This window comes from Cryptomeria japonica, chromosome 6 (genome assembly GCF_030272615.1).
Source record: "Cryptomeria japonica chromosome 6, Sugi_1.0, whole genome shotgun sequence".
NCBI classification, from domain to species: Eukaryota; Viridiplantae; Streptophyta; class Pinopsida; order Cupressales; family Cupressaceae; genus Cryptomeria; species Cryptomeria japonica.
Window position 1 is genome coordinate 435,426,873 of NC_081410.1, and position 288,358 is coordinate 435,715,230.

The window sequence follows — 288,358 nt, forward strand, 5'->3', positions numbered from 1 at the left end:
TTGAAGAGACAAAATGTATCTCTTTATTTTATGATTCCTCGATGGTAGAAAATTGTTTGGCATCAAATCCAACTCCTTTTGTATCCTTTGAGTGTTTTTCCTTGTTCAACATTTTGTCCAACGCATCAGTGTTGCCCTCGTACTTGATTCTCACCTTGAGTTCATCTTTGCACTTTTCAAGTTTCTTTTTGAGATTCATAATTTCTTCCTCCATATTTTGATACTCCTTCTCTTTGTTTTCTAAATCTAGCTTTGTCACTTCATATATTCTTTTGGTTTCTTCCAACTAAGTAGTTATGGCAGGAAGATTGCTATTTGATTCTTCAATATTCTTGTTTAGTAAGTTATGCTCTTTTATGACAGACTTCTTGTACTTCTTGAACTCTTTTCTTAATTTGTCAAGTTCTTCAAGAGCACAAACCAATTCTCCTTCAAGGTCATCCACAACATCTACATCTTCTTCCTCACTATCATCTATATTTTTAGATTTACCACCACCATGTTTCTCATTAAGGATCTCTTGAGCCATGAAGACACTAGTTTGCTTTTCATCTTCACTGTATTCCTCAACCGAATCACTTTCATCATCAAAGACATCACTATCATTTGAGTAAAGAACCTTCTTCTTTTGAAAATTTCTTCTTTTTTATTTGTAAAACCTTTTACCCTTATCCTTGACATCTTCCACATAATTATCTTACTTCTTCTTATAGGGACACTTAGCCGCAAAATGTCTAATTTTACCACAATCAAAGCATTTGAAATATAGTTTTCCTCTATACTTGCCTGGTCATTTCTTGAGCTTTCTAACAAAGTTAGCTTCAGCAACATCAGAATTATTTTCAACTTCATTTATAGCTTGTTCTCTTCCTTTCTTTTTTATATTGAAGCCAACTTCTCTCTTTGAAGGTTCAACACTTTTTGTTCTCATCTCATATGTATAAAAAGAGCCAAACAATTCATCCATAGAGAAAGTCTTTAAGTATTTAGCTTCCTCAATAGATGAGACCTTTGTATCATACTTTGAGGTTAATGATCTCAGAACCTTCTTGACAGTAACTTCATCTTTGAATTCTTCTCTGAGTCCTTTTATAGCACTCACAGTCTCATCCACTCTTTGCAGATAATCAACTATCTTCTCTTCTTCTTTCATTTTTAGATTTTCAAACTGAGTTCTTAGATTTCGCAGTTTGGCTTCTTTCACTTTGGTATTTCCTTCATATACACTCTCCAATTTATCCCAACTCTTTTGTTGATGTGCAATGCATGACTTTGACAAACTCTATTTCTGATAGACCTCTTAAGATTGCATTCTTAGCTTTTGCATTATTGTCATATTCCCTTTTAGCATCAGGGTCAGTAGGAGGAACTTGAGGAATAGTATAACCCTTTTTTACTAACATCCATACATCAAAACCAAGGGAAGACAAATATGTCTCCATTCTTATACTCCAAAAGGCATAGTTTGTGCCAACAAACATAGGTGCTTTAGAGGAAGATTCACTTCTAGCCATCGTGTTCACTAACCAGAATCTACCCAAGCTAGAGAACGCTTTTACTATAGGGTAACTTAGTGCTTTGATACCAATTGAAGAACACAAATGGACACTGAGAGGGGGGTGAATTAGTGTATTTTAAAACTTTAATTTCAGTGTGCAAATACTAAGAATGTAATTCAAACATAAACACATACACACAAGAACACATCACATAACACAAGATGTATGAGGAAAACCCAACATGGGAAAAAACATCAGTGAGAATAGTTGTTGGAGTCTACTGCTCCAATCCAGCCTCACAGGTAAATAACAGTTTACAAGATGTTTTAGGGTACCAACCCAAGGACCACCAACCCCTGATATTCTAAGCACTAACTCAAGGAGAACCAACCCCTAGTTTTATGAGCACCTACCCCTGCTCTGAGCACCCACTCAGAGAAAATACAATTAGATTTAGGTTTACAATGATAAAGCCAAGTTACAAATGAATTTTGCAACACTACAAAATTCTAATATCTTGAGAATGACTCTCTCTGATTTAGAGGATTACACCCTATCGGTTCTCTATAAACATTTATTTATTCTTCTTCTCTTTTATACTCTTTTGTCTTCTTTACTCTTCCTCAGGTTCACCTTTCGCAAAATACTCTTTGTCCTCAACCTTTTGCTACTACAACAACCCTCACTACTCTATTTTTGCAACTCCTCACACTCTAACTCTCTCTGTCTATGTTATTCAGCAGTGCAGTTACCTTTAGCACATAACATCTCTTACATGAAAAATAAACTACAAGAAATGTCTTTAGTTTCACAAATATATATCTTTCATCTACTCCCATCGAATCATATCAGATTGCTCTACCTAATATCAACTCTCTTTGTCAACAAGATCTTATTCTCTTTCTACATAATGATTTTAGACTAACTGCATACATTAAATGTGTTTCATCTATCTTCAAGTTGATCAGTACAGAGATTACTAAACTTAGTAATCTAAATCTCTCTTCTTGAATATAGTCTGCAGTAGATTGGATTCGATCTTTTGAATCAACTGACCCTACTCTAGTTTTTGCCCTTTGGGGTTATGTTCGATTCACTTTCTCTCACCGAGTTGCTATATTTAGCAAGCTTGATCTATACCCCAAATCTGATCCTACCTCTATCATTCATCTCGAGCCCATCAAGCATTTGCAACTCAGTCGTCATTAATGAGATTATTGTCATCTTATCGATCTACACAGAAAGATTCGATGACTATATGAGATCCACCATCACCAACATCATATCTGATTTGTTCTATCCACCAATGAGCCACATGTCTTCACACTCTTCATCTAGATCAAATGGTTAAGGTTGGTCAAGATCCATGTGGACAATCAGGCTACTCAAATCAGTCAAGCTTCATGTTGTCACTAACTGTCGTGTTATGTTGCACATATCAAGTCAACAGTAAACTTTTATCCTGATCGACTCTGTCAACTAGAATTCTCATTCCTCATGTTCATCATCATAGCTATCCTGAAAAATAACTTCCAGATCATATGACCTCATATTGAAATAACCTTTAACTATCGACATAGGAAAACCATGTTGAATCGACAGTGTAAGATATTCTAAATCATACTGTCAACCTCTTTGTCAGCATAGGTTACTCCGATGAGAACCTCCCCTTTGATTTTCTTTATCGCCTGTAAAGTGGAAAATTGAACCCTAGTGATTCCCCACCTAGGAGAGAGAAAGGAAATCAATAGGATTATTTTCACTTGGGAGGTACTTTACATTCAAAAGAGGGGTGGAATTCCCTAGATCTAAACCCTAGACTAAATAAGGATCTGAATACTAAGTGAATTGCAAGGATGTAGTGCAATTTACCCTCTTTTGTAAGTAGAAGAGTTGACTTATTGACTATGCAGAAAAGAGAGATAAAATGGGTGAAATGAGGAGCTACCAGTTTGGGATCGCGTTGTAATTTCAGATTTAAGATATTTAGACTGATACAGATCTGCCCTGCAAATTTGGAGAAAAGTCATCGGGACCAAGTTGAAAGTGCATACGATCCCCCGAAAAATCCATGAAATGAAAAGGGTTTCTTTGTCTCTAAAAATGAAGTCCAAATCTGCAATTACAACTGCGCACCTGCAACCTACACACAGAAAAGAAGGGAAGAAGGGTTGTGGATAGGGGTTGCTTCAGTCAAACCCTAGTTGAGAAATCAACCTTGAAAGAAAGTAATTGCAAATTCTCAAATGTAAATGATGGAAATGTATACCTTGTAGATCTGCAATTGATTGATGATGATTGCTTTGCCTCTTGAATGTAATCACAAATGTTTTATGAAATGGCATGTAACATGACAAAACCCTAACACACAAACATGCTTGCAAATGATTGTTGTATTGTTTCTCCCATGGATGAATGAAGAAGAAGACTTGATGGATGCTTGAAGACTTAAACACTTGATGGAGACCTTTCGCTTGAATTTCACCTATCATGTATTTCATGTTCATCGAATGAGGTAATTGAATCTCCTTTTATACATGCCCAAGAGAATTAATTTTCATCCATCAAAGGCCAACAAAGAGAGATTGACATCCCCGAAGAGAAAATTAAGCAAAAGGGGTCGAAGGGACCCATCTTAGGGCTTCCCTAAGAGGTAGGACAGGGTGCCATACCCCTGTCCTACCCTATCTTGGGGCCTAGACAAGGTCCTAAGGTAGTCTCAAGGCTCAAATAGGAGGGACTCAGGGGTGAAGGTGCAGAAAGGGGTCTTGATTGAGAAGGGAGATGTTGTCGCAAAGGTGAGGGCCTAAAATACGATCAAAATTTAAGGGTTTCAATGTTATGATGCTACATTTAGCCCCCACTTTAGCGGGAGTATGGCTTATGCCAATACTGCCATTAAAGTAGAAGAAAGAGAGAGGTGAAGAGGAGAGATGTTGAGAAATACCACAAGGAGTATAAGACATCACTAATCTTGAGGAACAAAGCCCCCAATCTTAGGATCTTAACTCACTCAAGCATATGCAAGAGCACACAAAACAAAAAGAAAGAGACAAACAACACAAGACAAAGCATGAAAGACACACGACAAAAAAACACGCAAGACCACACATCAACTAGCTGTAGAGACCTTGATACAAATGTCTCAAATAACTAATTGAAACACAAGCACAAATGCCATCACATAAACACCAATAATCACATAGAATAGAAAAGCTAACATCATCCATGAACCATCAATAGTAAAACTATGGGTTCATGAGAGGAAGGAGAGAGAGGACATGAATACAAACTTTGGTGATCCATGAGAAGAAAGGTGAACAAGAGGAAAAAATGGACATCTCGCCCCTAGAATTAGGTGATCCATGGAGAAAAGGACATGGAAAACTAGCCCCTAGATTTTGTCTAGGTGATCTATGTAAGGGAGGAAGGTGAGAACGTCGTTAGTTCCACTCAACCTCATGCGCATGTGTACAGGTGAGGTTCAAAGCACCTCATAGGAGTCTATGCCCGAGTATACTACAATCTGTATGTTAGACAGTTCAAATAACTGGAAGACAATTGAGAGGGGGGGTGAATCAATTATTACAGATTACCAGAACCATTAGCAATTAAAATCGGAACCCAAAACATTAATACCAGAATAGAAGTTAAACTAATTAAGCATAAATAGTAATCACAGAATAAACACCATCCACATGACACAAATATTTATACGTGGAAAACCTGGTAAAGGGAAAAACCACAGTGGGAAGCCTACCCACAGTCAGATAATACTTTTGCAGTAAGTATGTGAATTACAATTGAGGGGCCTGCACTTGCAGGAAGGTCAACAGCCTAGAGCGCATTGCTCATCACAAAAGGAGTCTCATTGACTACATAGAAATTCATACTATAATCCAGAGAAGTGTTTGAACTATAAAGATAATATCTCCTATGCATGAGTAAAGTTCCGGTTAAGCTCAATATCGGAGGACTAAATCCTCTTACATAAACCCAATTCAATCTCCAATGATCGACCAAATCCCCTGCCTAAGTGATATTACATTATTTGCAAATTACATATCCATATCCCATTCCCTTGATCTCTACCATATATATTCTACAATGAGATCTTACAACTATATATACAAACCCTCGACCATAAACAATTAAGTCGGCACCAGATAATAAACCAATTACATAATTATAAAACATGTCGGCCTTAGATCAAACAAATAACATCAAACACATAAGACATCCTAGAAACACATCGAGAGGTCCAGTCCACACGTTACATTAAGCTAGTCCATAACCTAGATCAACCGAGACCCAATATAGGTCCACACACTAAAGCAATGATCTCCATCTGCCAAGCCTCGAACATGATCACCAACAATATCTTGAAACTCCACCAGAAACTGCACCAACACCACTTATGCATATCATCAAAGATCTTCATTGAAAGCTCTACCGATGAAACCCTCGCCGAAACTGCAAGCCAAGCTTCCAAGCAAATAGGATAGCATCCGATCACCAGACCAAAACCAACTAACTGAATATGAGCATGAATATCATGAATAAGCCAACTCTATAACCAAACTATATCGAAGCCTACTGGATCATGTTGGATCCAAACCAACCAGAAACCACTCATCCTACCAAGACCAAAAGGGTGTCGATAAAGCATCCAAACATCTAGTGTTGGCATCAATGACAAAACATGAATGCAACACATAATCAATTCCACCAAATGGCCAACAATCTCCCCCTTTAGCATTGATTGAAACACTAGATGTGAAAAACATCCAAGTACCAAGAAATGCCAAACAAGTCTCCCACTCAAAGATACAGCAATGAGGTTCTGAAACAAAGACTAAAATCCTCCTTTGAATGATATCTTTGTCAAGCTCTGAATTATACATATATCTCTCCCCCTTTCTTTTTCTCTAATTTATACATATATCTCTTCCTTTTTTTTTCACATCAATATCTCTCCCCCTTTGACATCAATGCTAGAAATTTGACAAAAATATCAAAGCAAAAGCATAAACCATTGAATCACAAAGCTAACTACTCCCCCTGAGCAGTAGCGTCCCCACATTAGTGCCAGAATGAGTAGTATCTTCGATAATGCATACCGGACTGATGTCAAACTATATCAATCAAGTCTCAGTTGAAGGAGCAGAAACCCAAAATCCATCTCTTAGGTACTCAAATGATTCTTTAGGTAAAGGTTTAGTGAAAACATCTGCAATCTTCTCTTTAGTGTTCACATAAACCAATCTAATTTTATTTGCTTCACCTTTTCCTTCAAAAATTTGTACTTGATAGATATGTGCTTTGCCTTAGAATGAAAAACCGGATTCTTTGATATGTCAATAGTAGCAGAGTTATCACAATGAATAACTACCGGTCCATCACAATCCACCTTTATATCCTTCAACATTTTCTTCATCCATAGAACTTGTGTACAGTTAGTAGCAGCAATAATATACTCAGCTTCAGTAGTAGATAAAGAAGTACATGATTGTTTCTTGCTGATCCATGAAACAAGTTTCTTTCCAAGAAAGAAAGCTCCATCGAAAGTACTTTTTTGGTCATCAACATCTCCAACCCAATCAACAGCTGTATATGTATATAATGTAAAGTTATCATCCATAGGGTACCACAAACCAGATTCTAATGTACCTTGCAGGTATCTAAAAATCCTTTTCATTGCACTCTCATGATTTTCTCTAGGATCACTCTGAAATCTTGATACAATACAAACAACATTCATTATGTCAGGCCTAGTCTGAGTCAAATAAAGCAGACCTCCAATCATAGATTTGTATCTTGTAGGATTTACCTGTGCAGAAACATCTTTTCTTGTCAATTTCTCACTTGTAACCATAAGATTACTTACCGGTTTATAATCTCCCATACCAAATTTCTTCAACAATTCCTTAGCATACTTAGTTTGACAGATGAAAATACCTTTGTCAATCTGAGTAATTTGCAAACCTAATAAATTTTTTATCTCTCCAATCATAGACATCTCAAATTCTTTCTCCATATTCTTAGAAAATTCTATGCATAGCTTATCATCACCTCCAAAAATAATGTCATCAACAAATACTTCAATAATCAGTATATCATCATCAGTGATTTTATAATATAAATTATTGTTAGCATTACCCTTAGTAAAACCAAGTTTAAGAAGATATTTATCCAACCTTGCATACCAAGCTCTAGGTGCTTGTTTCAATCCATATAAAGCTTTCCTTAACCTACAAACCATGTTTGTATCATCTGATAGTGAAAAACCATTAGGTTTCTCAATATAAACTTCCTCATCAAGATCCCCATTCAAAAATGCACACTTAACATCCATCTGATAAACCTCATAGTTTTTGTGAGAAACATGGGCAAGAAATAATCTTATAGCTTCAATCCTAGCTACAAGTGCAAAAGTATCTCCATAATCAATTCCTTCCTTCTGAGGATATCTTTTACAAACCAATATAGCCTTAATTCTTATAACTTGACCATCCTCATTCAATTTATTCCTAAAAACCCATTTAGTTCCAATAACATTTTTATTTATAGGTCGGGGAACCAAAGTCCATGTATTATTTTTCTCAATCTGATCTAATTCTTCTTCCATAGCTTTCAACCAATATTCATCTTTACATGCCTCAATTACTGATACCGGTTCAACTTGTGAAATTAAACATACCTCATTAGTTGTCAGTCTTCTTCTTGTCATCACTCCATTGTTCTTATCCCCAATGATCTCATCTTTTGAATGATTTAATCTCACATACCTAGGATTCCTCCGACTCTCTGTTCCTCTTCTTGGTTCCTCGGTTACTGTAGAATTTTCTGATACTTTCAGAGTAACTATTTCAACACTATGTTCCCGTTAAGGTGCTACCGGTTTAGATATAATCATTTCCACCTCCGATTCCTTCTCATAAACTCTGCTTTGACCTTTATTCAGCTCATCCACTTTGACATTAGCACTCTCCACAATTATTTGCAATCTCTTGTTATAACATCTACATGCCTTGCTTTCATTAGAATAACTAAGAAATATGCCTTCATCACATCTAGGATCAAATTTTCCAATTATATCATCTCTCCTGATATAACATTTACTACCAAAGATTAAGAAATACTTAACTGTAGGTGTATTACCAAACCATAATTCATAAGGTGTCTTACCGGTTTCTCCTTTGATATGTACTCTGTTGAATGTATAAACTGTTGTGCTCATTGCTTCTCTCCAGTAGATATGAGGTAGACTAGCTTCCATCATCATTGTTATAGTAGCATCCAAGACAGTTATGTTCTTACTTTCCACAACTTCATTCTGTTGAGGTGTCCAGGGAGCAGAAAATTGTCTTCTTATACCATGTTTCTCATAAAAGTTATTAAACTCACCGGATGTGAATTCTCCACCATGATCTGACCTCAAACATTTAATCTTGAATCTTGTCTCAGTTTCAACTTTAGCCTTGAATATTTCAAACTTTTGAAATGACTCAGATTTTCTTTTAGAAAAGTAACCCACATCATTCTAGAATAATCATCAATGATTAGCATGAAATATCTATCACCTTGAAAACTTTTAACTCTAGCAAGGCCACGCAAATCAATGTGAATAAGATCAAGAACATCATTAGATTTATCTTGTATACTCCTAAAAGAGGTTCTGACATGTTTACCCATTTGAAATTCTTTACGTACCAGATTATAGGGCTTCATAATCTTAGGTATATCTCTAACTACCTTAGTTGAACTGATCTTCACAATGGAATCAAAATTCACATGACATAGACTTTTATGCCATAACAAACTCTCATTAATTTGTGTAATCAAACATGTCTTCTCACCAAAATTCAAATGAAATAATTACCTTTTGTTTGTGTACCTATTGTAATCTCCAAACCAGATCTGTTAATGATTTTGCATTTTTCATCCTTGAACTGTAACTGAAATCCCTTATACACCAATTTTCCTACACTCAAAATATTATGCCTTAAACCTTCAACATAATAAACATTGTCAATATTGTTCTTACCATCCAATGATATAGTTCCTTTTCCTTTGATCATACATTCTTTGTCATCTCCAAATCTAACCAAACCGCCATCAAATTCTTGCAACGATAGAAACTTCCCTTTATCTCCAGTCATATTATGTGAACAACCGTTGTCAATTACCCATTCATTTTTGTCTTCAATTTTAGTAGCAAGTGTCTTCTCTTCAGGTACATTCTTTTCCAGTGCCGGAACATCTTCCTTGATAGCCAAGAACACCCATTCATTTCCATTGTCGGAACCACTAGCAGAGTCTTCTATTGGTTCATCATCAGAATCAATAATGCCTTCCTCATCCACTATGTATCATGACTTGTCTCTATTTTTTTTGTACTTATACTTGTTCTGATATCTAGGGTTAGGCTTAAAATATCTTCTTTCTTCAAATCTTGAATTCCTTTTAGGACATCTAGATACAAAATGACCAATCTTATTATATGCAAAACATTTTAAAGGTGTTTTTCCTTCATACTTACTTCCTATCAGTCCCTTTAGGTACTCTTCTAGCAAATAGTGCTTCAAGTTGCTCAAATTCTTCATCTTCTCTCTTCTTATCATCTAATTATTTTGCATATAAACCTCTCCAATCTTGCTTACCAATTGTTGATGCAGATGCATGAAAAGAAGGTTCAGACTTCATAGCTCCAAAAGGTCCAAATTCTTCAAGCTCAAAAGAAGATAATTTCCCAACCAAGGTATCTTTGTTCACATATGTATTAACCATTATTCTCAATTCATTAATAGTGGTAGCCTTCATTTTGTAATCTAATGGTAGGGCTCTCAGGACTTTATAAACAATTTCATCTTCACTCAAAGTTCCACCACAACATTAAATTCCCATAGCAATCTCATTTACCCTTTCCATGAATGTAGTAATCCTTTCATCTTCTTCCATCTTCAGGTTTTCATATCTCACCCTGTAACCATCGAGTTTAGCAATCTTCACTGTAGTGTCATCTTCATTAGGAGTTTCCAAGTTATCCCATATAGCCTTTCTAGATGATTTGTCAGTCAATCCCATTATTTGTTGATCAGAAAGTGCAAACAAGAGGGCTTCTCTTTCTCTACAATCATTCTCAAGCTCCTTATCCAGGTTTGTCGGAGGAGGATTTCTAGATGCCAAATTATAAGGTGTGACACCATTCTATGTAATCTCCCAAATCTCCTTGCCAAGACATCTCAGATGAGTCTCCATTCGAATCTTCCATACTATGTAATTTGTTCCATCAAGCCTAGGAATGTCTCTCCGAAAGATAGCTCCAAATGAACTAGATGAACTTGAACTATTAGTTGCCATAGGATCTTCCTCAAGTGATTAAAATTTTTGCACAGAGGACCAGAGATCTAATACCAATTGTTAAATAGTTCAAATAACCAGAAGACAACTGAGAGGGGGGGGGTGAATTAGTTGTCACAGATTACCAGAACCATTAGCAATTAAAAATTTAATACCGAAACCCAAAACATTAATACTGGAATAACAATTAAACTAATTAAGCATAAACAATAATCACAGAATAAACACCATCCACATGACACCAATACTTATAAATTGAAAACCCGGTAAAGGGAAAAACCACGATGGGAAGCCTACCCATAGTCAGATAATACTTCTGCAGTAAGTATGTGAATTATAATTGAGGGACCTGCACTTGCAAGAAGCTTAACAACCTAGAGCGCATTGCTCATCACAAAAGGAGTCTCACTGACTACATAGAAATCCAGACTACAATTCGGAGAAGTGTTTGAACTGCAAAGATAGCATCTCTTATGCCTGAGTACAGTTCTGGTTAAGCTCAATACCAGAGGACTAAATCCTCTTACATAAACCCAATTTGATCTCCAATGATCGACCAAATCCTCTGCCTAAATGATATTACATTATTCACAAATTACATATCCATATCACATTCCCTTGATCTCTACCATATATATTCTACAATGAGATCTTACAACTATATATACAAACCCTTGACCATAAACAATCAAGTCGACCACCAGATAATAAACCAATTACATAATTATAAATCATGCCAGTCTTAGACCAAACAAATAATATCAAACACATAAGACATCCCAGAAACACATTGAGAGGTCCAATCCACACATTACATTAAGTTGATACATAACCTAGATCAACCTGGAACCAATATAGGTCCACACACTAAAGAAATGATCTTCGTCTGCCAAGTCTCAAACATTATCACCAAGAACATCCTGAAACTCCACTAGAAACTACACCAACACCACTTATGTATATCATCAAATATCTTCATTGAAATCTCTGTCGATGAAACCCTCGTCAGAACCATAAGCCAAGCTTCCAAGCAAACAGGATAGCATCCGATCACTAGACAAAAACCAATTGACTGAATATGAGCATGAGTATCATGAATAAGGCAATTCTATAACCAAACTATACCGGAGCCTATCGGATCATCCCGAATCCAAACCAACCAAAAACCACTCATCCTACCGGGACCAGAAGGGTGCCGGTAAAACATCCAAATAGCTAGTGTTGGCATCAATGACAAAAAATCAATGCAACACATAATCAATTCCACCAAATGGCCAAAACTATATAAGATGTATAGTAAAAATTTCAAGAAAGGTGCAGCATCTCTCTCTAAGAGACCATGCTCTAGTTTTGAGAATAATCACCCTGTATAAAAGAAAAGTGACGACATCTTTCTCTAAGAGGTTGCGCTCTGGTTCCAAGAATATCCCACTATAGAAGGAAAAAGCGGTGACATCTCACTCTAAGAGGTTTTTCTCTGGTTCCGAGAATATCCCATTGTATAAGGAAAAAGCGACGACATCTCGCTCTAAGAGGCTTTGCTTTGGTTCCGAGAATGACCCACTATACAAAAAACACAATGCGCAATAGAAATATAATACAAAAGGAGCAGTGTGGGTGCCCCCCCTTAAGATGTCAACATAGTTTAATGTTGATATCTTAAGGAAAGTAGAACAAGGATACCTTACTTCAACACAAAATAAGATGTCCATCATGCAACAAAGTCATAAATCCAAGAAAGAGAGGGAATACTCTTCAAGCAAGGATAAGATAGTTAAAAAGAGATATATTTTTGTAAGTGTAAAGGAGATCCTTGTACAAGAAGAGATATTTTCTCAAAAGACATCTACCTCCAAGAGGAGTTGTCTTAGAAAAATATAACATCTTCTATAATGAAGCACATAAGAGAATAAGAATTCAATATTTCCTTGTATTTCTAGGTGAAAGGGATTCTTGATGAAGGATGACTCACTTTTAACCCAACGGGGATGGGTGAATTCATTATAGATGTATGTTACCAAGTGTAAAAGAGGTTGTAGTCAAGGACGTACACCTCTTGTATAAGAGAGAACCTTTGAGTGAATAAAAACAATTCCACACAAGGAATGACATCAAGTAATAAAACTCACACCATCCACAACATAGGAAAGAGTGGATCCTTAGAGAGAGAGAGAGAGAGAGAAAGATCATTGCCCCCCAAGTGTAGGACAATGAGAAGATTTACACAACTTCTAGAGAGAGACTACTCATAAGAGACATACCGTTTCAAGAAAAGAATACATGCATTCGCATGAAGAATAACTCCATTAAGAAAAGGACATCAAGTGATGAATAGCACAATAGAAGAGATAATTTGCAAAGAGAGAGAAAGAAGAAGATTCACAAAATTTCTCTCAAGAGAGATTGTTCATAATAGACGTACCATTTCAAGCAAGGAGAAGATCCCACTCACGGAACATACATGCGCTCTCATGAAGGCAAACTCCATGCAAGAAAGGACATCAAGTCATGAATAATGTACTCCATAAAGAAAATAGTGAAACCTTAGAAAGAGGAAAAGGAATATTCTTGCCCCCCAAGCATAGAGGCAAGAATAAATAGACTATTACGTTGCTCACTAAGTATGATCACACTCAAAATGGTACCACCATGAATGACAAGGAGCCCCCAATAGGTAGGCTAACTATGTTACATAGTGAGGAGCAACATAATAGGAACTTGAATGTTATTTTAAATGAGCATGATGAATATTTCATTCATTTTCAGATGTTATTTTTAACATGCTTGAATCAATGTAATGTTGTATTTGTGTTTTCCAATCTTGACACTCATTAGTAGAATGGCCATGGGTTTGATGATATTTATAAAAAGGAAAATTTTGAGAATGTTGTTTATGTTTTCTTCTTCGTTTAGGACAAAGAGGAGATATTAAGTTGGAATTTAGAAGATTGTGATGAATAACGATGAACAATAAATACCCTAACTGGTACTGAGAGGGGGGGGTGAATCAGTATAGACAAAAACTTCTCAACAACTTATCAAGTTAAAACAATTCTAACCGGTTGTCTTCATCACTGAACTTAGCCATGGCAATCCTGGTTAAACACAGTAAGACTTCAAACATCTAAAACAGTAAAACTGAATACTTCAAATATCATTCAACACTTGATAACAACTTCACCAATATACATATGCATGTGTTGTATCGATAATATCATAACCATTAACTCTGCATGCATAATTGCCTAAACAAATAATACTTAGTCATCACATGAAAAGTGCACAACTCATAACACAGATTTTTCACGTGGAAACCCAAATGGGAAAAACCACGGTGGGGATGAATACCCACAAGCTTGTTTTTTAACTCTTTTGAAGCTCGCTCTGTTAGGAGCCTAGTCCGGTTAAAGACTTTACAATAAGCATCTACTAGGAACCAATCTTGTTAAAGATCACCCAGTTAATGGATGGCTATATACCCTGTTAAAGGTTAAAACCCTATTAAAGGTTACCTTGCTAGAGGATTTAAAGAACTCAATGAACTTGAGTCACCTAGTTAGAGGATTTACAATAAGCCTGTTAAAGCTACCCGGTAAAGGGATTTTCCAACTATTGAAATGGTTAGAAGACAACAGGTAAAGCTCTGATCTGATAACAACACTACATGCTAAGGCAGATCCTTTTTAGTTTCTCTACTCTGTAAACACACTGTAGTTTTCCACTCACTAGTCTGGCAAGTATCTCATCACTTGGATACAAACACAACATTTTCCAACATAAACAATACCAAACATCATTGACTTATAGAAAACAATTAGGTCGGTAGCATAAACCCTAAACCCTAAACATTTAGGTTTACAATTACAAGTGGTCCAATCCTAACCATACAAAACACTTGCATAGAATGAAACAATCTCAAATAGATCACAAGTCATTCTGCATCATCCATTCTCCACTGCATATAGAAATCAGTAACCCATCACGCTCTCTTCACATACCACTAAGAAGAATGTTCATTCCCGAGGTAAACATTTAATGCAATCGATCTTTACATGCAAGATCATCAAGGAAATCCTTCACGTGCACAAAACTGACATGACATCTTGATCTCATCCTTATCTCTTAGCTAACTCATCACAGAATGTCACCGGTTGCATCACATAAGCTAGATAGCCAAACCGGAATCACTAGAGATGAGATTACCAACTGGTAATCACACTTAGAGAAACCCTGACACCGGTTCACTACATCTCTTCATACTGGTTCTCTAACTTGAACATCAGTAACAACTTCTTCCAATCTCCATATTGGTTCACCTATGCTTATTGACATCAATGACAACATACATTATCATCATATGCCAACATACCAGTTCATCAAATGCCAACAATCTCCCCCTTTGGCATTGATGGTAATACTGAATGTAGCATTGCAACTATAAACAACTTAGACTAGTGCAACTGTAACATATATCTTCATCAACAGATATCTTCTCCCCTACATTAGATATCTTCTCCCCCTTTGACAACAATGCCAAAGTGGAGGCACAAGCTTCCAAGCTCCACTATATTGCTCCCCCTGTGGAGTAGCATCCTTCAACACATCAACCCTAAAATATTTGACACTGTAATACCTGACTGATGTGGAGCACAAAGCTTTAGTTTACTTCATGAAGGGGCAGAACCCCTAATTGACCTCTTAAATAGGTAAGTGTAGTCTTCGGTAAGGGCTTAGTGAATATGTCTGCTAACTGCTCCTTACTGGAAACATGTTCTAATACAAACTCTTTGTTTTGAACCCTCTCTCTTAAGAAATGATACTTGAGCTCAATGTGTTTAGTTCTAGCATGCAATACCGGATTCTTGGAAATATTTATTGCACTAGTGTTGTCACAAAATATACTCACCAGTTCAAATATAGGTACTTTGAAACCATCCAATACATGCTTCATCCATATTGCTTGAGTGCAGTTCATAAATGCTGCCACATACTCTGCTTCAGCTGTAGACTGGGAAGTACAGCTCTGCTTCTTACTCATCTAGGAGACTATTCTTCCACCAAGAAAGAACGCTCCATCGGTTGTGCTCTTTCGGTCGTCCACATTACCTGCCCAATCTGCATCGGTAAATACTTTGAGATTAAAATCACCAGTGTATGGATACCACAATCCATAATCAACTGTCCCTTTCAAGTATCTAAGAATCCTCTTGACTGCTACCAAGTGGGATTCTCTCGCACTTTTCTGAAAACGGGCTACAATGCCCACTGTATGAGCAATATCCGGTCTACTGTGTACCACATACTACATCTTACCAATCATTGAACGGTACTCCTTTTCATTCACCAATGCTAAATCATCTTCCTTAGTCAATTTGTAGCTGGTCACCATCGGTGTACCAGCCGGTTTGCTCTCCTCCATGCCAAAGGTCTTCAATACCTCTTTGACATACCTGGACTGGGTAATAAAGATACCCTTTTTCATCTGTTGAATCTATAGACCAATGAAGAACTTTATCTCTCCAATCAGAGACATCTCAAACTCTTTCTTCGTTTCATCTGCAAATACATGGCTCATTTCATCATCTCCTCCAAAGATTATGTCATCTATAAATACTTCACATATCAGAATCTGATCTCCTTCAGATTTCAAGTAAAAAGTTGTTGTCCTCACTTATTCTTTGAAATCCTATCTTCACAAGATGAGAGTGTAACCGTTCATACCATGCCCTTGGTGCTTGCTTCAATCCATACAGGGCCTTGTGTAATCTACACACCATGTCACTATCTTCTGATAAGGCAAACCCATCTGGTTGCTCAATATACACTTCCTCTTCTAGGATTCCATTCAAGAATGCAGACTTCACATCCATCTGATATACCTTGAATCCTTTAAATGCTACAAATGCAAGTAGCATTTTAACACCTTCCAGTCTAGCCACTGGGGCAAAAGTTTCTCCATAGTCTTCTCCCTCTTCTTGAGCATATCCCTTGCATACAAGTCTTGCCTTGTTCCTTACAATTATGCCTTCTTCATTCAGCTTATTCCTGAAGACCCATTTGGTACCTATGACATTCTTGTGTTCCGGTCTGGGTACCAAAGACCATGTTGCATTCTTTTCTATCTGGTCCAGCTCCTCTTCCATTGCCTTAATCCAGTATTCATCTGTAAGTGCCTCTCTAGTAGTCTTAGGCTCAAATTCAAAGATCATGCAAGAGTTTTATTTCACCTTTCTTCTTGTGAGTATCACTGCATCTTTATCTCCTATGATCTGCTTAGGATCATGATTTAGTTTCACATATCTAGGAATGATTCTAGCTGGTTCTGCTTGCTTTTCCTCTTCTTCTTCTTCTCCATCTTCTTCTTCACCTACTATAGCTTCTACCGGTATAGGAACACTGAGATCTTTGCTTGTTTCTTTCTTAATCAATTCCCAGAAAGCTACACCTGGTTCATCTTCCACTTGTTTGTTGCAGGTTTCTCACGGAATTCATCAACCCTGACATTGATACTCTCAATAATTCTCTGAGTTCTATTGTTGTAGCATTTGAGAGCTTTCCTCTTAGTGGAATATCCCAGAAATATTCCTTCATCACATTTAGCATCAAACTTGCTCAGATTCTCACCTCTCTTGATGTAACACTTACTGCCAAAGACTTTAAAATAACTCACAGTGGGAGTCTTCCTGGTCCAGTACTCGTAAGGGGTTTTATCTTTACCTTTCTTGATGAGTACCTAGTTCATAGTATAGACTGCAGTGCTCACCGCTTCTCTCCAAAAAGTGTGAGCAACCTTTCCTTGGACCAACATTGTTTTGGTCGCTTCAACTACAGTCCTGTTATTCCTTTTTGCTATGCCATTTTGTTGTGGTGTCCTTGGGGCAGATAGTTTCCTCTTGATACCATTCTCTTCATAGTACTTGTTGAATTCACCTCCTTGATCAGTTCTTAGGCATTTTATCCTTTGACCAATTTCCTTCTCTACTAATGCTATGAAGGCTTTGAACTTTCCAAATGCCTCGGACTTGTCTTTCAAAATGTGACCCACATCATTCTTGAGCAATCATCAGTAAGAATCTTGAAATACCTATCTCCCTGAATACTTATAGTTTTCATTAGACCACATAGATCGGTGTGCACAAGATCAAGTTCTCTGCTAAAAAAAGACTTACCTTTGAAATTTGAGGAAGACATCTTCCCAAGTTGACATTCTCTGCACAAAGAATTCTAAGGTTTGTTCAGCAAAGGCAATCCTCTTACTGCCTTGATCTTACTCGCCTTTACAATATTACCAAAATTCATATGACAAAGTCTCCTATGCCATATCCAACTGTCATCAAAATTCACCATCAAGCACCGACTAATCTTGGTATTTAACTGAAACAAGTTACCTCTGGTCTACTTACCAGTGGCAATAAGTTCACCACTCTTTCCAATTATACTGCAAACTCCACCTTTGAACTCCAGAATGAGTCCTTTGTCATTTAGCTGAGCAACACTCAAAAGGTTATGCTTAAGACCTTCTACCTAGTAGACATCATCCACATTTCTCTTTCCATTCAGTGAGATGGATCCTTTACCTTTCACCAAACATGGTGCATCATTGCCAAACTGGACAACACCTCCATCATATTCTTCCAAAGACAAAAAATTTCTCCGGTCACCAGTCATGTGGTGAGAACACCCGCTATCAATGATCCACTCATTTGAGTTGTCAATGCGAGAGACAAGGGCTATCTTGTCAGAAACTTCTTCCTTTACAACTACAAACATTATATCCTCATTCTCTTCATCCTCAGATTCTTCATCAGTAGCACCTTCATGCACTGCAACAAGACAATTTCTCTTACCTCTTGCTTTATACTTTCTACACCTTTCCGGTTTATCCTTATTGTCATTGTTAGGACAATTAATAGCTATATGTCAAATCTTATTGCAAGAAAAAAAATTTAAAGGAAGCTTACCTCTGTATTTTCCGGCGCCTTTTGGAAGTCTCTTGGCAAGAAGAGCTTCAAACTCCATCAAAATCTCCTCATCATCCATGTCTTTGTTTGGCCTAGATTCATAACCGATACTTACTTCTTTGCCTTCTCTGTTTGGTGCAACAAATGCTCTAAAAGTTGACTCAGTCTTCTGAATACTACCATCATAGCTATTCACCTCATATGCAGTCAACTTTGCAATGATAGAGTCTAGAGATACCTTTGTCTTGTCGATAGATCTTAACTCCTAAATAGCAGCAACTCTGATTGCATAGACCAGTAACAATGATCTCAAAACTTTACTAACAACGGTAGCATCATCAATTGTTCCACCAGTGCTCTTGACATCTCCAACAATCTTGATCCTTATACCATATTGTTGAATGATCTCTCCTTCAACCATCCTCATGTCTTCAAATTTTCCTCTAAGGCTTTCTTCCTTAGCTTGCTTTACATTCTCATTGCCGCCATAAATGGTTTCCAGAGTATCTCATACATCCTTAGGAGTGTCCTTATCTTGTACATCAACGAACTCAATATCGGACTGACTGCTAATAAGGGCTTCCATGACTTGTCCATTTTCTTGAATCTCTCTTTTCTGATCATCAGTTAGATTTCCAGTGGGGATTACATAGGCATTCTCAACATAGCTCCAGTGTTGAACACCCAAACTCTTGATATAAATATTCATTTTGTCCTTCCATATTTTGAAGTTATCTCTATTGAATTTGGGACCTTCCCTCTTCATCATTAAAGCAAGATCTTTTACCTCAGGCGGTTAAGCTTATATCACTGAGGACCTGGAGTTGCCCTGATACCAATTGATGAATAATGATGAACAATAAATACCTTAATTGGTACTGAGAGGGGGGGGTGAATCAGTACAGACAAAAACTTCTCAACAACTTATCTAGTTAAAACAATTCTAACTGGTTGTCTTCATCACTGAACTTAACCATGGCAATACTGGTTAAACATAGTAAGACTTCAGACATCTAAACCAATAAAATTGAATACTTAAAATATCATTCAACACTTGATAACAACTTCACCAATATACATATGCATGTGTTGTAATAGTAATATCATAACCATTAACTCTACATGCATAATCACCTAAACAAAGAATACTCAGTCATCACATGAAAAGTGCACAACTCATAACACACAGATTTTTCACATGGAAACCCAAATGGGAAAAACCATGGTGGGGATGATTACCCACAAGCTTGTTTTTAACTCTTTTGAATCTCACTCTATTAGGAGCCTAGTCTAATTAAAGACTTTACAATAAGGTTCTGCTAGGAACCGATCCTGTTAAAGATCACTCGGTTAAGGGATGGCTATATACCCTGTTAAAGGTGAAAACCCTGTTAAAGGTTACCTTGCTAGAGGATTTAAAGAACTCAATGAACTTGAGTCACCTGGTTAGAGGATTTACAATAAGCCTGTTAAAGCTACCCGGTAAAGGGATTTTCCAACTGTTGAAATGGTTAGAAGACAATAGGTAAATCTCTGATTTGATAACAACACTACATGCTAAAAGAAACTTGACCAAGATTTTCAAGATTTTTTTGATTTCTATGCCCTTTATCTCAAACTCATGGAGTTGAAGAAAAAATTGATTCTTAATGATTATGAACCTCGAATCTGAGACTTTAATTGGTGCATTGTGCCTAAATGGCCCTCAACCATAATATCGGGCATTTATGATACTATGTGTGTCAAAGATTGTCTGGAAACTCGTCCAAAAAGGGCTCAGCATTTAATTGTTATTAAACCCTTTGAGAAAATAAAAGAACTTGAGCTTGAATATGAACAAAAAAAGAGTGAACAAGGAATTCTAAAAGGCTTCTTTCGATGGTTCAAAGATGAGAAACAACAATCAAAAGAACAAGAGCAAACACCAGAACAAGGAATAGCGAATGAAGTGGAGGACGAAGCAGAGGAGGACCTTGTAACTAAAGACATACATGTCTTTAGTTATCTATATGAAGGATATTTTCATAGATTTTTAGTCAAAGGAGTTGTCCGTTCTCAAAGACAAAAAGTATCAGTGGTCAACAATTGGATACCTTGATTGTGGCAGATCCTTTTTAGTTCCTCTACTCTGCAATCACAATCTGTAGTTTTCCACTCACCTCTACTCTGCAATCACACTCTGCAGTATTCTACTCACTAGTCTGGCAAGTATCTCATCACTTGGATACAAACACAACATTTTCCAACACAAACAATACCAAACATCATCGACCTTATAGACAACAATTAGGTCGGTAGCATAAACCCTAAACCCTAAACATTTAGGTTTACAATTATAGGCGGTCCAATCCTGACCATACAAAACACTTGCATAGAATGAAACAATCTCAAACAGATCACAAGTCATTCTACATCATCCATTCTCCACCGCATATAGAAATCAGTAACCCATCACGCTCTCTTCACATACTGCTAAGAAGAATGTTCATTCCCGAGGTAGACATTTAATGCAATCAATCTTTACATCCAAGATCCTCAAGGAAATCCTTCACGTGCACAAAAATGACGTGGCATCTCGATCTCATCCTTATCTCTTAGCTAACTCATCACAGAATGTCACCGGTTGCATCGCATAAGCTAGATTGCTAAACCAAAAACCCTAGAGTTGAGATTACCAACCAGTAATCACACTTAGTGAAACCCTGACACCAATTCACTACATCTCTTCATACTGGTTCTCCAACTTGAACATCAGTAACAACTTCTTCCAATCTTCATACCAATTCACCTGTGCTTATTGACATCAATGACAACATACATTATCATCATATCATCATATGCCAACATACCGGTTCATCAAATGCCAACATACCAGTTCATCAAATGCCAACAGATTGGTCATCAGATTTTCTTGTTGTAACTCAAAATTAGAACGAGAAGGTGTGGACTTACAAGACAAAGAAAAGTGTGATTTATCATGACTTTGTTGCTCACATTCAAGCATTTGTCCATTGCATCCACGTGTATGTTCAAAAGAGGGTTCACTCTTAGGGGGAATTGGATTGGATTTTAAAGAGGCCCAATCAATTTCAAGATTTGTGTTAAGAGAAAAATTTAGAATATGAAATTCAGGCATCTTAGACTTTCTAGAAAAGGTAGGAGTGAAATCTAAGGACCCCCAATCATCCTCCAAGAGTTCTTCTTTAGAAACTTTTTTGGTAGGAGATGGTGTATTTGAGTGAATTGAAGAGAGGATTGTAAGAACTAAGAAAGCATAGCATGCTTCACCTATGTTCTCATCAACTGCCTTATTATTATATGTGTAAGGCACAACATGATAATTAGGAAGAATATTTGGTTTCTTAAGAACATGAATGGAATTGATTCGATTTTTGTTAGGCTCTTTATTTTTGGGAGAGAGAGCATTATGATGAGAAATAATATCATCCTCTTGTTCTAAGGTATCTTTATGTTCAAGACACTCATTAGAAAAAGGACTATCGTATGTAATTAATGCTTCATCTTTAGAGGGAAGATCATGAAAAGAAGGTGTGGTATCACTAGGATAAGTAGCCATAATATCATCCTCTTGGACCAAATAATCCTTATGAGGGAGGTACTTTTTAGGAGAAGAAGGAACATAATTCTCTAAAGATTCATCTTTAGGAGGGAGATCTTTGAAAGAAGTGTCCATATTCCCCATTTGCACCAATGTGCCCTCATTAATAAGATCAATTTTGGGACAGGGTAAATTATAGGTATGAATGAAAGGGAGAACTAAATTATCATCATATGCATGAAAGGGAACATCATGAACATCTTTAATGTAACTTGAAATTCAATTAGCAAAATAAGAACTCCATATGTACTTATGATCAAACAAGAAAATCTATGTCATTTAACCATAATAATGTTCACCCCATACATGCATAGAAAATTGAATAAAGGGGGGGAAAATAGAATTTGAATTGCAAATTTAAAATTTGAAATTGTGAAATTTGAATTTGAAATTTGAAACTTGCAAAATTATAGGAAAAATGATTACTCAATTAAACGAACAAATTGATTGAAAGAATAAAGAGAAATAATGCAACCTCCTAGAAAATTAAAATTTAAAATTAGGATTATGTAAAAATAACCTCTTAATTTAAAATTTAAAAATTATCCAAAATAGATTGAATTTTAAAATTAGGGCCTTGTGAAGATAACCTCTTAATTTTAAAATTTGAAATTGAAGGAATTAATTTAAATTAAAAAATTAGGGCTCTATTATTTAACCTCTTAATTTTAAAATTTGAAATGTTGAAATTTTGAAATGAAAGAATTAAATTAAAAATTAAAAAATTAGGGTTTGTTTAATTAACCATTTAATTTTAAAATTTAAATTGGAAATTGTAATGGTAAAATTTGAGAATTAATTTGAATTTAAAAATTAGGGCTATCTTGATTAACCACTTAATTTTAAAATTGGAAATTAAAATTGCCCACAAGTAAATTAAATTTTAAACTAGGGTCTTGTAGAAAGGACCTCTTAATTTTAAAATTAAATTTGAAATAGATCTAAGATTGAAATAATAAATGCAAAATTAAATTTAAAAATTACGGTCTTTTTAATTAACCACTTAATTTGAAAATATATCTAAGATTGGAATTTGGAATTTGGAAAATTGGGAAATGCACAAAATTAGTTTAAATTTAAAAATTAGGGTCTTTTTAATTAACCACTTAATTTTGTCCAAGGGGTTGAGCTTAGTTGGTTAAAGCATTGAGTTCTCAATGTGGAGACCCAAGTTCAACTCCCATGAGGGACACCTTTGTGTAGAATTCTAAGTGGTGACTCTTGGTCTTCCATTGGTTGTATTTGTCTCATTGTTTAAAGTGGATTTCTAAGTTGTGACCCTTGGTCTTCCAATTGTTGTTTCTAGTTTGGTGCTCGAAAGGAACTAGTATTTGTAATAAGTTTACTCGAAAGGAGCTGGTATTTGTAATAAGTTTGTAACGTGGATGCTTGAATGAGCAAAAAAATGAGCTTTGTGATTCTATGATACCTAATACAAAAAAAAACCACTTAATTTTAAATTTTAACTTGGAAATTGAAATTTGATCTAGGATTGTAATTTTGAATTTGAATTGAAATTAGAAACCAAATCTGAAGAGGGAAATTCAAAATTTAAACAACCCACAAGCTCAATTTTTTAAAATTTAAAAATTAGGGTTTTTGAAGTTAACCACTTAATTTTAGAAATTAATTGAAATTTATCTTGTAGATGAAATTTTGAATTATGAAATTGAAAAAGTGCTCAGATCTAAAATAAATGATCCAAAATAAACAATTGACAAGCTCAATTTTGAAATTAAAAATTAGGGTTTTAATGAAATTAATCTCTAAATTTTTAAAATTTGCAAGAAAATCAAACTTGTAAATGAAAATTTAAATTTTAAATTGCATATACTTAGATTTGAAAATAAAAATCAGAATTAATGGTGTAAGACGTCGGGTTCACCAAAATGTAAAGTGGAAAATTGAACCCTAGTGATTCCCACCTAGGAGAGAGAAAAGAAATCACTAGGATAATTCTCACTTGGGAGATACTTTACATTCAAAAGAGGGGTGGAATTCACTAGATCCAAACCCTAGAGTGAATAAGGATCTGAATACTAAGTGAATTGCAAGGATGCAATGCAATTTACCCTCTTTTGTAAGTAGAATAGTTGCCTTGTTGACTATGCAAAAAAGAGAGTTAAAATGTGTGAAATAAGGAACTATGGGTTTGTAATTTCAGATCTAAGATATTTAGACTGATATGGGTCTGCCCTGCAAATTTGGAGAAAATTCGTTGGGACCAACTTGAAAGTGCACATGGTCCTCCGAAAAAACCGCGAAACAAAAAGGGTTTCTTCGTCTCTGAAAATGAAGTCCAAACCTGCAATTATAGTTGTGCACCTGCAACCTACACACATAAAATAAGGGAAGAAGGGTTGTGGATAGGGGTTTGCCTCAGTCAAACCCCGGTTGAGGAATCAACCTTGAAAGAAAGTAATTGAAAATGCTCAAATGTAAATGATGGAAATGTATACCTTGTAGATCTGCAATTGATTGATGATGATTGCTTTGCCTCTTGAATGTAATCACAAATGTTGTATGAAATGACATGTAACATGAAAAAACCCTAACACACACACATGCTTACAAATGACTGTTGTAATATTGCTCCCATGGATGAATGAAGAAGAAGACTTGATGAATGCTTGAAGACTTAAACGCTTAATGGAGACCTTTCACTTGAATTTCACCTATCGTTTATTTCATGTCCATCGAATGAGAGAATTGAATCTCCTTTTATACATTCCCAAGAGAATTAATTTTCATCCATCAAAGGCTGACAAAGAGAGATTGACATCCCTGAAGAGAAAATTAAGCAAAAGGAGTCGGAGGGACCCATCTTAAGGCCTCCCTAAGAGGGAAGACATGAGCGCCATGCCCCTGTCCTACCCTATCTTGGGGCCTGGACAGGGTCCTAAGGTATTCTTGAGGCTCAAATAGGAGGGACTCAGGGGTGAAGGTGCAGAAAGAGGTCTTGATTGAGAAGGGAGATGTTGTCGCAAAGGTGAGGGCCTAAAATGCAGTCAAAATTGCAAGGGTTGCAATTTTATGATGATACATCACCTTAAGCTATACCGAACCACATTCTCCATGTTGACACACCTTATCGACATAAGCTATCCCGAACTGAATACTTCAAGCCAAACAACCATTCATCAAAATAGTCATAACTATCGGCATAGAGAAAACATGCCAAAATGATAGAACAAGTTATACCGATGACACACTGTCGATCTCTCATTATCAGCATATGTTATCCTGATGGTAAATTACCACGGTGACGAATTCCATAGGAATAGGTTATTTTGAAATCACAACCAAAAGGCCAACTCTTCATTTTCCTCTATCGGCATAGCTTGGTCTATCGACATAGGGGAAATTTGCCATTCTACCCTTGGTAGCTATTTTGATACGCCTCCTCGGTCACCTTGTCGACATAGCTATTCTGATATGACAAAACACAAAGGAAACTCCAACATCAGTATAGTTATTTTGATCTGATAATGTTGCAGTATAACTTGTGTGTTATGTTGACTGTAAGGAATTGAAACCATCTGTAACCTATAACACTTGTTTCTTTGCAACCTCTTTGACATCCACTCTGTAACACTTATTGACATCATTGACAATAATTCCAACAATCTTCTCTCCTAAAGGTCTTCACAACATCTCCTTCAATCAACATAGTCCTAGAAGCATCCAAAATAGTTTTGTTCTTCCTTTCAATAACTCCATTTTGCTGAGGGGTTCTAGGAGCAAATAAATGTCTCTTAATTCCACGGTTCTCACAAAATAAATCAAACTCACCAGATGTGAATTCTCCTCCTTTGTCAGATCTCAAACATTTCACCTTCATTCTTGTCTCAGTCTCCACCTTAACTTTAAATATCTTGAATTTCTCCAATTCTTCTGATTTCTCCCTTAGAAAAGTCACCCACATCATTATGGAATAGTCATCAATCAATAACATGAAATACCTGTCACCCTGCACACTTCTTGTTCTTGTAGGACCACATAGATCAGTATGTACAAGATTTAATAATCCATTAGATGTATATTGCTTACTCTTAAATTAAATTCTTGTTTTCTTTTCCAATTGACATTCTTTACATATCGGATTAGAAGGTTTCACAATTTTAGGAAAATCTCTAACAGCTTGAGTAGAACTGATCTTAATCACACAATCAAAATTAACATGACACGTCCTTCTATGCCACAATCAACTTTCATCTATCTGAGCAATCAAACAAATCTTCTCATCGGAATTCAAATGAAATATATTACCTTTAGTCTTAGTACCTAAATCAATCTCTATACCGGAGGCATTCAGAATCTTGCATTAACCATTCTTGAATTGCAGATCATATCCCTTATCAACCATATGTCCAACACTCAAAATATTATGCTTTGAACCTTCAACATATAGAACATCATCAGTATTGTGCTTACCATCAAAAGAAATGGAACCTCTACCACGAATCACACAAGCTTTATTATCTTTGAATCTAACTATACCCCCATCATACTTCTCCATATTCACAAATTTTCTTTTATCACCTATCATATGATATGAAAAATTATTGTCAATTACCCATTCAACTTTTTCTTCAATCTTAGTAGCCAAATATTTCTCCTCAACAATGCAACTTGTAGAATTCACTGGTACCATATCATCTTCCTTGATAGCAATAAATACAAATTCATCTTCTAATTTCTTCGACTCTTCATCTGTAACACCTTCATCAACAACATAATAATATTTCTTCTAATATTTTTACTTTTGGTTAGGCTTCTAGGGCTTATCATACTTATCATGCCTCTCATATCTATCATGCTTATCATACCTTAACATTCTTTCAGGATACCTAGAAGCAAAATGTCCTATTTTATTACAAGAGAAACATTTCAAGGGTAACTTACCATCCTAATTACCAGCTCCCTTAGGAAATCTCCAAGCAATAAGTGATTCAAGCTCTTCCAACTCTCTTGCCTTATCTTCCATCTCTCTCATTTTTGTTTCATATCTACAAACCCAAGATGAAGTTTCTCCCGGATCATACTTCTGCTTCCTGGATACAGAGGCTCTAAATGCAGTCTCAGATTTACCATGTGATTCTCCAAATTCACTCAACTCAAAAGCAACAAGTTTACCAACCAACATGTCTCTTGTTACAGTGGTCACAGACTGGATTTCATCAATCTCAATAACTTTAAATTTATATGCAGAAGGCAAGGATCTTAGAACTTTAGCAACAATCTCATCTTCATCAAGAGTTCTATTGATACATCTGTTGTTCATGATAAGTTAATTCACTTTAGCAATAAAAGATGTTATATTCTTATCATCTCCCATCTTTATCATCTCATATTTCCCTTTCAAACTCTGTAACTTAGCAACTTTGACATGTTTATCTCCTTCATACAAGGTCTGTAACTTTTCCAAGATCTCATGTGCAATTTGAAGTCCCATCATATTAGTCATCTTTGAATTGGTCAGGGTACTCCGCAACACTTCTCTTTCTCTTATATTATGTTTAGAATCCTTGATCTCATTCATAGTAACTAGACCATTCAGAGGAACATTGTAGGTATTCTTTGTAATCTTCCAATAATCTTCTCTAAGACACTTCAGATGACACTCCATCCTATCCTTCCATATAATGTAATTGCTTCCATCAAACCTTGGACTCTCTTTTTTTAAAACATAGATTGCCATCCTGGATCTCCTTAAGTGGTCAAGCTTCTTCTGGAGGATATAGCTCAGATACCAACTGTTGGCAACAACAATGAAGAAAACTAAGACCGGGGGGGTGAATCAGTTCTCATCAGATTAAACAAATAAAGAACAACTTCAAATATGATCAATTGTAGTAACAAGAAAGATAAACACAACAACAACACACATAACACCATGAATTTTGACGTGGAAAACTCAGTTAAGGGAAAAACCACAGTGGGATCCTACCCACAATAAGATGATACTCTATAGTAGTATGTAAAAATATTACAATGGGGAATGCACATGCATTCAGGATCACCGCCTAGAGCTCATTGCCTTACAAGATGATTCAAACTACAATCCGGATTAGATGAACTGTAAAGATAACATTTGCAAATGCTTGATGACAGTTTTAGTTAAGAACAATTGTTTTCTATGCAACACACTCTACTCTACACACTTCACCAAAAGATAAATTATCTTGATCGCACATACACAACTTTCTAATAATGCAGACACATCACCGACAATCGAATTACATGAATATTACACTCATTTATACAAATCTTCAACCTTGACTACAAGTTTGGCTCAACCCTTAAGACCCAATTACAAAATTACATCCCATGATACATAAATTTGTGACATTTTGCCAAGATCTAGAGGCAATGGAAAGCACAAATAAGAGAGAACAAAATAGATGATAGGAATAAGCTGCATTCTATCAAAATGAAAATATGATCAACTGGATCATTACAAGATGTTCAATGAATGCCCGTACAAACAATCTAGATGAGCCTGCTTATATAGGCAAGGCTTTATGGATATGTGAGCACACAAACATAACATGTGGCTCGATAAGAAACAAGGGGGTAGGTAGGAAATAGGTGTGGTAGGTAGGAGAAACAATAAAATATTCCACATGAGGTGGATCACCCACCGAAGGTGGAATTATCACTCCACAATAAGTGGATATGATAGAGTAGTAACAAGATCACACCATAAAAGGTGGAAATTCTCCTACACACACTATCCCAATGTGGCACAAACACCCAAGTGTCTCATACCCAAACTACTATGAAATGCATTTACCAAGTAAACTTAAGTAAAGTGTAATAATATCCAAGATGAATCATTATTTACACCAACACCCCCCCTTAAGTGCAACTTAGGGAAATGAAGACTCAAGTCAACAATGCAAGATGGGTCCCAGCTACTAGGCCATGATAGGTACCCATGTACAAATGCAATCTCCCATAAACGATAAAGAGAGAAAACCCCAATGGGAAAAAACCCTCCCCCAAAAGAGAGATGATGAAAGCACACAATGCTCTCAATGATGAAGAAGAGACCATGAAGCCCTCCCTTAATGTCGAATCTCCTACAAGGATGGTCCAATGATGTTGACCGAAATACCTCCCCATAAGGAAGAAAGAGAGCCAATGTTGCACCAATAATGTCAAAGTGTGACAAAACCAGGTACCAATGTCGATGATGATGAATCACTCGCTGCAACAAAATAAAGATCAGGCATGGAGACAACCTGCTTTGAGCATCATCTAGATACTCGTAAATAGTAGAAATACTGGTACAATCTAAGTCTCACGAGAGCCATGCACAAATGTGTACAATCTAAGTCTCAAGTGGAGCCATGGACCAAGTCTCACAAGATATTCCTAATCTACGTGTACAAGAGGATTACATCAAATATGTCAACAATGACAAGATACAAAGAGGTGTGGCACTTTGTGATAGTGCGAGTACAACATTGTTCATGCAAGAGCATACAACATGATAGTGCAAATTTGGAAACATAAAAATGATGCCACCAAAGAAGCCCTGTAGAATATTGCAGAAAAAGACGCCTCCAATTGGGATGAGGCCAAGAGATATAAAGGAGCAAATCAACCCCCCCCGACTGTCGGTTGGAAGCACTGCAAGATAGGTATGAAGTGACAAGAAAAAAATGTGTTCCCAATTTTGCTTATTCCATGATATTTTTGTTTTTAGAAGATTTTAAAAATCTAAAAAAAACAATTTATTATGCCCAAAAAAATTTTTTATTAAAAAATAAAGAAAAACATTAAAAAGGGCTATATGGATATGTGAGCACACAAACATGACATGTGGCTCAATAACAAACAAGGGTAGGTAGGAAATATGTGTGGTAGGTAGGAGAAACAATAAAATATTCCACATGAGGTGGATCGCCCACTGAAGGTGGAATTATCACTCCACAATAAGTGGATATGACAGAGTAGTAACAAGATCACACCATAAAAGGTGGAAATTCTCCTACACACACTATCCCAATGTGGCACAAACACCCAAGTGTCTCATACCCAAACTACTATGAAATGCATTTCCTAAGTAAAGTGTAATAATATCCAAGATGAATAATTATTTACACCAACAAAATCAACCACCAGACCAATACAATGCCATAAAAACATAGCATGGACCCAAATCAAATCCTTGAATACACCACACCACCAGAAATCTCGCCAAGATCATCTGCAACACGCTACACCATTGAAAATGTCGCATAACACGAAGAACATCACTGGACCCATAAGATTTGTAATAACGTGCACAATGATCAATGTGGACCAATAAAACAAATAGGACACAATTAGGAAACACCAACAAGCATGTTAGAAGCATCTGTAATAGCTACACTAATACCACTTAATCAAATCTACATCGATCAACATGCTAATACTCAAGAATACTTCAACCGCAGCAACTGGGACTAGAAAGATAACTTGTGAAGCACGAAATCATGAACCATCTGAATTGAAGACATGCATGAACATCTTAAACACTCCCAAATCTGCAACTAAAGATATAATCATTCCGGATCACAATGGATCAAATACGAGAATACTACAACATAGAACACTGAAAAACCAATCCTCATACCAAAATCCATAACCCGATCAAATCACCACATATCAACATGAAATCAACACTAAATCAACTAGAGATACTTCATTACAAAATCAAAAATCTGCACGAGCACATCTGCAACATACCATCTGAAACAACCAACTCAACTCTCTGCAATATCAGAGCACAGGAATATGTTGACATCAATGACAACAAAATATCATAACAACACCAATATCCAACATTATTATCTTTTCTATTGTTATTCTTGATCAGATATGAAGTTAAGATTATTTTGTTTAAATTTGGTGAAAACTGATTCACCTCCCCCCTCTCAGTTTTCCTACATTGTTGTTTCCAATATTACTTGAGGAAAATGGGTTTGCTTGAGATGGCAAATGCTTCTCCACACCTTCCAAACAATTTGAAATAAAAAATGAGGGTAAAAGAATGGAGAATAAAATTATTAAACCAAGAGATAGACTCCTAAATGAATTCTACAAATGGGCAATTAATAACTAAAGTGCATTGAATATGTGCAAATTAGGTTTGTAAACCCGATTTGCACCTACAAGGTGTAAATTGGGTTTACAAACAAGTGAAAAGAAGTGTGAATTGGGTTTGTAAACCCGATTTGCACCTAAAGGGTGAACTTGGTGTAAATTGGGTTTACAAACCCGATTTACACCTCAATTTCACACAAGTGAAAAAAAGATACAAGGGGAAAAAACACACTTATGATGACAAAATGTCTCGTAAAGCATGCATAGAGCATTGAAACCACAAATAGACAAAAAATTGTGGGGTAACCTCAAATTTTTGTAATGCGAAAATCAGGGATAACCATACATAAATACATGTTTTAATGTATATGTATGTATGAGTGCATATATATGTATGTGTATGAGGATTTATGTGTATATATACTTTTGGGTATATGTATATATACTTATATATATGTATATGTATACGTTTGTTTATATATATATACTATTTGTATACAATGCAAACCCATCTATTTGCACTTTTGCTCCAAAATTAGAGAGAAAACTTAGACACATAATGAAAAGAAGACACACACACATACATACTTGTATACTAGTTGTTCCAATTTTCACTTCAAGATGCAAATACAAAATCAAGAGACATAATGGGAATTCACAACAACAATATTTCTAGATATACACATACATACATACATACATACATACATACATACCTACATGCATGCATGCATACATACATATATACATATACACATACATACACACACACATACACACACACATACACACACACAGACATACATACATGTATGTGTGTGTGTGTGTGTGTGTGTGTGTGTGTGTGTGTGTGTGTGTGTGTGTGTGTGTGTGTGTGTGTGTGTGTGTGTGTGTGTGTGTGTGTGTGTTTATGTGTGTATGTGTGTGTGTATATGTCCATATAGATAGGCACAATGAAAATGTAGACAATGAAAACCCAAAATTAATTGCGAACTTCCTTTCCAACGATGGAAGTGACAGACATGCTGACAAAGGACACCAAACACACTTAAGGACATAAAAAATATACATCTTTTCTTTGTTCCCAAACTTTTGATGTTATGCTACAAGCCCTTTGTGTCTATATGTATATTTGCTTATATGTATGTATATGTATGTTTATATATATTGTTTGTATAAAACAAAAAATTATCTTTTTGCACTCTTGCTCTAAAATTATAGAGAAAACCGTGACATACAATAAAAACCAAATATATATACATACTTGTCCAGATATACATGTACTTGCTTTTTAGATTTTCACTTCAAGACCCAGATAGAAAATCAACTGAGACAATAGAAATACACAACAACTATATGTCTAAATATACATATACATATGTAAATGTATACATAGATATATATGTCCATAAATACAGTGACAATGAAAACCAAAAATTAATTGTCAACTTCGTTTCTAGGGATGGAAGTGGAAGACACAATGATGAAGGACACCAAACACGCTTAAGGGTAGCTAAATCTTTAGCCACATAAAATGTTGCATATTCTCACTACCACCCATCACATCGATAGAAAATGTGCTTGACGTCCTTGGCCAATGTGTATGTCACTTCATCGCCTTATCACTGTCTAATGCATCGGTAGAAAATGTGTTTGGTGTCCTTGCCCAGTGTGCTTGCCATTGACAGAAACATATCATTTCCTATAAAACAAAGACTGACCAATGAGAGTGGCAAGACATTCGACGATTACCAAAAAGCTGACACTTTCACGTCTAGATATGTTTTAATGTATATGTATGTATGTATGCATATATACATATGTGTGTGTAGTTTTATACCTTTATATATTTGTTGATATATGTATATGTGCTTATATGTGTGTATATGTATGTTTATATATATGATGTTTGTATAAAATGGAGACAAACCTTTTTCCATTTTTGCTTCAAAATACACAGAGAAACCGACACACACAATGAAAACCAGATATGTATACATCCTTTTTCAAATTGACTTCTATACATTTTTTTTAAAGATTTTTACTTCAAATTGTAGACAAAAAATCAAGAGAGATACTTAAAATTAACCACACCATATTCATTTTTCTCTTAAAAATTGTAATTTGTTCTTGTCCCATATTGAATCTTTGCACGTTGTTTTGTTGTTTGCATACTGTGTTGCACTTTCAACATGTTTGTGTCTAGATTCATATATTGTTTTATCCACACTTTATTGTGTGCCTATGTCCATGAATACTTATGCATATGAATGTTTATCTACATGGATCTCTACTTTTATATTAATTTGTATCTATGTGTGTATACAACTATATGTCCAAAATTACATATACACATGCATGTGTGTGTGTGCATAAATATATGCTTGTATGTATGTGTATGTACATTTATGTCTATATATATTTGTGGATAAATGTATGTATACTATCTGTATACAATGGAAGCCCACATTTTCCCACTTTTACTTCAAAATAGAGAGACAAAATTGGGAGACACAATGAAAACCAAATATGAAAACCAACCTCAAATCGTTTCGCCAACTATGGATCCAAAACCTCTTGTGCTTTCTCTCAAACAACAACTTGCCCTTGGTCTTATCAATAGCCATTACACCAACCCATTGTTGCAATAACCTTTACGTTTGATTATCCAACAAACAACAACCATAGGGAAGCCTTCCCTTATACACTCTATACAGACCAAACTTAACAAGCCAATTATTGCCAACAAAAACCCATTGCTTGATTTATCACTCACAAGTGTCCCTGCTTATAATATACAAGCTACAAAACAATACTTGTAAAACTCTTAGAAATAAAGAGGAGACTCATTTACAATATCTATCAACTAAGGCTATCGACAAAAAGTCTCTTAGCTACATATTGCAGTCCTAATTGTTACTATAGTACACTATCTCACTTATTGAAACACAACTATTCAGGTTACTGTTGAGAATACCCCAATCAATTCAACTGAACCAACAAAGATGTCTAATTGCAACTTGCACTTTTAGAAAACAATGGATGCACAGAGATAGGCAATTTGTCTAGCACATGCTTTTCACTTTTGCCTATGTCCAAAAAGGTTCGCATTCCTTAGCTCCATGCTTATAAACACACAAAAAATTGTCCACTCATATTTAGATCATTCAGTTTGCAACATATTGATCTATTGATTTTCATTCTCTCTGATCCTGCTATTATATTTTGTATTTTTATTCTTTACATTACTATTTTGTGTCTCGCATTATCCTCTACATTTCAATTTGACATAACACCTTGCATGTTCTACCTTTCTTTTCTTTGAATTAGAGCATTGCCATTTCTCTACAATGGTCACATTGTTGAAATTTGCCAAAGATTAAAGAACAAAAAAAGATGCCTTTTGAGCCATGTGTAGCATGTAGTCATAATTGTTCCACAAAACATGGGAACAATGCATCTTTTCTCAAACTTATACTTAGAGACCATAAAACCAAATCGATAGAATCTACACTTCTACAATTGCTTTTTCTTTCGTGCAACTCATTTAAGTCACTTCTAACTCCAACATATAACTTCTTAACTCTTTTTTTCATGATGATAATTCTTCCTTCCTTTGCCCCTCATTTAGCCAATCTAAACAATAATCATGTCATATTGCAAGGGCCAACAAGTGATGAATGGGAAGTCTAATTCCCTGCTACTAATAACATTCAAAATCATTGTAACAAAAGATGTAGTTTGATTCAAATAATCGAGACTAAACTTATTGTTGGTTTGGTTTCTAATGATGAAAATAATAATGAGTTTGAGATACTGAGAAAATTTCCAAAATTCCAATGGCCATCTTCAAATTATGGTTAGTACAATATTTGTCTATAATTTTGGAAAATACAGATTTTTCTTGTAATTTACATAGTCCATTTCCCTATGACAATTCACAATACAGCTTACTCCTTATTGTTTTAAACTATGCATGCATGGCCTTAGCACACAAAACTTGCATTACTGAAAACGTTCCATGCCAAGGTAGAACTTTCTTCAAATTAGACAAGCATTTTCCTACAATGGTTATGAAACGATGGAATATCGATGGCCCGTCGCTCATGGTAAAACTAAATCCTTTCCTTTCTTTCAATACACATGTACTTTCACATTTATACTTGTAATTCAACTTTCTGAAATGTCATTTACAGATTTGTTTTTAGTAATTCAATCCATTGTTTGTTTACATTCAATAACATTACTTTTGTTGTCATTACCAAATGCAGAAATTCCCAAAACAATTAGTATCTACACTTTGGTTGCTGCAACAACAAACTAAAATAACCCTTTGTGTTGGCAATGATCGCTCCTAGAATGTGAGGTGTATTATTGATAACAATACACATGTCTTCTCCATAGGCTGGTGGCACTTTGTACATGAAACAATTTAACTGAACATGATGTCTGCATCTTTGAGCAACATAGTAAAAGTTCTTTTCAAGTCCATATCTTGTGCAAAACAAAGGTACATGAAACACACTAAATTAGGTTGCTTCTAAATAATTGACTACCTTTACAATTCATTAAAATTTTGTTATATCTTCAAAAGATAATCTACTCAATGTTTCTTTATGCTTGCAAGGTAGTCCAGATGCTGGGCTCATATGAGGCCAAGCTTCCTTTGCTACTTTTCTATGCTTTGGACTTATACTACTCTGGATCTTGCAACTTTTTGTTTGCTTGGAATTATAGACTCTACACAAACTTGACTATACAATTACCACTATTATCTATAATGTTTATTAAATATCTTACTGAACAACAAAAAACATATCTTGTTTGTTAATTTCATCTTCATAATACCTCTTTCATTTTATAAACTTTCTTAAAGAATAAATAGATATGCATGTTTACACTATCTTAATGATAAATTGTAATACATGTTTTATAAGAATCAAACAAATTTATTAACTTTTCTCACAATTCATGTGTGTTTTTTCTTTATGCATGCTTGCTTTCAATAAACTTAATATATCAAGTTGCTACTATGTTTATATTGGTCACAACGATTGGATACACTAACATCTTGTTACACTAAAGGCAAACCAAAATTCCTTTGAATCATTTTTGTCAATTCTAACACTACCCAAAGTTTACCCAACTACATTGTCATTGTACTTGAAATTCCATCCACCCTTGTGAATACTCTTGCCCCACTTTATTTAGTGTAAAAAATTGTTTGTACTCATTTTTGTTGTTTTCTTTCTTCCATACTTGATGTATGTTAAGTAATGCTCCAAATCATTCTTGCTTCCTTCAAAAAAAATCTTGATGTTCTCATGAACCCTCCAATAGGTTGCTAATGAATTAATGATGAATAGTTAGTACCAAACCGGTACTGAGAGGGGGGGTGAATCACTACAGGCAAAAACACTTTCCTTGAACTGGCTTGACTGTAAACACAACACTTGACTGGCAAGCAATAACACCGGTCTAAATCAGATTACTACTGGTAAAACACAGTGAGAATGTGAAAGACATAAACCAGTAACCCTTAGCTTTCCATGCAATCTAATACCTCATTTCCACTTCACCCTTATGCAAAAACAAGTAATCTATCATCAGAAATATAATGAATGCTAGTTCAACATGTTTTACCACTTTGACATAAAACACTAAACCATCACATGAAAGACATCACACATGATACACTGATTTTTCACGTGGAAACCCAACTGGGAAAAACCACAATGGGGATGAATACCCACAAGCTGTTATTGAACTCTTTTGAAGTCCGCTCTGTTAGGAGCCTAGTTTGGTTAGAGACTTTTACAATAGGTTCTGCTAGGAACTGATCCTGCTAGGGATCACCCGGTTAAGGGATGGCTAAATACCCGGTTAAAGGTTAGAACCTTGTTAAAGGTTACCTCGCAAGAGGATTTGAAGAACTCATTGAATTGAGTCACCATGTTAAAGGATTTATACAAAAGCCTATTAAAGCTACCCGATTAAGGGATTTTCCAACTGCTGAAATGGTTAGAAGTCAACAGGTAATACACTGATCTGATAACAACACTCGATGCCAAGGAAAATCCACTTTACCTCCTCTTCTGCAATCACACTTTGTAGGTATCAACACACTTCTCCAGTCTGGCAAGAATCAAGTATCTCTTCACTTGGATACACACATAACATTTGCCAACAACTTCAAAATGAAAAACATCATCGACCTTATAGGAAACAGATAGGTCGGTAGCATAAACCCTAAACCCTAAACATTTCGATTTTACAATCCAGTCAGTTCAATCCTTACCATTAATCACACTGCATTGAATACAACAATCTTGAATAGATCTCAAGACATTCTCCAACGTTCATTCTTTGCCGCTTCAGGAAGCTGATAACTCATCACGTGCTCTCCACCGTTTACAGAGACTTCACACATTCCCGAGGTAGATAGGATCAATCTCCATGCAAGATCCTTAAGGAAATCCTTCACGCGCACAAGGCTGACATGGCAACACTTATTTGGTCTTCATTACAATGCTAACTCATCACAAGATGTCATCGGTTGAATCACACAATCTTGGAATGCATCAACCGGAAACCCTGAAGCTGAGACTACCAACCGGTAGTCATACCAAATGAAACCCCGATACAAAACTTCCATATACCGGTTCTCATTCCAACATACCGGTTCACCTTGAACAAACATATCACTTCACTTTTTCACAAATACCGGTTTACACCATCATATCGATTCTCTTGCCAGTTTGCTTACTACAACATATCAGTTCATACTTCAACATATTGACATCAATGACAACATACAAAATCATCATGTCATCATGCTTTTCACATATGCCAACAGTTGCGACTATAGCCTTTCCAGTAACTTCCTGCCTTTCATGCTTCCCTTGCTCCTTGTTATTCAACCTTTTTACTAAAAACATTAATTGCTCTCTTTTTCTCCCTATATTACTTCCATAACTAGTGAATGCTAACTAATGTTGCAAATCGTTGCTCCTTTCCTCAAAATTTATATATATTGCTACCTATAGCTAAGCTCAAAGTTCTAGTATGTTCATTTCCTACAAGTATGCTCATTTCCTACAAGTAGATTCAGTTCTATAATGTTTTGCATTCACAACTTCTAACTAGGTTTTGTCACTATTGTTATTCCATTGCTAATAATTCATTTCTCTACAATATCCACTTATTTTTATACAAAATCTTTTAGTTCTCACACTATAGTACCATATTTATGATCTACTACCATACCTCCACTTACATATTGTCCATGGAATACAACTACCAACCCATCAATGCTTGTAACAACTTATTGTTGTGCAAAATAGAGACCCCAAGCATCCTTTGCCGCATCCACGGGTTAAATTTTTGTGATTTCCATATTGTTTATTTTTTAGTTTTGTATTAGAACATTTGTTTCACTTTGACAACTTTATTGGTTCACATGCACTCTCTTAGTGTACTCATACATTGGTTACTTTAGATGTTATGCATGGACTGGTTAATGGTACACCACCTACACTCCAGGTAGAATCATTCCCATCATCGTTTTATGCAAGTATACAAGTTGCTCACATTTATGCAGTTTTACCTGATACAAATTAAAACTATACCCAATTTCTTATACACATTTATTTTGGTATATTGTTGTCCATCTATGATGGTTGAAACAATGCTACATGATTTTTCATTAGTGTTGAGTTTGCCACAGGTATCGTATATGCACCGAACATTATCTCACAGAACATATATATCTAATCACACTTGGCAGACCATACCCGCAATCATAACAAATATCATTATATCTTATATGTGTATTGTGCCCCTCCACATGAGTCATCCTCCTCCTCAAGGAAGACGACTCTTCAATTAGAATAGTGGCGACTTAAATAAGTCAAGCCATACATAATCCTTGGTCAAAAATCATAAACAATTAAGTCTCCTGCCACTAATAATACATCAACACTCCCTCTTTAGCAAGGGAGACATTTTCTCATATGCGCATGTCATGGAGTCTCTCAACATGACACTCACAATGGCTACACCCATTAGTGAGAAGAGTTTATCATGAAGCCTCTCAATGTGATATCAGTGATGTCCATCATGGTTGTTCCCATGTGGAAAGCACATGTGTACAAGTGCCCATCACAAAGTCACTCAGCAAGATGTCATCATGAAGTCTCTCAACATGATATCCACTATGGCTACTCCCATGTGGTAAAACACAAGTATAGAGAGTTCATCACATAGGTACTCAATGTGATGACATCCATCATGGCTACTCCCATGTATGGCTTATGGAAATGTACACAAGTGTTCATCATGAAGTCACTCAATGTGACGTTGTCATCTCATCATGACGTTCACCATGGCTACTCCCTGGGGGCGAATAAACACAAGTTCTGAGTCATGGAGTCTCTTAACATGACATCCACCATGGCTAATCCTAGAGGGTGGATCCACCATGGGTACTCCCAGAGGGTGGAACAAGGGCCTTCACCTCAAACTTATCTCTCACAAAGAAGAATGCATTAACAAGGGCTTGCACCTCAAACTTCTCCCTCACATAGAAGAATGCATTAACAAGGGCTTGCACCTCAAACTTATCTCTCACAGAGAAGAATGCATTAACTAGGGCTTGCACCTCAAACTTCTCTCTCACAAAGAAGAATGCATTAACAATAAATCTTCATGATGGTGTGGCTCCCTCTGAAGCTCCAAGTACTTGCATCAACATCCTGACCTCCTCATCCAAGGTTGTCTATGTTGGTTTGTCAGACTCTGTCTAAATCTCCAAGTACTTGCATCAACCTTCTGACCTCCTTGTCCAAGGTTGCCTCTATTGGTTGTGTAAATTTAACCTGAGAAGGTGAAGTAGAAGTGTCATTTATGAAGTATTCTGCAATTACACTATGGTACTGGCAAGGCAATGCTCTATCATTTGTACCCAATTGTGAAGGATCACATCCCACATCAAAATCACAAGCACCTCTCCCTGCACAAATTGAACTCTTTGTCTTATCACAATTAAATGAAACAATGAATCAACCATTCTTCTCAAAAATTGGATGGAAAGCTAACCCATCAATCCAAATGCTGCACCAGAAGCCATTTGGTCACTTAAATCTATAAATGGATTGGATTTGTGTAATATAAACTGCTTCCCAGAGCTCTGCCTGACTTGATAAGAATACACGTTAAAACATGAGACACCATCAATTATTGTGCCTCCAAAAGCTACACAAAAAATCATTCTTTGATTGCCAAAGTTTGGTAAGCTTGGCATGTGTCATATTCATTGGCGATCCTAATGCCTCTCCTTTCAATAAAGGTGCAAATGGAGAATTTACTATAGACACATTTTGGCATGCATTCCAGAGATTGGAACAATAGGTTTGTTCAATAATTTCATTTGTTGAGGAATGTGTTCCTTCCTATAATTGAATTGCATAGTACATGAATGACACACTGTTATTGAATTTGACTTTGAAATAGATCTGTTGCATATTGGTCACATTCAGCACAAAGAATTTTCTTTATAAATCCAACACACCTTGTATCAGACACATTTATAGATTCAAACTTGTTCAACAAATTTGTATCCTCTTGTTTGCTTCAACACCCTTTTTGTTTATACCCATCATTGGAGTAGAAACTTAGAGAAGATGAAAGCAGAGGAGCTCTTGAATCAATACATATGGGATATAAGAGCTGCACAAGCATTGATAAATAGAAGGATTACAAATCTTGCATTCAACACACTCTTTTTACAGGTTACGGCTCTGCCCATCATGAATCGTGAATGATCTTTAGACAAGTCTAAACACGTAAATCCTCTCTAGTCAAAACCAAGTTGCATATAAGCACTGGTTTAATGTCATGCTTTGATCAGAATAAAATTTGAAAATATTATTATATATTTTCTTAGTTTTTCTATATGTTAGTAAATGGCATAAAATCTCCCTCCCGTTTTTTGTTAACAAGGTCGGTTGATGGATTGATGGATGAAGCATGCCCATCCATGGTATCTCGTCCTGCAACATTTGTCAATATGGTGGTGGTCTTGACAATCGATGGTCTTTCACATCATTATGTTCTTTTCAAATTTGCCTCATCCTAGCTGATAATTAAACGCCCGCCCAAATCAAAATCTAAAGAAATTTTCATGAGGGGAGTGGGAAAATGAGTCTTTTACCTACCATAGGTGCAGGGGATTTTCCATGCACCTCCCAATCACATCCATAGTGAGATCAAGAAACAGGAGCCCAGATAGTGAGGCAAACATTTGATATTGAAGATTATGCCCACCAGATCCAACACAACTTTTTCTGCTCTCAATTTTTTATTTTAAGTCCTCTAGTTTATCACGTACACCTTTATATATTTTAATTTTAATGGAAATTTGAAATACAAGGGCACCTTGATCATTATTTTGGAACTCTATATTAAAATGTTAGGATTTGAGGTATTTGGGGGTATTAACCCTTTCCTGCAATGTTTTCTTTCTTTTTCTAAGCATCATAGAATGTAGTTGTCTATGTTTTTTTGTGTGGATTTGAGCTGCATTTTTGTTATCTGTCTTCATGGATCTTTCTTGGTTCTTAGTGAATGATTGAAGAAGAAAATAACACCTACACAATATTGAAGAAATTGGATCAGAGAAAAACCATCTCATTCGATCTCAGATTATTGATTAAAAGATTCCAATGACAAACTGCTCTAACTATGCGTCAACGGAGATAAAAACCTCTTTTGAATATTGTTCTTTATTTAGATGAAGTTTAGCTTCTCTTTGACAATGATGGATGTGGCTATTGAACTTATAATATTTCTCTCTTGTTCATTTTTTGTGAATCAGATTATTGGTTAGAGCCTTTTTTTTCAATAAATGATAATAAAAAATTTAAGTAGGCCATGGTAATATAACATTTTAGTGAATTTGAAATGTTGTCGTTACTTATATTATATTATATAAATATTTTTAAAAATAATATTTTTTTTATGTAAAATATTTTTTTTTTCTTTAAGACTTATTAAGGATAATCTTCAAATATAAATATGAAAAGGGAATCTTTTTTCATGAATTTCAACTTATACTAATAGATACCAAGATTAGTGTTTATTCTTATATTATTGACACTACTTTATAAAAGTATTTCTATCATGTAATATCTTAGATAAAAGAAATTGAAATATATATTATTGTAATAAAGAATCTAATTAACTCATAACATGGATAACCCAAAATTAGAGTTAGCATCTTAAGCATGGTTAATAATGAGTATGAATAAAAATTCAATTGACAACTCACTCATTATTGAATACAAAAAATAGTTTTCCTTGTCAAATTTGAGTATTTAGTTATAGGTAATGGGGATCTAACCCTTCTCCTTTTCTAAATTTTAGTAATAAAGTAAATAATTCTTATCCCACTTCACTACCCCCTCACAGAAACTAATTTTGTACATTTTTAAAAGTGAAAATATTCATGGAACCATAAAACTTGGTGTGGTTTAAGATGGGCTCCATTTCTCCTTTTCTTGATTATATTTTCTTTTGATTAAGAAAAAATCTTGCTTATATTTCTTATTCATGACCTTATACTTTTATGAAACTTTTGGCTCTACTTATTCTCAACCCTACTCCAAAATGTAGCAATAATTTATAATAATTTTCAAATTTTTATTGTAGTTTGTTTAATAGGTTTTTTTGAATTCAATTATGTAAGTCTTTTTACATCGATGTTTTAGATCAAACTTAGTGATCCATCATTAGGATGAAGTTTGAAATTATAAGAGTTGGATTGGAAACTTAGCACTATAAAATAGGTTGTAATGATAATAAAGAGAAGAGGAGACACATAAAAAGAGAGGAAACAAAGAAAAAGCGGAAAAAAATCAAATATTTCATAATATCAACATCATAAGAGGTGTCAAAAATTGTAGGTAGTAATTTGGAATGATTCTTAAATTTTTGTAATGGTTTATTTCATAAAAAAAATGTTTGCATGTAAGACTGAAGGTCCATTTTATTAATTATAATGCCACAATATTAATATCCATCAAGGTCTAAAAAATAGTAATTTCAAATACTCTTAACTCAAAAAATAATTCGCACGGCTAATCTTTTAAACTATTGATTTTAACTATAGATGTTAAATTTGAGCTAGAATGGAGACAGAGATGCATAATAAAAAAATATTACTCAACTTAAATAAGAGTTGATTATATGATTGCCAGTGCAGTTGATTATAGATATTACGTTTAGTGGTTATTATACTCATGACATGATATGATAATCTTATTACCCATCAAGGTCTAAAAAATAATAGTTTTATACTTTTAATCCAAAAAAATAACTCTCACAACTAATCTTTTAGACTATAGATGCCAAATTTGAGCTAGAATGGAAATGAAGATGCATAATCAAAAGTTATTACTCAAACTCAAATAGGAGTTACACACTTAAGTTAGAGCAAGAATGGAAGTAAAATAACAATGCAAATAAAACAAAATAAGAGCAATATACCTCCATTAGATCTTTGTCATGCACTCCAATAGTTGAAGTATTGATATGTGGATGGTCTCTACTTTGATGTTACTCAATTTGATAACATGTAAGTCTAACGAGTGATGGATCCCCAGGTCCATTTGAGAAGCATTCTTAAATGGAATTCTAAGTTGGATATGGAGGGATTGGATTGACTTGGGTAAAATAAAGGGTTAGGATTGGTTTGCATGGATGTGTATTGTAGACTCTTGAAAAGAGGTAGAAGGAGGTGAGAGATGCTTGATCAATGGATGATGTTTTCTTGAAATGCAAGATGGCTTGGAGATGTAGGAAAGTGAGAATGGATAGAAGAAAAATAATCAAAAGATGACGACATAAAAATGTACTAGACAATTTTACTTTTCTACAATGTGATGTCCCATTGACAGGGAAAATGGGTTGGAAGAAAATGGGTGTGCTGTCAAAATGGACGAAACTAATAATTATTAAAGGAGTGAATATATGTGAATTTGAGTGTTGGAAGAAGTGATTGGAAATTATGAAGAAAGTTAGCTGAAGGAGGACGGTTAAAGGAAAAATTGATAAGGATGATATGGATATAAGGAGAAAGATGAGGGTTAGTGGATGCATGATAGGATAAAATAGGTTTGCATGGTGTTTATGTAATCTAGGTTTTTAGTTTCAACATAGATGTAATGGGTTCATGATATGATCTATGCAATCAAGTGGTGTGGGTAAATACAAATATCATATTTACATGGCATATACACAGTTAAGGGTTTTGGGTTTGACACAGACACTACAATTATATGTCATCTACATTTTAGGGGTTTTAGGTTTAGTATAGATGTTATAATTTTCCATCAATAGGTTTAAAAACGTATACATATGTAAATCTTGGTTGTCAATCATCAATTCAAAGTCTCCAATCTCTTCAAAGCCTATAAAAAATTACACAAAAGTTGAATGCATGCTATTAAAAATAAAGCCTTGTGAGAGAAACAATAAAATCAATCATAAATGCAAAATCAAGCTCTTATTTTCTTCCTCTCACTTGTGAGGAGACTCCGCCTATAAAACCCATTCTCCCTCGAATCTACAAGGATGAATGAAAGGGAAAGAGTTGGAACAATCCATAAAATCCAAGGGTTCAAATTCTTTCCACCTACTAGTGGAAATTTGATTCTCGCCACCTTAGTTTTAATTTTGACCATTAATTTAAATATTTTTAGTTTGAATTAATTGTTAGTGCCTTGGTGGTGACAATTTCTATAGAGTCCCTTATATTTAGTTCTTCTTATACAAAGCTTGACCTAAATTTCTTTTATAATTTGAAGGGGGTTATTTAAGAGAAATAGTGAACCATTGATACTAACATGGCATGAGTAAATTAATTATTTTAAAGGTTATGAATGAAAATTGGTTTTTTTAAAGTAAATTATGGTAGTTGTCAAGAAATACTAAGTTTTATGTTCTCTTTGAATTATTTAATTTGTAAAGTTAATTGAGTTAGCCTGATTAGTTTAAAGATTAATCATATTTGGGTACATTAAAGAGTTAAATTGTTGTCTCATATTCCTTATATTAATTTGGGAAGATTCATTGAATAGAAAATTTATGGTCTCATCATGATGACTATTAAGCTTTCATATAGTTTAAACGTGGGAATTATTACAAAATAATTATTCCCTTGTACTAGGTAGCATAACTCTACCTAACCCTATTAGGAATTCTTATCTTTGTTACTGTGTAAGGTAGAGAATCCTTTACTTTTTCGTATTATTCAAACTCCATCTTCTCTGCCCACTTGGTGGCATGCTATTGATGACACGTAGTAAGTGTTGCTAGGTGCACATTTTATTTAAGAAAGGTTTAATTATATTTTATTCTCAATTGAATTTTATATTGGTTTGTGTTAAAAGTAAAAAAATGGAGGTAGTGTTATATTCACATGTGTTAAAAGGTGGGCATGACACTCACATATACATATTTAAGGGTTTTGGGTTTGTCACAAACACTACGAGTGAGGAATTTATGTAGTCAAGGGTTTTAGGTTTGGTGTAGAAACTACAAGTGTATAATGTATGCATAATCAATAGTTTTGTTTCAACATAAATGTCATGTGTGTGTGTGTGGCATTTTCCTAGTCAAGGGTTTGGAGATTTGATGTAGGTGCAAGAGGAGGTAGTGCCTATTTCACAAAAATGGAAAGGGTATGTGTAGCTACTACTAGGTGAGACATTTTTATAGGCACATTCTATAAGAGGTTATGGTTCCCCTGAATTATCCAAAACGAACACATATTGACATGAATCCTCTCTAAGCTTCAAATAACTAGTCAAGACTTCTTGAAAACATTGTGATGGGGCTAAATCATCCTTGTAGACTACACAAGACACCTTTAGATTCATTTTAAGCACCAAATGAAGTGTTCCTAAACACATTTCCAATACATAATATTGTACTCAAGGAATCTAAGTATAACCAATCATGTCTGATACCAACACCAACACATATAAACAAATCTAATCATTTATAATATCTTATGATTACATATATCTCCATGAGGAGTTTTTAATTATACAATCTCATCAATATTTTTTTAATTTTTTGATATTAATATACATATTTTACATTATCTTGAAAAGATAAATATGGAAGCATGATAGAGAGAGAGAGAGAGAGAGAGAGAGAGAGAGAGAGAGAGTATACTTGATGTTTGTCCTTGATGCCAAGTCTACTAACCCCTAATGGTTTTTTTGCAATGCCACTTCACCATGTGGAATCCATAGGTCTACCCCACCATGCTCATGGATATAGTCACACAGACCAAACACTCAAATAAAAAAGACAATGTATGTGGATAGATAGGCTTACATATACACCAAACATGGAGTAAACACGTCATACATGACCTTGGAGAAACACCAAAATAGTGAAGTTCTCAACAAAATTAAGTCATCGCCAAAAGATATAGAACAACATCAAGTAAAAATAATAACAAGAAGAAGGAACCATGTTAAGGAGAAACACCAATTTGACATGAAGCATAATTTCAAGAAGAAATCACCAAATGAGAAAGGAACTGACATCTCTCAGGTGCTACTCAAATACTAGGACCTAGATACTAGAGTGCCAAGTATAGGGTGTGTCTCCATGTGTGGTCAAAGAGATGGCACCACATAGAATCGAGAAGTCCTCTCATATAGATGAGGAGAATCGATCATGCTAGATCAATGCCCCACAAATGGCCAGGACTTTCCAATACATCATTAGCCTACAAAGTGCTCAAGGAATGGAAGGGGAATCCAATTATCTTATTTAGAGATTTACCCTATTTTGATAATTAAGTTTTCACTTGAACTATTCTCACTTTCCAATGAGTTACCTTAGTGGCCACTTTGGGACTTGAACCCAATTAAGAGCCACCCCCATGAACCACTCTAGTAGCTAATCCTAAGGCTCATCCTATCTGTAAAAATGAGGATAAAAAATAAAAACAAAAGAATGAAATATCACATGAGATCTAATCCAAGACTCTAGGCAAACTGGCCTTTTTCATTACTCTATTCACATTTTATGCTCAAATGATCAAACAATCACAACATCATGTAAATGGATCTAATTCAATCCAATTTCTAAATCCTTTTTATGTTTTTTATAATTCCACATTATAATATCACATCAAAACCATCCAATTACACTGTTTATCAAACCACAAAAATCCCAATAACTAGGGTATAGTGCAAGTTCACCATTAAAAGACCTTCAAGAATACTGAAAATTCAAATGCAAATCTTAAAAATATAACGATAACCTTTTGGTCCCAATGCTCCCAACAACACAAATTCATATTCATATCCATACTTATGCATTTAATAAATTTTTTGATAGCATAAAATTTCCTAGGGTCCGTTTTTGAGAAATTCATTTGAACAATTGTGCTAATTAGTTTAAACTAAGAGAGGCACAAACCATTACATAACTGCTACATAGATGAAAAAATGAGAAAATCCATGGGACTCACGAGAATTGAGAACCCAAAACCCCAGTGCCAACTGCCAAGAAAGAAAAAAAACAATAGGAACCCAAAACCAGATGCAACAAAACTCAAAGATAGATGAGACTAAAGACTAACAAAAAAAAAACCGACCCACCCCCATTGAATGCACAAACTAATGTCCTACCTAGTGGGTGGATTCTTAATCTTCCAATATTGAATCATAACCGTCACTTTATTAGAGAATGAGAGTTTATTATTGGATCCTTTTCAAAAACAAAATGATAGCATAAATCCTTTGGAAAAGGAGAATCCACTAAAAAAATCCATTGAGCTCTTATCTATAAAAGTCTTCCTAATAGATCTCTCACAATGATCAAACCAAATTTGAAAGATGGGAGGGTTTTCTTTGGGAGAGAAAATTTCAAAAGTAGTTAAATGTTCAAATGTATCTTTTTTTCCCAATATAAATCTCAATTACTATTCACCCCATATAAAACATTTAAAATGATTAAAATTAAATAACACTTATAAATTCCAAAAATGAACCATTAGCATAATTAAGCATTTGCAAACATGATGAATACATGTGAGGCATACGTTTAACATTTAAATATAAAATTATAACTAAAAAACCATGTTTAAAATCATTTATATATTAAAATCGGTGATAAAATACAACTTAATCTTATATGCACAAACTAACTTTATTGGCTAACCACATAAGATGATTGGGTTTTCTAAACATTACCAACAATGGTTTTCGGGTTTCAAACTAATAAACACGTGGAAATCACCCTTAACAAGGTACAATGGGTATGGTTTGAGGACATTGTGGCCAATGTGTTATCTCCTATTAACAATTGTTAAGAAAGTGTATGATCACACTTGTGGAGCCAGGTGGAATTGATCCCTAGTACCTGCATTACTCAAAATGTCAGGTGTGCTCATGCATATACATCATAACCAAAGTGCATATAAATATTCCACAATCAAAGCTAACATCACTAACATTGTCAGTACATAACAACATTACTCAAAATGTCAGGGGTACTAATGCATATGTATCATAGCCTAAGTGCATATAAATATTCCCCAGTCAGGGTTAACATCATTAACATTGCCAATACATAATAACATTATCATATCATCATGAGTATAATAATCACTAAATCTAAGATGTATAATAAATTGCAATGATAATCATATAATCAACTCCTATTTAAGTCTAAGTAATATTTTTTAATTATGCATCTCGGTCTCCATTCTAGCTCAAATTTGACATCTATAGTTAAAATCAATAGTTTAAAAGATTAGCTATGAGAATTATTTTTTGAGTTAAGAGTATAAAATTACTATTTTTTAGACCTTGATGGATATTAATATTATGGAATTATAATTAATAAAATGGACCTTCAGTCATACATGCAAACATTTTTTTATGAAATAAACCATTACATAAATCTAAGAATCATTCCAAATTACTACCTACAATTTTTGACACCTCTTATGAATGTTGATATTATGACATATTTGATTGTTTTTTCCCTTTTTCTTTATTTCCTCTCTTTTTATGTGCCTCCTCTTCACTTTATTGTCATTACAACCTATTTTAATGTGCTAAGTTTCCAATCCAACTCTTATAATTTCAAACTTCATCCTAATGATGGATCACTAAGTTTGATCTAAAACATCGATGTAAAAAGACCTACGTAATTGAATTCAAAAACTCCTATCAAACAAATTACAATAAAATTTGAAAATTATTCTAAATTATTGTTACATTTTAGAGTAGGGTTGAGATTAAGTAGAGCCAAAAGTTTCATAGGTAACAAATAAGAAATATAAGAAAGATTTTTTCTTAATTAAAATAAAATATAATCAAGAAAATGAGAAATGGAGCTCATCTTAAACCACGCCTAGTTTTATGGTCCCATGAATATTTTCACTTTTAAAAATATACAAAATTAGTTTATGTGAAGGGAGTAGTGAAGTGGGATAAGAATTATTTACTTTATTACAAAAATTTAGAAAAGGAGAAGGGCTAGTCCCCACTACCTATAACTAATTAATTACTCAAATTTGACAAAATATATATATTTTTGTATTAATTAATAATGAGTTGTCAATTGATTTTTGATTCATGTTCATTATTAGAACTGAGTTCCATTCACTAGACAAGAGAGAAATATTATAAGTTCAATAGCCACATCCATAATTGTCAAAGAAAAGCTAAACTTCATCTAAAAAAAGAACAATATTCAAAATAGTTTTTTATCTCTATTGACGCATAGTTAGAGCAGTTTGTCATTGGAGTCTTTTAATCAATAATCTGAGATTGAATGAGATGGTTTTTTAATATTAAATCTTATTTCTTCAATATTGTGTAGGTGTTGTTTTCTTCTTTAATCCTTCACTAAGAACCAGGAAAGATCCATGAAGACAAATAACAAAAATGCAAGTCAAATCCACACAAAAAAACAAAGACACGACTACATTCTATGATGTTTAGAAAAAGAAAGAAAATACTCCATGAAAGGGTTAATACCCCAAATCCTAACATTTTAATAGAGAACTCCAGAATAATGATCAAGGTGCCCTTGTATTTCAAATTTCCATTAAAAATATAATATTTCAAGGTGTACGTGATAAACTGGAGGAATTAAAACAAAAAATTGAAAGCAGAAAAAATTGCGTTGGATCTTCAGAACCAGCATGTTGGTGGGCATAATCTTCAATATCAAATGTTTGCCTCACTATCTGGGCTCCTTTTTCTTTATGTCACTATGGATTTGATTGGGAGGTGCATGGCAAATCCCCTGCACCACCTATGGTAGGTAAATGACTCATTTTCCCATTCCCCTCATGAAAAGTTGCTTTAGATTTTGATTTATGTGGGTGTTTAATTATCAGACAGGATGAGGCAAATTTGAAAAGAACATAATGGTGTGACGGACCATCGACTATTGAGACAACTACCGTATTGACAAACGTTGCAGGACGAGATACCATGGATGGGCGTGGTTCATCCATCAACCGACCTTGTTAACAGAAAATGGGAGGGAGATGGATTATGGTTGGGCCCACCTAAGACACTCAAAGCAGTCAAAGGTTCGAGTGTGTTGGTTAAGCCCGACCATTGGAATATATGATTTAGGGGATCACATTAATTTTTGGGCTGCTAATGGCATTTACAACCATGATTTTGTCATGTAGAGTCTTGGAGTATGGAGATCGTATGGAGGCCCCCAATGCCAATGTGAAAGTTGATGCTCGAGATGCTATCAAATGGATCAATGTGAGATGCTAGGCAATGCCCCCTCTGTCAAAAATTGTGATGTGCACTTTCCATACTCAATATCCCATGAAAGGTAGGCTGACTTCTATATGCATGTGCTCCAATAAAGGAACATCGAGAATCATACAATGCAACTCTGATATACTCTGACTCTAGTTGTGAGAGCAAACACTACGAATCTACTTCATACACCATGCATACCCAAAAGTGCTAAATGCAATCTCTAATATGAAGCTAATCCCACGATATTCTCCTAAGCTGACGCTGATACCATGTTGAGTTTTCCATAGTTATCGTATGTGCACCGAACATTATCTCACATAGAATATATTTAATCACACCTGACAGACCATACCCACAATCACAACAAATATCGTTATGTCTTATATGTGTATTGTGCCCCTCCACATGAGTCGTCCTCCTTCTCAAGGAGGATGAATCTTCAATTAGAATAGTGGCGACTTAAATAAGTCAGGCCATAAATAATCCTTGGTTGGCAATCATAAACAATTAAGTCTCCCGCCACTAATAGTACATCAATAATTAGTATTGCACAACCAATAATCTAGAAAATTGAGAGACCATTCTATGTAATTTCCCTTCACTTCCATAGTTTTTTTTAATATTCTATTCCATTATTTATATTCACTCAAATAATAAATGCACTTTCAAATACTTTACTAATTTTTAACATTACCATGTTTTATATTCCTTTTATAGCATTAACATGTTTATTACATATCCACACCGTTACACAAAGATATTGGCAAATCAATACTACTTTTGCCAAACTAGTCTTCTTTAACACAGACTAATAGCAATTATTACCACAACTTTTCATTGTAAGTATTATTTTGTCTCAATAAAAAATTCACACCGCATCAAATTGGATTCCTTTCATTCATCACCTTTTACATATTGTTGTCATTAACTATCTTTTTCAGCTTACTATTTCTCAATAGCTTCAAGACAAGTTTTGCACCACTTCTTCCAAAGGTTTTTGATGCAGCCATAACCGGTGAAAACCCTCAAAAGAGTTAACCAGCTTATGTAGCAAGAGTAACACAATGAAAGAAACAAGAAAACATAACAAATTCATATAAATAGATCATATTATAGCCATAGAACTTCCAGCAATCATCTGACAATCATCTGACAATCATCAAATTACCGTTAAAGAACATCTAGTAGTTAACCAGTAACATGCAAGCTTCAAGCAAAAAACAGCCCAACCGGGACTCTAAAGATCAACCAAATCATAATATGCGAATCTCAATCCTTATTCTCAGTTCTACTACCCCTGCCCTTACAAATGATTACATAACATCATATTTATATCCACCAGAACATATTCGGGCCGACCTCAAAAGATTACATTGACCAAATGAAACGTGTAAATAGGTCGGCCCTAAGATATAAGAAATCTTTCCAAAAAATAACAACCAAGTAGCGGTTTAGTAGGAAGGTCGGGCACATGCCAAAGAACATCGAACAAGACCCAAGATGGATCCACACGCCAAGAATCGCATCGGTAAAGAAGGAAAACCAACCGGTAAATACAAGAATTGTCCTAAAAACCTAGGAATAGCCAACCAGAAGCAATAACTAACTGGAGAAGAACCCAAATGAACTAGAAATATGGAATCAACCGCATGAAACCACCAAGAAATTGCAAACAAGATCTGCCACGAAGAACAAGCAACTACTGGTATATATCGATAAGAACACATAAAACTGCAGAAGGAACTAAGCAATAACAAATTTGAAAGGAAATATTTTTAGTTGATGCAAGATTGCTCATCGACCGGGATGCTCCTGCATCAGTTTCATAGCCAACGCTCTCAGCCAATACTTCAAAAATTGTAAAGTTCCTCCTTAATAAGTGTTACTACATATATTAGTAATGTGGATGTGTAGTTTTCTTCAATTAATCACAATGTTCTTTGTCTGCAAATACACTAAACCGCTCACTATTATCTTGACACCAAATACAATGTTTAACACATCTAGTTGTCACATTCTTATTCCCATTGCTACTACTGGTAAAACACAATTTTCTTAGAATTTTCAGTTTTCTCATTTAAAATAGACATATACTTGCCATCTTGTATTAAAAAAAAATACTTACATTTAGCCATGACAACCATAGGGCTCATCAATTTCAGCTCTTCACTGCGAATACAAACATCAGGCACAACTTGAATTGCAATGGAGTTACAATACTTGGAAAGAATATTTTCTTGATACGTGTAGTTGTGGATACCTAATTCAAAATATTCTCTATGAGAACCATGTTTCAATCAAAGTGTACATTAATACTGATGAGCTCATACGTACAAGAGTGCAGAGAAATGTATATGATAAAATAAAGAGAGGACATACTTATTCCAAATATTTATACACTGCAAATGTTATTTGTGTTACAATTCATTGTTCAAGGTTCAATAAATATGATACCAAAACATGGCCTCCACATTTCATAAGAACTTCTCCTTTGTATATGGTGTTGATCAACTTGATTTTTTTTATTGACAATACATTTTTCCTTTGCTAAATATATATACAAAATATTTTGAACTTTGCATTTTAGTTTCCCTTCGTCCATCATTTTGTGTTTTACATTATCTCATAGATTTGTAGCGTATAGATAGAACCTTAATGGGTACACCATGAAAGTACATAAAACTATGTAAAATATTATATCAAAATTATCTTTGTTTATTGAATTCATACTAGTCGTTTCAATAGAAGATTCAGTGAACTGCATACATAGTTAATTTTATATCCCTAAGGTACTTGCTTCACTCTACTCTTTGTTGGATATTGTTAAGAATTTTGCTCAAATGTGTTGTTGTTGTTGATGTCAACATATTCCTCTCTATGTTCTGGTGTTGCAGTCAAATTAAGTAAGTTGGTTTGGCTAGTGTATTGCAGATGAGATCTTGTGGATTAAAGGGTTTTGAGATAAGTATCTCTAATTGATTCAGCTATAGTTTATGTGGTCTGCGTAAAGATTTGATCGAGTTATGAGATCCGGTATTGTGGTTGGTTTTTCAGTTGTTCGGTGTTGATCAGTGTTTTGGATTTTTCTCCGCGTTGCAATATCTTGGTTTGTGGATTTGACAGAGTGTTTGGGAGGTTTTGGTGTGTCCTTAATTCAGATGGTTCATGATTTGGAGATCCACAAGTGTATCTTTCAGTTTGACAGTCAGTTTAGTTAGTGTTCTTGAAGTTCGATATAATGATGATGGAGATTCTAGTAAGTGGTGATGTTGTGGTAGTTCGTGATGCTTTTGGATGTTTCTAGATCATTTCCTATGCTTGTGGATGTTTCTAGATCATTTCCTATTCATGTTGATGGTTCACATTGATCATTGTGCTCGTTATTGATGATTTTTCTTGATTCGGTGGTGTTTTTCATGTTCTTGGCCGACATGATGTTTGTAGTGTGTTGCGGATGTTTGAGGCATAATTCTTGGAGATGTTTCATGTTTGAGGTGGTAATTTAGGTCCATGCTATGTCTTAGCCGACATTGTTTTGAAGTGTGAGATTTGCGAATAATACTTTAATCTTTTGGTAGTAGAGAACAAGTGTGAAGAAGTGTGAAAGAGCAGTATATGTGCCTAACCAGAACTGTAACTAGGCATGAGGAGATGCTATTCTATCAGTTCATGATCTTCCGGATGTAATTCAAATCTTTTTGTAAGACAATGAGTCTTCCCCAAGGTTGTAGCCCTCGTTGTTATTATTTTTGAGCAGTGAGATCTAGGTAGTGTGCCTAAATGCATGTGCATTCCCCATTGTAATATTTCACATACTTCTAACAGGGTATCATCATATTGTGGGTAGGTTCCCACTGTGGTTTTTCCCTTGATTGGGTTTTCCACATCAAAAATTTTGGTGTTATGTGTGTCATAGATATGGTGTTGATTTATGCTTTCCGTATTAATTATCAGATCTGTTATTGTGGTTGAGTTAAGTAAAGTTTTTGAGAAAATTGATTCACCCCCTTCCCCTCTTAGTTTTCTGTCTTGATGCCAACACTCTTCTACCTTGATGTATTTCCCTATTGCTTCCATTTTATTCCTCAAGTGTATTGTAAATGACAAAGATGCACCTTTTCCTTGTCCTAATCTTATAGTTTGATATTGCATTGATCTAATTCAATTATTTTTGGAAGTTAATACAGTTCCATTCTTTCTTATACATGAAACTATTATTACAACATGGATAGATTCTTAATTATCAAATCTTCAAAATCCCTTATGAAATATTGTAAATTTTTTAAAGTATGCTACCAAAAAAAACACAAGTCGTTGCAGAAATAACTTTCTCTTCTTTACTCTTTTATGGGAACCTATTGCGATTTGGAAAGGCAACCATAATCTCATAGGTTTCACAATGCTCTACCAACTTCACAAGGAGAAGGTCTACTTGTTGTGTTTGTTGCTAGAAAGTGATCGTTCCAATGCTAAAATGTGATTAATTTTAGTTCAAAATAGACAATTAATAATGTACAAAGGTTGACTTCGAGGTAAACTATTATTAATGTGTGAAATTGTTAATTAAAAAAAAACATTTCAATGTCCAAAATTTACACAAAATCTAAAACTATACATAATTGTATCATTGTGGTTGTTAAGTATAAGTTCAATTTGTTCGTACGGTCATGCACCGCCGTGAGGCCCAGAGGACAAAACATCCAGAACATGAAAATGCAAATGATTTATATATGATGCTTTGCAAAATGGGGGAAGGTTAGACTAGAATCTGTGGTGGAATAACACACAAAAACCCACGAAACCGTTAGTGTTAATCCATTCAAAAACTAATCTAAGCAGGCATATCAAAAGAGACACCAAAAACATGAAGAAATATTTAACTAGGAAAGTAAATATAAGGAGACGTCTCCAAATGCCTCCTAACATGCTCTTAGCTCCTTCTCCTTTGTTCCTCTCCTCTCTAAGTTCCAAACTAGTGTAGCTCTCAGCAGCTTTTTGCACTATGGATGCTTATGGAGGTTCAAAATTGAAATGTTTACTCGAAAATGCTATGCAAATGTAAATAAAACCTAATATTAGATGCTATGGTGTTAAAATGATTTATTTTAGGTCAAAATAACAAGGTATTAGTGATTTATGCTAAATGTTTTCTAAAATTCTCTATAACTTAGATGCATACAAGTTTTCAGGATCTGGTTTATGAAAAAATAGGCTCTATTTATAAGAAAAATGGAGGAATGGATGGTTGAGATTGAGTAATGTCAACAAGGGTTAGGATTGAATGATATTCAATCTATCTGAGGGCTTTCAACCCAATCCTAGGATGACAAGTGTCAACATGAGAAGGGTTGAGAGGAGAGGGAATAAACATTAAATGGTAAACATGACCTGAGAGTTAATTTGGGAGTTAAGGTCAAAGTTAGGTTGAATGAATAAAATCTTTATTCAAAAAATAAAGCTTTTATCCAATGGATAAACTCTTGTGCAAAAGCAAAAGGGATAACCATGGTCAAAGCAATAAATGTTTGAGGAGACACATGAGTGCAAGTTGAATTAACCATAAATGGTTATGTAAGAGCCATCAATGGCCATGTAAGAGCCATTAGTGGTTTTGGAAGACTTTAGAGGTTAGATTGTTGAACACACAAAGCATTAAATGATTTTTAAAGACTTTGAAGTCTTTAAGAAATGACTCCAAGTTGCTTAGGAATGTGACAATAATTAGGGGATGGATTAGGTTGATTAGAAAGGGGTTAGAAGAATCTAGAAGGGGGTTTAGGAGTGCAAGTGGATTTGGTGGGTGAAGGAAAATAGGATTTTAATTAAAATAAAATTAATTTATTTCAACTTGTGGTTGCAACTTGCATTTGTAGGAAAATGCAAGTGGGGGGAGAATAAATGATTTAAATAAATGTTTTATTTAATTTATTTAAAAGATGAAAGATGATTAAATTGAATAAATAGGATTTATTCATTTAATTGATTTGTGAATTTGGTATAGTGAATTAATTAAAATAAATTGAATAATTTATTTAATTAATAGGAGAATGTTTGAAGATGAATTAATTAAATATTAATTTAATTAACTGATGGCTAGTGGGTTTTTAATCAAATAAATAGGAAATATTCATTTAATTAAACTAGACAGATTTATGTGACTACATTTGCCCCTTTTTGAGACGGTGCAGTTTATCGCGTCATTTCAAAGAAGAAACATAGGTGTGAAGAAATGCCCCATAAATTGTTGATTTAATGGGTGGTATGCCCCCTCAAAAGATGGGTCGATTTTTTTTTAAAAATCGGGCGATTTTTCAAAAAAGAATGAAAATTGGCAGGGTGATAGAAGAGAAGAAGTTAGCAATGCTAGTGAAAATAGAAGAAATCGGAAATAAAATGGAGAAATGGGAGGCGTGGGAAGTTCACGGGGACCATGGCAGTGAGCGGGGAAAAATGAGAGTTACGGCGAAGGGTTTTTATGGGGAGAAAAGTGTGAAAACAGACTCATTTGTATCCACGACCATAGTGAAATTGTAGCTCTGATAATGACTTTCAGGAATAGCAAGGAGCAGTTAGGATGTCGGTTCCTATAGAAGAGCACCGATTAGAGCGAGTTTGACGATTCCAACAGCTAGATGACTACAGACCAGTGGTATGTGAATTTGAATTTTTGAATTTTATGCATTTTTGATGTATTTTTTGCTGAGTCCAAGTTGAGTCGAGACAATAGCGTTAGAACTGTGTTTTGGCGCTTTTGTCAATTTAATTAGCACTATTGTGCAGTCGTTTGAGCGCTTCTGCAAAGATTAGCGCTATTGCATAACTGTTTGAGCGCTATTGTTTGATCAGCGCTATTGAATGGTTGATTGAGCACTATTGTTGTTAAGTAGCGCTATTGCATAGCTAATGTGACGTTTTTGTGGTTTAAGTGTTTTTGCATAGGTTATTGAGCGCTTTTGTTAGGGTTTTAGCGCTTTTGAGCAGGAAAATAGATGTCCCAGTTTGTATGAATACAAATCTCCCAATGCTAATGATGGATGGATGGAGATGTTAGGTCAGAGTTGTTTTGAACCATAACAGCCCTGATGAGACTTAGGTCATTAAGATAAATGTCAGTTGAAGTCTAGGTGTGTCATGATTGCTTTCCTGTTGAGACCCGAAGGTACTTGATCAAATAATCTGTTGATAGTTTAGGTTTGAACTAAATAAAGTTTGAAACAAAACAACTGATGATGATGGTTGATGCACTTGTGTAGGAGGATCTGCGCATCTTACAGTTGCGCGAAAGACATCCCGCCACACAGGGGCTGCGCGATAGGTTGACTGAAGCCGAGGTGGATTGCATTGCAGCGACCGACCTATATGATATGATGTTCGATTCACATCGAGTTCACCAAATGATAGTGTGCAAAATGGGGGAAGGTTAGACTAGAACCTTTGGTGGAATAACACACAAAAACCCAAAAAATCTTTCGTGTTAATCCATTCAAAAACTAATCTAAACAGGCATATCAAAAGAGACACCAAAAAATGAAGAAATATTTAACTAAGAAAGTAAATATAACGAGACATCTCCAAATTCCTCCTAACATGCTCTTAGCTCCTTCTTATTTGTTCCTCTCCTCTCTAAGTTCCAAACTAGTATAGCTCTCAGCAGCTTTTTGCACTATGGATGCTTATGGAGGTTCAAGATTGAAATGTTTACTTTAAAAATGCTATGCAAATGTGAATAAAAGCTAATATTAGATGCTATGATGTTAAAATGATTTATTTTAGGCCAAAATAACAAGATATTAGTGATTTATGCTAAATGTTCACTAAAATTCTCTATAACTTAGATGCATACAAGTTTTCAGGATCTGGTTTATGAAGAAATGGGCTCTATTTATAAGAAAAATGGAGCAATGGATGGTTGAGATTGAGTAATCTCAACAAGGGCCAGGATTGAATGATATTCAATCTATGTGAGGGCTTTCAACCCAATCCTAGGATGACAAGTGTTAACATGAGAAAGGTTGAGAGGAAAGGGAATAAGCATTAAATGTTTGACATGACCTGAGAGTTAATTTGAGAGTTAAGGTCAAAGTTAGGTTGAATAAATAAAATCTTTATTCAAAGAATAAAGCTTTTATCCAATGGATAAACTCTTGTGCAAAGGCAAAAGGGATAACCATGGTCAAAGCAATAAATGTTTGAGGAGACACATGAGTGCAAGTTGAATTAACCATAAATGGTTATGTAAGAGCCATTAATGGCCATGTAAGAGTCATTAGTGGTTTTGGAAGACTTTAGAGGTTAGATTGTTGAACACACAAAGAATTAAATGATTTTCAAAGACTTTGAAGTCTTTGAGAAGTGACTCCAAGTTGCTTAGGAATGTGACAATAATTAGGGGATGGATTAGGTTGATTAGAAAGAGGTTAGAAGAATCTAGAAGGGGGTTTATGAGTGCAAGTTGATTTGGTGGGTGAGGGAAAATAAGATTTTAATTAAAATAAAATTAATTTATTTCAACTTGTGGTTGCAACTTGCATTTGTAAGAAAATGCAAGTGGGAGGGAATAAATGTTTTATTTAATTTATTTAAAAGAGGAAAGAGGATTAAATTGACTAAATAAGATTTATTCATTTAATTGATTTGTGAATTTGGTATAGTGAATTATTTAAAAAAATTGAATGAAATATTTATTTAATAGGAGAATGTTTGAAGATGAATTAATTAAATATTAATTTAATTAACTGATGGCTAGTGGGTTTTTAATCAAATAAATAGGAAATATTCATTTAATTAAACTGGACAGATTTATGTGACTACATTTGCCCCTCTTTGAGACGGTGCGGTTTATCACGTCGTTTCAAAAAAGAAACATAGGTGTGAAGAAATGCCCCATAAAATGTTGATTTAATGGGTGGTATGCCCCCTCGAGAGATGGGCCGAAAAATTTCAAAAAACTGAGCGATCTTTCGAAAAAAATTAAAAATTTGCAGGGTGATAGAAGAGAAGAAGTTAGCAATGCTAGTGAAAAATAGAAGAAATCAGAGATAAAATGGAGAAATGGGAGGCGCAGGAAGTTCACGGGGACCATGGCGGTGAGCGGGAAAAAATGAGAGTTACGACGAAGGGTTTATATGGGGAGAAAGGGGTGAAAACGAGCTCATTTGTATCCGTGACCATAGTGAAATTGTAGCTCTGATAGTGACTTTTAGGAAGAGCAAGGAGCAGTCAGGATGTCGGTTCCCATAGTAGAGCACCGATTAGAGCGAGTCTGACGATTCCAGCGGCCAGATGACTACGGACCAACGATATGTGAATTTAAATTTTTGAATTTTATGCATTTTTTATGTGTTTTTTGCTGAGTCCAATTTGAGTCGAGACAATAGCACTAGAACTGTGTTTTGACGCTTTTGTCAATTTAATTAGCGTTATTGTGCAATCGTTTGAGCGCTTCTGCAAAGATTAGCGCTATTGCATAGTTGTTTGAGCGCTATTGTTTGATCAACGCTATTGAATGGTTGATTGAGCGCTATTATTGTTAAGTAGCACTATTGCATATCTAGTGTAGCACTTTTGTAGTTTAAGCATTTTTTGCATAGGTTATTAAGCGCTTTTGTTAGGGTTTTAACGCTTGTGTGAGGAAATAGTGCTTTTGTTTGCACGATAGTGTTTTTGTGCAGGAAAATAGATGCCCTAGTTTGTGTGAACAAAAATCTCTCGATGCCAATGATGGATGGATGGAGATGTGAGGTGAGAGTTGTTTTGAACCATAGCAGCTCTAATGAGACTTAGGTCATTAGGATAAATACGTGTTGAAGTCTAGGTGTGTCATGATTGCTTACCTGTTGAGACCCGAAGATACGTGATCAAAATATTTGTCGATAGTTTAGGTTTAAACTTAAGAAAGTTTGAAATAAAACAACTAATGATGACTGTTGATGCACTTGTGTAGGAGGATTTGCGCGTCTTACAGTTGCGTGAGAGACATCCCGCCACACAAGGGCTACGAGATAGGTTGACTGAGGTCGAAGTGGATTGCATTCCAGCGACCGGCCTATATAATATGATGCATATGCCCATGATTTGGATGAATCACGATTTGATGACAGCAATGGTAGAGCACTGACATAGTGAGACATGCACGTTTCACGTGGCGCAGGAGGAGATGACGGTGACACTGGAGGATGTATCGCGCATCTTGTATATTCCCATTCGAGGTGAGTTGGTGACGTATGATAGAGCATGGGGAACCCTAGCAGTGCAGTGATTTTTTGATAAGGACATCTTTATTGATGATGGTTCGATAGCCTGGGAGGATATAGCGGCTTTGTACGAGCCATTACCAGCAGTGCTATTAGGGATTGTGGGGGGACTACTGTGCCCAGATCAACGATCACATGGACTTGTTGTTAGTTGGGGTCAAGTGATTGAGCAGATGATGATAGAGGGGACCCGGTTTGCATGGGGACCGTGCATGTTGGCGCATTTATATCAGGAGCTGTATGAGGTAGTATACTGAGGGAGGGGCTCATTGGCAGTGGGAGTCACGCTGCTGCATATTTGGGCGTGGGAGCACTTACCAGTTACCTGACCAATGATTCTGATATTTCAGGCAGTCGACCAGCCATATGTATATATGTATAGCGGTATGATGAGTCAGCCCTACCTAGGGAAGTTAGAGTGGTGGTGACGGACACTAGATGATCTAGATGTAGTGATCTAGAGACCGTATATTGAGTGTGAGCTTTGGGAGGAGGATGCAGAGGCATTGACGTATGTGTTCATGACCTGATTCTTCATTGGGAGGATAACCTACCATGTGGAGAGACAATTGCCTGGCAGAGTTTTGAGACAGTTTGGGTGGCGGCAAGGATTGCCTAGGGGATCAGGAGAGTATGTCAGGGTGGCCCGAGAGAGGTACGCATGGGGTCCAATACTACCTTATGATCAGGCATTAACAGAGTTTCGGATGCTACAGGCAAGACCATGGGATATACGACCGAGGATGGTAGATGCAGGGGTGTCAGAGTAGTATACGCAATATATGGCAGCTCATCTGATTCTTCAGATATCAGATCCGGTAGAGCCGATTACAGATTTTGAGGATAGGGGACGGAGACGGAGGAGGAGAGGAGGTCGAGGACCTATAGTAGATGGACGAGGGAGAGGGGATGGTGGTGATGGAGGAGGTGGAGGGGGGATGGTGGAGGTGGTGGATTCAAAGGTGGAGGTGGCGGTGGTGGTCGAGTTCAGCGGAGAGGGAGAGGCGGTTTGTCATTGTGGATATCACAGGGACCGTTGATGCAGGGAGGAGTTAGATTGGGTGGGAGAGGTATGGGGGAGAGGGAGGTACCTACGGATAGAGGGGAGGGAGCCACTGGAAAGGGAGCTACAGGCGAGGCACCTATGGATACAGGGGAGGGAGCCACTGGAGATCTTCGAGATCATGTGATATTACATTTGCAGACTCGACTTATAGCAGCCAAGACACAGGTGGAGGATCTGGAGGTGGAGGTGGTAGCTAGAGATGTGCAACTATTTGCACGAGAGTCAGAGCTTACTGTGGTGCTGTAGGAGAGAGATCAGGCCATGGACAGGGTGATCCAGTTGCAGGAGAGAGTGCGGACCTTGGAGGGAGTACCGGGATAGGGGTCGTTTGTGGAGGCTTTAGCGAGGGAGATACAAAGAGCAGGTGCAGAGGTGGATTTCTGGCGGGGCCTATATGAGCAGGAGGTGCCATCTAGTCGACAAACATTGAGTTATTCATAGATGCGGCAAGCCAGATCAGAGGGGTCTCAAAGGATGCAGAGCAGTGGGGGTGTGATGGGTCCTCTACGGAGAGATAGGTCAGGTGGTCCAGGGACTAGTGGGGGTTTGATGGGTCCTCCACTGAGAGATAGATCAAATGGTGCAGGGACTAGTGGGGGAGCAGGTGGTGATGGTGGTGCAGCATCTGGTCAGAGTGGCATCTGAGAGAGCATTTTGCATGCATGTATTTATATTGTCATTTTGGACTGTATCTTGGATGGCTCTTGGTAGCCGATTTCGTGGACTTTATTGCACTCTGAGATATGAGATGATATATATGAGGAGATCCCATTTTGTTGTGATGATATGCATGTTGATATGTATGGAGTTTATGCTTGATGGTGATTTCATGATTTATGCTTAGATGGATACTTGTTCTTTGCTATATGTATGTGCTTATGAGATGATTCCTATATGCATGTTTTATAATGATTTATGCTAACATGTGGATGCAGGTTGATATATGTGTGCATTGATGTTTTTGGGATAGAATACCTGATGTATGTAATGCCATGATGTGTATGTATGCATGATGATATAGGATGGTATAGATAGTATTTTGTACTTTATATTAATATAATGATGGGATAATGATATGCAATGATGTTAATGTAATGCTTTTGAATGAATGATGTATTTATGAATATACATCTAGATGGTTTAAAATGAATGTATATGTGGATAAACAAAATGTAAAGTACAAATGTTTAACTGATGATTTCTAAATGAATGCATATGAATAATGTATGAACCAATGTTTGAGACAAATGGTTTTATGATTCTAAATGTCAAAATATGATGAAGTAAAATGATAATGCAACTCATGTTTAATGAATAACTGCACCTAAATGCAATTAAGAGGGATAATGAATGCAATCTAATGAATCCTAAGTGAGATAAAATGAGTATAAGAATATACTACAATGGATGAATGAATGCCCTTTTTAACTAAATAGATAAATGAATGTATGCAACTATGGAAACCTAAACAAATGTATGATACATAAGTGTTGAAATGATGATAAATGATGATCACTAACTGATGTTTAAATGAATGTATAGTAATGAGTAATCATGGAGGAAATGAAAATAAGGACAATTATTTATGGAAGTGAATCTAAATGTCATGAGGGTAATAATGAAATGATATAATGATACTAATGCAAGTAAATGAGAATGAACTATATGTGGTAAGTGCAACTAAATGATATTAAATTCATGCTAATGAATGGCTAAAGATCAATGTAAATGCAACTAAATGCAATGGAATGATGATGTGATGATGATAGATGAATGCAAGGTTGTTTAGACTTTGCATGATGCACTTAATGATGTATCAGAGTACTCTATTCTGATTGTATCCAAGACCAGCTCAAATTTTCACATAACTGCTCACATTTTTAACTTCATTCACACTTGCATGCAAAACCATGTACATGAATAATGAATGAGTAAATGGATGGACGGTATGCAACGGAATGCAATATAAACAGATGAGATGGAATGATGATCCATAGTGCTTTATTTTTCATCATCGAGCTTTTAAATGTTGTAAGAAAATACAAGCAACTTGACATAATGATTCAAGATGGCCCGAGTGTGCCTTACATGGATTTTGATATAGCAAGTTAATACAAATGACTTGATATAATGGGTCAAGTTGACCTGAGTATTGCGTGCAGAATAGACAAGGATTATCTCATTTCATGCATGACTTGGATCGTCCTCCTTGATCTTGGGCTGATCATATCCTGAGACAAGTTCATACCGTAATAAGAGATAAAAACCTTTATCCAGTTTGGATGAGGTAGGAGGAACCAAAGAAAGAGAATTGTACCTGTAAGCAAACAACATATATAAAGAATAAATAATATGGATCCCTGGTAATGGTTCATGCTCATATGGTCGAGGTATACGCTGTAGTTAGCAAGCCGTAGTGATCTATGACTGTATTTTGCCTATGATCACGTAGCTTAGTGAACTTCCCACGTAGACACCATTAGGACATGCCCCAGTACTTCATTGGAATAATATGCAGAAGATACACAAACAATGTTGTAGGAACCTGATATGACTAAATAACCCATAAATCAACCAAGTATTTGATAGCTTAAACATAATTTTCTTGTCAAAGAAAATGTCATTTTGTCTTTGTTTTGGTAAGGAAGGATGCATCCTTGTGAAGACAGTTTTTGCGTCGATGTTGATTGTTTGGTTAAATGTGATAAGTGGTCGTCGTTGGAGTATTTCACAATGTTTGTTTGGTATCTACTTTGAAAAATGTATGTACAAGATGTTGTCATGTTTTTGATTGATTTTTTATGTTTTCTGATTTTTTTGGATTTTGATGATTGTTTTCCAATGTTTTTGGATTTTGTGAGACGATTTTCCAATGTTTTTGGATTTGTGAGATAGTTTTGAATGAAGAACTCAATGAATCACAAAAATAATGTAGAATCCACTTCCATCAAAATAGGTTAAGGGCATTGCCCCCATTTTTAGACGTGACTATGAAAAAGCGGGATACAAGACGCATGAAGTATTTTCTTGATTGCAGATCAATAACAAGCCATGATGTGGACAGATGGATGAGTGAATGTAGTGAGTGTGATCGCAACAAGTCTAAAAGACAATGGAGCCATAGCCTTTATGAGTAGGGCCTGTTTGCCAGGTTTTCACCATCGTACTTACCCAAGGTGCTACCGGAGTGTTTTGTTCACCGTTTGGATGCATGATCTTTCTTTACTATTTTGATGTTTTTTGTATTTTCTTCGAGTCATTTATCTGAATGTTTTTGGTGTTTTTGCCGATATGCATGGGAGCCTGATGCTCTGTACAGCTTTATGTATAAAACCTTTTGAGGTGCATGTTGTTGATCAGATCTGCTAGCGGTTCTCCTTCTGAAGTAGCCAACTGATATGCCCTGGACCCAAACACAACAGTAATAACATATGGCCCCAGCCAATTTGACTCAAACTTTCCCTGATGTTCTCTATTTGGTTGGTTACGAGGATTTTCTCGAAGAAAAAGATCACCTACCTCGAATGTACGAGGTCTAACCCAGTGATTATAGCTTCTTCTCATGTGCTGCTGATAGGCTTTGAGGTGATTGTATGCAGCTTGTCGTTTCTCATCAAGTAGCTCTAAATCTTGGAGACGTGATACTTTGTATGCTTCATCAGCTATCAGATTATGGAAGGAAACTCGTAGAGATGGTATCTCGACCTCAATAGGAAGGATAGCTTATGCACCATAGACCAGGGAGTAGGGAGTTGCGTCTGTAGGGGTTTGAATGCTAGTTTGATACGCCCATAATGCTAGATTCAATTGAACATGCCAATCATGATCGACATCATTGACTGTCTTCTTTAGGATTCTTAATGTTTTTGTTTGATGCTTCGGCCTAACCATTGCCTTGTGGGTAATAGGGCATGGAAAAGAGGTGTTGGATGTGAAACTTCTCACAGAGTTCACAGACATCTTGATTCTTGAATGGAAGATCGTTATCTGTGATGATGGACATGGGTACACCATACCGACAGATGATGTAATTGAGAATGAATGAGGCGATCTGCTTGCCAGTGACTTGGGTAAGTGGAACAACTTCGATCCACTTGGTGAAGTATTCAGTGGCGGTAATAATGAATTTGTGGTCGTTGGATGAAGATGGATAGATTTTACCCACAAGGTCAAGTCCCCATTGACGAAAAGGCCATGGTGTTGTAATTCCTGTGCAGGTGCATGTATCAAGTCTCCATGAACTTGGCATTTTTTGCATTTTCTGACAAAGTAGTAGGAGTCCTTTTCCATTGATGGCCAATAGTATCCATCTCGCATGATCTTGTTGGCTAGTGAAGGACCGCTTGCATGAGTTCCACAAATTCCTTCATGTACTTCTTCCAAAGCCTTTGTTATCTCATCCTGTTCCAGACATTGAAGGAGAGTACCATCAAGACTGCGTTGGTATAGGGTTTCAACAATAATGGTACATCGAGCGGTTTGGCGAATGAAGGTTTTACGTTGGTTATTCGATTGGTTAGGAGGAAGTGTGTGATCGCGGAGGTAGGTATAGTACTCACCGTACCATGGGGATTTAAAACCGATAAGGTGACATATCATCTCGGATTCGGGGACATCATAAGCGGGGATCCAAAGCTATTCGACCAAGAACTCATAGCGTGTTAAATTTTTCAGAAGATCTAGGAGAGAGGCAATAGTAGCCATAGCGCCAGCCGCTTGATTTTGATCTCTAGGTATATGTTCAAAGGTGATAGTAGTAAATGATGCCTTTAATTTGTCCACCATTTGTTTGTATGACATGAGTTTGTCATCCTTGATCTAATATTCATCTGTTGCTTGTCGAATGACCAGTTGGGAGTCGCCATATACTTGTAGTTCTTGTAACTTCCATTGTATGGCTAGCCTGAGTCCTGTGATCAAGGCCTCGTACTCTTCTATGTTGTTTGTGCATGGAAATGTGAGTCTGTAAGACTTCGGGATGCTGTCACCTTGAGGTGTGATAAACAGAATGCCTACCCCCGAGCCATGCCTAGTGTATGAACCATCAAAGCATAGTTTCCATGATTGTGCTGGTGTGATCATGAATATCTCTTCATCTGGAAAATTGGAAATGAGAGGATGATTGCCTATGAGTGGTGCATCGGCCAATTGATCTGCAATAACTTGCCCTTTGATAGCCTTACGATCTACATACTCGATATCAAATTCACTGAGAATCATCACCCATTTGGCCAAACGGCCAGTCAATGTGGCTTTACTGAGTAAGTACTTGAGTGGATCAATTTTTGCAATGAGTTGTAATTTGTGTGTTAACAAATAGTGCCTCAATTTAGTGGCTGCCAGGATTACTGCTAGGCAAGCTCGCTCAATAGGGGTGTAATTGAGTTCATAGCCAACCAGTGTGCGAGAAATGTAGTAAACCGCACATTCTTTCCCTTCTACATTGTGTTGTGCTAATAATACACCTAATGATGTACTCTTGTTGAAATATAGAGCAACAGAGGCCGACTTGGATCTGGCGGGATTAGCAATGGCATATTCATGAGATAATCTTTAAGCATCTGGAATGCTTGCTGGCATCTGGCATCCCACTGAAAACGGATATTTTTGTGTAGCAGGTGTGTAAATGGGTGACATTTATCTGCCAGTTGTGCAATGAATCTTCGGATAGATTGAAGCCGCCCTTGTAGTGTCCTTAGCTGGCTGATGTTCTTTGGAGGTGGCATGTCCATGATTGCTTTGACCTTTGCTGGATCGACCTCAATACCTTTGCTTGAGACAATGTATCCTAGAAGTTTCCTTGAGGTTACTCCAAAGACACATTTCTTTGGGTTGAGTCGAACATGATATTGTTCCAGTATGTCAAAGATTTTCTCTAATATGTCCAAATGACCTTCTCTTGTGAGTGATTTTGCCAGTAAGTCATCAACATAATCTTCCATTATGGTATGCATCATATCATGGAAGATAGTGGTCATTGCTCGTTGATAGGTCGCTCCTGCATTCTTTAGACCAGAAGGCATTACATTCCAGTAGTATGTTCCCCATGGACATGTGAAGGTCGTCTTATGTTGATCCTCTGGTGCGATCTTTATCTGATTGTATCCTGAAAATCCATTCATGAGTGAAAGCATGGCATGCCCTACTGTTAGGTCTACTATTATGTCGATGTTTGGTAGGGGGAAGTCATCCTTAGGATATGCCTTGTTCAGATCTCTGAAGTTAGTACAAATACGGATGCCCCCTTTTGGTTTGTCGATAGGCACAATGTTGGATATCCAATCCACATAATCAATGGGTCTAATAAAACCAACATCCAGAAGTTTCTTAAGTTCTACTTTGACTAGGACTACAATCTGAGGATGCCTTTTGCGAAGTTTCTAGTTGACAGGCTTGGCTCCTTCTGCGATGGTGAGGTGATGCATGACTAAATCCGGATCAAGACTAGGCATGTCTGCATATGACCATGTGAAGTTGATCTGGTGCTTCTAGAAGAATTTGACAAACTTGGGTTGTTCCTTTGGAGTCAAAAGAGATGCTAGATGTATGTGGTGAGGAGTTTCCAGAGTCCCCACGTTGTATTCTTTTGTTTCCTCGATAGGAATCGTTGATCTTTCCTGCTGTGTACTAGAGGGAAGAATGTCAAACCTTTCATCCTTAGGTGCCTCAGAGAGGTTTTCACCGTTGGATACGCTCTTTCTTTTTACTTTTGTGGGATCAAACAGTGCCACAATGTGGTTTTCACTGGAAGATCCATGTTTTATTGTTACATTTTTGCAGCTGAAAGGTTTGGCATCTGCCCCAAAGTATGTTGCACTATTAAATTCTATAGCTAATCCAGCTTTGTGATCCCCGCTTGGTATGTTATCCCGTAATTCCAAGAAGTCAATGATCACCTCATTGTTTTGGAAATGGTCAAGACATGGGGGGTAGGTTGATTCCATTCGATGAGTTCATGATGGATAATGGGCATTACCTCATCGATTACGTTAAGTTCGTTAGATGTGTCAGTGAGGGTTAAGACATTGTGGTGAAGGTCATTGATGGTACTCTCCCTATCAGAATCAAGCATAGGATGTGACGTAGGGTCTGTGGAAGAAGTTTTCAGCTCAGGAACCCAAGAGGTCTTTATCTGTGCTTCTTCGTAAACAGGGATGTCTTTGTGGGGTAGAGGTGGTGATGTGACTTCCTCATCTGAAGTATTAAGCTAGATGGAATCAAATTCCCAATCATGTGAGTCAGTTTATGAGTCACTTTCGAGTAACCGGTTACTGTACCATACTGAGATATCCTTTGAGTTAAATACTGCAGGTGTGATTGGTTGATGTATCTTTGTAGACGAAAGGATCGGTGTTGCAGGAAGGATTATGGGGATCAATGAATCCGATACGGGGAGTATCGATAGTGTTGATTCTGCTGCTTCTGCTGGAACTGCTAATGTCATAGATACTGATGGGAGTTCTGATATAGTTGTTGCTGCTAATGGTGTTATTGTTGGTTTGATTGGTGGGATGATTGGCGTTGTGGATGGTCTTGCTGGGATTTTTAGCCTCAATGGGGATATTGCTATGGTGCACGGTGTTGCTTTTATAATCAAAGGTAATCTCTTTGTATTAGGCTGATATAGAGGTTGGTTGGGTTTTCCTTTGAATTTGAGCTTAGGAAGGATCTCCTTTTGAAAGCCTAGGCCAGTGTTATCCTTGGGTTTTAATTTTGGCTGCAGCGGTTCATGTCTTCCTTGTTTGCAGGGTCCCAGAGCACTCTGGCCATCATAACCCATTCTTTGCATAATGAGAAGGCCTTTGCCATACTGATCTGTGTGAAGCTTAGCTTGCAGAGTGTCAGTAGTGATAGGATCTTTATAGATCCATTTTGCTAAGTCTTCATCTCTAGTCTCGTCTTCTTGACTCTTTCCAAGGATGAACAGTGTCAAAGGACATGTTGGCTTGTCCAGTGGCGTTTGAAGTAACCGTTGAGGTTTGCCATGTGTTCTAGGAGAAGTAGGCATTTGTCCCACACAAAAGAGTTGGCTCAAATTGTATTCCCCAGGACCTTCCTCTGCTATTTTCATCTTGAGCTTTTCTTGCTTGGGTATAGCGGTGTTTGAACTGGCAAGAGAGGCTAGACTTATGTATGATGTGGATGAGATGGTTTCTCTATTGTTGGGAATGGTAATCTCTGGTTGATGACTTATATTATGACAATAAGCAAAGGGGTTTGCATCGCCCAAGATTGTGATTTCTACACCATTATGCGAGAACTTGATACACTGATGGTAGGTGGATGGAACGGCTTGCATGGCGTGTATCCAAGGTCTTCCTAACAATAAATTGTATTGCAGAGGAAGGTCCAGAACCTGACATATGATGTGCTTTACTACAGGGCCCACTCGGATTGGTAGTACAACTTCTCCTTTGGATGAACGCTCTGCATCATCATAAGCTTTGATTGTGATCTTCTTGCGGGGATCCACTGATTCAATTGCATATCCCAAAGCTGTGACTAATTGTAGAGTATAGATATTTAGGCCTGCTCCATTATCGATCAAGACTTGCTTGATCCTATGTTGGTTGATAAACCCTTCAATGTGGAGTGAGGCATTATGAGGTTGCTGGAAGGAGGAGTTGTAGAAAGTGAGACAAGGTGATGACCTTAGATTTCTGACCATGGCTTGGAACTGATATGTGTTCAAATTTGCAGGGATTGACGCCTCTTGGAGAGCTTGATCCAAGATTGTTTTATGGGATGGAGATAGACTCAATAGCTCTAAGATAGATATTAGTGTGGGCATTTTATCTAATTGGTCCACAAGGTTGTACTGCTTTGGGATAGATGTGGTGTCTTGTGGGGTTGCTTTTATGGTAATCTTGTCGCGACGTGTAACAACATTGCAAGTGGAGCTAAGATTTTTGATAGTAATAGTTGCAATTTGTTCATTGGCATCGTATAGGTGATTCATAGTGTAATTATATGCTGCTTGCGTATAATTGGTGGTATTTGTGTTTCTCGCTGAAGTGGAGGGACCCCTTTGATCATGTGATGGAAGTGGATTTTTAAACATGAGATGATCATTGTTTGTTGTCTTTGGGTCATGCCCTTCGATTTCGATTTCACCTCGGTCAATAAGATCATGAATAAGATCTTTCAATCTGTGACAATTGCTTGTCTTATGCCCTTTCCTTTGATGGAAATCACAATGTTCAGTATCCCTCCACCATGAAGGTTTGACTTGAGGTTCATAATTTGATGTTTTGGGTAAGGTAACCAGATTTTGGGAAACCAGTTGTCGTAACACTGTTTTGATGGGTTCCCCTAAGGGAGTGTATGTTCACTTTGGTTTTTGTTGACGCTGTTTGGGTTCATCTTGAGATGTGATGCAGCCTTGATTTGGAGGAGCAATTGTGTTAGTCTTAGGTGGGGGATTCTGTCCTACAAATCGAACTACAAGTTGTGCACTTTTGATAGTTCTTACATCCACAACTTCGTCGTTGACGAATTTTTTGTTTTTGTTCCAGAAGTTTGGTTTGTCACCATTGAAGCGTGGATGAGGGCCATCCTTTGGTTCATTGTAGATTTTGATAAGTCCTTTCTTGATGAGAACCCACTCACATTTTAAGCCTTTGGTGATCATGTCATTGAAAGAGTCTATGCCTTTCAAGTCTAGGTGAAATTCCATTTCTTTGTTTAAGTTGGAAATAAATATTTCCACTAGTTCTTGTTCAAGTAACTGAAGAGAACGTTTGCTAGACATTTGACGCCATCGTTGCAGAAAGACTGAGAATAGTTCACCTGGTTTTTGTTTAGTGTTACATAGATCAGCCATTGTGATATCACGTTCAATTTTGTGTGAGTAATGTGCCAGGAACTTTTGGATGAGTTCTTCAAAAGTCCTAATGCCACCTGGTAATCGGGAAAACCATGATGTGGTTGTTCCTCCCAAGCATTGTGGAAAAAGGCTCATTAGGTACGTATTCTCATATGCCACTTCTAGGCAAGCTGAATGGAATTCTTTAACATGATCACGAGGATCTCCTTTTCCTCTATACTTTTCAAACTTGGGTGTTTCGAACACTCATGGAAAATGTGGCATATGAAGATTCCTATCAAAGGGATAGGGACAAATGTCATTGAGTGAAAATTGATTAGTTTTCACACCACTACGAAGTTGTTGGGCAAGATTTTCAACTTGTTGCCGCAACATCTCTATGTCATTTGGAGGAGGAGGAGGTGGTGGATTACCTTGATGAAGGTTGTATCTGATGGGATCTCGACCTCTTTCTTCCTCATTGCAACTTTGTCATTTTGATGCTTGCCTTAGTTGTGCAAGATCAAGTCAAAGGGTAGTTTAGCCCCTTCTTGAGCAAGTTTTAAAAAGCGAGCATCAGCATTGCTCCTGAGTATTTCATCAAAAAGTCTATTAAAGAGAGGGTTATGTTGTGCCCTTTTTATTGCTGCTAGAGTAGGAGTGTCAAGGTTTTCATCATTTATATTTCCTCCAAGGGTTTCTTGGAACTCATTGATATTTTCCTCCTCTTCTTCCTCAATTTCTGGTTGTCTAGATCTTGATCTGGTATGAGCCATTTTGTTTACAAGTTTTTGTTGAAGTTTGATGAAAATGATGATGAGTTGGTGATGAAATGAAAAATTGATGTTTGGTGAAGTGCTTTGCATACAGATCCCTAGCACTAAAGGTAGATGTTACCAAAGTTCTTTCTTGAATTGCTTGTTGTTTTTGACAAAGTGTGATGTGATAAGGTTTAGAGAAATTTGAGATGTGTTACAGACTCAACTACCTAGTAATGAGAGGATTCACTCATAGACTAGTTTAACCTGCATAGAAATGCCTCTTAGGATGAGTTTATCCTAGATGTAGAGACACTCTAATAAGTGATGTGTTTTGTGTTTGATTCAAGCAATATCGAAATAGAACTTAGTACAAAAACCTCTTGATGTTTTGAGAGTTGAAATGGATGAGATGATGTGTGAATGAGATGATGGACGAAATGTTTAACTTCAATAGAAACTTTGTGTTACAAAAGGAACAAACTCTTCTTCTTCTTGTTCAGGGGTTTGTGGTTCTTCTCGAGCTACGTTGTAGGTGATACAAATGTCTGGAAAGAAATCAGGGTTGATTTGGCCTCCTTTGTTTTTGTGATAACTCAAAGCTCGATATTGCATAAAAGCTCTATGGTTCAATGACTCTTGATCAAATTTGTTTGATTTCCCTTGAAGATATATATGCATGTGACATAGGAAGGTTCTATGAGAGACAAAGATTTGTCTATTAAGATAGAAGAATTTCCTCCTTTTGATAAGAGTCTTTGAGCTCAATGGTATTTTCTTCAAGTTGATGTGTTGATGAAGGTTTTTCTTTCTCAAGATGTGAAGAATGGTCATATAGTTGATACTTTTTGTTTGTTGCTCTTGGTTTTTGATCTTTTGTGTTTTTGAAAATGTTGGTGTTGGATGAATACTTGTTTTGGAATTGGATTTTCTGATTTTTCTTTGACAAGAAAACAAAGCAAGCACACAAACACAAGAATGTTGCCTCAAAAGGCACAAATAAGTATGGGTTGAGATCAACCCAATCCTTGGAATTTTTATGACTCTTTTCCTTTAAATGTATTTTAGGTGTTTTCCAAAGCTTGAAGTCGGCTCAATTTGCACTTGGTCTTTGATTTAAAATGAAAACACTTCAAACACTCTTTATCCCTAAGGTCAAATGGCCAGTTGCGATAAATTTAGCCCACATCTTGATATTTCTTCGACTTTGGTACTACATACCTTATGAATCCCACCATGGCAGATAAGGATGTGATATACTAAGTCTTGCACGAGCATAACAAATAGATGATCCCTATGATGGGGGAGTCATCACTTTCATCAAGCCACACATGACTTTCCAAAAAGCTATGTTTCTACTCAAGGAAATATGTATGGTGAGTATCTTGGGAGCAAAACCATCTATGCTCTTGCACTGAATTGTATTACAAATATCCTCAATCAATAGAACAGGTGGGCTACTACTTAAAGGTGTTTAGTAAGTTCCGATGTTTTTGGACATAAGTTCATTATGTAGTGACTCACTTAAGAGCCTTGTAACTTGTGGTGGGGCCCATTTGTCCTTTCGGCAAGTTACAATGTAGGAACAACTATACCTAAGGCACTATACAAATAACCAAATATATACCGATAGAGCCAAATAACAAACAAATAAACATCGCACAACATTTTGTATCATCGTCGTTGCAGAAAGAATATGGAAAAGAGGGGGGCCGCTGGCTGCCCACCCCATGGGTGAAGGCTCCCCCATGGCTGTGGGGAGAACCATCCCTATATAAATAAAGGTATATTTATTCTTGAGCTCTACATTCTTTCTTGATATTTTTGATCCAATTATAATTTTGGATTGGTAGAAATGTATTTAGTTATTGTAAAGGATTGATCATGTTTTATTGCATAAATGAGAATCAAATGAATTTTTAATGGTTTGAATTTTGGAAAAATTGGAAACTTAATGTTAAATTTGAATTAATGAAGTTATAGATGTTATCTTGAACTCCTTGGTTTTATAGTAGAATTGTACTTGTTACGTTTGGTTTTATGAGTCCATGGTATTGGTTTGTTTTGTCCATCATTTTTGGATACTTGGTTATGATGCTTTAAATGTATTTAGCTTCCAGAGGCTTGGTCAGTGTTAGAGTTCCTTTTGTGCATGTGAACTAAGCCATGCTATGGTTGGAATCATGTCACCTTGTGTTTTGGATATCTTGGCCTTGTGTTTATTTTGACTCCTAGGTGCATGTAAGGGGGAGTGGCTTCCATTGGGGGTTGGGACCCAAAGTGGTCACCTGGGTAACTCAATGGAAGTTTTGTAATCAAGTGATAACCTAAATAATGAACTTGGGTGGGTGGTTAGTTCACATTAATTAAGATAATTCTTTGATGCTTCCTTTCCCGCAAATACTCGTATATGTTTGGGGGTAAGTGGAGAAGGGCTTGGAATGGCTTTCACCAATCTTGTCTCCTCGAAAGGTTGGTGTGGTCCACTAGTGTATGTATGGGGGTCGAGGGTCGGGGGTCAGGAGAGGTCATTAGGGTAACCCAGGATGGGGGTCGGGACCATAGTGAAGACCTACTAGGGTAACTCATGACATCCTAGTGATGGCACTATTCCCTTTTTGCTACCTAGTGGTAACTTGCATTTGTATCCTTCCATGTTTTGTTAAGTTTCTAGTCTTTCTTTGGTTGCTTTGGACCTCTGGTGATTGGTTGCTATTTTGTGTTTCTGTGGTGTTCTCTTGTGAGCCTCATATGCATTTAGACTAATTGATTCTTTGTGAGTATTGTTATGTTGATTCTTCTATGAATCATGTTGGTGCCCTTGTATGTCTTGCTTCCACCTAGTGGGTTTGGTTGGTACCTCCTAGCACGGGGGGTGGACCTTAAGGTGCCAAATGGCTAGTTGGAGTGCTTTTCGTACCCATTGGGTTTGGCTCCTTCAGCATCATGTTCGTGTTGGCTCGGAGAAGTTTTGAAGATTGTTATTATCGTACTAGATTAATGTATTCTTCCCTTCATGGGACTCTTGGAGATTTGTATATTGAGGATCCATCATTATGTATTTGAAATTCTTATGCAAATTATCAAGCAATGTAATGAGAATCTTGTATCCATGTAATGTTCTATATTATAATTTATATAGCAGTTTCCTTGTTAGTTATTTGAGATGATGTATAACCTCGTGTTGCATCGTTATGGGGTCTCGATGACATTTGTTAGTTGATTCATTACAATGAATATTTGCTATTTATTTGATTAAAAACCTACTAGCCATTAGTTAATTAAATTAATATTTAATTAATTCATCGTCAAACATTCTCTTATTAATTAAATAAATTATTCAATTTATTTTAATTAATTCATTCAACCAAATCCACACTCAATTAAATGAATAAATCCTATTTATTCAATTTAATCCTCTTTCCTCTTTTAAATAAATTAAATAAAACATTTATTTAAATCATTTATTCCCCCCACTTGCATTTTCTTACAAATACAAGTTGCAACCACAAGTTGAAATAAATTAAATTTATTTTAATTAAAATCTTATTTTCCCTCACCCCCCAAATCCACTTGCACTCCTAAACCCCCTTCTAGATTCTTCTAACCCCTTCCTAATTAACCTAATCCATCCTCTAATTATTGTCACATTCCTAAGAAACTTTAAGTCACTTCTCAAAGACTCCAAAGTCTTTGAAAAACATTTAATGCTTTGTGTGTTCAACAAACTAACCTCTAAAGTCTTCCAAAACCATTAATGACTCTTACATAACCATTTATGGTTAATTTAACTTCCACTCATGTGTCTCCTCAAGCATTTATTGCTTTGACCATGGTTATCCCTTTTGCCTTTGCACAAGAGTTTATCCATTGGATAAAAGCTTTATTTTTTGAATAAAGATTTTATTCATTCAACCTAACCTTGACCTTAACTCCCAAGTTAACTCTCAGGTCATGTCAAGCATTAACTCTCAGGTCATGTCAAGCATTTAATGCTTATTCCCTCTCCTCTCAACCTATCTCATATTGACACTTGTCATCCTGAGACTAGGTTGAAAGCCCTTACATAGATTGAATATCATTCAATCCTAACCCTTGTTGAGATTACTCAATCTCAACCATCCATTGCTCCATTTTTCCTATAAATAGAGTCCATTTCTTCATAAACCAGATCCTGAAAACTTGTATGCATCTAAGTTATAGAGAATTTTAGAGAGCATTTATCATAAATCACTAATATCTTGTTATTTTGGCCTAAAATAAATCATTTTAGCATCATAGCATCTAATATTAGCTTTTATTCACATTTGCATAGCATTTTTAGAGTAAACATTTCAATCTTGAACCTCCATAAGCATCCATAGTGCAAAAAGCTATTGAGAGCTACACTAGTTTGGAACTTGGAGAGGAGAGGAACAAAGGAGAAAGAGCTAAGAGCATGTTAGGAGGCATTTGGAGATGTCTCGTTATATTTATTTTCCTAGTTAAATATTTTTTCATGTTTTTGGTGTCTCTTTTGATATGCCTGCTTAGATTAGTTTTTGAATGGATTAACACTAACTGTTTCTTGGGTTTTTGTGTGTTATTCCACCACAGGTTCTAGTCTAACCTTCCCCCATTTTGCAAAGCATCATTTGGTGAACCCGACGTGAACCTAACAACAAATTTTTGTTTAAAAACTAACTTTTTGACTGTTGAGCTTGACACACAGGTCACACTTTGGCGCTATTGCAATTTGATATTCAAGCGCTATTGTATTTACAATAGCGCTATTGTCTCAAATTTAGTGCTATTGCACGTATATTAGCGTTTTTTAGGCTTAAGTAGCGCATTTGTCTTTGTTTTAGCGCATCTAGTTTTGTTGTTAAGAATTTGATTTTAGCGCTTTTGTCTTCTTTTTAGTGAGTTTGTGTTAAGTAACACTTCTGTTTGCACACAAAGTAGCGCTATTGTAACAGAACGTTGTAAAAAAAGGCCATGTAACCAAGAAAATAAATTTTCTTAGGCTTGTAGAAGCCCACCATATGTTCGGATTTTCCTAACTATTCGTTTCTTGTGCAGGTTTAGACTAACTCCTTTTCTTGTTTAAAAGTTAATTTTTTTTCATTTGGTGCTCTAAAACTGAACAACACAAATTTCATTTCTTGCAAGTTAGGATCAACTTTGTTTTTTGTGCTCTAAAACTGAACAACACAAATTTGCTTGCATTGCAAGTTAGGATACACTCTATTTTTGGTGCTTAAAACAAGACAAAGCAAAATTTATTTCTTGCATCAAACTTAAGCAAAAACTCACTATCCACACTTCCATTTTTGGGCAACTAAAAAGAACAATCAATTTGTCTTATTTTGCAAAACGATTTACTTCATGCACAGGTGCTCTTATTTCAGTTGACCAGGATTTCAAAATCCTAGTTTACTCAAACACATTGCTTTTGAAATTAAAAAGAACATCATGGTTGTTGGAGCAACATCTCCAAATAGATAAAAAATCATTGCAATGACAAGTTAAAAAAAACAAGTGTATTTTGTGTTTGGCACATTTGTGCAAAAAGAGTTTGTCGAGTGGTCCTACTTCTAACAAACACTATCCTCTCCCTTGGCTTTCGTGGTCCTAGATGCAAGAGAAAAGTGTTAGTAACACTCAAGTTTTATCTTTTTAAGAGAGGCTTGCTAAGAGACACATCACTCTTGGGAACGACCTCACGCGGTAAATCCTTCGAGCCGCTATAGAAATCAGGTGAGAGCGAAAGTTAAATTTGATAACTAAATATATACCGATAGAGCCAAATAACAAACAAATAAACATCGCACAACATTTTGTATGGCCGTTGTTGCAGAAAGAATATGGAAAAGAGGGGGGCCGCTAGTTGCCCACCCTGTGGGTGAAGGCTCCCCCACAATCGTGAGGTTGAGCCTCCCCACAACCCAACGACAGTTAATAAAATAAAACAGTGTTGAGGTAAATAACAAGACACACATTTCAATAACAACAGTCGTAGGGATTTCATGATTAACATTTTTTGATATATATATATATATATATATTCTGAGATCGGAAATGTAATTAACCAAATTTTATTAACGGATTTAATCTGACTATAGATTTTAAAAGATAACAAATAAATGAAGAGAAATTTTGAACTTGCTAAGATCAATAGCCACAAAAAAAATAAGTCCTTTTGAATAGCAAATTCCAAAAACACGAGATCCAAATAGTCACTATTTTTAATCCATTTTCCTGAGATCTAAACCCAATTTTTAAAAAATCATACAAAGGAAATAACCAGATTTCTTACCTTTTTTTGCTTTTCGGGAAGAAAATAGTGGAGAAGTAGTATATGCAGGATATCAAACAATGAGCTCCAAACTAGAGCAAGCAATTCCTCCAGAATCTCTTCCCAAAAATTCATTTTCCAAGAGCCAGAAATATCCCCAATTTTTTTCCTCTCAAAACCTCCAAACCAGAAAACCAGAGAGAAGACGAAAATGCAAAGAAAAATATTCATGGCAAAACTCACTGCTTCCAAAAAGCAATCAACCAAAATAAAAATATCATTCTCCAATGTAACTCCCAACATGCAAGATTCCTACATTAAATCCATTAAATTATTTTGTAACCCCACATGCACATGCAAATTATTAATTACAATAATTAATATTTTTTTATTTTTTTTATATTTATTTTTTAAAACAATAGGTGGTAATAATATTGTTTTATTTATTTATTTTTAAACAACAATAAGTGATAATAAAATTATTAAGTAAATATTTAATTAAATGTTTATAATAGATCAAATGAGACAACAATAATAAATTATTAATTAAGTAACCTTCAAATAAATCATTGTTATTTTGAATTCCCTTATAATTTTTTTTTCTAAATAATTAATTAATTAAAATATTTTAGAGCTTTAAGTATCTCAAACACAATTTATTCATTAATTAAACAACCATATCTCCAAATACAAAGAGAGATAAATTACTATTCACTCCACAAGAATAATTATACTATAAGTAGGAGTAACAAATTTCGACAACTCAAAACACAGTGAGCTAATAAAGGGGTGACGACTGACAAGACTTGGCGAACAAAGAACTAGGGTGCCTGACAAGATTTTGACTGATATCTCCTTGTCCATTTTACCATTGAGTTGGAGAGCACACTTAGACTTGAAGATTCAGGTGGAGTAGATGCTCGGTACCTGCAGTTGCATAAACAAACTGTCGAACATATGGACATATATAAACCACATGATATCATACTTTGAATAGGGAATGGAAACGACATAGCTTTCCTGTAAAGAGCAATGCGACACTTTTCCCTTTCACCCAAGCACATCAAACATTAAAAGCAATGTACATCAAGTCAGTATACATCGATAAATGTAAAGAAACTCATAAATAAACTAGCCCAATAACGAAATATCGTATATGTATAGCATCTAATAATCACATCATAAACTACATCATATGATTCCATAAAAGGCATTGCATATAATTATCAATCACAACCTCATAACAACATAAGAGATAATAAGCAATGTAAGATCAAGACAGATATACATATCAAGATAAAATTCTAACACTACAAGAATATTCCATCTATAATCATCTAACATGTAGAGCGAAGATACATCATATGACATCACACACTCAAAACATCATTATTCTGACCATCCACATAACATGAAATATCATAGTCACATAGAAATCCATGAAGCATATACAAGCATCACAATCCAAAACCAAAATCATCCAACACCAAAATAAGGGTTGAACCACTCGGAACACAAATCATAAGGCCTGACAAGCCAAAAGAGGGAGGGGCACTACACGTACAAAACTATCCATTGAGGTCTATCAATTATAACTAATGTAGTTTTTTTCTAATTCATAGTTGACTAATGTTTACAAAAGGAATACCTTGTCCATGAATGATTTCATCATAAACCTTAAATGTGCAAAGGACATACATAAATTATCCTTAAGTTATGGACCCTTCCACTATTTTAATGATGATAAATAAAAATATATATAAATTGATTATTTACAAATCTTTTAGACAAACAATTCAACATACATTCCCATTCTAGCCAACTAATACTCTACTCATAAATATAAATACTTAGATGAGCATGGTATACAAAAAGAATGAAACCACCAACAATTTTAATTTTCAATTATAACCTATGCAGTTTTTCCTAATTCATAGCTAACTAATGTCTACAAAAGGAATACCTTGTCCATGAATATTTCAATCATAAACCTTAAATGTGCAAAGGACAAACATACATTATTCTTAAGTTATGCACCCTTCCACTATTTAATGATGATAAGTAAAAAATATATAATTTGATTATTTACAAATCTTTTAGACAACACAATTCAACATACATTCCCATTCTAGACAACTAATACTACTCATAAATATAAATATTTGCAATGGCTAGAAGTCTATATTAAATGAACATGGTATACAAAAAGAATGAAACTATCAATGATTTCAATTTTCAATTATAACTTATACAATCTTTCCAATTCATAGTTAACTAATGTTTACAAAAGGAATACCTTGTCCATGAATATTTTCAATCATAAACCTTAAATGTGCAAAGGACAAACATAAATTACTCTTAAGTTATGCACCATTCCACTATTTAATGACGATAAATTAAAAATATATATAAATTGATTATTTACAAATCTCTTAGACAAACAATTCAACATACATTCCCATTATAGACAACTAATACTCTACTCATAAATATAAATATTTACAATGACTAAAAGTCTATATTAAATGAGCATGGTATACAAAAAAATGAAAACGTCAACGATTTCAATTTTCAACATTACCTTAGACTACAAATTATATCCATTTGCTTTCATTCAATTGAAATCAACTTTTAATATCACTTAACAATTTCATAAATACAATATACAACAAAATAATATTTGAAATTAAAAACAAATCCTAGGGAAAGAGCAACAAATCCTAGGGAAAGAGCACCAATAGATAACATAGTTCCAATAATAGTTACCTTATCGTCATGTTGACCTCCCAATAATCGTCATAGTGAAAACACCATTTATAAATGTATTTTGTATCAAAAGCCGATCATTTTTTGTAATTAATTGGCCCATTTGTGTACCACTATTAGAACATTTGTGCACCACTATTGGAACATTTGTGAACAAGTACTAGTGATTTTGAGTTGACGGTTATTGGAACATCTTTAGTTAGGTATCAGGGGACACTTTGAAATGTGTACGTTTTGACCTTTGTGCGCATAACTAATTCCACATTGTGCATCATTACTACCCAGAAGCTAGATCAATAGCTATATGTAGTTAAGTCGCATACGAAGACAACTAAAAAAAATAAATCAAAATCCGATGTACCGATTAGGATCTATGGATCCATGAAGTTAACCATGACGACTACTAGTGCTCTTCTTCTAATAAAAACATTATATCATAATATTAATTTAAAAAAAAAAAAAAACTCTCGCCTATCAGCTCATGTTTCTATTGATTTTTTTAAAGTAAACTTTTAACCATGATTGAAACATGGATGGTAGCCTTCAGCTATTCTGTCTCCAAAACAGTCAAAACAGTATCGGCCATAAATTGGGAAACCAACTGTCAATAACATGCCTCCTTGTTATTTGACAAAATGTGTTTTTTAACCAGAATAGCTGCGTCTGGATACTCGACGAAAATGGTGAATAAAAAACAAAAATATACCGCCGATGGGCTTGTCAGGAGTGTACTGCAACAGTGACTCTTCCAACTCGTAGCACCAATAAAAACGAACATGGCACGAACAAGTCTGCAATACATGTTTGAGTGAAGATCATAATATTCATCATTTTTTTAGGAAGGAAGAAAAGCAATGGCCCAAACTAGTTGTCTTGTTTGCTGTCCACTGGTTGCAAATTCCGTGGAGGAGACAGTGATTCAAATGCAGCAGGCCAAAGCCGATGGTGCTGACATCATTGAGCTTAGACTTGACCATCTTCACAACTTCAATCCAAACACTCAATTGCAAATTATTCTCAATCAAAGACCACTCCCCATTATCGTTACTTACAGGTAGATTTCTCTATTTCCTTGCACGTTTCACACTCTAACTTGAATTCAACTTGCATTTAGGTGCCATTTCTAGTAGATTACAACGTGGGTTCCGCTCAGCACTCATTGTGGATATTCCTACTGGGTATGGGTAGATTTTGCATTCAAATCATGGGGTCAATTTTGGGTTGCTTGAAACAATCTTTTTTAATGGTTCGACAATTTTTTTTCTTATTGGAATACAACTTGCATTTTGGCATTAATGTCGATGTACATTTCATGCTGTGTTTAGCTCAGGTTTCATTCTGGGGATGTATTTTCTAATGGGTATGTACATATTCTATGCTCAAACCAAAGGGGTGAATTGTAGGGCTCCTGGATATTATTTTTTATTTTTCACCTTGAAAATTTCCTCATTGTGCTGTGTTCTTTGATATCGTGGGCTTGACCAAGGGGTATCTCTTCCATCAGTTTCCGTAGAACTTGCATCCAGTCTTAACCGTTGGGGTACACCACATCCAGCAAGTTGAATGCATTGTTTTTACCCAGTTTTCACATTTTATCATGTCTTCTGTTGGCGGGGCTATTGCAGATGTGTACATACTACTACCACTTGATTCTACTATTGTTATTTTTGGTTGATGTCTTTAGATATTGTATGAGATTAAAGGAATTGATATGAACAGAATATTTTGGTGGTGAGCTTCCGTCTGATGGGTATGATCAGTTGGGCCCAAAGCTTGATATGCTTGGTGAACAGGATCTAAGCCTAATATCTGTAATCTATAAATGTAGGTTGATGTTATACTAGCTTAGCCTCTAGCAGTAGTTCCATGCTATCAATCCAAGAATATTTGCATTGATTTCGTTGGAGGTTCAACCCATACTATGGCTAATTCCCAACCTGAAAAGGACCAAAGTACCACAAAAGATATTAGGTTTAAGTCCTAGCTAATCCATATATTGCAAAATATTAGGTGAAATTTCATCCTTCTTTCTTTGTTGTTTATTTGTGTTGTTTAACAGGATGGTAATAAGTCGTTTTAGCTGTGAACTAGTGGTAAATTGGTAGAGTCTATCATCACGAGTCTAAGTCAGGTTCTCAGAGTTGTGTGACAAAGATAATAATCCCAGGCGTTTGATCCTCCCCAGCCAAGAAATTGGTCTTCATCAAACCAAAAGTACGGATAGAAATAGAATGCTACTTCTATTTTTTTTGCATTTTTAAGTTTGTCAATTCGCATATGCTTGACCTGTACTTGACCTCCAAGCAAATGCAAGGGCTTCAAATCATCTGTTGGGGATTTGTAATTCTTATTCTTAGATCCTCCATATGATATAATTAGCTTCAATGACCTTGGTATCACCCTAAGTTGCAAATTTGAACTTAAATTCGCAACAACATAATCTAGAGTTGGAAATTGGCAAGGTTCGAAAATTAAGAGGAGTCTTCCATATATTAAGATGAACAAAAGTAAATTCATAGTCTTCCATAGACATTCAAATCACAGCTTTTTGCCTCACATTCCACAAGTGGTAGGAACATCCAACTATGACCGGTTCCATCCCTTAGGGTAATCAATTCATCACTTGGCACACAAGAGGCAGGAACGTCCAACTATGACCAGTTCCATCCCTTGGAGTAATCATTATTCCACAAGCAGCAGGAACATCCAACTATGACCAGTTCCATCTCTTGGGGTAATCATTATTCCACAATTCACAATAAATCTAAATCTGCTATAAAATATTCCACAAATCTGCCGTAAAGTGTTCTATAATCTGATCATAAGACTGTCATAAAGTATCCTTAATCTCTTCTCAAAAGTTTGATACAAACTCTTCATACACCTCACCTTGAATATACTGAATTTTGATTGTAAAAATTGTAAAGCCAACTTATAATGTAGCACTTTGAAACTCTAGACAAACGGTGTGTATTTTTTCTTTGAGACTTTTATCCCTCTGAATGGTTCTTGAGTACTCTTCTTTGCTACAGTCTGCTTCTTTGTAATCATGTTCTGTTTTCTGTTTTCTGTGCTGTGGACACTGTTTATTGTTTAATCTTTTTCCCTGCTTCAAAAGAAAAGTTTGCTATCTAGCTATCAGAAAGCTTTGTCTCTTTATCCATATATTCTTTTAGCTCTCCCTCAGATTTTTATTTTGTTATATAAATTATATTTATGACCGCAATAAAAAGGTCAACCATGGTGCCTCGCTACAAATAGATAATGTTTACACAATTTTACAATGCTTTTGCAAACAAGTCGCTAACTCATTTTTCCTTACCGATAAGTAACTTTCTAGAACTGTGACATGGTGAGTAGAGCCAAGTGAGGATTATATACAGATTGAAAAGTCAGAATCATGCGCTGATACCTTTGTAATGTCCCTGCTGGCAGAATCAAGCTTTGATACCACTTGTATTGACCCTCAGGCTGGCAATATCATGTTCTAATATTATTTGTAATGTTCCTTATTGGGTTACTCTATAGTTTTGCCCAAGCACCTTGTCAATTCATAGTTCTGCTGTTTATATCAATCTGATCTGCTGCCTATGCTCAGATGTATATCTGTGTGAGAGAATCCTTTCTATTCCATTAGGTCTAATTCTCTAGTTATTGATTTAATGTTTCCTCTTCTTTTCCTTTGATGCTTGCTTGATTACTGTTTGCAGATTTATATTTGTGTTCTGATCTCTTTGATAAATGTTCATAAAATTCCTCCATATTTTCTTATAATTCTGCTTTAGGTCTTCTCGTAAAGCTGCTTTTAATGCTTCAGATATTCTATTTCATGAATCCTTCCTTCTCCCCCATTCCCCAATGATTTGTTCTCTTATATATATTCTCTAACGGAAAGGTCACGCCTCTTCCTAAATACCCCTTGCCTTTTCAAGGGTGGCATCCTTTGAGAGCAGTCCCTTGAATTAACTGAGTCGGCTCCCTTAAGAAATAATAATTATTTGAATGTGTTGCTTCATAGTCTAGTGGGCCCTTTTAACAAGTCTTAACCATTTTTAATTAATTCTATTTTGGGTCAGCCCTTAATAGGGACTTAACTTGGGTCGGCCCCTTTTTAGGAAAAATATTTTTCTTGTTTTAATTTGAACGCCTGGTTTTATATTTGGCAGGGGCATGACAAATCCTGGCCTTGCATAGATGTTACCAGAACTTAGATTGTATTAGATTATTGCGGAAGTTTATATTGATAGGTCCTTGGCGTTGGAAGTCGCCAAGCTAGAAAATAATTATTTCCACAGCAATAACAATATTCTTATTTGAACTCCAAAGCTCAATCGATACTCCTGCAGCCCGGGCTCAAAACCAATGCCCAGTGAGATTATCAAAGTACCTCAAATCACCACTAGCATCGATAAGAGACCTATCCTTGAATGAACCCGCTACAAATAAAATCCATATAGCAACAGTTTAGAAGGTAGTATTTCTCTCTACCGTAAAGTCCCCATACAACGGCTAACTATTTAAATATTTTTCCTTGGCAAATGTACACCGCTTAATATTTACTTTTCCCACAAGGTGATAGGCTAAAATAATATTTGCGACAGATTATTATATCGCATCTTCAATGTATCAATATGAAATACAATCACATGAAAGCCAATAAATATGAACTTTGATATATCGGGCTTCTCTAATCAATTCTGGCAAACATTAATCCTTCACCAATTCTCACAACGAAATCAAATAACAAATCGGGCCCACCAATATTATGCATTCAGAACAATATACTTTATTTGAATCAACGACCTTAACAATATTTGCAAATAATAACCAAAGCCATGATTACAATCTTGATTGCCAATATTAGTCTCTGCAGATATAAAACTTGGTTACTTCCGTAAAGCAAAGTTGTAGAAATATTCCTTTATTCCTTAAAACATTAGAGATATCAATCAAAGTTGGAAAACTCGGATTCGCCACGGACTGAGCAGTCCAAAATTTGGATTCGGACTCCGACTCGCCATGGACTTGTGAATGGATTCGGCAAAAAAAAAACCGTAGTTTTACCAAAAACAAAAAAGAAATTAAAGCATTTAGAGAGCATAAGAGCCATAATTGAAACATTACACATGTCAGAACAATCATATGATCTCCAAACACTTAATATTTGAAATTTCATCATTCATACTCATAGTTTCAAACTTTAAAATGTATAATAGCAGCATAAGTTTATAAATGTTTACAAATTTACATATAATGATATGTCCAAATGTGAAAAACAACAATGAACAAACTAAAGAGAAGACTACATCTTCCTCTTCCCAACTCCACTGAAAACCAAGGGAGAGATAGAACTAGAGGGTCTAGTTCTAGGAGTCTGATGTGGCTTCTCCAGCTCGCCAAAATTAGGTTGAGGGTAGCACCACTTGCTAGGGTCTGAGGGTGAGAGAGAGAGAGGTAGAGAGAGGGGATAGAGGAAGAGTGATAGGGAGATAGATAGGTCTAAAATTCTAGGCAGATAAAGTGAGTGAGATAGAGAGAGCAAGAGAATGCTAATAGGAGCCTATTAATTACTGAAATTTGACTGTCTGAAAATTTAAAAGATCCTCTAAAACCTAGAATTTGCATTATAACTCCTAGAGATTTGAAACCACTCTCAAACATCTTGCCAATATATACATAAATATAACTTAAAGTACTTATACTTAAATGTTATATTTCATTTATATATTTTGATGAAGAGAATGAGACTGACTTGAAAAAAAAAATTACATAATTTTTTGATGTGTTTCGTCTCTTTCTTCAAACCCTACAAACCCGTTTTCAGCAAGTGAGAATGCCAAATGAGTGAAAAATGAAAAAAAAACCCACTTTAAAACGTGGCCAGGTGTGCATGTTGGGCGACGCGAGTCTGTGTAAAAAACTCGCACGAGTACATGTAAAAAACTCGCGAGTCTTTTGTTAAGACTTGCCAGGACTCGACTTGCCAGGACTCAACTTGCAAGTCCTTGGCGAGTTGACTTGGCCCGCCAATGGACTCGTGAGTCCATGGCGAGTTCGGCAAGTCTTAAAACTATGATATCAATCATTAATATTGACAGCCTCAAAAGACTTCCACTGAAATGTAATATTCAGAATATGCCAACGTTTTTTTTAAATAATAAATGCCAGTGACTTTATTTCTGAAACAAAATCTAAACCTTAGAAATTTGTCTCCAATGGAGACTTCACAAGTTTGGCATAGATGTAGACTCCGTCACAAATCCACCCCTTTGGAAGAACTAGCTTTTCGTCTAGCCCTTCTGTCAAACTCCTGAAGGTTTTCGTCCCTAGAAATCATAAACGTTTATCAAATCCAAAAGCATGCCTTAGTCTACCCAGCCAACCTCCTTATAAAGAACTCTAGGAAACATCTAGAAGCTTAGGTTGACTTTAATTTTTATCATAATTGGAGAACTTTATTTAATAAAGTGCCATTATAATAATATTTTATTATTATTTAATTAAATTAATTAATATGAAGTTATCATTTGAGTATTTTATTTAATTTTTGACAACTTAATAATAATCAATTTAATTAATTCACCTTAAAAATTGGGGACATGACAGTCCTCCCTTTCCCAAAGATTGCTTACCCTCAAGCAATCCGCCATAAAAAACCAACTATCATCTGTACTTGTAAACCAAAAGCAAATATCGAGATCCTAAACCAATTGTGGAGGCTGGTATGCATACTTGCTGAAAGCTCTATCCCGCACCATGATTGGAAGTACTACCTCCTTAACTCTCCTGGACGCAAGCTGAAAGGTCCTCTAAACGACATTAGAAAACTCGCCAATACAATTTTTGGCCTTACCCAAATTGCACTGCACTACTCTGATATACACACAACTATGCCATAAATTGTGAAGCAACTCATCAAGATCCATGTGCAACAATGCATACAACACACCAATGCCTGGATCCTAAATCCATCTACCATTCAAGCTGAATGTAAAGAGATAGATGTCTCTTGCTATGGATACAACAACAATCCTCCATCTAAACTGGTAGATTATCAAAATGATGTGAAAATTACTCTTCACTTGTGCATAGAAAAGCATAACAGGCCATCTAACGCTGCTGTTATAAATCAGGCTAGCATCATACCAACTAAAAATCAGGCTTAAATCAGGCCTAAGATGATGTCAATGATGTCTCCAAGACCATGTAATGATTTAGTATCCATCTCATGCCACTTATCAACAATGTAATCATGATCCCACACACTCCAACACAACCAATGAGCTTATGCAGGTCATGACAATTCTGAAGATGCTATAACTAGCCAAGTAGGACAGCTACCCACTATAAAAGTATCCATGTTATTTGACTCAAGTACTAACATTGGGACAGCTGCATACCCAAAAGAAGTATGTGTCACAATCAAATCTGCATTATGGATGCCTTTATTTACACATAAAGACATGTCATTAGTGGCTGGTCCACTAAGTGTATGCCCAACTATCCCCACTTCATCTATGATTCGGACCTTCAATGGGCTCTCTATAAGAGGAAACTCACGAACCTCATGATGCAAGCTAGATATCCCAACAAAATTTTCTGAATCATACCCTTTTTTAGTTCACACACATCTATATGTTCTTCTTGCTTCCTCATCTCAAGAGGCTCACCCCATGTATGCTCCATCTTCATGTCTTCTTCCAAGTTAGGTTGCTTCTTCATAAGTGCTGGTCCATGAGGTGTGTCCAGCTGAAAGTCACATGTTTCCTAGCTGCCTTATCTCTCATAAAACTGATCCATACCTGCACTTCATTAACTGTTATGTTTTTTTTTGCCTCCAACCAACTCCATGGTGATGTATCCATGACAAACCAAACATTATCAAATTGTAGGATCTTCATGTTAGGCAATCTCTTAGTCTCTACAATCAGCTCTCTAAGACAAAATGCCTAATATGATCGTAACAATTATTCCTCCAATGTAATTAGGTGTACAAAACAAAGGAAATCAATCTCACTATGGGTCCTCATAACTTACATGTAGCTGGAATCTATATACTTCTTCCCATGTCCTTCATTGTTACCTGACCCGAAAGTGATCTCACCAATTCTATAGCTGCAAGCCAACTCTTAATGTGAAGATTGTGCCAAAATATAGTTATTCTTCTCCTTCAAATCTCCAAGTGTCTGATTTCAACCTTGTGATCATTATGAAAACTCAAGGGCGTAATATGTGATTCCTCTTGATCCACATTCTCATATGGTGGAAGTGAACTTGTAAACATGGTTTCATCTTCTTTAGGATTCCCACATGGCAACTGATTTTTGCCTTCCTCATGATCATTTGTAGGCTGAAAGTTACATGGAGGCAAATCCTCTTCCATATAGCATCTCATTCTCAGATGTTGCAACACTTTAATTAAGTTTTGTTGATATTCTAGATTGGTTTGCACAATTTTTTGCATCATCTTAGCACAATCTTCCATACCAGCAATAAATTTCTTATCCATCTTCGACTATCACCCTTAGGTTGGCAAGATGCACAACTTTGATACAAAGCAAGGCAACCACTACGCCAAAAGCCTGGATTGATGGTTAAAGGTGCCCACTAGTGTTAAGAGTGGGGTTTAAGTCCCACCTAAGTGCCAGGCAGGCTAGCCCCCTCGCAGGCATGTGGCTTTTTGATCGTGGGTGGATACCAGCCCTGGGTACACGCCCAACAGGAATATGCACCATGTAGCATTTAGGGTGGGACATCACAACCCACCATGCTCCACAAGGCTTGAACCTTGAGACCTCGGCTCTGATACCATTGAAATATCCCCAAATTTGGAACTACCACTTTTCCTCAAGGCACTAATAATTTTTGGAAATGAATACTGCTGTTTGGGCTCTCAATTTTAGTTTTTATTCAGTGTTTGCAGACTCAACAAGCAATATAGAAAATATATGACATAAAGAATTCATTTTTTAGAAATGCTCAGATTGGAACTTAAAAAGCATAAGGAATTAGTAGCAAAATGCTGACCTTGCACAGTTGTTACTACTTACTAGAACTTAGATTATATTAGATTATTGCTGAAGTTTATAGTGATATGTCCTTGGCATTGGAAGTTGCCATGCTAGAAGATAATTATTTCCACAGCAGTGACAATATTCTTATTTGAATTCCAAAGCTCAATCGATACTCCTGCAGCCCGAGCTCAAAACCAATGCCCATTGAGATTATCAAAATACCTTAGCTCACCGTTAGCATCGATAAGTGTAATGTACCCTTTTGCAAATGTCCTAGTTTTTTGCTCTAAAATCACAAATTCCATTCAAATAAGAGATGTAAGATGATTAGAGGTATAACAATTCTGTCATGTTCTCAAATCTGAACAAATGAATAGGAAGAGATTTAAGTCTCAATGCTGGCCAAATACATAGTAAATGAATGTTTCAATACTGGACGCAGTGATTGTAAGAATACGAAAGGTTGCATTTAAAACAAATATTATCTGCCGAAATAACATTTGAAGATGTCAATATGAATAGCGTAGAAGATTAAAGGGCAAGCTTAATTCATTTTCTAATGTTTCGAAGATGAAGGATTGATAACTTTATAATACTGTTGGTCTTCATTATCTCTTCCGAAACTATTATCGGAAGTTTGACCACTTCATCGTGCCAAATAATTTTTGGTCCCCGATTTCTGATAATTAAAGGATTTATTAAGTTTGTGTTTCTTTATTAAGTGTCAGAGTGCTGTGAGGAACACTTAGAGCTGCCTCTATTAAGGCAGTGATTTGTCAATATAAGGGAAAGCAGCGATTGCATATAAGCTGAAGTTAAATGAATAAACATTAGAACCATCAAAGGGATTATGTCAAATGATGAATTAACAAACCATCAAGATGTGCGATTATCATGAAGTGGTGCAATTAGTTAAGGAGCTTATTATGAACATGTCCGAGTAATCTCTTGCAATGTGACTTGTCATTCCCATTACAATATATATAAAGACATTCCCAAATCATTCAAAGAGGGAAAAAAAGGGATATCAGATGTTGGCAGTTGCTGGGCTATTGAACTGGTAAACAGTTTCTCAGTGGTACGTGAAAAATAAACTTACACTATTTATAATATGAAAACTCCTTTCTTAATAATATATGCTGGAGAAATACAATAACAGCCTTAAATAATATAATAATATGAATGATTAATTATTAACAGTGACACCATAAATTAATATAATATAAGGGATTCACATCCAAATTTAATAGCAGAAAGAATAATAATATGATATGGTAAATCAAGGAAAAAATAAGTAAGATATATATATATATATAGAGAGAGAGAGAGAGAGAGAGAGAGAGAGATGAAGATTAAAGGTAGACGGTACTTAACCAGATTTACAGTGATACAAACGCATCAAAAATAAATAAATAAATTCATCACAGAACATGACTATCAATTAATAGCAGAAAGAATAATAATATGATATGGTAAATCAAGGAAAAATAAGTAAGATATATATATATCTAATGGTAAATCAAGGAAAAAATAAGTAAGATATATATATCTCTGTATATATATATATAGATAGATAGAGAGAGAGAGAGAGAGAGAGAGAGAGAGAGAGAGTTATGAAGATTAAAGGTAGACGGTACTTAACCAGATTTACAGTGATACAAACGCATCAAAAATAAATAAATAAATTCATCACAGAACATGACTATCAATTAATTTAATACATCAAATAAGAGTTAATCAATTATACAAATCAGATGTTCATAAAGCTAATTATGAAGATTAAAGCTAGAAGGTACTTAACCAGATTTACAGTGATACAAACGCATCAAAAATAAATAAATAAATTCATCACAGAACATGACTATCAATTAAATTAATACATCAAATAAGAGTTAATCAATTATACAAATCAGATGTTCATAAATAAATAGATAACAAGATAAATAAACAATTGATAAACAGAATGTCTTAAACTGTCCTAAACCATAATCAGTTCTGTATTTTCTATTCCTCAAGGGAGATGGGTGCTACTAGGGAAGGGCAGAGTAAAACCACTTCAATGGAAAGTCCCAAGGGTGAAAGGGCTCCTCCTGAAATCTGGGCTGCAGGCCCCAACGGTGAATGGACTGAGTCCCAGTAATCTGGGTTACATTAAGGAGGTGGTGTCAAGTGCCCTAGGCAGCCAAGCCCTCTTCTGGGAATAGTGTCAGATTGGTTCAAGTTTAGGCATGGTTTTTAATAAGTTATATTACAAAGAATTAGTTAGTTATGCTCAATTAATAGCAATAGAAGGTAGTAACATAGATGTTGCTCTTGGTAATTGACAGTGTATAAATAGGGGACATTACACATTCCATCCACATAAGAAGCACTTGGGAGATCATACAAGGCACATTGAGTCTATTAATCAAGCCTAGGAGCTTGTTAATGGGGATCACCATTCAGACTCCCAGCCCCATTTGGGGTTACCACTACTTGAATGGAACTTGCATTCCTCATATGCCCTACCTCACCTCCATAATGGGATGGTGAATTGGCTATAATCGTAAAGGAATCTTCATCATCATTAATGCATACATTCCTACTTCTTTATTAATTATACATTAGAAGAAATAGAATATCTGAATATATTCCTACTTCCTATCAATTGGAAGACAAGATAATAAATCGGTCAGATCAGACTGCACTATGCAAATATAAGTCTGCAGTCTAGTTTAATTAATTATGAAACTCAAAGTATCTTCTTGATCCAATGTCTTATGATCTTATCCTCTTTAAAGCTGATCTAATGCTTCCAACTATGATTAGAACTTAATATATCAGCACATTTAAATCTCATGCATCTGCACTTTAATTTCCTCATAAGGTCTGCTAGTAATACCTTCAGATCCCCTCACATGCTTGCCTTATATCTGATATAGATCCACTGCATTCTCCATACTCTTTCATGTTTATTTATGCTTAAGTCTGCTCCAATGTTGAATTCTCATTCTATTTCTTCCCCTAACCTCCCGCTTTAGCATCTATTTATACCAATTAAATATTGCCAAGGGATGCATCTCTATGAGGAGGGATGACTTGTCTTAAGGAAGGCAATCTTCGAAAAGGGCTGGCCAGCTTTGCCTTTGGTTCCTTTTAATTCTTAATTAATATTATGTTTCTCTTAACCAAATAACCGATCGCCCTCTAAACTCTCTTTGCCTTGGTCGGCTTTCCTCATCGAATCGCAAATATTAAATGCAATAAAACTGAGGTCGGCCCTTAACTGGAACTTAACTTGGGTCGGCCATTGTTATTTCAGGGAAGTCAACCCTAAAGAAATACATTCAATTTAATTAACTTTTACTAATACTAGTGAGCCCCCTCATTTATGGGCTATTACTCAAGTTCAATTGTTATTGAAGACTGCTGCAATGGGTTTCTTGAAGTCTCCATGGTGACGATATGACAGTCCACCATTCCTGTAATATCTTGTCCTCAAGCAATTTTCATGGAGAAAGTGTTAAGGATGATCCTCAACATGAAATGAACCTTGTGATCTTTTATGAAGATCTTTCTCATTGTTCAACTTCCTCTATACTACCAGGATGTTATCTCAAGTTACAAAATAACTTTTAACAACATAATCAAGAGTTGGAAATTTGTAAGGTGGGTAAATTTATGACAATTTTTCTCTCATCCTCAAGGTCAATTTGTAATTGCATGGCACCAATTATACTTGCAAGAAATTGGTTGGTTGGCCCTATGTTGGCACAATGCTAAGGATATTTTTCAAGCAAGCCATTTACATATTAAGATGAGGATTAGAAGCATGACACACATCTATGACCTTAAATGTAATGTTCTCTCCTAAATAAATTCATATCTTTTAGAGTAGACAAACACATCAAGTATGAACCAAACATGGAGCATACACATGATTATATGCAGACACAAAGCATACATGCAAATACACTTATTGTTAGGTTCCTTCTCATTGACTAGAATGATTCATTGATTCATCTTTATCTTGCAGGATGGCAGGATCAAAGCTTTGATACCATTTGTAATGTCCCCTTTTGTAAATGCCCTACTGTTTTGCCCTACAATCACAAATTCCATTCAAATAAGAGATGTAAGCACCCGGGAGATCATACAAGCCGCATTGAGCCTATCCATCAAGCTCAGGAGCTCGTTAATGGCGTTCGCCATTCAGCTGCTCAGCCCCGTTCAGGGTTATCACTACTTGAATGGACCTTTTCCTACTTGCCCTCCTCATATGTCCTACCTCCCGTCAATAATGGGATGGTCGATTGGCTATAAGCTTAAAGGAATCTTCATCATCATTAATGCATACATTCCTACTTCATTATTAATTATACAGAAGAAGCAATAGAATATCTGAATATATTCCTACTTCCTATCAAATGGCAGACAAGATAACAAATCAGTCAGATCAGACCGCACTATGCAAATATAAGTCTGCAGTCTAGTTTTATTAATTATGAAGCTCAAATTATCTTCTTGATCCAATGTCTTATCCTCTTTAAAGCTGATCTTATGCTTCCAAATATGCTCAGGTGAACTTCATAGATCTGCTATTGTAAACCTCATGCATCTGCACTTTAATTTGCTCATAAGGTCTGCTAGTAATACCTTTAGATCCCCTCACATGTTTGCCTTATATCTGATATAGATTCACTGTATTATTCATATTTACTTATGCTTAATTCTGCATTCTTTCATAGTTACTTCCGCTTAATTCTGCCCCAATATCGAATGATATTCCATTCTATTTTTTCCTCTAACTTCCCGCGTTAGCGTCTATTTATACCAATTAAACATTGCCAAGGGATATGTCTCTATGAGGAGGGACAACTTGTCTTAAGGAAGGCAATCTTCCAAAAGGGTCGGCAAGCTCTGCCTTTGGATCCTTTTAATTCTTAATTAATATTATTTTTCTCTTAACCAAACAACCAAACAACTGATCGCCCTCTAAACACTTTTTGCCTTGTTTGGCCTTCCTCATCCAATCAAAAATATTAAATGCAATAAAACCTAGGTCGGCCCTTAACTAGGACTTAACTTGGGTCGGTCATTGTTAGGAAAATAATAATGTTATTTCTGCCCTTGTCCTCATTTCAGGGGAGTCGGCCATAAAAGAAATACATTCAATTTAATTAATTTTTCCTAATACTAGTCAACCCTCTTCATTTATGGGCTACCACTTGTTGACGGGTGTTTTGTGACCACACCAACATAGAATAAAGTTTCCAACGGTCGCTCTATCCTCTCTTGATCAAAGACCCCTCGTATGCTAAGATTGCGAAGATCATAGAGGCGACCCCAAGGTTCCTATTGTGTACTTGCGACTTTACGTTGGATATGAGCTCGTTTGGCTTGATGTTTTGCTGTTAATCCAAGGGGGACTTACGTGTAGTGAAAAGAACTTTGAACAAATCTAAATTTCAAGGAGATTTTGCGAATAGTTTGGCAATTGATAGCCCTTTTTGGAAATGTTTTCTCAATAAGATATGCAGAAAGTAAATTGGAAAGGGTTTAGAGAGATTCTAATCTAATCTAAGGAACTGAAAAGATAACAAAGGCTCAAGTGAAATCGACCACTCTTTGTTTTGCCAACATTAGACAACTAAGCAAAGAGAGCTGCAATCTTCAAAGGTTGTGCATAAGATTTTCATATCACCAATGAATACCATGAAGAACAATATTCATTCAGGGATTGAAGTTGAACATACACATTCAAAAGGCTCAGTCCAATCTTGTACTGCAAGTAGAAATCATCTACTTACAAAAGGTATGAGTGTATGGTTTCACTAGAAAACAATGCTATCAATCTCTTTCATCTAAGTGCTTGGAAACAAATCTAATTTAAGTGAGGAAGAGAAACCATGCAACTTCAAAATGACTCAAGTAATCACCAAAATCAATGAATCACTTTTATTATCTTGATAGCTTAAGCAACAATTTCTTACAAATTCTTCCTCCCTTACAAATGAAGGGGTGAACCGCCTTTATAGGCCCCAAGATGAAAATGGATGACCTAGATTACAATAAAATCAACAACTAATATTTGCCCATGCAAAAACCCTAATTAGGGTTTGATCAGGAATGTCCAAATATAGCGCCAAGTAGTGGGCATGGTCATAAATGAAGAATCTTGGCTGCTTAGCATTAAATGCCCAATTAACTCCTAATTATGGTGTCCACCATGCAATAAATGACTCGTCACGCCTTTATGCATTTAATAGATTCTCGTCCAAAATAGGACAACCATTCTTCCTTTCTTTGATGGCAAATGTAATGAATCTAGTCACGACGGCCTCGAGCTCTCCTACAGAGACACTTGGCACTGTATTCAATTTGAATTCCAGCATGGCAATATCTTTTTCACAGTTGGAGAAAAACTTCTCCCATCTTGGCACAACCTCCCGAGTCTTACACATTGTGCTTGAGAAGAAGGGAACATTTTCCAAATGTTCCTTCGAGAAGGATTCCACAAAGAAGAATTCATGCAGCCTATCCTTCAAGTTGTCCACTATTAGCTCCTCATTAGGTAGGATGTTGGCAACGGTATGGAATCTAGAGTTACACCTGCCACTTGTTTTGATGCTCCCATTTTGGCACTACAGCAGGATGCTCCTGCATCAGAACTTCATAATTGGCTTGTTTAAAACATCTAAATCATCACCTTTCGGTTCTGACTAGTTAGGCGCCTAAATTGGTTCGTCCTTCTCCTTTTCATAATCCAACTACACAGTATTCACATCTTCTTCTATCTGTTCCGACACTTGGATGATCTCACAGATTCTTATCAATTTAAAAGTTAATCTGGAGAACATCCTCTTTCTGATTTCATAGTCATCTTTAGTGTTAGCCTAGTAATCCTCCAGTTGAATCTTGTGCTTGTGCTTTACGCCAACTCTGATCCTTATCATATGGATCAGAAAATGTCCTTGTGGTATGAGGTGCTAGGTGGTAGAATATCAATTCATTTGCTGACTTCTCTGCTGCCGCCAATGATGGACACATTTCATTTTAATCTCCTACGACAATTGGAAATTCGAGCCCAATCTTCATCTTCTTCTTCTAAATCTTGTCATAGGTAGTCAACTGTCTAGTTACTTCCAATAGCATCATTTTGTGTCTTGGGAGTTTATATGGCTGGGCAGAGAATCCTTGGATCTGGATGTAAGTAAATTTTGGAAATTGAATGGACTAGACCTCATACTTCTTTACCAACTTCCTTACCTCTTGTGACAACCGTGTGTGAACTCCTGCTTGCAAAGATCTAGCAATATGCATAGTGAAGGTTTAGCTAGCTTTCTTGAAAGAAGTAGGGTCATATAAGTGCAATTGTGGATAACACTCGTAGACCTTCGGCTGTCCTGGACCACATTCCATGGGTCCTTTGCCGAGTAGTCTGCTGAATTTGCCCATTATAGCGAACATGTAGACAACATATGAGCTCATGTAGAAAGATTGGGATTGGTTTAAATTCCCCAGCTGCTTGTACTGGTTGTTGCTAATTATTCTTGCCCATTCTACCACCTTTATGCCATCCATTACTTCCCCAATGAAGTAAAACATCCAAGATTCAAAAATGTAAGCCTGTGGACATCCCATAACCCGGCTCATCATCGACACAAGATCAACACATTCTTGCTTGAAGTCCATCCCAGTGAACTGCTTGGGCATCTTTGAAATGTGAGGCTTTGGCGTCTAACTCCATGTTCTATTGATAATTCCAGCGCATCTCTCAAAGCCACAATTATAAACCAAAGTTGCTCTGTCCTTGGTCTTATACATCATGGATTGGAATGCGGGGATTCCAAAAGCCTCACCAATTGATTTAGCAATGAGATTTGCCAAGAGCTTGCCATTAGGTGCCAAAATCGCTTTTCTTTCAACGTCATAATGCTTTGCACATTCCATGATTAGCTCCAGGCACTGGATGGCAGGAGGGAAGCCAACAACTGCTACAATTCCACTTGTGACTATTTTCTTGGCGGTAGCTGATGGAGGATATTTGTCTGTTCCAAATTCTCTCTTTCTGAATTCTCCCAACTTGAAATGTTCCCAAGTTGGTATCGCTGACTTCTCTCCATTTTGAAATAACTCTTTTGCCTCTAGGAGGAATCCTCTTTGTTTGTTCTTAATCCGTGCTTGTTGGGAAGCATTTGCCACCTTGCTGGATTTTGCCATTCCTACAAATTATAATACTTAACATTAAATTCCTGATAAGAGAATTCTAGAAATTCGCGAAGGGAAGAATTCCATGCTGTCAATTCCAGACTTGGAATACATAAAAACCTCCAAAATAAGAACTTGTGGATAACAAAAGCTTGCCCTAGCTTTTCTTCACTTTGCTCTTGCTTCAATTTCTCCAAAATCTGTTGTGAAGAATCAATTCCAAATCTCGTTTAAATAGAAATCATCCACCATATTGCTAAGTTGGCGATAAGATAATTTTAGTAGCTGCATTAATTTATTCCAATCATGCGTCATGTTTCTTTTTATGAGAAGGAGACAACTCGCCATTTTGGTGGACCTCGCTTGTCATTCTTGAGTTAAAAAATAGGAACTTCCACAATCTCTTAAGTTATGCTTCATTAATGCGGAATATTATGTTTTGCATGTTGCCAACTCATCTCTCATGAGATTCTTTCTATCATGGGCACATAAAGGATATCTTTCAGGATTTTCTTGTCTTAAGAGGAATTTTCATGATCTTTTTTATTTCTAAAGAAATCTTGAACGCTTATCAATCTTGGAGAAGGAAAATTCCTTCCTTTGTGAAATTTTGCCATTTCATGTTTTGTGAATGCTTGTGTGTGCTCTATCCTGAAGGAAGAATTTTTTGACACTCACTTTTTCTAGTTTTTATGAATTTTGTCCAATTTGGAGTCCGAAGGGAGGAGATGAATTTTCAACACAGTCAATTTTTCATTTTCTTGGAACCCTGCAAACATGGGCACATTTTGGCCTAGAAGGAGGAATTTGGAGGCTTTGGAAAATTCCTAAATTCCTCCATTGCAGTGGATTTCCGCCCTCTTGCTTGTCTTGGGCAATTTTGAGGGTCAAGGAGGAATTTGGAGGTTTTGGAAAATTCCTCCACTGCTGGTGAAATGCGCTCTCCTGTTTGTCTTGGGCGCATCTTCAGGGTCAAGGAGGAATTTGGAGGTTTTGGAAAATGCCTCCACTACTAGTGAAATGCGCTCTCTTGTCTATCTTGGGTGCATTTTTGAGGTGGAGGAGGAATTTTGTTGAGGAAAAATCCTCCTTGCCTAAGGAAATGCTCTCTCCACCTAGTCCTCCTCAGCTAGTGAAATGCGCTCAAGAACAGACTCTTCATGCCTTTGTCATTTTGGGAAAGAATTCCAAACTTGGCCAAAATTTTGATCATCTGCTGACTTTTCAACTTTTCTAGATTTAGAACTGATATTCAGGAACGTTCTGTCGTCAGTGTCTTGCTAGCTTCCAGAGATAGACTTTCCAAAAATAGATTTACTAAAAATAGTAAGTTCTTCCAAACACCAAATTAGAGCAAATCGGGACATAGTGACACAAAAAATAGACACTACTAAAAGTAGTAAGTTTTTTTAAACACAAAATTAGGCCAATCCGGGATGCAGTGAAACTAACTGAAAATAGACTCACTAAAAATAGTAAGTCCTCAAAATCCACTCAAATTTCATTGGTAGCTTCCTTGAAGGGTTCTCCTTTCAATGCTTTGCTTAGATTTCACAAAACCCTAGGCTATTGACTCCATTTATAAGTCTAAAGGGTAGAAACCCTAAAATAGACAATACAAGCAAGGTTGCATGGGTACAGGGGTACTCGGAGACGTTGGAGACTGGTACCGGTACCGGTACGCCTATTTTTTCAAAATAGGAGGCAGGGGTACTTGGAGACGCCAATTTTTTTTTTAATATAGTTTAATAATTTATAGAAAATTTGAAAATAGAATGACATTGAACTTTCAAAACAAGAATTAACATTCACTTTGAAGTTTAAGTACACAAATGTGAAATCAGTCAAATCAAAATGTCATACAAATGTCTGAAAATGGGGCTCATGTCGGTGGTTTTTGCTTCTACCCATGCATCGCGACAAACTTTTTGACTTTTGCACGTGTTATTTAGGGTGGAGACGGAAGGGTTCGTTGACGTGGAGTCTCCTATGTGTAGAGACGTCTCCCGACGAGTCTCCGGTACGGGAGACGCGTACCAGTCTCCGGTACGCGTTCTAGGGGGTTGGGTACAGGTACCCATGCAACACAGAATACAAGCTTCCAGACTTAGCCAAATTTCCTTAAAACACTTGCAGACTTGAGGAAATTGAAGAAAGTGCTGCCAAACTACCCAAAAGACCACAACCAAAAGACCAAGTGGAAAAAATGTAGGGGGTATTTGGAATGGGGTGATGTGTGATTAGGTCACAACACCACCCAAGTTCAATTGCTATTTAAGGCTGCTGCAAGGGGATTTTTGAAGTCTCCATGGCGGGGATATGACAATAAGAGATCTATCCTTGAATGAACCCGCTACAAATAAAATCCAGAAAACAGCAGTATGCGGCTAGCAGAAGTAAATTGCCAATCTTTTCTTTGAATGGATTTGTCATCTCTAAACAAGGAAACTAAAAATAATGTGGCTAGGAATTAGGAAGTAGTATTTCTCTCTACTGTAAAGTACCTATACAGTGGCTAACCATTTAAATATTTCTCCTTCACAAATGTACACCCGCTTAATATTTACTTTTCCCACAAATGATAGCTGGCTAAAATAATATTTGTGGTAGGTATTATTATATCTCACCTTCAATGTATCAATATGAAATACAATCACCGTGAAAGCCAATAAATATGAACTTTGATATATCAGGCTTCTCTAATCGATTTTGGCAAATATGAATCCTTCTCCATTTCTCACAATGAAATCAAATAACAAATCGGCCCACCAATATTATGCATTCAGAACAATATTCTTTATTTGAATTGGCTACCTTAACAGTTAACAATATTTGCAAATAATAACCAAAGCCACGATTACAATCACAATCGCAAATTTTAGTCTTTGCACATATTAAACGTGATTACCTCTGTAAAGCAAAGCAGTAGAAATATTCATTCGTTCCTTAAAACATTAGAGATATCAATCACTAATATTGACAGCCTCAAAAGATTTCCACTGAAATGTAATATTCAGAATATGCCAACCTTATTTCTAAATAATAAATGCCTGTGCCTTTATTTCTGAAACAAATCTAAACCTTACAAATTTGTCTCTAATGTCGACTTAACAAATTTGGAGACTTAACTCGTAGAATGGAGTTACTGAAATTTAGTATTACCTTGTGTTTAGTTTCTCAACTTCTTTTCGACCAGAAAAGTTAGAGAGGCCAGAAACAAAGCTAAAAGATTAGAAAATGTCTATTACTTAGTAAAGGATACAGTTGAAACAAATCAAATATTTGTTATCCTCTTGAGGCAAGAAAGAGGCTTTCGTTTTCAGTTTGAACTTTGGACTCCGAGGCTAAAATTTCAGTCAAATATTTAACATTTTAAGAGTAACCATTTCTAAGATCTATTAGAATGCTCGTTGAATGCAATAAACAATCTCAAAAGATATGCCCTTATCTGCTCTTAAGGGTTCACTATTATTAAAACTTGCTTCTTTTCTTGAATTTCAGACCAAAGTGGGAGGGAGGTGAGTATGAAGGTGAAGAAGCAACACGTCTTGATACTCTTCGTTTGGCCTTGGAATTGGGCGCTGACTATGTTGATGTGGAGCTTCAGGTTCTTTTTCATCTGATATATTTAATTCACTATAAATATATCTTTTGTTGCAATTTTTAGTTTTTCTACTCAAGCTATAATACAGGTATTTTCTCAATTCATGTTTCTTTACACATTGCATGATCGTGATAAAGTAGCAGATTAATACATTCAAGTTGTAAGGCTGGAAGGATGCAAATAAATGAGAGCAAAGAAAGTGGTTCTGAATTCTGTTGACTGGATTGATTGAGGATGTTTTTTTGAGTCTTTCAAGATACACAACCTTGGACAGTAAGACGATCAATTTTTTCTAACTAGGATTGCTGAAATTTCATTTAACAGAATTGTTCCATACCTTGCAACATTAACTTATACAAGGACTACTTTCTGATGAATGAAAATCACAATCAGTTTTTCTGTTTAAACCACTTTATCAATAGATCGGAAAAGTTGGATGCTAAGAGTTTATTGAAATGGAAGCTGGATATTTGGATGCAAAGATGACTGAAGTGCCTTGGGGATGTGAATAAATGCAACCATTTATAATGTAAGAAGCAACCTTGGATTGGCAAATTGAATCAAAGCTTTTCTGGAAATTGTGCATTCTTTGTCCAATTTACTGAGGATCCAACTGCTGTACTTCAATAAGAATTGATAGGGATAATATTTTGAAGCATGCAACTTATATTACATCCATAAACAATAGGATTATTTTCAAGGAATATAACAGTCGGCATTTGTAGCAGCTACACAGGGAACCTCTTGTTGCATAATCAATGGAAGCTAAGATATCAGATTTGGTGCTGCCTTCTCGAGTATCAACATTTTTTCTGAACATATTTTAATTGAAAAGAATATGATAAATTTTCTTAAAAATCTCAATCTCTTTCAGATTTCATTTTGGAGAATTTCCATCACAAGTTGATTGCATCTATCTGTGCACAAACAGAGATGCCAACTAGTGTGATTCTAATAATGTACTAAATATCACCCTATATTGCTGAATTAGTTGGGTGTCATCTAGCAACATGTAATGTCCCCACTCTAGCAGATTGACCAAGCATATGTGCGTTAGCCTAGCTCTACATGGTCCTGAGGGCTAACGAAGGGTTTAAAGGGATCCTGGAGTGTTTTGGCCTAGTCATTTCCAGTTTGGGCCAAAACGAAGTTGATTTACTTAGTTTCAGGCATACTTACTATTTTTAGTAAGTCAGCAGGACACAACGGAGGCTAGTTTTGGTGATTGGATTTGATACTCCTTGGCGAGAGCTTTCCGACGAGCTATCACTCACGCTATTCGGAGTCCGATTGCTAATATATTTTAATGCTTGAAGTTTTATTAAAGTAACATTTAATTTAATTGTAAAATATTAAAGTGTTACTTTAATATTTATTTTATGGAGATATGGGTAAATCAAAGGGGCAACCAAGGGAGACATAAGTGAATATTTTAATATGTTTTATATTGAACATGTTTTATCCCACATTGTTTGAGTGAGTTGGGTCGCCCCTTGGAGAAAGAATAAAAGGGAGCTTTTGTGGCTTCATTGGGGGAGGTGGAATATGAGAAGAATTTGGTGTGTGAGTTGAAGATCCGTTCTTGGCATTAGAGGACGTCTATCCTCTCTTGTGACATTCTAGACGTCATTCCCTTGGGGTTTGGCCTTTGGAATCCTTTGCGATCAGTCATTTACAGGCAGATTGGGTGCATTTTTCAGCCACAGGCAGCAGCATTATTTGGTTGCATTTCCAGCTACAAGCAGCAGCATTATTTGGTTGCATTTCCAGCTACAGGCCGCGACACTATTCACGCGGGTACTATTTACGCGACACTATTCACGCGGGTACTATTCACGTGGCACTATTCACGCGGGTACTATTCACGTGGCACTATTCACGCGGGTACTATTCACCTGGCACTATTCACGTGGCACTATTCATCTGGCACTATTCATGCAGCACTATTCATGTTACTGTAGCAGCAGAATTAGAAACTTTTGTTGGAACATTATGTCAAAATGCTGGAGTATTTAGTGAGTTGAAAATAACCTGCTTTGTATTTGAGTTTGTTAATTCTGGAAATAATATTATAACAGCAGTAGTTCAATTTCCAGCTTGCCTATTATTGTAAATTCTTTTTAGTTCATGTTATGTGGTTTCATACCTGTGCAAAGACTTAAAACAAAAAAAAAAAATATTGAAACATTAAACGGAGGAATAAGGAATTGGCTGCAAACTGTTTGACTAAATTCCTATCAGCAGTGGGGTTAGTTTTTGGGCATTCTAGGGTGTCCATTACAGTGGTATCAGAGCAGAAGATTCTGCCATCTTGTGGGAAACTTTCACCAAAACATATTGCAGAAATAAAACAGGTCCAGAATGTATGATTGAGCATGCGACAGGGGCATTATAATTTTCGCAATACCAGGGGCAAACAAAATAGAAATCCGGATAGTCAGAGTGAGCAGTCTAGTTCATCCGTGCAGGTGGACATAGAATCCAGTCATACAGACATAGAGGAAATATTCTTCGATCAGGACAGTAGTATGGGTGACCGAGATGAGAGGAATATCGTTCCAGATCAGGGGGAGGTAATGTTCAAACAGTTATTGGGTACGTTAGAGCAAGGGCAGCGTATGCAGCAGGAGCAGAATAGGCGAATGGACATGATGTTGCAGCTTATGGCTAGACAGATGGGCGTTAATATTAATCCAGGTGATGCTAACAATGGAAACAATAACAATGGGGGAAACGATAACAATAGGGGCAATAATAATAATGGAGGCCGAGGCAACAACAATGGCCCTGAGAATAACATTAATGGTAATAATGGACATGGCAACAATGGGATTGAGGTGGATAACTTTAGACACATTGCACACCCAGCTCGAACAACGAGCTCGAGACCTCTTCTACCCACTTTTCCACCTAGGGATCCGGTTCAACCAGTGAACGAACCGCAGATTACTGAGTTACAGGGTCAGTTTAGGAGGGACTGGGAGGCCAGTGGACCCGAGTTTCAGGCGGATATTTCCCTCAGAGATTATATGGACTTGAGGATGAGACATATGCCTAGAGCAGGAGGGAGGAATCAGAATTTTGAGCTAAGAAAGAAAGTTGGAAAACTTTCCTTGCCTTATTATGATGCTTCAGGGAAGGTGACTGCACGAGCTTGGGTGCAGAAGGTAGATACATACTTACAGCTTAATCCTATGCCTGAGGAGGAGGCTATCAAGTATGCGGCTATGCATTTGGATGGCGTTGCGCATGAATGGTGGCATCATGGCATGGTGACTCTGGGGCATAATCAGATTACATCCTATGAGGAATTCACAGAAAGATTGATTGAGAGATTTGACACTAGGGATCCCGAGTTACATTTCAAGGAGTTAGCACAGTTAAAACAGACAGGTTCGGTGGATGCTTACATCGCCGAGTTTCAGCGGTTGTCTGTACTTGTTACTGATATCTCTCCTAGGAGATTGGTGGTGTTATTTTGTGATGGGCTTGCTGATCCATTACGTGGTTGGGTGAAGGGACATGATCCACTCACCTTAGCAGAAGCAACTAAAAAGGCACGAGATTTAGCCCCTTCGGTATACAAAGGAAAATACCATTCAACAAATTCTTCCTACCGCAAGGACAAAGACAAAAAACCATTTCAGAAAGAGTATAACAAACCCAAAGAAGGATCAAACGGACTAGACAGTGAAACCTTGAATGAACTTCGAAAGAAGAAACTGTGCTTCCAGTGTAGAGAGCCTTGGGACTTATCTCATAAATGCCCTCTCAAGGCTAAGGCAAATCAAATGGAGTATTTTTCAGCAGAGGAGTCAGAGTCAGAGGGGGAGGATCAGCACTCCGATTCAGATGAGAGTAGTACTACAGAGAGGAGCAGAACTGCTGAGGATGACAGATCATTGGCACGGTTAATTGAGGCTCAGAAGGCAATCACCTTTAAGGTGAGAGGTACTATCCAGGGACAGAAGGTGATTTCCCTTATTGACACTGGGGCTACGCATAACTTTATTGATACACAGTTGGTAGCCAGGAGAGGCTTACAGACAGAGGAGCATGATGGTTTTAGAGTCATGGTGGCTAATGGCCAAAAGCTATTATGTACTCAGAAGGTTTCGAATCTTCACATTAAAGTTGGAGATGGTTATGAGTTGGAGGATGATTTCGATGTTGTGGACATGGGAGATTACGACGTCATCCTCGGTATGACATGGATGGCATCGCTGGTTGAGTTCACTTTCAATCTAGAGAAGTTGGAGATGAGGTTTCAGCATGAGGGTAGGACTGTTGTGCTCAGGGGACTTTCAGATGAGAGTTGCAGGGTAGTGTCTTTGAGGAGAATGGAGAGACTTTTTCGACATAATGACATAGAGTGGGCAACAGAGTGCTTAGTTATGCCAACTTCACCGGAGCCTTGAGTGAAGAGTCATCCACCAGATATACAGGAGATACTTGACAGGCATGCCAAGGTATTTGGTGATATTCCTCATGGGGTTCCTCCCGATAGGGGTGCAGAGCATGTTATTGAGCTCGAGGAGGGAGCCAAACCAGTGATGATCACTCCCTATCGTCATCCTAAGAAACATAAGGATGAGATAGAGAAGGCAATTAAGGAGTTGTTGGAAATGGGGCACATCAGGCCAAGCAAAAGCCCATTTGCTTCAGCAGTTGTCTTGGTTAAGAAGAAGGATGGAACAATGCGCATGTGCATTGACTACAGGGCCTTGAACAAAAAAACCATTAAGAACAGGTACCCCATTCCGCGGATAGATGAGCTGATAGATGAGCTACATGGGGCATGTGTATTCACAAAGATAGATTTGAGATCAGGGTATCATCAGATCAGTATGAGAGCAGAGGACATTGAGAAAACAGCTTTTCGGTGTCACTATGGTCATTTTGAGTTTCTGGTTATGCCATTTGGGCTAACCAATGCTCCTGCTACTTTTCAGAGTTGCATGAACCAGGTGTTTAGGGGGCAATTGAGGAGATACGTTTTGATTTTCTTTGATGATATTTTGATCTTTAGCAAGACATGGGGGAGCATTTACAACATCTTGAGGAGGTGCTATCTATTTTGGAGAGAGAGTCCCTGTATGCCAAGGAGTCTAAGTGTGAGTTCGGGATGACAGAGCTTTTGTACCTTGGTCATATTATCAGTGCAAAGGGAGTTCGGGTGGATCCTGAAAAGATTAGAGCTATTGTTGATTGGCCCACACCTACGAACCTTACTCAGCTTAAGGGGTTCTTTGGCTTATGTGGTTTTTATAGGAGATTTCTGAAGGGGTTTTCTCAGACAGCTGCTCCCTTGACAGATCTTACTAAGAAGGGGGCCTTCATGTGGACAGAGGCAGCACAGAGGTGTTTTGAGCATTTCAAGCAGGTGATGTCTTCGTGTCCAGTTCTAGCTCTACCAGACTTCACGAAGCCCTTTGAGCTTCATTGTGATGCATCGGGTGATGGGATTGGAGCAGTATTGATGCAGGAGAAGCACCCCATTGCTTTTGAGAATAGGAAGCTCCGAGGTGTGGAGAGGAGCTATTCTATTTATGATCGTGAGATGTTGGCCATCATGCATGCCTTGGCCAAATTCCGATCCTACTTGGTTGGAGGGAAGTTTGTGATCAAGACGGATCACAATAGCATAAAGTATTTCATGAGCCAGCGAGACTTGAATGACAGGCAGCAGAAGTGGGTCACTAAATTGCAGGCTTATGACTTTGACATTGAGTTTGTCAAAGGGAAGAGGAATGTAGTAGCTGATGCCTTATCCAGAAGACCTCACATTTGTGCTCTTGCAGAGATTACAGGAGATTGGAGGGATAAGATTATAGCAGAGTATGTCGGGGATACTTGGGCGTCTGGTTTGATTTCAGGTACTACGCAGGATGATCGCTATGAGGTGATAGATGGATTGATCAGATTTCAGGACAGAGTTTACTTGATTCCGTCATCACAGTTGAGAGAAGCGATACTTAGGGCATTTCATGATGCACCTACAGCTGGGCATCCGGGGGTCTTCAAGACCTATAGGCAGATCCGAGAGCGATTCTCATGGAGAGGGCTCAAGGATGATGTTCAGAGGTATGTCAGGGAGTGTGCAGTTTGCCAGCAGAATAAGGGAGAGCACACGTTCCCTGCAGGTTTACTACAGCCCTTGCCCATCCCAGATAGGAAATGGGAAAGTATTTCAATGGACTTTATCACTGGGTTGCCACGAGTGCAAGGGAGGGATTGCATCTATGTGGTGGTAGACCGCTTAACGAAGTTCGCTTACTTCTTTGCTATTCCGTCCACTTACACAGCAGCACAGGTGGCAAATCTTTTCTTCAGAGAGATATTCAGGTTACATGGGCTACCTAGATTCATTGTCAGTGATCGGGATAGTAAATTTATGAGTATTTTCTGGCAAGAGTTGTTTACGTTGTGTGGCACAGATCTTACACCCAGCACTAGTTATCATCCGCAAACAGATGGGCAGATGGAGATTGTGAATAAATGGGTGGAGGGATATTTGAGGAACTATGTGACTACACAGCAGAGGGCTTGGGTTAGATGGTTGCATATGGGAGAATACTGTTACAACACTACATATCATATGTCCATCCGGATGACACCTTTCATGGCACTTTATGGTTATGAAGCACCAAGCTTCATGGATCTGGTTTTGGGGGACAACAGGGTGCCCACAGCGAAAGACTTATTGCAGGATAGTCAGGATATCCTGACAGTGCTCAAGGAGAACATACAGCAAGCTCAAAATCAACAAAAGTTGTATGCTGATCAGCACAAGGTAGAGCGCAGTTTCGAGGTAGGGGATATGGTATACTTGAGGCTACAGCCATATAGGTAGTCATCTCTCAAGAGGAGCGGGGCAGAGAAGCTGAAGCCTAGATTTTATGGTCCCTACAGGGTGATTCGCAGAGTGGGCGAAGTCGCCTATGAGCTTGAGCTTCCAGAGGGCAGTCGAGTACACAATGTATTTCATGTGTCTAGGCTTAAGAAAGCTATTGGTCAGAGTGTAGTACCTTCTGCAGATTTACCCCCTTTGGATGAGGAGGGGAAGCTCGTGTTAGTACCTGAGGCTATTCTGGACACCAGAGTGAGGAAACTCAGAAACAGGATAGTGAAGGAGTATTTGGTCAGATGGAGAGACCTGCCGGAGGAAGATGCTACATGGGAGAATGAGCAGGTGATACAGCAGGCTGGACTGAGATTGCTTGAGGACAAGCAATTTCAAGGGGGGCGGATTGTAATGTCCCCACTCTAGCAGATTGACCAAGCATATGTGCGTTAGCCTAGCTCTACATGGTCCCGAGGGCTAACGAAGGGTTTAAAGGGATCCTGGAGTGTTTTGGCCTAGTCGTTTCCAGTTTGGGCCAAAACGAAGTTGATTTACTTAGTTTCAGGCATACTTACTATTTTTAGTAAGTCAGCAGGACACAACGGAGGCTAGTTTTGGTGATTGGATTTGATACTCCTTGGCGAGAGCTTTCCGACGAGCTATCACTCACGCTATTCGGAGTCCGATTGCTAATATATTTTAATGCCTGAAGTTTTATTAAAGTAACATTTAATTTAATTGTAAAATATTAAAGTGTTACTTTAATATTTATTTTATGGAGATATGGGTAAATCAAAGGGGCAACCAAGGGAGACATAAGTGAATATTTTAATATGTTTTATATTGAACATGTTTTATCCCACATTGTTTGAGTGAGTTGGGTCGCCCCTTGGAGAAAGAATAAAAGGGAGCTTTTGTGGCTTCATTGGGGGAGGTGGAATATGAGAAGAATTTGGTGTGTGAGTTGCAGATCCGTTCTTGGCATTAGAGGACGTCTATCCTCTCTTGTGACATTCTAGACGTCATTCCCTTGGGGTTTGGCCTTTGGAATCCTTTGCGATCAGTCATTTACAGGCAAATTGGGTGCATTTTTCAGCCACAGGCAGCAGCATTATTTGGTTGCATTTCCAGCTACAAGCAGCAGCATTATTTGGTTGCATTTCCAGCTATAGGCCGCGACACTATTCACGCGGGTACTATTTACGCGACACTATTCACGCGGGTACTATTCACGTGGCACTATTCACGCGGGCACTATTCACGCGGCACTATTCATCTGGCACTATTCATCTGGCACTATTCATGCAGCACTATTCATGTTACTGTAGCAGCAGAATTAGAAACTTTTGTTGGAACATTATGTCAAAATGCTGGAGTATTTAGTGAGTTGAAAATAACCTGCTTTGTATTTGAGTTTGTTAATTCTGGAAATAATATTATAACAGCAGTAGTTCAATTTCCAGCTTGCCTATTATTGTAAATTCTTTTTAGTTCATGTTATGTGGTTTCATACCTGTGCAAAGACTTAAAACAAAAAAAAAAAATATTGAAACATTAAACGGAGGAATAAGGAATTGGCTGCAAACTGTTTGACTAAATTCCTATCAGCAGTGGGGTTAGTTTTTGGGCATTCTAGGGTGTCCATTACACAACACTCCTTTAAATTGAATGCGTCTGAAATGAAGGTTGCTGTACTCTGAAATAATCTAATCCTTAATGGCTTGCCACTTTACAATGTCAGAATAAATGATGCACTTATTCGTTTTGACAAACCACAACAGCATCACCAGTCAGCCCATACTATCGTAGTGTAGACTTAAGTCGTGACAGCCAATTAATTATAGCTCAGTGATTTAGATTTCCAATTAATATTTTATGCTTTACTATCCTTCAAAACATATATCTGTTCAATTTTCACCTTCAGTTATTTGAGGCAGTTCAAATCTCAGTTTGGGTCTTCTGGTTTCTGTGACATGCTATAATTTTACCTCTGTTGGGTAGACCTCTTGAATCTGAGGCATCTCATAGATAAATCCTGTTGGGAAACATTATAATTTGAGAATACCTCAGCCAGGTCAATATATGTTGCTCTTTCTTCTCTGTGTATCCTCTTCAACATGCTATAATATAATAACACCTTGGCTAGGTCAATAAATCCTGTCCAGCAGAAGTATAATAAACTATAAAATCATAATTTTCAATTGCTTTAATCTATAACAAATTTGATTCAGCATAGAGTAAAATGAGTCAGCCATAGATTTCAGAACAACAAGAACTGAAATTAGAGTACAGAGAAGTCCAACCATAGTTACATTACTGAATCATATATATTTAATCTTGTATGTGTAGTGTACCAGTGCAAGAATATGGTCGTGTCAGTCTTCATAGGTCTCACAAATACCTTCATTTATGATGTTCTAGTGATGCTAGAAAAGCTTTTATGTGATAGTGCAGATACTTAATTGGGTAAAATTAGACAACAGATGTTTTCTGGCATAAAACAGTAGTAGCAGTTTCTAGAATGCATTAGGATGACATCTGAATGGTTTTTGAAGCTTCTAAGTGATCCTCATTAAGAAGAAATCTAGAATTCTCATATAGATATGTGACTTTCTTGGTGGTTTTGTTTTCAAAATGTCGATGATAAAAAATGTGAAATATTTTTGCTGTGTTAGCATTCCCAATATTTGCTGAATATTGAAATCAAGCTCAGATATCCTGAATATGCTGTGGATTGGATTTTGTGATCGAATAAAATCCTCCAAGATGCATCACTCTCCACTTCTCTTACAACTCACTTTCAGCAAGATAATCACTTTGAGCTCTAAAATGGAGATTCCTTACATCTCCTATGCCTCCAGAACATGCAAATAGCCCAAGCCACTAAAGGAATCTCTTTCACCTTACCTTTACCCCGAAGAAAGCTTTTTAGCACCACCTTCAATGTATTATAGGCCACTTGAATTGGAAAAGGCAAGAGTTGTAAATTTGCCTTGTTGCTGGAATTTTATCTAAGCTTTATAAGCATTGTGACATATATTGAAGTCGCCAAACATACTGCAACATCAACTATGGCGACAAATAGAACAGCCATAGTAGTGTCAGCCTTGGACCTTTGTGGCATGATTTGATCACTTGGGTGAAGAAAGGACACGACTAAAAATCACGTTTCTTTGAGTTGAGGCATTATATGTGCTGCTGTATTGTATTATGAAATGTATCATGAGAGAACATTGTAAATAGAAGAAGTGATAGAGAGAATAGTCAAATGGCAGAATATAATTGGAGGTATTGATTGAATAATGGTAGATGGTTTCAGTAGGAAATAGTAGAAATAAGTGCTGTTTGTGGAATCATATACTCCCTTTTTTAACATTAAGTGCATTGAAGGGATTAAGCATTCGATAGTATTAGTGTTCTTTGTGTATGCATTAGCTTTAACTGAGGTGAAGATCCTGTAAATTGGTAGAGATATCTCACTTATGCTAACATTTATTTTGTTGTGGGGACCATGGTTACTTAATGCCTAAGAGGGAGTATCCATTGTATTTTTGGAGGTTTGCACTGAGGTCATAAGAGGAGCGGTTGGAGTTGAAAATTAAGAAAACTTTGAAATCAGAATAATAAAGAGTTGGAGAACAATATTTATTTGTAAGAATCCATTTCTTTAGGAATTAGGATGTGGAGTTGTGGTGTTTTTCCCACATTTGTTGTGGCCTTGGATATTCAGGAGAGCAGATGCTACAAAACCCTTTAGAATTTGGCTAAAGAAACTAATTAAGTGGATCCTAGAGGAGGTCTAGGTACCACAAGATATTGACAAATCTTGCATTAGAGTGATCAACTTTTGATTTGAGAGAACCTTGTACTCTTTTATTGTAGTCTGGATGATTTAATCTTGTGTAAGCTTTGGAAAGATTTATGTGCAAAGTTCCCCTGTTAATTTATGCGCATCTTGTTGAAAAAGAGTTTTCCCTTAATTGTGAGAGGTTCATATAAGGGGCTAGGAACCTAGGGGAGGCACAAGGAAAGTAGGGGATCCTTGAAAAGTAACAACTAGCCAAATATCAGTTATGACAGTGGGCAGGATGAAGAGCACAAGGTTATACTGACAGAGAGGTGGTGGGGGGTGAATCAGCATAACAACTATTTTTCACCAATTTAAACTTTTATCAACAATGATAGTATTATTCAGTAGATTCCAACAATCATGCACATAGTAAGAACACAATAACACAGTGTTTTATGTGGAAACCCAAATGGGAGAAAACCACGGCAAATTAATTCTTTTATATAATAGTTCTTTTACAATGTTTGTAGGCACCAACCTACTAGAGGCACCAACCCCTAAGTTTGTTTGTGAGCACCAATCCATTGGAAGCACCAACTCCCACTTCTGAATTTGTAGGCACCAACCAACTGGAAGCACCAACTCCCACAACTGAGCACCAACTCAGCAAGAGACACCAATCTCTTTTCTATGAGGCACCAACCTCCAAATCAGAACTAGGTTCCACCTTGATTGTTGCTTCTTCAACGGATGATGGACAATTCAATCTTTTCTTCCACAAACTCTCTTCTTCAAACTGGTATTATGGTGACAATAAATCTACCACAAAATTGATTATAATCTCCTCATAAATCTGCCATACTATTTCTTACAAAGCTAACTTCAATATGCTTTATGATTCTTCTCCGAAGTCTTCTTTACCTCTGCATGGAATCTTCTTCACAAGTCTCATAATATATTAATAATGGTGTTCATAGAGTCTACATAAATCTGTCAAACTGATCACTTGGCTTCTTAAATCTGCAACAAATTCTTCATACTCTTCCCTTTTAATAAATTTCACACTAAGATTGCAATTTCTCTCACAATACTCTTCTTAAAATCTGTAATTATGTTCTCTTTATATATCTGCTCTACCAGTCTTCTCTTTTCAAATTATGAGCCCCTTGGTGTACGTGAACTGAATACTCTTGTTTTTTGTTCAGACCCCACATACCACTTTCACCTTTCCAATATGTTCTTATATAGATTCATTTCATTAATCATGTCTCTTCAATAAGTCACATCTTTTCCTTAGTCGTACCTCTCTAGCAATGTTTGTTGTTTACATACATTAAGACATTGATAAATTATGGCATTATTTAAAGTCGATATTCCTCAACACAATGATTATGTTATGTTGTTTAGTCATATTCTGAATGATATCGTATCACAAGTAATCATGGGCACTTAGAATTTTGGAGATTGCACCTTTTCGTTGAGCGATCATTATGAAGTTACTCCATCTTGTGCCTTTTCAGAACGGAGGCAAACTTTACAAATGGATCTACTTTCAAATAAACAAATGCTATTTTGATCCATTTGTTTCTAATCCCTGACTTAGAGTGTATGCAAATTGCTGCAAGTATCATGCTACTATAACATAATCCAGGTGATGACATACTGAAAATTGTCTATCAATTTTGTATAAAATCACAGTTATGAAACTTGTTAATCATTTATTTTCCTTTCAACATATTCACTGCTTTTCTTCTTAATGAATTTGCTGCCTTATATTACCAGAATCGTTGCCTCATTTAAATTCATTGATTACTGCTTAGTTGACTTTGTCAACCTCTTACTAAATTGTACTTTGAGAATATATAAGGATGCATTAACATGTCCTTTCATTTATGAAATACATGCCTTTAATCAAACTGTGTGTTATTTATTTGTTTGACAAAATCGCACCTTTTGTAATTGTTTGTGATTAACACAATATCTTTCTGCTTATGATCTCATTCTTCTAATGCATTGCACTTGTATTTTCTGAAATCTGAACTGCACATTTCAATATGAACCCTCAGTCTTTGATGGCACTTTTGTCTTTGATTTCCTGTTTCCTGTCTCATTCAATATATACTGTTGCATCTGTCTTTTAATTTGGGTTATTTCTGGGAATGAGATAGCCGTGCCTTGATTATATACTTCAAAATATATATATATATATACTCCAAAATTATCCTTGCATCTATGTAAGCTGGTATATCTCTTCTTTCATGTCTTCTCTGACTTTTATGTCCTCAACATGCCTGACATATTTTAGCTGTTGATATTCATATAATATTTCCATTTTGTCTATTATTGGTCCAAAATACTTCACTGTCATGATTTGGTTCCAATTGCATCATCCTTAATTATAAAGATAATGTGGATAGCTTTCTCTTATTTTCCCATACATTTCAACTTATATCATGATGCGTTCAACATACTCCTCATGATAATATTGCCTCTTATGTTTGACATCAATGACAGTTGGATAATCACAGTTTCCCATGTTGACATCAATGACGAACAATTCCAACACAGGAAAAATAGAGGAAAGTGAAGGTGAAAAAAATGTAGATGGGTAAGAGAGAGTGGAATAAAAAAGAATAGAGAGGCAGAGAGAGAGAATAGATGAAAAAATTAGAGATCAAGAAACAATGAAGTTGAGGAGAAGAAGAGAGGAGAGAGCGAGAAGAGTAAATTAAGTAAGAGATTAGGAGATTCATTTGTAATGCTTTTATTTGACACATTTTGTGATAGATTGACTAGAGAGCTATCAAAACTCAGTCAACTTGATGTAACTCCTAAGTCTCATGCTTTAATTGCACAATCTAAGGGCAAAGGAAGAAGAAGAATAAACCTGAGACAAAATCAAATGAACCTCCCACCTCTTCTCAAGAGGAAAAGCCTAAGGAGGAGAAGCCTAAATGTAGCTATAGTGATAAGCTTGGGCATGATGAATGGCAATGTTTTAGGAAACAATTAGAGGACAGGAACGCAGCTTCTCAATGAACATAATATTGCTTTGCCATCTTCTTGTCCACCTTCTTCTTCCTCTTAATCTTCTTCAAAACCTTTATCTTTTACACACACAGGTTCAACAGCTGTTGCAAATGGGGATAATAAGATTAAATGTCATGCACTTATTATCATGTTCCTAGATCAATTGGATGGATACTTGATTCTAGTGATTCAAATCATATGCCATATTCACTCAACTACCTTCAGGCTTTCAGGCCCTCATGGACAACTAAGATATTGATTGCAAATAGTGGTTATCTTGATGTCATTGCTAAGGGGGATCTTTACATGGAAAATGAAAGATTCAATGATGTTCTTTTCATGCCAGATATCACACATAATCTCCTTTTAGTTTATCAGATTGCAAAGTGGCATGTCTATAGAGTTTACTCCTGATTTCGTATTCATTCATTTCAATAGCAGGAAACTTGTTGCCATGTGTACAACTGATCATGACACTCAAGTGTACACCTTCTCCCATTTTGTTCCTAATGATGAGAGTTCACTGGTGGCTTCTCCTAGAACTAGTGTGGGTAGTAATGGCATTGGTTTTGTAAACCTTGTTGTTGGGCTTACACCACCTCCTGTTTCTTCAGACTTCAGAGATTACATGATCTTCAGATCTTCAATTGAGCAGGATATGTTTTATTTTCTAGATTTGTCTTTGCAGGATGGTTTCATGACAGGTATTGCAGACTTGTTTTGTCATTCCTCTTTTGCAAATTCGGAAGACATAGTTGAGGGGGTTTCTTTCCTTCTTGGTGATTCATCTTCTTTGAAGATTGTTGTTGAGTCTTCACTTCCTTTGTCTTCTTCCTTGATTTGGGTAATTCCTGATTTTGTTGAGCCATCTTCAGAGGCACTTGATTAGTTTTCAGAGATTCATCTTTTGAGACTTCTTCCCTCCTTTCAGTTGGACTTGGAGTGGCTTCATCCACCAATGGACTTCTTTCTTCCTAAGGGGAGACACGTGTTTTGTAGGCATTGGATTCTCTTTTTTCTTCAGACTTTCTTCAATGGCTTTGAGGATGCTTCCTTATGGGGGTGGCTATGTAGTCTCTATTCTTCTATCCTTTGGAGGGAATTTTGTATTGTATCTTTGTGATGAATGTAGTTCTTGGGGGGTATTGATGAGACCTACATACATCACTCATTCTATCACTTGTATATGATCTTCTTTTGCATTCTCTCTTTTGGGGAGGGTTTTTTTTTTTTCTGAGTGATTTTTCTCCTTTTCTCCGTTTGTGAGAGATCACTTGTACATGGGTACCTGTAGTATTCCTTGCTAATTCTGATCAAAATTTGCTGCTTAGACTCCCAAGGAATATTGTCAAACACTGTGCAAGTGGTAGCTTGCTGTTTGTTGTTTTCAGTTTGCTTGCTTGTGTGAATTTTGAGCATAAAAGATGCAAATGCCTTGGATTGAGAAGCTAATTGATTAAACTACAAGCATGGAATGCAATAGAAGGCTTATGCAAGAACAAATAGACACCTATAGCCAAGTGACATTATAACGAACAGTTGGCATGCAACTAACATGCTGCACATAAATGCACATCACACCAAATATATGATTCCAAATCACTGCCCTTTATTTAATGCAATCCCAAGTACAATGATGCTATGAAAATTGCTAGGCCTCTTAGCTTACAATAGAATTATAAATTTATTCAACCTTTTCAAAGTAATTTGCACATTACTACCATACTGTTGACGTGTATTTTGTACACTATCAAACACAGAATAAAATACCCAAGGGTACCTTATCCTCTCTTGAGTAAATCCTCTCTTGAGTAAAGCCTCTAAATGCTGAAGATATCGCGAAAAGGATTAATCAGGGTGACTTCAAGGTTCTTCGTTGTAGGATCTCTACGTGTGGATAAGCACCAGTGGTCGTTGTGAATGTTGTTCCTTCAAGGGGTCTTACGCACTTTGAAAGCTGGTCCGTGTTGCTCTCACTCGACTGCAGGAACAGGATTTTCCTAATACTAACAAATTCTCAAAAAAGATCAAAAGATAAGGGTTTCAAGAGATGAATTCTAATCTAATCCTAAGAATGACTCAATGTAGGCTAAGCTTGGTAAGATTCTACCAATTTCAGTATTGCCAAGAAATTACAACTTTACTGGAATTGATGCGATCTTCTAAGGTGATTATTGTTTTTCAAATCATCAAGGATTATAGATACTATCATAAAGATACATATCAATATTTCAATGATAATTGAATGTTCAAGCAATCTCAATATCTCCAGTTGACCACACAAGGCATCCTTACAATCAGTAAGAAGCTAGTGGTTTGGATACGAATCTCACCAAAGATCAAGCACAACACTTAGTCCTTCAAACTTAAATACTACTTCGACTGAGAATGATTCAAGAAGATAAACAACCATGAAGATAGCCACAAGTATTGCAATAAAACACCATAACTTCAATATTTTATTGATCTCAAAGCCAAATAGACAACAATTGTTCAAAATTCTTTCTTCACTACTCAATCTTGCTACACAATAACTTTCTCTCTAAGCTCTTCTAATCTCTCTCTAATATCTAATATCTTCTTCTAATTTCTCATGACAAAATGAAAATGAGTGAGGGTATATATAGCATCCTCAATTACAATGAACGGCCCAGATCGAAAGAAGATCAATGGCTGAGATTTTGACACCTAAACCCTAATTAGGGTTTATTACAAAAAGTTCCCCTTTTAGATGAACATTATTAAATGCATAGCCAAATATTTAATTGGCACAAAAGTCGAGGAAACATAGACCAATGATAATTAAGATGCCACATCATCCTATAACAACCTTTCTTCTAGAACCTTGTTCCCTTTCCTATGCTCTTTCTTAGCATATCCAACGAATTTGGACACGATCCCTTCAATCTTAGCAATGGGAATCTCGGGAAGATTCTTCATTCGTTCCTCCAAGTGAATAACCTGATCGAAAGCAGTGAGAAGAGCTGTTTCCCATCCAGGTTCGAGTTCTTTGATCTTCTCAATCAGGAGCATGGTAGTGAACATCAGGTCCCGTTGCTCATTTGTGATGACATTCTCCTCTTTGCAAAAGATGACCTTGACTCTATCCTCCAACTCTTGGATGTCCACATCTGTCTCAATCTCGATCCGTCGGCCAAGGATGGTACACAATACTTCAAACACCTTATCCTGAATTGGATGGATGATACCTTCAACTTGACTGCATTTGGTGCTGATGTCTTCAAAAAGGATCTCTTTCATTTGGAGCAGGGCTGACCACTGTAGGAGGTTATGAGTTCCTCCATCCATTATCTTTTCTTGTGCTAGGATCCGTCTTGGTGTTTGCCTTATTACTTGCAAGACGGGAATGATAACATCTCTAGTGTGAGTAAAAGCGGCTATAGTTATCATTAGATTATGAATAATCTACAGGACCTGGATAGCTCGATGAATTGTTTTCATCATTCTTGTTGCAAATTCAACGGCTACCGTGTGGGATTTATCAATCCAAGAACTCATAAGCTGAACCAAGCTTTTGACCCTTTCTGCTTCGCCAATCGATTCAATAGGAAGTGCTTGTAAAGGAGATACTGCTGGATCCTGACGTCTCAAGGGCTGATTGAGATGACTAAAGTAGCCTCTCCAAGCACCGACTCTCTCTCAAGCTTCCTATTCTTTTCCACTTCTTCCTTGAGTTTGTCCTTAAGTGCTTCAAATGAATCGGTTGCCTCATCCATTGCCTGTTCAGTAGTGAGTGGACCAAGCTCAAATGTTTCTACGTCATACTCATCTGCAAGAATTTCACCTTCATACTTGTCCACCACTAGTGTAGCTATTTGCAATTTCCTTGATCCTGCTTCATCTCTTATCACCTTGGACATCTTGGTGGCCTTCTTCTTTTCTGTTATCTCTTGAGAATTTCCTATAAGTCTTTCCAAATCAATTACATCCTCTTCCTCTTCAATCACAATCACCCTTGTCAGTCTCTCTTTTAACCAATCCGGGATGGCGGATCTTGTTTCTCTAACTTGTATTTCCTTTGGTAGTGATTCATCCTCTCGGAGGGGAGATGTCACTTCATCATCATTTCCCTGATCTTCTTGTAGCTCATTAATTCGGGGAGATTGACTTGATGAATGCTGAGGTGTCTGCCCCTTCTCTGGTTTATCATTCTGTACCATGGATTCCATAGATTCATCAACCTCAGGTACTATCTTCTCTTGACCTTCAGCTTGACTTGCCTTCTTTCCATGTCGAGAAGATGTGCTTGATGGGCGATCTCGATTGGCCTCTTGATTCTTCTTGGAAGATTCTCTTTTCTCAGGTCTTTCTTTCCTCTTTGTGCCTCTAGGATGAGAAGTGTCCTCACTTACGCTTGCTTCTCCTTCTTCCGGTCTTGCCTCCAAGGTAAAAGTCATTGGTACGTTCTGCTCTCTCAACTTCTGATGTTGTACATCCACCCATTTGCGAGTACATGATAAAACCGGAGCCATCAAAGCTCTCAAGTCAAAAATCTCAGGCTCGCTCCAATCTATCTTCACTCTTTTATCTTCTTTGTCATAGGACGACTGGAGGTATCTGCCATTGTCCTGGGCTTGATCAGCTACTCTGTAAACTCTGCATTTCCTGATGAAATCTAAAGGCAATCTAGAATGCATCTTCCTTTTAACTTCTAAATCACTTGAGAGATTCATCCAAAAGTCTTCCACCTGAAACTCATGTCCGTACTTCCTAGCAACTGTCTCCTCCATATAACCATAAGGATCAAAATTCTCCCGCGGGGCAAAGAAGGTGAATGAATACAAGGCTAATTCCTTCTCTGCATCCTCCGAAGCTTGAGTATTAGGACATACCTCAACTGAATTCCCCAATATGATAGGTACGGGAACTCCATTTCCATGCTTGTGTCTGGATACTTTTGCACAAGCTGCCAACTGTCTGGTTACCTCAAGTAGCACTATCCTGTTTGTCGGATATCTCGGCAACATGTAGGGAGGTGAAGGACACCCATGAACTCTGATGTATGTAAACTTTTGAAACTGGATGAACCATGCACCATACTTCTTCACAAGTTCTTGTGCATCCAGAGATAGTCGATTGTGAATCCCGCCTTGCAAAATCCTAGTGATGTTCATCGTGAAGGTACCATTGACTAACTTGTAGTCACTTCTAGGCGGATGATGCAGATGAACATAAGAGTCACAAACCCTCACTTCTCCGGGTCCTCTTCCGATCACTCCTCTGTGAGGTAGCCCTGCATACTCGAAACTCCTGATCAAGGCACATATGACATATGAGCTCATATGGAATGATTTGGTAGGCCTTAGTCTTCTCAACTGCACATCCAGACTATTGCTAATAATTCTGGTCCAATGAAGCGTTCCTTTTCCTTGGACTATCACTTGAATGAAGAAGAACATCCACTTTTCGAAGTAGAAGGCTTGAGGAGCCCCTGTGACTCGGTTGAGCAATGTTATCAAATCTCTGTACTCCTCTTGGAAGTCGATCCTATGCGGTGTGTTGGGAATCTTGTTCAGGCGAGGATGACTTTTGAGCAACCAATTCTTGTTGACTAGGTTCAGACAGGTGTCAGGATCATCTTCATACATTGACTTGGCTCCTTCTAGACTTTTGTAAATCATATCTTTATGCTCTGGAAGATGAAGAGCCTCACTTATAGCCTCCTTTGAAAGGTAAGCTAAGGTGTTCCCTTCCTTGGATACAATCGATCTCGATTGTGAGTCATAGTGGCGGGCACACTCGATCATCAGCTCATGACACTTGATTGCTGGAGGGAAACCTGCCGCCTTGATGATGCCATTTTCAATTATCTTCTTCGCAACAGGCGATGGCTTGCCAATGTAGGGGACCTCTCGAAACTTCTTCACATTGAAGTTTCCCAAGTTGGTATCTCCGATATTGCTCCGTTTGGACATGATCCTGGTCTCCAATTCGTCGTTCTTCTGATCTTCTTTGATGAGAGCCGGGCGACTAGTAGATGCTCCTGCCTTTGGAGTCGCCATCTTGACACCTACACAACATTTCACAATTAGTAATATATCTTGAAGTGTAGAAATCTAGACTTAAAAGGAAGATTTAAGATTTTAATTAGGAAACTTCATGATAAATCTTGAGTTATCATTTCCTAATTAACCATGCAATACTTAGACTTTTCTAAAAAAAGTGTCCAAAATTCAAATCTTCAATAAGGGTGTTAAGATGATTTCGCCATACCTCCTCTTGAGTATTAAACTCTAAGAAATGATGCAAAAATATGAATTTCGCTAGGCAAAGTGTAGATCAAAGTCCTCCCTTGGATGAATTGCGCCTCTTGGAAAAGAATAAACTCCACGTCCTTCTAGTCTTCAACACTTGAAAGAAATTCGCTCCAAGCAAACCAGATTTCGCACCTCCAATTAGCTCTCCAATTTCGCACTTAAGGCAATGATTGAATGATTTGAAATGTGGAGAAACTTCTCCAATATATAGAGCACCTACCCTGCTTCCTCTAGGCCGACTTGGCAAAAAGGAGGTTAAAAATAAATAAAATTCCAAAAAAGGGGGGCCGACTTGGCAAAATAAATCAAAATAGTGCCTTGAGCGCTTTATATTTAATTTTAATTTAATAAAAATCAATTTTAAATGCCTCCAAAATAAAAGTTCGATTTTCTAAGGTTTAAAATCAATTTATTAAATGCCAAAATGCCTTTAATTTAATGCTAATTTAATTTTGATTTTCCAAATGCCTCAAAATTAGCAATTTTGGCGATCAAATGCAATTTGGAGAATATTAATTTTTAAAACAAGGCTTGATTAAACTCCATGATGATTTCGCCTTGGACCCTCTCTGAGGGTCAGGAGCGATTTTCCAATTTTAGCCTTGAATACTTCGCGTCTTGACTTGAAAATCTCCTGGAGTGTAAATTGATATCCAATTAATATGTTGCACTTCAAATTTGACATTTTGTGTGAGGAAAAATAGGTGGAAATGTCAATTTCGCTCTGGACCCTTAGCAAGGGTCAGGAGCGATTTTTCATTTTCTAGCTAAAATCCACCTCAACTTGATTGTTGACCCTTCAATGTCACTCCCAAAATCCATTTCCTCGCACTATAGAGTTAATTCATCAACAATTTTGGAGGAAAAAATGTCCTTAAAGGCAATTTCGCCCTAGACCCTCAGCAAGGGTCAGGAGCGATTTTCTATTTTTTGCTCAAGATTAGCATTTTTCAACGTCCAAAACCTCTTCAAGACATTTCAACTAGGCCTTCTCACTGACTTGCAAACTTAGCTTTATCAAATTTTGGAGAAAAGGTGTGATTTTGAGGTTTTTTGCCCTGGACCCTCAGCAAGGGTTAGGAGCGATTTTTCATTTTGTGACCAAAATCATCAAGTTTCAAAGGCCAAACAATATTCATCATGCTTTTGGAGGTCTCTTCACCTTAGCCTAACCTTGCCTTAGCACCCTTTTGAAGAAAACATGCAGTTTTTGTGATTTTCGCCCTGGACCCTCAGCAAGGGTCGGGAGCGACTTTTTGGTTCTAGGCATATTCCTTCATCTTTTGGATTCCAAATCACCTCTAAGGCACAAAACATCACATCTTCTTCCCATCCACGCAAGATTTTGTCTCAATTCCTCAAACAAAGGAGAGAATCCTGGAAAATCGCTTTGGGCCCTCTCTGAGGGTCAGGAGTGATTTTTGTAATTGCCTTCAAAATACTGACTCTGAACAATCTCTTTTCACTTCAAGGCTTTTTAAACATTATTTCAAACCCATGCCTAGCCTTGGCTTTCCTCAAACCTGGATGAAAAGTCATATATTAGGTTTTTCGCCCTGGGCCCTCTCTGAGGGTCAGGAGCGATTTTTTGATTTTGGGTTGATTTCCTCTTTTGTTGATCATCCAAATTATATTCAATAGGTGAAACACACCTTTCCACATCCATTCCAATCATAAAAATCACTTTGATCTTGCAAGAATAATGCATGTTTGAAAATTTCGCTTTGGACCCTCTCTGAGGGTCAGGAGCGATTTTTGCTATTTGGACCAAAATGCTTCACTTTTCATCTCAAAATTTCTTTGCTAAGGAAGATGTCATCTTGTGTCATGCTATGAATAAGTTCTCATGTCCAAGAAAGGTCAAAAAAATGTGCATACCAAGAATTTCGCTCTGGACCCTCTTTGAGGGTCAGGAGCGATTTTACCTATCCTGGGCAAAACTCCTTCAATTCATCATCTTCAATCAAGTCTGGATACTTTATCATGCTCACTTCATCCTCCACCATGCCTTTGACATCTCAAATTGGTCAAATAAGGCTAAAAATGACCTCTATAAGATTTTTCGCCCTGGGCCCTCTCTGAGGGTCAGGAGCGATTTTCCTGTTTTCAACAAGGTCCTTCATCATTTCAAGTCAAAACTTCTTCAGGTGGGTGGAGAAAGTCATTCATTTCCCCTTCATACTCGAAACTTGGTCCTTTTCCATTGCAAAACGAAGGAAATCAAAATCTCGCCCTGGGCCCTCTCTGAGGGTCAGGAGCGACTTTCCCCTCTTAGGCCAAAAATCATCACTTTTCCTGTCTTCAAAACTTCAATCACCTTTAGTGATGTTCAATCATCCTTCCGGGAGACCCTGCACAAAACAAATTAGAAAAGTCAGTGACAAATATGACTTAAACAATATTTTCGCCCTGGACCCTCAGTAAGGGTCAGGAGCGATTTTCTCCTTTTAGGCCAAATTGCTTCAAATTTAAGTCTCAAATCACTTCGCAAGGCAAAGTCAGGTCATTTTCAATGCGAGGAACCAGTTAGCAAGTCCATCAAAAACAAGAAATTGTGCTCAGGATAAAATTCGCCCTAGGCCCTCTCTGAGGGTCAGGAGCGATTTTTCTGTTTCAGGCATCATCTTACTTCAAAAAATTGATCAAAACTCACCCAGGCAAGAACACACAATTTCTCCTTCAAAAATGCTAATACTTAGTCAAAATTGGATTTTACCCCAAAACCCTGATTAGACCTAACCTAAGACCTATTTGACTCCCCTGAAAGGCTTACCTTATTTCAATCATCTCAATTCTTCAGGAGGACACTTAACAATTCTCCAAAATTTAGCTAGACTCAGCTAGAATGACGCCCAAAAGGAACCCCTAAGGTTTAGCCCTAGTCCAGACATACCACTCACTCACTCAAAATCCTAAAACAGAGAGAAGAACAAGCAGAGAGAAAGCAAAAAATGAAGCGAAAAGAGGGGGTCCCCATTTTAATGGGGCAATGTGTGAAATGGTCACAACACATACCCGGAAACTGAGAAATGCTACTACTGCTGAAAGTTTCTGTCAAAAAGCAGCTCTTTAGTTAATTCGAACCTCCTCAAAAGTGATGACTTTGCCTTCAAGTGTGCTGCTGTCGGCTTCTCCACTGCTAGGCGCCTCACTATGATATTTCTTCGGATTTTTGGCAGCCTCCTTGACCAAAATCGTCCCAACCCTAGATGGTACGGCTGGGTGATGAATATGGCTGGGCTGTGAAGAAGTTGTATGGCCTGCAGCTGCTGTAAATGACAACCAATTCTTTATTTTTGGATGTGCTAATGATTCAGTATTTCCTTCTTCAATTGATGTTATCCTGAAGAAATCCTTTGCAATTTAAGCACACTTAGGACCTCTGATGTGAAGCCCTCTTACAAACCAAATTCAGAAGATATTTCACTTCCTCAAATGGTTGCTCACTGAAGATTAACCGTTCTCTAATGGCTGCTTGCACGCTGAAAACCTCGGGTTTTGCTTGCAAAGAGAAATTCATGAAAACAAATACAATAACAATGCCTTGGTTCGATTTCCAAAGCCCTTTATATAATTCCGACAAGAAGGTCGATTTCTCTCATTAAATCATTTAATAACATTAAATGCCATTTAATGGTATAATACCTTTAACTTAAGCATTTAATATTTCACCTTGGGAAAGGTGCACATAATTAATTAATATTTTGGCCACCCCTTTTATTATGCCTAGACCCTCAACTTAAATCACTTAAGTTATAATATAAGCTGATAACCAAATAAACATTAATATCTCCTTAATTACTCAACATTTTTGCACGCCGTCTGAATAGGGAACTGACATGAGGAAACTGCATATGACCATATCCCCTTTACTAAAAATAGCAGGGGTCCATCTCTAGCATCCCAAGACTTGCTAAAATTAAAGTAGAGCAAATGATGTCCGAATGATGCCAAACGAAGACCAAACTGAAGCACTCTGAACACTGGAGATGATACAAATCCTTAGGAGACCCTCTAACCAAACCTCATTAGCCTACGAGGGTCAAGATGATAGGCTAATCCTCACTGAAGAACTGATGTCAACAAGAAGGGGACATCGCAGTACCTAACATGGCCTAGTAGTCAGGATCTGTTCCCTGTTCTTCTTCAATTCAAGCCTATGAAATGATGTTCTTCGAATGATGTTGCAATATCGCTCTTTCCTACAAGTAATGATCTTTGATAAAAAAGTGAAAAAGCAGCAAGGTTTAGGGATGCTATGCTAATGCTAAGAATGCAAGACAATGGACAATCTCAAGTGAGCTCAATTAAGATTTGCTTTGACATGTCATGAACATCTCCACAAGGCTAGTGTAATCTTCTAGGGACAGCTTGATGATTTTCAAATCACTACCACAAGCATAGATACCTTCAAGGTGAAGCACATCAATGATGAAATAGTAATTGAAGTTAAGCTTGGCTAAGAATAGGTTCAGTTGACTACACATGATACTTCACCATCGATGGAGTACTACTAGCATGAACAATGGGGGCTTCACTATCAATCATGCACATGCATCTTTCATTCATCTAAGAAGTAAAATACTTAAAGCAAATTCTATTCTATCATTTTTTTTGTTTTTCAAATATGAAGTTCTCTCATAAAAGGATGAAGAAACAAGCAAATGCTCCAAAACACAACAAGTCACCAGTGCTTCAATGATTTTATCAATTCTACAACATCGACCAACAATTCTTCAAAACTCTTCTAATCGATCCTTTACAAATGAAATGAGTGGGGCTTATATAGTGCCCCTAGATACAATAAGTGGCGAAGATTAAATCAGAATCAAGGGCCAAGATCATGCCACCTAAACCCTAATTAGGTTTTGTTACAACAAAAACCTAATCTTATTGCAAATTATTAAATATTAGCCAATGGAAATGTGACATCCATTTAGCACAAACATTGAGGAAAAGCCTCCAATAAGAAAAATGATGCCATATGGGATCATAGCAAATTATCTTCTAGAAGCCTATTTCCCTTATCCTTTTCTCTTGTTGCAAATTCAACGAATCTGGACGTCATGAATTCAATCTCAATTATTGGAGCAGCAGGAAAGTTCTTCAACTATTCTTCTAAGAAGCTCACTTCATCTAAGGCAAAGGCAAAGGTTTTCTCCTATCTTGGCCCATAATCTTAAGTCTTGCTAGGAAGTACCATGAATGCGTGTATGTCATCCAACTATTTTTTTGAAGGTGATCCGTTTGTTCCAAAGAATATGATCTTTACTCTCTTAGCTAGTTGATTGGCATCTATGTGGACTCCTTCATTCATCTCCTTCTCAAGTATGATCTCAGCTACCTCTACAATCTTATCATGTATCAAATTTATTGCTTCATTGACTTGGGTGCATCCGTTGTTGATATCTTCAAAAATAACTTCCTCATTTGAAGCAAGTTACACCACTGCTGGAGATTAGGTGATTGTCCATCTTTCAACACTCCACCATTCACCAATGTTTGCTTAGGTTTATCTTCATTGCTTGCAATCTCGGCATGGTATAGTCTCTCTATTGAAATTGAAAGTATCATAAGCTGCCATGAGGATTTGAGTTTTTTCAAGGATACGGCTTTATCAAATATCCTCACTAATTCCTTCACAAATGAATTTGCCTTCTTGAAAGCCTTATTTATCCAAGTCTTCATTAGGTGTGTTGAAGTTCTCATCTCTTCCAAATTGTCAACCGAGTCTAGAGGAAGCAATGATGATGGCGTAGTTGAAGGATCATGTTGCCTTAGCGGTTCCTTGAACTTCTGTAAGTAGCTTCTCAACACACTCACTTCCCTTTCCAATTTCTTGTTCTTTTCTACTTCTAGCCTTAACATATCATGGACTATCTTCATTGTATCATTCATGTCTTCTAATGCCTACTTAGTGGTGGGAGGACCTAAATCAATAATCTCCAAATCACATTCTTTTGCTGTGATCTCGCTTTCTCGCTTATCCACCCTTGGAGTGGCAATCTGTATCACTCAAGATCTTGTACTATCCCTTGACATCTTTGACATCTTAGTTGCTTTCTTCTTTTCAGCAGTCTCGAGTTCTGTTCAAGAAGCTGTCCATGCCATCCAAATGCTCTTCTTCTATCACTATGACTTCTTTTGCTAGTCTCTCCTTGAGCCATGCTAAGATAGTAGATTTCCCTTCTCCCACTTGCACCTCATTGAGTTGTTGATCTTCTCGGGGTGGAGCGGTTACATATCTTCATTCTCAATATCCACATACACATGTTTACCTTCTTTGCTATTAACTTGCTCATGCCGAACTAAATTGCTTTGATCTTGTGGCTGTTTACCCCTGTTTGTCTTCTCGCATCTACTATTTTGGACTAAAGACTCCATTTATTCATTCGCTCCATGATCTATGCTTCCTCTAGGTGGTTGACTCTCCTGAATGGCTGCCTGATTCATCTCCACTTCATGTATGGAGGAAGTATTGATAGAAGGGCGGCTTGATTTTGAATTATGCTTCTCGTGTGAAGGCCCTTCCTTGTGACTTTCTTTTCTCTTTAATCCTCGAGAGTGAGTGGACTGGGTAGCACTTCCACTCACTCTCGTGCTTTTTCTTCATCTGAGGATTTTGTCTCTCCCGTCAATTCAAAAGTTAGCTATGCATTTTGGCTCTTTAACTTTTGAATTTGGATGTCTACCCATTGTCTTGTGTATGCTAAGACTGGCTTCATCAAATCTTTCGAATCGGTGATCTCTACATCAATCCAATTGACCTTCACCTCTTTGTCATTCTCTTGCTCGTATATTAGCTGAATGTGCTTTCCACTATCTTGTGCTTGATCTGGAGTGTTGAAGACCTTGCACATCCTGATGATGTCAATTGGTAGTCTTGAGCACATTTTTCTCCTTATGTCTAAATCATCTTGGGTGTTCATCCAGTAATTTTCCAATTGTAGCTTATGCTTATGTTTCCTTCCATTGGCTCTTCTCATGTTGTTGTAAGGATCAAATTTGTCTCTGGAGAAGTATGGAATAAGGAAGTGAGATCTTAACTCTTCTTTTGATTTCTCTACTGCCTGTAGGGATGGACACACTTCCAATGATTGCCCGATTGAGATGGAAAAAGCAATTCCCGTCTTGTGTTTATTCTTTTTGCACTTTATCATATGTGGTCAATTGTCTCACCAACTCAAGCAATACTATCTTATCGGTGGGATAGTGTGGTAGCATATAGGATAGACAAGAGCATCCTTGAATTTTGATGTAGGTGAACTTGGGAAATTGGATATACCAAGCACCAAATTTTTTTATTAACTCTTTTGCTTGTGGGGATAGCCTTTGATGCATGGCACATTGCAACGTTCTTGTCAAGTGCATGGGGAAAGCATCATTCACCCTCCTGTAATGTGCTTTGTTGGGGTAGTGTAGTTGTGTGTATGACTCACATGCTCTCATCTTTCCAACTCCCATTCCAATTGGACCACTATATGTTAATCCTACGTACTCATGAGCTCTGGCTAATGAATATATGAGATAGGAACTCATCTAGAATGTCTTAGTGCGCTGGAGTCTCTTCAATTGTATGTAAGTGTTATTGCTTATGATTCTTGCCAATTAGATTTTCCCTCTCCTGGTTGATATTGTCTCCATGAAGTAGAACGTCTAGTTGTCAAACTGGTATGCTTGAGGACTTCTTGTAACTCGGTTGAGTAGACTGATCAAATCACCAAACTCTTCCATGAAATCAATTCTGTGTAGTCGGTTGGGAACCTTTGATAGGCCGGGTCTAGTCTTCAATACCCAATACTTGTTGATTATGCCCAGGCATCTCTTGGGATCATCCTCATAGACTGCTTGCCCTCCTCCTTTGCTCTTGTAGACCATGCCTTTGTGATCATGAATGTGGAAGGCCTCACTGATGGTTGTCTCAGATAGGTAAGCAAGTACTCTACATCAGGTGCCACCATCGTTGTATTGCTGGCATCGTAATGTTAGGCGCATTCTACTATCAATTCATTGCATTGGTGGCTGGAAGGAAACCTGCTACATTTACTATCTCGCTTTCGATCATCTTCTTTGAGAATCCGGATGGCTTGCTTGTGTGTAGGGGACCTTGGAACTTCTTCATGTCAATTTGTTTGAGATTGGTGTCTCCTACATTGCTCCAAAATGAGGTGATCTTTGATTTGGGCAACACTTCTCTTGAGTCCTCCTTGATGAGAGTTTGCCTTGAGACTGCTCCTGCCTTTGGGGCTGCCATGTTCTACTTGAAAGAGGCGTCCAAGTTAGGGTGGTGATATGATTTTAATGCTTATAATATCTAAAATGCATCCAAGTTAGCAATTCCTCCTTAAGAGTATTTAAGACCATTGAAATCTTGATGAATTACTAAAACCCTAAGTGTGAGTATAAACCCTAGATTTGTCTATAATCTGAAAATTATCATCTAATAAAATGAATTGTGCTTTTAAGCATGTTAGATGCAAAGAAACGGGACTCGGACTCGACTCGGACTTGGCAAGGCCGGCTCGGACTCGGCGAGGCCGGCTCAGACTCGGCAAGGCCGACTCGGACTCGGACTCAGGACTCGGCGTCAGACTCGGCTGGACTCGGGAAAGTGAAAAACTCAAGAATTTTAGAGATTTTTAAAGATTTAAAACTTGTTTCCGACACCCTTTATTGAATACACCTTAAAGACACAAAAACATCATCAAACTCGGCTCATTTGATTACATACACAAGTATACATCAATCACATAAGAATAAACGCAAATTGTAGCTGAAGAAAATAACAAACATAGATATATAAATATTGTCAAATGTTACAATATTACAAAACTCATGGAATAAAAAATCCATGTCATCATATGATCATCATCAAATGTTTCATACAAATACCAAAGGTAAATAGTAAATACTAAATACAACTACAAGTGTACAAGCCTATGGCTCAGAGGGCCGTGCACCATCTCGCCCTGGCCCCCTGCGAAGGCGTTTAAAGTAGGTCCTGGATGATTCAGCAGCCATAGTCGCTCCCCGTGACACCATGCCATGCTCACCAACATCAGGAACAGCTGTGTCATGCTCGCCAACATCAGGAACAGCTGTGTCACTCTGAGTCTCAGTATTTCCTGTCTCTGCTCGTGCTCTCTGCTCCTCCTCTGCCATGGCTACAGCCTCAGCCTCTATATCTACCTGGTCAATCCAATCAATGTCATCATCACTAAATACAGCTGTAGGAGTCCCAGGAGCTGTCTGATTCTCATTGGCCCACTCTGCTTCAAGATCAACCTCATCTAGAATGATAGGAGACATGTCAACTACTGCATTCTTTCTCATTCTCAGGCGGAGGTTGTAGTGAACAAAGATGAGATCATTCAGCTTCTCCACAGATAATCTATTGCGCCTCTTGGAGTGTATGTGCTCAAACATACTCCAATTGCGCTCACAACCTGATGTGTTGCATGGTTGGCTCAAGATGCGAATGGCCAACTTCTGAATATTTGGTGTCTCTGGGCCAAAAAAGTTCCACCAATGATCTGAGTTTGAAATGAGAAAAATAAATAAAATCAGTCTCACTCATGAACTCATTTAACAAGTTACAATATAGTATTGAATAAAACTAAAATTAAGCCTTACAATTTATTTTTACCTGGCATCATAGTTGTCCTACCGTCTTTGGCGACAGGACGAGAGAAGGTCTCCCCTTGTGCATCTGAGAACATCTGTAGCTCTCGAAAAAGGTCTATCTGAGAAGTACCAGCAGGTCCCATCTTCTCCATGATTGCATATAGCCCATTAAGGACCTCCACATCAGCCTTGAAAGAAGGGATAAAACGGAATGCCGGATTCAGATAATAGGCTGCCGCATGGATGGGCCTATGAAGCTGATGATGCCATCTCCTATCAATGATCTCCAAATGGGACCATACTTGCTCTCATCTGCTCCATAGACGAATCTGATGGCCTCCTTCGCCCTACCCATGCTCTCATATATATAGCCCATTGCGGGCTTATCTCCATCCGCAACTCGCAACAAAACCACCAAGGGCTTAACAAACTGCAAAATTGAAAATATTGTGTAATTTAGAAAAATGAGCAAATAAGAAAATACATATAATAAGTTATAAAACATGAAGTTAAATTGTAGAATTTATAAAAAATTACCTTCACTATCTCATCACAAGGGACCCAAAAGCCTTGCTCATCAAAAATGCAGTCTGCCATATCTATCCCTGCAGGGGTGGTAGCATAGGATGAGGAAGACCACTTCTCACCAACAATCATACGTCTCAAGGCAGACTTAGACCTAAGCATGGACTGCAATGTGAGGAAGTTTGTGGCAAATCTTGTGATTCCTGGATGATGCAACTCCTTCTGCTCTGTGTATTGTCTCATAAGAGCCAACACCCATGAATGATTATATACAAATTTGCAGACATTTCTTGCCCTTTCTACACATTTTTTGACCCATGGGATTTTTCCAATATCCTCCAACATGAGGTCAATGCAATGTGCAGCACATGGATTCCAAACTATAGATGGGTGCCTCTCCATCAATAGTCTACCTGCAGCAACATAATTTGTTGCATTGTAAATTGTAATTAATGGAGGTACAAAGTACAAACTACAAGATAGTAATTAATTTGCAAACAAAATTAGTTTGTAATCAAAAGTTTACCCGCAGCAACATAATTTGCTGCATTGTCGGTCACCACCTGTACCACGTTCTCCTCACCCACATCTTCAATCACCTCCTCTATCTGCTCACATAGGCAGGTGGCATTCTTGCAATGGGCAGAGGCATCAATGGACTTGATGAAAATGGTGCCCCCTGAAATAAAAAAATAAAGCTAGGTCAATGATTATTCAATAAATCATTAGATAAAAAATAAAAAATTAAAGACTATATGAAACTAAAATTAATCAATCACTTGCGGAAGAAACAAGAAAATTAAGGAGAGTTCTATTTCTCCTATCCGTCCAACCATCAGTCATGATGGTGCAACCTTTAGTGCTCCATATGTGGCGTTGTTCATCTAAATCCTTTTTTACATCATCCACCATTTGAGACAAAATGGGTCCCCTCAAATCACTCTCACTAGGGGCTTTGAACTCCGCCCCGCATATGGTAATGGCATCAACCATTTGTTGCCAATAAGGAGACCTGTCGCAAAGAAACTCAATGAGATAAGTTAAGTATAAAAATTCAATGAGATAAGTTCAGTACAAAAATTAAAACAATCAAAGTTAGCAAACATAAAAGTTAGTAAAACATTCACCTGGCTACAAAGAATGGAATACAACTATAGCTCCAAAACCTGCCAACTGCCATTTTAGCAGCATCATGGACCTCCTTGTTCCAACCCATGCCCATGCCCTCAAGCGACGGTTGGGACCCAGGAGTAGTGCGAGGCACAAAGAAGGAATCCAACCTAGATTTACGAATCCTAGGTCCAATGGTAACATTCCCACTACAACTACTAGTGGTAGGAGCATGAGAAGTGGCGGTGGCACTGCCACTTATAGAAGCAGAAGCAGAAACAGAAGCACCAGCAGTATCAAACTGAGTGGGACGATATGGAGGTAAGGAAGAAGGGCCTCCAACACAACCTAACTGTGTCCCTCTTCCTAAAACTGTCTCTCTCCCAATGGCCGCTCGATCCTCCTTTTGTTTCTTTTTTCTTTCAATCTCCTCAACCATTACATAACAATCACGTACGGCCTCAGGGACTGCTTTTAGGCATGGTTCGGCATCATGTCCACGCACACCAGCAATATGGTATTTCAGCCTATATATACCTCCATGGAATATTGTTTTGCAAAACATACATTTTGTTTGCCCCTTCCCTTGCCCTGGAAAATCCTCATGATATTTCCAAGCAGGGTCCTTTCTAATGGGGGGTCTAGAAGCTGAAGTAGACATTTTAGGATCGTTTTGTGAAACTTGAAGTTGAGGCAAATTGAAATAATAAAGTGAAGTTTGCTGTAATAAAACATTACAAATACAAAATAAAATTAATACATATTACATACATTCAAAAAAAAAAAAGTAGGGTTTGTCAAACCCTACTTTAAAAAAAAAGAAATTTACAAACCCTACATAGTACAACACTACAACTACATGCTACATGCTACATACACACACACAAAAGATTTTGAAAGAAGATGTAAAACTTTCAAAATAAATGGATACAAAATTGAATTTTTGCATACAAGAAACAAACTAATCTTCAAAAAAACAATCGTAACTCTTACAACAAGCTTGAAACGAGCTGCAAAGTCTTCCTATCCAACTCTTGATGCACCAAATCGAAACACAATGCAGCTCCAATGTGACAAATTGAAGAAAACTTGAGCTTCCTCCTTGCTGGTTTTTTTTCTATGCACCCTTGTTTTTCTTCCCAACTCACTTTACTCTTCCTTTTTTTGCAAGTGAATGAAATGAAAGTCACTTTTAGGGCTAGAAGACAATTAACATAAAAAAACATTGCAATTTTTTTTTTTTTGTGTTTTCGTTTTGGCTTGACGCCGGCCGAGTCCAAGGCTCGTGACTCGCCGAGTTTGGGCCAAACTCGCCAACTCGGCGAGTCTGGTGATTTTACTCGCCAGACTCGGACGAGTCCGAGTCTGAGCCCCTAGGACTCGCCGAGCATGACTCGGACTCGGACTCGCCGAGTCTGGGTGAGTCCTGTTTCTCTGGTTAGATGATTAAAATATAATGAAAGAAGCATCCTATGATTAAAACCACATAAAATTAATGAACCTAAAGCCGTACCAGCATCAAATTGTTGGTGTTGGAAATAAACCACACTCGGACTGACGATGGACTGGTCCAAGAGGGGCCAGCAACTTAGTGGTAGAGCACTCCAGCAGCGTATGGAAGGTCCTAGGTTCGAGTCCTAGCTGGTCCATGTCTCAACATGGTATCAGAGCCAGGTCCAGGCTAGGAGCCCCGAGCACATGAGAGGTGTGGCTTAAGGGGGGGTGTTGGTGTTGGAAATAAGCCACACCCGGACCGACGATGGACTGGTCCAAGAGGGGCCAGTAGCTCAGTGGTAGAGCACTCCAGCAGCATATGGAAGGTCCTAGGTTCGAGTCCTAGCTGGTCCATGTCTCAACATGGTATCAGAGCCAGGTCCAGGCTAGGAGCCCCGAGCACATGAGAGGTGTGGCTTAAGGGGGGGTGTTGGTGTTGGAAATAAGCCACACCCGGACCGACGATGGACTGGTCCAAGAGGGGCCAGTAGCTCAGTGGTAGAGCACTCCAGCAGCATATGGAAGGTCCTAGGTTCGAGTCCTAGCTGGTCCATGTCTCAACACAAATTAGGGTCTGATTTCAATGAAAATGGTCAAGTAAAGCCTAATTCAGACCTGCAAACAAATTCTAAACTGGAAGGTAACTTCAAATTGGTCTCCAATTTGGCAAAATTGCCCTTGTGTATTGATGCGCTTTCAATATCAAATGCTGACGTTTTGTCCTGATTACTGATGTAGAATCACTGATCCTATTCTTTAATTTGCTGATCTGAAGGTCTTGATAGCTGATGGTAGTGTGGCAAATTTGCTGATTGCAAATAGAGCTCGCTGATTCTATTATTCAATTCGCTCATCTGAAGGCCTTGATCGCTGAGTGCTGAAGTTGGACTTCGCCTTCCTTTGATCAAAATCGCTGCCACTTAACAATGCTATATTGCTGCACATGAAGGATAGAATTGATGATTGATGAAATGAAATGATCAATCTCATCTTTTATAGAGATGTAAGGGCGTGACTCTTGATTGTATTAGGCTGACTTGGTCTTTTATTTAATGTTTTGCAATTGAGGTTTTAAGACAAAAGCCAACTTGCTTTACCCTTTCAAATTTGAATAAAAAAGTTTATTTCCTAGGCGGGCCCTTTTCTTAAGCATAAGCGCTTTAATTATTATCTGTTTCGCCAAATTGGACAATCTTGAAAAAGTTCAGACTTTTGGTATCCCACTGACTGAGATGGATTGGGTTACCAAGGGGTCATCGAGTGAGATTCTAAGGCAGATCAGACTTTTGGTAGGTCACTGATTGAGCACAAGGAAAGTTTGGACTTTTGGTATCCCATTGAGTGGAAAAGTTTGGACTTTCTGGGGGTCACTGACTGAGAAAGTTTGGACTTCAAGGGGCTCATCGACTGAATCTCCTAACTTGTTGATCTTTCTTAATGTTTATTTCATGCTTAATGCCTTGGATTGATCCTCCTTTCATCATTTTCTTGATCATTCACTTCAACATTTTCTTCCATCTTTAGGCGGGGAATTTCACCTGGCACTGACTGAGCTCAGAGTGAGGTCGTGGTTTAGATAGGGAACTGGCCATGGTCACAGATAGCTAACCTCACTTAATCACTTCTACTTCATCAATCATTAAGCCTTGACTCCTTGACATGCTCATTTTGCTTAACAAAAGCCTCTTCATCTTAGATCGGACCTTGGAGGGGTCACTCACTGAGCAAGGGAGATATCGGGCTTTGGAGGAGACACTAGCTGGAAAAGTTCAGACTTTTGAGGGGTCACTAACTGCCAGCTAAGAAAGTTCGGACTTTCTGGGGGTCACTGACTGATAGCTAAGACCAGGCGGGGGTTTTGGGAGGTCACTGACTGTGACTTAAACTTAGCCAAACTTTGAGCAAAAACCACTCACCTTGCCAACTCGAAGGGTCCTTAGTCATTATTTGAAGCCTTCTTTCATAGTCTAATTCTCCATATTGCATCAATGATTTCAATCCCATAATAATCCCTATGCTTGATTCTAATGTTTTCATCTCAGGTGATGATGATCAAATGAAATGATAACCATATGTTGCTCATAACCAAGGTGTTGATGAGCAAAATCATTCCATTTCATCTCATCTTAAGGATCAGATTACTTCCTAATCTAACTAAAACCCTCAAAACTAAAGCAAGAGAGGGGCCCCCATTTGTGATGGGGCGATGTGTGAAATGGTCACAACAGGACACATCATTGCATCTTGCATCATTTGCATAATAATGTACTCCCCAAGTTGCATGGGGTTTTGTTGTGAATAAGGTTTTGGACCTAGTAAAGGTCTTGTACCTATGTTTTCGCTAGTTTCTAGAAGGGGACTTATTCACGTGATGTGATGTCCCCATCCATATGTTAGACCCCATCCATATGTTAGAGCTCTAGAACCAAATAAATAAAGGAAAGCTCCTTGTATTATCTTTATCTAGCACAAATGAACTCTTACAAAGATATATGAAGAAGGAAAGATATATGAAGAAGGAAACACTTAATAATAAGGAGCAGAGATTAATATTTAAAGAGAAGCAATTAAGTTAAAACAATAAGCAGCGATAATTATGATGAAGAACCATAGATCAGATCAGTTTAGAATCGTTATTAAGTTACATGCAGAAATATCTGTCTTCTTGGTGATATGCTTAATTTATGAAGCTTAAATAATGTTCTTGTGCAGAATTTAATAGTAATATTAATAGTCTGCGTATCATAGTTATACTTAATTATGTGATCAGGAGACGTCACGGTAATAACAGTCTGAGATATTGCTTAAAGGAAACAATTACGGTGTTGATGATCATTGGTAGTGATCACAATTGGAAGCAATGACTTATGTAAGTAATGCAGATTAATTGAAAATAAAGACGTAAGTTTATTAAGACAGCAAAGCATACTGAATGAAGGAACCACGATGACAATTTGTTACTGACTAAGCGCTGAGAGGAAATGTGATTAACTAAGTATTGATAATTATCAAACAGCAGTCAACAACTTATATAACATTAAACATTAATGATTAAGGGAAGAATGTTATCAAGCAACTAACCTAAAGGCGCACGATATTATGACAGCGATTTATATTATGAAGAGTATTATTGTTGGTGATCAACTATCCTGAGGGCAGCGATAAGTGAAGATGACAAATCAGAAGGACCAATACCAATTATAATTAATAAATATTAATCATCAAAGTATCGAAGGAAGACAGCTACTATGTTACTACCGATTGGGTTATGCTATAAAGAGGCATGAATTAAATTAGTAATGGCAGCGGATAAACTAATATTAAGAACGGTGATTGGTCAGTTAATTATAAACCAATGATTATTATCGACTATCATAAGGAGGCAATTAACAGAGGGGATAAGAATTAATTAATCATTATTAATTGGCTTGACTATTCTCCATAAGATACAACTATTCGGTGCCTAGAATATTTATTGAAGAAGGAAATATCGATTTAAAAAGTGGGGGAGAATATATTGGCTAGGGAATGGAAAAACACATAAAGGCAGACCAAATCTGACGCATGTCAGAATTGTCTACCTTTTCAACAACCAACTACTAATACAAATATGCTTGGTCAATTCTTATGGGAAATGTTGGAGTTTGATGTGTATTTTTGAGTTCTACTTTCTTTTTCGGATCTGTATTGGATCACCGAAATGCAGCATTTGACCCCGTACCAATAATACGGTGGTTTGTATATAGTGAAATATCAGAGACAGTGACAGTGTGGCAAATGCAGATTGACAATATCAGAGACAATGTCCTTACTCATTAGTGCAATCATAAATCTTCATAACAGGGACAGACATATCACTATAAGTGATATCATTATATACTTTGCATAAAGACATATAAGGAACGTGACCTTGGAAAGAGGTTATTATGGTTATTACAATAAAGCAAGATAAGTTCTATCTTCCATATTATTCTTAAGATTTTGAGTTAAAAGTTATAATAAAATATATACAGTTTTGATAAGATTATATTTATTAATGTATTACAATTCTCACTTTGAGTTAGAATTGCTGTTTCAGGATTAAATTAAGGAAATCCTCAAAAAGGGACATTACACATGACTTAAGTTAACTTAAGTCCTTGGTGTTCTTCTAGAAGATTGATTAGTTGTAACTTGATCTTATTTGATCTCACGACAACTAATTCCTAGTTACCTAGGTCAACACTTTAGTCGTCTCATTGCATAGGATTGACACGTCACAATCTTGTCTAATCCTACCTCTCACTTTGCGTTTATAAGCAAGGCTCTTGTACATTGTAACATATTTCATATCTCAATTGTCAAGCAAGCTCATTATCTTACAAACTGTTTTCTGGAAGGCATATTTGTTTTTGTTGGTGATTTTGAAGTCTGTAGCTTTAACATAAAAGAATGCACACAGTGAAAATACATGGAATGCAAAATTATCAAATAGCGTTGAAAATACAAAAAAGAGAGGAGATGAGATAATAGTAGAGATGGCAGTGGTAACTAAGAGTACAAAAGGAAGACAATAGATAAATGAATCAACGGATTGAAATATAAAGGAAATAAGTTCCAAGAAGAGAAAATTAGTAAGGAAAGTAAGAAAAGAGGTAGAGAAATTGTGGAAGTTATAGAAAGAAGGGATGGGGAGCAGAGGATATTGATGTAGACCAAGAGGCAAACCCCTCCAATTTGCCTAACGACATGGTTGATCAAGTTGCTTTATCAAGCTATTGGTATTCACTACCCTGTGGGCTATGGGATAATTTGGCTTCAATATTAATTATTATCAGATCATTAGCTTTTAAGGGTTTTGAACTTTGCTGGTTTTTAATTTATATTATGTATTTTTTCCATGTATTTGCAAAATTGCATTGGTCATCTTTGTTAAATTTGAAGAATCTAGTTATGTGCACTCTTGATTGGAACATTAAGCCAATAAATAAATGTCCTATGATATGACACTTTGAAAAGATATAAATCAAGCATTTTGTTGCTTACATCAAGTTTTACCTTTGTTGGGAAGGCTAACTAATATATTTGTTTCATTATTTAGGAAATAAATATTGTTGTTACTTATTAGCATGGTCAATCCAAACACTGTCATACTTGTTTCGAGGTACTTCCTCAAGTGTTGACTCTTTTTGGAATCCTACAATTTCTAATTTATTGGAAAATGCACAGCTTTGCTTTTAAAATCTGTGTAAATGGAGTCACTTTGTGTAGTTTCTGTTTTTCTTTGTCTATTAGATTTGAAACTATATTGTACATTTGATTTCTGCATTTTAGGACCTAGATTATAGTATATCTTGTCTATGAGGCTTTTGTACTGATCCAAATATAATTCGTACTTTCCAGGTGGCGCCCACGTTCATCAAGAGCATCTCTGAGAAGAAATCGAGAAATTCCAAGATCATTGTTTCGAGTCATAACTACCAAAGCACTCCATCGCTTAAGGAACTTGGTCAACTTGTGACAAGGATACAGGACACAGGAGCTGACATTGTAAAAATTGCAACAACAGCCACTAATATTACTGATGTCAATCAGATTTTTCAAGTGCAAAAGGGTCTGCATGCACAGAGTGAAATGACGGTATCTTCTTCTCCTTAAATTTATAAACCCTGGCAATAACTAAAAACCTATGCTTTTGAGTCCCTAAGGAAATTTGTGTGTTCTACCCTTTTACCCCAATTCTAACTTCCTTCATTTCCTTCATTCCATTGCATTTTTTTGTACCTTAAGGTTCTTCCTTTGTTTCTGTTTGGTCTGTTTGTATTATTGGCTTTCCTTGAACAACCAGGTGCATCATTTTATTGCATTCACTACACCTAAACAAGTCTGTAAACTTGTGAAACAACAATATAGCCAAAATGCAAAATTAAATAGCAAGGTTGACAAACAAATAGCTCAGCTTTGTAGGAAGAATTCAGATGATCAAAGTTATTTTCCAAACCAATTCTTCACCATATAGTCCATCTGTCACCAGCACACATAATTTAGGAAATATGGGAAGAAAGCAATGCTTCAATATAAAATGAATTCACAATTTCATCCACCTTGTCTGAAAATCCAGGAATAATATCCAAAGAACCAATTTGACAATTTATCCAACAAACCTGGAATATTCAACCCTTTGAATATGGCAGATCATCAGCTTTCCAAGAAGTGGAATATCCTTTACGAACTGCATCATGAAATGAGTCAGTAGGAATTCACAGATATAGTGGGTCCCACCTCAAAGCTTGCAAATTAAATTTTGCGAGAGCAACGAAAATAATCAAAGCTGAGCAGGAATAGGTGAAAATTAGTTCCCAGTCTCGGACTCGGCAAGGCCGACTAGACTCGTGACTCGGCTATGACTCGGCAATGACTTGGCAATGACTCAGCAAAATAAAAAACCCTTGAAATTTAGAGATTTTTAACGATTTAAAACTTGTTTCATGCACCCATTATTGAATAAAGCTTAAAGACACTATAACATCATCAAATAGAAGCTAATTTGATCACATACATAAACATACATCCATCACATGCGTAGAAATGTAAATCGTAGTTGAAGGAAATAGAAAACATAGATATATAGACTTATAAATGTTGTCAAATGTATATAAAATCCATGACATCAAATGTTCCCAAACATATATGTAACCGTAAACAAAAATAATTCTATGGCTTAGGCTCTAGTTGATCCTCAGCCTTAGAGTAGTCTGTCTGCCTCCTACAAATGCGTCTAAGGTAGGTCCTGGATGACTGAGTAGCCATAATCTCCGCCTGTGAGGTGCCACAATGATCAACATTAGTTGTGCCTGTGCCGGATCGTGCTCTATCCTCCTCCTCTGTCATAGCCTCAGCCTCTCTGTTTGCCTAGTCAACCCACTCATGGTCCTCCTCAGTGAAGACGGTATCGGTAGACTCAGTGATCCACTCAGACTCTGGATCGATCTCCGCTAAAGTGATCGAAGAGGAGTCAGTGTCCAAAATCTTTCTGGTCCTAAGACGGAGGTTGTAATGAACAAAACCAAGATCATTCAACCTCTCCACAAACAATCTATCACGCCTCTTCGAGTGGATGTTCCCGAACATGGACCAATTGCACTCACATCCAGAAGCGCTGCATGGCTGACTCAAAATACGGATGGCAATTTTTTGAAGGTTTGGGGTTGAGGGCCCAAACATTTGCCACCATCTATTTGAAATAACGAAAAGGAAAAAAAAATCAAACTCATTTCCAACTTTAAGGCTAGATTATAAAATAAAAAATTAAAATGCATAAGCCATAAACTTAAGAATCTTAAGTTTACATATATTTCTACTTGGCTGCTATCGTGTTCGAGCCTCTATGCACATGCTGCTTGTGAAGATTGCCCCTTCTCGATTATTATATTTATCGAGCTGGAGCGTTGTACTTGAGGCTGTGCCATCAATACACAACTTTTGTACCACTATATACAAGCCACTAAGAACCTCCTCATCCGCCTTGAAGTCATCACGGAATCGAAATGCCGGATTGAGGTAATAGGCTGTTGCATGGATGGGCCTATGAAGCTAGTTCTGCCATCTCCTATCAATAATCTCTCAAATGGGGCCATACTTATCCTCATCCTCTGCATATATGGATCTAATGGCCTCCTTGGCCCTATCCATACCCTCATATATATAGCCCATATAGGGCTTCTCCCCGTCAACAATTTGTAGGAGAACTACGATGGGCTCAGTGACCTACACATAATGTTAAACAAAAACAATTAAGTCACAAATTAAATAAATAAAAAGCAAAATTGCAAAGTTAAATTGTTAATAAATTAAAATTAAATTACTAAATAGTAGATACTAGATACTAAATGTTAAATTGTAATAAACTTTCCTACACGATTTCTCCATAGGGCATCCAAAAACTTGGCTCATCAAAAATGCAATTTACCACATCTATCCCTACAATGGTCATAGCATAGGATGAGGAAGCCCACTCCTCACCAACAAACATACGCCTCAAAGCCGCCTTTGATTTCATCAAGGATTTCAGTGTGAGGAAGTTTGAGGCAAACTTCGTGATACCAGGACGAGCCAACTCCTTTTGCCCCGTGTACTGCCTCATAATGCTAAGGACGAATGCATGATTGTAGATAAACTTGCTGATATTTTTGGCCCTTTCAACTATTGATTTCACCCATTCAAGCTTACTAATATCCTCCAACATGATGTCAAGGCAATGGGCTACACATGGAGACCAAATTTTTTCGGGTGCCTCTCCATCAAAAGTTTACCTGCAACAATTTTAAATTAATTAGAAATTTTGATGTGTTAAGAAAATTTTAAATAATCATAGATGCCTCTCCATCAAAACTTGAAAAGTTCAAAGTTTACCTGCAGCAACATAACTTGCTGCATTATTTGTCACCACTTGCACCACATTTTCTTCCCCCACCTCTTGTATGACTTCCTCAATAGCTTCACATAAGTATGTGGCATTTTTCACATGTGAGGAAGCATCAATAGACTTCAAGAACATGGTGGATCCTGAAAATAGAGTTTCAACAAATCAAAATTTAATTTATTCAATGCATTTAGGGAAGTACAAATTAGAATGAATCATGATCAATCACCTCCGCATGAAACAAAAAAATTTAGGAGCGTTCTATTCCTCCTATCCATCCAACCATTTGTGATGATGGTGCAACCCTTTTGGCTCCAAGACTGTTGGTGGTCCTCTAGCTCAACTTTCATATTCTCAACCATTTCTAACAAGAGGGGGCCACTTAACTCAGCATTAGTAGGGGCTTTAAACCCCGCACCGCAAATGGTTATGGCATCTACCATGCCTTGCCAATAAGGAGACTTGTCACAAATAGATCATGATTAGACAAAGTAGAGTTCAACTTCAAACTATAAATTTATTTTTAAACTTAAAGCAATCAAATCAAAAAGAATTATCTGGCTGCAATAAATGGAATGTTGCAAAAGTAGCAAAACTTGCAAATTTGTTTTCTTACAGCATCATGAACCTCCTTGTTCCAACCCATGCTCTCAAGCGAGGGTTGTGCCCCAGGAGTACTGCGTGGCACAAAATAACTATCCAACCTGGATTTTCGAATTCTAGGGCTAAAGGTAATAGTGCCACTAGGAGGAGTAGAAGTAGAAGCACTAGCACTAGAAGAAGCACTAGGACGAAAGGGAGGCATGGAAAAACCCTCTCCAACCCAGTGTGCAGATGCGGGTGCATGGGAGCCAATAACACTTAACTCTTCCAATTGCCTCTTCTTAGTTAACTTTTCTTGTTCATGTGTTTCTAATTGGACATAACAGAAACGTTTTGCCTTAGCAGTTTGTTTTTTACATACCTCAATATCATGGCTAGGTATGCCGGCAATATGGTATTTAAATCTATTGATGCCACCAAAATTAATTTCTTTACAAAAAAAACATTTTGTTTGATTTTTTTGTCTACCAATAAAGTCTTCAGTATATTTCCAAGCCTCATCCTTTTAAGGCATTGTGAAAAATGAATGTTTTTTAAACGTGAAGGCTGCTGCAATAAGAAAATTTTATAAAGTTATAAATTAATAGAAAAAAATCAGCAAACCCTACTTTTTAAAAAAAAAAAATTGTAAATACATGTTTACAAATTTTTTCTAAAAAAATGTAGGGTTTGCACTTCGCTATTATTCTACTTCTCTCATTGAAGTTAAGCTAAAAAAATAAAAAACATTCAAGATTTGGAAAGTTAACTGTTAAACTAAAAAAATTTAACAAAGAAATGAAAAAAATCCGTTAACATACCTAAAAAACCCAACAAAATCTACAAAGTTTAACACTTACCTCTTTCAAATGAGTTGAGAAGTCTTGCCATGGACTCCTTGATGCTCTCAATGCAAGCCTATGGCCTCCCCGGTATGATTTGTGGTCTCCTTGATGCTCTTCTTCCCTGCTGGTTGCAAACCTACGGCCTCTTGTTTTACTTCCTCTCTCTCACTTTTCCTCTCTTCTTCTCACAACTAGCAATTAGAAGACCTTTTAAGGTTAAATGAAAGAGAAATAAAAAAAAAAATGTCAAAAAGCTTTTATTTTTTTTGTTTTTTAAAGTCGAAATTTACACATGGCGTCGATCGAGTCCTGGAGCTCGGACTCAGCGAGGAGCTCGGACTCAGCGAGTTTTGCCATAACTTGCCTGACTCGCAAGTCAAGCAAGTTATGGCCAAAACCCGCCGAGTCCGAGTCTCGAGTCAGCAAAACTCGCCGAGCTTGGCTCGACTCGCCAACTCGGCGAACTCGCCTGGCTCGCGGTGAGTCTGGGAACTCTGGGTGAAATAGTAAGAGATGACCAAGGCAAAATTTATTATAGCTTTGCTTACAGAAATGTGTGAACAAACCAACAATATGGTGGAACTATTGGCTTGTTTCAACAGTCTATCAGCCATAATCTAAGGATAATGAATCTCCAGAATTAAATCTCTAACCTAATAATCCAACATTTTGGGAATGTCTCTGCTAGAAACCTAATTAATCATAATTAGCTATTAACTGTTGTTACTAAGAGAAATGATTTCCCAACTTGATGGGACTATGCCCCTTGATCCGTATATAAATAACCTAATCACCCTATTCACTTCCACTCATCTATCTATTACTATATTCTTATTGTATATTTGATATGTAGATTTTATATTTGTTCTGTATGGCAGGTATGAGATAAGAAAATCAGAGCTAACTTTCTTATAACATGTGGTTTGCAAGATTGCTGCTGATTTTTTCCCGTTGAAACCTAAGCCTGTGGTTTGGTCAAATTTTGAGTCTGACCAAAACAATCCTTCTTTGGCTTGTGTCTAATTTCTTGGTGTTTCATCAAATTCTTAAAGACTTAAACGATATAAAGGAAAAATACAAAAAATATATATTTACAGTTTGTTTTAATTAAAAGTTGGAAATTTATTCTAATGAATTGTAAGTCAAGAAAATAAAGTCATAAAAATTCCTAATAATAGATATAAATAAGCTTCAATTATTTATTAACACATAAAATAATGCAGTATAAAACAGTTAAATCACAAAAAGCAAGCAACCAAAAGAACATGAGTTAAACTTAGGGAATAAATAGAAAGAAAACAAGAAGAAAAAGAAAACAAAGTGTTGGTTGAAAATTTTGTACACTTAGGGAAATATACAAAATTGTGGTTTCAACCACAGCACAGGAGTAAAAACTCTCCTAATCAAGGGAAGGCTCCCCCTATTTAACTAAAACTGAAATAAAAACAGGATGGTATAGCAGTCTTCCTTCTTTCTTCAAAAAAGACAATATCCTTTTCTCTTCACAGAAAAGGATAGCGATTGAATATGAACAGTAGTAACCACTTTTAAGTAAAATGAGAGAAAGGAAATGAAGTTTCCTGAAAGCGCAAAGACTTCCGTCACTTCCTTCGGGACGAGACAACAATATCAAACTCAAAGACTTGACTATTGGAAGTCCTATCTACCCTTTGCTATACTAAATTTTACAATGAATAAAAGACGACAGCACAAAGACTGGAATAATTTATTCTTTTAACACAAAGACAAGAACTAATGCAAGCTCAAAGACTTGTTGCTATTTCTTATCAAACAATAATTTTTTCTCAAGAACAAACGCAAGCTCAAAGACTTGCTGCTCCTTCTAGAGATTTCTTATTTTAATTAATCTTCTCTACTTGCAGCTCAAAGACTTCAAATCAGATTGGACTAAGCTCCTTTAGAAACACTTTGCATAGAATAAATAAAAAGAATGAAACTCAAACTTGTAGCTCAAAGACTCAAAACTTGAGTAATCTTTCTTTATTATTCTTCAAAACCTTCAATTCACATACATAAGCTCAAAGACTTCTTGCTGTAAATTTGGTAGAGTTTTTGCTTGCTTTTCCAAAAGATATATTTACAATGGACCCTCAAGTATTTATAGAAGAGGAGCCTTGAGAAAAAGGTGGGAGGATCCTAACTAACTTGAGAGATTCTCTCAACCACCAAGACTCATTCAATAAATAACTGAGACTTCATTAACTAACTAAGAGTTACTCCAACTAACTAAGACTTATTCCAACTACAGTCCTAATCAAACACAACTTGTAGTTGCCTTACATGTAATTACAAAAGTGCAAGTAATGTGTAACTTGCATTTTACAAAAAATACTTTTACATGTAACTTGTCAAAACAAAATTACAACTAAAGATTGCAAAAGAGAGAAAATTCAACTAAGTGTTGAAAGACACTTAAGTTGCGTTTTGTGAAGACATGAATCCTTGAAATTTCCGGATGCTCACTTGTAGTTCCTCGGGATTCGGTTCATGGGTGTTCTTGGCAACAACCATAGTCTTCACAATAGTGTCGTGACAGTGGAGGAGCGCGGAATTGTTTTTATCCAAGATAGACTAGATTTCATGCAAAAAGGCTTGGTGTTTCGTCAATGCTTGAATTGAAGTTGCCGAGAATTGTTCGCTCCTCCATTCATTATGAATCCTCATCTGTAAATCAGCAAGAACTTCTTCTTCTGGAATCAGCTCTCCATCCTGACTTACTATATTGCAAGAGGCCCTTTCACAATGTGAGACAATACCTCGATAAACTTCATCCCGAAATCTCCTTGCATCACCGACCTCCTCAATGAGGGATTTAAGAACAAGGGTCTTGTTTTCCATGAGTTCTTCAAATTCCAAGTACATGACCCTAGAAGAGATGATGGCGTGCTCCTGCAAAATACTCAGCTGTTGTTGGGGCATGGTACGTCAGATTGCCAGACTTTTCTCAACACTTTCCAGATTCTTTTTGAAAGTGTTAAAAGTTTGATCCAGTTTCTCCTCAATAGTTTCCAACTTAGACATTATTTGAAAAATGTCCTTTACTACTTGTACACATTGATCATGAAGCTGATCAACCCAGGAATCCAGTGCTTGTACTTTTTGAGCAACCCTTTCCACTCCACGAATCGATTCTTGGGAACCAGAAGAACCTATGGAGTTACTCCCTTCAGCAGCAGGTTTTGTGATTTTATGAATGACTACCATAAGCTGTCGATTTTCCTCTTCTAGCTTGTCTTTCTTTGCAAGAAGTCGTCACACCTTTGCACCAGAGAAGAAACAGAAAACTGAGCATCATGTTTAATGACCTCATGTGTTTGCTTGCCCAATTCTACCCTTGTAACCTTATAATCAGCAGCTGACATTTCATCAAGTGGCTTATCTGCAATAGGTTCCACAATTTCAGCTACTTTCATCTTGTTACTATCAACAGTTACCCTAGAGATAGTCTTGGCCTTCTTAGCAACTTTGGATCTGGACTTTTTGAGTTGCTGGTAGTCAAAGGCATCAGGTGAGATCTCTTGCTTCTTCCTTTTCGGGGTAAAAGAACTAAGCCATGGAGGCAAAGTCATCAACTCACTTCCAGTAGTAGCTGTAGGCAAAGGAGAAGCAGTTTCTGTTTGAATTACCGTGGTCACCCTGGGAGGAATATCTGTTTGGATAGCGACCACGGTTTGCTTAGTTACCAATGGACATGAAGATTGCCTCATGAATTCTTTAAAACCAGAAGTGGAAGTATCAATTTCTGATAACTGAAGGCAAGTGGGATTATCTTCAGGAACTTTCAACACACTTTCTTGTTGCCGATCAGGAGAAGGCTCGTATGCTGAAATGGGAACTGCATTCTGAGGAGACTCCTCTACGAGCAAATCAGGAGGTGAAAGAGGCGTCTCAATGGAAAATGGAGGAATGACCTCGTGAGGCGAGTCTGAAACTGGAGACTTAGGAGCATCGTCAGATTGCTGCCCCTCTTCTGGATTATCCAGATTGATCACCTGAACATGGAATTGTGATTTCTCCTTCCCACGAATAGTCATCTCCTCAGGAGGAAGCACTATTGCACGATTGACTCGTAACTTGATCCTTGTGCCCGAAGATGAAGCACCCTCCTTGTTATCAATCTGAATCTCAGACTTTCGTCCAAGAGGCCCCGTAGAATCATCCTCTTTACCAACCTTAATTTTGATAAGTCTAACAGCATTACTTTTCAGCCATGTGTTAGTGTTGGCCAAGATAGGTTGAAATCTGTCAAGGATGGAGACGCACTCCTTGTGTGACCATTGGATCAAAGGAAGTGGAGCTTCCTCAACCCTCCGTGAAATGTATTCAGGATCAAGTATATGCCCGTCATCAATCATCCCTTGTGGGATATCTGCCAAGTTCAAGTCAACAATTTGCTCAACAGTGAGCCTGCAGTAATCCATCTTCAGAATTTCGGCTTCTGTGCAGAGATCTACCCAAATGTCTTCAATGCGATGAACATGCACAAAGGATTTCTTGATCTTCTCCTTCATACCTCTATAATCAAAATCAGCTCTAGGTTTGAACCTCTTAAGCTTGATTTCCTGCAATTCAGCCTCCATGGCCTTAGCCTTTACAGATGTGACGAGGGAGTATCGACCAATTTTTAATGGGTTTGTGGTAGAGATCCCCATTCCAACCTTGTGTCTAGCAGACTGAAAAGTATGAACAGCCATGATCTGTCTTCCCAACTCCATAAGAATTATCTTATCGGCTGGGTATCTTGGAAGCATGTATGGCTGACCATCATAGCATCCAATCCTCATATAGGTGAAGGTGGGAAATTGCAGGAACAAACACCCATACTCAGACACCTTGACCCATGCCTCATCTGATACTCTTTTGTTCCTGAGATCCATGTCAAACTGACACATGAAATATCCGAAGAATGCATCTTGGACCCTTCTAAAATGCAGTCTGCTGGGTTTCAATGGCAACTGGTCATAATGTTCCCAAATTGGTATAAGCGAACGATCACCCTTGGTAGAAAGATCTGGAAAGTGTCTAAGTAGGAATTGCTGCAAGTTGTTCACACAAGGCATCGCTCATGACTTCCCCCCATGAAATGTGATGTGATTGCCGTATGAACATAATGAATTGATACATCCATGGCTCAAAGACATTGGAATGCTCAAGGCCCATCATCCTGCTGAGAAGAGTGATGGTGTCTCCAATCTCCCATTTGAAATCACAATGGTACAACTTTGCCCACCTTGAGAAGGAAGGACGTGGCTCTTGGATCCACCTATTGATGTGTCGCTTGCAGTCTTTTTCCCTTTTCACATAATACTCTGCTGCACTTTCTTTGGTGATTTCCATATAAACAGGTGCAGGAGGTATTCTGAAGACCTTCTCGATTGTATCCGCATCAAGACAAATTATAGCTTCACCATCATCATTTTTGATGACTCTTGACTCCTTGTCAAAATGATGGGCGCATGCAAGAACGAACTCAGGTTCTAGGGCAGCCACTGGAAAGGAAGATGCATGATGGATATGGCTGTCCAACAACCGTTGCAAGTTGTTATCCTGTGGATCTTCTACCTTGTTGATGAATTCTGCCATATCAACGTGCCCTATCTCCCTGTCTCTGATGCAATCCAAAGGAGAAGAAACCTGGGAAGGTGCAACCTCATTCTGATATTTGTTATATTTGTATTTCATTTTCTTTGGAGTTGGAGATGCCGGCAAATCTGACATTGATTGGGAACCTGGAATGCTGTGATGAAGACTTAAAAGAGTTAAGGCAACATCATAGTCAGCTGCAAATATCATTCTTCCTTCTTCAAATGAGTAAAACTTTGATTTTTGGATTTCATGATTTTGAGAGAGGAAGAGGGGAAATATGTAGAAATGGGAAAATCTTGACTTTGACCAATTTCGGATCTTGGGAGAATTTTCGCAAGTATACAAGTTGGAAAGGACATACATGCAATCGGGGTTTTAAAACCCGAATACAAGTACACTTGTAATTTCGAAAATAGAGAAATGGACGAAAAATGAGATTTTGACTTGCGGGAAATGATGGAAATGGAAAGTACCTATATGGGGAACATGAATGGATAGAAATGGGAAAATCCGGGAAAGTTATTTTCATGAAAATGGGAAGAACTTTTCAACATGTAATCCGGTTTTTAAAACCAGAATTTGCAAGGGAGGGGTATTTCACACTTTTTAACTTGGAATTTTAACCAAAAATGGTTAAATTCCTTAACCGTAGGGGAAGAACAAGAATTTCCAGCGAACTTGTAATCGAGATTAAAATCCCGAATACAAGTAAAGAGGGAATTTTGGGAAGAACAATGTAATTCAACAATTGCATACCAAGGGGAAGATTTCTTTCACAAAAACCAATTTTGGGGGGAAGAATCAACACATGCCAAAAATGCAACTAAGAATGAAAATAAAGAAAACAAGAAAATAATAAAAAGAAGGAAAGAAAGGAAAGAGAACATACCTTTCTTAAAAATGCAAAATGCTTCTCCAATAATGCAACAATTCTTGGAATGAAGAAGCAAAACCGGTAAAAAGGAGCAATCCGTAATGCCAAACCCTTATCACGTTTTTTTGCAAAAATGCCCCAAACTGATAAATGTAGCAGCAATCCCAAACTTGGAGGACCAAAATGCCAATGAGAGAGTACATCCAAGTGGATTAGAGCAAAACGCCTAAGGAGGAAGAAGAAGGAATGATGACAAATGTTGCAAAACGTAGCCAAAGGGAATCACGTGAAAAACGTGGCCACCGTTTCAAACTCCAACGGCATCATTAAATGGCTCGACAATCCTCCTAAACTCCACGCCTAGATAGGAAAGGGCAAAACGATTTAGGAGAGTGGAGTAAAAAACGCCCAAAATGTGGATTGAAAGAACCACGTTTTTGCTGATTTAGCTCCCAAAACTAGTAATAATAAACTCTAAATGGCGAAAAATGTGTTTGTAAATGCATGAGAATAGGATAGAATCCTAAACGCCTTGCATCTCCAGCAAATCTCCCCAAAAAATCGCTTTGACATCTTCAACAAATCCATTTTTCATGCAAATCGGGTTTTGGAAGACAAATGACAAGTTCGAATTGCCCAAAATCATGCAAATCGGGTTTTGGGGAGAAAATAACAAGTTTTATTTTCACTTTTTCCACTTACAAGCCAAAATCGGGTTTTTTAAGACAAATTGCAAGTTTTATTTTTTACTTTTTCACTTATCAAGCCAAATCGGGTTTTTTTGGACAAATGACAAGTTTAAAATTGTCAAAAATGCACTTGCAAGGCAAAATCGGGTTTTTGGGAGCAAATTGCAAGTTTAAAATACTTGTAAAAGGGAAATAAAATCCCTACAACAAGTTAGAAATACTTGCACATATGTAATGGGGATTTAAAATCCCTATTACATGTTAAAACCATTAAAGTAGGGGTTTTTTGACCAAACTGCAAGTTTACTTGCAGTTGAGCCAAAAAATCCCTATTTTAACTAAAAATGACCAAAAAACAATAAAAAGATAAAAACAACAAAGGGGAAACTTAAAATAAATTACAAGTAACATATTTGAAATAAAAGTGCACATGTAATCAGTCAAAAATTCCCCGACAAAGACCAAAACAATGAATATCATTTAAACTTGCAGTTTGAAGAAAATTCTCCACCTGCAGTCGAGGTTTTAAAACCCGAAATTGAAGGAAAGACATAGCAAACGAACCCAGAATTGGACGAAATTCGAAACGTAGTTCGGGAATGGACCGAGGATTAAGCCAGTCCAAGGATTAGTCGAAATTTTGCCTCGGGGAGCGTGCCATAGAGTAATTTTTTTCATTTTTTCATAAAAATTTCAACGTAGTGGTCCTTCATTTTTGTTTCCAAAAATGAGGACAACACAAAGTGATCGAGTACTTATTTTTTACTAAAGAATATAAGTTAGGGCATATAACTGTTTATCAGGGAGTTTACTCTTTTTAATTAATATACTAATTTTCTTAAAATAAAACATATAGATTAAAAAAATAAATTGTAAGAAGTATAAATAACCATGTGTTCCGATATTTGTGACCATTCACTTGTTTTTTTGAGAAATGAAACTTGCAAAGCTTGGTTAAGAGTCTTACACAGATAGATGCTTTTCCAATTGAGATATTTTATTGTTTACAAGTTAATACGAAAGAATGTAAAAAATACACAGTGCCACAATGGAATACGACAAAATCAAAAGTAACAACAAGAATACTAACTTCTAATTGCAACCAGAAACAAATAGATAGTTGGAAAAACAAAGAATAGGTAGCCACTAATATCCAACAGAGGGAGTTTCATAGGATAGTATTCGATTACAATACTATTGATACACAATCACTGAACTCACAGAATAATTCCCAGAAATCGTACTGATTTGCAGTAACTCAGATTTGTTGCAGCCTGAGCCCTGTCGAAGACAAAGGCGAAGGCGGTATGATGCTCTCAGCGAGCTCGATTGTTTATATAGTCCTGTTGATGTGTTTTTTATGCACATGCGAACATAGAATAAAATACCTAAAGGTACCTTATCCTCTCTTGAGCAAAGTTTCTCGACTGCTGAAGATCTCGCCGAAGGATCAGTTGAGGCAACTCCAAGGTTCTTGTTTGTAGGTTCTCTACTCGTGGATAAGCTCTTTGTGGTATGATGTGATTTTGCTTGAATCACAAGGGGACTTACACTTGACGACCTAAACATCTGATCTGCTGGAATCATAGGATTTCACTAGCCTAGATTTTGAAAAAAGGAAAAAGGACGAGGGCGAGGAAAGGATCTAATTCTGATACTAAGAAATGTAGGAGCAATGATTGATCTTTGATGAAATTCTAACTAAGTCTTGTTTTGACATCGCAGGACCATCTCCACAAGGTTAGTGCGATCTTCGGAGGAAAGCCTTATGATGTTCAGATCATCGCTACAGGCATAGACACCATCAAGCTGATGCATATCAGTGAAGAAGTGACAATTGAAGTTGAGCTTAAGCTGAATGATTCCAGTTGACTACACAAGGCAAGTCTGCAATCAACAAACTGCTAGTAGTATGGAAATACAAATTTCACCATCAATCAAACACATTTCTTCCACTCATCTAATAACATGAAATTAAATCTGAGAAGTATAGAGACCATGCAAATTGTTGAATCGACCCATAGATTTCACCATTTCTTCAATGAAGTTTTACAAGTCTTTTACAACATCTTGGCAACAATCTTTGCCTTCTCTCTCTATTCTATTCTAAGTGCCATTCTATCAACTGACTATCCACTATTAGCTAACTATTCACCTTCTAACTACTGACTAACTATTGTTGACTCCTATTCACTAACTATTAGCCTTTACAAATGAGGAGCCAGGGCTTATATAGTGCCCACAATACAATTCAATGGCTTAGATCAATTTGAGATCAATGGCCAAGATTTTACAATGAAACCCTAATTAGGGTTTGTTACAACCAACTTAATTTTGAACAATGAAATAATTGCATTATTTGGACACATGTCTTCTCTAGAATATTCGAGCAATGGATAACTGGGGTAGGTACATCGAAGTTTGTGCCATCTCCCATGAGTCAGGTGCATTGAATCTGGACATGCTGAGGTGGACCAACCCGACTGGAGGAGTGATGACTGGGATGCCAGCTTGTCAAACACTTGTAACTTGGTAGATATTCAATTTGATGTTACTGAGAAGCTAGCTTTAATTAACTTTTTTGAAACTCTCTGCTTCTTCAACGAACCCTTGCTTTAACTTCCTTTGTCTTCGATGTGCAGGATGGATGGTGTACCTTTCCTTCGAATGCTAGACTGGAAGAGGTCGTCCCTGATGATGCTTGGTCGGAGAGGGCCGTCCTTGATGATGCTGGGCTGGAGAAGGTCGTCCTTGTCTTGGTCTGGTCCTGTGGAGGTCGTTATTTGATGCCTACACAAAAATTTAAAATTAGTCTTTGAACATCATACCTTAAAGCATAGAATTTAGGACCTTCCAAGAGAATGATTTAAGATATTAATTTGAAAATGACATGATAAATCCAGAATTCTAAATTTTCAAATTAATTATGAATGGAGATTAGATTTTTCAAGACTTTAGACTTTAAAAGATTGCTATGAAATCAAAACAAGTCTTGAATAAGAACTTCAAAAAGGATTCTTCATACCTTCTCCTTTGAAAGCCTAACTATGAACCTTGAAAAATGAAGGAAGAAGATCAAATTTGGTGGATAAGGATTGAATTGTGGTCTTCCTTTGGATGAATTACGCCTCAATTAGCCTTCAAAAAGCTTCGCCTTCCACTAGCTTCTCAAAATCTAGAAATTCGCCTTCAAACACCTTCCAAAATCTGGAAATTATCCTCCAACTTGCTCAATTTCGCACCTCCAAATATGCTCTTCAAGTTCGCATGAGAGATAATGAAAGAATGATTTGAATATGCTACAATACACCTCCCTTATATAGGGCGCTCACCTTGATTTCCCTCAAGGCCGACTTGGCAAATAGGGAATAAAATAAAATAAAACTCCTCTCAAAAGATGGCCGACTTGTTTGTAAAGGCACAATAATGATTTTTGAGTGCTTAAGCATAATTTTTTAATTTTTAAATTAATTCCAAAGCTCAAAGATGGATTTTTTCAATTATTTCAAGGCCTAGAAATTAATTAATTAAATTGCAAATGCCTTAATTCATGTGAACTTGATTTAGACTCCCCAAATGTCTTGAATTTGGCTAATTTAGTGAAAATTGAGGAATATCAAGGTTTGATCAAGGCTTAATGAAGGCTCTTTGCTTCTTAGGCACTGAAATATCCAAAGTGATGAATGCCTAAGTTATTTCAAGACTTGTTTGAATTCTCATCTAGGCTAGTTTGCTTCATGAATCAAAATCTTCACAACCTAGGTTTGCCATCACAATTTTGCATTTTGCCTTAAACTTAACCTAAACAAGGTGAATAATAGGTGTTTTCAAGAATTTCTCCCTGGACCCTTTGGAAGGGTCAGGAGTGATTTTTCAAATTAGGTCCTGAATACCTTGTTTTTCGACTCCAAAATCTCCCGGAAGACGAGCTTATGTTTGTTTTGACCTAATCAAAGTCTTGCATTTCAAACTTTTATCATTTCACATGAGGAAATTAGGTGAAAATGTAAATTTCGCCCTGGACCCTTTGGAAGGGTCAGGAGCGATTTTTGCTTATTAGGTCAAAATTCACCTTAGTTTGATCGTTGACCTCCTCCAAGGCAATCTCCAGGGTTCATTTATCTCCATTATTGGGTTAGCTCATCAAAACTTTGAAGGAAATATTGCATTTTTGGGAATTTTGCTCTAGACCCTTTGGAAGGGTCAGGAGCGATTTTCCCTCTTGAGCTCAAAATTCTCATTTTGTGAAGGTCTAAATTTCTTCAAGGCATTCCAAAGGGCATCTTTTACTGTAGCCCAGACCTAGTTTCACTTGAATTTTGGAGGAAAAGGTGACTTTGATGTTTTTCGCCCTGGACCCTTTGGAAGGGTCAGGAGCGATTTTTCTTGCTTAGGCTTACTCCTTCATCAGCTTTTGTTGAATTTTTCACTCATAGCTAGGCAATGTTCTTCCTCATTCACTCCACCCAAGTTTGGCTTGTTCTTGCAAGGTAAAATAGGGGTTTTTTAGATTTTCTCCCTGGACCCTTTGGAAGGGTTAGGAGCGAAAATCCTCCTTTGGCCTAAAATCATCACTTTTGGAAACCAACATCAAGTCAAAGCTAGTCTCAAGGGCATTTCTTACCTTAACCAAGCCTTGTCTTAGCATAAATTTGAAAGGAATGGGTAGGTTTTAGGATTTTCGCTCTGGACCCTTTGGAAGGGTCAGGAGAAAAAATCTTGTTTTAGGGCTATTCCTTCATCCTTTCATCGTCAAATCATTTCCAAGGCATGGAACATCACGCCTCACTCCCATCCAAGTCATGAATAGCAAAATCTTGTTTTAAATTTGCAAGAAAAAGGGAGAATTTGGAAATTTCGCTTTGGACCCTCTGGAAGGGTCAGGAGCGAATTTCCCTCTTGGCTTCAAAATTTTCATTCTTAGCAATCCAATTCCACTTTAGGGCAATTCAAAAGTCCTCTCAAAAGATGTCTAAGCTTGGTCTAGTCCAAACTTTGGAAGAAAGGATGACTTTGAGGATTTTCGCTCTGGACCCTTTGGAAGGGTTTGGAGTGAAAATCTCTTCTAGGCTCAATTCCTTCATCCTTTCAACCTCGATCATCTTCAAAAGGCAAAAACACACTTCCTCACACCCATTCAAGCCATAAAAACCAAAAAATTGTTTTGACCTTGCAAGAAAAAGGTGTATTTTAGGAATTTCGCTCTGGACCCTCTGGAAGGGTCAAGAGTGAAATTGCCTTTCCTAGGCAGAATCCTTCATTTTCTTCATTTCCAAACATGCCTAAGGGTTTCAACATGCTCTTTCCACCTTTCATCATGCCTTTGATACTCCAATCCGACCAAACTGAGCAAGAAATGTCTCCCATAAAGATTTTCACCTTGGACCCTTTGGAAGGGTCAGGAGTGAAAATTAGGTTTTAAGCAAAATCCTTCATTCTTTTAAGTTGAAACTTCTTCAAGAGGCAAATGGGAGTTGTCCTTGTTTCATTCATGCCCAAAACTTGACCTTTTTCATTGCAAGATGAGAGCTATTCAAAATTTTGCTCTGGACCCTCTGGAAGGGTCAGGAGCGAAATTGCCTTCCTTGTCCAAAATTCTTCATTTTGCATGCTTCCAAATCTTCAAATGTATCAAATGATGTCCAAACTTCATTCCAAGAGACCCTACACATAAAAAGTTAGCCAAAATTAGTGAAAAATAAGCTCAAATAAGATTTTTGCTCTGGACCCTCTGGAAGGGTCAGGAGCGAAATTTTCATTCCAGGCCAAATTGCTCAGTTTTCAAGTTTCAAACCACCTCACAAGGAAAAAACATACCCATTCATCTCCCATCAAGCCAACGCCTAGCCAAAATAAGGAGGAAAACAAGAGTTATAAAGATTTTCGCTCTGGACCCTTTGGAAGGATCAGGAGTGAAATTCCTAATCTTGGCCAAAATCTTGACTTCATTTTCACATTTTTCCATCCAAACAAGTGTTTGGCCCTCAAAGATGCCTGGGAACGAGTTGGTTGTAAGTTTGGGTCAAACAAAAATGTCTTATGGAGAATTTCGCTCTGGACCCTTTGGAAGGGTCAGGAGCGAAATTTGACTTTTTGAACTCTCCGTCAGTATCATTTTATGGAACTTTCATCTTTCTTATACTTTTAAGTTATATTCCATATATACTTTCAGGATGTTTGAGAGTGGTTTTGGACCTCCAGGAGTTATATTGCAAAATCTAATTTTTGGAGGATTCTTCAGTTTTCCAGACTTAGTCAAATTTTAGGATCAGGGCATTCCAGACTTAGCCAAATTTTAGGGCATTTGAAGATCAGGATGACATTCCAGACTTTATCACTCACCAGCTTGACCTAGCTCGGACCTCCAAGAATGATACTCGCTCACCAAGCAAGACACAATTAACAACAAGAGCAAAACCAGGCCCTAAGGAAGACTCTTAAGGAAACCCTAATTCTGGGACCCTGCGGACTCACCCTAGCTCAAGCAGAGCCTGCCATTCAATAATCCCCTCGACAACACTCATCCTCCAAAGGCTAACAGACAAAACCCTAAAAGACCTAGAAAGCAAACCCTAGAAAGCAAAAAAGCAGGGGTCCCCATTTGCAATGGGGTGATGTGTGAATACGTCACAACAAGTCCCAATATGAATGGCTCCCATCACTACGATTCCTGGCTTCCCTTATGCCTCGCTAGATGACCGAAATAGATGACCTTATTCATGCATCAGCTATAGTTTCGGTCCTTTGAATGGCAACATGACCCCAATTCCTCAAGTACTTGCACCTTTCTGTGCCTTTACCTGATATTTCTATCTTGCGTGTCCTCTCTGCAATTAATGGTGATATAATTAATCAATGGAACAAGTTTAGTGCTTGAAAATAAGGCTTTGCAAGTGCAGGGTTTGCGTCCCACCTTTGCTCAGTCTCTGAGATGAACGTCTCAGTCACTTCTCATGCACACGGGCGATTCAAAACTCTTTTCAAGCATGCCCAAAGTGTCGACCATCCCCTCTTAAATAAACTGGCTGTGCCGGTTTATTGAGAAGCCGACCATAGGTCGGTTTGGGAAAACACAAAAATCAGTTTTTCTTCATAATCAAGTGGAGGTAGCTCTTCAGAAGGTGTGATATGTTGTCTGAATGCCTTCTTTAGACAGGAGACGTGGAATGTATGATGGATCTTGTTGTTTGGTGGTAATTCCAATTCATAAGCAACCTGCCCTAATTTCCGAAGTATCCGGTAAGGTCCATATGGTCGGCTTGGGAAAACACAAAAACCAGTTTTTCTTCATAATCAAGTGGAGGTAGCCCTTCAGAAGGTGTGATATGCTGTCTGAGTGCCTTCTTTAGACAAGAGACGTGGAATGTATGATGGATCTTGCTGTTTGGTGGCAATTCCAATTCATAAGCAACCTGCCCTAATTTCCGAAGTATCCGGTAAGGTCCATAGAAGCACGGTTTCAATTTTTCAGCCCCACTACCTTTAATGGACGATTGCCTATAAGGCTGCAACCTTAAATATACCAAATCTCCTTCCATAAATGCCCTTTCCATTCAATGCCTATCAACATACATCTTTTGTTGATTTTGGGCTTTGCGCAAGTTGTTTTTGAGAGCTTCTAAGATATCCCTACTCCGTAGAATTACATCTTTAGCACTAGGGACTTTGCTATTTGATAATATCAGATCCACAAAGGAGGGTGCATCATACCCATAAAGTGCTTTGAATGGTGACATTTTAATGGACATGGCAATATTCCCCTAGATGTAGCCATTTGACCCAAGATGTTTTCTGCCTTGTTACATAGTTCCTTAGGTAGCCCTCGATCCACTTGTTCACTATTTCCCTTTGCCCATCTGTCTGTGGATGATAGCTAATGCTAGGGGTTAACTCTGTTCCAGTCAAACGAAATAACTCCTGCCAAAACAAACTGAGAAATCTGCTATCCCTATTGCTCACAATCATTTTTGGTAATTGTTGATTTGTTTTTCACGCACATGCGAACACAGAATAAAATACCATAAGTATCTTATCCTCTCTTGAACAAAGTTATTCAAATGCTGAAGATTTGCCTAAGGATCAATCGGAATAACTCCAAGGTTCTTATATGTAGGGTCTCTACGTGTGGATAAGCTCTGTTGGTGTGATGTGATTATGCTGAAATTCACAAAGGGGACTTACATTCGAATGCCTGAATGTTTGATTTGCTGGAACTTGAGTCCTAACTACTCACTGGGAGATAAAGAAATATAAAAAACATAGGGTTTAGAGAATCTATTCTAGGACCTAGAATGTAAGAATATAGATGAAAGACTAGGTGGAGTCCTACTGGGCTAGGTCTCACCATTAAACTGAACAATTCGACACTAGCTCAGTGCAATCTTTTAAGGGATTTTTGAAGATGTTCAAATTTTCACCATCAAACACTGATTACCATTTAAGTTAATGCATAAACAATGGACGCATAACACTTTGAAGTTAAACTCATTCAATGCCAGTTGACCACGAGGGGCACACTTACAATCAGTAAGAGGCTAGTGGTATGGACTAGGCAGATTCCATACGAGTGCATTCAACAATTTTCTTCATTCAATCTAATTACCTACCATCTAATATGAAGATCCAACAAGAAACCATGCGTATTGTAAGAAACAACACATTTCACCATAACTTCAATGAAAAATGAAGTTTATTTACAATTTTGGGCAACAATCACTTGCCTTCTCCTCCTACTCTACTCTAATTGCTATTTTATTCACTATTCTTCTGCTATTGACTATTCTACTGACTATTAACTATTAACTATTAGCTATTAACAGAGTTGCCGGAAACTCCTTTGTCCCTCCCCGGGAATGCGTTTCCCCGTATACAGCCCAAATACACGTCGAATATTGTACCCACGCATGTCCAAAAATACTTGATTTCCAACCATGCTAAATACTAATGTGATTTGATTTTTAAACAAAATTGACGTAAATCTTCCTAAATTTAATTTTGAAAAACTTCATTAACGCATTTTAAAAAAAAAATGGTATTAACAAAACCTACACCAAATGAGAAAGACAAATGAAATGTTTTTCTATTTCAGTGACCCATTTTTTGGGTTATCTTCCAATGCAACTCTTCTATTTTTGCATATTGTAAAATGTTAAATCTACTTATCATTATTTATGTATTAATTATGTATCTATATTGCTTTTGAAGTAATGAAAATCTCCTCGAATAACTTAGAAAATTGTGTTAAATATATGTGTGTGTTTTTTATGAATGACGTGTCCAGCCGTATCCATATTGGGGGTCTTAAAAAATAGCCGTATCCGTATCCAATACCGTATCCGTGTCCATGCAACTTTGGCTATTAACTATTGACCCTTACAAATGAAGAGCCTGAGCTTTATATAGAGAGCTCATTACAATTCAATGGCTCTGATTAATTTACAATCAATGGCTAGGATTTCAAGATGAAAACCCTAATTAGGGTTTTTTACAACAAAACCTTTTAGCCAATGATAAAAGTACATTTAGTTTATGTGGACCATTGAATGTCGAGGGTAGGTACATCAGAGTTTGTGCCTTCATGCATAAGTGTGGTTCATCGAATCTGGTCATTCTGATGTGAAACATTTTGATTGGAAGAATAGTGACTGGGATGCCACCTTGTCCTATACTCGTGTTCTGGGATGACCTTGGTTGATCTTCCATCGTCCTTGATGTACTTGATGAACCTTTCCTTGACTCTCTTGTGTTTGATGAAGCTTCCTCTTTGATCTTGTATAGTGGCGGTAGGAAGTCATGGTCAAGTCACTCCTCCTTCTCTGGTAGCTCATATCGCCTTGAAATGTTTGTATGATCTCTCTTTTGACATCTTGTGATTTCTCCATGTGATAGAATGAGGACCTTGAGCTTGCTCTATTGCTTGAACACTTGAAGTCATTCAACTTAGAAGCACTTTGAGTCTTCTTCCCTGCATTTTAAGTATCCATGATGATAATGAAACTTGAATAGGTCCTCCTCGTCTTGGCCTAATCTCCCTCCAACTGGATCTTGTTGCCCTGCAAACAAACAAAAGATAGTGTTAGGTGCACATGATATTTCTCACTTCAAACCATCAATAAGAAAACACTTAAATCAATTTTAGCTTGAAGTTGGAAGGAAAGAGCATGCTTATTGTCCTTGTTCAATCTACTTATTTCCTGACCCTAATCAATTTTAGCTTGAAGTTGGAAGGAAAGAGCATGCTTATTGTCCTTGTTCAATCTACTTATTTCCTGACCCTTGTCATTATAGTCTTAGATTGGATCCCTCTCATGTGAAGGCACCATCATTTTTGGCCCCCAAAAGGCTTAAGAGTAGGTATTGCTTGGGTGCTTTGACAAGGTATATAGTCTCTCAGGAAATTCGCTTTGGTACCTTTGGAAGGTACATGTCCTTATCACCAAAGTCGCTCCTGTACCTTGGGAAGGTACATGAGTGAAACTAGGGGTTGTTTGTAGTTCTTTCCCTCTCTAATGAATGCGTGCTTATTGCTTGTGATTTGCATCAAACTTAGAATGTGGCAAAGCTTAGATCATCTTCAAGGAAGCCTTCGACACAATTTCATCAGCAAAACTCTCTCCCAAGGAATTTTGCTCCTGTACCCTTGGAAGGGACATGAGCGAATTTCTTCCTTGGCTCAATTCATACTTCTTTTCCTTTCAAATCACTTTAAACTTGACTTTCAAATCCTTCTTTCACCTCAATCAAGTCAATTTGCTTCCATTATTTCTCAAAATGAGATTAGTTCGATGGCTTAGGTGAGGAATGAAGTCCTTTTAAAAATTTCGCTCCTATACCCTTGGAAGGGACATGAGCAAATTCTTCTCTTAGCTCCATTCATACTTCATTTCATGTCACTTCGCCTCAATCTTGATTTTTGAATCCTTCCTCTCATCATGATCATGTCAATTAGCCTCTATTATTGCTTAGAACAAGATCGGTTCAATGCTTTAGGTGAGAAATGGAGTCCTTGCAAGAAGTTCGCTCCTGTAAGAGCTACCTGAGCGAATTTGGCAAAAATGCTCAAACTCTTCACTTTGTCCTCGTCTTACCTCGTTTCAATTGTTTCCCAAGGCATGTACTAATCAATTTTGCTTCAATTGTGGCCTGGAAGCAAGGATTTTGATCCAAGTGAGAGAGGAGGGGCTTGTAGAAAAATTCGCTCCTGTACCTTTGGAAGGTACCTGAGCGAACTAGGTGCTTGTGTTCAAATTTCAACTTCCCCTTCACATTTCTAAGTCTAAGTTTGCTTGAATTTATTTCCAAAGGCGAGTTCAAGTTGATCCTTTCCAAATCAATACTCCGGAATGAGATTTTCATGCCCATTGGGAGCACAAAGGGAACCTAAGAGGAATTCGCTCCTGTACCCTTGAGAGGGACAGGAGCGAATTTGATGTTCTAGTTCAAATTCTCCTCTCTCTGTCAAATTTCCAAGTTCAATTCATATGGTAGAGCTTCTTCGGAGTGGGGATGAGTGGATTTCGCATCAATCAAGGCCTAGAAATGAAGTATTCCATCAAAATTGAAGCAAGAGTCTCCTATACCCTTCCAAGGACAAGCTCCAAATGAAGTTCGCTCTCTGACCCTTCTAATTCGCTCAATCATCAGCAAGGAGAAGACATGCTGATCAGCAAGGACAAGGTAAGCAAATGATCTCGCCCAATGTCCTTCGGAATTTCGATGGCAAATACATGCCAAAGCTATCTTATCTCCTCACAGAAGGCATTCTCATGAGTGCATCCGATAGAGCTACATTTTCTAGTGTTTTCTCTGATGGTGAACCCTGTAATTTTGCTGAATCGCATGCATCAGAATTCACATCAGGCTGCCTTGAACCATAGTCTCCATTATATCTTTGAACAGATGGTGACTTTGACATTACAGGAGATGGATCCTGGCTTTGAGTAACAGATATATCCTTTTCTATTTCAAAACTTGCCAATTTATAACTTCTGACTGGAGTCCTCAATCCACGAAGTGCGCTTTCCACTGTCAATTCATGAAGTACACCTGAAATTCGCTCTTGATCAGATACATGAAGTTTGCTCCTGGAGGCAAGGTCATGAAGTGGATTTCAAACTTGGAAGAAATTTGTTGTTAGTAAACTATGATGCACTTGCTCGTTCTTCTTCATCATTCCATGAGCTTCCCTTTGCCTTTGTATCAAACTCCAACTCTGTTTAAGGTGGCGAATCTCCTGCAGTCAGCTCCATAAGTGCATACTAATGGTCTGATCCATCCTCTTCATATGATCGAATCTTGATATTGTCCCTTTCCCAAATATGGATATTGATGTGTGATTCCTCCTTGAATTTGATTTGCCTTGGAGTGTAGTCTTTAAGCTTTCTAATAAAATCATCTCTTTATCAGCTTTCGGTCCCCTTATCAAAACCTGAAAGACACATAATGAATCAAGAATCCTGCAAATAAAACAATCTTACACACCCCTAATGCATCATTAATTGCTTTCAAAGATCAATTGAAATCTGGAAAATAACAATCTACTGATGGAATTAGTCCTTGAAATCAGTTCTAATCTGAATTTTGATCCTCAAATTTGTAGCTCTGCCTCTCTGTCTGCTACAATTCGCTGTCTTTAGATTGCAGAGCAGATTGTATCAATTGCTTTGATTAATGCCTTGGAATGAGGATGGATGTCCTCTTATATAGAGGGTGGATGTTAAAGGGTCTCTTTTACTCTATCTTCATTAAAGTGACACATCTTCATTTAGAGGCCAGCCTGCTTATTTTTTGGCTGGTGCCACATCTTGCATTGTGTCTTATCGTGCTGGGGATATTAGGGGTCAAATAAATGATGAGGTGGCTGCTTTCCTTTTAAACAAATAAAAATAAAATGTCTTAAAAACTTTTTCCCTCACCTTAGAGTTTGGTAGGGCCCAATCAAGGCTACGGTGGTAAAGGAAGTCAAAGGTTATATTAGGCCTTAAAACAACCTTTTAAAATCTCCATTTCAGATTTTGTGGGGCCCAAGCAATATGTGGCAGGGTAGAAAGGGATTAAAGGCAATTAGGGGGATGGAAAGGAGTGGTAAGGAATAGTCACGGGAGTAGGATGTAAGGAATTGAAGGGGGAGGATAAGAGAAGTGGGATGTAGGGAGGGGTAAGTGAAGGTGGATACGGGGGTTATAAGGAGTTAGGATATGTTGGGGAATAAAGTGGAGTGGGAGGTATAAGGGGGTAATGAAAGGGTAAAGGGGATGTAGGCTATAATGGGAGTTATAAGGGGCAAGGAAAAGGGTAAGGGGGTAGGGTGGTAGGTTAGGATAGGGATAGGATATGGGTAGGCTAGGATGGGGGTAGGTGATAAGGTGGAAAGGTCTGGGTAGGAAGAAGGTAATTAGGAATAAAGGCGGGGAATGGGAATAATTAAGTATGTAAGGAGGTTAGGATGTGGTAGGCTAAGGGGTATAGAGATAGGAGGGTAGAAGATGTAGGTGTGGGCAAAGGTAGTTGTAAATGTAGATGAAGGGTAGTGGATGAGTATACTAGGATGGGGAGAGGCTTAGGTAGGTAAAGGTATAGGTTAGAAGATGGGATGTAAGGTAAGGGACATGGAAGTGGTAGGTTATGTAGAGATGTGAAGGAGGTTAAGGTATGGGGTATGAAAGGTGGATGGAGGATAGAGGATAGGAAGGTAGGTGAGTTAGAAGGTATGGTAAATGGAAGTGAAGAGTGTTGGGGGAGGTGGAAATGGAAGGAAATGAAAATGGGAGTGATTGGGTTTGGGCACCCACTGACAGGATTGGGAGAAGTGGAAGGGATTATGCCTTGGCTGGGCAAAGGGAATGTTAAACCTCACTTCATCTCAAAGAGAAAGACTTGGCCAGCTCCTGAGCAACTATGAACAAAAGGTTAATAGCAAAGACTCGACAACAACTAACTAAGCTAAGACAACTAACCTAGAAAGTGAAAAAGTGGGGTTCCCCATTTGCAATGGGGTGATGTGTGAATACATCACAATAGTAATCCATGGAGTCTAAAGATCTCTCTAAAAAACAAATCAGCCATTTGTGGAGCCTTAAATTCCTAAGTTACCCGTTTGGGTTCGAAGAACCCGGTACGACAAAATTTTGAAAAGGGGTTGGGTTCGTTTGGGTTTGTTAGTACAAAAACATGTAATTTGGAACACTTCAACTCACTTTGGAACACTTCAACTCACAATCTCATTGCGTCATTAATCTCTTCAATGATGGATTTGAGAACAAGGGCTTTGTTCTCTAGAAGTTCTTCAAATTCTAGATACATGACCCTGAAAGAAATAATGGCATGCTCCTGAAGGACACTCAACTATTGTCGAGGCAATGTGCGCCAAATTGTCAAGCTACCTTCAACCCTTTCCAAATTCTATTTTAAAGTCTCAGAGGTATGATTCAATTTTTCTTCAATGGTCTCCAACTTAGACATCATTTGGAATATGCTTTTCAGCACTTGTGCACACTGATCATGAAGTTGATCCACCCAAGAGTCCAATTCTTGTACCTTCTAAGCAACTCTTTCAACTCCCCAGATTGATTCTTTTGAACCGAAAGAACTTGTACGATTACTCCCTTCACCAGCAGGTTTTGTAATTTTATGAACAGCTGCAACAAGTTGCCTATTCTCCTCTTCTAGCTTGTCTTTCTTTGCTAGAAGTTCATCACACCGCTGTACTAGTGAAGCTACGGATTGCTGGGCATCATGCTTGACCACTTCATGCGTTTGTTTACCCAATTCTATCCTTGTAACCCTATAATTAGCAGCTTGCATTTCCTCACGTGGCTTATCTACAAGGGGCTCAACTATTTCTGCCACTTTCATCTTGTTGCTGTCAACAGTTACCCTTGAGATTGTCTTAGCTTTTTTAGCAACCTTAGGCCTAGATTGCTTATGTTGCTGATAATCAAAGACATCAGGAGAGATTTCCTGCTTCTTCCTCTTTGAGGTAAAAGAACTAAGCCATGGAGGTAAGATGACTAGTTCTCCTCTAGTAGCTACCGAAGACAAAGGAGAAGCAGTTTCTATTTGAACAACCATGGTCACCCTGGAAGGAGTATCTGTTTGGATGGCAACCATGGTTTGCTTGGTAACCAAAGGGCATGGAGATTGCCTCATAAACTCTTCAAAGCTGGAAGTAGAGGTATCAATCTCTGACAAATGGATGCATGCGGGAGTGTCCTCAAAGATTTCCAACAAACTTTCTCATTGATGATCAAGAGATGGCTCAACTGCTGAAATAGGAATGACATTCTGAGGAGACTCCTCCACTATTGTGTTAGAAGGAGATAGAGGCAACTCCATGGAAACTAAGGAGGGAATCTCATGAGGTGACTCCAAAGCCAGTGACTTAGGAGCATCATCTGATTATTGTCCTTCCTCCGGATCATCAGGATCAATCACATGAATGTGAATCTGGGACTTTTCTTTTCCACAAACTGTCGCCTCCTCAGGAGGAAGTACTCTTGCCCGACTAACCCGCAATTTGATCCTAGTGCCTGAAGATGATGCACCTTCCTTGTTGTCAATCTGAATCTCAAACTTACGTCCAAGAGGCCCTGTAGAGTCGTCTTCTTTCCCAACCTTGATCTTGATGAGTCTAACACGATTAGCTTTGAGCCAAGTGTTGGTATTAGCTAGGATAGGCTGAAATCTTTCAAGAATAGAAGTGCATTCTTTATGTGACCATTGGATTAAAAGAAGTGGGGCTTCCTCAACCCTTTGTGAGACATACTCTAGATCAAGCATATTCCCATCATAAATCATCCCTTGCGGAATGTCTACCAGGTTCAAATCAATAACCTGCTCAAGGGTGAGCCTGTAGTAGTGCATCTTGAGAACCTCCATTTTTGTATGGAGATCCACCCAGATATCCTCAATACGATGCACATGTATGAAGGACTTTTTGATCTTTTCGTTCATACCTCGGTATTCAAAATCTGCCCTTGACTTAAATCTTTTGAGTTTAATCTCCTGCAACTTGGTCTCCATAGCTTTGGCTTTGGTGGATGTGATAAGGGAGTACCGACCAATCTTTAATGGGTTGGTTGTAGAAATCCCCATCCCAACCTTATGTTTGACAGATTGATGTGCATGTACAGCCATGATCTGTCTTCCCAACTCCATAAGAATAATCTTATCAGTCAAGTATCTAGGAAGCATGTATGGCTGCCCACTGTAGCATCCGACTCTTATATAAGTGAAAGTCGGGAATTGAAGGAACAAGCACCCATACTCATTAACTCTTTCCCATGCTTCATCTGACACCCGTCTATTCTTTAGAGTCTTGTCAAACTGGCACATGAAGTAACCAAAGAATGCATCTTGAACCCTCCTGAAATGTAATCTGTTGGGTCTCAAGGACAGCTGATCATAGTATTCCCACACAGGTATAAGTGAGCGATCACCCTTGGTAGAAAGACTAGGGAAATGTCTGAGTGATGCTGCTAAATACACTAAGTATGAATTCATGTAGAAAGTCATGGTAGTAGGGACTGTTACCTATTTTTCGCTTCTAGTTGAAAAATAGGTTAAGCTATGCTTGTTTTTACAAAATGGAAACAAAGTACATATTACTTTTGCTATATTGCATTCCAACTGCACTAAAGGAAGAATGAACTAAAGATTACATTTCAATACTTCTAGTTCGTAACAGCAAAAGAGAGAGACATCTCATCTAAAAAAGGAAGTATTTTATTGATATTCAAGCATGCGTCCCACACAAAGAGCCGTGAGACTAGCTACATGCATCAAGTGCAAGAAGGAAATACATAGGCATGTATACATGAGTACAAAATAAAAGAGAGCATGTTGAGAGTGGAAGCAGTCATTGCCTGAATGACTGGTACGGTTGGAGTAGCCTTGATGTTGCCTGTGTCTTGCTGCTTTGTCCTTGTCTACATCTGCCTTCCTTCTGGTATCTGTAAAAGAGTTAAATATACAATGAGTTAGAACATTTTGTTCTAAGCAATGGATGATTACATTCCTAACATGTATACTAATGCATGCATGTATATATAGTCCTTACATGCATCAGGTGCATATAGTCAACATCACAGAGAATCTGAGAAGGGAAATATCAAATCAGAAGAAATCAAGGAAATCATCACGCATAGGCATATAATTTCTAACATGTTTGCCTCATGTGCAGCTACAGATCTGATTATGCAATTTTCAGCATGTGGGGTGAAATGGGCTCCCACAAGGGTTGAGCCCGGCATGCTAGGTTACATGTATGCCTTTTAAGTTTACAATAAATGTAGTCACAAGGACAGTTGCATGACATTTCAGACTACAATCCTTATAGAGATGAATGTTATGATAATCAAGAGGTTGATTAAAAGACTTTTGTAGTCAACACTGTTACAATGCCATCAAAGAAAGGTGTATAGTCCCTAACAAAAGTACAAACACAGTCATAATAGCATATAAGAGCCAAAGTTTTTGCCAGTGATCAATGATCAGCTATATGGACAGTTGTAACAGTGATAGAACTATGATAAAGGATCAAAGCATAAACATTCAAGGAGTTTTTTATCATGCCAAAGGTACAACTACATGTCACTGTCAAAGATATAGCAGTATAGGCCTAAAGGAGCAAACTTTTGTTTTACCTTTCCTCATTAGTCATAAAGGTTAGTACAAATTGAACAAAATGAGCAGTATTACACATGAAATTAAAGCTACAATAGTCATGCCAAGCTATCACCGCAATATCACTCATTCAAGGAGGATTGCTGTCAAAAAGGGGACTGCAGCAGCAAGTTATCGTGCAAGGGGCAGAGATTCAAAGTCTCCAGTATTCAAGAGCAGCCAGTTTGCAAACATAGGTAGCAGAGATCTAGTTAAGATTCATGATGACAGAAGTGCAGATGGTTAGGATAATTCACAAAATATCAATGTAGATCATAATGAGAGCAGTACAAGTTGCAGACCCAATAGGTCATAGCAGTAAGTGCAGTAACACAATCACTATATGACTGTCCAAACAATAAGTGATCTCCTAAGACAATGCACCTAGTCCAAATAGCAGTTTGTCGAGTTGCATTAACGGTGAGTGCAAAGCATTGATAGAAATGCGCAGAAAGTAGTCAAAGCAAGGTCAATATGCAGAGAATTAGTCACAAATTCTGGGACAATCATATCACTCGGTGGATTTTGTCAGTATCATTGGGAGCCCTAGTCTTCTTGAACAGTAACCCCTATTAAATTAGCCTTTGAGCATCATCAGAGGGTCTTTTAACAGCATGAAGAGGACATGATGGGTGGTTGTTCTAGTTTAGTCTAAGTTTTAAGCAAAAAGCATGCAGATTTGCCATTATACAAGATTCATTAAGCAACTACAGCCACAACGAAAATGCATCTTTTAATACACAACAATATGCAAATTTTAGAAGAGAAAGGCCCATGATCTGCAAAGTATGTGCAACAACAAATATACATCCACGGAAGTGCAGTGACGACCTCAAACAAATTCATAGCAGGAGTAGTAAATTTTTTGTTTTTTTAAGTGAGCTACATGCCAAGGAAAATCGAAATGAAATGTCGCGGACTATGCACTTGTTGCGGCCATTAAAAGGGAAAAAAATCTTCAGAAAATACACAACAATATACAAATGAAAAACAACGACCTGCAGGAAGTATATAGCAAGTATGCATCCATAAAAAGCAGCTACAGCCTCTAGCAGCAGCGTTTCTTTTACATTTTTCCAATCACTATTTGATCAAAGCCAGATTGCTATGCGTGGAGCAGGAAGATCTTACCTATGGCGGCAAGAGTAATGGCGGAATGAAGGCTGTCCAAAAAATTCATTCAAACCCTCAGCAAAATCCCCATGGCAGCGCCCAAATCACGCAGTGAATTGACAGAAGATCAAATTGAGCTTGCAAAATCTTCGAAAATCTTCCAGAAATCAGACATGGCGACACATATGGCAACACAACAAATCAGACATGGCGGCATCCAGCAGAGAAAATCAAAAGAAGAATCAAGCCCAACACACAAGAAATGCCAATGAATATGCCTTCAAATCTGCCGGATAGCCTGCAGTCTTCTCGACTTTCCTAAGAGACCCTAGCTCATGGCGGCCACTTCACGCCACTCCTCTTCCAGCAGAGAGAGATTGAAAATATTGAATGCAAGAAGATGAAATGAATCATTTTAGGGTTTCTTTTCCCTAGAATGTATTTCAAAATGCCTTGGGCGTGTTTTGCCTTGTTTCATTTATTTTATTTCCTCTCAAATTCCCCGTAAAATGCCTAGGGGAGGGACAATTTTTTTTCACTTTTTATCATTTTATAGTTTCACATATAGTATCTATTAAATAATTTATTAATTATCATTGGATAAATATTTATTTATATAATAAAAATAAATATCTATTAAGTGAAAATTTATAAATTACTTAGTAAATGTCATATGTGAAATCACAAATTGATAAATGTAAAAATGTAATAGGTAAATATTCATCAAAGTGGAATTAATTTTGTCACTTTATTGAATTACCTTATTGAATTACTTGGATTCTAATGTTTAAATGTGTGAAAATGCTTATTAAAGTGAAGCAAATTATCACTTTATTAAATCAATACCTTGACTTTATTGTAAAAATGGAATGAGTAAATATTTAATAAAGTGATAATAATAATAAAAGATCACTTTATTAGATATTTATTTTCATTTATTGAGCAGGTCAAAGAGATATTTTTTGCATTAATGAAGGCTTGCAGGCCCGTTAGATGATATTTTGGGGCCATTTATGGTGCTTTTAAGAGCTTTTATGGTTGCAACATGGGTTGGCTTGACTTTTGGCCCAGGTTTTTCCCTTTCAGACCTGTTTTAGGTCTTTCAAAAGTGGGTTTTTGGTTCTGCTCGCCCAAGAGGAGGTGGATTATTTTATTCATTATCTGCTTTTTGGAAAGCATATATACTGCAGGACTTCACTTTTTCAGGGGTTCTTACCTTTTGCTTCTTGCAAACTGTAATTTTTTGAGTTCTCTCTGTAGAAAGAAAGGAGTTTGTAACTCATTTTTAGAGAGCTTGACAACATTTTAACACCTTTTGGATAGTAATACAATATTTTGCCTCCTCAGATTTCCTTCTTTTTGTGTGCTTAGCGTTAATGCAATTTCAAGTGATGCTTTTATCCTTGTGATTGTGTTGCTGTTATTAGCACCTTTATGCAAGAGTTTTTCTAATTATTTGCTGGTCATAGGTTGTGCCAGTTGTAAGAGTAACCTCAGGGTGTGAGAAAACATCTTTTCTCTTGCTGAGATTATTATTTTTACAGCCTTCTTATGAAGTGTTGATGCAGAGGTTATGAACTTTCTGATTTGTGCAAGGTTTCCTTTTATTACTGGTTATTTCGTGTGTTAATCAGTTTGTCCAGGTTTTTTGGTATTCATTTTGGTGTATCACCTGTTAGATAGTAGTTTCATTTTTATGTTCTTCTTCTCTTTTCTCAGCAAAATCATTAGGTTTAGGTGAATGCCAGTTAGAAAGAACTAGCTTGCTCTGGAGGTCTACTTTATTTTTAAGTTACCCACAACCTTGAAGTGTTCCCATGTTTCAATAGGTAGCCGAAGTTCACTACTTTAGCAAGGGTGCAGGCTTCATTGATAACAGGGACTGCTGCAAGTTGTTCGCACAAAGCGTCACTGATAATCTCTCCCCATGATATATGGTGGGACTGCCTTATGAACATGGTAAATTGATACATCCAGGGCTCAAAAACATTAGAGTGCTCAAGACCCAACATCTCGCTGAGGAGAGTAATGATGTCTCCAATTTCCCACTTCAAGTTACAATCGTACAACTTAGCCCACCTTGTGAAAGCGGCTCGTGGCTCATGAATCGATCTATTAATGTGGTGTTTGTAGTCCTTTTCCCTCTTGACGTATTACTCAGTTGCACTGTCCTTTGAAATCTCCATATACACAGGTGCTAATGGTATTTTGAAGACTTTCTCAATAGTATCCGCATCAAGGCAGATTATTGCCTCACCATCATCATTTCTAATGGTTCTCGTCTCCTTGTTGAAGTGGTGAGCGCAAGCGAGAAAAAATTCAGGTTCTAGGGCAGCCATTGGAAAAGAAGATGCATGATGAATGTGGCTGTCCAACAACCGCTGCATATTACTATCCTGCGGATCTTCCACCCTCTTAATGAATTCTGACATGTCAACATGCCCTATCTCTGTATCCTTGATGTGATCCAAAGGAGAGGAAACTTGTGAAGGGGAAACTTCATTCTGGTACTTGTCATATTTATACTTCATCTTCTTTGCAATGGGAGATGATGGCAAATCTGACATTGAAGAACAACCTAGTATGCTGCGATAAAGACTTAAAAGTGTTAAAGCAACATCATAACCAACTGCAACTAACATTTTTCTTTCTTCAAATGGGAAAACCTCTAGCCCTTGCACTTCACAACTTTGTGAGAGAAAGATGGGAAATAAATGGGAATGCTTGAAATTTGACTTTGACCAACTTCGGATTTTGGGAAAAGTTTTACAAGTATACAAGTGGGAAAGAATGAACATGCAATCAGATTTTTAAAACCCGAATGCAAGTATACTTGTAAAACGGAAAATGGAGAAACGAGTGAAAAATGAGATTTTAACATGTGGGAAATGACTTGAATGGAATGTACGGATAAAGGCAATGAGCATGGATAAAAATGGAAGGATTTTGGGAAGAACATCTTCAAGAAAATGGGAAGAACTTTCAACATGTAATCCGGTTCTAGAAACCTTACTTTGAAAGAATGGGTATTTTTCATCTTTTCAACTTGGAATTTCAACAAAAGATGGTTAAAATATTACAACCATAAGGGAAGATCAATTATTTTCATCCTACTTGTAATCGGGATTTAAAATCCCGGATACAACTAAAGAGGGAAAATGGGAAGATCAATGCAATTCACAAATTGTTTTGCAAAGGGGAGAATCTCTCTCACAAAACCGATTTTTATGGCAAAATCAACATATATACAACTTTACAACTAGAAAGATAAAACAAGAAGAGAAAATAAACAATGCAAGAAAACAAAACCAAAAGAAAACTCACCTTGCTTATCCAAGATGCCTTCTCAAGAGACGAAACAATCTTTGAATGGAGAAGACAATCCTTTAAATAGAAATAAACTCCAAAACCCTTTCCACGTTTTTTTCAAACCTGAATTTGAAGAATAACAGCAAAAACGTGTTTCAAGATGCAAGAAAAATGGGTCGAATCTCTATCCAAACCCCACACCTAGGTGAAGGAAGCAAAAACGGTTTAGGAGAGTGTTGAAATTGTGACAAATTTCAAAGAAAATCGCAGTATTAATAAACACGTTTTTTGCTGTTTATAAATCATAAAAACCTAACGATTTGAATCTCCAAATGGCGTGGGACGTGTTCATAAATGCATGAAAATAGGAGACTATCCAAAACGCCTCTTACCTCCTAAAATTCCTCCACAAAATTTGCTTGAAAACTTCAACAAATTTGCCTTCTTTGGCTGGTCGGGTTCTTGGAGAGATGCAAGAAGTTTATTTCAGCATACAAGCCGCCTCCTGATCATCAACAAGAGAGTGTGCTGGAAGTTCCTGAAAATACTCCTGCATGTATCCAGCTGTCAAAGATTGATACCTCCACTTTGGTTTTGAAGAATTTATGAGGCAATCTTCATGCCCATTGGTTATTGAGCAAACCGTGGTCGCCATCCAAACAAATATTCCTCCCAGGATGACCACGGTTATTCAAACAGAAATTGCTTCTCCTTTGCCTACAACTGCTACTGAAGGAGAGTTGATGGCTTTACCTCCATGACTTAGTTCTTTTACTCCAAAAAGGAAGAAGCAAGAAATCTCACCTGATGCCTTTGATTATCAGCAACTTAAACAATCTAGATCCAAGGTTGCTAAAAAGGCCAAGACTATCTCCAGAGTAACTGTTGACAACAACAAGGTGAAGATAGCTAAAATTGTTGAACCCATTGCAGATAAGCCACTTGAAGAAATGTCAGCTGTTGATTACAAAGTTACAAGGATAGAATTGGGTAAGCAAACGCATGAGATGATTAAACATGATGCTCAGTTTTCTGTAGCTTCATTGGTCCAACGGTGTCATGAACTTCTAGCAAAGAAAGACAAGCTAGAAGAGGAAAACCGACAACTTATGGTAGTTGTTAACAAAATTACAAAACCTGTTGCTGAAGGGAGTAATCCCACAGGTTCTTCCGGTTCCCAAGAATCAATTCGTGGAGTGGAAAGGGATGCTCACAAGGTACAAGCATTGGATTCCTAGGTTGATCAACTTCATGATCTATGTGCACAAGTGATGAAAGACATTTTTCAGATGATGTCTATGTTGGAAACCGTTGAAGAGAAATTGGATTAGACTTCCGATACTTTCAAAAAGAATCTGGAAAGTGTTGAAAATAGTTTGACAATCTGGCGTACGATGCCTCAACAATAGTTGAATGTTCTACAGGAGCATGCCATCATCTCTTCCAGGGTCATGTACTTGGAATTTGAAGAGCTTCTGGAAAATAAGGCCCTTGTTCTTAAATCCCTCATTGAGGAGATTGGTGATGCAATGAGATTATGGGGCGAAGTTTTCCAAGATATTGTCTCTCATTGTGGAAAGGCCTCTTGCAACATAATAAGTCAGGATGGAGAGCTAATACCAGAAGAAGAAGTTCTTGCAGATTTGCAGATAAGGATTCATAATGAATGGAGGACGATTCTTAGCTGTTTTTCAATTCAAATATTGATGAAACACCAAATCTTTTTGCATGAAATTCAGTCCATCCTGGAGAAAAACAGCTCTGCGCTCCTCCGATGCCATGATACCATTGTGAAGACCATGGTTGTTGCCAAGAACGCCCATGAATCGGATCGCGATGAACTACAAATGATCATCCAGAAGTTTGAAAGATTCATGTCTTCACGTGCTACAACTTAAGTGTTTTTCAACACTTAGTTGTATTTTTCCACATTTGTAATCTTTAGTTGTAGTTTTTCTTTTGACAAGTTACATGTAAAAGTCTTTTTGTAAAATGCAAGTTAAGTCATTACTTGCACTTTTGTAATTACATGTAAGACAACTACAAGTTGTGTTCAGTTAAGACTGTAGTTGGAATAAGTCTTAGTTAGTTATTGAAGTCATAGTTAGTTATTGAATAAGTTTTGGTGGTTGAGAGAATCTCTCAAGTTAGTTAGGATCCTCCCACCTTTTTCTCAAGGCTCCTCTTCTATAAATACTTGAAGGGTCTATTGTAACATTTATCTTTTGGAAAGCAAGCAAAAACTCTGCCAAATTTACAGCAAAGAAGTCTTTGAGCTTTCATGTGTAAATTCAATAATTAAAAGGAATAGAAGGAAATTGCTCAAGCTTTGAGTCTTTGTGTTGCATTCTTTAGTTTGTGTTCTATATTATCTTTCTTGCAAGTGTTTCTTAAAGAGCTTAATCGAATTTGATTTGCAGTCTTTGAGGTGCAAGTATTTGAGGTTAATATAGATAAAAATAAGTATTCTGTTGAGAAAAGCTGTAAGTCTTTGTGCTTTCACTTGTTCTTAAGAGAATTTAGGAGCAGATTTTGTGAGAAATAGCTGTGAGTCTTTGAGCTTATACTACTTCCCATTGTTTTAAGTAGAAAAGAATAAGATATTCCAGTCTTTGAGCTGTTATAATTTGTTCTTGATAGCGTTAATATAGAAAAGCGTAGATAGGACTTCATATGATCAAGACTTTGAGCTTGATATTGTTGTCCTGTCTCGAAGGAAGTGACGAAAGTCTTTGAGATTTCAGGAAACTTCATTTCCTTTCTCTCATTTCATTTCAAAAGTTGTTACTGCTGTTTTATAACAAATTGCTATCACTTTTCTATGAAGAGAAAATGATATTGTCTCTGTGAAAGAAGAAAGATTGTTGTCCCATCCTATTTTATTTCCAAAGTTGTAGTTAGTTAGGAGAGTTTTACTCACACACTGTGGTTGAAACCACAATTTTGTATATTTCCCCAAGTGTACAAAATTTTCAACCAACACTTTACAAGTGACTTAAAAAATAAAACATGTAATAGGGGAAATAAAATCCCTATTACAAGTAAAAACACTTAAATAGGAACTTTATAAAAGAATTACAAATGACTTATAAATTCATAATTTAAAACTAACTTGTAACGTATCCAAAAAGTTCCTATTATGACTTAAAAAGCCAAAAAGTGTAATATCCCACTATTTTTTTTTTGTTTTTTAGGCCAATAATAATTCATCCACAACAAATAACCCGTTAAGGTTAGAGGAATAAACCAAACAACTGAAAGGGAACCCTTCCACCTTTTGTTCACCGAGAGCCCAAACTGGGAGGGTGAGAGCATACAGTGTTCCGAGGATCGTCAGCATCAATAATCAAACTGAAAATTACAATGAATGGGCGGCAAGCCAGCCCCTTCTGCTTATCCAACAGGATAGAAACCAAACACTTGGCGGTAAACCGACGAAGGGAAAATTACAAGGAATTGAAGTTCAATCACTCTACCGCGTATTTCAGCAGGAGGACATTACATTAAACAATCACTCTACCGCATATTTCAGCGGGAGGACCATAGCATTGAACTTATCACTCGACCACTTATTAAGCGGGAGGACTGATTACAAAAACTGAATTACAAAACTTAGAAGGTGGCAAGCCAGCCTCTTCCACTTATGCAGTGGGGATTACAAATGAAAGCAGAAAGAAGGGATGATCAGTACTACTGAAACAACCTTACAATATAGAGATGAGATGAGAAGATTAATCGCAGATTTCTACAACAAGACTGTAATTTTCTGTTACACTGATCTGCAGGCTGAAAGTACAGTTTCAGCAGCCTATGGAAACATCAAAATTCTCATAACTCATTCATTTTTTACCCGAATCACATGAAATCAATCCCAATCCCTCAATATAACTCTAACAATAACATCCCAACCAAATTACCATTCAAACAAACCAATATTCATTTGGCACGCATCCCAAGGCAATTGCAAAAACCAACGCCATACCCTGGAAGTTCGATTTTGTCTAATAAAATCATTGCTCAATCAAAATAGCTAGAAACTCACACATTGTATCGCCATGGCATGGAAGGAAGAATGAGCCGGTACCCAGATGAGAATGGAGTCGCCTGGTTGAGAGGTATGAGCAAATTTCACTTTCAGCAGTCCCACGACTAGCAACCAGAAACAATCAAATCCAACATCAATCACTCCATAATCTGGAACTCATTAACCAATCTGCAATGGGAACACAAAGGCACAACTAGGTACTATATTGCAAGTACGAAACTGAGACTTAGCTAGGAAGCCAACTTCAAAGCTCAGATTTTCAATAGCCAAACCGACAACATAACGATGCAATTTTCAAAGATAGTGCAAATGGGAGCCCAAGCCTCTTATTTATAGCTTCACTCTTCAAATTCAAATGCCATTCCTCCAAATTCCACGCCTTGCATTTGAATTTCATTTCACCCAAGTGTAGCGCCACTTTTCACAAGTCAAACCCCACGCCAAAAAGGAAGGGACCCACGTTAATTACTTGGCGAATAATGGAGATGCACTAAAACATAATATTCCTCTAAAATATTTCGCCATTCCATAGTACACATGAGTTTCGCCAAACAATTAGGATAAAATAGGCATTAATCCAAATTTTAATAAATCAGTCGTCAATAATCAGATTAATTAAATATTAAACCTTAGGATAAGGAATTAATATTCAATTATTTCGCACATGACTCTCGTACTGATTATCAACATTGCTAGGATGAAACTGAGTCAGGACGACCACAAAACTGCTGCAGAATCAGAACCCTGTCCACTGCCAAAAATATAATTGTGCCACACAGCCACTTACTAAAAATAGTAAGTCAAGAATTAATGCTCAGAAAAGTATGATCATCGCGTCCAGAGGCAAAACATGGAGAGCTCCGTAGGACAGTGACACCAGAATGGTCATTCCCTGACTTACTAAAAATAGTAAGTCCTCGTTTCATCAATGCTAGACCCTCATTCCTCATTCCACCTAGCCTACGGGTCTCAGGAATAGGCTAATGGACCACTGAAAGAGCATCAATGAGAAGGGGACATTACAAAAAGCATCAAGGGGGAAATAAAAAGTAAGTTACAAGTTCTAATTTAATAAAGTGCACTTGTAATTAACTAAAAATTTCCCCACAAAGACTAAAACAAAGGAAAACATTAAAACTTGCAATTTAAGGAAAATTTCCCACCTGCAATTAGGGAGAAAAAACCCGAAATTGAAGGAAAAACATAGCAAATGAAACCAGAATGCGATGAAATTTGAAACGTGGTTCGAGGATGGATTGAGGGTTAAGACAGTCCAATGGCGAAACAAAATTCTGCCTCGGGAAGCATGCCATAGAGTAAAATTTTCAGTTTTTGACAATTTTTTCATGTAATGGTCCCTCAACAAAAAATGAGGACAAGAACCACGACCTTTCATCAGTTCTGTCCTTAATAGTTACTTTCTTATTTTCTGCCCATTCCTTTCTTCTTCCATTGATCCTTCCTTAATTCCTATGCTCCATTCATGCTTCTTCTCTTCATTCCATTCCTTGATTGATGCCTGCTCTTTTCCATATTAAACTCAGAATCAGAATTTCTATTCCTTCCCCTTCATATTAATTGCTTACTCTTTTGTACCTTCATATCACATTGAGGAGACACATATTTTGGAAAGAGATATCTCTTTAAAGGGGCACGTCTCTTCATTGCTGTCTTATTATTAGTTCCTGGCAAAGACATGATACTATTGCATTCATTGATTTTTTTTTTCAATTAGTTTAACCAATGAATGCAAAGGATTATTTTTTTTATCGAAAATTGTATAGTTTAAATTTAATTTTTATTTTATATGATTATAAAAATATCACTTTTCTGAATTCTTATTGGTTTATGTGGGTGAAAAATTCAATCCCCCCCCCAAAAAAAAAATTATTATCATGAAGTACATCATTTATTGCTATCACTGTCACATTAGTACATGAGCTGTCTGTTTGCTATCAAATCAACTGCATTGCCACATCGTTTTTCTCAATGCACTCATTAAAAACATTTTTCAGCAGGCTGGATGCAATGACGTACATGCTTGCGCTCTTCACATTCCACATGACAACTCCGAAGCCTTTGGAGGAGATCGCATCCTTACACGTTTGAAAATTTTGTGCCACACCACCCAATTCAATCCCTCTTTACATTCATGTGTATGCCAAATATTCATTTTTCTTCTCGATTCTCAAGCCTGATTTTCTGCAATAATTATTTATTTATTCAAATCCCTTATGTAACGGATTTGTGACTTAATAAAATATCTTTCAATCTCCATATTGGAATATATTTATAATAACTTTTGTCAGCCTCACATTTTTTTATTTTTGAAAATTACTACTGCTAGTCTTAGCATTTTTTTCCATTACTCTTTCTTTTTGGTTGTATGAATTTTGCTTGCCCACAAGTTAAATTCAGGCTAATGGTTTTGCTTATTTAATTGAAGTAATGGTTTTATTGATTTAATCGAGGTTAATGGTTTATTGATGGACTTGACAATGCAAAGTATCAATTAGTCCACACAAACATATGGAATATGTTGGCATTTTTTAATTCCAAATTTTATTAAACAAGAATTTTGTATTTTATTTAGTTAAGGTTTTTATTATAATTTGGTTTTTTAATGATAGATCATTGAATTTGATATAAAATATTGATTCAAAAAATATACATAATTGATTTTAGAATTAATTTGTGAAACTTAGATGAGGTTTCAGTTGTAACTGACAATCCACAATAATTATTATAATAAATTTTGGATAGATTTGGTACACTTCTCAAATTTAAATGTTTAGGAATTTTTCATTGTTTCACATCATACTTCATGATCCATCATCAAGAAGAAATGGTTAGAACAGAGAAAAATCTTAATCATTAATGTATATCTTAATTTATAAAGATAAATTATTAGAAAAATGACAAAAAAGAATTTAGAAAAATAATACATTAGTATAGGTTTTTATTAAGAATGCTTGTCGTACCTACTCAACTAGGGTTTAATGTAAATCATGCACATTTGGCTTTAAATATTAATTAATTGAATTTCAGTTTTTTAATAACTAACTAATAACTATACTTAAATATATATTTACATGTTGATAAATAAATAATGTGTTTAATTTACTATAAAAATTAAATAATATTAATTTATTTTAATATATTTATTTATTAAAATTTTATAATTGTAAACTTAATGATTTTATTATATTTGTAAATTTAGATGTGAGATACGAAAATGAATATGTTTTTTTTAATCATATTAATATCTTAGCTAGTTGTTCTTGTGCAAGTTTCAAATATATGTTAGCAAAAATCTTGGATAGAGATTGTGTACACACAATTGAGATTGTTTTGTTAGTGACTACAATCTATAAATTCCAAAATTGCTTTCATCCTAAACAACATGGTAGTGAAAAAGCTTGACTTGTTTGTGCTAAAACAGTGCCATTAGTTACTTGTACATGTTATAGATTGAAGTTAACATCACCTTTTTGGTTTCTATCTCTTTATCTCCTTCTCTCTATCTCTCTTCACCTTTATCTCTCCCTCTCTCTCTCTCTCTCTCTCTCTCTCTCTCTCTCTCTATCTATCTATCTATCTATCTATTTCACTCCCTCTTCCTCTCTCCCTCTATCTTCCGCTCTACTTTTATCTACTCTAAACTAACCACACTATTGGCAGGAACTTGAGGCATTGTGTCTCTTGTTTAAATCAAATTTGTACTTCTGATTGTAGATTAAAGATTGATGTTTCAAATGAAGTTCTCTTCTCCCTTTTATACCTCATGTTTGAGGGAGTCACAACTTTTAATTTAATGCCTTTTGACTATTCATTAAAATTAACTAAATTTTAATTAATTTTTTTTTATTCTTTTATATTTTGATTTTTTTATTAATATTTTTATTAAAATCCCATTTCAAAATGGGGACATTACATTTTTTTAGTTGTTGATCTTATCCATATTGGATAGATCTTTTGTAATTCTTATTTAAGGAGACTTTTGCTCCTTTGTTAATATTGAATACTTAATATATTGATAATCATTCTCTGTCATTACTTTTCGTAATATGGGATCAGAGCTGAGGTATTATTTCTTAAATTTTGACGAATTTTATATAAATTTGTGGGCTGTTTTTTGTCAATTTTTTACTTGAAATTTGTGAAGATTTTTCAGAAGTTTTTGAATGATGTTTTGGACAAAATCCTGGGATAAAATTTGTGGGGAATTATCATCTAAAATTGATGCAAGGGTTTCTATGTGAAAATCATACCCTATGAGTCGTGCCTGTTGCTGCTGCAAATTACAACTATTTTTAGTGCAAATTCAAGGGTTTCTAAGGTAAATTACATGCCTTGTTCCTAAGGTAAATCGTGCCGTTTGTCATCAAATTTTTGTGCACAATTTCGTTCTTAAATAGTGGACAATTGTTCAAATCAAGGGATTTTCTACTCGATTTTTGAAGATTTTTTGTGTCAACCATGGTTTCGATGGATTTACAATATTTTTGAGTAATTTCTTTGAGTTTTTGATGATTTTTAGATACAAAATTGTGAGTTATTGTTCAAATCAAGGGCTTTTCTACTCGTTTTTCGAAGATTTTTTGTGTGAACCATGGTTTCGACGGATTTACAATATTTTTGAGTGATTTCTTTGAGTTTTTGATGATTTTTTGATATAAAATTGTGAGTTATTTTGTTTGGTGTGACAGGTTGCTTGTTTTTGACTTGCACACTTTTGCAAGGTTGGCTTCTAGTGATTTTTCCAGCAAAAACTGTGATTTCCTGTTGTAGCCAAGGGTTTTTTAACGGTTTTTTCTTAAGAATTGTGGTTTTCTGCATATTTTCATTGTCGCCTAGGGTTTGGCGACAATATTTCTGCAATTGGTGGCTTCATTCAGGAATCTGTTAGTGATTTTTGAGAATTTTTTTACAAAGTAGTTGATTTTTCTTTGCACCTATGGTTTTTAACTTCGTTTATAGACATTTTTTGGCAATTTGTTTTACAAAAGTCATGGGTGCAATGACTGCTAGAGTTTTGAATGATTTGTTTCCAAAAAGTCGTGGACTTTGCTATCAATTTTTGGACTTTTTTAAAAAAGTGGATGGCTAGGGTTTTGATCTATTTCCTAAAAATAGTGGTGTTTTGCAGTTTTTTTTGCTAATTTTTTAATAAAAATCTTGGGTTTTGTTTGCTGTTCAAGTTTTGCAAATTTTTTCCTAAGAATTTTAGTTGTTTTCAATAGCAGCAGGTTTTTTCGTTTTCAATTACTTCAAAATGTGAGAGGGATGGCAAACTTGGTCCTATCAAGAGGTTTTGCAGAATGAGGATGGTTGATCAGCAATTCAACCAGGGTCTCCACCAAAGGCTCATGTCGTAAAACATTTTGAGTAGGAGTCAATTTTCTACCCTTATTGGCCAATCGATCATTTCAAGGTTTTGGGTTTAGCTTGATGTAGTTGATAGATTGACCATTAAGGGAGGGTATTAAAATAATATTGTAATATTTCGTTATCATGTTCAATTAAGTTGTTAGGATGGACTTGAGGAATATTATTTATTCTCTTAGTTATCATTTGCTTTTCTTAGTTGTCAATCTTATCCTTATTGGATAGATTTTTTGTATTTCTTATTTAAGGATACTTTTGCTCCTTTGTTAATACTGGATACCGAATATCTTGATAATCATTCTCTGTCATTAATTTTCCTGATAGCTTGTCTCACTCTTCACAAAGCCATTCAAGTGGTGGCCATCAATTCCCAAAGATCAAGAGAAGGGATATGGAAAAACATATATGATTTCCAATAAAATCAAGCCACTCAAATGCATTTGAATGTCCCTGCTATTATGAATCTTGGAAGGAAGCATAAACGGATTCTCTGTTATAAATATGAGCAAAGAGAATAACAGAAATAAAGTTCACAAACCTCAAGTTGGTATACAAATGTAAAGAAGAACTGAAAGAAAGGAAAAAAGAGGAATTGACCCAGAAGGCCTACATTAATGATCCACCTTGTTCTTTGATGGCTATCTTACAACTTGGCTTGCCAGATGGCCCATGTGCAGCCTGTTCATCAATCCTCCAAGGAGGTCTTTCTCTCTGCTTGGGCTTTTGGGGTGCTGCCAACATTGATGCCCATCTTGTGCGCCCAATTTCCCACCGCTAATATCTCCAACCAACACTTATGCCTAGTTTCTTCTTTTCAATCTGAAATTTTCAGTATGTTACCACCTCATAGACATATATCTATCAATAAAGTTCAGTTCTTTTTTGTGCTGTTTTACTTTTAAATTGTGGCATGTATGTTTGTATTTCATTCCATTTATTCCTACTATATTTGGGTTTTGATATTTAGTTTCTAGATTACAGTAGAGTTCTAAATGAATTCAGATCAAAGTTTGAAAACTTATTTCATTTAATACATATTTGTAACCAAACTCTTAATTTGATGTGTAAGAAAACGAAGGATGCTTGCAATCACTATTCTCTTGAGTGATTAGCATGTTACTACATTCTGTGCATAGATTGCAAGGTTTGCAAGTTTTGATGCATTATATCTCCAATATATAGTTTCCTGTGTACCATCTATTGAACGCCACATTTTCTTGGTAGAAAAGGTGTATGGATAATTTGTGTATTTCAAGCATCTGTCATGACCTGTTTTTTTAACTACTCAAATAAACTGCTTTTTAGTACTTGCAGGGATCATTCAACAATAAAATATGTAAATGATCTTTTTCTATTACACTGTGACTTACATGTGTAGGTTCCTATTATTGCATTGGCAATGAGCTCGAGAGGGCTAATTAGTCGCATTCTTTGCCCAAAATTTGGTGGATATCTTACATTTGGCTCCATTGGAATAGGGAAAGAGTCAGCTTCTGGTCAGCCTACATTGACAGATCTTTTAAAAATATACAAGATAAAAAGTTTGAGTAGAGATACCAAGATCTTTGGAATTATAGGAAATCCAGTTGGTCACAGCAAAGGACCAATTTTGCACAATCAGGCATTCAGAGAGATTGGATTTGATGGAATATATGTTCCCTTTCTTGTTGATGATCTTGCACAGTTTCTTACGGTTTATTCGACCCCTGATTTTGCTGGTTTCAGGTGAGTAACTTTCCTGTCTCAAAGACATTGACTTTTCATTTGCCTTATGATGGTGTTTTCTTTTTTCCAACTCCCTCTTTCTGTTGCTTTTGTTTTTCCAGAAGAAAGCTGGAAGTGTTTTCCAAACTAGCTCTCCTATGAATTCATTCTTTATTTTTCATGCTTCATCTAAATCATCTTCTTATAGGAAAGAAATGATAAGGATGTTCAAAGCCAACTAAAAGCTGTTAATGTGGTGGTTATTTACAACATCTGTCTATAGTTATGTTAGCATGTAAAGTTTCCTTCTCAGAGCTTACAAGGAAAACGAAAGCAATGCATTCATGATATCAACAGGTATAGCCAAGGATGTTGATCATAGGAATAATGCTATATGACATGAAAATGCTAGACAAATTAAAGCTTTTGTTGACTCCAAAATTGGTGGAAATTTTTTGCCCCCCCCTAGTTGATATACAAGCTCATTTGTGTAAGCAAGTGAATGCTTTCCAAGATAATACTGTTGCAGTCTTTGCAGTGGATTCAATGGTCTTCTTCTTCTTTTATTGAAACTAGGAGAACCAGTTTAATACAAGGAGAGGTGCCAGATTGAATATTTGTTTCTTTTGTCAATTGCTTGAGTTGTTTCAATTGTACTGCACTTTCTAATGTCTATTGTAGTTGTTTGATGCACACTTTGCCCAGGCTGCTTTGGGAGTTGGGATCCTAAATTAGGCCAATAGAGTGTCAAGCGATCCTTTTAAGTGAGAGACCCTTAGGTTCTTATAGTATTCCCCTTAATTTTTTTCGTTTTTTAGCAATAAGAATTACAAAGCAAACACCATAACCCGTTAATGTTAGAGAAATAATCCAAACAACTAAAAGGGAACCCTTCCACCTTTTGTTCACCGAGAGCCCAATTTGGGAGGGTGAGAGCATACGGTGTTCCGGGGATCGTTAGCACCATAAACCAAACTGAAATTACAATGCATGGGCGGCAAGCCAGCTCCCCTTTTGTTTATCCAGCAGGATAGAAACTAAACTTCTTGGCGTTAAACCAACCAAGGGAAAAAACAAGAAACTAAAACTCAATCACTCTACCGCGTATTTCAGTGGGAGAAGACATTACATAAAGCTATCACTCTACTGCATATTTCAGCGGGAGGACAATACATAAAACTTATCACTCGACCACTTATTCAGTGGGAGGATTGAGTTACAAATACCAACAAATAGGCGGCAAACTTGCCTCTTCCACTAGTTCAGTGGGTATGCTTACAGTCCAGAATTGGTTGGTAGTACTACTATCCAACCTTACACAATATAGGAAAGATAGAAAAGAAGAAGAATGCTGATCACAGAAGATATTATCACCAAACCAGCTCAACACCACTTTCTAAAATCTGATATAAATAACAGCAGGCTGGAAATGAATAACTAGCAGCACAAAAAAACACTAAAATGCTTCCAACTCACTCCAGACTCACTCAAAACACCCCACAACTCACCCAAACTGACACTAGGCACAAAGCGACTGATAACAAACTGAAAATGAACTTCTAAACACCCCCAAACATCTAGCATGCATCCTAGTGCACTCCCCAAAACCCACGCCTATGCTGAAAAGTATGATTTGCAATATAAATTCAAAGAATCCAAATTAAGTGCTGCAAACTTACAAAACACATCGCCCAAAGCATAGAAATAATTTGAGCCAATACCCAGAATGATAGGTCGCACAGGCAGGGAGGTAGGATCGAAACTTCACTTCAGCCACACAGTAACCAACAACACTGAAAATTACAGCAGCAAACCAACTTCCATTCTTTGCAGCTAGGTGAATATTTTTTGTTTGATTGTTTTAATATTTATAGTTTGATTCTTTGTTTGATTTTTTGTTGTACATAGTACATACTTATTTCATTTAATTTATTTGTGAGAGGTCTCCTTATTGGCAGGAAATGGTTGATTTCGTTACCATATGTGGGGCAGGGTTCAAAGCCCCTTCTAAATCTGATTTAAGGGGACCAATTTTGTCAGATTTAGTGTGTGATGTGAAGGATTACAAGGAAATCGGGACCAAGGAGTTGAGGATTACAAGTAGAGGTGAGATGGGAAGGCTAACAAGGGAACCTTGATATGGGATAGTAAAGGTGTCGGGTTTTTGGACTAAGAGTTCTTGGTGGGGTGTAACATGGTATTGATATATGGTCGAAAGTCTGATTCCAAAAGATAACTTGTTTTTGAAAAGCAATTGGTAGTCTCAGAGAATAGAGGAATCAAATATGAAGATGAATGGATGCCTAAGGATGTAATAGATTAGAGATTGCAAAAGTTTGATGGATTGATGATGCCAGCATGATGTCACTAGGGCTATTGACATCAACATGATTATTGACATAAGCATATGTCATCCAGGCTGTATATTAAATGAGGGTATCATGGATTGGGGATTGGGAAGAACTTATACCAAAGGTTTGGGATTAGGGAGCAAGAAACTCCAAAACATCGACACAAGGGCTTAGGGGGGAAAGCAAGATGTCAGACTATTGAAGAAGGCATGCAAGAGATGACAAATCTGACAAAGATGGAGGGATCCAAAACTTCGACAAACTGAAACACTTATACTTCACAGGTTGTCGTGATCTGGGAGTTAGGGATGATAGAGGAAGTATAAATTTATGGGAAATCTTGAAAGTCGAAAAAGCCAAAAAACTCAACACTTTGGTAATTATCACAAAGGTTCCAAGTGGGGTTTCAAAATCAATAGAAATGGCATATGAGTATGGATATCCCCAAAACTTCAATAAGGCAACAAATACATCATAGCCAAGGAAAACACCAATATCACCTAGACTTCAAAACTTTTTATGGATTTTGGGCATCATTTGACACTTGGGGCACACATAAGAGTTCTTAGATCAGATATCAACAAAGGGTGAATGAGGTCAAATGCAAGATGTTAGACTATTGAAGAAGGCATGCACGAGATAAAACACTTATACTTCACGGGTTGTTGTGATTTGGGAGTCAAGGGTGATAGAGGAAGTAATAAATGTATGGGAAATCTCGAAAGTCCAAAAGGATGACAAACTCTACACTTTGGTAATTATCACAAGGGTTGCAAGTGGGTTTTCAGAATCAATAGAAACGGCATATAAGTATGGATATCCCCAAAACTCAGTAAGGCAACAAATACATTATAGCCAAGGAAAACACCAATATCACCTAGACTTTAAAACTTTTTATGGATTTTGAGCATCATTTGACACTTGGGGAACACATAAGAATTTTTATGTCACATATTAGCAAAGGGTGAATAAGGTCAAATGCACAATCTTTGGAGCAAAGCAAAGCAAAATGAGACACATCAAATTGGGGTGCTGTTGTGATCTAATTCACACATCGCCTCATCGTAGATGGGAATCCCCTATTTTTTCTTTTTTAGGGTTTTGCCATAGCTCTGCATTTTCATAAATCTTCATTTTGGGAGACTTTAAGAGTTAGAGTTTTGGGGTCATCCCGAGTCAAATTGAGAAATCTTGCTCAGAATTGCATTTGAATGTTGCCAAAGTGCTCAAGAGGTCCAAAGGACGAGGATCGCAATTGCTTTGGGTCATTTCTAACAACCTCCTATTTTTAGAAATTTTTGCTTTTTCTGCTTTTTTTAAAGTGGCATATTGGTTTTGTTCCTCAAGTCATTTAATTACTACCCATTTTGTCGAAATTTGAAAATCTTGCCTCTAGGTATAAAAAGAAGGGCTTAAATTTTGATATTAGGGGTTTTGTTCTTTAGGTCATTTTAATCTTGCCAATGTCTTCAGATTTGAATTTTTTTGCTTATGAGTGTAAAAAGCAAGAGTTTGAAATTTTTGCTTTTTTTCGGAATTAGGGTTTATCCCCATACCAAATTATCAGTACTCATGTTCTCAGATTTTGAAAATCATGTCTTTAAGGGTAAAAAGCAAAATGCAAACCCTAATTAGGGTTTTGTTCTAGAATATTAGCTATTGTCCTCAAATTTCGAAAATGAGATTTCTAAGTGCAAAATGCAAAGTGGAAATCTAGATTAGGGTTTCTATTCTAGATGAACCAGCATGGTATCAACATGGCATGAACACTGTTGATCAAGTACAGAGAAAGAATTCAGATATGGCACATTGAAAATTTTGCCTAGCTTGGAGAGAAAAAAAAATGGCAGATGCTCAGACAAGATTGCACAAGCTCAAAGTCAGACAAGCGGAAAGGTAGATGGTCAATCAAATTCGCCTAGGAATGTCAAGTATGGAAAATGTTCAAGCATGGTCAAAGATCGCCTAGGAGTAGTGAAGTTGTCTAAGTATTAGCAAACTCCTACCATTGGTCAACTAACTCATGGCAAGAGTTACCTAAACTCCTACCTAAGGTTAATCTTATTCACAAAAATGTTTGACAATCTTCTAAGTGCACCTCATGGCCAAGCTAAAATTGTTCGATAGATGGCGAACTCCTACCAAGGGTCAATTAACTCATGGCGAAAGTCAAGCAAACTCTTACATGTAGTCAAGCTGAAGCTAAAATGACATGCCTAACACTCTGCTAAGTCCACCTATGAAAGTGTGCATATATCCTAAGGTTGATCCTAGTCTGCCTTGATAAAACATGGCACAAGGAATATAAAGCTCGCCTAGAAGACATATCAAGGAATTTAATGTCCGCCTTCATCAAGTTGGCATTATGCACTCTAAAGTTCGCCTAGTCCTAAGGTTGAAAAGTCTACCAAGAAAGAATGACCAAGGTGATATAGGGCCCACTTAGGCAAAATTGAAGATGGCATAGAATAAAGATGATATGAATTGCCAACTTGGCAATAAAATGGCGACATGGCACTTCAAAGAGAGAAAGATAGCAAGTATGATGACTTGGCATTTGAAAGCAATTAAGTCAATAAAACAGCTGACATGTCAAGAACCTTCCTCAAGGTCATATTCTAGAAAGAAAATAAACTTCTAGAATAAAGAAATTAAAACTTTCCAAAACATAATGGAAGCTTCCAAGGATGAAGTTCGAATTTCTTAAAGGAAGAATAAAACAATAAAACTTTCTAATTTTGCAAATATGAAAGAAAGTCTTCCAAACTCCCTTATAGAAGAAAGCAATGAAGTTTGAACTTCCTAAAGGAGGAATAAAGCAATCAAACTTTCTTAAAATTACTTTCTTGTGTGCCAAGCAAGAAGTTCTAACTTCTAGAAGATAGAATAAAGCTTCTAGAAGCCATCTAAGAAGCAATAAAAGAAGGTTTCATCTCATTGATACTTGTTTCTTCCAAGCAAAATTCAAATTCTTCCTAAAATTCGCCAAAGAAGCGGTTCCAAAGTTTGATCAGATTATCAAACTTTCAGAAGAATTCGCCATAGAGATAAGGGATAAAGCGAGTCCAAGGGTTTGAAGGAAGCAATCAAGAAGTGCAGCATATTCTCCAAGTTCGCCATTAATAGCAGATTGAAGGTTTGATGATAAGACAATAAAGCTCCTCATATCCGATCATATTCTGAATTCACCATTGATCGTCCTTGAATCTGCCTTGGGAGAGAAAGATTAATCAAATTTGCACATAGTCTCCTTAGAAATTTTTCAAATCTGCACTTCACCTTGTCCAAAAGACTATCAAATCCGCCCTTGATAGGAAGGCAAGACAAATTTGGAGGAAGATACATATCCAAGACTCATCCAAGATCATCATAAACAACAAATTGAAGGTTTGCTGAAGATAAAGCAATCATATCTTATCATATTCTAAGAAATACTTTGACAGACTTCTTGATGATCTTCCAAGTATAAAACAAACTAGTGTAAACCCTGCCCAACCAAGAAGAAAGTAATCTAAATTCACATATCCAAGGATTTGGAAGCCAAACAAAATTGTCCAACTGCTGCAATCATGATCAGTAAGGTTGAAGATAATAGACTATGGGTTTGCTAAATATCCTAAGTTCTTATTCATCTCCAAACCCGCCTTGGAAGAGAAAGATTGTTCAAATTTGATACACATGTGATGATCTTCCAAGTATGATACAAACCTGTCCAAAGCTTATAAATTCTGCCAAGAAAGAGAACATTCAAAGTTGAAATTTGTCTGACAAAATGTGGCATGACATGATCCAAGTCCGCCTAGGGTTGGACAAATAAAGCATCACATGAAGATGAAATAAGCCTTGACAAAGGGCATGACATAAATGCAATACAAATTGTCTGATCAACCTTGGAATTCACCTTGAACAGCAAGCACAATGTCAAAAACAACTCCCAAACTCTTGTAATTCGCTAAGTACAAAGAGGATGGTTCAAATTTTGTGGTCTGATCATATTCCTAAATCTGCTCATGACAAGAGGACATATAACTGTTGAAACTCCTTCCAAAACCTGATTATGGACATGAATTGAACAAGACAAACAAAATTCAAGTTTACCTAAGGGAAGAGAAAGTTAAAGAAAGATGATTGTCCAATCGACATAAAATGTGCCAAGACATAGAATGTGCATATTGAAGAAAATTTGCTCCAAGACACAAACCCTAAGGCATGAAGAAATTGTCCAAACCCTTTGAAGTTGATCAAACCTAAACACAAATTGATTCATCTGGGCATAAATGGAATATGTGAAGATACCTAGCCAGAGACCTAAAATTTGAAGACAATCAAATTGACATGCCATGAACAAAGATAAATTTTGATCAAAATTTCACATGAATCAGGCTAGCATGTTGGAAAATAAATTTGTCACATGAAATAAATTTTAATTATTTTCCAAAATTAAAATTAAAAATAATTCTCAACACTAAGAGAATTTTCAAAATTCAAAATTTTTAGAAAGTTCTAGAAGATTCCTTGATAAGATCGAATTTTTGAGAGAGAAATAAAACTTTCCATTTTGGAAAGATTAAAACAAAAAAAAACACAAAAAACAATACAAATTATTTAAAAATAAAAAAAATAAAACAAATAAAAAACTTCTCAATATAAGAACCCTAAACTCTATATATTTTCAACCAATTCACTTTCACAATTCATTACATAGGTTGAGAATTCTTGAGAGCATTGAAGAGAAGTTTTCTCTCAAATTTTATGAATTTTGGATTTTTGAAGAAGATTCTTCTAAGTGTAAAAGGTCTAGAAATTAAGCACTTTTCTCTGATTTTAAGACAGATTTTCAGAATCAGAGGTGAATTTCAGTCATAAAGAGGATTCAAAAACTCAATTTGACTGAATTTCCTCACCTTTCTGTCTTATTTTCTCAAATTTCATCAATTTTTTGATCAAACCCTTCACTTTCAATTTGCTTTTTCATAGAAACTTAACCTTTTAACAGGCTGAAAGTGAAATTTTCAGAAAAGAATTTAAAATCAGAATTAAATTATGAAAATAACATGGAGTTTTCATGTGTTTTTTTTCAAGTAGCAATGAAGTTTGCTAGCAAAGGAGTACGACTGAAGTCCAAAATCAAATCCAAATGGAAGAATATCACTGACACAAACCTCAAACATGTTGATATGGAGGAATTCAAGAAAAGAATGTAGGGACATGATGGACACATTCCTACACCTATTGCCCACAAAATGATGCACAATGGAATTGTCCAGGCATCTGGATTCCCACCAGCCAAAGAGTGTGTTGAGCTAATAGTTGAATGTGCTTTGTACTGTAAAGCACAATCGAGAGAAATCATTGCACCAGATGGAAGAGTAATCTTTCAGAATTGTCCATCCAGGAGACATTTGGCATACCAAACCACAGTAAAGCCACCTACAAGACTAAAGGACAGGCCTAAAGGGTATATGATAGTCAGTCTGAACTTTGTGCTGCAAATGTGAACAAGTTTTGGTTGGAGAAGAAAAGACCTCAAAGGAAAGTACTGAAGTATTTGTTGCATCCATATTTCAAAGAAGAATATGATTATATCATCCTACTATTGAATAGAGTAATGGGCAGCCCTAAGGGTCAGCTATTTGAGACATGGATGAAATCACTTCAGGAACCAAGTTATTCAACTGGTCTCGCATAATCAACGATAACCTTCATGAGCAGTTGATGAACTTGGAAAGGACAAAGACATTCCACATGAGTTCTTACATAATTTATCTATTGGCTGCAACTTACAGATATTCAGAACTGATTTGCAAAGGCATAGCAGGAGGTGGTGAGAATGAATTCCGATCATATGATTGTTATCCTCAGCTGCAACTTAAGGACAAAAGTTTTTGAGCCCATGACACATTCCTGATGTACATCACAAGAACACTTCAAGGAGGTACTCATAAGAGTCTTTCTCCTGAATCAAAAAGTCTAATCAGTAGGTACGGATCCTGATTTATCCAGTTTCCAAAGTTCACTGATATCAAAATCCGAGGTTTCACTGGCCGTACTTACGGATTGCCAATCTACCAAACCAATAGGATGGTCCTATTGGAAGTTCTCAGACAGTTGGAACATATTAGAGCTTCAAAAGAGTAAGGCAGAAGGTAGCCATATCTTTCCCATTCTTCATTGGAAATATGGAAGAATCTTGTTCAACTACGCAGGTAGCTGAGAGTGCTAGGCTAGAAATGTAGTGGTATCCTTTCACATTCTACCAATCCAGAACTAATTATGATCCTCACAATAACATTAGATTAGCGAAGGAGGAAAGGTTCAGACATAAAGTAGATGTAGAAGATTTCTGGGCAAATGCTGTTGATGAATATGAAATCAGGAAAAGGTTATATTCCAGGCTTTCAATAAATTTCATTAGAGAGAACCTTTTTTTGTACCAGATTAGTTAGAAGATAGCGAAGAGCATACTCAGCTTGGCTTTGATGAGCATGCACCTCTTCCTCCTATCAAATGGTCAACACCAAAGCATACATACTTAACCACCTTGATGCGGCCAGTCATGACATGTACAAAGTGGTGGGTTAATCAGCAGTGTCACAAGCTGAAGCAAAAGAATATAACTTTGACTTATAATCTGATGGGAGTAGCAGAAGGATATTCTTCAAATGAAGAAACAACACAAAATACCAGACCATGTGAGAGTGCTAAAAGGAAGGGGAAGGCAGTTGAGAATGAAGAACCTGCTCAGAAGAAGCAAAGGATAGAACCATCTTGTTCCGCCACATCAAGGAATGAGAAATGCATATTAACTATTGATGAATCATTGGCTGAAATAAAAATTCCTTCTTTAGTTCATGAGGAAAATGCAAAATCAGTCCATCAGGAAGATGAACAACCACCATCTCCTACTGGCACAAAAATCCTAGAATTAGAGCATGACACGGATATTGAAGAGGAAGAGTTTCAAGAAGGGATGATTTCTGCTCTTCGGGATATTGCACGTGACATAGAAACAAAGGATGACCAAGAGGTAGAGGGCATTGAGCAGCCCACTGTTCCCGAATGGCTGAGAGAGAGATTGAAGATGAACACACCAGTAGTAGAAGAACAAGAAGAAGATGACATGGCAGATTTCTTGGCCAGATTAGAGCAAACTGCTGTGAAGAAGCCGACCAAGAGATTTTCTACCATCCAGAGAGATGAGACAAGCAACCGCACAGTGCATATAGCTGTACCTAAGGTGAACGAAGCAAAGGGAGACATTGCTCTTCATGAGTATGAGATCACCACTTTTGACTTAGGCCCAAGCACAAAGGCCCAAGTAAAAGAGGACACAAAAGAAAAATGAACATAAGAGAGAAGTTGAGTGCTTGAAAGAATATATTCGATAGTTGACTACTAAGCCACTTAATCAAGCCAATCCAAAGGTTCTCTTACTTTTGGATTCAGAACAGGTAGTCAAAAGTTTTTGAGGAAGATGCAGTAACAGTCAGATAAACTAGAGATTGGATAGAAAGTATAAAAGAAGTAGCCAAGTTCATAGAAGGAATCTCATCAGCATATGATTGAACTTCTTCTTTGCTTTCCAGGATTGAGAATATGGCATAAATGTGGGCTGACTTCCAAGATGTCCAGAATAGAATCATACCATCCCTTAGAGAACTGAAAGGAATCTCATCTCAAGATTTGGTTGATCAAAAGATAATTGAAGCAGGGGCTGCTTATGATTTCAACAGTTGGCACTGGATGCTGGTTGCATAGAATGAAGTCTTGTTGAAGGTGAAAGATGATGTTGATAGAATAGAAGGACATATAAAGGCGATTCAAGACAAGATCTTCCTTGTAGTTACATAAATGATTGGGAAGAATACCATTCGAGGGAGCGATATGTAGTTGGAGAATTTGAAGGTCAGAGTTCAGGACATCTTCTTTGCCATCATAGGACCAGTCTTGAAGAATAATTTGGCTAAGGCGTCAAACGTCATCTCCATTAAAGATGCCTTTCACAAGCAGGAATTGGACTGGGAGATCACCTTTGCTTTGTGTACAGATGACTTAAAGGATTAGAGTTCAGGATCAACATGTTGCCACATGTCACCATGGAGGAAGTGGACCAAATTGTGTCCAGATTCATTGAATATCAAAAGAAAAGGATACAATCCTAAAAAATAGCATCTTCCACCATTTGTCTCTTTTGAAGTTGATCTTTGATATTATTTTGGGAAACTCTATCTAGGGATAGGTTGTTTAGATCTCAGTCGTCGATCTTAGATTGATCTCGGCCCTTTATTTTGCTCACTCTCATTTTCATTGTGCTATGGAGAGATTTATGAAATTGTTGCGTAGAGCTATTTGAGTAATAAAAAATTCATTATCAGTATTGCTTTGAAATTTTTTTATTGCTAAATGGTTTCATGGTTGCATATTCCTTTAAACATTTAGATTAGATTTGTTTAATTTGTTTCAAGTTGTTAGATGAATGATATTATCGATTGGTGAAATCTTGCTCATACTTTTGTTGGATGAATGATTTTCATGGAATGTGTAAAGTTAGTCCGAGCCTTTTAATATGGATGTTTAACTTCTACTTGGAATGATATTGTTCAATTGTTGGTATTATTCGTAAGAGTGAAAATTATCAGCATAACCTTAGAAGATTGTACCCACTTTGTGTAGTTGTCCAAGCACGGCAAAACAAAGCGTTGTTACCGGTTTCACCCAGTCTTTAGTGTCTCTTGATTTCATAGGAATAGCTTAGAAGTAGCATAGAATTCTTAAACTCTACCCTTTTTAATCCTTTTTTTTTGCAGTCCTAAACCAGAAAATTCAAAAAAAGAGAGCTCAAATTGTTAAATCTACTGAAGTACAGCTTGAATGACTTAAGTTCATAGCGTAAGTCCCCCTTGAGATTTTCAACATACACTACCCGGGAAGCTATCCCACTAAAGTCACTTGTTCACACATATAGACCTTGGAGTCGCCTTGTGGTCTTCTCACAATCTTGGCACAAGTAGTGATTTTGTTTAGGAGACGATAGATCATCCTTGTGGTATTTTATTCTAAGTGTTCGGTAGATGATAAAACGTCCACCAACAGGTGCCAATGGGTTCCTTCACCTTGCAAAAACAAGGACATATTGTTGCACTGAGGATTCTTGCAGAGCATTCCATCAAGGAACCAAGTCTTTAGCAAGCTTAAAATTCACTTTCAACCCTTGACAACTTATAGTTCATGGCTTGTTGTATATGGTTTCACACTTGTGACTTTAGACTCCAGATGTTTCCATACTTAAAAAATTGCAATTTCTAGCTTCATCCAGCACCTTCCATTCCATTATCTTACCCATGTTGGGATTTAATATAGATAAACTCTTTAGAGAGATTAACATGATATGGCTATACATATTTTCATTTCTTGGCATGTTTCTTGCCTCTTTCCAGAGACATTCTCATTGGCCATGGATGGAAGCTTCCATGCTAATTTTGGATTGATAATAGCATCAAATTTTGAAATTTTATGTTAATTATGAGTAGGGAACTAGGGAAAATTCAAGGTTAATGTCTTTTTGATGCTTAGTAGCTTATAGAAAAAAGGGTACTCTTGGAGGCCCCTCACCTTGCTAAGGAAAATCAAAGTGGCCAGTCTAGAAACAAATTATAATGAAGATAGATAGGAGAATTTCCTTGTACATTGAGTGTAAGTACTGAAGGAACGAATGCATGTATAGATGCGGGTGATAAGTACTAATAACAAAAACAAGCATTAAAAAATATGCTTGTCTATATAGGAGAAAGTGAGCATGTGATGGTTATTTGTTGAGTAGATAGTTGACAAACAGCCCACATAATAACAAACATTAGTTAACACTGACCCTTATGAATATTATCATCTTTTACAAGAAACATATTTTGTATTTTTTTCTTTAATCACATAATCACAAATTATATAATATTTTGAGTTTCCAATTTAGTTGTGGAAAAGACTGTCATTTGCATTCTACATTTAACAAACTTCTCACACTCTTGTAAGCCTAGTGCCTTTTCTTAAATTAAAATTTCATTAGAATCATTATACTTCTTGAATAGCAGAAAGCACTACTTTCTTGTGGTATGCAGGTGCAAAGTTGCATGCCTTGACAAAAAGGCCCATTCTTCACATGCATGCATATCTTGTGACATCTTGTTTTGTTGCAAAGATGATATTGGGAAGTGTTGACATGTTTTTTATGACTACACCTAACACAGAATAAAGTTTTCCAACGATCACTTTACTCTCTCTTGATCAAAGTTCAATTGTATGCTAAGATTGCAATAAGTTCAGACAATTGACTCCAAGGTTCCGATTTGCAATGGACATAACTCAGTTGGCTTGATGTGATATGCCGATAATCCAAGGGGACTTACACTTGAATCAGCCTTTCACTTCTTTGTTGTGGCTAGAACTTCATCACCAGATATAGCAATTCTATGATGCTTCTGCATCGAACGAATTGAACTGGAATGAACTAAAATTAAAGGGGGAAGGGTTAGAAGGATCTAAATCTACTCCTAAGGGCAGTGATATCAATAGATAGTGCTCTAATGGAAGAATTCCAAATAAACCAAGTTCTGCTTCACCAAGATTAACCACAACTCCACAAGAACTGGTGCAATCTTATGAGGATGTTGAAGAATTTTCACATCGAGAAAGTGCATTTGAATACCCAAACGGCGCAATCCAAACGACCATCCACAATCAAACTCAACACAAATTTAGTGGCTCGGGCTAACTTTACACGACAACTTATAATCAACAAGATGCAAAAAGTATGAACCATGGAAATTCATCAAACATCATTACATTCACCATTGAAATCAAAGCACTATTCTACTTCTACTCTTAGTGAGGAAGGTGAAACCATGTAAGTTTTGAAAAAAAAAATTAAGTGGACACCATCGGAGAACAATATTTCACTGTTATTATTTCAATAACTTATCGCAACAATTTCATACAAATCTCCCCCGCTTTTACAAATGAGGGGATCACCTCTTTATATAGGCCTCAAGCCTTAATTACATGCAATTCCTAATTAGGGTCTGACCCGAAAGATTCCACACACATGATGCAACAAGGTGGAAATAAACATTAAATGCCCATCATGCCCACTTACAATAAATTCCTGCCTGCCTAGAATGGCATCCACTATGCATTAAATGCACCACTCTATCAAATTTGCCTAATATGTCATAAATGCTCCTCCATGCAAAATCGGCCATAATGCCATAAATGCTCCATCATCTCCATAAAATTGGTTACATGCAAAAGACGTTCCATCATTTCATTAAGTACGATGGCTGACATGCAATGAATTAGCCGCCACCTTGGTCAAATATTCCAACAATGAATGTGCCATCATGTCGCCATGCATTCAATAGATTCTCGACATGCAAGTGGACCTCGCCGTCATAGGTGCTGTGAAGTATTCACACATCGCCCCATTGCAAATAGGGACCCCCCTTTTTTCTTGCTTTCTAGGATAGTGTTAGAGTCCTTAGCTATTAGCCTTTGCATTGAAGAGGTATAGATGGTCAAGAAGCCAGGAGTCAGGTAGATAGCCTTGTGTGAGGTATGAAATGAGTGAGTTCGTAAAGTCTAGATTTCATGTGAGTCAGTCATGAGTTTAGCTGATGAGTATGAAAGATTGCCAATTAGGAATAATTTAAGAGCTCGAGGTTGAGGGCCAAGCTTCAAATGCTCTTCATGAGGAGCAAAATTTGTTTTGAATGCCCTTAGTTGAGAGCAACGTAGTTTTGACAAGTTTGAATGGATGAAGTGAATAAAGGTAAGTCAGAATTCTGATTTGAAGTTCACTCCATGTGCATACCCTCAGGCTAAGTCACTAGGTTCGAATTTGAATTCGAAGCTCGACAACTTTGAAATTTGAATGAAATTCGATGAGGAAAAAATTTGAATTAAATTCACCATTTGTAATTTTTTTAAATTATTAATAAATATATGTAATATATCTATAAAATTGCCTAAATAGTTTAACATTGATAAATAGATTTGAAATCATTACAAAAAGATGACACATTTATAAAATATAAACCATAGGAAACATACGCTTTCACGATTGCAAAGATGCTCTTTTGTCAAAAAGGTACAATAACAATCAAAGACTTTAGAACTTTAAAATAACTCTAAGTCATCAAGAGCACTTGGCTGGGATGCCAAATCATCATCATCTGTATCACTACTCAGTTCATCATTTGCAAAGTCAGGCTCATCTGCATCTGGCATTGCTATGCCTTCAAACTTCAAGAGTTTGCTCTAAAGAAGTGTTCTTTGCTGATTTGTTCATCAGCAATTTCAAATTGCTGTGAACATAGACAAGATCTCCAAACTTTCCAGTCAACAATTTGTTCTTGTTTTTGGAATGGATGTGGTCAAAGCAACTCCGGTTCCTCTCACAAGCTGATGAACTTCCTCCCTGACTCAAAATTCGAATAGCAAACTCTTGCAGTTCAGGAGCTGATGATCCATAAGCGATCCACCATCTATATCCAGGCATACGTGGTGAGTCATATTTGGCTTCTGCCCCTCCAAACATCCCTTCTCCTCTCTTGTATTGCCAACTTTGATCTCTGATTAGTGCTGCTATTTCTTGATCTGGTACATACCTGCTAATGGCTTCGTAAAGCCTTGCCATGATTTCTTTATCACCCCTTCTATCAATAGCAAACAACTTAGGCTCCAAAAAGCAACCCGCCGCATGTAAAGGTGTGTGCATCATTTTCCATTTGCAATCAACTGTCTCCCATATTTGCATATATTCTGCTTCTTCATTATTTAGTTCTTTTTGAATAGATTCCTTACACTGGTCCATGCTTTCATAAAGCATGCCAAGGCAACGAGTGTCACCATCAACCATACGAAGCACTTCAACAATTGGTTCACATACAAGCAAAACTTTTGTTGCACTTTCCTAGAAATTGCTGTTTAGGATGATTTGTTCTATGTTCTTCCCCTTTGGGCCTTTAGAAATGTAATATTCCCTCTTATTTTTTTCGGTTTTTGAGCACAACAAATATTACAATGCACCCGTTAAGGTTAGGAAATATAATCTCAATACTACTGAAAGTAACCCTTCCACTTTCTGATCACCAAGAGCCCAATGTGGGAAGGTGAGAGCATACGGTGATAAGGGGTTCGTTAGCTCATAATCCGCTAGAAATTACAATGCAAATACAATACTGGGCAGTAAGCCAGCCCCTTCCACTTTTCAGTGGGATGAAGAACAAGAACTTGGCGGTAAACCAACCAAGGTAACAAGAGCATAACAGAACCAAATCACTCTATCGTTTATGCAGTGGGAGGACTTTTACATAAAATTATCACTCAACCGCATATTTCAGCGGGAGGACAATATCGCTCAACCACTTGCTCAGTGGGAGGACAAAGCTGAATTACAAAACATATAGGCGGCTAAGCCATCCTCTTCCACTTGTTCAGCGGGAAATGCAACATAAAATGAATTGGTCAGTACTAGTGAAGCAATTCATACAAAGATAGAGATGTGAGAGAAGATAGAATGAAGTACATATCTCAAGAATTCAACAACACATTCTCACCACAAACACTACTTGCTGTTCTGAAATCAGAGACAATGAAATGCAGAACCAGCCATCCCAAAAACCACTAAAATGCTTGTAACTCTCTCAAAACTGAATGGAATCATGCCAAACCAAATGCAAATGAAGCATATAACATAAACAATCAAATCAATACCTTGAAATTGTGACCGGAGAGCAACAACGGTGATGCACACAACCCAAGGCAGTTCTGGAAATGGCGTTTTGGCTGAATATTTCGATTTCCAACTGTAAATTGGAGAGTTCTCCAAATGCCACACCAATGTAGGAGAATTATTGTCTCTCCGATATGCTTCCAATGAGCCCTCACCTAGAATGATGCACTCAACACACAGATAGCTACAAGCAAAATACACTTTCAGCCAACACACACCAGCAACACCAAGAAAACGCAGCAGCACACAACTCTTCACCAACACACCCAAAAATCACCAAATAGCTCACAACTTCAAACCACAGCTAAGAGTGATGTTTCACACTTGAAACCGGAAGGAAAGATCTAGAAGGTATTCACCCTCGAAGAAGTCGAGTCATTTCGACAACATAACGATATATTTTTTGTGGATAAACAAATGAGGAGCCAAACACCTGTTTATATAGTTTTTCAAGTCTGGAATTCAAATGAAATTGCCTCCAAATTCTCCTCATTCAAACTGCATTTCATTTCATGTGGTAGACCCGAAATTGGCGCCCACTTCCCAAGTCAAAAATTGCGCCAAGGAGAGAGGACCACGATTTTGGCATAATAAAACTTTAAAGTATAAAAAATAAAGTCTCCTTTTAATCTTCAAATAATTCGCCCAGGCATGACTTAGGAAAAATATCATATTTTGCACAATTTCCCATAGCATCAATCAGTAATAAAATAATTAAATAATAACCTTAGGATAAGGAATACTATTTAATTAATCGCTTATAGCTCCAGTGTTGATTATCAACAAAATCCGGATGAGGTTGAACAATGAGGATCATTGAATTGTGCTGGATTAGGACCAAGTCCAGGACTGCCAAAAATAGAATGCCCCAAACTACCACTTACTAAAAATGGTAAGTCATGAAATAATGCTTCGAAAATCGTGATCTTCGCAACCAGAGAAATAGCTTGGCGAGCTTAGCAACTTTGCACCATCCTAACGGCCAAACCCTAACTTACTAAAAATAGCAAGTTCACATTCCACCCCTAACAAGCTTGGTGGGAACTCTAAAGAACATGGAAACCCTTAATTCACCTTTCCACAGCCTATGGGTCTCCGGAATAGGCCAATGGACCACTAAATGCAAAATCAAAAGGAAGGGGATGTTACAAGAAAGCACTGAACTTTCCCACTGATTGGAACAAATAACATATCTCAAAGCTGCTTTTTCTTCAACCACTCTTTTCAAAGTGATATAATATGAAGCAAATCTTGTTTCACAAGGCCTCAACAATTCCTTTGATACATGCTACCTATAAATACTCAATGTGAGACGATGATTACGTATGAAATTTGCAATTGCTCTCCCTCTATGAATAGCTTCATTTACCCATAGGAATTTAGCCAAGTCATGAAGCAACAAATCGAGACAATGGGCTGCACATGGGCTCCAATATATCTATGGGTACTTCTCTACAATCAGCGTCCCAGCTCCCACACAATTTACTGGACTATCAATTACCACTTGAACCACATTTTCCACCCCTACTTCAAGAATGGCTTCCTCTAATATTTGAAAAATATACTCTGAAGTTTTCTTGTGGTTCATGGTGTCGACGACTTTCAAAAACACAACACCTTCAGGACAAGACACCAAAACATTAATCAATGACCTTTGACACATATCTGACCATCCATCGCTCAATATGGTGCAACCTGTTTCCTTCCAAGTGGCTTTGACATCAGCTAAATTCTCAGGCTAATGACCTTTGACACATATCTGGCCATCCATCACTCAATATAGTGCAACCTATTTCCTTCCAAGTGGCTTTGACATCAGCTAATTTCTCAGTCACTCTATCTTTTGACCTCTGCAAAAGAGTTGTCCTGATAACCTTTGAACTTGGGGGTGTGTACCCTTTGCCAAACTCTGCAATTTTGTGAATTGCATTACAAAAATGTGGACTTCTCGCAACATTGAATGGAATAGTAGTTGTGTAAAACAAATCAGCAACTGCATCATCCACCTGCTGTTTCTCTACTGGTTTCCAAAAGTTGTTCAATGTTCCACTCTCTTTTGATACCCTCACCAGTTTGAATTGCATAGAAGAGGAAGACATGATAGATGTGAATCTAGATATATCTTCTTCAATTCTTTGTTTCTTTTGTGCCTTCTTCATTTTGCCTACCATTGAAGCAACCAACTCTTTCTCTAGAATAGCTTTAAGCTCTAGAGTTGCACCTTTACATGCTTGAACACCTCCACCGGACCCCCTGTATTAGCAAGGAAGTGGCCCCTAAGCCTTGTTAAAGTTCCAATCATAGTTCCCTCACATAGGTTACATTTGATGTGAGTTCCATTTCGGGTCACATGCTTCCATGCCTCAGAAGTTGATTTGGGAGGAGCCATTAAATGAAAATCTGCATGTTTGGAAAGAAAAATTAAAAAACAAAATAAACACTACATTTATTTCAACCTTTCAAAATAGAAATACTTTTAACAATTTCACAAATGACCTCTTAAAAATAGATTATAAAATTTATTCGGCTTGAACCTTTCAAAAACAAAATAAATACTATTCTTGTTTAATAAACATAAAAACAAAAATTTAATACATTTTTAGTTTTAAATTAAAAAACAAAATAAACATTACATTTATTTCAAAATTTCAAAATAAAAATAGTAAAATACTAAAGTTAAATAAAACGTTTATTAATAATTTAATATATTCATTTTTTAACAAAAAAAAAAAAAATATTAGTTTTTATTTTTGGTTATTTAACTTAATAAAATTAGTACACTACCATTTAAAAAAATATATATAAAAATGTATTAATTTTTATTAACTTTACCAAACAAATAAAAAACTAAAATCAAATAAAATAATATTAAACAATATAATAAAAAACTATTAATATAAATTATATAATATTAAACAACATTATTTTATATTATGTGTATTAAATTAAAAACTAAAAAATATAACATTATAAGTTTATAACATTATAATATTATAAAACCTAAAAAAAATTAAAAAAAATACACGCAAAGTCCTACCTGTGTAGGTCGGGAGGACGAACTTGGGAGGTCTGCAATGGCAAGGTCGGTCTGCAATGGCTGCAAGCGTCCCGTGCCGAGGTCAAGGTCAGTTTTGCAAGCATCCCGCGTCCGCGCCAAGGTTGAAGGTTTGCGTCCGCGCCGAGGTCGGGCTGAGGTTTGCGGCCGTGCGATAATCTTTTTGCGTCAACTCGCCAGTATTTATTAAAAAACTCGATTTAACCCTAAAAAATGCAAGGAAAAAAACACTTTATACGAACACATCATCCCGATTTTTTGGTACGAATTTGTTGTGAATCTGAACAAATTTTTTACGGATTTTATAAACTGTTTCAAGTTCGGCGAATTTCGAACTTCAAGGATGAAATTCGGCCGAACTTGGTGACTTAGCCCTCATGAGCGTACTTCATGACCATCACTTTTGGAGTGAATATCCCTTTGAAACCCTTGTTTGAGTGTGAATTAGAGTGTTTGAATTAGGATAGTGAGCCAGATTTTGATTTGAGACCACCCCAAGTACTCCTTTGGAGCAAAGTTTACTTCATGTGCTCTTTGATAGGAGTGAATTTTGCATTTTAGACCTTCATAGGGAAAGTTTGACATATTTTTATAGATGAAGAGTTGAAAAACCTAAGGATTGAGTTGATGAAACAATGAAATCATGGAAGGAAAGTTAATTTTGGCTTGAAATTCACTTCATGTTCAAGGCAGGGAGAGCGAACTTCATGTTCAAGGCAAGGAGAGCAAACTTCATGTATAGGCTAAGGGGAGCGAACTTCATGATTTGAAGTAGGAGAACGAACTTCATGAACTGAGGTAGGGGAGTGAATTTCATGTTCAGGCTAAAGGGAGCAAACTTCATGATTTGAAGTAGGAGAGCGAACTTCATGTGCACACCATGTGGAGTGAATTTCCTCCAGAGGCCTTCCCTAAGGATAGTTCATCGTGTTTGCATCAATAAATGGTGGGAGCGAATTTCCTCCAGAGACCTTCCCTAAGGACAGTTCATCATGTTTGCATCAATAAATGGTGGGAAGACTCAATATTAGAATCCATAGAATGAAGGGAAATGAATGAAAGCGAGTTCAAAGACAAGTTTAAGGGTATTTTCATGAGCATCAGAGTTGGAGCGAACTTCAAGTGCTCCTCTCTAGTAGCGAAAAACAACTTCAAGTGCTCCATGAGAGCGGATTTTCTTTAAATTCTCTTATCAAACCTGTAAAACACATAAAATCAAAGAATATATCAAGTTAGAAGAACTATCAAGGCTATATATTATGTGTATTTGATATCATATTTGTTTTGTTTTGCAAATGAGAGAGGATATTGATTGCAAAGCAAAAGGAGAAAGATTGTAAGATCTACACCACCATGCGAAGGGGAAAACTTCATTTACAAGCATGAGAATGCCCAAGAGGAATCTCAACTCTCACCACACTATGGAGACATGAAGAGATTAAAGGAGCGCGATGGAGAAGTCATACATTCACCTAAATGCACATAGGCGAGGATGGAGGAATGACTCAGCTACATCAATGCTTCCCTTCACCACTACTTTGAGCGAGCTTGAAATGTTGAGTATCAAGAGATATCTCTCAACATTTCTTCATGGTGATGAATCAAGCCTACAAGTGCAAGTTGAAGTGGCGTCCTAGTTGTCATCCAGTCACTATCTCCACCAATCAAAACAATTTCCACCTTAGCACTTCTAGATGCAATGAACTTGACTCATACACGATGGCACAAACTTTGAGGCACCTACCCTTATTATCTATTGGTCATGCCTAAGTGTTGTAATTATTTCATCGGCTAGAATTGAGTTTGTTGTAACAAACCCTAATTAGGGTTTTCATTGTAAAATCTCAACCATTGATCTCAAATTGATTTGAGCCATTGAATTGTATTGAGAGCATCATAGAAGGCTCAAGCTCTTCATTTGTAGAGTTTAATAGAAAAATAGCTAATAGTTAGTAGTAGGGGAATTAATGAATAGGAGAAGAATAGAATAGAAGATAGAATAGAAGTTAGAGTAGATTAGGAGAAGGAAGAATTGTTGTTATGACTTGTAAATGAGATACTCTTTTCATTGAAGTTGTGGTGAAATTTGTTATTTCAACAACTCTCACGATTTCTACTTCTCATTTGCTCCCATGTTGATTAGATTGAATGGAGGAATTTGTTGAATGCATTTGTGTGGAATCCGTTTAGTCCATACCACTAGCCTCTTGCTGATTCTAAGTGTGCCTTGTGTGGTCAACTGGAATGAAATGAACTTAACTTCAAATTGTTATGCATCCATTGTTTATGCATTGATTTGAATGGTGATCAATGTGCGATGATAATGATTTGAATATCTTTGAGTTATCCCTTAGAAGATTGCATTGTGCTTGTGTCGAATTGTTCAAGTCGATGGTGAGACCTCGCCCAGTAGGATTCCATCTAATCATTCACCTATATTCTTACATTCCAGGCTTTAAGATAGAGTTCCTCAACCCATCATCTTTTGCCTTTTTTTTCAAACTCAAGCTAGTTAGGATAAAAAGCATCACAAGATTGCAATATTAGATGATCAAGTTCCAGCGATTCAAGCATTCGACAATCCAACATAAGTCCCCTTGTGATTCCAGCATAATCACATCAAACCATTGAGCTTATCCACATGTTGTGACCCGACATACCAAAACCTTGGAGTTATCTCAAGTGATCCTTAAGCCAATCTTCAACATTTGATTAACTTTGTTCAAGAGAGGATAAGATACTTTTGGGCATTTTATTCTGTGTTCGCATGTGCATGAAAAACACATCAACAATAGGAACTTCTATAATTTTCCAGGTTGTGCTTCATTAATATAGAATATTCTTTTTGCATGTCGCCAACTCATCCTTTACAAGAATATTTCCATTGCCAGCCCACGAAAGACATTTTGGAAGATTTTCCTACTTTGGAAGAATTTTAACAATCTTTTCCACTTCTGAAGGATTCTTGAATGCCTGGACATTTTGAAGAGAAAATCTTTCCATATGGAGATTTTTATCTTGAAGGAAAATTTCTGCATTCTAATTCACACCTTGTCTTGAAGGAAGATTTTCCTGACCACTGAACCTTTTCCATGCTTAAGGAATTTTGTCTTGTTCTGTACTTTGGAGAGAGAAAATCTTCTTAGCCAATTTTCCTTGTGCCTTGAAATTCTTCACCTTGGGCACATTTCTTTCGTAAGGAAATAAGTTCTTCAATCCTTAGCCAAATTTCACATTTTCCAAGAATTTTGTCATGAAGGAATTTCCAACACTTGTCAATTTTTCACTTTCCTGGAATTCTGGCTTGAAGGAAGGAATTTCCAACAGTCAATTTTTCACCTTTTCGAAGAATTTTGTCCTAAAGGAAGAAATTTCCAACACAGTTAATTTTTTACTTTCCTATTTTTTAGGAATTTTTCAAATTTGAGTTCCAGGGTCCAAGAGAGAGAAAATTCTCTTGCTTAGCCAATTTTGTCATCACCACGAAATTTGGGCGTATTCTCATGCCTGAAAGAGGATTTTTTGAAAATTTTCCGGAGGGCATTTTCCTTTTCTCAATTTATCGTTGTCTTCAAATTTCCATGCCTTGAAATTCAACCTTCAATCTTGGGCACAGGAATGACTCTGTGGAGGAATTCTATGCCTTGGACAAAATTTCATCAACCGCTTTGTCTAGCGCTTTGAACTGGCTTTGGGTGCTGGATTGGCCTCATGCAGGAAAAAATTGCCATGGAGGAAAATTGCTCCATGGCCTCATTTTAGTGCCCCCTTGACCTTGATTCTACTTTGCCCTGTGGGAGTTCTGGAAAATTAGACTTTCCTTCCTTGATGTCATTTTGGCGGCCCTTCCTTTCCTAGAGCACATTTTCTCCATGGTGAAGGAATTTTGTTTTGGAGGAAAAATTCCTTCTTAACCTCAATCTAGCGCCCAACCTCTAAACATGAGTGCTAGAATCATGTGCAACAGGAATTCTAGGTGTGGAGGAAAATTCCTCCACAACCCCATTTAGCGCTCAACCTCATGCATGGGCACCATTTCTATGGTGTTTAGGAATTTCAGCTTAGGGGGAAAATTCCTCCATGAGGTCACTCTAGCGCCCATCTTCATGGTTAAGATTTCATTGCCTTAGGAAATTTCTTCCCTGACTTAGCCACTTGTGATCATTTTCCAGATTTGGGATACCATTTCAAGATTAAAGTGGATTTTCTTTGCCTTACGAAATTTTTCAACGCCTTTCCACTTTTGGAAGGAATTCCACACTTGGCCATTTTCTTGATCAGTAGCCTACTTTTTCAACTTTTTGGATTTAGAAAAATGTATAGGAATGTTCAGTTTTCAGTGTTGGGACCCCTACCTGTGGTAGAACCTGCCAAAAATAGACTTACCAAAAATAGTAAGTACCTCAAAACATCAAAATTTGGGGCAAATCAAGATAGGATGACACTTACTAAAAATAGAAACTACCAGAAATAGTAAGTTTGATTATTGGAAAAATAAAGACAATTCGGGGGCAGTGAAATCCCTAAATAATAGGAACTTTCTAGAAATAGAAAGTTGCTCAGAATTCACTCAAATTTCACTGGTAGCTTCCTTGAAGGGTCCTAATTCCAATGCAACATTCAATTTTTCCAAAACTTTAAAGAAAAGTCCTCAAATTTAAGTCTAAAGGGAAAAACCCTAAAATGGACTAAACGAGTTCCAAACTTAGCCAAATTTACTCAAACGACTTCCAAACTTCATCAAATTCACCCCAAAACACTTGCAAACTGAGGAGACCGAAGAGACTGCTGCGAAAAGACCCAAAGAACCAAAACCAAAAGACCAAGAGGAACTAAAAAGTAGGGGATCCCCATTTGCAATGGGGCGATGTGTGAAAACATCAAAACAGGAAGATTTCCTATGACTAAGAGATTAACTTAGCTCAAGTTCTAACAAATTTAGAGGTGACATATATGAGGTATTTTCTTTGTAAATTTGTATTTGGTCTCATTCTTCAGTTTCAAGATTTTTCAACCTTATTACTTTGAAATTTTGAACTCTGATTTGCATGTGTATTTATGATGATTTTTGTTTGAATTCAGTGTTACAATACCTCACAAGGAGGCAGCTCTTCAGTGTTGTGATGAAGTGGAACCAGTTGCTCAGGTATAATTTTCGGATATTATTCTGTTAGTTTTACACCTTATTGAAGGAATTGAAAATGATATTGAATGGAACATGTGTCCTTGCCTGGTTTACAGCATAGGGAAACTATGTTTTTTTAGTTTGCCACATTTTTACATTTTAATGCAACAATGATTTTCTTGAAATTTAAATTCTTGCTAATATGATTACATGCTCTTGTCACATGCCTCATTTTAAATAGTCCATTGGAGCAGTAAATACAATTGTGAGGAGGCACAGTGATGGAAAACTGATTGGCTATAACACAGACTATATGGGGGCTATTTCTGCAGTGGAGGATGGCCTAAAAGGTGTTCAGCCATCTTTCTCGGCTATGTGACCCCTTCTGCCTTGGTTATGAATGGTTCCATCATTCCAGGAGTTTCATTGTATGCTGTTTGATATTGTTACTGTTTATGATAACTTGCTATGCATGGAACAGGTAGACTTAGTAGTGGAGATTGGGAGAATATTTCCCCTCTTTCTGGAAGGCTATTTGTTGTTGTTGGAGCTGGAGGAGCTGGTAAAGCCCTTGCATATGGAGCGAAAGAAAAGGGGGCAAGGGTTGCGATTGCTAATCGTAATTATGGTATCTATCATTCCCTTATATTTTGATTTATATGCCAAGTTAGAGAAATGATCTGTCAGATGTCTATCCTCTTGAAGAACATAGCATATCATATTCCTTTATTCTTTGAGGCCATTGTAATCTAATCTGATCATGTTCTCTTATTTCATCTTAATGTCTTAAGAGAGAGCCAAGACATTGGCAAGTTTAGTTGGAGGAGAAGCTATTCCTCTAGAGAAGCTGGATAGCTTTTGTCCAGAAAATGGAATGATCCTAGCGAATACCACTTCAGTTGGAATGCATCCAAATGTGAATGAGACACCTATATCTAAGGTCTGCTTCCCTTAATTCACAAGCAAGTACTCTTTAACTGAAGCATTATTGAAAATTGGTCAATTGCCAAATTCAAATAATATTAGATAGTTTATTTGGCAACTTTGCTATAATCGATCTTCATACTATCTAGATCAAGGATGCCTTTATTTATTTTTCTTTGTTTAATGTCTATAATACTTGGATGTTGGCTGAACAAATAAATATCCTATTATTGAGATTAGTATAATACTAAAAAGAGATGAACCTAAGGACAGTTATCCTGCAAGTCAACTGTGTTGCAGTTGGCAAAACTTTTATGTCAAAATGACACTTTCTGGTTACAAATGTCAATAGAGTTGAAGCAAAAAATGAAAACCTTAGAAACTGAGAACTCCTTGAAACAATAGAAATTAGTACCCTTTCAAAGATACTCTTTCAAATTTCAAAGTATGTTAGATTTTGTAAAGCCTAATTTGGTATACATTTTTAATTTCGTTAAGATTAGGAGCTGTGCCATAAAAAAGTTTTCTATTTATAATTTTCAATTTCTAGCCTTAAATAATGAACCTGTACATTGAAACCAGGTGCTAGTGTATACTAAATGACATTGAAAGTTTCAAATTTCTGATGTTAAGTTTGCAAAAATGAATTTCTTGGAGTTTAGAGAAACCTGCTAGGTGTGCATGCCTGGATATCCAAGACATGAACATGTAACATAAATGCCCTAGCAAACCAATTTAAAGTCACCTCTGAATTGTGCAGCTCCATTCAAAATGTTATGCATGTGGTTAAAGCTAAGTGGATTATTTGGTTGAGGGTTTCACCTTGCTAATGAGGTGTAGTGGTTTGGGCTTAGCACCATATGCCAAATGTCTAGTCAGCTGAGGAAAACACTAATTGTTGAGTTAATCAAGATGCTGCAGAATGGATTTTCAAGATGGAAGGATCTAAGTTTTAATGTTGCGTGGAATATCTCAAAATGTAGTTCTTGATATGCATAACACTTTGAGAACTTCTTGCCAAGGATAAATTATATTTGACATTTTAGGTGACTGCAAGCACTATAGAGGATTTGAAGGCCATCAGACCTCTTTGGACAAGCCTGTGCACATCCAGACATCAGCACTACAGTGCACAATTCTGTGTGCAGCGCCTTATATCATGTGTCACTTGTGCAACACCAGGAACCATGCCATGCAACTTAGAAGCTATTTTCAGCTTGTGCGCAACCCTTTTACATCATGTGCCATTTCAGCAGCATTGTAATAACCAACCCGACATTTTTTCTTGAAAATAAACTATAACAGACCGCAACAATATTCAGTAAACACATTAATATATTGAACCCATATTGTCAAACTGATGTTGTAATGTTTCCTCAATATAAATCAATTGAGTACAATGAAATAGAATAGTTTTGTCAAGTACCCAGATGGACAAATCATCAAATAATCAGTTTTTCAAAATACCCATGAGTTGCATGTGTGTTACAGGTCTGAAATAAACATATACAGCAATGCTGGGCCTTATAAAATCAACATTAAAACCATATATGAGCAGTTATATGCAATAAAGTTACTTTATAAAATATTTCTTTTCATAACTTGGGTGCCCACTTAAAGAAGGGTCTAAAGTGACTTTAATTTTAAATAAACACTTAAGCATATCTAATAGTTTTTGATTAAAGGTAAAACAGACTTTGAAGGGGACCTGAAACCCTTTGCAACAAAATGCTGCCTAAAAGAAAAGCATAGAGAACTGGCAGCCAACCATCAGAAAACCTACAACATAAAGACAGAAACATGAAGCAGTAAACAGTAAACACTATTTTAACTCCTTCAGAATATGAACAGCTTCAATGTCCTTTTGAATCAAGTGGTCATAAAGATTGACCACCTCCTGAATAACCATTTTCTGATCCTCCATAGGCTTAGAATGGCTCTGAGTACAGGAACACAGCCCCTGCATCTCAGAGAAACATTATTACCTTTAATCAAACATTACCGGCCCCATCAGCTCAATTAGGCTTACCAGTCCTCTCCACAGTCATCATGTTCTTAACCTTGTTATTAAGAACACAAAGGCCTTCAATACTAGTTTGGATGGAGGATTGGCTGACCTTCACAATAGTTTCCAACTTCTGGTGCACTTTATGGATGGTGTCCTCAAGCATTTTGATTCTGCCTTCAAAATCATTTTTCACAAGTGAAATGTCCTTAGCAAAATTTGTCCTCGAGGATGTCATCAAATCACTAGTGCTGGTCCAGAATCCATAAGTGAATGTCAAGATTGAGAATTAAGGGCAAGATTGCAAAAGTTGTCAATTGTCGTAGTTGTCAAAAGTGCAAAAAATGTTGCAAAAGTTGTCAAGAAAGTTGTTAGGAGGATTTGATATTTTAAAAGTACTAAGTGTTGAAAAATGAAGAAATATTTAAGGATGTGATGTTTTGATAGGGATATCCCTTGTCAAGGTTGGATTTTCCGACCTTGAGAGGATAGGAAATAAGGATGATTTTATGAAAGTCCTTGTCTGAAAGGTGAAAATTCAAAATTGAAATCTAAAATTCAAGGTTCAAGAATGAAATGCGAAGACCAAATGTTAGAATCCTTAGACAATTAATGGATTTCTCTTAGCAACTTCATAGGCATCCGTCCTTGTCCTTGATCACATCATAGAGGCGCTCACATTTTGTCCTTGACTAGCCTTAATTTGCACCCTCCTTGTCCTTGATCAAGGTAAAAATGTGCCTACCCTAGCACTTGCTCATCTTAAACTTATCCTTGAAGTCCTTTCATAAAGTCTAAGTGTGCCCTTGGAGTCCTTGCGTTGCCTAGAAAACCGCATTGTCTTGTCCTTATCTACCATAAATAGGCACCACAATGTGCTTGATTAACTTCAACATACATCAAATTTTGTCCTTAAGGACTCCTCAAACCTGCCCATACTAGTCCTTGAGTGACTTTTGCATTCACTCAACCTAGTCCCTATTCACCTTGTATTACTGCCTAGCATTATACTTGTTCTTGTTGATCTCTAGAATCGGCTCAACAAAGTCCTTGAACATATCTAAAAGGCGCCTTACATTGTCCTTGAGTATACCTCAAAACCGCCTCACATAGTCCCTCACCTCATCTCATTTGCGCCCTTGCATAGTTCTTGTCCTCACCCCATTTGCGCCCTTCTCCTTGTCCCTATACCACATGAAAGTATGCCTGGGTAAGTCCTTCACACCTCCTCAAATGCATCTAGCATTTGTCCTTGAGTACTTTGGTTGTCCCAGAATAAGGCTAAATCCCACCCTTCATTTGTCCTTGACACCCTTGTTTTGTGCCCAATGTCGTCCTTCATCACTTTCAAATCCCGCCTAGATTGTCCTTCTTCATAGGCAAAACCCGCTCAGCAGTTTGGGACAGTTGCTGTGTAGGGTGAAAATGCGCCCTAAAGTGCAAACCTAATTCAGAAATTTCCCTCTAAAATGCAGGTCTAATTCGCTGGAAAATTCGCATAGCAGAGCAGAATTAATATTAATGCAAGTGTGGAATGAGTTTTGAGGTTCAGTGCTTTACCTCTTATTTATATGAATTCAAGCAAGGTGAAATCCATGATTTTAGATGGCTGACCTAGATAAAAACGCGAGAATCCTTCTGAAATGCAAAGGTAGAAGGTCTACCTGATGTGAAATTGTGTTGTCAAAAATGAAGGACCATTACATAATTTTTTTGTCAAAAAATGAAAATTTATACTTTACGGCATGCTTCCCGAGGCAGAATTTTGCTTCGCTCTTGGATTGGCCTCATCCTCAGTCCATCCTCGAACCACGTTTCAAATTTCATCGCATTCTGGGTTCATTTGCTATGTCTTTCGTTCAATTTTGGGTTTTTTCTCCTTGACTGCAGGTGGGAAATTTTTCTTAAATTGCAAGTTTTAATGATTTTCTTTGTTTTAGTCTTAGTAGGGAAATTTTTGGCTAATTACAAGTGCACTTTATTGAAAAAAGAACTTGTAATATACTTTTTATTTCCCCCTTGATGCTTTTTGGCTTTTTTAGTCATAATAGGGATTTTTTGGATAAGTTACAAGTTAATTTTAAATTACATATTTAAAGGTCACTTGTAATTCTTTTGTAAAAACCCAATTTTAGTGTCTTTTGCTTGTAATGGGGATTTTATTCTCCTATTGCATGTGTTGAGTTATTAAAACTTGTTGTAGGGATTTTACTGTCCCTTTACAAGTTATTTATAACTTACATATCTCTCTCGAAAACCCGATTTTGCTTAGAAATGGAATAAAGTGACATTTTAAACTTGTTATTGTGTCCAAAAAACCCGATTTTCTCCATAAAGTGTAAATAGAGGAATTTTAAACTTGCCATTCACTCCCTAAAATCTGATTTTGCCTTGTTGAGAGAAAAGTAACATTTTATACTTGTAATATGGGAATTAAAACCTGATTTTCACTATTACATGTAAAATGAAACTTGCATTTCTTTTCCAAAAACCCGACCAGCTAAGGAAGGCGATTTTGTTGGAGATTTGAAGCAATTTTTATGGAGATTTTTTGGGAGATAGAAGGTGTTTTGGATTCCTCCCTATTTTGATGCATTTGCAAACACATTTCATGCCATTTGGGGTTTATGATTGCTGGTTTTTTGGATCTAAAACAGCAAACACGTGTTTGCCAAATCCCACATTTTGGTGGATCCAAACTCCACGAATCTTCCATCTCCTAAATCGTTTTGTCTTCCTTCCCCTAGGCATTGAAGTTGGAGGAAGATTTGACCGGTTCTTGTGCCAATAAATTTGCATTTGGTGCCATGTTTTGCTGCCCATGGCGTTTTGGTAAAAACATGGCTAGGGTTTTGGAATGCGGTTAGTCTCTATTCAAGAGTTTTCTTCCCTTCTTTCAAAGATTGATCATCTTTTGAAGAGGCATTTCAGATTGAAACAAGGTATGATTTCTTTTCTTTTCTTGTTTCTTTTTCTTGTTTTCTTGTCTTCTTGTTTTTTCTTTTCTAGTTGTAAATTTGTGTATATGTTTATTTTGCCCCAAAAATTGGTGTTGTGATAGAGATTTTCCCCTTTGCAAAGCAATTTGTGAATTGCATTGTTCTTCCCCATTTTCCCTCTTTACTTGTATTCGGGATTTTAAATCCCAATTACAAGTTGGATGAAAATAATTGATCTTCCCTTATGTTTATAAGCATTTAACCATCTTCTAGTGAAATTCCAAGTTGCAAAGATGAAAAATACCCATCCTTCCAAATTTGGGTTTTCAGAACCGGATTGCATGTCCAAAGTTGTTCCCATTTTCTTGAAAATGACATTTCCAAAACCTTCCTAGTTTTATCCATCCATATTGCTTATATCCGTACTTTCCGTTCACGTCATTTCCCACAAATCTAAATCTCATTTTTCTCTCATTTCTCCATTTTCCGTTTTACAAGTATACTTGCATTCGGGTTTTAAAAATCCGATTGCATGTTCATTCTTCCCAACTTGTATACTTGTAAAACTTTCCCCATAGTTGCAGCTCATTATGATGTTGCCTTAACACTTTTAAGTCTTCATCACAGTATACCAAGTTATCGTTCAATATCAGATTTACCATCCTCTCCTATTCCGAAGAAGATGAAGTGTAAATATGACAAGTACCAGAATGAAGTTTCACCTTCGCAAGTTTCCTGTCCTTTGGATCACATAAAAGACACAGAGATTGGGCATGTGGACAAGGATCCGCAGGATAGTAATATGCAGCGGCTGTTGGACAACCACATCCATCACGCATCCTCTTTTCCAATGGCTGCCCTAGAACTTGAATTTGTTCTCGCTTGCGACCATCGCTTTGACAAGGAGACGAGAACCATTAAAAATGATGATGATGAGACAATAATCCGCCTTGATGCAGATACAATTGAGAAAGTCTTCAGAATACCACCAGCACCTTTTTATATGAAAATTTCAAAGGATAGTGCAGCTGAGTACTATGTCAAGAGGGAAAAGGACTGTAGACGTCATTTAACAGGTGGATTCATGAGCCACGAGTCGCCTTCTCAAGGTGAGCTAAGTTGTACCGCTGTGACGTTAAGTGGGAAATTGGAGACATCATAACTCTCCTCAGCAGGATGATGGGTCTTGAACACTCTAATGTTTTTGAACCCTGGATGTATCAGTTTACCATGTTCATAAGGCAATCCCATCATATATCATGGGGAGAGATTATCAGTGATGCTTTGTGCGAGCAACTTGCAACAGTCCCTACCACCATGAGTTTCTACATGAATTCATACTTAGTGTATTTGGCAGCGTCACTCAGACATTTACTTGGTCTTTCTACCAAGGGTGATCGCTCGCTTATACCTGTGTGGGAATATTATGATCAGCTGCCTTTGAGACCCAACAGATTACATTTCAGAAGAGTTCAAGATGCATTCTTTGGTTACTTCATGTGCTAGTTTGACAAGACTCTAAAGAACAAAAGGGTGTTAGATGAAGCATGGGAAAGAGTCAATGAGTATGGGTGCTTGTTTCTTCAATTCCCAACTTTCACTTATGTGAGGGTCAGATGCTACAGCGGGCAACCATACATGCTCTCTAGATGCCCGTCTGATAAGATCATTCTTATGGAGTTGGGAAGACAAATCATGACTGCATGCTCATCAATCTGTCAGACATAAGGTTGGAATGAGGATCTCTACAACAAACCCATTGAAAATTGGCCGATAGTCTCGTCACATCCGTCAAAGCCAAAGCTATGGAGACTGAGATGCAAGAGATTAAACTCAAAAGGTTTAAGTCTAGGCAGATTTTGATTACCGGGGTATGAAGGAAAAGATCAAAAAGTCCTTCGTGCACGTGCATCGTATTGATGATATCTGTGTAGATCTCCGTACAGAAATGGAGGTTCTTAGGATGGACTACTGCAAGCTTACTGTTGAGTAGGTTATTGATCTGAACTTGGTGGACATTCCGCAAGGAATGATCGATGATGGTCATGTGCTTGATCTAGAGTACATCTCGCGAAGGGTTGAGGAAGCCCCACTTCCTTTAATCCAATGGCCGCATAAAGAATGCACGTCCATTCTTGAAAGATTTCAGCCTATCTTGGCTAACACCAACACTTGGCTAACACCAACATTTGGCTCAAAGGTAATGGTGTTAGACTCATCAAGATCAAGGTTGGGAAAGAAGATGACTCTATGGGGCCTCTTGGACTTTAGTCTGAGATTCAAATTGACAACAAGGAAGGTGCATCATCTTCAGGCACCAGGATCAAATTCCAGGTTAGTCAGGCAATAGTGCTTCCTTATCAGGAGCCGACAGTTCGTGGAAAGGAAAAGTCTCGACTTGATGTTCATGTGATTGATCCCTGATAATCCAGAAGAAGGACAACAATCAGATGATGCTCCTATGTCTCTAGCTTCGGACTCACTTCATGAGATTCCTTCTTCAGTTTCCATTGAGATGCTTCTTTCTTCTCCTGACATAATAGTGGAAGAGTCTCCTCAGAATGTCGTTCCTATTTCAGCAGTTGAGCCGCCTCCTGATCATCAACAAGAGGGTTTGCTAGAAATTCCTGAGGATACTCCTGCATGTATCCAGTTGTCAGAGATTAATACCTCTACTTCTGGCTTTGAAGAATTTATGAGGCAATCTTCATGCCCATTGGTTACTAAGAAAACCATGGTCGCCATCCAAACAGATACTCCTCCCAGGGTGACCACAACTGTTCAAACAGAAACTGCTTCTCCTTCGCCTTCGACAACTACTAGAGGAGAACTAGTTGTTTTACTTCCATGGCTTAGTTCTTTTACTCCAAAGAGGAAGGAGGAAATCTCTCCTGATGTCTTTGAGTATCAACAACTCAAGCAGTCTAGGCCCAAGGTTGCTAAAAAGGCCAAGATAATTTCAAGAGTAACTATTGATAGCAATAAGATGAAAGTGGCAGAAATTGTTGAGCCCCTTGCGAATAAGCCACATGAGGAAATGCTGTTGATTACAAGGTTACAAGGATAGAATTGGGCAAACAAACGCATGAGGTGGTCAAACATGATGCCCAACAATCTGTAGGCTCACTAGTGCAGTGGTATGATGAACTTCTAGCAAAGAAAGACAAGCTAGAAGAGGAGAATAGGCAACTTGTTGCAGATGTTCATAAAATTACAAGACCTGCTGGTGAAGGGAGTAATCCTACAAGTTCTTCCGGTTCCCAAGAATCAATTCGGAGAGTTGAAAGAGCTCCTCAAAAAGTACAAGCATTGGATTCTTGGGTGGATCAACTTCATGATCTATGTGCACAAGTGTTGAAAGACATTTTCCAAATGATGTTAAGTTGGAGACCATTGAAGAAAAAATGAATCATACCTCCGACACTTTCAAACAGAATTTTGAAAGGGTTGAAGGTAGTTTGACAATTTGGCGCACCATGCCCCAACAACAGTTGAGTGTTCTTCAGGAGCATGCCATTATTCCTTCCAGGGTCATGTACTTGGAATTTGAAGAACTTCTGGAGAATAAAACCCTTGTTCTCAAATCCTTCATTGAGGAGATTGATGATGCAATGAGATTGTGGGGTGAGGTATTCCAAGGTATTGTTTTCCATTGTGAGAAGGCCTCTTGCAACATAATGAGTTAGAATGGAGAGCTAATACTAGAAGAAAAAGTGCTTGCAGATCTACAGATGAGGATTCATAATGAATGGAGGAGCGAACAACTCTCAGCTGCTTCAATTCAGGTTCTGATGAAACATCAAATCTTTTTGCACGAAATCCAGTCCATCTTGGAGAAGAACGACTCTATGCTTCTTCGATGCCATGATACCATTGTGAAGACCATGGTTGTTGCCAAGAACACCCACAAACCGAATCCTGCTGAGCTATGAATGATCATCCAGAAGTCCGAAGGATTCATGTCTTCACATGCTGCAGGTTAAGTGTTTTTCCAGAATTGTAATCTCTTAGTTGTATTTTTCTAGAATTGTAATCTCTTAGTTGTAGTTTTTCTTTTGACAAATTACATGTAAAAAAACTTTTTCTAAATTGCAAGTCAAGTCTTTACTTGCACTTTTGTAATTACATGTAAAGCACCTACAAGTTGTGTTTAGTTAGGATTGTAGTTGGAATAAATCTTAGTTAGTTATTGAATAAGTCTTGGTGGTTGAGAGAATCTCTCAAGTTAGTTAGGATCCTCCCACCTTTTTCTCAAGGCTCCTCTTCTATAAATACTTGAGGGGTCTATTGTAATTTTTATATTTTGGAAAACAAGCAAAAACTTTGTCAAATTTACAGCAAAGAAGTCTTTGAGCTTTCATGTGTGAATTCAAGAATTGAAAGGAATAGAAGAAAATTGCTCAAGCTTTGAGTCTTTGTGCTACATACTTGAATTTGTGTTCTATATTATCTTTCATGCAAGTGTTTCTTTAAAGAACTTAATCGAATTTGATTTGCAGTCTTTCTGCTGCAAGTATTCGAGGTTAATATAAATTAGAATAAATATTCTTTTGAGAGGAGCTACAAGTCTTTGTGCTTACACTTATTTTTAAGAGAATTTAGAAGCAGATTTTGTGAGAAATAGCTGTGAGTCTTTGAGCTTATACTACTTCCCATTGTTTTAAGTAGAAAAGAATAATATATACCAGTCTTTGAGCTGTTATAATTTGTTCTTGATAGCGTTAGTATAGAAAAGGGTAGATAGGACTTCATATAATCAGGACTTTGAGCTTGATATTGCTGCCCCGTCCCGAAGGAAGTGATAGAAGTCTTTGAGCTTTCAGGGAACTTCATTTCCTTTCTCTCATTTCCTTTCAAAAGTTGTTACTGCTGTTTTATGTTAAATTGCTCACTTTTATGTGAAGAGAAAAGGATATTGGCTTTCTTGAAATAATAAGAAAGATTGCTGTCCCATCCTATTTTATTTTTAAAGTTGTAGTTAGATAGGGGGAGCCTTCCCTTAATTAGGAGAGTTTTACTCACACACTGTGGTTGAAACCACAATTTTGTATATTTCCCCAAGTGTACAAAATTTTCAACCAACAATTTGTAGACGAATTAAAAGTTTTGAGGCAAATCAATTTAAAATTTGAGGAAACAAATACCCTTGGCTGACCCCCTTGTCAAATATAAAAGTGTTGTCATGAGGCATATAAAGAGGAGATTACACAAGTCATTTTAAACCAAATTAATTTGCAGAAGATATAAGCAACCCCAGAATATAGGCAAATTACAGAACTAAAGGTAAATTTCAATAAATCGCAACTAGTAGAGGCATATCAAGCGTCTTGCAGAAAATGAATTCCTAAGGAGGTGCAAATTCCACACCAAAAGAAGACATGAGGGAAAACCAAATTCAGATCTGAAATAGCAGGTTCATGAGCGAATTTAGAGCAGATTGGTCATGATTAAGGGAATTAAGGTTCAAACAAAATCAGACCTGAAAGAAGGAAAATCAGGCTTGGAACACCTTCATTTCCAGATAAAATTCTAAGTTAAAGTGCCATTTTCAGATTGGGAGGAGTTTGAAGAACACGATTCTTGAAGCGTTAATGTGCTTTTCTTTTGTTTCATAAAGTTTTGAAGCAAGAATTATTGTGAAGCTTAGGATCCTTCATCATGAATTAAGTATGTGTAGGTTTGAGTTTTATTTCATTCTTCTTAATTCAAAATGTGTTCCTTTTTAGGTTTGATACAAGGAAAGAAGCATGGAATGATGGTGACCAAACAAAGGACTTCATTACTTGGAGGAGTCAAGTTTCAAGTCACCCAAGGAAGTGGATCAAGGATGAAGAAACTCAACCGTGTGGATGAAATCCAAGATCAACGTGAAAGACTCAACATCATGAGAAGTTCAGGATGCACATGTGCAAGATTGAGGACTTTACAACCTCAATGATGTGTTTACAAAAAGAAGATCAATATCCAAGATGCAACATGGAGGAGACAACAAGAGGAATCAAGGTTCAAGTTTGAGAAAAGACGAAGATACGACTTGGAGGACAACATTTGCAAGGATACCAAGATCAACAATTTTAAGAGGAATTGAATGGTGAATCGAAAAAGAGGACATTATGCAATGAAAGAGGACATTGGGCTTGTGAGAGGACATCAAGACATTCAAGGGATCACGAGGAAGACTCTACATCGACCTAGGATTTCCAAAGGAAATCCAAGATCAAAGGAAGGAACTCAACAATGCAAAGGAGGAAAACTACATGGGATATACTACAACAACAAGAGGATTACTGTGAGGAGATGTCAAGATGAACAAGCATAAGACAATTGCAATATGAAGTCAAGAACTACATCAAGGAGTTCAGGATCAAGAAATGTTCAAGAGGGGTGATTCTTAAACATGAGAATGAAATGCAAGAATGATCAAGGAGGAAAGGTAGTTTTAGAAGAGTTAATCAAGTTAGAAACTTGATCAAGATGATGTAATTTGGTAGTATAAACCATCACATCAAACAATTGGATGATGTTGAGTAATAAGAGATATCTATGCTGATGTGACACCTAATCATTCTTGACCAATCAAGTGATGCCAAGTCGACATGTTGATGTAGGGGCATCCCCTTTCCTTTCATGGTTTTTGTTGTTTGGTTTTCTTTTAGTTTTGGTTTTTGGTTGAGTTTATTTTTTTTGTCTTCCTGTCGCAGTTTCTCCCAATTCTTGTCACAGATTTTTTTTGGGTTGGTTCATGTTCTTGTTCTTGTCTTAACTGTGATAGGAAGATGCGTTCGCAACTAAATTCGATGAATCGAACAACAACCGACAATTGCACATGTTGGCAGTCAGTTGCAAGGGCATGCGGTAGCAATCGGTTACCAAGGCCATGTTGGCAGCCATTAACCAACCAAGTTTTCCTCTATTTGAAGGGAGATTAATAGTGAATCGGGGTTGGACGTGTTTGTAAAAGAATTGGTCAAAGAATAGGGAAAATGAACAACAAGAAACCGATCATCCTGGTCAATTCGGCTTGTGAGAGAAGAAGGCCATAGCAGCTTGTAGGAAGTTAGTGTTTTAATTTTGTTGTAGATAGTCCGATTCCTAAAAGGGGTCGAATAATCTTTTGTAACAATTTAGGAACATTGTGAAGGGGAAACATTACTGTTTCATTGTGATTGTCTGCCTTGAACTGTAAGAACAATGCTTTGTTTCTAGTCATAATTGGTATGAATTGTGGTTGTAATTGTTTCTCTGATTAACTCTTGAACTTCATATCATTATTGCCTTGTTATTTGTTTTCAATTGCCCGTGTGTTCTTATTAATTTGGTGATCAGCAAGGCATGCCATCACATGTCCAAGTTCAATGAACTTGACTCATCAACAACTATACCTGTGGAAGGCACTAAATTCAATGTAATAACTCCTATTTTCTCATTGGTCCACATTCAAAGGGGATATGTATCCAAAGCAATGCAATTTTCTCATTGGAGGACATTAAATGAATGTAGGTGGTAGTTGTAACTACCCCAATTAGGGTTTTCCTTGAATTATCTTGGCCATTGATTTGACAATCGATCTTGGCCCTTCATTTGTAATCAAGACCTCTATATAAGGCCTTGTAAAGTTTAATAATAGTTAGCAAGTAGAAGTAGCAGTAGGAGGAGGAGATCAAATATTGTTGCCAAGATTATGATGGAATAAACAAATAATTTTTATTGAAGATATGGTGGATCTTTATGTGTTGTTAACATTTTGCATGGTTTCTACTTCATAAGATTTAGTTATAAAGTTAATTGATTTTGATGGAGAAATGTAGAGATGTTTGATGAAATTCTTGTTTATGCCATTTGTAATTTGTTGATTGGAAATTGCAATGAATGGTTAGTTTGAACCTATATTAGCACTAGTTCGATTGTGGATGTTCATTTGGATTGTGCTAGCATTGGGTATTTGGATGAATGTTTTACAATATGAAAATCCTTCGTTACCTTTGGAGATCGCATTAGTTTTGTGTAGTTGTTTCCTCATGACAAAGCAAAGGCTGATTATGGAATCCATCTATCAAAGCACTATCCATTATCATCATTGATATTCTCTCAATCTTATTCTTTTGTCTTTTATTTTCCGAGTGGGTTTAATAATCAAATTCCATGTTCCAGCTAAGCGTAAGTCTCTTTGATCACGAAGTTTAGCATTTGAGATTTCCTTGTTCAAGAGGATAGAATACGTAGTATTTTATTTTGTGTTCGAGGTGTCATAAAAGCACATCAACACTTTTTAGCAGATTAGGGAAGAGTAAGATGTAAAATGTTGTATTTACGTTTAGTTTTACTATTTTCATTTTGTCAGCTATCTATTGAATCAGGCTATCAGCCATCAAGATTCCACATGATGATGCAGTTTTGTACTCAAGTTGCAATCAAATCAATCAAACTTAATAGAAAGCACTTTTGTATTCATTTATGGTGGATACTTGCCATTGAATTTTACAAAAAAAAAGTGTTTTTAAAGAAATTTAAGCAATTTTTTAAGTTGCCAAGTTTTTCACCGTCAAAATTTTTGGGTCTATCGAGTTTTGGCCAAGTCCAAGTTTTCTAACTATAATTGGAAGAGGAAGTGTCATACACGAAGATCAATTGGTTGAACTTCCAAAACAACCTCCATCTTCACGATCATGTAAACTATAAATGCACACTTGAAACATAACAGATAGAGAGATTTAGCAGCTAGACATTATAAATATACAACCGTACATCTCAATGATAGCATGCCCTGTACAAAACATGCAGATTAGTAAAAATGGTCTATGTTAGTCCTAGCATTCTTTTTCTAATGCGTTATTTCCATATTATTTTTGCATGCTTACAAGTTACAGCACATCTAGGCCTTCGGTGCTTGTGTTGTCCACTGGACCACCTGGGATCCATGTCAGCTCTCATCTATGCCTTATGTCTAAAGAATCTATGAGTCTGGTCTTTTACAATTGGGAATTGTCTCTTCTTCCTTCTTTTCCATGTAGCAATGTCCTTGTAGTCTAGAAGAAAGGATTCATGTTCACGATCTGGTTTTCCTCATTGAGCTCAATTGCATCCATATTTTTGTCATTTCCTGAATAATTAGATGCAAACTTTCTTTGAGACTGTTTATGCTGAAAAAGTATGCCGTGCATCCCTTTGTAAGAATAAATCATTGAATAATTGATCAATGACTTAATTGGCATCAAATTTAGATGGTTTTCTAACAAGTTGGAGCAAACTTGGATTTTCACAGTTGAAGTAAGCTATGGTTGTGGAACAGGCCTACCATAGGAATCAACAAGAGGCATGTGGTTACAACATGTCTAATGAAGAGGTTGGGAAGAAAGAGATGCTGTATTGCCTTGTCGTAGGCATAACTATTTTAATTTGTAGCCTTGAATTCCTTTTTGAGGCTTTCCAATACAATTGGACAAAATCCTGCTTGGTGAAGTTAAGGCAGAACTAGATTTGGATGATAACTGGCTTCTTTTTGGTTTTAATTTTTTGGTGCAAATTGAATGCAGTATGTCATTTTGTTGTTTTTGACTCAAGCTTTTACAATGTCATTTTCTATGCAGTGCCTTTAATTTACTAGAATGCTGCCTGCACACATCCATATCATTTATCATTTGTTACCATACCTTATATGTCAATACTTGACACTAAGAAGATATCTTGAACTTTTATTTGAAATGAACAAGTATTTTGATCAGATGTAATCACGTTGTCCTTGCATGTAGCATATGGAGATCCTCAATGTGCACATGAAGATCATTTAGTTCTGTAAATGTCTAGGAGGTACTTGTTCGTAATCTATGGTCAAATTTTGAGTAACTGAAAGAATTTTGTAGTTCAAAACCTCAATATAAACTAGCGTTTTTGCACTCAGAAAGCAAAATTTCCAATAGAATTTTCTGCATTCATGATAGTTTTTATGCACTTGTTTTTTTCGTCAGGAAGCTTTGAGGTCATATGATCTTGTTTTTGGTGCACTCAAGTGAGAGGTTTGATTACTAATGTTTCTTCAGGAAGCTTTGAAGTCATATGATCTTGTTTTTGATGCTGTTTACACACCAAAAGTTACACGACTTCTGCGAGAAGCAGAGGAGACCGGGGCCACTGTTGTAAGTGGATTGGAAATGTTCATCAGGCAGGCCATGGGACAGTTTGAACTCTTTACCGGTTGTCCAGGTAGGGTTTCTCAATTGTACAACACTACAGATTGTATAGGGTACATTTGCTACTAAATCTTTTTCTCAATTGATGTTAATATAGGTGTTTGAACTGATTGCAGCACCTGCAAAATTAATGCGGGAAATAGCTGTTAGAAATGCTTGAAATGCTTGATCACATAAGGGAGATTGTGAGCCACTATTATATTCAGCTTGTCAATCATGTTGTGCCATTTGGACGAGTATATTAGAGAATCTTTATGGAGTTTTCCATATTAATATTAACATATAATATTTGTTCTCAGTATAATCCTTTTTGTTCTTGTTATAAATAGTGAGAGATGATGCACCAAAAAATTAAAACCAAAAAGAAGCCGGTTATCATCCAAATCTTGTTCTTGTTATAAATAGTGAGAGATGAATAAGAGAAAATGTTATTGTTATCAATTGCTTTATTTAGAACGTTATGAGCATAACTGAAGAAGCACTAGATCAAGATTGGATCTTATATGTAACACGTTGAAATGGGGAGGATATAGCAATTGTGTATTGATGTGAGCAGTTCTCTTTGAAAGTATTCAAGCTTTGAGTGTTTGCTGCTTCACAAAATCAACAAATATTTCTAATTAAATGTCACTGTTGTTTCAAAACTTATTTTCATTCTTAGCATATTTGAAGCTTTATAACAAATTTGATTGCCTTTGTTTTGATGGTTAAATCACGTAAGGAGTTTCCAATTATGAAGCTTGTCTTTGAGACAGATAACTAAAGTGACTGAGAACAACATTGTTATCCATGAGGGGAATTATAAAGCTTCTGCTTATTCTCTTCGATGATGTGGTAATAGTGTTATGGAAATAACAATCATACATAAAAGTAACAGAGTATGAGGACAAGACAGTTTGTGGAAAGAGAATAATTTACAAATATCTTTTTCTTTAATATCTATTGTTTTAGAGCACTGGAAGGGTTGTGTAAAGTTGTAAACAAACAAGATGGAGGGGTACCTTTATCAGTTGCTCTAGTTCGGAAGGCAAATAGAACTTCCAAATCTTAAATGACTCATCCATCGCTCATGCCAAAAAGGAAAGGAAAAAATCAATCGAGTGAATGTCAAGGTGATCATTCCGTGGGAACAAATTCATTGGTAAGATGAAATTGTTTAGAACTTGAGTCTTAATAATTCCTTATTTAAATTTGGTGCTAAATTTAAATTGCAATCCTAACAAGAACATGACATACTGGTAGATTTAGAATATGGATATTTTATTGATTTACATGAATTTGGTATCTCTTGATTCTCTTCTATAGGTCTCATGATACTATTAGTTTACATGTCACAGACATATGCAGTAGTTTTTGGAGCATGGAGATAAGAGTCAACATTACAATGTAAAGGTGAATGTAACAGCTTATCTTGCAAGATAGTTACGTCTAGTGAATGAATACATGCTTTGTAGACACCAGAAGTTTTTCCATTATCAAAGTGAAAATATGTATATTCAATTCACATCATGCAGGTGTGTGGAGCTGACATTATTGTTAGTGGAATTGTATCATGGAATGAATATGTACATGGTCACAAAGCCATGTTGAGCAAAGCGCAAGGTTTGGATGAGATTGATGTTTATAGGATAATAGGTGTTAAAATCACTGTTCACATAAGACAACCCATGAGACTGTTTAAACTGTTAGAGCTATCCATGCAGCGTTTCTAAAATTTAAAACAATATTGTTTGTATAGGATACATTTTCTTTAGAGGCTTTTTTTCAATTCATGTTTAAATAATTTTTTAATTGAATGCAACAATGTAGAAACTAAGAGGAGACATAGTTGCTAGAAATATTTGAGTGTGTAATGGAGATTGTTGGGCTGCTAGCATGTTCAACTTGGGTGTCATGTAGTGATCGAGGAAGTGCTTTGAAACTTATCTTTTGAGAATTCCTCAAATCAATAATTAAGCTCGATTGCAATTTTTCTATGTTACAAGGGGACGCATACCACTCTCTGAGACCCCAGTCCCTGTCCTGCAAAATTCTTGGTATGCGAAGATGATAGGGGATGCCCCCTAGCTGTTCTCAATCTATGGAAAAATTGTGAAATGTCCATCGATGCCATTCAAAAAGTGGAAATGCCTTTGGGAGATTTGGCCATCCCTAGGATGATCAATGTCCCTTGATCATCTTGAGTAGGTGTACACATTCCTAGTGACAAAAAAGTTAGTTATTGTTTTAAAAAAACACTTAACAAACAAAGTTAAGTGGGGCGTGGAGACCCCATAACCCTCCCACAACACTTCTGTAATCCTACACACTTTAAAACATAAGCTACTCCAAAATTGTTTTTTGTAACTTAATCTGAATTTTTTCCAACATGAAGAAGAGGAAGAAGGCTTGCAATGTCTCTCCAATCAAAGGCCTTTTCATTCATTGCAAGCTATGCCACAATCGCCAAGGTTATTTTTTTTTAGGTTGTTAAAAAGTTTAATTGTATTTTTAATTTCCAATTTGCTCCCTCATTTTGGCAATTTTTTAATTTTTATTTTTAGTTTAGAAAAACTTAAACTCAATTATAGCAACACGAGTTTGAGACGACAATTCCCAATTGCAAGATACAATAGAAGAAGGATCCACCATGAGATCCTATAGAAACACCACTTAGTACCCTTGGAAAAGACAACTCCTAAGCCACATCGTGTCCCATCTTGAGCTAATGACCTTACTCCATTTAATCATCGGAAAGAAGCTTAAGGAGTTGTATCAATTTATCATGGTCCAAATCACCCAAATCAATGTCATTGTAGCTACATACCCCTTCTTAGGGCCATTTGGCCAATCAATTTGCCACTCTATTACGTTCCTTAAGAACATGCAAAGGGATATTGACTCAAAGTTTGTGGCGAAACAAAAAAATTGCTTGAAGTCAATCTCTAGGAAACATTTTGGAGATTACTTTTATTCAACATGAGAGTAGGATCACAGGGTTAGTTGGAATAGGTAATCTTTCTCTCCCCTTTTTAAGGCCATCTTCTAGTGCCTTTAGAATCACCAAATCTTCCATATAATTATTTGAATGATTACCCATATAAGACAAGAAGAGAAATTAAATCAATCTTTCACTAACTTGCCCAATACCATCAATCCTTGTAGCACTTGGATTGCCCCTAGAAGAACCATTCATGTTGATTTTAATGAAACCATTAAGGGAGGAAATTTTCAAATCTATTCAACTTCGCAAAAGCTCAAGTCTTAGGACCAATCCCTAATTGTAAGGAAGGAGAAAGAGATAACTACAATAGTTTAGCTAGCCTTAAATTATAGAAGGTAACAGAGTCATCCATGTTGAATTTTGCCTTTATTGTCTCTTTGAGCATCCTTTTGATTTTGAGCCATACTTGTGAAACTCTACTATGACACTCCAAAAAAATGTATTGATTTTTCTCCAATCAAATCTGCTAAAGGATGAGTGAAGGACCAATATCCTAAGTAGCTTGAAGGAAGTTGAGGCAAGGGGATGACCCAAACTATTTCTAGGAGAGCCATTGAAAAGTTTAATGACTAATCCTCAAGTGAAATTTATCCATAATTGTCTTCTAATGGTCCCTTCTTAGACAACCAATTGAAAGAGGAATTCCTAGATAATCTAGTGGTAAAGTTCCAATTTGAAAAGAACGAATGGTTATGATTCAATGTTAATTCGCTCAAGTGTATTGAAAAACAAGATGCTCGACTTATCATTATATATTAGTTAACCTAAAGTAGATAAGTAAATATCTAGCACTTTTTTGAAATTAAATACTTCCTCAGTCTTCGTTAACCCCATTAAAGTAGTGTCATCTGTCAACTGAGATGAAATTGATAAGTTATATTCTTAGTCCAAAACCAACTTTGAATGAGATCTCTCTCTTGATAATGCCTATCTAAACCTTCCACCATAAAAATAAATAGACAGGGCAATAGGATCCCCTTGTCTAAGACTCTTGGATGCAATAAAGGGAAACAACATAATACCATCGATCAACACAAAGGAGGTCATGGTCTCAAAACTAATAACCCATTCAATCAATTTTGAGAAAAATCCAAAAGTTTGTAAGACATTGCAAAGAAAAAGCTAGCTAACCTTGTCATAAGCTTTAAACTTGTCTAGCTTAATGAACATATACTTTTCCTTCAAAGTGGCCATCAAGTGAATGAATTCTATTGCCACAACACCATGTATTATTTGGTGTCCTTTCACAAAACCCCCTTTCTCATGAGAGATCAAAGAGATCAAATACATCTTAAATTGGAGTGCAATCATCTTAAATATTATATCTTAAATATCATCTTGTATGTAACATTATAAAGTGCAATAGGGTGAAATGAGTTTAAAGAGGGAGCTCCTTATTTTGGAGGATTAAAGAAAGAAAGGAAGGTAGAATTGATGGCTTTGAGCATCTTTTTATTGTGAGACTCTTAAACCACTTCTAACAAGTTAGCTTTTAAATTTTTTTAAAATGCTTGGAAAAACTCTACTGGCAAGTCATACGTCTAGGAGACTTGCCTTTTGTTGAGACATGGACCATCTAGGACTTGAACCTAGGACCCACGCTGTTGGGGTGCTCTACCATTGAGCTACTGGCCCCTCTTGGACCGGTCCATCGTCGGTCCGGGTGTGGCTTATTTCCAACACCAACAACCTCCCTTAAGCCACACCTCTTGTGTGCTTGAGGCTCCTAGCTTGGACTTGGCTCTGATATCATGTTGAGACATGGACCAGCTAGGACTCGAACGTAGGACCTTCCATACGTTGTTGGAGTGCTCTACCACTGAGCTACTGGCCCCTCTTGGACCAGTCCATCGTTGGTCTGGGTGTGGCTTATTTCCAACACCAACACCTTTCATCATATGGAAAACAACAAACATTAATTCCTCAATTGAACTTTGTTTAAAGTGCAATTTTTTCAAGTCCTCTATAACCAAGGGAGGAATACATTCAATAATGATTCTATCATTAACCATATCCTAGTGTCCTTGCTATGAAATTAATAAGAATCATTTAATAACTTATTTGGAATATCTTTCAAGGAAGATAATTGTTCTTAGTAGCTGAATTGAGAGAGATCAAAACGTTACCACTTTTTTACTTCTTCATGGAGTTGTAGAAAAACACTATATTCTCGCCATTTGGATTCCAATCTATTTGAAATTTATGTTTCTAGTAGGTCTCCTCTCAAAGTTCCCATTGTGAGAGCTCTTGAACAAAAAAAAGATTCTCCCCGCAATAGCTCCCTAATCATTTCTTCCTCTTTAACTTGACAGGTAATTCTCTTTAACTTCTCTTGAAGCAATACTTCAGTTCTAAATATATTTCCAAATGAGAATCTGTTTCAATTCTTAAGATAATGAGATCAACAAATTGAAGTCCCTTGACGAAGTAATATATGAACAATACTAAATGCATGTTTCCTTTCCATCCACCATCTCTCCATAAGCTATATAAATAAGTGTCTTGAAGCCACACCAGGTGAAATTTAAAGGCAAGATTGAAATGTCCCCTTCCTAATTCGCTCTAGAATCACAAATGCAACAAACTAGGGTTAGGGTTGCATCTTACCAAGTAGATTTCTCTTTAATAATGTGATCGTGGATTTAAATCCTAAAATCATAAGCAATATGAATACATACATGCGTGTAGACACACACACACACATACATACATGTGTGTGTGTGTGTGTGTATACATATACTTACATATGTATATATTCAATCATTAGGGTTAGATAAACTACATCATATTTATATAATGTCAATAATTCTATGTAGGCATTTAAGGTTTGGAGGAAGAGACATGATGGGTTTGTCCGAAGCCATTTCTATACTAAGTCTAAGAGTGGATGTCTATCATTGCCCTCTTGCTTGCTTAGCGGCTTGTACCTACTTCCACCATTGATGTTTTATCTTCCCAAAGACAATTGCCATTTTGCAAGGTTGGATAGAAGTCGTAAGGGGGTTCCTTGACTCTTCTCTGTAAGTGCTCCGTTGTCCTAGGAGCCACTATGATCATTCTAAGATGGCCTACTTATGAGCCCACTCATCACCTACCTTTTACACCTTAGGTTCTTTCCTACAAGACAAATTTTTGACGAATATGCATTTCTTATACTCTATCATATAAACATAAACTTACGCATTCTCTATTATGTACGATCAACATGTATACACGTATATATCTAATGACCATGATTAACAAGGATATATATGCAATAGATATACCACAAAATATTAGTTTTGACAATAGAAATCTGAGATACTTAGAGAGCTGCTATAATCCGAGTTCTCGTTTGATCGCTGCTCTCAATCTTATGGAACTAATTCTTTTTGTTATTTGATCCGATTGTGTTTGTGATGTTCGATGCTGATCTTTTTCTGTGTGATTCCATTATTGATGATTCGATGCCTCCCCCACGTATGCCCCCTTTCATTCCCCTTTAAAAACGACTCTTAGAGGTTGCCATTCCCGTGGGAGGGTGACATCTCTTCATAACTCAAACACTAACTGTTTGGTAAGTGTCTTTAATGATGTTGTTTTAATTAATAAAATCATTGTCACCTCTTCATCGTGGCCTGGCTTAACCGGCACCCGTGGACCCCATATTTTCTGACCCTTTTCATTCCCTGACATTCCAAATTTCCGTTTTGTGGGATTCCGTTTCTATAACTATTTCCTTCCTCCATTTCCGTTGGTCTTTTCTAATTAACCTTTACCATTGCTGTACAGATAACATCTACCGTTTGGAACAATTGTTTTTGTTTTTCAGTGTTGATGTTTTTCATCCCACATGCGCTGTGTAAAAACAAACAGGGATTGTATTCCTATCATGAACATTTACGGAAGCGTTTCGATTAAGTCCGCAAAACTTTATTAATATGTACTTACAATTTTCTAACTGCTTAGAAATGTCTCGAAATTTTTTATATTCATTGACAATTTCAATTTTTGTTTAAATTATATTATAGTTAGTTTGAGAGAGAGAAATGAGCAATATTTTGAGGATCTAAAATAATACAATTTTATATTAACATTTAGTTAATTTTTAAATATTTTTTAATAAATTTAATTTTTAAAATTATATTTTTAATAATATTTTATATTTAAAAAATATATTTTTTATACATTTCAAATTTGTTTTAATAAAGATTTTAAAGATTAATTTTTTATGTTTTAGGGAAGATTAATAGGTTCATCTAGAATAGTTGTAATCTTGAATTAAATGGTTCCAACATATTTTATAGTATAGAAAACAAAAAAGTTCTAATTTTATAAAATTAATATGTTTTAAAACACATATATGTATAAGATTTATATTTTGAAATGACATATCATTGAAACTGTTTAAATTTAATTAATATATTAAGAATTTATATTTTCTTTTAAGATTTTTATATCAAATTCAAAATTTTTAACATAATATTAAATGTTATTTTTTATTTAATTAATCATATAAATAAAAATAAAAATTAATTATAACTATTCTTAAATCTTATTTTAACAAAATGCTAACAAACATTCCTTAATTTAAATTTGACATTTATTTGCATACCAAATTATTAATATTTAATAATATATATAATATTAATGATACACGTAAAAGAAAATAAATTGATTTAAGTATGTATAATTGTTTGTATGGGTTGTTTTCTTTGTCATTCTTAAAAACAAAGTGAAAGTTAAATTAAATAATTCATTTTCATTTATTTTATTAAGATAATGTAAATAATGTATCAAATAAAATACTTTTTAAGTATACATTTAAATAAATTCACTATTTGTTCTTACTTATAGCTTTAGTAATTCAAACGGATATTAAAAATGATATGAAAATAAAATAAACTTAAAAGTAAAGTTTAAAGTTAAATCATTTATTTTCAATCAACTTATTGAAAAGTTGTATGTGACTTTTAAGATTTATTATATTACCCTTGAAAAATAATGCTTAAACTGAAACAACAATTAAAAATTAAAATAAATGATTTTTTTATATTTTCTATTTTTGTTATTTATCTATGGATTTATTTGTGTGTCTACGTCTATATGTAATATTTTGGATGTATATTAACAAAATGATATTCATAAAAAAAATTATAAGCACTTTTTGTCTATATACGTCACAATATTTTTAGGTATATATGATTATGACAGCTATTCAATTTTATAGATAAATATAGACAAGTAAAATATTTATTAAATAATATTTAAGTTGTCACCTAAATGATATAATTACTGATGATGATGATGATAGTGTTTATATAGGTCAAATTTTTATGGGTCCTTACGAAATTATTTCACATATTACACAAATGACATTCTATTTAAACATCAAACAATTCAATGATTAAATAATCAATAGTAAGTATAGCTTATTCCTATCAAAAAATGATAAATAATTATCTTTTTCTTTGTTGCACCAAGGGTATCCCCACAACTCTCTATCGAGTAAGCCTCAAACTTGAAACTAATAGGGTTAATAATTGTCTTACTTTTATTGCTCAAATTTTACTTTTAACTATTGAATTTAGTAGATGCTCTATTAAAAAATAACACTCTTTAACAATCAAAGAGTCAATAGAAATTTTATATTAAAAAAGTGGTAAATACTTGTCTTTGATTGGTCAAATTTTATTTTTGACAATTGAATTTAATGGACACTCCATTTAAACATCATACTTTTTAATGGTTAAAAGGTTATTCAACAATCATGAAATGTTATGGAGTATCCAATTCAAATAATTAGGTTCAACCCTATCTTCATCAATATACAAAGGTAAGAAAAGTGTGTGAGTAATTAGCATATACTGATTTTCATACAGAAGAATCCTATACCAAATCAAATGCTTACCCATATTGAATTGTAATTGTGAACCTAATCAAACCCTATCTATCAGACTAAACCTAATTGAACCCTAACCCTAACAATAGAAATAAAATTGAATAAACCTAAACCTAACTACACTCTAAACCAAATCGAACTCTAACCCTAAAGAAAAGTGAACCCTATCCCTAAATCAAATAATAGCTAAACTATAAACCAAATTTAACCCTAAACGTAAAATAAATTACAACCAACAATAAATAAAATTGAGCCATAACCCTAAATATAATTATATATTAAACCATATTGAATGTTAACCCTCACACTAAACCAAATTGTACCATAAGCCTAACACAACCAACTTTAATGATAACCTTAAACCAAATCAAACCCTAACCCTAACACTAAGCAAAATTAAAATTTAACATTAAAGATAATTGAATGCTAAACCAAACTTATCTCTGACTATAAACATAATTAGTTTCTGAACCAAATTGAACCCTAACCTTAGTTCACTAAACCAAGATCCAAATTGAATCCTAACCCTAAACCTAATTGAATAGAAGACTAGATTAAACATCACTCCAACTTAGACCAAATCAAATGGTAACATCTATCTAAAACCATTTATAGCCCTAATTGTGAACCTAGCTAAACCCCATCTATAAGAGAAAACCTAAACTCTAAACCAAATTGAATCTGAACCCTAAAACTAAATCAAATCAAACTATAATACAAAACCTAAGTTAACACTAAAGAAAACCAACCCCAACCCTTATTAAATTATCCTTACTTTTATAATTTGTAATGTCCCCTTCTCGATGATGTGCTTTCAATGGTCCATTGGCCTATTCTTGGGACCCGTAGGCTATGTGGAATGAAGAATTATGGTTTCAAACATTGGTGAGGCGAGAACTTACTATTTTTAGTAAGTTAGGGGTTGGTTGTTTGGATGATGTTGTCCTACTGAGCTTTCCATGCTCTGTCACTGGTTGGTTGTTTGGATGATGCTACCCTACTGAGCTTTCCATGCTTTGTCACTGGGTGTGAAGATCATGCTTTTCGGAGCAGTAATTCATGACTTACTATTTTTAGTAAGTGGCAGTATGGAGTATTTCTATTTTTGGCAGTGGACAGGGTCCTAGTCCTGCAACAGTTCTTTGGTCTTCTTTACTCTGCTTCATCCTGGTTTATGTTAATGATCAGTATGGGAGTCATAAGTAATTTAATTAAATATTATTTCCTTGTCAAAGGTTTAATATTTAAATATTTACAGTTACTGATTAATTGTCGAGGATGACTTAAGGAAAAATAATTAATTGATATTTATATGTTATTTCCTAAGTCAAAGGGCAAATTTGTTGGTGGTCATTTAGGAGGATTAAACATCTTTCTTTTAATGTTTAATATTGCAAAAAGACGCCACCATAAGGAAAGTTTGAACTTGCCTAGGAAAGGAAAGTGGGTGCCATGTTGGTGGGGAGACATAAGGCGAAATGAAAGTGAATTTGAATGGAGTTTGGGTGCCATTTTCATTTGAATTTGGGAAGTCGCGAAGTTATAAATATGAGCCTTGGGCTCTGATTTTGGCCATCTTGAAAATTTGCATTGTTATGCTGTCGGATTGGCGTCATAACTTTGAAGCTTCAGAGTGCGACTCCCTAGCGATTTTCAGTTTCGTACTTGAGATATAGTACCTAGCCGAGTGTTGTAGTCTATGATACCTTCATTGCATATTTTAGTGTTTTTGGAGTTTGGAGTTGCTGGTTTCCCTGCGGTTGAAGCACGTTTTTTATCACACCTCTCTACCTGAATGACTGGTCGTTTTGGGTACTGGTTCAATCATCCTTCTTGTTGTTGGCGATTCATATTGTAAGTTTGTGGCACCTTTCACTGAGTATTGAATTTAATATTGCAAATCAAAAATATCTAGCCAAGCATGGGTTTTAGAGGGTGCATTGGGTTGCGTGCAAAGTAATTTGAGGTGTTTGGTAGCTTCCATTTGGTTTGTCTTAGTTTCTGCTGGTCTAGTTTTGGTTTGGGAGTGCTTTGGGGTGAATTGAGTGAGAATTGAGAGAGATATGAGTAATTTAGTGGGTTTACGGGTTGTTGGTTATGCATTTCCAGCCTGTTGTTTTTGATGTTGAAAGAATTTCATGATCACCATCTCTTATGTTCAGCATTATTCTTCTACTCTCACTTTCATTTTCATTGTAAGGTTAAGTAGTATTACTACTAACCCATTCTGGATTGTAATCTCTTATCCTGCTGAAAAGTGGAAGAGGCTGGCTTGCCGCCTACATTTGATAAATTGTAATTCGGTCCTCTCGCTGCATAAGTGGTCAAGTGATGATGGTTGTAATGGTCCTCTCGCTGCGTAAGCGGTGAGTTGAGTAATTTGTAATTTAGTCCTCCCGCTGAAATATTGCGGTAGAGTGATTTGTGTCTGCAGTATTGTTCTCTTGGCTGGTTCACCGCCAAGTTCCTTGCTTTCTTGTTGGATAAGCGAAAGGGGATGTCTTTCCGCCCAGTATTGTATTTGCTTTATCATTTCCAGCAGATTTGTGAGCTAACGAACCCCTTATCACTGTATGCTCTCACCTTCCCACATTGGGCACTTGGTGATCAAAAAGTGGAAGGGTTGCACTTTCAGCAAGCTTTGAGTTTATGTTTTTTTAACCTTAACGGGTTATGTGTTGGTTGGTAATTCTTATTGCTCTTAAAAACAAAAAAAATTATCCGGGATATTACATAATCTTAACCCCAACTCAAATTCTATATCAAACCTAACCTAAATTGAACACTAACCCTAACACTGAACCAAAATAAAAATTCAACCCTTAAGCTTATAAAACCCTGATCCAAATCAAATCCTAACCTTAAACTTAATTAAACACTAAAGTATATTGATTCTTAACCCCAACCTTGAACCAAATTGACTCTTAACCGTAATACTAAACCAAAGTGAACCATAATCATCACATTAATTGAATCCCAACCCTAAACCAAATTGAACACTAACCCTAATTGTGACCTTAAGTAAGCCTAATTAAAAATTAAAGGAATCTGAACCCTAAATAATGACCAAGTTTTAATTTGGGTTTGCCTTTAGTGAGGGTCAACTTAAATTGTTTTTAAATGTTGAAGTAATCTTATTAAAATTAAATATTTTAAGTTAAAACTTATTAATTTTCATGAAATTTGATTTAAATAATTTATATGTAAAAAATTATTTAAGTTATAAACATCTTATTATTATTATTATTCATTTATTTAAGACATTAACATTGAATAAGGGTTAACTTGAATTATTAAAACTTTAATTTTTTTTATTATTTTACATTTAATTTGATTTTAAATAAATTATTGTTCAATTATTATCATTATATTGCTTTTATTTTTTTATGCTATGCAACTCTGCATAGATAGATAGATAGATGGATAGATAGATAGCCAAGAGATATCGAGTCTTTAATTTTTGAGTTGAATTTAAGTTTGATTTTGAAATATAGTTAAAAGTCAAATCATGAACTCTTACAAATGTTCAATGATGAAATAAGTTAGAGAGGGAGTAATAAATTTCAGACATATTTAAAATATCTATACTAATTTCTATTATATATTTTCTAATGTAATGATTTTTCCAATATATATTTTTAGAATTATGAATTTACAAGTGATAGAATTAATATTTTTAAAGATAATATTTTAAACTTATATATACGTATAAAATAGAATAACATATAATTTTTTAAATAATATTGAATTATGAATTTTATGTTTAATTTTTAATATTAATATATGTCAAAAGATTTACAATAATTTATATTTTAAAATAACAATGTATGATGTTATAATCATATATAAAAATAGAAACACAAGAAATAACTATTAAAAAAAAAAAATCATTTCAACGATCTATTATATATATTTATTATTAAATTATATTTTTAATTTATTGATATTTTTTTTCACTAATATTTGATTAAAAAATTATTATTTAACACTCTTAAAGAAATATAATTTTAATTATTAAATTATATTTTTAATTCATTGATATTTAAAAATTTATATGATTTCAACACTCTTAAGAGATAATTTCATAAAAACACTCTTAAAGAAATATAATTTTAATTATTAAATTAAATTTTTAATTCATTGATATTTAAAAATTTATATGATTTCAACACTCTTAAGAGATAATTTCATAAAATTCATATAAGAGGAATATAAGGGGATAATTTCATAAAATTCATATAAGAGGAAAATTAGTAATATTACATAGTTCTAAATTTTAATTGAAGGGTCATCTTTCGAACAAAGGAAACAAACTGCTACGGGATTGCAAACGAAATAGAAACGACTTGCAGAAACGGATGAAGGAAATAGTTATAAAACCACAAAACGGAAATGTTGAATGACAGCGAATGAAAAGTGTTAGAAAAAGTGGGGTCCAAAGAATGATTTTTTGTTTATTAATGTGCACGTTGTGTGCTAATTCTTATCCTTGATCTCTGTGGGGGGTAGAATAGTCATTCTAAGATAATATGTGTTGTGTGTTACTTCTTATCGTTGAACTCTGTGGAGAGTAGAATAGTCATTCTAAGATATAATTGTTGTCCTCGTTACCTTATGATAAGGATCTCCTTTGAGGGGATCCCAAGATTCTTCATGTTCTTTGCTTGCAATTCCTTTACATATCCGCTCAGAGCTCTTTACACATTTATTATCTTATCAAACTTGTTTCTACACTTATGAGTGATTTTCAATTGTATTACCCTAAGCCTAAAGCTCTACACGCCCCTTAAGCTATTCGTTGTAATTGTTATTATTTATGAATCGGTGTAGATACTTAAGTTTTAGAATGCTTACCTTCAAAATAGGATTGCTGCCTTCATCTCTGCTTTATGGAAATTACTGGTACATTAACTTTTTTGGTCTTAACATCATAGAAAATCATGGTCTTAAGAACAAAGACGATTTTCTAATGCATTGATAGTTTTGTTCTGGTGGGGACATGACAAGGATTTTGGGGGATAGAGAGCATTGAGGAATGAAATATAGTGTGCAAATGATCAGACTATTGCCACCCTAAAATCTCTAAAAGGAAGAGTAGTTATTGGCAACGCAAAATTCAGTATCAAGAAATCTGTATAGCCTTTTAGAGAGTCTATTCCATACCTATGATTGCTCCAAGTGAAGGTTCCATTTCTGGGCAATACATCCACTAGGTTGGAAAATGATATATTATCCTTCAATAAGGAAGAAGATGGACAAAGATATTCAAATACCCCCATTTTTTCATTTAGGCTAACCATAGCATCAAAGTCACTTGTTGAGTAGGAGTAGTACACCAGACAAAACAAATATAAGACCAAAGCAAAATATTATTTGGGAGATTACTCTGAGCATAAGCATTTGTTAGTAGAATATCAAAGTAAGAAGCAATGATAGAGATTGAGTTTTTTCTCCTGATCCATTTAGATGATTTGATTATCTAAGGATTACAAAGTCAAACCACCTCTCCTGAAGATCCCTTAGCCCTATACATACATTGCCCTCCTCTACAGATCATAAAAGATATATTAATTGCCACATCTTCATTTGAAAGCTTTGTTTCTTGAATAAAAATAGTATTTGGTCTTTGATTCTTGATAAAATCTCGAGTAGCTTTTTGTTGTGGGATGCCACTCAAATCCCTTGCATTCCAAGAGACTACTATCATTTCAAGAAGTTCGAAAAGTGAGTGTCCAACTTCTTGAACACCTTAGATCCAACAAAGGATTCCTCTATCAATTTCACCTTTGCTTGGTCCTTTTCCTCCCTACCTTTGATGCCTTATTAGTACGACCCTTCTTGATAAACTTTTGTTGGAGCCCTAACACAAGTGGAGCCTTCTTTTTACTATCTTCTTTTCCCCCTGTTTCTTGCATAGAAACCGACAATGCATTGACTTCATTCAACTTAATTTGACTCCCTATTATAAGAGTACCATTTACCCCTTCTACATGTGTCTTTAGTACCTCCCGTTGACTATTATTTGTTTCAAGATGACTAGGGGCAGTAGTTCCTTCTTTTAATGATAATTGCATGTCTAGAATGCCCTTTGGAAATTGAATATTACCTAAGCCCAGGGTACATGTATCCTATCATGCCATAGTGATATTCTACTCCAAGGAATCCACATCCTAAATTTTTTCTAGGATATCAAATATATTAACATGGATCCCTTTAGAATTACCTTCATATTGGCGATTAGAAGACTTCGCCTTTGAATGAGATTTTACCTGAATGAACCCATATGAAGCTAGAACATCAAATTGTGTTGGGGCCTTACCTTTTGCTTTTGAATTTGTCACTTGCATTGATGAGCAAAATTATAATATTGTAGTGCCCCTCCATGCCTTGCTTTAGATACACCTAACCCTAGACATTGTCCTAACTTAGAGACAATTATCTTATCTTTATATTTTTATCCCATCAAATCTGTCATGTGGACAATATTTGATTACCCAATTGTGAGTGGCGAGTCTTGTTTAGATGTTGGCACTATTTTATAATTTGTTTCAGTGTGATGCATTTTATGTGATTATTAATATTAATTATAGCCTATGTGTTGTAAATTGAATTAATAATTAATTAATGATCATTGTGGCTTTAAATGTAATTTTGATTTAATAAATATATTTTAATATTGGATAATATTCAATAAATGATTTATGATTTATCGTTTATTATTATTTATTGTTTATTGTTTATTATTTATTAATTTATTGTTTATTGGTTATTGTTTATTGTTCATTGTTCATTATTTATTATTTATTGTTTACTATTTATTATGTGTTTACTATTTATTGTTTATTATTTATTATGTATTGTTTATTATTTGTTGTTTATTATTTGTTGTTTGTTGTTTATTATTTATTATTTATTGTTTACTGTTTATTGTTTATTGTTTATTATTTATTGTTTATTGGTCATTGTTTATCATTTATCATTTATCATTTATCATTTATTGTTTATTGTTTATTGTTTTTTTTAAATTATTATTATTATTATTATTATTATTATTATTATGTAAGTGGATATTTTATTATTTATTTATTTTGCTTTGAGGTGGAACTAATTGTTCGATCTAGGGGGGGGGGGGGAACTAGTTGTCTTAAATTGTGGATAATTATATTTTAATTATTTATCTACTTATTTATGCTTTTTCTGATTGTTGAGGAGTCAACTTTTTATAGAAGATTGTAATTGATGATTTATTATTTGTTAATATTATTTAATTACTTTAATGGGAATTATTATTATTTTGGAATCTATTTAATATTATTTAATATTTATGTATTATTTGTTTAATATTGTTTAATGATTATTTATTATTTTTAGGTTTAGGGTTTTTTCTTTTTGTGTGCGTAATCTAGGAAGTTGTGTTTTATTTATTAGGTTTTTATGAGAATTGATTTTGGAAGATTATTATTATTATTATCCTTTTTGAAGTTTTGGAGAGAAGAATTAGGGAGAAAATTTGAGTACAGGAATTTGGAGTTTACTGATTTTCTTTGAAGCGCGGTAGGAATTTATTGAGCTTGATTGTTTTGAAGACTTGGTTGCTAATTTGAGAAGATTTTGTGTTTCAAAATTCATCATTGACATTCTCTTCTCTCTCTTTTTCTTTCCTGGGTTTTCAAGTAGGTATATGTTTTACTCTTGATTTATGTAATTTGATTTCAAACAATTATTAGTGGGGGAATTCGGGTTTGATCAAATTATATTTATCTTCTACGATTGTGTTCTATTTGTTATTTGCAAGATTTGGGTTTACATGAAAGTCATAATTTAATTTTGTAAACTGAGCCTGATTTTGTATTTGTGATGATTAATTTATTTTTGGATTGAATTTTTACTTGAACCTTAGGTGCAAGGTTAGATAAGTACACTTAGGGGGAGTGGCTTACTATAGGGGTCGGGAGCCAGAAGTGGCAACCAGGGTAACCCATAGGTGATTTTAGTAATAAGTGATAACATTAATAAATTTTGCGTTGGGGTACACACTAACAAGATAATTATGTTCCCCATTCATGCCTCATGTGCTCATATAGACAGAGGGTGAGAATGAGAAGTCCTAGCCATATGTTTAGATGTTGAGATGGAAAGCCTAGCCATCTATTGAGACGTTGAGCTAGCTAGATCGTGCATTACCTTGTCTTCATGAAAGGAATGTATGGTTTTGCGTGAGTTGTGGAGACTATGCAATGACACTCTTCCCTTTGTGTGTCCTAGTTGCCTATTGTGTCAATTTTATGTGAAACCCTCTAAGAGTTTCTTAGATGCCCTTTGATGGTTTTGTGTGTTATCTATACTTTCATTTCTTGTGTCATGGTATATTCTATCTTTTGCAAGTATGCATGTTCTATTTATCTTCCCTAGCCCTTTTGTTTGTGTTTGGGGCCTTATGTCTATCTCCTGGCATGAGGGGTGGGCCTACGGGTACCACATGGTTGGGTGGTGATGTTTTTTCCACCCATTGGGAATGGCTTGGAGGACTTGCATGTGAGTGGCTAAGTGGATCCATTCCATATGTTTTTAGTGTCTCTATATCTCGGTTATGAGATGATCTACCTATATGATGTAATTTGCAATGTACCTTCCAAAAGATGTAAAAGACATGTAACTTGTATAATTGTATTTTTAATTAAGAATTGTTGATATTATTTCAAAAGGAAAATATTCTAGAAATATATTCGTGTCAATGGATGTTTTGCATGGTTATGAGTTTATGTGTTTTGCATGTGTTCCTAGTATTAATATATGCTTATCATAGGAATCTTCTTTGGTGTTTAAAATGAACGTAGAATATATATTTGTGTGTTAAGTTAGAAATTTAAATAAAAAAATTATTTTCTATGAAATTGAGTTATTAGTTGATTATTTTTTGGGTCCCCTGGCGGGGCGATACAAATATTTAGGCCTCATCTTTATGTAGTTTTTTTTTGAAGTTTAGAAGTTCCTATATTCATGACATGCATGACATCAAAATCAGAGTTCTTCATAACTAATTTGCTAGATCTAGCTCATGTTACCTAATTCGACCTTCCAAGATTTAGGAAGAAGATCATTTAGATTAATTTCCATTGATGAGTTGAGACTTTGTCATATTTTTATCCTCAGAACTCTTGAGTTTTTGACATCTTTTGGTTTACATAGTAGTAGTGATGTATTGAAAGTTGACTATATGTACATTCCATATGTTAAGCTTGAACTTATTAAATCATGTTTAATCTTTGCCAGTCTATTCCTGCAGCCATGCCATTTATTCCTACAGCCATGTGATTTGTTTCTGTTGCCATGCAGATTATTTAGGGCAAGATCATATGTGAATTAATAGATGTCTTAATTAAATAAAATGTGCATGTATGTCCTTGTATGTTATTTATGTTGTAGTGCATATAATAAATGATGTTGCAGTGGATATTCTCCTATCACGCCTGGTGAAGGGAAGGATACATAAGTGATAATTGAAGATCAAACCATAGAAGAGCTGAGCAAGTGTAAGGGACGTCATAAGCGGAGCAATCACGTGATACTACCAATGTCTAACTTAAGTGGGAATTGAAGTTGCAAATATCGATACAGTATGTTACAACTGTGGTTCGGTTTAGATCCACGTTTCCTACAACATAGCTCCAGTTATCTCTTCTATTGGTCAATCACCTGCCTCTTCTTCTGGCCGTGATTTATGTGGTCTATTGTAGTTAATTTCTTTTTAATAAAGAGCTCTTCTTCTCAATGTTAGTTAGACAAAAGGGAGAAGAATAGAGCAGATGATTTTTTATAATCATTCTTGAGTTTCTTTTCATATTAAAACTAGGTAATCACTTTCAGAAAGCAATGAATAAAGTTATGTTATTCTGATCTGTTAAGAGTTATTTTTGGGAAGCCTGGTATCACTCATCCAAGGGGGCCCACTTGGTGAGTGATACTGTGTGTGTTCGTTAAAATTAGTTTTCTTTCCTTAGCTGCAATAGAAGTTCTTGTGTTGACTGTTCCTATAGCCAAGCCAAAACAGAGTAACTTCTTTTTATCAACATTGAATTTATCCAGTATTGCTTTTATGAGTTTATGTAGAAGTCTTCATGTAGCCTTTTCATAGTTTCCAATCTTGTTTATCTTTTCCGCATAATGTTAGTTGCTGCAGTAATGCAGAATAGTTATTGCAGGAACTTAGTGCATATATAGTGCAGACCCATTTCAAGTATTACGTCCCTAGGTTGACAATCAAATGAAAACTAGCTATGGAAATAGTGACTTTACCAAATGAATGTCCAAACTTTGGATTGAGACTTCAATTATAGTTATTATTCTTATTGTTGGGTGAACATTTTTTGCATCGTTGCTGGGGATGGTGTCAAACTAAGAACCTGTTATGGTTATTATCTTTTCAGTTTTCAGTTAATTATTTTTTTGGTATACCCGATTGTTCGAAAAATTTCATGAATCTGCATGCATAGATGAAGAAGAGATGTTCTAGGTATATTTTTGCCCAGTCATCCTAATCATGTAGAAAATAATTCCTCAGATATAAATCCTTTTGCTGAACTTTATCAAACCCCAGAGAATTTGAATCACCTTGAATCTGAATTCCCAAAAGGTAGTCTTCATTTTCTCTTTGGACCTCTGTAGACACCCAAAATTGTCATGTCTAATTAAATGAATATTTTATTTATTTAATTACTTTAGCCTAATTCTTCTATTAATTAAATAAATCTTTATTTATTTAATTAATTCATTTATCCTCTTCTAGCCTTATTTCTCATTTAAATAAATACATTTATTTATTTAAATTATCCTTTTCCTAAATTAAATAAATATCTTATTTATTTAATTGATCCCACTTCTTCTATTAATTAAATAAATCTTTATTTATTTAATTAATTCATTAGCCTTTTCTACCCATGACACATGTCATTCATCTCTTAATTCCTACACTACCTACCTCTTTCATTATTTTATTATTTCTTTTACCTACCCTCTAATCATAGCCGACCTCCTTTTACACCTCTCAATCTTATCCCTCCATTTCATATAGTGTCTTCTATATAAGGAGATGCTTCCCTCATTATCAAACCCTAATCACTGAGTCTAAGGAATCAACTTATGCAATTGACTACACTACGATCCTACTTGCAACCACATTCCGTTCTTTGTTGAGCTCTTGTGCACATAAAATCTGAGAGCAAATATATCAAGCAAGATCAATGGAGATAGGAAGAATGGAGATCAAAACCCTATTGGACATGTGATGGTATAATCTTTGTGATTTCATTTGATTTGCATTGTCTTAGGTAATCTTCATATGTTATGGTGGATCTTTGTTGATTGTTAGGCTAGGGTTTTGTGGTTGAATTCATTTAGCCTTTCAATATCATTATTATTGTTATCCATTTTCACCATATACATTTTGGCACGCTTGGTGGGACTCTTGTCCCTTTTTGCATTTAACATCTTGTTGCAGATTTTGTATTTTGAAGTTGCAGATCTGACGTTTTTGACAATATTTTCGACATTTCCGCATCTGCGAACTTTTGGATCGCGTTTTTGATTTTCTGGCGCATCTGCGACATCTAGATCCGTGTCTGTGCTCTGGCATTGTTTTATTTTGCAGGTTTCAGGAAAACGCGTCTGTGTTGTAAAGTCGCGTCTGCGCTAGTTTTGGCCGCGTCTGTGTCCAGAAGACGCGTCTGTGGTCTATAGCCGCGTCTGTGTTTCACAGAACCGCGTCTGTGTTATCCAGTCGCGTCTGTGTTGAGGGTAACCGCGTTTGTGTTTATCAGTTTAAAAATTTTTGATTTTCATTGATTTAGTTTTTCGGATTTTGCATTGAGGGTTTCAGATCTGGTTTATTTTGAGCTAACATTTTCAGATCTAGCTAACGAAATTGGTGCATCTTGTCTTGAAAGCTAAATCATTTAGTTGAAGGCCCCTATTTTCACAAAGTCTTTTGGGTTTAAAATTCACCTAACTTGTGTGCTTGCAGGAAGGGGTGATCATTTTGAAACAATCCAAACTACTAACAACTCTTTGTTGTAGGTCCTTGGCAAGGGTTTTTGGATTTTTATTGTGTGCCTTGTTTTCATAGACTAGCAAACACTTCCATTGGTGCACTAAAATTGAATCATTGTCTTTTATGTCTTGAGCAATAGGCTCTTTTTGTTTAATCTTTAGAGGGCCTGTCTTCCCGTGTGGTCATTAGGACTACTAGTGAGAAGAGAATGACCCAAGTGGTAGCGAGGAAAACCCACCTCATCCAAACCACTATAAAATAAATGTATTCATGGTGAAAACTATGAATAACGTGTGCTGATTAGTTCATACCGACACTATGTCTCCCCATAAACCCGTTTGATCAAATTTATTTGATCAGTTGTAGGGCGTAACCCCTACCGGCTGGGAGCCTTCTATATTTACAGAGCTGAAAGTGCCGCATGTATGGCCACACGAGTGGATGCCCTTACTAGCACCATTTTGTTTTAGAGGCCCAAATCCTTCTAGTTGTTGGGGCAGGAGGTCGGACCTCTGGTAGCGGCCCACACACATACGGTTCTTAGTAGAGATACAAAGTTCACCACGGGGAGTTTTCGTGGGGACTGATGCTTGGCTGACCCGAGAAGTGAGTGCCGAGGGTGGAGCCAGTGAGGTCAAGCATCTAAGTATCCGCTTTGAATAGCGTAGCCTCGGGGGTAAAACCCCATGTGGGATCAACAACTATTGTCTTGGCCAGCCATAAGAATTGTGCTTGACTTATGTTAAACATTCAAAACATTCAAGACCAAACAACAAAACATTGTGTCTTTTGTGTCTTCAAGTGTATGCAAAACATTTTTACATCAAACAATATTGGAGTCATTTTTTGAGTCTAGACACTTGCAAACATTGGGTCTTCATCTACACTGTGTCCTCTTGTCACGAAAATCAGTCAAACAGTCAGATTTGGTCACAACAAAACAACTTCACAGATTGGAAAAATTGCACAAAAATTGCAGAAATGCTTCTGTGTCAGGCATAATAGCGTCTGTGTTGTCTAGCCGCGTCTGTAAAGGGCAGAAACGCGTCTGTGTCCACGAAAATCAACATTACACTTTGCAAGAAAATCTCAGAAGCACGTCTATGTTAAACAGAGCCGCGTCTGTGAAGTATATAGGCGCGTCTATGTCCAGAATTGAAAAACTGTTACAGTCCAGCAAACAAACACAATCAGTTTCGGAATTCTTGAGCTTCCTAGGTCATTTCTCCAGGGTTTCATCTAGCATTCAACCTGTCCTTGGGTCTCACAAAATCCATCATTGCTTCACATCTCACTTTACAGTCACATTTGTCTAAACTTGAGTCAAAAGGTCACTTGCTTGTCCTCATCATACTTTGTCAACACACTACATACAACAACACTTTGCTAAGTGGTCCCTCATCAAGGTTTCTTACCTTTGGGTCTCATTTGGTCTTACTTAGAGTCAAGGTCAACTTACCTCATCAAGAGAAACTATCCTCTCTTTGGAAGTCACACCTACTCTACTACATACATGCTTGGTCTTACACTTTGGACATTGCAAGTACACTTCAGATTCATTTACATTTCATCCAACTCTTGGTCTTCCATACTCTTTCCATTTTTCATCTAGTCTCACACATCTTGGTCAATACCTAGTTCATGGTTGAAACCCGTCTTCAAAAATCTAGGAGAGAAACTAAAGAGGCTCAAGAGTCTGCAAACATGAGTTCTTATGAGTATGACAATGAGATCTTTTTCAATTCTAATCATACTACATTACATGACATGGATGCCTATAGAAACATTCCAAATGTTGATAACATGGACACTATAAACAACAATGCTATGCATAATGACAATGTGGATAATTTTTCCATACATTCAGCAGATGTGGAAGAATCCATTATGAATCCCCATTTCAATCGATTGGTTGAGGAAATAATGAGGAGGGATAGACAATACTTCTTAAAAATGATGGCACAAAGTGGAGCCAAGATACCTCATGATTTTGACATGTCTCAAATAATGGAAAATCAACCTTTGCAACAACCTCACTCCAACATGGATCAAAGGAGACCTAATAGTGGAGGAAATAGAGGTCCATATATGGTACCTGAATCACCATCAACTTTGCTTCAAAAACCAGAGGTCCCACATACACATGGTCAAACATATGATACTCACCTTCATAGACCATTATGGAAGTCTTATGGAGAGAAATATGCTCAGTCACATATCAATGTTAAGGATCAACCACCAGAGCAATGGGATATTCCAAGGCATGCTCAAAATTTGGACATAAGGAAACCCCGTGTCAAATTTGGGGGCAATACAATAGAACATGACATGCCTGTAGAGTATGGTATACATGCACAAAATAGATATGGTGTTCCTCAACATGAATCTATACCAAGTGGTCCATATACATAGCATCATTACAGACCTCCTCCATATGAACATGTGTATGATCAATATCATCCATATATGCAACATGCTCCTCCTCCAATGGGTACTTCAAGCATGGGGTATGGTCCAAGAAGTCGATCTCCACCTAAGAGCAATTTGAAGCAACAAATCAGGGAATTACAAAAGAAAATGGAGGACATAAATGCACCAAAGCCAACATACACAATGAGAGACATATGTCCTTATCCATTTGACAAGAGCATTCCAATGCCTCCTTTTCCTACACACTTTGTGACACCTAAGTTTGATAAGAATAGAGGAAAAGGGGATCCTAAGGCACACATAAGACAGTTTTTCACAGCTTGCATTGAGGTAGCAGTAGAAGAGACATATTTGATGAGATTATTCCCACAAAGCTTAGGTGATCAAGCTATGGAATGGTTCTCCCAACTACCACCTGGTATTAAGTCATGGGGTGATCTAGCGGAGGCATTTATTCAACATTTCTCCTACAACATAGAGACAGATATATCAGTTACTACTTTGTGCAACACCAAGCAAAAAGAGGGAGAGTCTTTTGCATCATTTTTACAAAGATGGAGGAATCTAGCTAGCAGATGCTCTTGTGAAATCCCACAAAAACAAATGGTAGAAATGTTCACCCAAAATGTCAACAAAGACATTGGCTATGATCTAAGGAAAGCTTGTTTGTCCACCTTCAAGGACGTCATTGAAAAAGGCTTAGCGACAGAAAAGGTCCTAATTGAACAAGGAGTCATTAAGATATTCAAGGAAAACAAAGATGACTTTAAAGGAAAAGACAAGCCAAGATTTTGGAATAAAAACAATAACACAATCAATGATGGTGTTGTTGATGCCAACACAGTGCGACCCAAAGTCATCTTTGCAGGGTCAAGTTCTACAAACAATCAAGTGAATACGCAAACAACTTCCAGGTCACGAAGGAAGTACACTCCATTGGGAGAACCACTTGAGTCAGTTTTCAAGAAGCTTGTGGCAAACAAGGTAATCACAGTTCCAGATTTTCCTCCATATGAACCAAAGGTTAAACCAAATTGGTGGAATGATGATGAATATTGTGAATTTCATAAGAGCAAGGGTCATAAGATAGGAAATTGTCATCGACTGAAGAACATCATACAGGATCTCATTGATAGAGGTGACATTGAGATTGAGGGACATTCGTCTAATCAAGAACATGAGATGTTTAAGGAACCATTCCCAAAACATGACAAGGGAAAAGCTAAAGCCACAGAGGATCAAACCAACTATACCAGAGCATCTTATAACTATGATTCAACCATTAATCACATCTTGATGGAAAATTACGTCTCTACTATTATCATCAAGGACAAAGCGTCTGAGAATTCTACCCAGGGACCCAAGATTGTCCTAAAAGGTGTTGGATCTTCTTCTGAACCTACATTTGAATGTCATGTTACAACCCGCCGAGGTAAAATCACATTGCAAGGTGCTCCAACTAAAAACACCGCTTCTTCATCAACCAAACCTGAGTATGACCTTGTAGAACAATTAGGGAAGACACCCGCGCTCATCTCCATCCTTGAGCTATTACGCATGTGTCCAGCACATAAATCCATTCTTGACAAAATCTTGAGAGATACTGCCGTTCCTACTGATCTGAATGTGGACCAGTTTCAAGCCATGGTGGGATATCTTTCCATTCCACATTCCTTTGCATTCACAGAAGCCGACGACGCCTCTGTAAGTCAGCCACATAATGCACCGCTACACATTGAAGCCTTCATACACAAACATCAAATAAAAATAGTCCTGATAGATGGAGGAGCAGGTCTAAACATTTGCACATTAAGCACTATCACACAATTGGGATATTCTGATAAAGCTGTGAATTCTACAAACAAGATCACCATTAAAGCATATGATGATGAAGAGTGTTCATCCAAGGGTACAGTCATCTTACCTCTCAGAGTTGGGCCAGTTACAAGGGATGTGGTTTGTCAAGTCCTAGACCTGGATCTCACATACAATATATTATTAGGACGTCCTTGGATTCATGAAATGAGGGCAGTCCCATCCACATATCACCAATGCATTAAGTTTCCTCATAATGGAGTGGAAGTAACAGTTAACGGTGATCCAAATCCATTCATATACTACAATAACCTGAAATCAAAGACCGAGACTATCATCCCCAGTAATCGGGAGGCTGTTCCTTCCTCAGCATATATTGATCCTGAGTCATTAAAACCTTCGACATCAAAACAAGGTGAGCTTAAAGGCAAGTTTCAGGACAAAGGCATGGGGGAATATACTTTCAATTAGACCATGTACTTACGACAAGTCATGAGTTCCCCAAAAGAATATGGGAGACCACATCCTAACAAACAAATCTCCATCATGATGCTCAAATGGGACCCTACTACCTTTCAAAGATGGGGTGAACTAGAGGAGGAAGATTTATACCAAATGCTTTTCAGGGACAATGAAGAGGAAACACAAGACCACATCAATCTACCATGTGAGAAATATGGCAAAGGCTTCAAAATTCTACAAAAATTTGGGTATGATGGGAAAAGCCCTTTGGGGTTACGAAAGGAAGGCATCATTGAACCTTTACAACCTGAATTGACTCTCAAGAAGGAATGCTCGAAAGGACTTGGTTTCTCAACTTCCAAGGTCCACACCCAAAGGATAGAAGAAGCCTTACAAATCAAAGCTGCCAAAATTCAACAAGAGGATCGCTATTCCACAGATTCCAACGAATGGGAATGGGGTTCAGACAAGTCTTCCAGTGACTACGAGCTCACCGAGACATTCAGAGAGCCAGATGAACCAACAAAAGAAGAGGAGTTTTATAACAAATTCAGAGTTGGTCAAGAAACAACCCATGAGGAGTCTACACAGTCCTTGTCTCAAGGTTCTAGGTTGAAATCACATAGGATGAGAACACCTGTCCCAGAATGCGCTACTAGTGATGATAATTTGGATTCGCTCGTGATCGAGACTGATGAGGAGAGTGCCATTGATGACCTCGATAATTACCTTGACATACCCGAATATAACCACATCTTCACTCTTAGCCCCGCTAACTTCGAAGATATTAACGGCCTTCCCCTTGTTCACCACCAACTCATTGACTAGGATCATGAAGGACCTACACAGTTTGACACATTCCAAAACGATGAAGCTTTTATTGACTATCTAGGCATATGAGATGATCTTCCCCCTGGAGATCATAAAGCAGGATACACCATAGGACTCAATAGCATGGCATATTTTGGTGAGGGTGTCGGACCTTCCAGTCGCAAAAATGTGAAAATAAGAACAAATCAAGGGTCTTATGGCGAAAACCACATTGTGGCGCTGTCTGACCCCAAAAAAGTAAAAAGAAAGGACGTATCTGAGGGTGAAAACCTCTCTGAGGCACCCAAAGATGGAAGGCTCGACATTCTCCCAGCATCATATGAGGAAAAGTCATCCATGTTGGTAGAGGAGACTATCAAAACAAACATTGGTACAGAAGAGGTTCCACACAACATATTCCTAGCTCAATCACTGACAGAGTCCGAAAGGTCAAAATTCATCAGTTTCTTCAAAGAACGACAAATCAACTTCGCCTGGTCATATGCTGATATGCCTGGATTAGATCCGGATTTGGTAATGCATCATTTGACAGTCAAACCGGGGGCAAAACCAGTAAAACAGAAATTAAGAAAAATGCATCCACAAGTGGCATTACTAGTCAAAGCAAAACTTGAGAAATTACTCAATGTCGGATTCATATGCCCAATTGATTATCCTGAATGGATCTCCAACTTGGTACCTGTTAGTAAACCGGATCGCAACATCAGAATTTGCACAGATTTCAGAGACATCAACAAAGTTTGTCCAAAGGATGACTTCCCATTACCAAATATTGGCTTGATTGTTGATCTCACAGCAAGTCATGAAATGTTATCATTAATGGATGGATTCTCTGGTTATAATCAAATAAATATCGCACCCGAGGATCAACACAAAACATCATTTACTTGTCCATGGGGAACTTTCTGCTGGAATGTCATGCCTTTCGGGCTAAAGAATGCAGGTGTTACATATCAAAGAGCCATGACTACTATCTTTCATGATCTTATGCACGTCATCGTGGAAGATTATGTTGACGACCTCTTGGGAAAATCAATAGACATAAATACACATTTTGGCATACTTTCAGTCGTCTTTGATCGGTTGGAAAAATACAAAGTAAGATTAAACCCCAAGAAATGTGTCTTTGGAGTAACCTCCGGGAAGCTCCTAGGATTCATTGTATCCAAAAGAGGAATTGAAGCTGATCCAGCAAAAGTTAAGGCCATCTTGGAAATGCAACCTCTGAGAAATATCAGTCAACTTTGATCCTTACAAGGCAGACTCCAGTCCATCCAAAGATTCATAGCCCAACTGGCAGATAAGTGTAATCCTTTTCAGCACCTGCTACATAAAAACATCAAATTCAAATGGGATGATAACTGTCAACAGGCTTTCCAGACACTCAAAGATTATCTTCTAAATCCGCCAGTTTTGATGCCACCAGTTCCAGATCAGCCTCTGTTACTATACATATCAGCTACTCCAACAGCACTGGGGGCACTCTTAGCGCAACAAAGTGCTGAAGGCAAGGAAAAAGCAGTATACTATATCAGCCGCACATTGGTAGGATATGAGCTAAACTACACACCAATTGAGCGTGCATGTCTCGCAGTGGTCTTTGCTTCGCAGAAATTACGACATTACATGCTCACTCATAAGACTAAGTTAGTTGCAAGAATAGACCCATTGAAATACCTTCTCAATAAAGCAACACTTACTGGGCGACTAGCCAAATGGGTAATGATACTGAGTGAATTCGACATCGAGTATGTGGACAGAAAAGCAATAAAAGGACAAGCCATTGTAGATCAATTAGCAGATGCTCCCATGATAGATGATGTTCCTCTAAGTTCAGAATTTCCAGATGAGTCCATTTTGACAATGTCATATGCAAAGCCATGGCAACTGTACTTCGACGACTCATACACACAGCATGGGGCAGGAGCTGGCATCCTCTTTATAACTCCTCAAGGAGATTCTATACCAAAATCATACCACTTATCATTTCCTTGCACTAACAATATAGCGGAATATGAGGCATTAACAACAGGATTACGAATTGCAGTTCAATGGAAGATCCATGAACTTCGTGTTTTTGGGGACTCCCAACTTGTCATCCGTCAAGCAACTAATGATTACCAAACAAAAGATGTAAAGTTAATGCCTTATAAACAACTGGTGGATGACCTGAAACAACACTTTACAAAGATAGACTTTGAGCAGATACCAAGAGAGCAGAATCGTGCCGCAGATGCCATGGCTACAATTGCTTCATTGATTGATTTACCTCCAAACAAGACCCGCTATGAGTTCTTGGTGGATAACCTTTTGGTCCCTTCATATGAGATCATACCTACTGAGACGATATGCGTTGTTGGTCCCAAATCCCAGTTATATGGTTCCATTTTCACATACCTACGTGACAATACTTTACCTCCTGATCTATCAAATAACCAATGTCGCACTTTCATTCGCCAATCCTCTCGATATGTCATTTTAGCTGATATCCTATACCAACGAGGTCTATATGGCACTCTTCTTAGATGTCTAGAAAGCGACGAAGCTCAGATTGCGTTACGGGAAGTGCATGAAGGGATATGTGGTCCACATGCTAGTGGTCCTACCTTGGCCAAGAAACTCATTAGGACTGGATATTACTGGCCCAATATGGAGAAAGACTCATATCAGTTTGTCAAGAAATGTAAGCAATGTCAAATTCATGGAGACCTCATACATGCGCCAACACAAGAACTTCAACCACTTGCATCTCCTTGGCCCTTTTGTCAGTGGGGACTTGATCTCATAGGCAAGATTCACCCTCCTTCTTCCAATGGTCATAAATTCATTATCACTACCACAGAGTATTTTACAAAATGGATTGAAGCTATGCCTCTCACACAAGTTACTGGAAAACAGATTGCTACATTCATCCTTAACTATATCATTTGCCGATACGGTATTCCTGTTTCCATTATCACTGATAACGAGCATCCCTTCAAAAATCAGGATGTTCATGAACTCTGTGACCGCTTCCATATTTCCCATCGTTTCTCCACACCATATTACCCCCAAGGTAATGGCCAAGCTGAGGCGTCTAATAAAACAATCCTTAAAATCCTAAAGAAGACAGTTGACGATGCTGGTCGTAATTGGCATATCCAACTTAATCCTGCACTTTGGGCCTACCGCACAAGTGTCCGCACACCTACAGGAGCTACACCCTATTCACTTGTCTATGGCACTGAAGCTATCTTGCCTATTGAGGTCGAGCTACCCTCATTACGGGTTTCTTTGCAAAACATCATCAGTAATGAAGACTATAGGGTCTCTCGCTTACAAGAGCTGGAACTACTGGATGAACGAAGACAAATTGCTTTTAATCATCTCAAGGCTTATCAACAACGAATGAGTCGCAGCTACAATCACAAAGTCAAGCCTCGCACATTTGAGGTAGGTGACTTAGTTCTCAGAGAAAATCCTAAAAATCAACAAGACAGAGAGAAGAAGGGCAAGTTTGAACCAAACCGGCTTGGTCCCTACATTGTTACAACAGCATATGGATCTGGTGCATATCAGCTCTCAACTACAGAAGGTGAACCTTTGGAGGATCCTATCAACAACATGCACCTTCACAGGTTCTACACATAGCTCTTCGGAATATCCTAAGTTCAAAAATACTAAAAAATCAAAAATTTCAAAAATACAAAAAAAGTTATAAAACAAAAAAAATCGTTACTTGGTGAAAACCTGGCAAACAGGCGCCTTGTGACACAAAAAAACATTGAAAAAATTGAAAAAAGTAAAGAGAAATAATTTCGTCCAACGGTGAAAACCACTTCGGTGGCGCCATGGGCAAGTACCATGGTGAAAACTGGGTCACCAGTGCCATGCGTAGAGACATTGCTCCTCCCTCCTTCAGGATTCTCTTTCATCCTTTCACTTTGCACACACTTACAACCTATTCGTTCATAATAAACTTACCCATTCCCATCATGGCTTGTTATTGATCTACCCAAGATTGGTAAGCCATTCATAATAAACCTTCCTTTTCATCCCTTTCCATCCATAATAAAACAGATCCTATCTGTGGCTAAGGCAAATCCTACGTCTAGTAATGGGTGTGGAACTGAGAACATCACATGTTTCGAGGAGTACAGTTTCTTCTAGCTTTCTTCAGTCTATCCGCGCACAATCCGCAATAAAGCAACATTTGCGTCACAGATTCGCAATAAAGTTTCATCTTCTCCGCAATAAAGTATCAGTTTCATGGATTCAGTCAGTTTCAGATGAGACACAGCAGCAACAATGGGCTTCAACAAATCAAATCTTTCAACAGACTCAGACAACATTATGGTTCAGTGCTATCTATCCTTTTTGTGAAAGTAAACATTGTGACCATAATCAAATAAGACTTATACAAGTGACAAGAGAAACTAAACTTGAGGACTACAGTGGATGTTGGTGTCGAGTCTTGGTTTTCTTTTGATTTTATCTTTTGGTGACATGTCTTTTAGCTTTTCCGGGATGTCTCTGACTAGAGATTCTATCTCCAGGATGTCTTTTGACTAGAAAGGTGAGGATGGGGTATCGTCACCTATTTTTGTTTGCTGTCTGTGGATTGTCTCTTAGTAATGCTATGACTTGTCCAAGGATATGAGGACACTGTGAGTCTAGTGTGAACTGGGGCATTCCTTGTTTGTGATTGTCTTATCTCCATGCAAACAGGTACAATGACTTTCTGGGTCGAACATATGCCTCGATTGTCATAACCTACTTGCCATAATAAAGCTCAATGATGATAACGCACAAGAAGCTCTTTCACTTTCATATCTTCTGTCTTTCATCCCCCTTTCTTGATTGACTCCCATTGTCCTTCTCGAGTCCGCGTAGCCTGCTATCACATGACTGAGTATAATGACACACCAAAAACATTTGCATTTTATATAGTTGCACCTGCATTGCCACATATAAGCATTTCATACATACATATAGATATCACAATCGCATCACATCCTACACACAACACCTATTAGCACAATTTACATTTGCATTATCATATTCATCTGCATTACATACATTCACTTTTGCATCATGCATAACATGTTAAAACATAAAAGAACAAAAATATTGCATTGCATCATATACATATTTGCATCCATAACATATCATAAGCATCACATAAGAACATCTCATCACATAGGTACACATGCATATAGCTGCCGCAAAAATGAATCATCTCATATATAATCATAAAAGTGTCATGATACAATGATGTCAAAAATCATATGGCTACAATCACCCGCAGGTGTCTACAATACAAAAATGGTACAAAACTAATACAAAGGGAGCCCTCTATGGCTATGATGAACTCCCTCCCTCAGAGCCGCCTGGCCTCGATGGAATCTGAGCCCCTAAAGGACTCGCCCCAGGATCATCCCGCCTGTCCCCTCTATCTGGTGGTGGTGGAGGACCCATAAGCCCACCACTCGATGCCTGTCTCCTCCGACTCCCTCCCATAGCTGTCGCTGTACGTGACGATCTATGGAAGCTCCTCGCCCGCTGATCTGCCAGCAGTGTACCATAGTAGAGATCTCTCCAGTAGGCTATCTCCTCCCCTGCCCGCAGGACATAAGCGTACCCTGCCCCTGTATCCTCCGCTGCCTGTCTCCCGACCCTCAGTGCTGTCTCAGCCTCTGTATAGCGCTAGATAGCCTAATCCCGCTCCCACTCAGTATCTCTGAGCCTCATCCTGAGCTGATCCCTCTCCCTCTCCCTCTCCAGCTCCTGGATCTCATATGCCTAGCCTTGGCAGATCTCCCTCAGATCTAGCAGCTCATCCTCCACTGGATCAACCTCCTCTGCCTCTGCCTCTGGCTCCCCCTGTACGGGTGCCTGCTTCTGTGCCTGTACCTGTCCCTATACTGGTGCCTGTACAGGTACCTGTCTCTGTCCCTGTCCCTGTATCTGTACCTTCTTGGGACCCTGTGTTGCTGGCACCTGTAAAGGCAATCCACCGCGACCTCTCACCACCCAAGTCTGCCTCTCCTCTCCACCCTCCCTTCGAGGTGCAACCCGCCTCTCTCCAACTACTCCCCTCCTCCTCCGTCGGCCTCTACCCCCATCACCGCCACCCTCCTCATCATTTCCCCCCCCATCTCCCTCCAATGCCTCTCCTGGATCTGTCAACCGTGGGAACGGATGCTCTGCCCAATAAGCTGTATACTCAACATCCATGCTGGCATCCTCGATCTCAGGTCACATATCCCAGGGTAAGGGTATCATCTCTATCAGCTGAGTCACTGCCTGATCATACAATAGCAACAGCCCAAACTATGCCTGATCTCTAACTGTGCAGGCATACATGCCTGAGCCCTAGGGCATCCTCTGAATCCGGCCAAACTGTCGGCCAATCCTGTCTACAAGCTGTCTCTCTAGTACATAGGGCATCCACCCAATCAGGTACCTACTCCAGAAGGTGTACGGCAACTCAACTGTGTCATCCTCCCACTGCTCGCAGCCCAGATATGGTCTCCATATGACCTCATCGATGTCATCTATCACTCGCCGCCAATACTCTAGCCTGCCAATCCGCAGCTGTGATGTGATCATATCATACAAATGTACAAAGCTGCATCCATGACCTCTGCCCCTGAAGTGTATCGGTCGGGTAGCCGGCAGATGCTTGTAGGCCCATACCTGCAGCAATGTCACTCCACAACCCAGTCCCACTGATCCATGATAAACAAACTGATGAAGCTCATAATACAAATGGGCCAGCACACATGGTCCCCAGGCATATCTGGTGTGCTGCGTCGCCAGAGTCTCCAATGTTCCTCCCTAGCCCACAGCCAACCCCCGTGTCGCCCTATCTGGACACAGGAACCCACTGATAGCTCCTTCGATCACTGCCGACAATGCTAACCCTGTGGCTGTCATGGTATCCCATGCCACGTGTCCTGCCCTTATCTCCAATCCTGGGTCCTGGAACACCCATCTCAGGGCCTCTCTGTCGCCATCTTGATCATATGGGATCAGCTCCCCATCGATCGGTATCCTCAATATCCTGTATACATCCTCTAGGGTGATTGTCATCTCACCCATCGGCAAATGAAACGTGCACGTCTCAGAGTGCCATCTCTCAGCTAGCGCAGTCAACAAACCCATGTTTGCCCGAAACTCAGGCACATATAGTACATGTCTCAAACCCATCTCCTCGATGGCAGCTCTGTCCTCGGCTGTCAATTCAGGTCGCAACCTCTGAGTAGACGGGAATCTCTCCTATGACTCTAGCATCGGCAAATACTCCTGCAGTCAAGCAAATCAATCATGTCAGTCATCGTGGCATTCACTGTTTATCACAAAGTGCTACTCTTTATCTAAATGCATATGGTTATCTATCCTAGTGACACTCACTGTTCATCACAAAGTGTTGCTATTTATTCTAGTAGTACTCCCTGTTCATCACAAAGTACTACGTGTGTGACACTCACTGTTCATCACAAAGTGTTACTCACATTTGCACTCCCTGTTCATCACAAAGTGCTGCTCATATTTCAGTACTCCCTGTTCATCACAAAGTACTCTATCTTGGTACTCATTGTTCATCACAAAGTGCCTGGATCTATTCTAGTCTTCCTAGAGGACCTGCTTGAGTGTATCCTCTTAGCAGCTTATCCAATCGATAGCATATGTTCATCACAGAACTGCCGATTTGACCTAGAAGATGCAAATTCATACTTTTCCAAACGCAAATGCGCTTACCTGACATAAACGCCATCGCTGCTGACTGCTCCTGCTCTATTCTCGCTCTGCAATATGCTCTCGTGGATGTGTAGATGACAATGAGGATGTATTTTTCCCCTGTGGTCTATCTTATAGCCTATCCTAGCCCTTACCTTCGTTTCCCGAGTCAGTCTTCTTTATCCCGTGACTTTGTCACTTTATCCGGTCTGTCCATTCTAGCCTTTCTTTCTTATCTAGAGATTGTCTGCGATCTTTCCAGACATTTTCATCCAATCTCTCGAGGGGGCATATCATTCCCATTCTGGGGCAACTCTATATCAGTTCATCTTATCTTCTTTGAAACAACGCGACAAGCCGCATTGTCTCAAAGAGGGGCAAAATGTAGACACCCAAAATTGTCATGTCTAATTAAATGAATATTTTATTTATTTAATTACTTTAGCCTAATTCTTCTATTAATTAAATAAATCTTTATTTATTTAATTAATTCATTTATCCTCTTCTAGCCTTATTTCTCATTTAAATAAATACATTTATTTATTTAAATTATCCTTTTCCTAAATTAAATAAATATCTTATTTATTTAATTGATCCCACTTCTTCTATTAATTAAATAAATCTTTATTTATTTAATTAATTCATTAGCCTTTTCTACCCATGACACATGTCATTCATCTCTTAATTCCTACACTACCTACCTCTTTCATTATTTTATTATTTCTTTTACCTACCCTCTAATCATAGCCGACCTCCTTTTACACCTCTCAATCTTATCCCTCCATTTCATATAGTGTCTTCTATATAAGGAGATGCTTCCCTCATTATCAAACCCTAATCACTGAGTCTAAGGAATCAACTTATGCAATTGACTACACTACGATCCTACTTGCAACCACATTCCGTTCTTTGTTGAGCTCTTGTGCACATAAAATTTGAAAGCAAATATATCAAGCAAGATCAATGGAGATAGGAATAATGGAGATCAAAACCCTATTGGACATGTGATGGTATAATCTTTGTGATTTCATTTGATTTGCATTGTCTTAGGTAATCTTCATATGTTATGGTGGATCTTTGTTGATTGTTAGGCTAGGGTTTTGTGGTTGAATTCATTTAGCCTTTCAATATCGTTATTATTGTTATCCATTTTCACCATATACATTTTTGCCCAGTCATCCTAATCATGTAGAAAATAATTCCTCAGATATAAATCCTTTTGCTGAACTTTATCAAACCCCAGAGAATTTGAATCACCCTGAATTTGAATTCCCAAAAGGTAGTCTTCATTTTCTCTTTGGACCTCAAGAAGAAGAGTTTCATATAGTAACAACCCCCACAAGTCCAATGCAAGGAAACCCACCTCTTGGTGGAAATAATCCACCACCACAACCAAACCCAACGTTTGAATTCCCCATATCCGATCAGCATGATAATACCAATCTCAAGACATTCCAGCTTGTTCCCTCCCTAATTCTATGGATTGGTTACAGAGGACCCAAACACATTTCTGTTTGAGTTTAATGTTCTCTGTAGGAGTTTTGACTATACTACTAATGCCCATAGACTCAAAATATTTCCTGCCACCTTGAAGGAGTCATCCTTGAGATGGTTTATGAGCTTGGGTAGTAGTACAATCAATACATGGGATGAGATGAAATGGTTGTTTCTTACAAAATACAAAGATTATTGTAGAGGCACTGATCGTCATGGGGATGATATCTTTAAAATGACACAGAAAGAAGATAAGAGTCTTGAAGATTATCTGGAGAGGTTTCTGTTTAGTGTCAAAAAGTCCAAACATAGTACTCTCAATGAAGATTCCTTCAAGTTGATATTTTTGAGGGGAATCAGTGATGAATGCACTGATTCTTTGGATCTTATGGGAGGAGGTGACATTAGACAGTCCACTTGGGCTAAAATAGGACAAATTTGTAAGAAGTATTCCAGATCTTCTTCTAAGAAGAACAAATGTTTCAAGCCAGGAGCATCATCATCCACATCTAGTACTAGAGTTTCTAGACTGGAACTTAGCCATTTATTGAAGGACTTTAAGGAGGACATTATAAATAATATGGCTACCCAGTTGGATACACTTGCAGCTAAGAAGAAGCATGAAGAATTTGATGCATTTCTTGCAGAATTTTGCCCTCATTGTAGACAACGAAAGAAGGATTGCGGATGCAAAATGGTTGCAAATGTGGAAGTTCCTGACTTCAAGCCAATACAAGGTGAGGATGAGAAAGTCTTCTATGTTTCTCAAAGAAGGCCAAATTTCCAAAGAGAAGGTATGCCTCTGGATCCACTTTCTTTTTTTGGTTATAGTGGAAATTCTTATGTGCCAAATAATCAATGGAACCACCTTATGCTCAAAATCTTGGTAATTATCAAAACTGGTATGGTTCTCAAGCCCAACGACAACATTTTGGTAATCAAATGCCACAGTGGCAACAACCACAAGGGAATTGGTATCCACCTCAAAGCCAAGGAAGTCAGTTTCAAGGGAATTGACAACCTACTTCTCAATGGAGGGGGAGTCAGTCATGGAATGCCCAATCTTCTGATTATCAACAACCTATTCAACAACCACAACCTCCTGCACTAATGCCTCCTCCTGTAGCCACTATTGTCCCACCTAAGCCAACGCAGTTGCCTACTCAACCACTGCCAAATCCTAATATTAAGCCCCAACAACAACAACAAACTTATTCAGTAGATCTTAATCAATACCCAGCCTATTCTCTATCTCTAAGTGATATTCAGCTCCGATCTGGGACAAAACTGCCTAATCCATCTCCTCCAGTTATCACTGAGGTACAAGAAGAATAAGAAATCTCTAATCCAATAGATGCAATACCTCAGAAGCAGATATTACCACCATTTCCCCAGAGATTGCAAGAAAAGGAAGTTCCCACAGAACAAGAGAAAGGCTTTGGTATTATAGAGCAACTGAAGCATGTTTGTGTTAAAACACCATTGTTGCAGGCAATAAAAGATGTTCCTATATATAGTAAGGCACTGAGAGAAGCATGTCTAAAAAACCTGGCAGGAAGAAGAAGGATCCACAAACAGTGCATGTTATGGGTCAATTGGTAGATATTATGTTAGGCAAAGTTGCAATTCCAAAATATTCTGATCCAGGTAGTCCTGTTGTAAATATAGTCATTAATGGCAACCAGATAAGAAATGTTTTAATTGATTTAGGGGCAGCCATTAATGTGATGACATGAAAAGTAATGAAACAACTTGAAATCAATGGTCTAAGGCCTACACCCAGAGTTCTACAACTTGTTGATAACTCTACAGTGAGACCTGATAGTATGATTGAAGATGTAGTGGTTATTTTGGATTCATGGGAATACCCTGCAAACTTTATGATTCTATCTCCAAAGGCAACATTGGGAGGATATCCGATGATTTTGGGAAGAACTTGGCTTGCCACAACTGATGCATATATTGGATGTAGATCAGGGGACATGACTATTTCAGATGGGAATTCTACAAAAACATTAGCCTTGTATTCTCCTGCACAACCCCAACTTGATCACCAACAAGCCGTTTGGCCTATTTTGGGAGAAGAATCTGAGGGAGTTGACTCTAGTAATCACCTTATGATGATTAATCAAGGGCCATTCATGCAATTACATGATGACGACTCAATTATTTATAAAGTTTTGATAAATGAGTTGATACAAGAACAACAATTGCAGGAGTTGGTTCCGAATATTGCAGGTTTGGACTTTCCTACAGCCACTGATATATTGCATACTCTATTGCCGTAGAAAGTATCTTCTTCTCATTTTTCTGATATGAACCAGATTGATCTTACTATCCAGATAGAAGTTGATTTGAATAAATGTTTGAATATCAATAGAGATCTTTTAGATACTCAAAAAGAGGCCCTTGTGGACTTGCTGAAATATCATAAAAATGCTTTTGCATGGGATAGATCCAACGGTTTGCACCCACCGTATTTATATAAAAGAAGAGTATTGTCCACTCAAACAACCGCAAAGAAGAATCAATCCTGCATTAAAAGAAATAGTTAAAGAAGAATTGTAAAAGTTGTTAAAGGCTGGATTTATCTATCCTATCTCTGATAGCCAATGGGTATCACCTTTGGCAATAGTCCCTAAGAAAGGAGGAAAATGGAGGGTATGTGTTGATTATAGAGCCCTGAATTTAGCAACAAGAAAATATCATTTTCCATTACCATTTGTGGATCAGGTATTGGATTCTTTGGCTGGTAAAAGATACTTTTCATTTCTTGATGGATTCAGTGGTTACAATCAGATTCAGGTAGCCCTGAAGGATCAAGAGAAGACAACATTTACTTGTCCTTGGGGCACTTATGCATATTCTGTTCTTCCTTTTGGGTTGTGTAATGCTCCAGCCACTTTTCAAAGAGCAGTGATCAGTATCTTTTCTGATATTTCTCAAGACATTATGGAAATCTATATGGATGACTTTACAACTTATGATTCTGAATTTGAACAAGCATTAGGGAATCTGAAAAAAGTTTTGCAGTGATGTGAGGACTATAGTTTGTCATTAAATAGTGAGAAATGCTTCATCATGATGCAGGAAGGAATAGTCCTTGGTCATCATATCTCTGTAAAAGGAATACAGGTGGATCCAACAAAGATTGAAGTCATTCAACATATCAATTCCCCTATGAAGCAAAAAGATGTAAGAAGTTTCCTTGGTCATGCTGGATACTATAGGAGGTTTATCAAAGATTTCAACAAAATTGCAAGTCCCTTATATTCACTACTTACCAAGGATATGGAATTTAAATGGACCTCTGCATGCAATGAAGCTTTATTAAAGCTTAAGCATGCCTTGACTCAAAGCACCAGTTCTTAAAGGTCCAAATTAGTCTTTACCATTTCAAATTCATACAGATGCATCTGATTATGCAATAGGGGCAGTGTTAGGACAGAAGATTGACAAATTGGAAAATGCAATATATTATATTAGCAAGAATTTACAAGGACCTAAGTTAAATTACACAGTCACTGAAAAGGAAATGTTAGCTGTTATATATGCACTCAAAAAATTCAGGCACTATATCACAAGATATCCCATATTTGTGCATACAGATCATACTGCAATCCAATATCTCATGAATAAGCCTTCAATTATTGGTAGAATGGCTCGCTGATTATTGTTGATGCAGGAATTTGATATCATAGTTGTTGATAAACCAGGGAAGTCTAATGTGGCTGCAGACTATCTTTCAAGACTTCAGTTACAAGAAGATTCTACAGTGATAGATGATGCTTTTCCAGATGAACATTTATTTCTTATCCAAGCTCATACTCCCTAGTATGCTGATATTGCCAACTATTTAGCTGCTGCTAAAATGCCAATTCATTTCTCTCCTAAAGAAAGAAGATTGTTAGTTGAAAAAAGTTTTAACTTCTCATGGATTGTTGATTGTTTGTTTTATACTGGGCCTGACCAAGTCATGAGAAGATGTGTGAGAGAAGATGAAACATATGATATCCTGCATGCATGTCATGATGAGCCATGTGGAGGACATTTTGCTGCCAAAAGAACATCACTCAAAGTACTAAATACAGGATACTTTTGGCCCACACTACACAAGGATGCAACACAATATACAAGGAAATGTGACAGATGCTAGCGTATGGGAAGACCTACAAAATCTGATGAGATGCCATTATATCCACAAATATCAGTAGCACCATTTGATAAATGGGGTCTAGATTTTGTTGGCCCAATTGATCCACCTTCTAATGGCAAATACTACATTTTGGTATGTACAGACTATGTAACAAAATGGGTGGAAGCTCATGCCATGACACATGCAAGAGATAATAAGGTGGCTGAGTTTCTTTATGAAGAGATATTTACAAGATATGGAGTACCAAGAGAGATTGTCTTAGACCAGGGACCTCAATTTACTTCAACATTGATAGCAGCTTTGGTTAATGAATACAATATAAGACACAAAAAATCTACTCCATATCATCCACAAGCTAATGGACATGTAGAAGTTACAAATAGGGAGCTTGAGGCTATTCTTACCAAAACAATATCTGTTCATAAAAAAGACTAGTCTCATAGGCTTTTAGAAGCAATTTGGGCATACAGAACAACTTGGAAAACACCAATTGGTTTTACACCTTTTGAGACGGTTTATGGAAAAGCAACAATGATGCCTATTGAATTTGAGCATAAAACTCTGAGGACAACTTTGCAATTAAATATGACATTATTTGAAGCATCGAAAGAACGTATTCAACAATTGAATACTCTAAACAAATGGAGGAAAATGGTTGTCCAGCAGACATAACTGATTCAAAATCAGAGAGCAAAGTGGCATGATAAGTATATCAAAGAGAAGAAGTTCAAAGTAGGTGACTGGGCACTACCGTATGATTCCAGATATAAAGATGCTATGGGGAAGTTGCAAACCAAGTGGTTAGGTCCATATGAGATAGAAGAAGTTTTCAATAATGGAGCTGTTCGTTTGACCACAATTGATCCTATTTGGTTTAAGCTTTTTGTGAATGGTCATCGACTGCGTCTGTATCATAATTCGATCACTAAAGAGGAGTTCCTCCAGTAATTTGACAAAAAAGATGAAATAAAGGCTCCTGCAACAACTGACAAGGTTCCTGCAGCAACTGATCAGCTTCCTGCTGTAATTGAATAAAGTAATAAAGGTAAGGTTCCTGCAGCCACTATAGTGAACATGCTTGCCGCTTCATAATTCTTCTCACATCATTTCACAATAAATATTTTCATATCTTAGGGGAATATTCTTCTCCGTAAATAAAATTCCATCCACGTCATTCCATCCCACTTTCTTGTCTGTCATTTCACTTCATTCTGCCATCAATTTCGTATGACTGCAGGTATGTACATTTTGTGTTTTATTTTAATTACACATTTATTATTTCATTATGATTAAGCATTTCTAAATCCACGTACACTCCCTGAAATCTCGTCAGCTTGTGTGGACACGTGCTAGGTTAAGTTGGGGGGGTGCTTTATGGTTCAGTTTCCAAAGTTAGTAATTATCCATCCTTTTTGGTACTTAGAATTGATTGTTTGCTATCATTGTTTAACAAGTTATTATTTCATGCAAGGAAATAATAAATTCTGTCGCCGAAATTGAGATATGTATGGAATTTTCAATTTAGCAAGTTTGTCGGATATTTTGTTCCTCTGTTTCTCAGCTACAGAGTGTTCAATACTAGAAAAGTAGGAGATGGGTGGTGATCCAATCCGCCATGAGCCAATAGTTCATGAAGTGTTGCTGCAAGATGCTCTTTGTGAGCATTATTTTAGACACCATGGCTGGATTGATTACTTTTTGAAAATCAAAGACTTTAATGAAGAAATAGTTGCATAATTTATGCATTCCTTTAATGAAGGAGAAGCTACAGTTAAAGGTTTAAGGGTTATTGCTACGGAGCAGCGAATAGCTGAAGTAACAAGGTTGCCGCAGGAAGGAGAATTGTTTCCAGGATCAAAAGATGCAAGGAGTGCTAGGGTAAAGTTCACGATTCCCACGGATGGACCTCTAACGGTGGACAAGCAAGGAACTAGAAGAGTTTCCCTGCTAGTAGAAGGGCCTCAGGTAGCTTTGTATGTCATGAAATACATTACTTGTGAAGGGAGATATTCAAATCTACATTCACCACATTTTAAATCACTTAGTCATTTACGGCATGGCTGGAGGGTGAATGTCCCTAATTTTCTATACCACCTCATTTCTACAAGTGCTAAGGAGACGCAGAAAAATGGAAATCGTTCCATCAGCCATCATGGTTTGGTGAAATTCCTTGTAGAATGTTCTCTTAGAGATGTTTCACAGATGGAATGGGGAGTATTTGAGGATATACTGCAGTTTAGGGTTGAAGATGCCCCTATTGAAGATGCTCCTATTACAGAGGATCCGATAGTTGAAGAAGAAAATGTTGCAGAACCCTCTTCCTCCGTAGTTGTTGCAGAGGATGATTTGCTTGTTGTTGAAGGAGTTGCGGTTAATATGGAAGAAGAGATGGGTGAAGCAAATGTGGAGCAACCCTCCACTTCTCTTCAAACAGAGTCACCAATTGCTAAGAGAAAAGGGAAGGAACCTATGGCCCAGCTGCATGTAACTCAAATTTCTCCTGCAACCAAGAGACTTAGGACAAAAAGAAAAACTCCTGCAGCAACTGAAACCATTCCTGCAACCACTCCAAAAGTTTATGTGAGAAGAACATAGAGTAGGACACAAAAAGCTCATCCAACATGTGATCCGGCAAAGGTTATTGCAGTAGAAACATCAAAAGAAGGAAGCCCTGCAAATATTGAAATACAAGAAGCAGGAAGCCTTGCGGATGATGAAATCTAGGAAGAAGTTGATGAAGATAGATTGTCAAATCTTTCTTTTGTGGCACAACAGCTTGAGGAGGTTATTGAAAAAATTCTACAGCAACTTGAGGAAACCATTGGAGATATTTCACAACAACCTGAAGAAATAATTGGAGAGATTCCAAAACAGTTTGAAGAGACTGTTGGAGACACTTCACATCACTTTGAGGGAAATGTTGGAGAGATGCCAGCACAGATTGAGGAATTTATTGAAGAAATCCCACGGCCTAAGGTAACACCTATTAGACCTCTTTCATCCCTATGCAGTTTATCTATTGCTTTAACATTTTATAGACAATGGGAAATAGAGAGGGCTAGGTTGCAAGGGATTATTGATAAACAACAAAAATAAATTGAAAAGAGGGATAACAAAATTGAGGAATTAGAGGCTAAGGTTGAAAAAATTGCTAGTATGGTCCTCGAATTGATGCAATGTAGGGCACCTCCAAGGGTTTATTTTGTGCATTTGAAGGAGTGGTATTTGAATTTCAAATTGAATAGCATTGTTAGGGACCTTAACCCCTCTTTAGAAACACTTGAAGAATTCTTTCATGCTTACCAAACTTCTCCACTAGCTATGAAGAATTTATTGTGTGAATTTTATTTACATAACTATGTTGTACCCTCAGATAGTGAGTGGAACCCTTTATTATATATTGGGGATATCCATATCAAAGATTTAATGTCATGGATCCAAAATGAGATCAACATGGGGGCACAAGCCAGAGCATATAAAGATTTAGAGTTTGACTGTCCATTGCCATTAAGGAAAGAATCAAAAGAACCAAGATTTCTTTATTATGAATGGCAAAAATTACTGGTAAGGGATGATGTTAGGAAACTAGTGCTTCCAATGAGAGAAGAGATATACCAGGCATATGAGCATTTAGTTCAGACTGATAGTGTAGCTGCAATAGATAGGTTAACTCAACATTGGAATAACTTACTAGATAAATTGAAGTAGGGGGAACCTTATTCACTGCAAAATTTTCAAGCAGCTATGCAAAGAGCCCCCAGATATATACAGTTAGGCAGAGAGAAGACCAACAACTGGCTACCACTAATCTTTTAGCCTCCTATTCTCATGTGGCCACTATTGGGATGTCAACCTACGGATCAGCCCTATGATGGAGTCACAGAAGAATCAGCCAGATTGTCCAGGCTGGAAAAGATGAAAGGATTCTACCGGAATTTAGCTTCAGGAGGAACAAGTCAAGGAACCATTGGTGATCTGAGAGTTAGTGCAAGAGTCATAAATTTTCCTTTTGTCATAGGATGAGCAAGCTCTTAAAGTTGGGGGGCATGATGAGTTGAGACTTTGTCATATTTTTATCCTTAGAACTCTTGAGTTTTTGACATCTTTTGGTTTGCATAGTAGTAGTGATGTATTGAAAGTTGACTATATGTATTCCATATGTTAAGCTTGAACTTATTAAATCATGTTTAATCTTTGCTAGTCTATTCCTACAGCCATGCCATTTATTCCTGCAGCCATATGATTTGTTCTTGTTGCCATGCGGATTATTTAGGGCAAGATCACATGTGAATTAATAGATGTGTTAATTAAATAAAATGTGTATGTATGTCCTTGTATGTTATTTTTGTTGTAGTGCAGGTAATAAATGATGTTGTGGTGGATATTCTCCTATCGTGCCTGATGAAGGGAAGGATATGTAAGTGATAACTGAAGATCAAACTGTAGAAGAGTTGAGCAAGCGTAAGGGATGGCATAAGTGGAGCAATCAAGTAATACTACCAATGTCTAGCTTAAGTAGGCATTGAAGTTGTAAATACCGCCACAGTATGTTACAACTGTGGTTCAGTTTAGATCCATGTTTCCTATAGCATAGCTCCAGTTATCTCTTCTATCGGTCAATCATCCGCCTCTTCTTCTAGGCGTGATTTATGTTGTCTATTGTAGTTAATTTCTTTTTAATAAAGAGCTATTCTTCTTCTCAATGTTAGTTAGACGGAAGGGAGAAGAATAGAGAAGAGGATTTTTAATAATCATTCTTGAGTTTCTTTTCATATTAAAACTATGTAATCACTTTCATAAAGTAATGAATAAATTTATGTTATTATGATCTATTAAGAGTTATTTTCGGGAAGCCTGGTATCACTCATCCAAGGGGGTCCACTTGGTGAGTGATCCTATGTGTGTTCATTAAAATTAGTTTTCTTTCCTTAGCTACAGTAGAAGTTCTTGTGTTGACTATTCCTGCAGCCACTGGAAACAGATCCATTGACTGTTCCTGTAGCTAAGCCAGGACAGAGTAACTTATGTTTATCAGCATTGAATTTATCCAGTATTACTTTTATGAGTTTATGGAGAAGTATTCATGTAGCCTTTTCATAGTTTCCAATCTTGTTTATCTTTTCTGTATAATGTTAGTTGTTGCAGTAATGTAGAATAGCTGTTGTAGGAACTTAGTGCATATATAGTGCAGACCCATTTCAAGTATTACGTCCCTGGGTTGACAATCAAATGAACACTAGTTATGGAAATAGTGACTTTACCAAATGAATGTCCAAACTTTGGATTGAGACTTCAATTAGAGTTATTATTCTTATTGTTGGGGTGAACATCCACAAGATATTAAAAAAATAGATACCTTCCTGTAAAGTTGAAAATTGAACCCTAGTGATTCCCCACCTAGGAGAGAGAAATGAAATCACTAGGATGATTTTCACTTGGGAGATACTTTACATTCAAAATAGGGGTTTAATTCAATAGATTCAAACCCTAGAGTGAATAAGGATCTGAATACTAAGTTTAAATTGCAAGAGTACAATGCAATTTACCCTCTTTTGTAAGTAGAAGAGTTGACTTGTTGACTATGTAGAAAAGGAAGACAAAATGGATGAAATAAAGAGCTATTGATTCGGGATCGCATTGTAACTTTGGATCTAAGGTATTTAGACTGATACAAACTTGCCCTGCAAATTTGGAGAAAATTTGTTGGGACCATGTGCAAGTTGCACACGGTCCTTTGAAAAATCCGCGAGTCAAAAAGGATTTTTTCATCTCTGCAAATGAATCCTAAATTTGCAATTACAACTGCCCACCCACAACCTACACATAGAAAATAAGAGAAGAAGGGTTTTGGATAGGGGTTTGCCTTAGTCAAACCTCGATTGAGGAATCAACCTTGAAAGAAAGTAATTGCAAATGCTTAAATGTAAATAATGGAAATGTATACCTTGTAGATCTGCAATTTGTTGATGATGGTTGCTTTGCTTCTTGAATATAATCACAAGTGTTGCATGAAATGGCATGTAACATGACAAAACCCTAACACACACATGCTTGGAAATGAGTGTTGTAATGTTTCTCCAATGGATGAATGAAGAAGACACATGAAGAAGAAGACTTGATGGATGCTTTAAGACTTGAATTCTTGATGACGATAATGAAGACCTTCCACTTGTTTAGCCAATTTTCACTTATTTTTGCTTATGCAAATGAGAGGACTAGATCCCCTTTCATACTTGCCTAGGAGGATTAATTTTCATCTCACCGAAGGCTGACATAGGGGAAATTTAAATCTCGAAGAGAAAATTAGGGTCAAGGGTCAGATGGACCCATTTTAGGGCCACCCAAAGAGGGAGGACAAGGGCATCATTCCCCTATCAAAGGGGGAAAAGGGCACCATGCCCTTATTCTGCCCTATTTTGGGGCTTGGATAGGGTCACAAGGTGACACAAGGACTAAAACATGAGGATTTTTGGAATAATCATGCAAGGAGGGGTCCAAATTGAGTAGGGAAATACAATTGCTAGGGTGAGGACCTAAAACGCGGTCAAAATTGCAAAGGTTGTAATTTTATGACGCTACATTTAGCCCCCACTTTAGCGGGAGTATGATTTATGCCAATATTGCTAGTAAAGTAGAAGAAAGAGAGAGATGAAGATGAGAGATGCATATCAATACCACAAGGAGTATAAGACATCACTAATCTTGAGGAACAAAGCCCCCAATCTAAGGATCTTAACTCACTCAAACATATGCAAATGCACATAAAAAGGAACACAACAAAAGCTAATATCTTAAGACCTCAAGTCAACTAGCCGAAGAGACCTCGATATGAAAAATGTCTCAATCAACTAATATCATTCTTGAAACATAAAATGCCATCTCATGAACACATATAATCACATAAAAGAACAAAGTTGGCATCATCCATGAACCATCAATAGTAAAAATATGAGTTCATGAGAGGAAGAAGAGAGAGAACATGAATACACACTTTGGTGATCCATGAGAAGAAAGGCAAACAAAAGGGAACCATGGACATCTCACCCCTAGAACTAGGTGATCCATGGAGAGAAAAGGACATGGAAAACTAGCCCCTAGATTCTATCTAGGTGATCCATGTAAGGGAGGAGAGTGAGAACACCGTTAGTTCCACTCAACCTCGTGCACGTGTGTGCAAGTGAGGTTCAAAGCACCTAATAGGAGTCTATTCCCAAGTATGCTACAACCTGTATAATATGTATAGTAAAAATGTCAAGAAAGGTGTGGCATCTCGCTCTAAGAGACTATGCTCTGGTTCCAAGAATAATTACCCTGCATAAGAGAAAAGTGGAAACATATTGTTCTAAGAGGCTACCCTCTGGTTCCAAGAATAACCCACTATATAAGAGAAAAGTGGTGACATCTCACTCTAAGAGGTTGTACTCTAGTTCTAAGAATGACCCACTGTATAAGAGAAAAGTGGTGACATCTCTCTCTAAGAGACTATCCTCTGGTTCTGAGAATGACCCATTGTATAAGAGAAAAGTGGCGACATCTCCTCTAAGAGGCTGCCCTCTAGTTCCAAGAATGACCCACTGTATAAGAGATACAATGTGCAAGAGAAATATAATACAAAAGGAGTAGTGTGGGTGCCCCCCCTTAAGATGTCATCATAGTTTAATGTTGATATCTTAAGGAAAGTAGAACAAGGATACCTACCTTCAACACAAAGAAGATATCCATTAGGCAACAATGTCATATATATAAGCAAGAGAGGGAATACTCTTCAAGAAAGGATAAGATAGTTGAAAAGAGATATCTTGGTGTAAGTGTAAGGAGATCCTTGGAGGAGAAGAAATATTTGTTCAAAATACATCTACCCCCAAGAGGAGTTGTCTTGGACAAATATAACATCTTCTAGAATAAAGCATAGAAGAGATCAATAATTCAATCCTTCCTCCTATTGATAAGTGAAAGGGATTCTTGATGAAGGATGACTCACTTTTATTCCAATGGGGATGGGTGAATTTATTATAGATGTACATTACCAAGTGTGAAAGAGATTGTAGGGGAGGACTTACACCTCTTGTATACTTGGGCAAACAACAACAACTTCATACAAGGAATGACATCAAGTAATAAAACTCACACTATCCGCAAAATAGGAAAGAGTGGATCCTTAGAGAAAGAGAGAGGGAGAGAGATCATTGCCCCCCAAGTGTAGGACAATGAGAAGAATTACACAACTCCTAGAGAGAGATTACTCATAAGAGATGTACCGTTTCAAGCAAGGAATACATCTTAACCAAGGAACAGACATGCGATGGCATGAAGGATAACTCCATTCAAGAAAGGACATCAAGTTATGAATAACACAAATAGAAGAGGTAATTTGCAAAGTGAGGGAAAGAAGAAGGTTCACAAAATTTCAATAAGAAGAGATTGTTCATAATAGACGTACTATTTCAATCAAGGAAAATATCCCACTCACATAACATACATGTGCTTGCATGAAGGAGAACTCCATGCAAGAAAGGACATCAAGTTTATAAATAATGTACTCCATAAAGAAAATAGTGAAACCTTAGAAAGAGGAAAATGAATATTCTTGTCCCCCAATCATAGAGGGAAGAATAAATAGACTATTACATTGCTCACTAAGTATGACTGCACCTAAGATTGTACCACCATGAATGACAAGGAGCCCCCCAATAGGTAGGTTAACTATGTCACATAATGAGGAGCAATAGAATAAGAACTTGAATGTTATTTTAAATGATCATGGTGAATATTTCATTCATTGTCAGATGTTATTTTTAACATGCTTGAATCAATGTAATGTTGTATTTGTGTTTTCAAAGCTTGACACTCATTAGTAGAATGGCCATGGGTTTGATGATATTTACAAAAAGAAGAATTTTGAGAATGTTGTTTATGTTTTCTTCTTCATTTAGGACAAAGAGGATATATTAAGTTGGAATTTAGAAGATTGGTCAACAGATTTTCTTGTTGAAACTCAAAATTAGAATGAGAAGGTGTGGATTTACAAGACAATGGAGAAGAAGATGTTGACAAAGGAAAGTGTGATTTCTCATGATTTAGTCGCTCACATTCAAGCATTTGTCCATTGCATCCATGTGTATGCTCAAAAGAGGGTTCACTCTTTGGGGGAATTGGATTGAAGTTTAAAAAGGCCCAATCAATTTCAAGATTTGTGTTAAGAGAAAAATTTGGAATATGAAATGCAGGCATCTTAAACTTTCTAGAAAAGGTAGGAGTGAAATCTAAGGACCCCCAATCATCCTCTAAGAGTTCTTCTTTAGGAACTTCTTTGGTAGGAGATGGTGTATTTGAGTCAATTGAAGAGAGGATTGTAGGAACTAAGAAAGCATTTTATGTTTCATGTATGTTCTCATCAACTACCACATTATTATATGTGTAAGGCACAAAATGATAATCACGAAGAATTTTTGGTTTCCTAGGAACATGAATGGAATTAACTTGATTTTTGTTAGGCTCTTGATTTTTGGGAGAGAGACCATTATGATGAGAAATAATATCATCCTCTTGTCCTAAGGTATCTTTATGTTCAAGACACTCATTAGGAAAAGGACTATCATATGTAATTAATACTTCATCTTTGGGGGGGGAGGTTATTGGAAGGAATAGAAGGTGAAGTGTTATTAAAATCATCCTCTTTCACCAATTTACCCTCATGAGGGAGGATCATACGAAGAGAATAATCTACACTGTCCTCTAAAGGTTCATCCCAATTAGGGAGATCATTAGGAAAAGTGTTAAAAGTACCTTCTTGCATTAATATGTCCTCTATTAGGGGAGATTTTTTGGGAGAGTGATCATTTAAGGGCTCAAAAAGGGGATTTTCATATATCTTAAATCCTTCCAACTTAATAGCTTCATCTTGTAGAAAGAAATTTGACATTTTTTCCAAATTGGAAGGAAAGAAGTGAATGCAATGAACTAAATTTAAAAAACACAATTCGAAAAATTATGCAATCAACAATGTAATTCAAATGGGAGCTAGGAGGGAAAATTTGAATTTTGAATTTTGGGAACAAAGTTTGCAAAATTGAATAATGCAAAATTCAAGAAAATGATAATTATACAATTTGAACTTTGTGGAAAGAAGAAATGACACAATCTCCAAGAAATATTTATAATTAATAAAAATAGATTGAAATTTAAAAGTAGGGCCAATGGGATACCACTTAATTTCAAATTTAAAATTGACAGAATTAAGGTCTTAAAATTAGGGCAGATTATAATTAACCACTTAGTTTTAAATGTTTCCTTGAAAGTTGCAATGTTGAAATTAAGAAGTGTTTTCAATTTTAGAGGGATCAAAATTTGACAAAATTAGCCAATTTTCTGGATTTAAACAATTAAATATAGTCATAACAGTCTCCCGAAATTTTGGGAAAAAAGCCAGGGATTGTGTTGAAGTTCTACACAGCCCTCCCAACTTTTTTAGAAATTTTCAGGGATGAAAGCTATGATGTTTTGAGAGCTAAACCCAAAAAATTGATTGATTTTACGATCTCTAGATAGGTGAAATTAAGGTTTGAATGTCAAAATAGGACCTTATCAGGGTTTTGAAAAAGATAAGAACTTGAATTACAAGTTTGAAAAAGGTCAAACCTAATGGATAGGGCCACCTTAAATAATATTTAGAAAACTGAAATTGGTTGAAATTGATTGAAATTTGCACAAAATCCAATTAAATTTGAAATATTAGGGTTTTAGGACCTAACAACTGAATTTTGAAATTTTGAATTTTGGAAAAAGGAAGGAAATTGAAAATTTGAATTTTAGGCAAGAAGACAAGTCTAAAAAAAATCACAAATCTGAAAATTAAATGTAAATCCAATTTTTGCACAAGTTTAAATTGGTGTTTGAAAATTAGGGATTTGACAATTAACCACTTAATTTTGTAAATTTGATTTGCAAATTGAACAAGACAATGAAAGTATTGAATTTGACAAGCAATGTAATTTTTAGATCTAAGACAATAGATAACAATTTTTGCAAAATACAAGTTCTATTTTAATTCTAACAACTAGGGTTTTGAATGAAGTAACCACTAACTTTGTGTAAATTGCAAGAAAATTATACTTTTAAATGAAAAATATGCAATAATTTTCAATGTAAAGAATGCAAGCCGTTGGGTTCACCAAAATGTAAAGTGGAAAATTGAACCCTAGTGACTCCCCACCTAGGAGAGAGAAAGGGAATCACTAGGATGATTTTCACTTGGGAGATACTTTACATTCAAAAGAGGGGTTGAATTCACTTGATCAAAACCCTAGAGTGAATAAGGATCTGAGTACTAAGTGAATTGCAAGGGTACAATGCAATTTACCCTCTTTTGTAAGTAGAAGAGTTGGCTTGTTGACTATGCAGAAAAGGAAGACAAAATGGATGAAACAAAGAGCTATCGATTCAGGATTGTACTGTGATTTTGGATCTGAGGTATTTAGATTGATACGGACCTACCCTGCAAATTTGGAGGAAAGTAATTGGGACTGTGTGCAAGTTGCACATGGTCCTCCGAAAAAATCCGCGAGTTGAAAAGGGTTTTTTCCATCTCTACAAATGAATCCTAAATCTGCAATTACAACCGTGCACCTACAACCTACACATAGAAAAGAAGAGTAGTAGGATTGTGGATAGGGGTTTGCCTTAGTCAAACCCTGATTGAGGAATCAACCTTGAAAGAAAGTAATTGCAAATGCTTAAATGTAAATAATGGAAATTTATACCTTGTAGATCTGCAATTTGTTGATGATGGTTGCTTTGCTTCTTGAATGTAATCACAAGTGTTGCATGAAATAGCATGTAATATGACAAAAACCTAACACACACACATGCTTGCAAATGAATGTTTTAATGTTTCTCCAATGGATGAATGAAGAAGACACATGAAGAAGAAGACTTGATGGATGCTTGAAGACTTGAATGCTTGATGATGATAATGAAGACCTTCCGCTTGTTTAGCCAATTTTCGCTTATTCTTGCTTATGAAAATGAGAGGACTAGATCCCCTTTCATACTTTCCTAGGAGGATTAATTTTCATCTCACCGAAGGCCGACATAGGGGAAATTTAAATCCTGAAGAGAAAATTAGGGTCCCATTGTAGGGTCATCCAAAGAGGGAGGACAACATCGCCACACCCCTGTCCTACCCTATTTTGGGGCTTGGACATAGTCACAAGGTGACACAAGGGCTAAAATAGGAGGAGTTTTGAAATAATGACATTAGAGAGGGGTCCCAATTGAGTAGGGAAATGCAGTCGCTAGGGTGAGTACCTAAAACGTGGTCAAAATTGAAAAGGTTGCAATTTTATGATGCTACAATGTGTTGAAGGGATGATGTCTTGTAAGAGCCTTAAAAGCTCTTTGAAGACTTTGGAGGTTTAGCTTGTGTGAAGGGAGAAACCTTCAAGGCTTTTGTAATAGCCTTTTATGGTTTGGAAGACTTTGGAGTTGAATTTGTAAGAGCCTTACAAATTTGGGGAACTCAACAAGTTAACTTGTTGAAAAGGATAAAGTCTTAAATGCATTTAGAAGACTTTCTTCCAAATTTGGAGAAGTGACTTCCCCAATTTTAGGGATGTGGCATGATTAGAAGAAATTAGGCTAGTTAAGTGTGATTTGAGATGTTCTAGAAGAATGCTTAGGATGCAAGTGGGAAATGTAGGAGAATGGAAGTAGGAGGAAATAGGATAAAATGTTTTATTTCAACTAAAATGGATGCAACTTGCATTTGTAGAAAAACACAAGTGGGGGGGGGGGGGGGATTTATAAATAAACATTGATTTATTTATATGCAAGAAGATGAATTTTAATTAAATGGGGAAAGGGGATTTAATCAAATAAATAGAATTTATTCAATTAATTGAAGAAAGGGGAACTAATCAAATGTTTGAATTTAATTAATAGCTGGTCTAAAGAAAAGGGATATATTAAATAAACCTTAGTTTAATTAATAGGTGGGTAAAAGATAATTAGACAAATTAAACTCATTTAATTAAGTGTGTAGATTTAGGTGTTTACAAATACTAATTTTTATAATGCCATGTTTCAAAAAAATTGAATGAGAACAATAAAATAATTTTTTTTGATTTAATTTTTTATCATTGCTATAGAACTATCATTTGTTTATGATCACATGTTAGGAAGTTGATCTCAAATAAATTAGACAAATAAATGAGAAATAATTGGGCTTGGTTGGGGCTTCAATGTGAGAACCACAATTTGATATATAGAATGACTTAGGTTTAGCTAATTCTTTTTATAATGCCATGTTTATAAAAAAAAAATATTAGAACAACAAAATTAAAAAATAATAATAATATTTTTTTATTGCTACTATACTACTCATTAATTAGCAATAAGTATTTTATTTTAAATATTTGATTAAATGTTAATACAAAATTTTGATATTATGTATTGTTAAAAATTGATTCTTCATACATAATTGAACTCTCATAAATTCAATAAGTATTGTCATTAGAATTTCAAAAGCGTTCCTTATCACGTCCACTTTCACTTTCACATTCACATCCACTTTCACTTTCACTTTCACTTTCACTATCACTATCACTATCACTATCACTATCACTATCACTATCAATATCAATATCACTATCACTTGTTGATATGTGGCGATTGATCAACAGAGTACTGTACACTCAACACGTATCCTCGCCCTAAAAATGCATGTTATAAGTGGTTGGGATGCTTAAGGCATTGTAAGGTTGATGTACTATTTTTGCTGGATAATAAGAAAGATTGGACGATTGTGTATGGTGAACGTAACCCATTTTGGGTGAACCACGTTAAATCTTTGTGTTATCTGTGTCCTATTTTATTTCTTTATCTTTTGTATTTAAATCTGCATATAATTGTTAGTTCATCTTTGCTTCGGATCTGCTTGAAACCCTAACAATTGGTATCAGAGCGAGGTTTTCTGTAAATTGGCAGGACTTTCAGATTTGAGTGGGAGCAATGGAGGATTCCAAATTCAAGATCGAAAATTTTAACGGCTAGAATTATCAGTTATGGAAAATGCAGATGGAGGATTACTTGTATCAAAAGGATTTGTGGCGGCCGTTGGAAGGAAAGGCAAAGAAAGCGACCACAATGTCAGATGAAGAGTGGGATATTTTAGATAGAAAGGCACTGGGATCCATTCGATTGTACCTTGCACCGTCTATAGCATTCAATATAACAGAAGCAAAAATGACTATAGATTTGATGGCGATATTGGCTAAGTTGTATGAGAAACCCTCAGCTTCGAATAAGGTATTTCTTATGAAGCGTTTGTTTAATTTGAAAATGAGTGAGGGAGAATCTGTAGTGGAGAACTTAAATGAATATAATACAATTACCAGTCAATTGTCTTTGGTAAAAATTACCTTTGAAGAAGAGGTTAGGGCTCTCTTTATTTTATGTTCTTTGCCAGAAAGCTGGAATAGCTTGGTTATGGCTGTAAGTAACTCTGTCTTTGGTAAAAATAGTTTGATATTTGATGATATTGTTGGTGTTATCCTAAGCGAGGAAATGCGAAGGAAAAGCACAGGTGAGACTTCAACATCATCAAGTAGTGTTTTGAATGTGGAGAACAGAGGAAGATCAAAGGAAAGAGGAAAAGGCCCTTGGAATGAGAAGTCACGAGGGAAGTCAAAAAAAGGATGCTCTCAATCTAGAGGAAAGAATGATTGTTGGTATTGCAAAAATCCTGGTCATCTAAAGAAAGACTGTTGGTCTCGAAAAAACAAAGAAGGAGACAAAAATGAAAATGGTAGTAAGAAATCTGATATTGCAAGTAATACTTTACAAGATGCTTTAATCTTATGTTTGGATAACGTTAATGATTCCTAGGTAATAGATTATGGGGCTTCATTTCATGCTACACCCCATAGAAAATATTTTCTAGATTATGTTCAAGGTGATTTTGGACAGGTATATTTGGGTGATGATGAGCCCTATCAAATTGTTGGAAAAGGAAAGATAAACATCAAGTTGCAGAATGGAAATGACTGGTTTCTGCAGGAGGTAAGACATGTTCCTAACTTAAGAAGAAATTTAATTTCTACAGGGCAACTAGGTAGTGAAGGTTGCATAGTTACCTTCTCAGACAGTATCTGGAAGGTCGCTAAAGGATCATTAGTAGTAGCTAAAGGTGCGAAGGTAGGCACATTATATTTGTGTACTGGTAACACTTACTCTACCTTAGCTGCTACAGATAAAGTTACTGTAGGGACAACAACAATAAATGTTGCAAGAACAGATTCGATAATGTGGCACCATAGGCTTGGGCACACGAGTGAGAAAGGGATGAAAATCCTTCACTCCAAAAATCTATTGCCAAGACTAAAGAAGATTGATTTACAGTTCTGTGAAAACTGTGTTGATGGCAAACAGAAAAGAGTCAGATTTCTCAAGGTTGGGAAAGAGAAGAAGGGTGAGAAGTTAGAGCTTGTGCATTCAGATGTATGGGGACCGACTCAGGTATCATCTCTTGTTGGCTCTTGTTATTATGTTATTTTTATTGATGACTCAACCAGAAAAACATGGGTATATTTCCTAAAACAAAAATCAGATGTTTTTTAAACTTTTAAGAAATTGAAAGCTTTGGTTGAGAATGAGACAGAAAAAAAGTTGAAGTGTCTCAGATCGGATAATGGAGGTGAGTATTGTAGCAAAGCATTTGAAGATTACTGCTCCTTAAATGGGATTCAAAAGTAGAAGATAGTTCCAGGAACTCCACAGGAAAATGGTGTGTCAGAGAGAATGAATAGGACTATCATGGAACGTGCGAGGAGCATGAGATTGCATGCTGGATTGCCCTTACATTTTTTGGCAAATGTTGTACATACTGTTGTCTATTTGATAAATAGAGGACCTTCAACCCCTTTGGATGGTGGTATTCCAGAGGAGGCATGGACTGGTAAAAAGGTAAATTATTCTTTTCTGAAAACCTTTGGTTGTGAAGCTTTTGTCCATTTTGATAAAGAAAATAGAGCCAAGCTTGATGCTTAATCTCATAAATGTACCTTCATTGGATATGGGATAGATGAATAAGGCTATCGGTTATGGGATTTTAAAAATAAGAAAATAATTAGAAGTAGAGATGTTATATTCAATGAGAAGGTTATGTATAAAGAATAGATGCAAGAAAAGAAGCATGAACAGGACAAGCAAGAATATGTGGTGTTGGATGAGATTCCTGAAAATGAAATGCCATAGGTACCTGATGCTCAGCAACAATAGAATGTCCCACAAACTCCTGCAAGTGTTAGACATTCTATGAGGTCAAGTAGACCTCCTGAAAGATTTTTTCCTTCTTTGTATTCTATATTATTAACTGATTCTGGTGAACCAGAAGAATATGAATAAGCAATGCAGGTGGATGCCAAACAACAGTGGGAGCTAGGCATGAAAGAGGAGATGGACTCCTTGATGAAAAATAAGACTTGGGACTTAGTCCCTTTACCTGCAGAAAAAAGAGTCTTGCCTAACAAATGGGTTTATCGGCTGAAGGAGGAGGAAGGAGGTTAGAAAAGATATAAGGCCAGACTTGTGGTAAAAGGTTTTGCACAGAAAAAGGGTATAGATTATGATGAAATATTTTCTCCAGTTGTAAAAATGACTTCAATTAGAATTGTACTTAGTCTTGTGGCTGCAGATGATTTATATATTGAACAATTAGATGTCAAAACAACTTTTCTCCATGGAGATTTGGAGGAGGAAATTTACATGTTGCAACCATAGGGATATGAGGTTAAAGGTAAGGAGAACTTAGTGTGCAGGTTGAAGAAAAGTTTGTATGGCCTAAAGCAAGCACCCTGACAATGGTATTTAAAATTTGATAGTTTCATGGCTGAACACAGTTATCATAGATGTCATTCTGATCATTGTGTATATTTTAAGAGATTGGATAATGGCATTTATATTATCCTGTTGTTTATGTTGATGACATGCTTGTCGCTGGGTCTAACGTGCAACATATAAATGATCTTAAATAGAAATTAGCCAGGTCATTTGCTATGAAGGATTTGGGTGTAGCTAAGCAAATTCTCCATATTAGGATTACACGGGATAGGAAAAATAGAACCTTGAATTTGTCCCAAAGTGAGTATATAAAGAAGGTGTTGAAAAGATTTAACATGCAGGATGCAAAAGCAGTTAGTACACCTTTGGCTAGTCATTTCAAATTGACTAAGGAGATGTGCCCAAAGGCACAAGAAGAGGTAAATAAACTGTCTAACATCACGTATTCATCAGCTATTGGCAGTCTGATGTATACAATGGGATGCACAAGGCCAGATATTGCACATGCAGCGGGAGTTGTGAGCAGGTTTATGAGTAATCCGGGTATGGAACATTGGAATGTTGTGAAATGGATTTTTCAGTATTTGAAAGGAACTACTACGAAGGCATTATGTTTCAAAGGATCTAATGCTACTCTGAGTGGATTTGTTGACTCTAATATGGCAGGTGATATTGATTCACGGAGGAGTACTACAGGGTATGTTTTTACTATAGGGGGAACTGCAGTCAATTGGATTTCTAGGCTGCAAAAGGTTGTTACACTTTCAACCACTGAAGTTGAGTATGTTGCTGCTATAGAAGCCAACAAGGAGATGATTTGGTTACAATTCTTTCTAGAGGAATTGGGTTAGACACAGGAGGATCGCCCATTGTATACTGATAGCCAGAGTGCCATTCATCTTGCGAAGAACTCTACTTTTCATTCAAGGACAAAGCACATTCAGCTCAGGTACCACTTCATCCAGACTGTTTTGGAGGAGGGCCAGTTACGACTTGAGAAGATTCACACAAGTGAGAATCCTTCCGATATGTTCACGAAGGCAATTCCATAGGACAAGCTGATTTCTTCATCAGTTTTTGTTGGTCTTCTTGATTGATAATTGTGGAATTTATACCAGTCAAGTCCAAGTGTTTTATCTAGTGGATGTTGCAAGCATAGTGGTGTTGTCTAGTATCAATCCTCAAGTGGGAGATTGTTTGGTGTGGACGTAACCCATTATGGGTGAACCACGTTAAATCTCTATTTGCATATAATTGTTAGTTCATCTTTGCTTCGAATCTGCTTGAAACCCTAACATCACTATCACTATCACTATCACTATCACTATCACTATCAATATCACTATCACTATCACTATCACTATCACTATCACTACCACTATCACTACCACTATCACTATCACTATCACTATCACTATCACTATCACTATCACTAGCTGTCCAAAAAAAACTCCCTGAATTGTCCTCCTCCCAAAACAATGTGGATCATAGAAAGTGTTTTATCAATTTTTTAATAAAAACTTATAAATCATTATTGATATTCATTGTTTTGTCTGGAATGTGGATTATAACAGGAGAGCACTTGAGCAAGATTAATGTCAACTTTTACAAGTTAAATATTGAAGCCTATTTTGACCAATACAAGTGTGTCGATGTAAAAAATCACTAAAGATGAGTACTTTTAGAAATTTTAAAATGTCACTGGTAGAGATCTATAGCAGTTTCTTAGTATTAAGGATCATTAAGTTTACTCTTAAATCTTATAAATTTGATGTGCATGGAAAAATGCATTTCATATGTGCATTTGAGTTGTACATGTCAAGGAAAATGCATTTCTTTGTTTAGAGAATTATAATTATTATGGTCTTTACAAATAGAAGTAAATGAGGGGGAAAATGGATTAAGTCTTAATGGAGCAAGTCATGTACAATCAATTATTTGTTAAGTATTTTATCAATTTATATCAATTTAGTTATTTAGAAAGAATTGACTTGTTAGTATGAACTTTCCACAATTTATATAGATTAAGATAAGATGGTTTTTGAATTCAATTGTGTTAGTTTTCAATCGACATTTTAGATTACTCTCTTTTTAATGACGATAAATTGCTTGTTAAGTACTTTATCAATTTTATAGCATTGAGTTACTTAGCAAGAATTGATTAGTTGGTGTGAGCTTTCCGTAGTTTATGAAGGTTAAGATAAGATTGTTTTTTAATTCAATTGTGAGCTTTCCAATCAATATTTTGGATTACTCACATTTTTATGATGATGAATTACTTGTTAAGTATTTTATAAATTTTATATCAATTTAGCTACTTAGCAAGAATTGATTATTTGGTATGAGCTTCCAAAATTTATGTAGATTAAGATTAGATTGCATTTTAATTCAATTACATTAGTTTTTCAATCAACATTTGGATTACTCTCTTCTTTGTGATGATGTGATGGATCAGTTAATGTGATCCAAAATATCTATTGAAAAATTAACATAATTGAATCTAGAAACAATCTTATCTAAGAACTAATTAATTCCTTTACTAATGAAAAAAACTACGTTGGTGGAGAAAAACTAAATGTTAGCAAACACAAGTTTGATGACCGGGCATTTGAAACTCTTAAGAGGATTATAAAATCCCATTGTTTTGTTTTTAGATTGTATATGTCAATAGTATTACATGCCAAATTCATTAGTAGATATGAAAGAAAACCATGATAAACTACCCTATTTTGTAGAGATACTATGTTTTACTAAAGACATCTCTACTATTTAAAAAGAAAAGAAATTGAAATTAGAACTTTCAATTTTCCACCCATCTCTTTCCTAAGCACTCTATCACTAAAATTTCTTTGACTAAGCCCTTTGCATTGTCTTTTAATAAATCAACATCCTTGTTTAGCACCATCCTTAAAATCCACTTGATTAAACCCTCATTTGGGTATAAGCCAATCTAATTTGAAAATCTTATGAAATAGAGGTATTGTCTTTTAAAGACTATCTTTGATCTTGTGGAAATTAAAATTCTTCTATTTTAGTTTAATCTTAATGTTGCTCAACCTCTTTGCATTCTTTGTATAACCAGTAAAAGTCACATTTCGTGATTAAAATCTTGAATCCTTGCTTCAAATCCAATTGTAGGCCTTCTAAAGTGGTTTGGATTTTTGTCTCTAGAAGTAACAATGAGTCACCTACAAGAATTTTGAGAATGTGATTAAGATTTAATATTGTTATGGAGGAATTGTTGTTAGACTATAAAGATTGAGTGGATTGTAATGGTGTAATGTTGTTATTAAGATTAATAAAGTTTGGATTCTCTTTAATGGTGATTTTTAATTTAAGATATAAAATAATTTATCCGATACATATATCATATGAGTTACCATTTTTTCATTTATATTTCTTCATATTTTATTTGATAGTCGATATGTGTACTAATTAGTTAAGTAATTTTGAACACTATTTTTTTATATCTTTATTGTATCTGTTTACCATGCTCTGAACAATTTATATATATAACATCTAATCTATGATCGTATACATTAAATAAATTTCTATTATTGATATTTGACTCTAAGCTTATGATTGTGCTTTGACATGGTCAATGATGTATATTTATTATATAATAAATGAATTTTTTTATAATTGATATTAATTTTAAGCTTATGATTATGCCTTGGCATGGTTCATGATTTATAATTTATTATACCTTTAATGAATTTCTATAATTGATATTGACTTTAATCTTATGGTGCATGATATATATTTGTTACATATTGAAGGAATTTTTATAATTGACATATGATGATGTCTTCACATGGTTCATAATATATTATTTATTGTACATTAATGGAATTTTCATAATTGATATTGACTTTAAGCTTATAATTGTGCCTTCTTTGATTAATTATATACAAACACATAGTGGTTAAATCTAATTTATTGATTAGTACATGTGATAAAACCATCCTATTTTATATATAAATTGTGCAGCATCATATAGCATATATTATTATAATTATTGAAAACATGGTTAAAAAATTCAATGAAGAGATAACCAAATAATGGTCAAATCCGCTTAATCAATTAGTACATGTGATCAAACCTTCATATTCTATATATAAAAATGATTTATGAAAATGATTATTTACATAAATGATTGACCCGAGTCCTCCATATTGGAGCTCTAATTATTTAGCTATTAATAGTTGGTAAATACACTTCACTTAACCTACATGCAACCCCAAAGTTCAATGTTCTCTTGCATATATCATAATACAACTCTAACATCCCTCTTTTTGGCTTCTAATTTTAAAATGTTGGCTTGGTTTAAAATACTATTGTGGTACATTTTGTCTAGTATTATACTTAAAACATATAGAGAGTTCTATAATAATTACATTTTTTTCTCCTAATTGAGTTGTAATGATTAAGATAAGTAGCAAAACAAGGGTGTTGGCCCTATATACAAACAATTTGTAGGTAGTAAAAAAGAAAGGCATCAAAACAAGGGTGTTGACCCTAAACAAGCTCAGGTCAAACACACCTTTAATAACAAGTCAGAAGACCATTGTTAAAGGCTTGCCAATCTAGAAACAAACCAAAAGGACTTGACTTAAGAGTGGGTAGAAACGCCCAAAACTCGACTCAGAAGGTTGTGGGGGGGGGGGGGACACTAAAATTTCCGCATATGAAAAACAACAATCCAAGCAATACTATTATTAGGAACATCATAAGAAAGTATGTGTTTCTTCTAGATTTGATTGTGTGAATGTTTTTTCATCAACGTTTTGGATCACACTTCATGATCCATCATTGGGATGAGATAGAGATCATAAGGAGAAAAATTGTGATGATATTTATCTCATCCTGATAAAGGATCACAGAGTGTGATCCAAAATGTTGATGAAAAAACATTCACACAATCAAATCCAAAAGCAACACATACAGTCTCATGGATTGTGGAAATCTAATAGCTTTAATCATAAGAAGGATCAAGTAGGGAGATTCCCTTAATGTTTTTGTCTACAACTAGATCAGATTGTTGCTGCAAAACAACATATGGAGAAGACGCACTAGGGGCAGATTATTGTTATAGAACATAAGAAACAAGAGAAGAATACTCAAGGCTAGAGGAGGCCACACTAGCAGCAACCAGGGGGCCAACAGAGGCCTCAACGACAGTAAGAGACACAACCTCATCCTAGGAGGAGGAGTCATCTACATGTGATGAGTCATTAGAATCAGAAGCCATGATAGTCAAATGATTAGCAGCAGAATCTTTCCACCAAGTAGCAACATCTTTACGACATGAGGAAGAACAATC

The 288,358-nt window shown here is 36.7% G+C and overlaps 1 protein-coding gene across 3 annotated transcripts; it reads left to right on the forward strand.

Annotated features, from left to right (window-relative positions):
• Window positions 1-82,891: 82,891 nt before the first annotated feature.
• LOC131037472 (bifunctional 3-dehydroquinate dehydratase/shikimate dehydrogenase, chloroplastic) lies at window positions 82,892-226,931 on the forward strand. Of its 3 annotated transcripts, none has more exons than XM_057969608.2 (11): window positions 82,892-83,343; window positions 102,995-103,100; window positions 141,175-141,411; window positions 180,934-181,074; window positions 185,685-186,031; window positions 210,282-210,345; window positions 210,566-210,674; window positions 210,806-210,952; window positions 211,116-211,264; window positions 226,230-226,392; window positions 226,496-226,931. In XM_057969608.2, exons 1-11 carry the CDS (start codon window positions 83,144-83,146, stop codon window positions 226,537-226,539), a joined length of 1,707 nt encoding a protein of 568 aa, XP_057825591.2. In that variant the 5' UTR covers window positions 82,892-83,143; the 3' UTR covers window positions 226,540-226,931. The 3 variants fall into 3 exon arrangements, with proteins under 3 accessions (XP_057825591.2, XP_057825593.2, XP_057825594.2); XM_057969610.2 differs by having other exon boundaries at window positions 180,937-181,074; XM_057969611.2 differs by lacking the exon at window positions 180,934-181,074 and having other exon boundaries at window positions 82,896-83,343.
• Window positions 226,932-288,358: the final 61,427 nt, after the last annotated feature.

Excerpts from the sequence above, each read along its gene's own strand:
- LOC131037472 (XM_057969608.2), top strand. The coding sequence starts at position 83,144 with ATGGCCCAAACTAGTTGTCTTGTTTGCTGTCCACTGGTTGCAAATTCC. Across the intron at positions 211,265-226,229 it reads ATGAGACACCTATATCTAAG|GAAGCTTTGAAGTCATATGA; the intron begins GTCTGCTTCCCT and ends ATGTTTCTTCAG. Across the intron at positions 226,393-226,495 it reads ACTCTTTACCGGTTGTCCAG|CACCTGCAAAATTAATGCGG; the intron begins GTAGGGTTTCTC and ends AACTGATTGCAG.